Genomic DNA, 259926 nt, shown 5'->3' with positions numbered 1-259926 from the left:
GACATTTCACAGTCTGCTGCACATTACTTCAGGGGGGGCAGTTTGGGTAAAAATGTCTCTGAGTAAGACGAAATGACTAATTCTAGGATCGAACACAATCCAGAGAGATCCTTTTCAATATAAAACTGTTTGTCTGCCACAGTAACATACAGGAAATATACATGTATGAAATTCACGTCTAAAATCTTTCCACTTGTCCAAAGGTTTGTGATCATTGAGCTGTGAAGTGTTACATCTTCATCCGTTGTTCAAAATAATTCAGACAAATTGCCCCGTCATGTTATATGAGACAGACCTTCCAGATGTGGAGCAAACCACACTATTTATCCTTTAATGTTAGGGTGTGTCCGTTCCAGTAAGGCCTGGCTTGTTACTTCTCAAATAACCTAAAGTCTCGACACAAAGAGCTCACTGCTCTCTGTTTTATTGGGTCCTTTCAGGGGAGAACACCTCACGGTGGCCCATTAGTGCTGTTAGTGTTGTTTTCTCTCACTGGGCAGGGAGAGGTTAGAGCTGACTGAGATCAACTCAAGGCTCCAGTGTCATAATCTGTGTGGAACTGTGGGCTATCCAGGGTTATTTTTAGCTGGATCCTACATTTTCCAAAATGACCTATACTCTCTACTAATAAAAAGTTTTTCCCTGCTGGCCTCGTTGACTCACATTTGGGTCATTTTGACCAATCTTTGGAAAACACTGCAGATGATAAGTATGTGGAAGGTCCATAACCACTCATTTCTATTTATAGATGTCTTTCATACTCATGCAGAGGAGAGTCAGATAGATTTCAAAGTTGTGTTGAGTTTTACCCTGAGCTACAGTATGACACCGTTCACAAGGACTTTTAAAATAATGTCTTACAGAGATTTACTCCACAAGCATCATATCTATATATAATATCTCTTGTGGATTTCCATTCAACAGAAGGTGGAAGAATAGAAATCTTTGTATTTGCATGAAGATATTCTTGACATCCATTTCACAAATCCTGCATTATTTTATACATTTTAGCAAATAAAGAAGTCAATATAGAAGTCGGTGTTTAAAGAAATATTTCTACAAAACTACAGAAAGCATGTGTTTGCAGAGGATTTGTCTATTGTTTGACGAGATCTTCTTCAGAAATCTGTATAGATGTTACCAAACACCTGACGGTCCAAAACCCCAAATCACACAATGTAAGAGAAGTTAAAGCAGCAAATTATAGAAAAAAGATTTTTTGGAGAATCTGGAAACTAAGAAAGTTTGATGTTTTTGTCGAGAAATAACTAATTGACTCATGGAAATGTTATGATTTTATGATTATGATTTTTATTTGTATGTTTTGTATTTTTTTAGTGCAGGTATCAAATCTCATTTTGAAGATGGACAATAGGACTATTTGAAAACTGTCGAGTTAAAGTCATTATAGATTTGCTTTTTCATTCTTATTAAGTGACTCCAGGTAGTTTTCCCTTTCTTTGTGAGAGAGGCAGTAAATTATCTCACACTCAGCATCAGATGACAAGTCTCGACACAGCAGCTCATTCAAATCAATGAAGCGTCTGCTCCCCCTCACCCCTGAGGAAGAGGAGCCGCTGGCCCAGAGAACACTCCTCCTCCTCCTCCTCCTCCTCCTCCTCCTCCTCCTCAGCTTTCTCTCCCTCTCCTGTTAAACTACGGTCTTGCTCTCAGTCCTCCTCGGTGCGTGTTTCTCTTCGTGAGTGGACATTTCTGAGCGTGTTCGTGTCATGACACAGCGCAGCGCGGGATCCAAGTGGTCGCCTCTCACGCCACTGGAGCTCCACGGTCCAGGACCCTTTCCCAGCGCTTTGAGTTTGGTCACATGAAATATGCGATGTTCGCAGGAGCGCCCGGTTCCTTTTCTGCTGCTGCACTTTGTTTTCATTTTGGCATCCGGCCACGAAGAGCTCCCCGACCCTGGCACCCTCCTCTCCCTCTTTGCAGAGCAAGGTCAGAGTGGTGCAGCTGGACCAGAGGCTGCGTTTCTGTGTTTGAATCTGCATGTGTCTATGCATGAATCTGTGCATGTGTCTGTGCATGTTTCTGTTCATGTGTCTATACATGTTTCTCTGCGTGTAACTGTGCATGCCTGAATAGAAATGCATGACTGGAAATGTTTGTATGATTTGGTGCATGTCAACCTGACTGTGCTCTGTTGGTAAAAATCAGTTTAATCCATAACCATCATAACTGCAGTGACTCTTATTGCATTGCATTGTTTCCACCTCTATATCCTGCAGGTCATTTGTTCCAGTCAGAGTCAGATGTGTCCATCGTCCACCCAGAGAAAACTGATGCTCATGGAGAGTTCATCACCCACTCTCTGTCTCACCACTTCCAGGGTGGAAGAGTCAGACGTGACCTGCGACCCCTCGCCTCGGAGGAACAGGTTTACTATAAGGTCAACTACAGGGGTCGAGCTTTATTGTTCAATTTGACTGCGAACACTAACCTGCTTTCAAATGACTACGTCCTGGAGAGGAGGAACGGCAGCTCCAACAGGACTGAGCATCGTCCCTCTGGGGGGAATTCCTGCCACCTCCTTGGCACCGTGAAAACATCTGATGTGAGAGGAACTGCTGCCATCAGCACCTGTAATGGACTGGTAAGGAATCACATTGTGTTACGTGGTTACAAGAGGAAAGAGCCCTTTACTGCTCATTTCTGCCTAAAGGTCACATCTTTGAAAAGCATAGTAGCTTCAGGCAGGAAGGAGAGAGGGGGCATCACTGTGGGGAAGCTGGTATGTGCTGTCGGCAGTCACAGGCTGTTGAGCAAAGCCTTACATCTGACAGTGCCCTGTCTGTTAGTTTGCCCTTCCAGGACTTCCTGACACTATTTGCTGAACGCCTGTGCCGCAGACCCACTGACGGCTGCTGCTTTTCAGCCGACCATCAGAACCCTTCTCTTTTCTTTTCTCTGTCCTTCAGATTCATTCACTGCTCTCTCTGTTCTGCAGAAAGTCGTTGCAAACCATCCCATACCCTTGGACTTGTTGCTTTGATCTCTACTATATAGAGCTTCAGTGAGCGATTTGGGCACATAATGATTTTTGGCAGATGGAGACAGGAAATTATCACAGCCATTTTTTAAAAACATTGGCTTTAATGTTTCTTATCAAATATGTACTAAAACTACAAAAGAAAAGAAGACAGCTGGACAGCAGAGTCGAGTGAGCAGCTCAATGCAATTTTAATTATGAAAACACACATGAACCATATGGAAGTTTCTAGAGAAGAAGAAGCAAAAGAGAGTCTCTGACTTTTCTTTACTCACCAAATAATAATCACTTAAAAAACTACCTGATGATGAGTTAGATTTTCAGCAGTATGATCCCTAACCCTAACAACCAAATAGCAAGAGGATGTGGCAAAGGAGGAGCTTTGGGCCTCTGAGATGATGGGATGTGTCAGTTTTAGTCATGAAGAATGTTTCGGTGTTGGTGTTTGATTTTGTCGCAGCAGGAAAACCCGTCCTGCAGGGTCTTGCCTCCTGCTTCTCTGTGATGTTAGTTTGGGCTGCACTGCCTCCTCCCACTGAATCTTTTAAATGCAGCTCATTTGACAAATCTGACTAAGAACAACTGGTCGATGAAGACACTGATATCTGCACCATAATCATTTATATCTGACCTACTATACATCCTCTTAAGTAATCCTCAGTAGAAGAATGTGATTCAGAAGTTCACTCATCTGCAACCTGCAGCATTTAGGGGATTGTTTTTCCTGCGTATGCCTGACTGCCCCAGTTTGTCCCTTCTCTCCAGCTCACCAGGGAAACCACTAGGACCCATTACACTGATTTGCAGCTCTGAGGTTTACAGCAGCTAAAGCCACAGAGGAACCACCGAACGGCAAGAGTCAGCCCGACAGCTGTAGAGAGGAAAACCCTGCGAGCTGTTACTGAGGTCATTCAACCTCAAAATATGAGAAAACATGATCATCCTTTGTTTATTTAGAATAAAACAGATGTTGATAAGGGCTAAATAAGCAGGAAGGTATGTGGCAAATGTTTATCAAGGCTTTATACAAATTTGTTGTTTTTTTTAAATATAAACCAGCAGTGATTTCTCATTTTCAGATGTCAATTATTGTAGTAGATGAGTTCCAATAGTGCTTTAGCCCATTTTTCAAATAATTATAAATCCACACTGCGAAGATATGCTAGAGCCCGGTCTGTCATCTCCGGAGTTAAGAGCAATTTAAGTTGATGGGTTTAACAAAATAAGGAAGAACTAACGCAGGAGCTGGAGCCTTTTGAAAATCTGGTCTGATAAATGACTTTAATTGGTATTCAAAATAAATTGTAATTCATTTTCTGTTGATCGCCTGAGGGATTGTTTAATTGTTGCAGCTCTACTTTGCACAGAACAGGCAATGGAGCCGAATCATGGTTTTCAAAATGCTGTAAAAACCAAATGGTGGTCCCTCCTACGACATCAACACCTTTAGAACCAGTCATGATAACGTCACACCTCTGCAGCTATACTATATTTACCTTTCAATATGTCTCCACTGCCCTTCACTTTGTCTACTGAACACACATGAATCTTTGTCCTTTCATCTTTCTGTGGGAAAACTTCCAAATCAAGCAAAGCGAAATCTTCTCACTGGAGTCTTTGGTAATCCCCAAGGTAAAACACAAAGCAAGAACATGCAAGTTCAAACCCATTATTTTGGTATTTTCCTCACTTAGACGCAGGTTTCTTCTCACTCTGCAGATGAAAAACGATGATGTTTTTTACCTCTGTGGAAGAATTGAGCCCCTGGGGGAAAAAACTGAAGTTAGTGCAGTGAAACCAGTAATTATTAAGGAACTGTTATCAAAGAATACATGTTTGTTTGAATCATATTAAGCACCAACCACCCCCACCTCTCCTCCTCTCCCACTAATCACTGCTGAGGCCACTGGCTGTATTATGGCAGAGACTTTATTCAAAGCCCAGTGTGCCAGCACTACAAAATCCACAGAAGCAGGAAACAGAGGTAAAGCAGTTCCACATGGACAACGTATTTAAAACACAGACCTGTGTTATGGAAACCTCCCCTGGCTCTGGCACCTCACACCCAAACACGCTTCCTCTAGGTCAGAGGAGGGGGATTAATGCAGAGGAGGAGGTGGGCAGGAGGTGTGAGAGGGAGGAGAGGTGGCGAAAGTGCAACGTGAACTCCAGTCTGAGGCTGTTTCAGGATTTAGAGTAAAACCCTTCGCCAGAATAATCTCTTATTTTTGTTCAAGTGGGAAACAAATTCCTGGTTGGTATTCTTTCAAGTCTTCTTTGTTTATTGAGCACAGACGTTACACAGGATCTACAGGATACGTGGTAATTTAAGGATCACGAGTAAAACCATAACCACACCATTCAAGCAGAGCCTCACCGGCTGCATTTGGTACGCAGATCATAAAGATCATGGAGTGCAGTGGTCTGCATGTTTGGATGGGCCTCTCTGCAGCATTCCTTCCTGGTTGATCTGCACTCCACCACCTGCTTTTCTCTGCTGGGACTCACTTGGAAGTTTAACACTCGTACTTATACGGGACAACAGGGAGGAATGAGAACGGAGAATAAATCAGAGCAAAATCTTCGCCCATATACATTTCATATCTTGCAGAGAGTTGATGCAAATGAAAAAAGACAAATCTTTATCTGATACGATATTAATCCTTTCCAATTGTGTGTGTGTGTGTGTGTGTATCTGTGTGTGTGTGTGGATGACATATGGAGCGACAGTGAAATCAGCTGTGTGTTTTCTGAGAAGGGTTTGTGGGAGACTTTCCCAGCTGAACGTAGACGTATCAGTTTGCATGCTTTGTGTGTGTGAGTCCACCACAACTCTGGGACCTCTGGCTGAAGGCCACGTTCTGACTCAGTACCCTTTCTCAATATTTAATCTAATCCTGAGTTTGGACAAAGACAACAAAACTTGAGATATATACAGAGGATCTCAGTGTAGCTATTGCACTGTTAATGTTGGTGTTATGGTGGTTTTACATGGACAAACAGCAGCAGCTCAGTTGTGTCTGCAAAGGTTCTGTTGCAATTTGTAGACACTCTAATCTTTTTTTTTTACAAGATTCTTTGCAACAGGTGGAGTAACATAGTCTTTAAAAAGGAACTGCAAACAGCTTTGTGCTTTGTGAACTCCCTGAATGGAGGAACGGGACACCCCATCAGAGCTCTGCAGACAGCTGAATGAATGCGGTTGCAGAATATCTTCCCTTCCAAGAAACACATGTAAACCTTGTCAGGATGACCCAGAAATCTGAGCAGTGTGTAGCTACAGTGAATATTTGGGTAGACCCCTGGAACCGCAACTGGCCCAAACAGTGAGCACTGCATGACCTAATTTTTCACATCTGCCTCTGGCTCCTCAGACACAGAGAAAAAAATCCAAAGAATAAGATGCAACACATATCATAATAATTCTTCTTGCTGGCTTTAGACATGTGCATGTTAAGTGATTTATTTTTTTCCGTTGTGTGTTATCACCAGGACATATTTCTTCTTGTGCATGAATATTATAACATCCAACATTCCTGCTAAATATTTTTTTTGTCTGTCCTCAGTTGTACTTATGCAGACTTTCCTCTTTCCATCTGTTTGGCTCTGGAACCATTTATGCATCCTCATTCTCTAGATAGTTATAGGAAGGGTGGGAGGGAGGGAGGAAGGGAGGGGTTCATCCCCGAACAGTCTGGGACATGTTTGGACTCAGTTTGACACAAAACCTGAGCATGCGCACACACATGCACACGCACACACACTATCACCTTGATGAAGAGAAATTGCAAACAGTGAGCTGGAGCTGGAACATTCATATTGTGTGTTTACAAGAGAGAAAAAAGTCCTGGAATTGACAGAGCCCTGTCTTGCATGTTTTATGTATGTATAAATTTACAGTGCATGTATGTGAGGACATGTGTCTATGTGTGTGTTCACCAGAGGACCTCAGTCAGGAAAGTCAGTAGCCTGCACCTGTAAGAACATGCATGGCATACTTAGGAGTATTTGTATTGCTGCTCCTGCTGCCGCTGCTGCTGCAGACGGAGAATGTGCCTGAAGGAAAAGAGAAAGGTTCATATTCAGATCTGTTGACTAATGATGGATTCCACCCCGATGGAAATTACTGAGGAATGACCTTTTCAGCCCTTTTTTTACGAGGGAACGCCGTCTATACTTTCCTCTTTCAAGTGGGGGGGATTATGGAAACACTGCAATTATCGTTGATTTGTTGTTACACTCATAAATAATATAACTTAACATCAGTGGTTTGGTCACAGTCTGAGAATGTGTGATATATCGCTAGAGAGACTTGAAGCTGCATTAGGTATGATTTTGGCACAAGAAGTAATTGTTTTAATCTTAATTACAAATTGGTGACTGTGATTAAGTATAATTTTATTTCACTAATCACTGAAACACTGTAGATTTGAAATGTTTTTTAGATTTCATCATTTGTTGTTTCACCAGTCTCAACCATTTCTGCTCCATGCACATTGATCCCTGTCATTTCTGTCTTCCTCAGAGAGGCTTGTTCTCGCTGCCAGAGGGACAATATTTTATCGAACCTGCCCAGAAATCGGTTGAAGATCCTGCAGGGACTCCAGAGCCCCACCTTGTCTATCCCAGAGTTCCTACAGAAAATCACAGAAAAAAACGCAGCTCAGAGTCTAGGGACACACCCAGCGCGTGTGGAGTTCAAGGTGTGTATCTCAATGCACTGGTGTTTGTGTAGTTTTACACAAGTGAGCGTATCTTTTCCTCTGTCTGCGCCTGTGTCAAGTGAGGATAAGCCACCAGTGTACGCCAAGTGATGTCTCCCATTCTCCATGCTTTAGATGCTCCAAGTGACTCTGTCCAGGTGGAGAGGGAGCGGGAGGAGTGGGAGAGGGAGCAGCAGAGGGGGGAGGGTCAAGCTCAGTCTCGCTCCCAGCGCTCGGTCAGCAGAGAGCGTTGGGTGGAGACCATGGTGGTGGCCGACTCCAAACTCATCGAATATCATGGCAGCGATAATGTCGAGTCCTACATCTTCACCATCATGAACATGGTCAGGGGTTAGAACTGACACTTATTATTTTTATTTTCGTACATTTGCTCTCATTCATTCTTGGTTTCTCACTGACTTTTATATGTTTACAGGTGGCAGGAATCTTTCATGATGCCAGTATTGGGAATGCCATCCATGTCATCCTGGTGCGCCTCATTTTGTTACAGGGAGAAGAGGTAACGCTTACCTGGAACACGTCTTTGCATACATTTCAATGGGGTTTTTATCAGTTTTTGCTTTGACAGTGCAAACTTTAAGTATAAAATAAAAGACACACATGTACATCTATGAAGCATTCTTAATAAAGGGCAGCAAGGATATAAAGAAAACAGTGACACTCTCCTGTAGCTGGCTGTAGCTCTTCACATTGACGATTCCATCCTCTTCGATGATGTTGTTTCAATCTGTTGTTTAAAGTTTGTAGGCTTTTCGTGTGGCAAATAAGAAACCATTGGACAGTCCACAAGAACCACAAGATCAAAATCTTGTTTGCATTTTAAAATCCCCCGATCACATTACAGAACAAATTTGCAATATGTAAACTTAAGAAATTGCATGTAACTGAAAACATTTAAAACAACAGCATTCCAGTCAGGTGAGGTAGGATTGGGCTCACATTGATTCCACTGATCCATCATTAACAACAAGTCTGAATATCTGCTGAATGTCTGGTCTGTCACTGTGGCTGTAATTTACACCTGTACTGATCTGAATGTTGCCAGAAATGTGCAGAATGAGTTTTCTGTTTCTGTTGTGTGTTGCAGAAAGGGTTGAAGATTGTGCACCATGCAGACACCACTCTGGCCAGTTTCTGTGCTTGGCAGAAAAACCTCAACCCTCAGAGTGACACACACCCAGCTCACCATGACGTGGCTGTGCTGGTCACCAGGCAAGTCACACGCACACAATCAGGTGGAGGCCGTCTATGTCAGTAGAAAATATATGGCATGTGCACACTAATTTGCATTTGTGTTCCCCCCTCAGGAAAGACATCTGTGCTGGGATGAACCAGCCCTGTGAGACCCTGGGTCTGTCTCATCTGTCTGGGATGTGTCAGCCTCACCGCAGCTGCAATATCAATGAGGACTCAGGACTACCTGTCGCTTTCACCGTCGCTCATGAAATGGGCCACAGGTCTGTGTGTGTGTGTGTGTGTGTGTGTGAGATGTGAGGTGTGAGGTGTAATACCCTGCATCATATGATCTTATAACAATGGGTCACGTAACAAAGAAAGCATCCTGTTCCCATGATCAGTTACTATAGAGGAAGATACAGTTGCATCATTAACCTCCTGGCATTAGCGTGTGAGTCCATCGGTGAAACGGCTGAATGCAAATAATTGCCACTATCTAGTGACCGGACATAAAAAAAAAGATTGATACCCGAGATTGTTGTGTAGAAGATTTTGTAACAGTGAAGTGAATGGGAAGATATTATTATTTTTCAGCTTTGAATTACTGTAAATTAAAATCAGATTTTTGTTTTTCTACCACAGTGATTTTTGTAGCTTCTGTGTCACTTTACAAATATGAAGTCTTGTTGATAAGATGAGAGTTAGTATAGATGCTGTTTTTTATTTTACACATGATTATAAGGACTATAATTTTACTAATATTCCTTATAAAGTATTCCTTGTGCACATAGTTTCCGCTTTGTACGAACAGGAAATCCTGTAAATACATGCTCAACTGTACTCTGGGCCTGTTTTATTGGTGGAAACAAATGTATTGCTTGCGTGTGTTGCACACTTCTTTGTGTAATGATGGTACAATAATGGTTTTGTTTGAACACAGCTTTGGAATCCATCATGACGGCCAGGGAAATGACTGCGAGTTGGCAGGGAGGCACCCCTTCATCATGTCCAGACAGCTGATGTACGACAGCTCGCCACTCACTTGGTCTTCCTGCTCCAAAGAATACATCACCCGCTTCCTCGAGTAAGGTTGAATTGGTATTTAATTATTCTGCAGCCGTTAATTTTTATATTCATATAAAACAGACAACTTGAGTCACCCCAGCTTTAGCACTGTTGGAGAAAATAGGAAAATGTAATATGTTTTTGCAGATGTGATTGGATGCAGTGAAAATGGTCCAGAAACAAAAAGGGCGGTGTGTGTGTGTTGGAACAAATTAAAGTTGTATTAACATGTGCAGCAAACCGTGACATGCTAAGCTTTTAAAGGAGCAGCAAAGAACGAACATGCAATAAAAGCTGAAGCGGCAGAAAAGCAGCATTAGAATGTGTTTACAGCTTCATAAGTCCCGATTGCTTTTCTCATTATTTTCTGTTGCAAACTGTGTCGGTGATGAATTGATGAATTCCTTTGTGTGAACTGCATCACCTCGAGCTCCTGCGAGGTCAGAGGTCAGAGCTCATGTTTGTTGAACTCTGACCTGAGAATCAGCAAGCTATTAGAATAGAGGCTTCTGAACACGTAATCTTTCCTGGTGTTTTTCTATCACACCCTTTTTAAAACTGGGCTGGTATGCAGCAAAGTGCAGCCTAAAAACAAACTGTGTGTGTTTTACATGAAGTTTGTACAATTTTTTAAATATTTCTTACCATAATCAATGATTTCTCTCAAACAAGCTCCTTTAGTTTTTTCGTTCCTCTTTCTGTCTGCACCACCTTGCGCCCCTTCCTCTTTTTCATCTTCTCCAAAACTTCACACGTGTATGTTTGTCTGTCTCAGTCGTGGATGGGGTTTCTGTCTGGACGATCGTCCTTCCAAGAGGGATCTAACCACGCCGCTGGCTCGCCTCGGCGTCCGCTACACTACGCACCACCAGTGCCAGCTCCAATATGGCCCCAATGCTACGTTCTGCCCTGAGGTGGATGTGAGTATCACCCATAAGCACCAAATAAATGTCATTTAGAAAACTCTTTTTAACTGCTTCAGGGTTGTGTGTCTACTTCAGAACGTTTGCCAGATTCTCTGGTGTTCAGTGAACGGCTCCTGTCGCTCCAAACTGGACTCGCCCATAGACGGCACCCGCTGCGGACCAGAGAAGGTGAATGATTCCCTTTGATTAGTCTTGTTAGGGTTTGTGGTTCATTTGCTTGGGGAAGGAAAATCTTGACTATCGAATGTGTCCCATTGCTTTTGTTATTTTCTTCTTCAGTGGTGTATCTCCGGAGAGTGTGTGATCGTGGGAAAACTCCCAGAGACTGTGAACGGAGGCTGGGGACAGTGGAGTACCTGGTCTCACTGCTCCAGGACCTGCGGGACAGGGGTTCAGTCAGCGGAGAGGGAATGTAACAGCCCCAAGTAAGAACTTCTTACCTCTGCAGAGGAGGTTGCGTTTTCACCCCAGTCCGTCTGTTAGTTGGTTGGTTTGGATGTTTATCAGCAAGATTACATAAATTACAGGATAACATACATAAAGATTTTTCCTGAATTTGAGTAGATGGATGCGGTATGGGTCAGAGAACCATTAAATTTAGGTGCAGATCCAAATCATTAACATTAAGATACAGGGTGTTTTTCAACATTTTCACTGGTTACCTAGGGATTAAATCTCTTGATAAAAGAAAAATCTGACAAACTTTTAGGGCCCTGATGTCTATGACTGGGTTAAATTTGATGCATCTTAATTGAATTTAATGATACTGTTGGGCTATGGTGGCATTATGTGCAGTAACATTCTAGTTCTAGATGTGTTTCACATCATGAGGCACAGCCGACCTCTTTTTGTCTTTTGCTGTCTCTTTTAAAAAAGACTACCTGAAACAAAAGTGTTCACCCTGAGTGATTCAAAGTGTCCCACTGTTTTCCGCAGGCCAGAGTTTGGAGGAAAGTACTGTACCGGAGAAAGGAAGCGTTATCGGACGTGTAACACAAAACCCTGCCAGAAGGACAAACCGACCTTTCGGGAGATGCAGTGCAGTGAGTTTGACACCGTGGCCTACAACAACGAGCTCTACCAGTGGATTCCTGTGGCCAACCCCTGTAAGTGCTCAAAGCCTCGGACTGTCATCAGATCCTGCGGATAGACAAACACACAGAGATGCTGGGAGGCGTCTTTTTGCTCTTCTCTTTCCATAAGCTCAGTAGGTGCAGTTGTATCTGTCAGCCAACAGGGGGTAGCATTTCCACTGAAAAGGTTGTGGTGGGGCCTAAAACATTTCAGTGCTGCAGCTGCTGTTTTAACTCTTTTCCAATCACTTTTATATAGTCTGTAACAAAATAAATAATTTCTTCAGGGTTGTGTGTGAAAAAGAATCAAACAATAATAGGCATCAGAAAGACAGTTTGACTTGACTTGAAATTAACTTGCACTATTAATCTGAGTTCAACATCGATATTCTTCTTTTCTTCTATTCATCTCACGACTGTCTCCAGTGAACCCCTGCGAGCTGCACTGCCGACCAGTCAATGATTATTTCTCGGAGAAGATGCTCGACGCTGTGACGGACGGAACGACGTGCTTCATGAACAACAAGTCCAGAAACATCTGTGTCAACGGAGTGTGCAAGGTAGTGTGGCTGGGTAAGAGACTAAAGGAGGCTGGAGGGGTTGTAGCGGAGCAGGGTGCGAGGCGAGATGCAGTGTGAGAGAGGGAGGAGGAGATGTTCTGTGCAAACCCTCCATCTTACGATTCGCTGTAATGTGTCTGTGGTTGCGTTTTTATGTGTTTGTGGGCGTGTGTTTTGTCTGCAGGACGTCGGCTGTGACTGTGGCATCGACTCGAACGCAGTGGAGGACCGCTGTGGGGTTTGCCTGGGCGACGGCACAAGCTGCGAGACGGTCTATAAGTCGTTCGACGAGGCAGAGGGCTTCGGTGAGTTCAGGATATCTGAGCAGCTGGAGACAAATGAAATGATCTGGACACCAGAAAAACAATTACAAACATTTTTGTAACAGAAAACAGAAACCTATTAATGAGAAAATGCTTTGATGTGTCAACAACAGCAGAGTAAGAAAACCAGCACCAAATTCAAATTTATGTCCTCGGACTTAAAGTCATTTCAGGACGGTTCATTAGCATTACAGCATTGTGTTGTTCTGGTTGTCGTGGCAACCCCCTCGTCCACACGGTACAGCTGTTTGTCCTGCTGCACTTGGCTGGTACAGTGTGTGTGTGTGTGTGTGTGTGTGTACCCGCAGCCCAGTGTTTGTGTTTATCTCAAGAAACACACACGTATCATTTTCTTTGCTGGGAGAAGCATAACTCACCCTCAGTATCAACATACCTTAAAGACAGATTAATAGAGAGGTAAGCTCTAAAACAATAAAACGTCCCCTCTCTCTCCCTCTCTCTCTCTCTCTCCCTCTCTCTCCCTCTCTTTCCCCCTCTCTCTCTCTCTCCCTCTCTCTCTCTCTCTCCCTCCCCCTCCCTCTCTCTCCCTCTCTCTCTCTCTGTGTCTGTGTGTATTTGCCCGACACAGCATCCTCTCCAGATAACCAGCCCAGATGTGTAGGACTTCAAAAGACTTAGACCAAGGGCAAACCTCCCCCTCCTTTGCACAAACACTGCAACACACACACACACACTCCTTCCCACAAACATCATTAAACGCCAGAGACCCACTCACAGCGGCTTTCGTCCTCCCCCATCCTGCACCCCCCCATCCACACACACACACACAGTAAAAGCCAGAGACAGGACAGTGCCCCCCACGCCGAATATGCACACGTACACTCACACACACATACACATGCCAACCACCCCCACAGAGCGAGCCCACCCTCTATTAAAGATCAGAGAGAAAACTGTCTGGTAGCCTGGATGTGAGTGTGGCAGCAGCCATGGTGGCCCATTCATTACCCCGCCGTGACTCTGACTTCCCCCCCGACTCTCCCAGGGTACGTGGATGTGGGTGTGATACCTGAGGGGGCGCGGGACATCCTGGTAACGGAAGTCAAGGAGGCAGGTAACTTCCTGGCCCTGAGGAGTGAGGCGTCGGAGGAGTACTTCCTCAACGGCAACTTCATCATCCAGTGGAACGGGGAGTACGAGGCCGGTGAGACAACGTTCTACTACGAACGCAGCGGGAACATGGAGAACCTCACTGCTCCTGGACCCACCAAACAGCCAGTCATGCTCCAGGTAAAGGCCCACATACCTCAGTTTTAAATGTTTCAGTAATGTGAGATGTATATAAAACAATCAGCAAGTTGTATTTTCGGTCTTTGTAATATGATTTTAGCCAATTAGGAATGGGGACGAGGGGCAGACTTTAAGAATGGTCAACCGATCAGAGCATGCAAACTTAATATTCTTGAGGAGGGAAACTCTGTGTGATGTTTCATGTGGTCGTCCAGCTGCTGTTTCAGGAGAAGAACCTGGGTATAAAGTACGAGTACACGATAAAGAAGACCAAAGAGGCAGGAAATGAGATCATTGAACCCACTTACAGTTGGAGACACGGGGCATGGACAGACTGCAGCACCACCTGTGGCTTAGGTCGGTGCCTCAAGTGACAAGAACATTTCTCATTCTGTGAATGTTTGTAGGATTTCAGTTGACGATTTAGTTTTGGACTTGATGTGTGATTTCTGACCAGGTGTGCAGTACCAGCCTGTCCGATGCTTCGAGGTGGACGTGGGCGTAGTGGACGAGTCTCTGTGTGACCCGGAGAGTCGTCCTGAAGACAGACACCGAAAATGCAAGACGATGGATTGTCCCGCAAGGTTCTTACTCTCAAATGCCCTCTGACTCCTGGTGTGAGCTCACTGTACTGTGGTTTTTGTCAGATAAGCCTTTCATGATGATCAACGCAGTTTTAATATTCGAGGTTATCTACCTGACTACTGTAGATCTACCCATAGAAGATTATGGCAAAAGTAATGTTACTGCCTCATCTATAGTTTTTACTGCAGGGGTGACGCTGGAAGGATACTGGTGGGAACAGAGACTCAGACGCTCACAGGAAGCAGGGTTGAGTTCAAAAAGGCAAATTCTTTACTGATAATCCAAAAGGTCTTACACACGTAGGCCGTGAGAACAAGGCAAACAAAGCAGGAGAGGAGCAGACAGGAATTCATAAACTGGGGAACAGAGCTGAGTCAAAAACCACAAGAAGCAAAGGTTAGAGAGCGTCGGACGCACACAGGAAAAATGGAAACAGAACAGTGCTATAACTGTATACACAGGGTTTACTACGAGGAAGACCAGGGGCAAATAGGGTAATTAGATGCAGGTGTGGGGGGGGGGGGGGGGGGGGGGGGGTGGGTCGGGGGGAACACATGAGCGCAGGAACTAATAGGACGAGACAGGTGAATATCAAAATAAAACAGAAAATGATACATGGAAAGTCAGACTGACTGAGGTTTTGACAACATTTGTTATTTTAAAAATGGGATTTATTTTGGTAAATGAAAAGTTGGGTTGGATTCCTCGGGCAAGGTATTGACAAAACTATTAAACATGAACAAAAGGACACTATCTACTCACCAAGTTATTTTTCCTCTCTGTTCCTCTCCACCCTGCTCCCCTCAGGTGGTGGGTTGGAGGTTGGCAGCAGTGCACAGCCACCTGTGGATCAGATGGTGTGAGAAAGCGAACGGTGCTGTGTGTTCGCACAGTCTCTGCAGAGGAGAGGGTCCTCCACCCTGTGGAATGCAAACATCTCCTTAAACCCAAACCTGCGGTGCCGTGCAACAGAGACGTACCGTGTGGGCAGGACTGGGCGGTCGGGAACTGGGAAGAGGTAAGTCTGGTTTTTGTTTTCTCGTGTGTTTATTTGTTGTGTATCTGTTTGTTAGCATGATTATGCAAAAACCTGCAGGTGGATTAGCATGAATCTTGGTGGAAGGATGCAGTTCTTGTCAGGAAAGAACCAATTACATTTTGGTGTGGATCTGGGAATTTTTTCCACTTTCTTTAATATTGAGAGATTTTCATTGAGAATAATTCATGATGAAAAAAGTCTAACATGTTTGGGAGACTGATATATTAGTGAGTGTAAATTGGTGCAGATCTAATAAAAAATCCACATCTAGTGAATCTGAGGGGACTGTTGGGCCTTGGTGGAGACGTGACTACTGAGCTTGCTTCCAGTTTTTATTTTGTTTTGACCATACCTGATTACCTCCCTTTATCTGTAAGTCAATGTTTTATTCATGTTCTTTGTTCTTTGCAGTGCCCAGTCACATGCGGAGGAGGAGTTCGCTCGCGCATGGTCACATGCACAGTCGCACCCAAAAAGACCTGTGACCTCTCAACCAAACCTCGGTCCAGATCACTGTGTGCCCTGCAGAGCTGCCCTAACTCAAGTCTTCGTAGACGACCCGGGCCTGCCCCCAAATACCGTCGCATCTACCCACCGAAGAGCCCCCCTGCCAGGCCTCCAGCTCCCCCTACCTGGGCTCCCACCAGCCCCACAGCCACATCCGCTGTCCCTGCGACGAAGAAAACAGCCAAAGAAACGACAACAGCTGTTGTCCAAACCACCAAATCTCCTTCTGAAACCACAACCCCTGAAATCATCGACAAAGATGATGATTATGAGTTCAGTGTTGTAATGAGGAAAAATGGGGATAAGAGGGGGAAGGTTTTTCCTTCTAAACCCAGCTCTGTGGAAAAGGAGAAGAAAGCAAGTGGGGTGGAAAAAGAAAACATGGAGGGAGAGGAGGGAAGTACGCCAAACGTGGTGATGTACACTCCAGGATATGATTATGTTGTCGAGGATAGGACGGCAGAAGAGGAAGGGATCATCAACCTGGATGTTTCTACCACGGCTACATCCTTGAAAAATCCTCCCACGTCAACCACTTCACAAACAAGTCCACCCACCGTGAACACAACCAGAACACCCACCACAACCAGCTACTCCACCCCACGCACCAGCACTGAAACATGGGTAAAGACAACTCACCACTTATCCAACCCCCACACCAGTCCACACAGACACTGGACACACCGGGCTCCCCTCACCACTCCCATGTACAAGAACCACTCAGTCCCGTTGAAAACCGGCTTCCACACAACACGCGCTCCCTCCACAACTGCAAGAAAAGTGTTCACCACTGCAGCATCGGCCCAGCCCACAGTAAAGATAATTAAAGTGAAGAAACCTGCTGTGACGCCAAAGAAAAACATTTCTGTCTCACGTGCTAAAAAGCCCTCGTCACGGTCCAAAGGCTCCAAGAACCAAAACCGGCGACCAGGGAGTCCCGTGAGCAGCTCCACCAGTGACCACAGCATCGTGATGACCAGGGAGCCAGTCAGCATGGATATATCCTGGGTTGTAGGAAACTGGAGCGAGGTGGGTACACGCAGTTTATCACCAAATTATATTATTATGCCAACCATTTTACAAGGCATACCATTTTGTAATATTATTTTCTTCCTTTAAAGTATATAACTGATAACATTGGAAAACAAATTTGAAATTTACAGTGAAGTTAATTATAATTTTTTAATGGAAAAGATGAAAAATTATTTTTGCTTTATTGCAGCTTGAATCTCCAAATTTTCAGCGTCAATTTAAAGTTCTCAAAAACAATTGGTTAAAACCATGATACCAGAAAATGCATAAAACAAAAAACAAGCAGACATTGATATTGGGAATTTCATCATAATAATTGGACCTCCCTAAATTCACTAAAGAGGAGAGTTTTCCTAACTATCCCTGCATGCACCTGCACACTGGTATATAAGTTAAGTTACTTCTAATGGCTCTGTGGTGGGAGGTAAATCCATTTTATGATTTCTTATTTAAACAATTATTACAACATTTGCTTTTATTAGGCGAAAACATGCAAAAGTACAGGTGCAGTCTGTGGCTGGTTGTTGTTAAGGAGATTCCTCTTGTCTTACGTATCACTTCATTTTGTCACTCACATAGCTGCACACATTTAAATCATAAAACACCACTTCCTCCCCAGTGTTCAACAACATGTGGCATTGGTGCAATATGGCGAACAGTCATGTGCAGCTCTCAGAAGGTTGAGGACTGTGCCAACGTGAAGAGACCTGAACCTGCACGTACGTGTGAGCTGCAGCCCTGTGCCACCTGGCAAAGTGGCAGCTGGAGCAAAGTGAGTAATGTTCGACTCCCTCCAGTCACTGAATCAAATAATTACACTTATTAATGTGACTTTATTCTAAATACCTCTAATGAATTCCCAGAAGATGAAATGTGTTTGTTTCTGTTGTTTTTTTCTTGTCATCCTGTGATAATACATCTGCAGTGCCCAGATAACTGTGCAGTGGTGGGAAGGAGGTACCGCGACGTCCAGTGTGTCGATTCTCAGAGCAAACGTCCCCTGAGACCGTTCCACTGTCAAGCAGAGTCCAGCAGACCCATAAGCTCTTTGACATGTCCCCACAAGCCCTGTATGACCTGGAGCATATCACCCTGGGGACAGGTAAGAGCATTACGCACATTTTTTCACCTTCAAATGTGGAAATTCACTTTTGCTCCATCTCTTAAATCCTGTGTTTTCCTCAGTGCTCCGGCAGCTGTGGCGAAGGCATCAGGGAGCGTCTGGTGTACTGTCCCGAGCCTCATCGCTGCAGCACCACGCTGAGACCAAACGACACAGACACGTGCAGCCTAAAGCCGTGCACGCAGTGGAAGACTGAGGAGTGGGAGGAGGTCAGTCACACGTGATCGAGCTTGAAAATGATAAACTATAGCACTGAAAAAAGTCGTAGAAGTGGGCTGAAAGATTTAGTTTTATGACTTTTCAGTGTCCTGTGAGTTGTGGCGGGGGTCAGCAGCACCGGCATGTCAACTGTGTGAGTGACCAAGATTCAGCTGTGATGCCAAACAGCCTCTGTGAGAAGATTTCCAAACCAGAAACACTCAGGAAGTGCAATACGCAGGAATGCAAGACAAACACAGGTCTGTACGCAACATTCAAGGCAACGTTCAATCAGTGTCTTCCGTAGTGAGAGATATGAAAAGCAGAGTCGCTATAAATGCACACACACACACACACACACACACACACAATTTCTATGACGTTACAGTATATTTGTTTCTCTGTAACAGAAAACAAACCTCTTGGTTAAACTCACTGTAAATAAACTTGGACATACTTTCTGTATTTCAGTGTTTCATGACATTTGACCTCTGACCTTCTCACGCAGGTCCAGTTTGCAGGAAGAACACCATGTCCTCACGCTTCTGTGACAAGCTGAAGCTACTGGGTCGCTGCTCTCTCAGATCGGTCCAAAGACAGTGTTGTGTCACCTGCGGGCCATAACCAGGGTTACACACACACACACACACACACACATTTATATATGACACAGTAACACTTACTGTATCTTCATGCAATACATGAAATAAGGTCAAAGCATCTAAAGACTGACACATTCAAACCAAAGTCCCAGTGACTTTTAATCAGCACAATCAAACCTCCATCGGTTATGATATTATTATTTTTTACCTATTTAGGTCACTTTTTTCAATGAACATTTTTGCGAAGAGGTTTTAAAGAAGCGAGCAAAAGATAAACCAGATAAAATAAATGCAGAATTAAAATATAACTTTTATTTAAAAAATAGCAAATTTATTTGAAGGCAAATTCAATATTTCAGTCAAAGCTTACATCAAAAACATTAAAACAGTAAAATTACAAATTAAAGCTCAAGAGCTAGTTCTACACAGTTGTGACAGATTAGATTGTACTACATCGTACAGGATGCACTTTCTTTATTCAGTAAAAACAGAAATGACATACACAGTGCCAATCTCTCTTATAATCGAGGTGCTCCACAGTCAAGTTACCAGTTCTATTTTTATTTCTAAGTGACGAGTAAAATAATGCAGAATGTAAATAAAGATTTTTTTTGTTACTACTTTATTAAATTGTTAATAGTATTGGTAATCTATGTGTTTTTACTCATATATAGCTGTTTGTTTTTTTTTGCCGGCACTGTGTGTTAACATTTTTCCGGGTACAAGTTTTCCTGATTTAGTTATTTTTGTTTGAATCGTCAGCGGATAAAAAAAAAAAAAGCAGAACCCGCTCAGTTCTCCAGCTCGAACCTTGGTGCTTCTCCTCTGGTGTGAGATTGATGTATGAGAAAGAGGTGTTGCAGGTCATCCCTCTCAGGTCCCTCTAAAAATGGCCTCTGTGTTTGTATGATATTGTACAGGCATCACCACCAGTGTCGTGTATCTGGTACGTCACCATCACATGTCTCCATCGTTAATAAAAAGATATTTGTGACGAAGCTGCTTTATAGCTGAGACATTGAATAACATGTTCTTTTAGTTTGTGTACTCCTCACTCTGTTTGATGTATATAAGGTCATCTAGATTAACACCTCATGTCAACTATTTAAATCAGCGCCGTCTTCATCTGCATCATGGTTTCCTGCTTTATGACCTCTCCCGCTTTGTGGCCTGTTATTTCAAGGTCATTCTCGCCTGAGAGTGCCAGATGCCGCTGGATGTGTGTAACACCAGAATCAGTAGCGCCAGGCTCTGTTTCAGGAATCAGGTTCAGCTGGCCCAGATTTCCCAGGCTCCTCTGTGCCATTAGAGGAATTGTGGCCCCGCGCCACACACCCTGCCGCTGTCATTCAAGCCCGAGACCAAGGGTTGCTCAGCAGTAATGGAAGGAGTAACACAACACTGGGTCAATGTGGAGCACTGTGTCCTAAAAACCAGCTCTGTGTGTGTGTGTGTGTGTGTGTGTGTGTGTGTGTGTGTGTTTAATCATGACAAAGCAAACTCCATCCAGTTGTATTACCTAACCACATCTCATTCTGTTATGTCATTCTCTGTTGCTTTATTTGTAGAGTTGCACAATGGAAAGAAGGGATTGAGCTCAAAATAAGGAAATGCCTGAAAATATCAGAGAACAGGTTCTGGCTTTAACAGTGACAGTGGGTGTATGAAAAAAAAAGTTTTATAACTCATATCTGATTTGAAATTTCGAGTCCTGTGAATCTTTATACATTTCTGCTTAATCCTTGATGATGCACAGAGGGAGAAGCATTATTTCATGACAGTCAGTGTATAATGAATGATTGACCTGGCACGGAACAATTTCAGATGCTCAAGACGACATAAGTGGCTGCTGATTGGTTCTTCATTAAAAAGGCCAAACATTAATTAAGTAAAATGACTCTTAACAGCTTGTTCATGACAAAGTGTTCCACAGCCAAACGACTGGGTTTGGATTCAGCAGTCGAACGTTTACTTCATGATTTGCAGAAACAGTAGCAAACAGATTCCACAGCTTTAATGACGTAATAACATTGGTCTGAGGATAAATAACTGATTAATTCTCATTTTGGGCAAATAAGCTATTTATGATACATTATATAATATATTTTTTCTTTTGGTTTAATCTAATCACTGTGTGACTTGTTTTCACAAATATTGTATTTTATTTTTTTACAATATAACAAAAAACATACCATTCTACATACAATAAGTAATAACTGTTTTAATCAATGTCAAAGAACATTATTCTGTTATCAGGAGTCATGTAGTAATTATATTATAATTATATTGTAATAATACTTATTATCAGGGAGATATCGATACGATCCTTGATACATAGGCTCAACAGTCCCGACTATACCACATCGTAAAAAACTGGAATAAAGCAGATGTACACATTGATTTACAACTTCTGCAATACCACACCCATAAATATTACAGATACAGCTGCCCTGGTATAAACAGGAAGTCAAAAGCCTTGACGTTGACAAAATGTTCAACATATTCTCTCATCATATATTTTTTTGTTTACTCAACATCACAGTGAAAAGCTTGTTTAGTTATTTATCTTTTTATTTATTTGACGGCACTGTCACCTCATATCGCCCAGAGAAACAGCGAGGTCAGTTCATTGTGGAAGAGTTGATCCAGTGTCTGACCTGTAAGTAAATTCCACTGTCCTGCTGAAACCGACACTCAGCAGAGGAGGATGATGTAAGTGCCTGTCAGGACGAGGGGGAAGATAACATGACTAACATCTATTGATCACCGTAAAGCAGGAAACAGCAACCTCATCTTGTTGGTTACCAGACACCAACACAACACAACGGCCAGGAACACATTAAATATTTATGTTTGATGACCAGCAGAAAAAGAAGGCCTCCCAGTATACGAGCCGAGCCTACTCTTTGTCTGCGAGTTATCTCCCCGGAGCATGAGGTAACACGTTTCCTTGTGATCTCTCTGCTTACCCCTCAAACCCCAACGTAAACCCAGGGAGAAGCTCAAGGAAGAAGGCGGTGGAACGTAATCCCTGCGCCAACATGCTGCTGGTTTGGATGAAGAGGTCCAGTCTGGTGGCTTCTCATCTGGACCCCATCAGGTTGCTTGTCCCCAGGCAGTCAGACTGGCATCCCTGTACCAGGCCTGTTCCTTTATTAAAGCCTCGGCCTCCTCTGACCCAGCACACACAAAGCAGGCCCCAGGGAATGCAGACAGACACACACATGGTTCCTATAGTTCCGTTTGGTTGTTTGTGTGTTGTGTGTTTGATTCCCTCATAGACCACATATGGATTTGAGCTTAACTAACGCGGGGTGAGGCGCTTTGCTTTGTTAAACATCTGCTTAATGATAGTGCACCGACAGGAAGGGACGACAGACTCACAATGAGCCCAACGAAATCAGAGACACATGACATGAATAAGGTGAATTTCCACTGTTGGTCGCACGGTGCTCGCTGCTGGATCCACCTGTTACCACGAGGCAAACTCAGGTGCTCAGGCCAAAACTTCACGTTAGAATCAAACCAAAATTAATATCTCATTTGGTGTGTTAGTCTGCAGGTTTTATTTTGATTATTATATTGAATTATTCAACCTGATCTGGAGTTTATTTATTTTATGTCAAGTTTGCATGAAAACACCATCATGGTTGTGCAGGAAGAGAAATGATGCAGATGTAATTCTAACTTTTAACAGACACTAAAACATAATTTATCCTTTCAAAATAAAAACAGAGGGAAATCTCAACAATTTTCATGTTTCCTTTTTAAATTAAGAATTTCGTTATAAATTGCGTCAAGAATTTCAGAGAATAGTCAAACATAGAGAAATATTAATGAAAATACCCCACATCAAGTTACCTCCAATAAGTTAAAGTGTTTCACCCCAAACTTTGCCTCCACCAGATTTTGCCGCAGTCTATAAAAGCAGCTATTTGCCTGTTTATTGTTTAACTTTGCTGTTTAACTCGTTCCTGTGTTTGAATGTGACAGAAATGAAAACGTCATCACATGAATATTGCGTTAAGGTCGGCAACTGTAAGAGACTTGAAGACAACAAAAACACACCTGATGGTTTTAACTTCCTAAAAACAAAGAGTTATTTTGTTAAATTCATGCATTACACGCTAAAAAGAATAAAAGGAACATTTTCATGTGTTTCATCTTGATTCATTTCTTTTCTTTTTGGCAGTTGGAACTGTTTGAAATCAGATCTCCGCTGACGCATATAAATTTCCGGTATTTGAGTTTTTGTTGCCTTTATTGTGATCGCATTTTTGTTTTTGAGAAGAACCCGGCTAGAGCACAGCCTGTAGGGAGGGATCAGACACACATTTGTCTGTTTTATTGCCTATTGTTTTGAACTTTGAAATGCAATTCAGAGAGATAGATCTATAAAGATAGACTAAATACTAAAACTGTAGAGCAGGGAGGGATGAGAGATCATCTCCAGACCTTGCAAAGCTCACTTATATTGCATTTAGGAGAAAAAACACAGGCACGGTTATGTTTATAAAGAATTTGCTCCTTGGCCTCTTATGAAATCCTAAAAATCTTGCAAGTCTGTCAGCATCAGTGTAGCCCTACATCTCTCTGAGGCACCTACGCTGAGATTACTGGAAAGAACAGTAAGTCTACGGGTATATCTGCACATCTGATCTGGGAATTTGGCCGAATCCTTCGATGTCAAATACAAACTTGATGCATGAAACTCGTCTTAGCTGTCATTAAAAGAATGTTTTGATCTATGAGTGCTTAAATTATCGAGCTTTGGCATGGAATTGTCCGGGAAGCGAAAGAAAACATGCAAAAATGTAGGTATGTGCTGACGTATTATGTTTAGTCTTCATTTGGACAGTTATGGATAAATAATTGACTGTAAAATTTTAAATGAGGATGTGAAAAATCATATTGATCATAGTTGAACACAATGACTACTTTTAAAAAAGCATCTACATTAAAATGTAGACAGTGCTTAAGTCCAGGGCCTCTTAAGTTGCAAACAGTCTAGAAAAACTATTTTATAGATGTATCAATAATCAGCTCCTCAGCAGTTTCCTCTGCACAGATTCAGGTTATCACAGTGGGAAGGGACGCCACAAAGGAAGCGCTGATAAGATTTGCTTTGTTTGTATCCCCAGATAAAGCCATGCCAAGACCAGAGTTAAGACATGACTGCTGCTCTGGCCGTAGATCGTTGACAGACGTTAAAGCAGGGCACTAAAAACTAGGATTTGAAGGAAAGAAAACAGGGAACAGGACAGACCCCTACATCACAGACACGAGGATCAGGGAGAACAGATAAGAGTGCCAGCAGCACACTTTGTTTATCACCCTGGACTGTTGAAACTGTCACTGGTCCTTGATCACTTTTATCCTCTTAATAAGCCCAAACGGTTCTCACTGCTGGAGCCCACAAATTCTCCAACCGTGTCTGAATTGTCTGAAAACATAGAAATGTGTCTTGCAATATCGATTTGATACGGAAATTAAATGAATAAGACAATGGTGTTTTTATTTGAAATAACTTTAACCCAGGAGAACACTGACCATTCCTAATATTCTGCACATTCACTGCACATATTGTACATTGTTGTCTGGTCTGCCATGACATTGTCCATCCTGTGCTGTGGCTCATGCCCTGAGGAGAGAATGATGCATGGTCCATCCGTAAGAGAGAGTCTCAGTGGCTGAGTTCCAGTCAGACACCTGAGTCACAGAGGAAGGTGGAGGTCTGGTGAGTGAAATTGGAGAGCTGCATTGCATTACAGCGCGGCTGGAGAGATAACACTGCGATAAAGTGCCTTGAGGGAAAGAGAGAGGCCTCAGCAAGATGCGCCATGATAAGGCAGCATGCACACGGCAACCGGCAATAGTAACTCAATATGATTTTTATCTGAAGAGGCAGAGGAGCCACTTGTCAGGATTATCACATCTTAATGAGGAACAAGTAGCTCCATTTGAATTTGGGATATTCATCTTCCTTAAAACTCGAAGATATGGGCAGATGTGTGTAGCAGATAACAAAAATTAAGACGACATGCGACAAATAGATATTTAAAACCACACAGAGTAAAAACACAAACAAACCGATAAATGAATCATTAGTGCAGGACTGATGCAATACTCCCAGACAGCCTCCTCCTAGCCTGCAGCATCTATTCAGATAAACCCTGCTATCACCTCTCACTCCAGAAGTTAGATCTGCTTGTATGTAGGCACACACACACACACACACACACACACACACACACACACACACACACACACACACACACACACACACACACACACACACACACACTACTTGCTCCCATATGTGAGAGGGGAAGTTGAGGAAAGGAGGGAGGGATCATGTAACCAAGAGACTCCTAGAATATTCACATCAGGCAAAGGAGGCGAACAACTCTGACTTAATCCTGAGACACAGAATGAGAGAGAGAGAGAGGGAGAGAGAGAGAGAGAGGGAGAGAGAGAGAGAGAGACCACCCCATGCCCGTTATCACCATGCTGTATGAAGGTGGAGTCATTTGGGGGTAGAGAGAGAGAGAGAGAGGAGCAGAGCAGCAGAAGACATGGATTATCTGACATGCGTCTGGACTGACCAACATTCCTCTTAAAGTCTTGAATCCTGTTTTCCTCCTCAGAGTGAAGTCTGAAGATGCGTTCCCGCACATGCAGAGTGTAGATGGTGAGGTGTATCTTTTTTTGATTTCACTGGATCTAAGGAGTTTGGGATATCTGGGATATCAGTGAACTATTTTTTTTTTTCTTAAATTGAGCACCTGCTTGGAAATGCAAGGAAACAGCCGGAGCAGCCAAAACTTACAAACACAGTAATATTGTATTTTTTATGTAATATTTGATCATTCAGACTGACTTATTCTAATAAAAAAGAAGAAGCTGATCATCGGCCTTAAATACAGAGGGAAATCCAAGAAAATTAAGACTCTGCAGCAGAACCATCCCCAACCAGCCGGGACTGTGGAGGGTTTTCCTCCCTGCCCTCCCAGCCTCTCCTCATCCCCAGCAGCATGTCCCAGGCTCTGAGGCTGCCACTAGTCCTCCACACAGCACACTACCATGATCAGATGGGCTGCTGGAGGGAGTAAGGCTGCCTCTGCCTCGTCCTGCTCCAGGGCTGGGTTAGGGGCTCTTTCTGGCTCTGGGACCAACTCTAGACTAAGGTCATCAGCACTGCATTCCTCCCTGTCTTTGCCTCTCCTGCTGGCCCTGGTGCTTTTCTCCTTTTCCTTGTCTGGGGCGGCCTGCCATCAGCTCCGCAGAGAAAGACTGAGGCTCGCCAACCCACGAGCTCTCAGAGTTCCACTGAACATTTCGGAGACTGAGCTCGCCTTCAGGCCCAGGACCAGTGGGGGCACTCTGGGTCGGACTGGAGGACCGCAGGGTAGACATGTGCGCAGCTACAATCACCTCCAAGGGGATATACGCAGGAGGAAGCTGTTCTCTTTCCAGAAGTTCTTCCTGAGGATCGATAAGAATGGAACAGTCAGTGGAACCAAGAGCAAGGATGACCCTCTCAGTGAGTAACTCAATGAGTATCTGAATGTAAAAAAATGAAATAATAAACCATGCAAAAACTAGAAACCAAATTAAACCAGAAACCGAAGTCAATGTAAACCTTTCCTACATCTTAAACGAGGCCACTCTCTTTTGCAAAATAAAAGTCTCTAGTCTCTGCAATGAAAACTTGTTTGGATTTTGCAGCATTCGGATATAAATGTTAACATAAAATCACCTGTCGGTTGTTTTGAGTCATGGATCAAGTCTGAATCAAGCCTCTGAAATTTTGCTCATGTCTAATTTGAGAAATCAGACGTTCAATTCTTTGATGAAGACGCTCATAATGCATTCATTTGATTTATTGATGGCTTGAACATTGGATTTGAATAAAAAATGTCCAGAGACCGCCAGTCTGTCCATTGGTTTGGAAGTTTGGACGAAGCATTCCGGTCTTTTTGTTTTAAACCAGACATCCCACTGATATCTCTCCTGTCCAAACACTCAGTACAATGGTGGTAGCCCTCAGATGGCTTAAAAAGGAGCAGGGGCAGATAACCCGTCCATTATCAGGCAGTCTTCACAGCCCAGGGTAAACAGCGCTGATAACAAGCACAGAAGAACCCGGCTGGAGCAGGGGGAGGACATGGATGTCAGGCTCATTGATGCTTTTAGACCCTCTCTGCCTCTCCTCGTCTGTCTCTCTCTCTCTCACTCTCCCACTCAGATTGCCCGCCTGCCAGCCGGCATCAAGCAAATTACATACCCTCAGTCAAAGATCAGACGTTTGTTTAAAGTAGTTTGACGTGCTCACTCTGAGAAACGCGTCTTTAAAGTGATTACATGTTGTATGTTTCGGCATATCAGTCAGTAAAATGGCATTCTCATTTGTGTCCCGGCATTCCCACTGAGCTACGTGTGTGTGCCTGTATCAGCCGGTGGGTACCCGGACTCCAGAGGGTGTGTGATCACACAGCAGCCAACGACAACACATGTGCTCACTTATTACTGAAACACACAAATACACGTATTTATATATATATATATATATATATATATATTTATACTATATATATATATATATGTCTCCCCTTCTCAAATGCACTTTTTCTCCCGTTCCCCTGCTGTCCCCCAACCCCATAGCGAGTGTATATGGAACCTTTTAATGTTCCTCTTGGGAGACCTAAACCACACATTCAATCAAAGTGACTGAGGGGAAATGGCACGGCGAGGCAGAATGTCAGAGGAGATGTTTGTTTTGACAAGGTCACGACAGAAGCAACTTTATTTACCGACAGTATTACATCGTGATGTTTTTACTGCCTCCTTCATCAGCAGTTTCTTTTGAGTAGTAAACGTGAAGAGGTGCGAGGAAGTGTGTCTCCGTGTGTCTGAATCTGCGTGTGTGAATCCCCCCCCACTGTTTACGCTCTGTATGTTTGGAAGATAATTCACCTCCCCTGTCTAATTGTTTTTATTCTGAACAATTCATAAAGTCACATTTTTCATGGTTGCCTTTTATCAGAAGTGGGTTAGAGTTAGGGCGAACCGAGCGTCAGAGAGGGAGGTGAAAGAGAAACTCTCAGGAGGCACAAGTTCATGAATGACATGGCTGATCATCATTGTGGCCACATCAAAGCCATGCGTCTTCAGTATCAATGGTGGTGCCATCAAAAAGCTGTATCCTGAGGGGGTCTGGGGACACTGTGTGTGGATTATGCACTCTCATATCAGGTTCACATGGTAAAGGATACTACACAACAGTAGCTTCAGTCTTTGCTCTGGCCCCTGGGGCTAGACATGATCCCAGGGCTGACATCCTTTGTAGACTCTTGATGATCCCTTGAAGTGACAAAATGTACTTTTTTTTTAGTGATGAGTAGGGGATGACGGCTAGTCTTTTCTTCAGCTATATACATAAGTGTACATACATAAGCATGTTTGTATGTATAAGCAGTTTGTCTCAGAGAGGTGTATGGGATGTGGAGGCCTTGGTTTTGGTGCTGCCTGTGGCCCTGCAAGGACCCGGCTCACTGTCTGTTAAGGAACTGGTATCCAGCCTCCCACAGATTTATGGGGATGCCAGCGCAAAACTGTCCCACATGGTTTTCCAACCCGCTGGGAGCCTGTGCTGAGGTTACAGAGAGGCAGAGAGGAAGGGCTTGAGATCATGTTAAAGACAGCTAAGTAGCTATCTGCATGGCCCTGAGTGTGTAGTTAAAATATTCATGATTCACAACTGAGTTTTCTTGAATTTACCAACAACTAGGAGCTCTGGGTGAATAATGAAATGTTGCTAAGATTCAGTCAAAAGGTTTGGGCGGTAACAGAGTTGTGTGTGTGCGTGTGTTTGTGCAGTTGTGTTGTTAGGCCACCAGTTGAATTTCTGTGCAGTGGGGGCCAGGCCATGTGTGCAAGATGCCTGCAGACATGGCTCAAGGAGTGTATACATAGTATATGTGGATGCATGTGTAAGTGCACATTTGTGTGCATTCATCTCCTTTAATCAAAGCTGTGGCCTTTTACATGGCAAAGAACAGATGGGGCTGTTGTGGAGGTTTGAGGACAGAGATGTATAGCTTTTCTCTGAGGTGGGGAAGAGGGTGGATATCTGCTCTGTGTAAATACAGTCAGTGTGGTCCTTATCAAGTGTTATTACTATATATCCTGATTTATGCCTCACTCCGCTCCATTTTTTCTGCACGGGAATGGTACCAATCAAAATGTACATTTTAAACTTATCTGCCAAAATATAATTTTGTGCAGACCCGAACATCCAAGAGGCTAAGAAAGGCTGAGAAAGAACAACAATACAAGCTGGATAGCACATGCTTTTTGGCATCCCACTGTGGAAAAACCACCTTTAATTCTCACTGGCATTGTGTGCCTCCATTCCCCAACCAACGCACCATTTACTGTTGTAACTCCAAACAGAGCGTATCAAATAAGCCACACATTAGGAAAAAGCAACCAGCATGCAAAAGAAAATCTGCTTTCCCTCCAAGTAAACAGCTGAGCCTGGCTGGCTCACTTTAGGCTACATTTTACATGTGTGGTTTGTAAAACTTACCCCTTACAAAGCATTGCTGTCACATTTAAGGCTTCATTTTGTAATCTACAAGAAGCTAAATGAAGAACAGATTTTTTCTTATGCCCTTTACCAAAATTGGCAGCCCTGCGCTCATTACTCTCCTTTTCTGGGCCAAGCTGAGCATTCATCAGAAAACAGTGAATGGAGATTTTGTAGTTTCACAGCCAGGTGTGCAAGTGCACATTCACCTGCTACAACATTGACTATGTGTGTGTGCTTGTGTTTCCGTGAGTGCAGCAGTGTGCGTGCATGTGTGTGTGTGTGTGTGCATGCGTGTGTATACAACCTGTCTCGCCCCTGCCTCCGGTGGCTGACTTTGATCAGTGATCATTACAGCCTTTCTAATCCTCCCTCCACCCCCAGTCTCACTGTCATGGCTCCTCTGTCCTCCTCTGTTCTCCTTCCTTTCATCCCTCCCATGTTTACAGAGCAGCCAGAGACTGCCATAGATTGTCTTACATCCTCACTCCATACCCGACACCCGATCCCATACAGAAACCAGCTCCTCTCAGATCTTCAATGGCCGTTGTGTCACAGTCCCCACCACCGCCTTGCCGACTCAGGCCTCACTGCCCCAAGGTGCCACTGTTTGAACTAGAAACTGATACAGTCAAGACCTCACGGACGAGGAAAGAAGCTGCTGTAGTTTTATGAGAGGGATTGTTCTTTGGGGGTCACACCTGCCTCCTCCACTGTCCACTCACATGTACGAGGTTGGCAGCTTCAGAGGCCCCCCAGCCACTGGAGAGTGGGCCTGACAGCAGAGCGGGCTGCCGCACAAACACTCATCAGACAGAGGAGGGGCTGCTGACCTGATCAAAGCATGTCGTCGACTCTGTGGAGTTCACACCCCCACGCCACGGATTGTGTGGTGTGTGTGTGTGTGTATGTGTGTGTGTGCACACATATGTGCTTATCGGGATAAAATAACGACAGCTCACAGGAAGTGTGGAAAGGAAGTAAGGGAGGGAGGCCTGAAATCAAACATGCCATGTGAACTGGGACAGTTCACACACACACACACGCACAGCAGCACAAGACCAGATGAGTGGGTTCTGTGGTCAAAGGACACGTTAGGACGTTATATCTCTCTGACCTCTGATACTGAGACCACACAAATAATCCCAGCTGTCTGCAGAAAAAGCAGCCCCTTGTTAACTAGGCTATAAATTAGCTGCTCTAATAGCCTGTGAGAAACCTGAATTATTTGTGTAGGGACCTGGAAACCTAAATACCAAACAGCATATAAACAGCCTGAGAATCTCTGGGGTATCCACCTATCAATTTTCAGACTAAATGGCCTTTGCAGCTGGAATCTGTTACACAGGTGTAGGTTGTAAAGAAACTTTATAATATCATAGAAATGATAAATGTGCTCAAACGATAATTGTGACCAGACAGAGTTCCCACGTGGAAATGTCCTGAAATGAGAAAATGCAACATGTTATCCATTATACTTGATATAAACATTCGAGGATATATTCCAGTCTGTGTCTAGACTCTCCAGGGGTTGACCTCTGACTGTTGCCCCAATGTTAATTGTTGTGTTGTCTTATCTACAGCAAAGATGAGTCAGGAAAACACTGTATTATCTTTACTTCCTCTGTCACAAGAGATTTGTCCCTCTGAACTCATTTTATTTGCGTGAATGAAACAAGAGCTCTGATGCTCATGATGAACGTTGATACATGATGATATAACCGTCTTTTTTCTGAACCCTAGGTGTCCTGGAAATCACCTCGGTGGACGTGGGAGTGGTGGCCATCAAAGGGCTGAGCAGCAACTACTACCTGGCTATCGGCAGGAAGGGAGACCTGTACGGAGCGGTCAGTATCTGAGTCAAAAGTCAATGTGGATGCTCCAGAGAGAGAGATAGTGTCAAATACGCTATGTCCTAATCAAAGAAGGCCTTCTCTTGCTGCTGCATCAACTCTGAATCACAACCAGGCCAGTGCAGGCACATGAACCCCCAGCAGAACTGTGCAATTTTTAAACTGTAAACTAGTTTCCACACAAGAACACAAAGTAACATTTAGTGTAGATTAAGGAGGAGTAAATAAACACTGTTCCATGTGCAACCGCAGTGGATTTGCACAAGATAATGATCCGTGTTTTGCCTAAACCTCACACGTCGGGGTTGTAACACTGAAACATGATATCTACTGCTTTTTTTCCCAGAGAGAGTTTGGCGTGGACTGCACCCTGAAGGAGCGGATCGAGGAGAACGGCTACAACACATACGCATCAGCTGCGTGGAGGAACAAGAAGCGGCAGATGTTCATGGGTCTGAACGTCCACGGGAGGCCGCTCAAAGGGAAGAAAACACGCAGGAAGAACACGGCCACCCACTTCCTTCCAATTATGGTGTGAGCTGAGGAGCTCCACTGGAGGGGGAGACTACGCAGCACTGGACAGAGAGGTTTTCAATAAAGCTGTAAAATAAAAGACATTCACTGGAAAATCTCTCATTGGGAAACAAGGCACTAACACTGTTACACAAAAATGTGGTCTCTGCAAAGGACTTTGAGTGAGATCATGTTCTGTATTTGGTGGGAGAAGGTGATAACTGTGTTTTCTGTGGCACAGGACGCAATATTTATCCTTTTTTTCTCTGTGCCAAACAGTTTGCAACTGGAGCATGTGTGTAATGTGGACAACACAGGAGACAGTGTCCCAGTTAATGAACTGTAGTAGATACAGAAGTATCTCCAGATGTTATTTATAATCCATATTTTTCTGCGAGAAGTAAAGGGGAGGGATAGAAAATGACTACAGTATGATGAGAGAAATGATCAGTCAGTTTATTGTGACAGCATTAAATAATAGAGGATACCACACATTTAAAGCAAATGTTTAATACTTAACCACTGTGTTTTGACTGTATTGTTATGATTTATTTATTTCGTGAAATATTTAACTGGAGGGGAACACTTACAAGGCAAGCATTTCTTTGCATGCTCTACTTTTTATAGGAACTCTACTATGTGAAAATAAAATTTCCATTTTCTCCTCTGCAACACTCAGTGGTCGTTCTTCCTTGTACCCTAAACACTGACTGCACGGCTGATTTTTAGCCCTGAGAAACCCTGGTGAACATCCAGGTCACGGTAGGTCGACTCTTATCTGGGTCTCTGAGGTAGGAAGGGACAAAAGGCAAACCATTAAGGTCTCGCCAGATATCCCATGTGGCAACCATTGCACTAATGATCAGTCCCCAAACAAACTGGAGACCAACCACAACAGAATGTGAGGGAGCTAACGTCCTTGGTACGGCTGCTGACATCTCTCACTGATATCGCACCATCTCTGTGGAGCTGCAACATTCCCCGCTGGTCGCAGGCCGTGCACAGTGAAGATAGCTGCTAAAGCACCTGCTGATAACAAACAATATAAAAACAACTCTGTCGTGTTAGTCTGCGTTGATTGTGCACTGTGGGTTTGTGGAGGGGCCGTGCGAGAGGATGTGAACGAGGGAAGAAATGGAAGTGACGGAGAGAGATGTGACTCGAGTCTGACCACCCACTTCCCTCAGTAATCATCTGCAAACACACTAATCAATGACAGCTGCCGTGATGCCAGATCAAAAGACCACGGGGAGAACATTAACGCCACAGGCTTCCGGGCCTCATGCTCGTGTCCCGCCTCTCTGAACATCCATCTGAGGACAGGCATGAAAAACTGGGAGAGCAGAGGAAGACAGGAAGGTGAGGGTGGGATTACGAGAGGCTGCGGCCTCTTGTCTTCGGCCCCAAATTCATCCCTGTTGGCCTGTAAATGTGACTGCAGGAGGGAAAACAACAAGTGATCTAAACCATAGGAATCCACAGTACAGGAAATTTGCTTTAGGCTATGGTATATTGTCCTTTTAATAGATGTTTAAGGAATCACTGTGACAATTGAGTAATACTGAGGAATGCTGCAGGGAATTCCACCATGACAGTGGCAACATATGGAATACAGTTTCATGTCTGCACCGTCTATGACTTTTTTTCTGCTCTGCAATAGCTGTGCAATGCAACACGGCTGTTTCACCTCTGGGGCCACATGCACAACAGTGTTTTTGAGATAAATCTTGACAGAGAGGAACCCCCACCACCACCCAAACACCAACCCCCTGGTAATTTGTGGTCCTATGCATTCGCCAAATCTGTGAATGTTTGAACTCTCCCCAAGACACTGGCACGAGGAGAGAAAAAAGCAGCAATAACAGAAAATAGGGGCAGTAATCTTTAATCAAAGTGGGTCTCCGCATTTCTGGCATGGGAATTCTCTGTGGCATAATGTGATCCAGCTTTGGGAAATAAGTGGAAAATGACTGGAGGCTAAAACAACTAATGAATACTTAGACTAAGAGGTCTGGTGCAACACATGTTTGTAGTGGGCAGCTACTGAGTGAGCTCGGGGAGAGAGGTATGTGTGAGCGGGTTGCACCGGTCCAGAATCTTAAATATGTGTCTGATACCTGGATGGAAGGTTATTTAACCGCACATTTGGACAGGTCAGTCATCAGACACTCGTGTTGTGCAGACAATCAGTGGCTAAACCTACAAACATGGGCTCTAGCCATCACTGACAACATTAAGGTCACATCTTTATAGTTTGGGGGAATTAACACAACTCAAGCGGGAGTTTACATAAAACAAAAAAAAAAAATCACATCTGGTATCTAATGTAAAAACAGACAGTAAATAGAGTTTAGAGGCAAAACTGACAAACAGGAACAAAAACGATAAATGTAACAGAACAAAATATATAATTGTCAGATTTTTCACAGGGGGTGACATTTGATGTTTGGGCACATGACCTCAGTATTTTCAGAAGCCCACCCACAGCATGAATGATATTCGGGGGGGCATGTGGTCACACAAATCCTTGACACTTTAGGTAGCCTTAATGGTCGGGATAGAAGGGAGGTTATTAGTGGCAATTGTTAGGTAAATTTTTTTTTTCCTTCTCACAAGTCTGGTGTGTTTTTCTTGAATGTGTTATTTATTAAGCAAAATGTATGTTGGACATTTGGAAAACTTCAAGTAATGCTTCACAATAACAAATATTTGAGAAGAGAGTGATGCTGTGCTTTTAGGGATTGTGTGAAAGTGATTAGGTGGACAAAGGGGTTACATTTATTTATTTCTTCAGTGAGAATTAGATCTCACTTTATTTTTTATTTGCACCATGTCCTTTTTCTTTCTTTCTTTCTTAGTTTCTTTACCTCTCTTTTTTTCTTTGTAAAATAAATAGTATGAATACATTTTTAAAAAAAACAAAGAACCCACTGAATTCGCTGCCTGCGTGATTTATGGCTTTACCAGTTCCACTCCGCGCCACTAGAGGGCGACAGCTGTAATTCAACATCAAACCCTGCCATGAATATTCAGCGACAGACTGTTGTTAACGGAAGTGAACAGGAACAGGCTGTGTCGCTCTGTTAGCGTCCGAGCGAGGAAAAGCCACCATGAAAGACAGATAGAGCGATTTTTACAATAAGTGCGACGCTGAAAGACGAGTAAAGACGCAGTGCTTCCGCTGAGCAACATTCCTCCATCTTGTTGTCCGATGCTGCTTTGAGAGTCGAGGCGGACACACGAGCGGTCATGAATCACAATTTCGACCGAGCTCCCGGAGCGGGGAGAAGCTACAACCTTCCAGCGGACCCCGGGTTCGGGGCTGCGGGGGACGACGACACCAAGCCGCAGCTGTTCAACCAGAGGGGGCCGCTGAGACAACCGCGGTCCGTGCCGCTGTTCTCCGAGAACAACACGAGCCCGGCCGGCGATGCGGTCGGTGGAGGTACGGTGACTGTCAACACGCTAACTAGCTAACGTAGCTCTCATCGTTGTGTGTGGCTGACATGTTGCTGTGTTTGTCCACCATGTGAAACCAGCTTCTGCATTTTCCGTCTGAGAAACGAAGGGAGAGAAATATGTGAAGCTGCCATTTGCAAGCTAGCCAGCTAAATAGCCTCGCTGCTAGCTAACCTCTGTGTTTTTGGCGGAGCGCCGTGCAGCTGCTGGGTTTCATGTGAGGTAACGCAACATCTAAATTAAGATCCAGCTCCGGTGTCACGTCGTCGACGAGTCGAGTGACTCGGTTGATGCTGTTTTAACGCAACGAGTTCCACCACAACCCCTTTAACCTGTGATAGCAACCCGCAGCAAAGACGAAGAATCGGTTTCGTTTGCAAGTCTGCTGCGGTCATGTGGTCCGTCGTTTGGGGAAACGCGCTCACAACAGTCGCACTTTGGAAATGGATGCTTGTCTATTCGCGGTTTTACGGTTAAAGGTCCTTGGAGTAGAATAAAGACAGAGGACAAAGTTGAAATGACAAAGTTTAATGAGACCGATCACAGATGGTTGCTTTGATTTCCACACAGGACAATAACAAGTAAAATGAAAAGGAATGTTAGTTATTTAAACCCTATGAGACACAGACCAAGAGTGAACAAGAGTGTGTGTGTGTGGGGGGGGAATCTGTCTCTGGAGGATTTGTTTAAGATTATATTAAATATATGATTCACAGAATGAATAAGTTGCCAACTTTGCCTAAAGTTCTCCAGTGAGATCTTCTGAAACTTGACTTGCAGACAATGAGAGTATCTGTCACCTCTCCAGGAATTTTAAAAGTAATATTTCATGTGAGCAGATTATGAGTGATTTAATGAGAAAGTAACTTTGACTTAAATTTTCATAAAATAATAATCGTCATTTTAACTTTAAACCTTTGTCTTCCGCTGGCATTTACCGTAAGGGCGCGAATAGACATGCATCAATATTCAAAGTGCGGCTGTTGTTGTGAGCGGGTTTTCAGCCCCTCAGTCCTAATGTGATCAGTCTGCTGCAGGAGGAAAGAGGTGGGTGAGTCCAGTGCACAAGTATACGAGGCCTGGGCTCAAGCTGTTGGATTTCTCTGTAATGTTGTAAAGTTTCTGCCCAACCTTGTAAAGTTTCTTAAGAAAATTTATAATTTGGTGCTATACAAATACACTTGATTTGAATTGTTACTTTCTAAACTCTAAACCAGGATGCGTCCATGTTTCGATGATTTTTATTATGTTCTGTGTGACTTCACATCACTGTCATTTCTGTAACATAATAAAACAGTATTCATGGTTAATCCTGCACGATTACATGAATAGGTCTGAAAATCTCAACCTCTGTTTAACAACATTAAAATTCCTAAAAGCACATCCGTATCAGCCAATAACGTATATACAGATATAATAAAACTTAAATCTCTATCTCCACAGTTAGAAGGTCAGCATGACCTTGAATGACGGACAGGTGCTATTGTCGACATTAAACTTTGCTGAGACTCAACAAAGTTGTAATCCTGCTGAAACAATTTGTGTTTTTGATCGGAATCTTCGTCAATAACAAAAACAACTCATCTTCTCTTTTAGATTGTAGAAAACAAAGCAGACCTCAACAAAGTGCAAATGCCAACAGTATGTCTTCCCAAGGATGTTATGATGTCGACTCCTTGGTCAAGTCATCGAAGCTTTCAGCCAGTGCTGCAGAGTTTGTCCCCTCTGGAATTAACTCGTATGAAGTGAGTTTTTACACCATCTCTTTAATTATTGTACTTTTATAAAAGTGGTTTTAAACAACCTTACATGGCAATGGTCCTGGCAATAGTTCTGCTCTTAGTTTCCAAGTAGGGTTCTGTAGCTAGCTGTTTGTAAGGGCAGCCATCATTACTGCTGTAAAGTTCCTAATAGCCTGTAAATTTAGATTTGTAAATTGAAAATGTTTTTTTTGCAATATCTTTTGTTGTTTTCATGTTTGTATTTTGTTTTCTATTCAGGACCCCACTCATTATGATGACAGTGAAGGGTATTACGGTGAATTAAACTTGGATGAAATGGTCAAAGACTTTCTTGATCACCTGAGCTCCTCACCAGGGACCTTTGAGTCGGACATTGAATACATAACTGGCATGCTCAATTCCTGCGTTACTACTGAAGCGTTGCTGAAGGATCTGGTGGAACTGATATACAAAGAGGTTTGGATGTTCAGTGCTTAGTTGGTTCTTTGTATGAAACTAATAATATGCATACATGTTCCTGCAAATACACATGTTTGTACAAGATAGGTATTGAGTTTTCTTTTCATCGCAGTCCACTGCCATTCCAAACTTTTCCTACACGGGTGCCAGACTCTGTAATCACCTGTCTAAACATCTCAATGTCAGTCCACCAAGTGGCAACTTTCGTCAGCTGCTCCTGAAAAGGTGATTTTTATTTGATAGTTTTCATTTCATGCATGTTCATTAATTCTTTCAATCCGCCTTTTACAAAGCACCATTGTTGTCTGTTTTTAGGTGTCAAACAGAGTATCAACATAGAGATGTAGCTGTTCGAGGGGAACCAGAGATTCAAAAGAAGTTTCACTCCTATGTGCTCTTTCTGGGGGAGCTCTATCTGCACCTGGAGGTAAGAGGTCACACTCATTTGCCCTGTGTGACGATGATGATTTTATTTTTAACTGCATTATCATTCCAACAGTAGGAGCACCATGGACTAATGTGGCCGCTGCTCAAAAATATTTATAACGCATACTTTTGATCACATTATCACATACTAGATGGCTTCATGTATCACCCTGTCATGTCCTGCTGGTTTGGTACACCCTGCTTGAACTGCTGCAGGATTTCTGGTGATGTTGCTATTGTGGTGATTAGTTCAGTAGCTGTCCATCTTTCATACTATATGTTGTTACTTGTTACACTGTCGAACATGCTGTCAACCTTAAAATGATCTAAATCCATCATTTGTTGACATTTATGTTGATTTGCTTTGCTCAGATAAAGAGTGCTAAAGGACCTCCAAAAAGAGCAGATATCCTCCTCATTGCTCTGAAAGACCTGATGAACAGTCTGTTCTCCAACCCTGTGGATTCAAACCTCATCTGCGCTGTCAAACTTCTCAAGGTTTCACATCTCACTTTGATGTATTCACAAGCTTCCAAGATTTTCTTTTCTTTATTTTTGGGAGGTAATAAGATTGTGTTTGAATTTGAAGCTTACAGGCTCCGTCCTGGATGATACGTGGAAAGAGAATGGACAGTCGCACATGGAGGAACTGATGCAAAGAATAGAAACTGTAGTTCTAGATGCCACATGCAGCAGGTGCGTATATCACTATGGTCTTTTGTGTGCAGCTGTTAGTCTAGTAGTATATGCTCAAAGTAACTTTAGGTTTAAAAAGCCTGAACATGCTTCAGAGGTGAAAAAACTGAATCAAACTTTAATAGACAACCTACAGTTATTAGCTATAGTTATTCTGATTTGAGCATTTTCTCCCTTAGGGATGTTAGACAGATGCTTTTAAAACTCGTGGAGCTGAGATCAAGTGACTGGGGCAGAGTTCGTGCTGTTTCAGCAGCGAGTAACGCAACTCCAGACAACGACCCCAACTATTTCATGGTGAGTGTCTCTGAAGATGGGTCTGTGCCCATCTCACACACATGAGAGTAAAACGTTCGTGTGAGAGTCAGCTGTTGTGCAGACATTGTCAAAATCTCCCCATATACACTGTATAGCTACGCCCTGTATTTATTCTACATTTATGTTATGGTTTTATTTTGTGTCCTCTCAGAATGAACCTACATTCTACACAGAAGATGGCACACCTTTTACAGCAGCAGACCCAGGTAAGGTTATATAATCATGTATATAAACATGCCCACCCTCAAGAGAGATGAATAAAAACAACATAAGATTCATGTAAAGTGTTTTTTTACACTAATCAAACTCTCATTTGTTGTTGGTTTATTGTTACTGAATAAAAAATATATTTTTAAAATGACACTTGAAGTAGCATGCAGACAGAAACGTATACTTATATAAAATATGTCAATATCAATTTATTCCATACATGCTGGTTATAAAACTGAAGAATATTGTCGTTGTGGATATTTCCACATAATAGTTGTAAATCGCCCAGGTTACTTTCTTCAGCCAAGTCAAAACGTTTTTTGTGCCTGAATCTCTTCTTCCGCAGAATATGCTGAGAAGTACCAAGAGATCCTTGACAGACAAGACTACTTTGATTTTTATGGAGAAAATGGAAATGATCTGTAAGTACAAATTGCAGATATAAAATAATATATGAATCTGTTTTCCTTCTTGGATCTAGAACCCCTGAGTGTATCTGTGAATGCAGTTGTTCATTTTATTAATATACTGTATTTCTGCTGTCGTACATGGATCAGAGTGTAATTCAGTCCATGCATCTGTCCGTCTTCATTTCATTTCTGAAGCAGAACTCAAAACTATTACAGAGTTTCATTAATTTATTTTTCTATATTTCATTGAAATGAGTTTGACCAGTCTGACTTGATAAGACTGAGAGTTGGCAATCAACTCAGTACTTTGTGCCAATAAGCAACAGAACGATGCCACACGTCGTTGTGTTTACAGGGTGTGGATATGTAGGTATTTACTTTTACTAACAGCAGATCTGACTTTTAATTCAACTTGACCTTAAATTTCATCCCTACCACTGTGCTGGCACACCTTCAGTCATTTGTCTGCATAGCGGCTTCTCACAGGTCATGTGACTGCCCCTGACCTGTTGGCCCCAGAGTTTGGCCAAATGTGTTTGTCTGGCCCACAACAGGGTCGACTGTGGCCTCAGATTTAGTCTAGTCAGCAGTTAGGTGTGAAAGAGGGCTTAACCTTCCCTCAGAACTGTGTGTGTGTGTGTGAGCTTGTGTTTTTATGTCTATATAAATGTTAGTTGTTTCCACATATTATAGGATCTGTTAATATTAATTTCACAATCCATCTATTACACTGGAGAACACGTTTGTCTTTAGGATCTAAAAGGAAACGTCGGAGCCTCTAAATCGCTGTGTTGTGTTTTCAGATCTGACATTGAAGACGAGATGGAGCCTGAGATGGAAGAAGCTTTTGAGAGATTTTGTTTAGAAGCGGAGAAGAAACGGAAAAAATGACACCCGAGTGAAAAGCAGTAAGACTCAACAGGCACATACTGTATTTTTCCATCTTAACGTGCTGGAATATTAAAAAGCAAAAAAAAAAACTAGCAGACTATAGGCTCAAACGTTTATTTTACTGCAAACAAGCATTTTAACAAAAGGAGCTGTTCATAGTTGCACTTCTGACACTTTTGTTCGGTCAGTGTTGATTAGAAAACAGGGACAATCGATAGAATAATTGTTCAGAATGTTTATGAATGGAGGCTTTTTTTTAGAAATGGAAGTTTTCTCTTTGTTGTTTTGAAATCTTTCAACAATTTATCCAATTTATGCCTGAACTTGTTTCAAAGAGGGAAATCGTGTGCTGTGAATTTTTTAAAGGCTCTTTACTGAAAGGCAGACATGTTTTAGATTTAATACCCAGTGCAAAACATACAGGCCCCAAAAATGCACTGTAGATGGGGCAGGTGGTTGTTTTTACCGCCGCATAAGTGCATATACAGCCTCTCTTTCCGCTGTGGTGACATTGTGTGTCATTTCAAATTGCCAATATTAACCACTTCATTCAAAGCTTTTCACCTGTTTATATCTGGCTGGAACTCACTGAAGTTGTCAGGAACTCTGTGAAAGTTTGTGCAGTTAGGATGATTCATTATAGCGCTAAGAAAGAAAAATCTGTCACAAACGTGGACTTGAATATAGACAAATATTGTTTTTTAATTTCTTTTGGGGGTAAAAATCAAGATCCTTGGACATTTTAAGCACATGCTTTACAATCTCCAGAATAGGGAGCATCTACATTCTGTTCATTTCTCAAACCTAGCTTTTAATATGTACATGTGTGAAATCTGCAGCGGTCAGTGTGACATACAATAACTCAACTGCTTAAAGGTTCTCCTTGTTATCTCTGAAAGACTACAATACTGTTTAGCAGCAATCCATGGAACCCATACAAAGGAATGTTGCTCTGTAGTTTGTAAATATTATTTATAGTTTTCTTTGCCTGCAATAAATACTTTATAATGTGAGATTTTATTCGCTTGATTTGTGTTTGAGTCTTTTTCGACTTACTTGTAGTGTCAATAGTTCAAATATGTACAAATAAACATCAGGCGACAAGGACCATCATGTTCATATGTACAAATATTCTAGCATTTGCTGCTATCTAGTGGCCAACTTGAGTATGGTTATAAAAGTCAGTAATACAAGACTATATATACCTAATACTCAATAAAGGACTTAAAATACAGTATTTTGATATTACGATATCAATAGTTGAGTTAAAGATTAGGTTGTTGCTACAGTTCTGGTTTCAGATTTGTGTGAATTAAACGAACATCGGAGTACTGCAATACTTTACACACTATGTTTCGACAGAGAAGCACATGAAGTATGTGTGTTGCAGCAACTCTGTTTTGATTGAAAACAGGATGGTGAACGGGTCCGTGCAAACATTTAAACAGAAAACCTCACAGTTCAAGTACGACTCTCCTACCACCACATCCTCGTATCAACCATCACGACTGTTCTTTATTTGTTTTTGAAAATGTGCAGCACAATGCCAGCTTCTATTCCATAATTGGTCAATACAGACAACTTTTCCATATAAAGAAAAGATAAGGACGTATGTTTGTATGTTTGAAATGTATTCAGGTTGGAAACTCTGAAAATACTTTGGTTTCCATGATTCAGAGGAAAATGACCATGACTTCCTTTTAACCTCATTGTCCACACCACAGATATTTTTCACTCTATTCTAATGAAACTGTTTTGTTGTGCTGTTCAGCACAACAAGGCCGTGTTGAAACTGAGATGCCTGAGTTACATTTAAGAATATTGCAGCGATAGAGTCTGTAGTTATTACATGTCTGTGAGGGGCGTAGTTTACTGAGACATCCTGGTGATCCAGAGATGTAAGATTCATTTAACCACAATAATCCTGGTTTGACAGTTTGGGATCATTGTTGGGTCAAACATAATAATCACTTCTACTTGAAGCCAGTTCTCATACTTGATACATATTTTAAATATAAAATATCATGTATTTAGTGATTGCACTAGATTTATGCCTTGCAATGAGCCTTAAGTAAATTGTTAACATGTGCCACCATTTTTCTATCGAAGTGGAAACCTCTCCCACACGTCTGAATCCAATTTATCTCCAACAAGAGGTTGTGGCAGTTATCAAGCCCCAGAAATTCTCATTGCACACTCGTCTGACATAACGTTGTATAATCTTCTGACAGTATCAGAATGTTGTTCACAGAAATACTATGAATTTGCGTGTGAGTGTATATGTGTCATCAACAAGGATATCTTCATCTGCAATCCACTGCATGTCAGCCCATAGCTTGGAAATATTATTGCCTCAACTTGTCGACATTTACAAGAAACTGCACATTTTGTGCTTCTGTCTGTTAGATTGACCTGATGCCAGGAAATGCACCTGTGCAAATCCAACAGAGCCTCTCCACAGGTTGTGTTGTGTCATGTGACCCACAAGGGGAATTACCAGTGCGTCTGTGTGCAGTCATTGACTCGTGAGCCCCTCTGAGCCTGCTGGATGTGACTGTTTGCCTCACAATGCAACAGGTCAGCCCAGGGCCTTAGATTCTCATTGGTCAGCAGATGGGTGTGAAAGAGGGATTAGTGCTACAATCCACCCAGCCAGAAGTTTGTGTCTCTGTGTCTCTCCGTTACACTGTATAACCTGGGTTTGAAAACGTACTCAATAGTAACAAAAGTACTAAAAAACGATGTATTCCTTCATTTGTTTGAAAGCGACAAAATCTGTGACTCTGAATCACTGGATATTTTTATAAAGGCCACACACTACTATTGGTGGGGTGGAACTCATGACTGAAGATGTGTTTGAGTAACATAAGTCAGAAAGGCAATGACAATGACTTCAGTCTGGAGAAATCAAAGAAACTTTGATTTATGAGTTTTGATATATGGAAAAGGTGATTTCTGTTTTTAAAATGGCCGTTAAATTTGTTGGGTCCTCTGTGAATTATGTTTCTGAAATGACTCGTACTGGAACAAACGGAATAAAACATTCATGAGGCTTGTTTTGTGCCAGAGAGGTGTTGATTTAACATTGTGATTCTTGAGGTTGCAGTTTGTGGTGGTGTTCCATTGCACTGATAATAAACTCAAACATTTAAATTCAACTTCTCTGGTAGTTCAGTGAATACAGCATGTTTCATCCTTTAGATGTCATTTTTTAATTAGAAATATGTTATAGCATTGAATCAATGGCAGAAATCCCAGACATTCTAATTACGTCTGTAGATACCGTCTGAGGTAAGTGAGGAAATACCTTCTTTACACTGTGAGTCAACTTATTGTTAAAACCTGTAAAAATACTTTGTCCTGTGATTCACGTTCCTCCTCGGTGGGTGTTTTAATGCTGTGCCCACACTGCTCCATTATGTAGGAGCCTGACAGGAAAACAGACCACAGACTCTGTTTCTTCAAGACCCTTCCTTGGATTGTTTCACATAATTCGAGGGGCCTGAAATTCCCCCGCACTGTTGTCAGTGAAATAATGTTTAAAAATAAAGGAGTGCTGGAACTTGTTCATAAGAAAGGGATTGAAAAGATGTAGTTTGTCCATACAACACCCATACTGAATGATATAGGTATGATACTGTGCAGCTCTTTGCCATAGTGAGCATCTCAACCACTTGCTCCCAGCAAGAAATCACATTTGGCATCAGAGGTATCGCACCTTTAGAAAGAATCTTCATCAGATCCTGGGAAATGCTGACTCCTAATTTCCCATAATGCAACTAAACATCATCCCTTTCATTTGACCCTCGATGGCTGCCAAGTGACCAAATCTTTCAAATTCCACAACCCCAATTCACAAAGCCGGCTTTGTGTTTAAAATCTGTCGGTGAGATGACGGCATCAGGGTTCTTTTCTGAGACGTCCTCCAGAGCCACAGACACCAGCTCCTTTCAGAGGCTGAGTCATACGTCCAATTACAACTGACCTGGTCTTTTTCTGCCCGTCTCCCTTTAATCATAATATTCAAATGGGTTTTTTCCTTCTTTTTGCAGTAACAAAACAACATGGGCGTACAACAGGATGGAATTACCCAGCTACTTAGCAACAATCCTCTTTCCAAAACACAACTTTTGGAAGGAAACAAGTCATTGAGGAAAAATAAATCCTTGAAATCCTTCCCTATTTTTTTTTTTTTACTGTATCTTAAACATGCTCCATCGAAACATTCCCTCCAACGTCCCATAACAGACTTTCCATTGTTTGTGGGTTGTTCTTGATATTTTACACGTCTCATTCTGATCGCTGACATCACTTCCTGCTCCGCTGTGAGTTTTAATTACAGAAATTATAGGGTGCAGGGGGATGGAGCCTCAGATTGTCAAATGTTAATTGATGATGTGATATGTAAGGATTTCTTTGTATTATTGTTTGACATGTGTTGATTTAAGTGTAGTTTGTCCACTCATACTGTGTCTCTGGAACGACAATTAAAAGCAGATTGAATATGATTGAACGGAATTCATAATTTAAAGGGATAGTTCACCCAAAAAATGAAAAATCACTCTTTATATAATCACCACTAGGCCGATGGAGGGGTGGGTGAAGTGTTTGAGTCTTTTTGAGTTTCAGGGGTAAACAGCGCTGCAACCAAATCCATATCCAGAGGCATTTATGTTTTTTTTTAATGTTGTTTTCTAATGTTTAAAAACGTGGTCACCAATTACTTCAGGTGTATTGGTTTTGGCATAGTGGTTAGTATATAATGAGTGGATTTTCATTTTGGGGTGAACTATCCCTTTAAATTTCAAGATTTTAACTTTTTATCTTTAAAGCACCAAAACTTTGAATTTGAGATAATCTGGCTGGATCTCCTCCTCCTCCTCCTCCTCCTCCTCCCCGGCACCTGTGTGTCCGCTGCTGCCTCGTCCTGACTTCATCAGAGACATAATTCAGTTCACACCCTGAGTCAACACTTGGGTCGGACTCTGAATGAGCAGGTCGCAGGAAGGGGAAGAGCACAAGTCCTTATTTAGAGAGTCTGCGCGCTGCGTCACCGCCGAGTCTCGACGCTGCAGCCACAACTTTGACAAGTGTCTTCATTCACTCACCTCACACACATGGAATAAAGACGATGGAGCTCATCTGGAGGAACATCTGCATCGTCCTCACACTCGTCTGTAAGTACTGAACTTCGCGCTGCTCTTTGAACTTGTTTTCATCCATTCGGCTGTTTCGACGCAAAGATTAGAAGTCACATTATCTGATCGTTGTTCTTTCACAGATTACACAGAAGTGTGTTGGGTAAAGAGAATGGGTTGAAATGTGATGGTTCTATGTTCTCATTGACTCGTGAAGAGCACAGGATCAGGGTGGGTGAACACGCACAATGAAATCACTGGATAACTTTGGTTTGGCAGAGGTTTTGTTTTTGAACTGGATTTCACACCATCCTGCAAAAAGTTCCTCATCTGCTGTGAAATGCAGGATCCACAGTCAAGTCAGGAGCAGGAAGTACAACTGTGTCTGCCATCCTGTTTACAGTATTATCAGAAGTGGAACATGTCCTTTGTGAACATGTCCCACTCCTTTAGAGACCAGATCATTTAGCTGCTCATCATGTGTCTGACTGTGCAGAATAGTCCAACAACACTTGGAAGCTTTCAAGCTGCAGCCAGACGGACACTTTTAATTAATCTCCTACATGCACAGCTCCCATTTTGGCATTGAAAGGAGCTATTAATGTGTTGTGGGGTTTACAGAGTCTCCCAGAGAGGAGGCAGAGTGCCACTTTGTGCTGCAGGTAGAAACAGGCGTGGCAGGAGTGTGTGCTGGAGATGGTCTCCTGAGTCCAGAACCCATCCACATTCCTGTGCCTGTTGATTAAGGGGAAGGCAGGCTGATAGCTGAGCTCTGCCTGTATGGGCTTGTGGGTCTGCCGCTCACAGTCGAGCAAATTCCATGTCCCGAGGGGATGAGAGAGCTGCTGCTTTTCAAGATGCATCGTGTCAGTGGAGTAAAACACTGGTGTTTATTAACGTAAACCTTGGCAGAGTGTGACCTTCGTGTGTTGCAGAGCTTTTTCAGTGGGCTGCCGTGCCTCAGTGAGTCAAGCTGATGTGGGTTTTAAAACATGACTCACAAAAAACTGCCCATTGGTACAAAGGAGGAACTCATGATTGATGCTCCAGCGTAAGATAAAACATCCGACATCACCTCTCCCTCTAAGAACAGAGATGATGATGACTATTTAAACTTTTAGATACACAAGCACAACAATGTCACATGATCATTACGTACATCAATCTGCATTGTTTTCAGTAGCTTTAGTCGTTGCAGTTGATTTGAGTCATTATTTCCAGTAAAAAGTGTTACATGTTGTTGTGAAGGTGCTGTCACATCAGTGTCACTGTCACCTGATCAAAGCTTTCTCCTCCACCAGCTGACAGAGTCTGGCACTCACAGTCCTTCAACGTTGGCACCGCAGGAGCCAAGATTTTCAGTGGTCCAGCGTCGGAGGAGTTCGGCTACACAGTCCTGCAAACGACCAACCATGAAGGCAAATGGTGGGAATTTAAATCATCACTTTTCTGTTCTGTTCAATGAAAGCATGGTGTTTTTTACCAGGTTGTCTGATACTGTCAAGAATGCACTGGATGTTTTGCTTCTATTGCACATGATCATTTATTTGAACTTGATCTGCAGAATTGTTAAAATGCTTCGCACTGTAACACTTTTCATTTTACGTCCTCATGCGGTTAACATTTGTGGCTTTTATGGGGATGTGAGCTTATCTGTTAGCAGCAGCATTCTCAGCTCGGGCTGTGTGCTCCAATACCCATTATTTACCAGACAGTCAGGAAATGCATTTTATTTTGCACGAGTGACACATACTGTATATTTAAAGCTCTACTGACAACTGTCCAACACATCCTCAGTGAATTATCTCTCTCTATTTTCAAATCCCGTCTCAAAACTCATCTTTTTAAATTGGTAATGTTTTAATCACTGTTAATTCTATTGATCTTTTTGATGCGTTATTTTTTTTTGGGTTCTGTTTTTTATCTTTATTGTAAGGTGACCTTGAGTGCTGTCTGGGGCGCCTGTAAATAAAATGTATTATTGTCATTATTATTACTTCCTGACACACTAAGCGTGGTTTGTCTGAGCTGCTGCAATCAAATGTGTCACAAACATGTTGTGTGTAATGCCTCACTCACATTTAGTTAAACATTGGCCAAAGTTCTTATCCGTTCACGTCTGGATGTTGCACAGTCACAGTCTCACAGAGCAAGTCACCGTCTGGAGGACTGTCACCGTTCGTTTGCGTAATGGGGAGTTCTACAGAATCTGAGGGCGATTTCCCACTGTCATTGTGTAATGTTATTTTGTCACACTCTCAAAGTTGTAAAGTGTCGTATTTTTGCTGTAACAGTGCATTAACATATGTGGAGAATTGTGTAACCATTTTCAAATGTTTAAACACTGCATTTACGTGTGGTGCACAAAAACATCCAGGACCTCTCGTGGTCACGGTGGCTGTTTATCAGAGATGTATATGACTGTTTACTGCAGGCTCCTGGTTGGCGCTCCGTGGAGTGGTTTCAGTAGAAACACGAAGGGGGATGTTTACAAGTGTCCAGTCACAGGGGCCAGAAACAGCTGTGACAAGCTCAATCTTCAAGGTAGAGTTCATTAAAAAACACCTAAGAATAACTGAAACTATGAGTCAGCAGAAAAACATCCAGGCTTTCGTCTGTTTTGAAAGTAGGTCGAAGTAGTAGATACAAACAGAAGCAGCGTACTACAGCAACACATGTTTCCTGTCCATACTTTGAGTTCATGATGATTGTACAGATTGTATGAGTTTCAGATTCAACATCTTTAAGATGAACTTTCATGTGATGTTGTCTTTGCCACAGATTCTGTCAGTATTCCAGATGTTAGAAACGTCAACAACAACACACACCTGGGTTTGACTCTCACCCGGATGCCTGCTGTCAATGGTTTGATGGTGCGTGTGTGTGTGTGTGTGTGTGCATGTGTGTGTGTGTGTTCACAAAAAGAAGAAAATCTTTTTATTTCAGAGACTTGTTGACTTTGATGGAAATTTGATCCATTTTAGAAACACAGGCTTCACTTGTGATGTGCACCATTGGATGATACAGCTCATCAATTCATTACTTCCTATTAAATTTACATAATGAAGTTATTGTTAGGTAACAGGAAGTAAGAATTTAGGCAAATTAATCGCTGCAGCATGAAGTAGTGACTTGAAGTTTACTGAATAAAACAGCATCCAAGTTTGTTATTTCCCACTTTAAAGTTAGATGGAATTGAAATCTTTAAATTGCAGACATGAGGACTTTTAAAGGCAGTGATGAACTTGAATGTTTATTAAGTCTCTTCTCTCTACTTCTGTGGTCGTTTAAATACAGATGTGCGGTCCTCTGTGGGGACAGCTGTGTGGCAATCAGAACTTCTACCCTGGAATATGTGCAAAAATGAGTCCCCTCTTCAAGCCTCAGCCGGCCTTCTCTCCTGCCGTCCAGAGTAAATCCACTTTTATATATTGTTTGTATATTGTTCGACTTTAACACATAAGTAAAACTCACTAATGGTATATCACCAGGATCAGTCAAACTTAAAGTCTGACATTTTTCTTTTTCCAGTGGTTTGTATAAAAGGTAGAAAACAATAACTCGAATTGTAAAGTGAATGGCTTCAGTTATTTTTTTAACAGCAGCTTCAACATATTCTGTCCCTTCTCAAAACATTTCCAGCATGTGGAGGACCTATGGACATTGTGATTGTTTTAGACGGCTCCAACAGCATTTATCCTTGGGAGCCAATGAACGATTTCCTCAAGAAGCTGATCCCCGCACTGGATATCGGGCCCAAAAATACACAGGTAACGTCCCCTGTCATCAGACGGAACAGGAAACTGAAGCTGGAGATAATATTGGATTTATTCAGCTGGATGCTTTAAGGATTTTATGTTCATCACTTTCTGTTTTTTATTTTGCCAGGTCAGTGTGATTCAGTACGGCGTTAATCCCAAGTTTGAATTCAAACTGAACGATTATAAAACCAAAGAAGATGTGCTGAATGCAGTGTCCGGAATCACACAGATGTACGGTCACTCCACCAATACCTTCCAAGCCATTGAGTACGCCAGGTTAGTGTCGAACTCTTTTACTTAATTCACTGCTTCTTTACGTTCATAGTTGATCGTCTGTTTCTCTGTTTTATTATTACCTGACTCGGGCAGGAGGATTTGTTTCATTTCACTTGTAAATTAGAAAGTTGCCGTTTAACATTTATTTTTTCATCCGTACAAATAGCTGTAATTTATGGGATATTACAGAAATGTTTGTGTGCTCTCTTCAGTCAGTGGGGTTTCAATCCACAAAACGGAGCTCGAGCGGGCGCTGCTAAGGTGATGGTGGTTGTCACTGACGGAGAGTCTCATGACAGAGCTTTCAGGGACAGGGTCATTGGAGAATGTGACAAAGAGGGCATCACCCGCTTTGGTATCGCTGTAAGGAACAACTCATAAAATCCCATTAAATCTCACAGCAGTCCTAGTGCTGTTTTAAAAATGTGTTTTGTTTTATCATAAAATCTGTAACTAATAATTAAACAATATGAGGAAACTAAGCAGCATGAGTACGTACATTTGTGTTTGTCTAGCTGTTTGTCACTCGCCTCCCGATCCTGACTTTTATATTTTTCTCTCTAGGTCTTGGGTTATTATATTAGAAATAACATCGACACAGATAACCTGATCAAAGAAATCAAATCCATTGCCAGTTTACCTACAGAGAAGTTCTTCTTCAATGTGTCCGAGGAGGCGGCTCTCTCCACCATCGCTGGAGCACTGGGGAACCGCATCTTCAACATAGAAGGTGCATATAATTTATTTTCCTTTCCTTTTGCTTAATGTGCTAACCGTGTCATTTACCCCACACAATACATGCTTAGGCATAACTCATCCAGGCATGTCACAACATGTCGATCACAGTTGGCAATCCCATCATTAAAAAAAATGTGTTATACAAACACTTCCCTTTGTCTGATGCTTCACCTGTTTCTGTTTCTTTAAATGATTGTGTGTTCCCACAAAGGCACCGGAAAAGGGGGAGACAACTTTAAAATGGAGATGTCCCAGGTTGGATTCAGTGCCCACTTCTCCAGCCAAGAGGTACAGAGCTTGTTAACTCTAAAAACCACATTCATACATGATGACCCAAAATATAAATGCTGATTTTTGACCTTTATGCCGTTAAAGGACGTGATGATGCTGGGAGCAGTGGGAGCTTACGCCTGGAGCGGGACTGTCGTGCATCAGAAAGGATCTAAAGTCGACATTCTCCCTTCCTCAGCCTTCGAGGGGATCCTTCAAGACAGAAACCACAGCTCACTTCTGGGTCTGTGTTTTATGATTTCCTCTTTTATTGTTTTTTTTATTCTGATACTCTTAATCTCTGCATGACACCACACAGGCATAGGAAGGCATCAGATCTTCACATGGAGCTGATGGATGGTGTTTCACATAAACTCTGAACAGAGACAGAGGCAGATGTGGTGAACATCTGTGGTGATTTTGAGAGGAACTAGTTTGCGAAATCGTTGCATCTCAGTCAACCACCTCTTTCATCATGATTCTGTGAACTGGAAGAAAAATGATTTTCCCAGACTAGAACGGCCATTTTAATAACCACTTTCATTTTAGTTTGCAGTAGAGGCCACAGGATTAAAGACTAAACACATTTCCTTTTTCCTGTACTTTTTTTACATTTTCACTAATTTCACTATTATTATTAGCTGCATGCATACTCATACCATAGCTTCCCTTTCCTGTCCTGTCATGTACTTCATTGACGGTTCAACATCCGAGAAGTAAACCGAAGGGATTTTTAGAATAACTGTGTTGAGGCTGCATTAAAAATCAGCTTGAAATATGTTTTAAGAGAATCCAAAGATTATAAATATTTTTGCTATGTAGATTCCTATGCAATGACTTGGTTTCTTGACACTGTTGTGAAACACCGGATATAAGTAAAGTGTTTGACGAAATAAAGAGATTATTTACTTCAGTAAAAATAGCCATTCTGCAGTGCATATACTATGTTATGATTGATAAATATAAATTAAAAAAAGTAAAGGAACACAAGAATTTAAAAAAAAGTCTAAAAAGATATTTTAACACAATATAAATGATTCAGAGCTTGTCAGTGTTATGTTTGTATATGTATTATTGATTTGTTTTTTCATCTTATTCTCTAAAAGGGTTACATAAGTATATTTTGCATGTGAAATCTTGAATCCCTTCACACCCATAATCCATCGATCAGGGTTTTGTCAAGATTTTTTGCAAATTGCCAATGTTTCCACTCAGGTCTTTATTTTGGCAAATGAAAAATGTGCCTAAAACACGTGGATTAAAAGTACATAGAGTTTAAAGAAACCAATGAATTCACAATCTGTCCCTCTGTGGAGTCAAGTAAAGTACAAATACCAAAAAACTGTTTTTGATTACAGTACTTTGGTACAATCCATCGAGTTGGGATGTTTGAGTAGTGAATGTATTGTGTATATTTCCAGGTTACTCTGTCACCACACTGACTGATGGGTCCACTCTGTACTTTGTGGCCGGTGCGCCTCGCTCCAACCACTCTGGACAAGTTATCGTCTACACCGTCAACGCTCAGAAGCAAACCGCTATTATCGATTCAGAAAGAGGGAAACAGGTACTGACATTAGAGGATGTGAGGTTTACATTTCCCCCAGGTACCAACTGTATACAGGTGGTTTAACCTGACACATTGAACTCATCGTCAGTGAACTTATCTTAGATCGGGTCCTACTTTGGAAGCGTCTTGTGCTCCCTGGACGTGGACAAAGACGGGGTGACGGACATCCTACTGGTGGGGGCGCCCATGTTTATGAGCGAGCTGAAGAGAGAAGAGGGCAGGGTCTATCTGTTCTCCGTCACCAAGGTAAAAAAATCTACAAAACAACATTATGTCTTCTGGATTTCCTGAGCTACAGTGAACAGAAGAGTGATCGTCACTCTTCAGACAAAAAGAAACGGAAAGACGGTCTGCGTTAATAGGTTTTATTTCATGATTTAGAAAAACGAAATAGTGATTGTTAGAAAAGTCTATTTATATCTATATCCATTTATACCAGTCTCATACTTTTCTCTGTGTTCTCATTTGGAGGGTACTCTGAACAAGCAGGGATTCCTCAATGGTCCTCCCTCGACTGAAAATGCACGTTTCGGGATGGCTATCTCCGTCGTTCCCGACCTGGACCTCGATGGTTTCAATGACGTCGTAGTCGGCTCGCCACTAGAGGACAGACAAAAAGGTGTCATTTACATCTACAATGGAGACAAGAAGACATTAAACAAAGACTTCTCACAGGTAAAAACACACATACTTTACACCACAGTTAGTTAATTCAACTCTGTGATTAAATGAGTGATATATTTTTCGTCTTTTTAAGAAAATCTTTGGCTCCAAACTGGATCCTCAGCTCCAGTATTTTGGAAGGTCCCTCGATAGCTTCCAAGATCTGAATAATGATTCGCTCCCAGACATCTCAGTTGGTGCCTATGGAAAAGTGGTGCAGCTCTGGTGAGTTAACCCAGCACCATATGTGGGAACTAAAGACTTTATAACAATGGACGACATGACAGCTCCCATGCAGAATAGGTCATAGATCCCGTCTCCTCCATGTTAGCAGATGGAGAAGTGCACACCATTCTATAGTTCTTCCCTCAAGTTATGTTTGAATTAATTATTTGATGCTATAAAAGCCAACAACACTCCTAACATTGTGAATTGTTCTTCAGGTCTCGAGGTGTGGCGCAGGTCTCAACTAAAGCTTCCTTCAACCCGGATAAAATCAACATTTTTAACAAACCCTGTAAAGTACTCGGGCGCATGCATACGTGTTTCAACGCCAAACTCTGCTTCAGTGCTTCCTTCAGGCCGAAGAATCCTGTTGGACCCATTGGTAAATCACATCACCTGATCAGCTTCTCAGGAATATGCCAACTATGTTCACCTAAAAAAAAAAAAAGATAGGAAACATTTTGTGGGTTTTTTAGCTCAGACAGGATTTTCTGGTATTTGTGCTAAGCTAAGCAGCTGCTGGATGTACGTAGTTTTAAGACAAACATGTGATATTACACTTGTCATCTAAAGCCAAGCAAGAAATCAAATATGCTTATTTCTCAAAACCACAAATTGTTGTTTGAGAGATCTACATCCTGTCCAAATCCTTCTCTAGAGAATATGATCGAACTCACATGTCACTGAGTGTGTCATACACAGTTTTTCTTTATTCCTTTCAGACATATCCTACACCTTGACTCTGGACGCTGACCTACAAGCTTCACGAGTGACTTCAAGAGGAATGTTTACAAAAAACAATGAGCGCTTCCTCACAGAAAAGGCAAAGATATCGGCCACACCCTTGTGCCAAGACTACCAGGTTTACGTTCAGGTAATGATTTGTTTCTTTTATGATCGGAGAGCATTGTTGACGTTTTTATGAGAGCGCGTTGATAAGACTATTTTATTGCTGTTTCACCACATATGATTTTGTCCATAGGAGACACCAGACTTTGTCAACTCCCTCAGTTTAAAGGTGGAAATCGAGCAGAAGAATGCAAATGGGAATCCTGTCCTGGATAAGTTTTCTCCCAGTGCCTCACAGTTCTTTGTAAGTGACTAACACAGTGTTTACGTCTTTTAGTCTCCAGTGATCATCCGGAAACGTGACACAACACTTCAGACGTACCGTACTTGTTATTTTGCGGAGGTGTTTGTACAATCATTTTAAATTACATGGCGTGTGTGTCTGTGTGCGTCTGTGTGATAATTGCTCGGTAAGTATTTCAGTCACTCCAGCTAGTTTTTTTTAGAACTGTGTTTTCCCAAAAACAAAAATTAAAGTTCATCCAATGCTATTTAACTAAAATTGTCTGTTTTGTCCAACTCTGAAAAGACTATAGGAGAATAAACATCTGAAGAATAAACCAGCGTCATCCTCTGAACGCTTTGTTATATTTTCAGATCCCCTTTACTAAAGACTGTGGCACGGATGATGTGTGCATCAGTGATCTGGTGCTGAGTGTGACCACTGACTCTAAGGCGTCCAGGTGAGAATCTGTCATCTCTTACATATGTGTTATACAATACACTGTAGCACATGTGCAGGATGTAGATCGTTTGTGCTCTGTTTCCTGTTTTTACCTGATGTGTGGTGCTTCCTCATGATTTAGTTGTTCCTGTAGAGTTGAGGTAAAGTCAATATGAGAGAGCAAGCTCAGACAAGACTGTTTCTCTGAGTCATTTGTTTAACGAGGCGAAACTTCTCATCCAGCCTCTTACTGTAAGTTTTGGTTGTTTCCCAGTAGTTCCTGACATTAACAACAATTCTGCTTTTCCTTTTCCTACTTCTTCTGTTTTACGAGTCAGTCTCTATAGTGAATAGCTGCAGGATTTCTTTTGCACAAAAAAATGGTGCAGGCCGACGCGTGATGCTGGATACGTTCAGTTCGATGGTACAGTTTATTTTGTGTAGAACATAGTAAAACATTTGTAAAACAAAGGGAAAGAAAGTGGGGAAAACCTAAATCTATCACTTAAATCCCCTCAAAATGTAAAGAGTTCTTCCCAGGCCAAATCCTTTTACAAAGTTTGATGGAAATCGGTTTAATAGTTTTTGCATAATCCTGCTTACAAACAAACAAATGCTGTTTAAGAGGTAATACATTCACCAAGACAGATGGACATAAACAATTTTGACGTTTCAATATTAGGATTAATAAATAATATCATCAAATGGAAGAGTTATAACTTTCATTCCTCTACATGCAAAGATCTGTCTCCATCAGTACCTCTTTGCTTCTGCTTAAGTTAGCATGCGGGCGTCTTACTTATGACATTGGGCATGTTGTAAACTGTTGGGTTGTTAACGCAACAGTTGATACATCTCTTGGCAAGCGACCATCACCACCGGCCACTCCCAGCAATAAACCAAGTTATACAGCAGAGACAACATATATAATACTGTCCCACACTTATTCACATGAGGATCACATGTGGGTTTGCAGCTGCTCTTCAGTTTTACTCCTGTCTGTCTGCATGTTTTCCTAACTAAGGAATGTCCCATGATTCAGTTATAAATACTGTGTTGAGCATTTTGAAGTGGAGGTTGATGGAGCAGAATTATCAACTTGTTAACTTCAGGTTTACTGTTTGTCTCCACTGTGTTTATGGATGAAAAACAATATGAATAAATCATCTTCAGCTCTCGTCTGTGAGTTAAACGACTTTAACATCTGTCTGGTCAAGTAGATGATATTATCAGCATTCTGCTTTAAACCAATCCTGTGAACGCAGAGGACAGTGATCTGAGTTTTTGTGTTGCAGCTCAGCTCCCATCCTGGTCAGCGCCAACAACCGAGAACTGTCGTTTGAAGTTGTTGTGAAGAACAAAAAGGAGAACGCTTACAACGCTCGGGTCTTGGCCACGTTCTCCAGCAACCTCTACTACTCCTCCGTCTTTCCTCCCGTGAGTACAAATACAGTTACACTGGGATTCACTCAGCAAATGCATCATCATCAAATCATTTAACATGTTTTTGAATGAAATCAACCCATTTTCTGAAACACAAAAAGAGTGTATATGTAATATGTTGTGTGTTTTTTTTGTCTGTGCAGGTGAATAATTGTTCGAATAAGATTCAAAAACTTTTCAGCTTTATTCTAATGCTTTATCAGAGTAATAAAGCCCCACATAGGTTATGTAATGTTCTGATCTGTGGATTTACAGACGGACAGAGTTAAATGCACCTCGACACAACCTCAAACTGTCTCTTGTCTAGTGGGATATCCAGCATTAAAGAGAAATGAAGAGGTAAGTGCCAAAAACTGTCAGTCTCTCTACAGGTGCACAATTAAGATTTAAATTTGGCAGTGTTTGATTTTTTGTTATATATGACATTTTTTATTTCAGGTGAAATTTCAGCTCAATTTTGAATACAGTCTCGATCAAATGCTAAACCGAGCTGAGGTGAATTTCGAGGCGAAGAGGTACTTTCTCACCCAGTCACTGAACAAATGTGTCTTTTAATTAAAAGTATTGACACGTTGTAATAGCTTTTACCGTTTTATCTCTACAGTGCCGGTAAAGAGGAAAGACCTGCAGACAACAAGGTGGACATATCCATCCCTGTCCAATACGATGCAGGGATTGTTTTATCCAGGTGATTTAGCTTTTTGTGACCTGCACAGAATTGTCTTTATTTTTTGTCATGAAGTGTAAAAATGTGACGGTTAATGATGGCAAAAGCATTAACGTGTTTATGTTTTACGGTTTCTTCATCTTAGGCAGTCAAATATTAATTTTTACGTGGCGAATACGACCAACACGGCCTTAACAATGGTGAAAACTCTGGATGACATCGGCCCAGAGTTTAACTTTACAGTGAAGGTGAAAAACATTTATCTGACTCCTAACATATAATCATTTAATTTCTCATATATATCTGAGACATTCATAAAAAATAATTTTTACTTAAAGGTTTCAACAGGAAACTTCGCGGTGAACCTCCTGTATCTGACCATTAATCTGCCAATGACGACTAAAGGTGGAAATAATCTCCTCTATGTCACCAAAGTGGAAACACAAACAGTGAGTACTCCGTTTTTAAAGGTTTTTAAGCTCTGTTTTATCCTAAATGTGTATATCTCTACATCAGGCTGCGTAAAATATATTTAACTGAATAATCTGCATCAACAAATGACACAAGTCCTCTGTGCCTGCAGGGAGGTTCTGTCAGTTGTGATTCCAGCAGCCTGGTTGATCGTCTGAAGATCGGTGTGAAAACACACAAAGTGTCTTTCTCCAAGGAGAGCCTCAGAGGCATGGACGAACTGGTCGGTCACCTTCTCCTCTTCCTGTGTGTCAACTTTCAAATACGTTTCTCAGGAGACATACTTTCATGCAGCATTTTCACTTGCGTGTGTAAACAATCACACAACAACACCAAACAAATAAAATGATATCGAATAGAACAAGTTACTTTAATATCTATAGAATATATACATAGAATCTGAAATTCACTGGTGATGTGCACTGATTAATTTTCTGATGTTTTGAATTGGCAGGATTGCAAAACTGCTAAATGCGAGAATATCAAATGCATCCTCAAAGACACTCAAGTTAAGAGCGACTACTTTGTCATGGTGAAAACGAGGATCTGGAGGGGCACGTTTAATATGGTAAATAAATTCTTTCATGACTGTTATAATACTGGTTATTGTTTTTCACCATCGTACCAATGAATCAGTGCTGTTAGTGCACTGATCTGTCTTCGTTCTGTGTTGACAGGCCACCTATCAGACCATCAAGCTGATCTCCGGTGTTGCTCTTGAAACCTCCAACCCTGATCTTGTCATCATCGGAGTCAAAGACCTGAAAGTAAGATCCTGTTTTAGTATTTGGACATAAAGAAATGAAGTGACCTCATGATATTGAAGATGTTATATCTTATATGACTCTAACCACATGACAGAACTTTAGAACCATCATAAATAGAATCATAAAATTTTCTACACAGACAAAAAAGGTGATTTCAATCTCTCAGTTGCAAAAGTACGACATTACTCCCTTCCAACCCTGTGGACGTGGTTTGATGTGTGATTATGTGACGTCTCTGCCGTCCAGGTGGAGCTGACAGTCAGTAAACCAGGGGAGACGGCTGATGTTCCGGTGGGAGTGATCGTCGGCAGCGTTATAGGCGGACTGGCGCTCTTGGCTCTGGCTGTAGGATTACTGTGGAAGGTTCGTTTATGGTGACAATAATTTGAACATAAGCAAATGATTCGTATAGTCTGGGCAAGTCCAGTGAGCATTTGTATGAGTATCAAATATTATAACTGGAACCTAATGTGTTTCCTTTCTAGTTTGGGTTTTTCAAAAGAAAGTACAAGCAGCTGCAGATGGAGGCCGATGACGAACAGAGTCGTGTACATGTTGATGAGGTGCTGTGAGCTGGAGAGGAAACCTGCAGCCTGCTCCCTGCACTGGTTTGTTTCCAGTGTGGATACTGGTACTTCTCACTGGTTCTTGTACGGTGCAAACACACTAAAGCTCATTCACTGGAAATTGGACATTTGAATGAAATGGAGGCTTGTTCAGTTTGTGAATAACTGAGATTTTTGCTTTAAGGACTGCACATTGACTATTTGCTGGTATGCACTGACTTGGAACAAATATAAAAGCTGTATTTTTTTCCCCCAACATGACAAAACCTAGGCTCTGAAATGAGTCATCGACATTCACGGATGTAAATGTTGCCATCTAGAGTTTTACACTGTAACTGCATCTGATTTATACATCATTAGTTGATGATAAACTCTGGGCAGCAAGATTGAGAGTAAAATCATTCAACACACACACATACACACACACACACACACACACACACACACACACACACACACACACACACACTCTCTCGGTCAAACTGTAGCACAAACTGTCACTTCTGGCACTCAGGACTTTTCTTAAAACTGTTGATACGATACTTATCCTGAAAAAGTGAAATATGTCATTACTGTATGTTCGTGTTAGTACTGTATATACTGTAATATAAAATGATGGTCTTTCTTGTAGAGTTTTACATATGAAAATATTAGAGGCAATGTGGGTACATGGAATACTTTCTTCTTTTGTTGTTGTTATTGTGACAAATTCTCATGTATTGTTAACGACTAGAGCTGCAGTCCACCAGTATTTTTGTAATTTAAAAATTTGCTGATTGTTTTCCAAGTTAATTGTTTTTCCTATTAAATCTCAGAGAACTCTTTTTAAAGATGCTGATGCTCTAAAGTAATGTTTTCAAATCGGTGGTTTTGTTCGATATATTTACGTTATTGACGTACGATACAATGACAAGTTTTCAACCAAATTTTTGGCAAAGCTGATATATCATCAAACATAGACAAGAAAAAATACACACACTCAAAATACATCAGACTATGAAATGCATGAATAAAATCAGAGCAATTAAAAAGAATAGAATCATAAATCATCCAGCACCTGCAGGATGATAATCAGCAGGAGGGAACCACTGGATACAATGAATGAATGCATAATAATATTTAGTTTCCTCCTTTAATTCTCCCAGACTGTTTTTGTTTTTCTTACATTAGAGGAACTTTATGAGGCATGCATTGTCACAGCTTTGCCACAAGATGGCAGCATGATATAGATGACATGTTAGCACTGTTCATTGTTTCCTCTGCTCTGCTGATGACTTGATGACTTTGTATCACCATCAATTAATACACTTTATTTAGTGTGTCTCTGTTTTCTCCTCCTCTCTTTAGCTCCTGTCCTCTCCTCTTTATCTCCTTTCTCCTCCCTCCTCTCATCTTCCCCTCTCTCTCCCCTCTTTATCTCCTCTCTCCACTCCTCTCCTCTCCTCTCCTCTCTTCCATCTTCCTCTCTCCTCTCCTCTCCACTTCTCTCTCCTCTTCCTCTCCTCTCTCCCTTCTCTCTCCTCTCCTCTCCTCTCTCTTCACCTCTCCTTATCTCCTGTCCTCTCATTCCTCCTCCTCCTCTCTCCTCTCCTCTCCTGTCTTCTCTCCCCTCGTCCTCTCTCCTCTCTCTGACCTTACTGGAAACCTTAACGGACCACTTCCTTCCAAACATCAGAATAATTAAATTTTTCCTTCCACCACGATTAATTTCTTCTCACATGTTGGACCGTGATCTTAGGTTAATCTGTCCCTCGGCTGTTTTGAAATGCGTTTCTGAATACTTTCCCTTTTTTCTCGCCAACTCCATCACCCAGCAGAATCTTTAGCATTCGTTTCTTTGGATCCGGGGAAGTGGAATGTGCTATCTGTCTCTAATAAGCCGCATGTTTATTATGAGCCTGGGCCTGGAGCCTCCTTGTTGGAGGGGATATATAGAATTTGATAAATGATTGGACTGGTCTGTTCCACTATTACTCATGCACTACAGCGTTGTGAAACAGCCTCTTGGATTCTATGTATATGTGTACAGGGAGCAATGTGGAAATAGTTGATGAAATCAGATACAGTGGAAATGGTTGAACACCTTTGTAATTTCATCCCTCTGGGGTCTCCTGCAGATGATTGGCAGCTACAGCAGAACAGCTGACCCCTGCCACAGCGGGATGATTGCAATGCCGCTGTGACTCAAAAATGATGTCATATATTATTTAATAACAGCTTGGCCTTTTTTTTTTTTTTTTTTTTTACTCTTTACCTAAATCTGGACTGTAATTCTCATTGGTGTGAGTGTAACTATTAACTAAGTTTAAAAGACGGATAAGAGGATTTTAACTTGACAAATCTTTAATGAGCTGGCATGAGGGAGGCCTGGCTGTTCCTTTAAATGATAATTATAATAATGAACATTTTGTCAGGTATGTTCAAACTATATTGGAGATTAAAGCCTAAACTTTACTGGTTTTAATGTAAAAGCTCTGGATCAAAGTTAAACAGAATAAATGCCATATGTCTTATCGTAATCTATAAAAGTGATTTTACTTATAGTTGCAAAAAAAGCTTCACTCTGAACAATTCATTCGCTGCATGAGTCTGTTTGTTCCAGTGTCCGCTCCGAGCCTGGGACAGTCGATGGCAGTAAGTGGCTTCAGGACAACAGCCAGCACTTTCAAGTTTATACAGTCTGGCGAAGATGTACTCGCCAGGCAGGAAGTGTTTTGGAAACTGTAATACCTCACAGACACAGGGCTCACAAATCACACACTCCAGACACAGAATGATTGATTGAACACAACTCGACAGCAAGTGAACCTTCACAGATTTGTTGAAAGAAGTAACGGCGTGTCACAAATACTGACTTTATATGAGAGTTTTACTGTTGTGAAGATTCTTAAACAACAAGTGACATAAGAACTATCTATGTAACATAGTTAGTTTGCAGCTTATGTATAAAGAGTAAACCCCCTTAAGTGTGACAGTGAAGTATGAATCCACCACCTTTGGCTTTCATTGACTTATTTGAGTTCCTCCACAGAAGAATGGCTGTGATGTTCAGTCCAAACCCAAACATGTGAAAAGTGAATCATGTGAAAGTTTCATGATCTTTGGTCGTTTAAATGTTTCTGATAAAAGTTGTCATGAGCTCTGAATCAGTTTGATGAACCGAATTCTGCAGAAGAGAAATTGAATTTGATTAAATTCTTGGTTTATTTCTTCCAGTTGATTGCTGTTTCCAATCATAATTTCAAGCAGGTAACGTGATATGGTTGCTAGATGGATTTTGGAAGCAGGTCTTGTGAAAACTCTTTCTCCTTTTCTGTTTCTTCTGCAGTACAGATGTTGGTTCTGTGTAGTGTAGCATGAAATCCTCGACCTAATGAATTATATGCAACGGGGAAATGTGATTTTAGCTTTAGGCTGTTGAATGATCTTTGTACGTTTCAGCTTTCATTCATTAACATTTGACATGACAGGAAAAAACAAAAGCATTGAATATTTTTAAGCTGCGAATCCTGAACTGTGTCAAACAAACAGAGCTCCTCAAGATTAACACTAAAGGAAACATTGAATCCAAAACAAAAACCCTACACAACTACTACTACTACTACTACTACTACTTGTACTACTATTATTATTACTACTACTACTACTACTATTATTACTACTACTACTACTACTATTATTACTACTACTACTACTACTACTACTACTAATAATAATAATAATAATAGTATTAATACAGAATGTAGAGTAAATGGAATGCATATCTTTATTAATCATAAGCCAGAGCAGAGAACATTATACCAAAAATAATCAATTCATCTCCAAAACGTCAATTCATTTATAAAACAGTGTGTGTGTCCGCGCGCGTGTATGCATGTGTTTGTGTGCATGCTGTTAGAGCCTTTATTCTGTGGACGTTTGTGTTAATGCTCATTTTTAACAACATTAATTATATAGTTAATTACACAAACATCTATATCAACACAACACAAACTGGTAGTTGTTGATCATATGTGTTGTCCTGGTTCATGGACTGATAGAAACATTCTGTGTTTCAGCTCACAGATCTGGATGTAAAGTGAACAAGGTGAATGTTTATATAAATCTCATGTGGAATTAAAGAAGACTTTACATTGTGTTCCGTCTGGTCGACAGATTATCAACTCCCCGGAGTGTGATTCACGCAGCAGACACTTTGCTCTTTGCTCTGCAGAGCTGCAGCTGTACCCAGGGTTCCGCTGAAGAGGTCGCGCAAGGACTTCTGAAGGAGTACAGCCTGTGCGTCAGTGAGTGGAGAGCTGTGTGTGTGTCTGTGTGTGTGTGCGTGTGCGTGTTTCATTCAATGAAACGCAACACCCCGCTCCTCTGTCTGAAGCCTCTTCGGAAACAGGTTTGATTATATTTAAAAGCTTGACCCGGGAGAGAAACCCAAACAACTGTCTGTTCTAATATTAGCTGTGCGGCTGCGGACTACTATGAATTCTATTATTGTCTGGACTGGGATATATTCCCAAAAGGCAACTCTCATCAAAAGATTTACACTTTTGTCTGCAGTTGGTGGAAAAAATATCAGTTACCATCAAGCAGTATACTCTTAATTTGAAGGTATTATGATGGCATGCATGGACAGGATGTTGGCCACAGCCTGTTTGATTATACAGTAATAAAGTTTTTAATGCATAAAAAGCTATTATCATTACTATCATTAATATAATTAATGTTATTATTAATATTTTCATTAATAGTATCATTATTATTGCTTTAAAAGCACATGTAGAGGTCGTGCGTAAAAACGAACCGTGCGCCTGTTGAGAAAACTAAAAGGATTAAAGTTAATAACAGCATTGTGCATTAAAAACTAAATTCACATCCACCGGCAGCTTTTATCTGCTCTGCACAGTTCCACTAGTTTCACAGCAGAGCCACAGACACTCGTGGCGTTTTTATTACAACACCAGAGCTGTTTCCATGTTCTTTAATTGTTGTGGCAGGAGAAAGTTGCCTGTAACCATGTCACCTGATTGGGATTGAAAGAACTTTGGTAAGAAAAAAAAAAAAAATCTCCCCACCCCCACAGAAGAGGAGACCGCCCACCAGAGACAGTCAACCCGAGACCCCTTATAGATTTAAAAAGAGAGGCTGCATTCTCAGACTGACACTTATTCAACACTGCCACCTTAAGCAGATTACTTTTGCGCTGCCCGTGTCAAATACGTGCTTCACTTTGCCTCTCCATCATGTTTAGGATGCTGAAACACCACCTCCACCCGGGCATTTTTCTCTTCTTCATATGGCTTTGTCACCTCATGGAACATCAAAAAGTTCAAGGTAAGGATCTTCCTCATCCGTTTTTTTTTCATTTTTATTCTCTCCGTTTTTTGGAAAAAGAAAAAAAAAACTTCCACTGCTGTCAGCCGCAGGAAAACGTGCACCAGTGCCGGATAATTGCTGCAGCCGACAAACTTTTCAGAGTGGGTTCGCTCTTCACCCGCTGATAAAAGTCTCCACATCAGACAGTGCGTGCGTAAAGTGTCCGCAAAACAGGTGCCATATGGGACACTTCAAAGTGAGACTGTACGGCAAGTTTTTGCAGCCCTCTCCAGGGGCACGCACGGCGCTGGACGCAGCCTCAGCTTCTCTCAATATCTCAACATGTTCTCATACTTTTTCTCTCAGAATTCAATGTCTGTGCGTGTTGTCGCCAAACCTGTAACAAACTTGAAAAATGTGACTTCATGGGCGTGTTATTTGTATATTTCCCGCATCCAGCATTCATGCGTAAAATTGCTTTTATTGGCAATAGTTTTATTTTACTATGACAAAAATTATAAAACTGGAAACTTTTACACGCATCACTCTTTCTTGAGAGGTTCTAGTTGAGATAGATACAAATGGAAATGTGTCTTCAGTTTAGGAAACACACCATGAACACTTACTGTCATGTGTGTCTGTGTCGGTTTACACACCCTGCTGCTGTCTGGGTCGAATTATATTCCTGTGTCATTGATTTAAGATTCGTTTTAGTTTGAATGTGTTTAAAATGAACTTGGTATTGCTTTGTTAATAAACTAAAGAGGCGTGTTGGGTAAATGTCTGGGATATCGCCCTGAGGCGGCGGAGTCAGTGGAGTCTTGCTACCTTAAGACGGTGGTTTCCTCTCTGAGGGAGACTTAACACTGTCTGTACGCTGCTCTCTGTCCAGTGATAACAAGGAGTCTGGGAATAAAGCACAACCTCCCTCCTAAGATTCTTTTCACTTTTTGGGGTTTGTGGCTGCATGGCATGGGCTGTCAGTCACAGACTGGATAGTGTTAACAGTCTCGCAAAAAAAAAAATCAGACAAAATAGTGCCGGGTGGGAGAAAGGGGAGGGAGCGTCTCGGATAATACGGGCTGCTTGTGTGTCTGGTGCGTCTGGTCCAGCGCTTTGAGGCGTTCAACATGCAACAATCGAGGTTTTCTTATGTTTTTTCTGTTTTCAGCCGGGAACTGCTGGTTGCAGCAGGGGAAGAACGGGAGGTGCCAGGTGCTGTACATGCCCGGTATGAGCAGGGAGGAGTGCTGCCGGAGCGGAAGACTGGGGACGTCCTGGACCGAGGAGGACGTCCCTAACAGCACGCTCTTTAGGTGGATGATCTTCAATGGCGGAGCCCCCAATTGCATACCTTGCAAAGGTGGAGGTGCACTCATTTTCCTTCGTTTTTTTCATAACATACATGCTCGATCATTTTCTCTCATGAACCATATGGTGATGCTCTGATTTGCGCATGCCAAAGTGCATAAAATGCCCATTTTGCAATGCGTAATTTCACGCACAAGGTCAAAATCCTCGCCAGCGTCACTTACCAGAGACCTCTTTATTTTTCAGAAACCTGCGATAATGTTGACTGTGGGCCGGGAAAGAGGTGCAAGATGAACAGAAGAAGCAAGCCGCGCTGCGTGTGCGCGCCAGACTGCTCCAACATCACCTGGAAAGGACCGGTCTGCGGCTCAGATGGAAAGACCTACAAAGACGAATGCGCACTGCTGAAGGCTAAATGCAAAGGCCACCCTGACCTGGACGTGCAGTACCAGGGAAAGTGCAAGAGTGAGTAAACATTACATTTAAACCTGCCAATTTATGAGATTACGCGTCGGCATTCGTGCATTTCGTGTCAGTTTTTAACAAAATCTTTAAAATTCCTTTGTCTGGACAGAAACGTGCCGTGACGTCTTGTGCCCCGGCAGCTCCACGTGCGTCGTGGACCAGACAAATAATGCATATTGTGTGACGTGTAATCGGATTTGCCCCGAGGTGACGTCGCCTGATCAGTACCTGTGTGGAAACGACGGGATCATCTATGCCAGCGCGTGTCACCTGAGAAGAGCTACCTGTCTCCTGGGCAGATCTATCGGAGTGGCGTATGAGGGCAAATGCATCAGTAAGTCTGCAGACATAAGAGACGAGATACTGAGCGAGACTTTGCTCCCTGAAAGCGCCTCCAGTCACTGACTTTGAATATTGTTTGAGTGCATGTTCTTCCTGGCCAGCTCTGCACTTTCTCACTGCTCATTTTTGCCAACATTCCACTGAGGAGGGGGTCTTAGAGAGAGAGAGAGAGAGAGAGAAAGAGGGAGGGAGTTAGTTTTGTATTGCTTGTGTTTGCTCAAGAAATGATAGACATCTTATTATTTCCTGATGTTGGCAGCACTATCCCATATGGGAGAGAGGAAAGAAGAGGAGGGGGGAGAAAGAGAGCAAAACAGGGGAGTGCTGGGGGCCATGAAGACATGCTTCAAGTTAATATTTGAGTCAGATGGACTCTTATCCAGAAAGCAGTCAATATAAGTCATGTAGACTTAAAAATGCTAATTAAAACATGACTTTTTGTTGCCTGCCACAAGACATAAGCCTATAAAATAGGATTTGTTTTTTATTCCTTGCTTAGCTCTCCAATACTCAACAGTCATCTGATCCTGCTTGAAAAGCGTTCGTGATAATCCATCTAATCAAAGATTTCCCCTGTGCTGATCTCTTCCTCCCTCTCTGCAGAGGCTAAGTCGTGTGAGGACATCCAGTGCAGCGCAGGGAAAAAGTGTCTGTGGGATGCTCGAATGAGCCGAGGCCGCTGCTCACTGTGCGATGAGACCTGTCCGGAGAGCAGGACGGATGAGGCGGTGTGTGCCAGCGACAACACCACATATCCCAGTGAATGTGCCATGAAGCAAGCTGCTTGCTCTATGGGTGTGCTGCTTGAGGTCAAGCACTCTGGATCTTGCAACTGTAAGTAAATAACAAAAGCAAAATATGAAAAAGAATCAATCAAAACACCCCCCCCCCCTCCAAGCAAAAGACAATATTCCATGTTGCTTTCCCTACAAAAAACCTCCCCTGAAAGTGCCCCCCCCCCCACCCTGACTCTCCCCCAACTCCCACACCAGCCACACCACCACCAAGCACAGCTTAAGCAAGCAGAACGGACTTGGGAATGGAAGAACTTGCATGACATTGTCTCTGTCGCTGGCTTTTGTTCTTGTGTTCTTGTTAGTTTTTTTGATTTCACTTTTTATTTTTTAAATTGTTCTGCAAATCAAAATCAGAGAAAGGTTAATGAAACCAACACATTTCTATATCAGCAGCAGACTCTGAACAAGAGTCTGGGAAAAAGCTAACATCATTTAAACTAACTTGAAAAAATAAAGGAGACTAGCTTGGTTTGCAGTGGAACAATCTTGATATTTAAAACTAGTCGTGTTTACGGCCATGCTAGTGAACTGCAGGAGCAGGTTGCCTTAAATCCCATGCAGTTTTATTTTTTAATCAGAATTATTTTTTATGATAGTGGTCATATCTTTACAGCTTGTAAATTCCATGGTCACGTTGCTTATTTCATAGTAATGGTGCATTTTTTTGTTTTTGTAATGTTTTTTTTCTTTCTTTTTGTTGCTTTTGGCTGTAATCAATCAATTCAAAATGCACTGCCTCGTGATATACACCACACTGCCAACATGTCCATGAGAACAGAATACTTTATAATATACTAATATGATGTGCATAAGGTGATTGTAACATTGGTGCCATGTTAGCGATAATGTTATCCACGTAGGCTACCTATCTACAGACCAGCCCGAGCCAGTCATGCGCTCACAGCTCTGGCAGTAAACCATCAAATTGAACAATAGCCTCAAGGAAGTATCAAATTTACATTCCAAGTTGCTATGTAGAAGAATGTCTCCGTGTTAGTTTCTCTCTCCTGACTGAGTACCTTACTGTGATGTGCCTAAGGTATGCGATGGAATCCAAGGGACCAACTTTATGATCACCTCATGAGCTAAATATATAAATGTGATACTTTACAGTGTGCAGGATAAGCATAAGAAGCTCGTAGAACCATGCTCTCTTATTTCTCGTCTCTTCATCGTAGGAGGAGTGTTTATCGACTAACTTTTATTGTCTGTGCTGTTTCCAGTGAATGTGTTGTCTACCAGAATATGTATCAGAAATTACAAATCCGTTTGGATTGACGAGGGACTGCCTGTTTTATTTTTTCCTTTATTTTTTTGTATTGTCACTCTCGCTCTTGCTTGTGTGCTTTTTCCTTTTTTTTGCATTTCCGATGTAAATCTCCTCTGTGAAAAGAAAAGAAAATACCTCAGAACTGTGTTGATGATCTCTGACCTGCTTGCTAAGTCCAGGCTGTGACACAGAGTCCTCCCTCCCTGGACGTTTGAGCCAGAAGCTAAAATAATAACCGGAGCAAAGAAACTAGCAAATCCAAGAACACAAGAGCACTTTTCTGTGTTACGTGTGTCTGCTTTCAGGAGTCTGCCCATAAGAGACCAGAGCCCCCCCCCCCAATACCCGCCAGGCACCCCCATCCCTCACCCACCAAACCCCCAACCTCCCATCCACCCCTCTTTTCCATCATCCCACTTTTTTCTCTTGTTACAGCCCTGACTTGCTAGATTATGTAAATGGAAGCTGCATAATTGGGGATGCCACAGTAATTGTCAATGCCAAGTCACACAGACCCTTCCTCATACACACACACACATACACAAACATGCACACAAAAAACAAAATGGAGGCTGTGTGCCAGTGGCTTTGCTGTGAGATTTTATTTTAGTACATTCAGTGATATTCTGCGCTGTTGTGGTCCATATTCATACAACAGCTACCATATATTCTCCCATATAGCCATCACAGAAGACCAGGAGGAGGATGAGGAAGATGAGGACTCAGACTACATGGCCTATGTCCATTTATCTTCTATACTGGATGGATAGGCTCCCATCATTAGGGGAACAGTCCTGGGGCAAGGAATCATGTCCATACTGTACATTATGTGTATGCTTATTTATTTTTTAAAGAAAAAGGAAGTATACATATAGTTCAGTCTGCTAGATGTTTATTTATACTTTTTTTGTGTTTTATAATTTATACATTTACAATGTCAGGCTTACTATCTACCATGATATATTGTGTTACCACTCATTTCCCCCCTTTTTTGTTGTTGTCCCTTTTACTTTCTTTTTTTATCATGAAGAAATATATTTGTCCAAAGAAAAGCAGTGTTATTTATTTGTCATGTTACCGTGTAAGTATAAGTCCTCTTCAAGCTGTAAATTGCATTCCCTGAGCTGTACAAATCTGCTTGTTTCTGTCAAATCTCTATCACAGATGTTTATGTCACACATACGTAAATGCATGTTTAGGCTGTGTGTTTATTTATTGGGAATATATCAATCATTTTATGTACATAATGTGTTTCTGGTTTGTTTACAACTCATAATAACTGACCAAAGGGATTCTCTCAATGGTTTAGCAAAAGAGCATTGTAAAAGGCGCAACACAGCAGTGATGGAATGGAAGAGAAAAAAGAGCCATTTGTTTTTCTTTTCTTCTTTTTTTTTGTTGGTTATTCCTCAGTTTCAGCCCTTTAGATTTGTTTCCACGCGGAGACGACACCTCTAGAAATTATTCAATAGCATTTATTTTATCTCACCAGCTTAGAGCAGAGGTAAGTGTTGGATGATACTTGATTATTTTGGAAAATAATGTGCCATTAACATTTGTGTGCTGTCTTTTTGCCAATGTGCTCCATATTGCTCTCGCAGAGCTCAGATAGGACTAATGTACTGCAGTACTCAACACTATATCAGACTTCATCGCTTTGTTTCTTTTTCTTTCATTGTTTTTTTTTTCTCAGAATGCATTTTATTTCAAACATCACAAGAGAAATACAAAATTCTGTTATGAATATATAGTTTTGTATTTTTTATGTAAATGTCATATGTACATACAAAGTTTGATGGTATTTGTACAGATATGAAGAGTGAAACAATAAAAGTTTTTTTCCTTATACGTTTTTCTGACTCTGTAGTATTATTTAATTTTTAAGAATAAGTTGGACCAAAATAAAACAAATCAGTTCATACTTTGGAGTCTAGTACGTCACTGGGTTTATACGGTTGCAGATTTTTACATGGTTCTTTGGATCAGCCATAAACATCTTCTGAAATTATACCAACTTTATGGTATGTATAGGTATGGCTGCAGAAAATGACATATACCACAATAAAGAATTTGAGCTTCAATTAAACACTGATTGAATACTGACGACAATGTCCCATTACTGTCATGTTTAGTACAGCATTTAAAAGCATTTTAGCCCTACAATAATTTGATAAACTGCTGGGAATTTATATTCATACTATATATGATGTTTAAATACATGCAATATATATTCAACATTTTACCGTAGAATCAGATGGTAGAATTTCTAATGTCAATTATATTCATTAAAACCAATTTAGACAGCAAAATAGGGGAGTTTGTAGAGTGGCTGAGAGAGCTCAACACACTGCGAATTAAGAAAAGACATACAAATACAGAAGCTGCAAAGTTTTGTAACGTTCCATCACCACTGACGAGTAACAGACTTCAGTAACTTTACAAAGAAAGAACATCTACCGTTGTCATTTTCGCAATTTGCAGCATGTTTCTGTATTTGCATGTGTTGTGACTTTTTTGCAGCCAGTGTGTTGTCAAATTGATGAAGTAGTTTCTTAATTCATACAAATTTCTACTATTAACACTTGTTTTCTTAATGTGCAGCAGGTTGAGCTCTCCGGGCCGTAAATTTGTCTAGTTTAAGTTTCATAAACTTTCAGGCCCGGCTTATTAAGTCAAGTGATCCAAACTGAAGTTTAATGTCCATGCAGCACTTTGATGATTGTGTCAAGAGAAGAAAAAAATCCATTTCTGGATTACATAAGTGAACTCCTGCTGGACTTCTCTCTGTCAACACCCTGATCATCGTTACCTGTGATATATGAAATCAACTTGAGAGGTGTGAACAGACGCTGGCTGTGTCCGGACATGTCTGCCTGCATGTGGCATGTCCACTGTAAAGTAATATCTGGCATCTGTCCTCCATGTCTCCTCCATGTCTCCTCCAGCTGCCGCCGCCGCCGCCGCCGCCGCTCGCACGCTTTGTCCCTCCGCGCTCGCCGTACGTCGAGTGTTGACAACAGTCATGGCGTCCTCAATGTCACTGCTCGGCTTGGGACGTTTAACTGTGACCAACACCGCTTCTAGAGTGTTGCTGAACCCCATCAGGTAATTCAGTGTTGATTGTCTACTAGTTTTATGGACACGTGTGTTACTCTCACTCATTCATTGCGGGATATTTACCTGTAAGTCGGCTAAAGGCGATGCTAGCAGGCCTAGCATGTCAAAGGCTAACCTGTGGCTGTAAGCTAACCAGCGTTGGAGCATAAAGCGCTGGAATAAAACATGTTTATAAAGTGTCTGCTCTTTATTTGGCGCAATGTGGATGTTTAAACACCTACACACATTCTTCCTCGCTCATTGAAAGTGACTTGGGTGTTAGCTAACCTCAGTGTTACTCTGTGTCCTTATAGCTAGCCGGCTAATTAGCTAACACCAGGTCTAACTTGTCTGCATTATATTTGATTGTTATATGTTGCATGACAGTCTTGACCTGTTTCCTGTGCTTCTCCAAAACCTTTACCCACAACAATTAACCACCAAGGCTAATTTGATACTAGCCTATGTTAGACACATTGCTGCCAGACAAATATTGATGTTATCTAATAAATAGTTAGTCCATCCATCTAGAAAACAGCACAAGTGATTCAGCTGGGGATGAGAAGTGTTTTGCTTTGTGTTGGTCGTGTTGAGTTATACTGTGAAATATCTGATCCCTGAATACAGAGCAGAAACAGTCTGTTGATTACTCAACTTCATTATATTTAGATATATTTGATTTGCTGGCTCCATCTTATCAAAAACAGTGGTTAGTTGCAGTCTTACCATAATATGAAAGTACATACTGTCTGGGATTTAGGGAAATAAATATTATGACACTGTCATGTTATATTTTCATATCAACAGTGGTAGTGATTTTATTTGCTGTCCACATGAGTTTTATTACAGATTGACTTTATGGGGGGACAGCATGTAATCCACATTGCAGCGTTACGTTTAGATACGGACACAAAATATGCTCTGGATATGTATGTGATCAAGCTGACAGCAGTTAATGTGAGATTACACTATACACTGTGATGATTTGTGATCTGTTCAAACATTTATTGTATTTAATTACTTACATTGTTTCTTGCTTAGCGATCTTTGTCTACTCTGTTCAACACTGTTCTTCAATCTTTTCAGTCAGAACTGTCTGCTTAAAGACATTCTTTATTTGCTGTTAAACATAAGCAGCCAAGAGTTTTTCACACTCTTAGATTTTGATTTGCCTGAAGGACTGAAGCCATCTGAGAGCATAGTCACATTGCAAATGATGTCTTTGTTTTCAGCTTTTCATAATTTGACATTGGCCTCATCATGCATCAGATGGGAACATTAAATAATAGTTGACAGGTTTGATTGCTCAGTTTCACCAAGAGATACATGTTGTCCAAGTGAAAATTCAGCAGTTATTTCATGGCGTGAATGTGTCGATAAAGATATCGAAGATAAGAAATAGACTTAGACAGTTAGCTGGCTTAAAGTCCAGTAAGGAAAGGACAAATGAAACTATTGCACATGGTCCTCCTCTTAAGAGTCAAAAATATTACCTGAGGCATAAACAAAATCCCTGTTTTTGAATGATGTCATATTTTTTTACCTCTGAGTAAACTTGTTTTATCTGTGATAAATGTTGATCACATACAGTTATCTGCTGTGTGTAGTACGTCAAGCTTTTAGAGTGGTTGATAAGAGAAGTAAAGCATTATATACTGTCTATACATGTGAGTGCAATCTGCAAGGATTCATTCAAGCGACGGCTTAATAAATTCAACTGGTCACAATGTTGTTCTTGATTTGTTTTCTTTTACATTTTAATTGAAATTCAAATATGAGACAGTAGGGGGATTTGTAGTGTGAAAATAATTACATTTTAAAATAAATAAAACACGAACTATGTGGACATTATCTGGAATGTGATTATCTGTAATAGCCCTTCACTTTCTGAGGATGGCACATTACTGTTTTGTGACGGGACACGGCTGCACATTCACAAAGAGCTACACAGTCATTGCCTGACAGTTGACCACAGCCAACATTAAGCACGTCCTGTCATTAGGATGAGCGCGACAGTCTGCCAGAGATCCACCAGACAGAACTAATATGTGGCGGGGAAATTCACTTCTGATCTCTTCTTTTTCACTATATCCTTGCTCCATCATTTCCTCTGAGATCGTCAGTGTTTGCAGAGTGAAACTTATTTATCATTTACTTCTTTGTTGCTCGTCTGGTGTTGTGCGCTCTGTGTGTAATGTCTATCTTATGATTTTTTCAGGTCTACAAGCACATCAACATGGCGGCTGGCAGAGAAACCAGGACAAGCCACGCAACTTATTACAGTTGATGAGAAATTGGTAAGGATCCCTCTCTGTTCAACGTGACACACCAATTGGTGTTTGTCTGATCTTCTGTCCTCCAATTACGTTCCTGAAAAATTTGTTAAAAAGGTCTTCTAACTCGCTGCCAAAGTGGGTTTCTAGTAGACAGTAGGCTTTTGTAACAATATGATGGCAAATGTCATCATTGTGCTCCCAGTCACAAGTTGTTATTAAGAGTTACTGCAGCAAACAAATACATTTTTTTAATGGAGTTTAAATGAAAAATATGTTTAATTTGACAATATCATTGTTAGTGTTTGACTAAAATATCAGCTTTAATGTGAATTTAGATAATAATTAAGATTATTTGAAGTGTTTCCCCTGCCATTGCAGTGGACCAGAATGCCCCCCCAACTTCCCAAAAAATTGAAGAAAAAAAAAGGTAGCAAACAGCATTAGTAATTAACCTAATTTATGTGCACTTGTTAAGCTCAGTGTGAGAGTGTGTGTTGCTGTCATGTTTCTCCACTTTCTGTTTCACCATGTGTGCGCCTTACCCCCTCCCCACACATGTGGAGCAGAGGAGATACAGGTTGGCAGCTTGTCATGTTAAGTGCATTAAAAGATTACAAACAAGTGTTATGAATCCCACTAAAACAAAGATGTAGACAGACGCCCGAGTCAAATGCCTTTAAGTCGGGTCAAAATATCAGCGTTTTTTAAATACACACAATCTGGTGACAGCAGCGAGGATGACTGCTGCTCTGCTGCTGATGGCAGGAAAACTAGTCCTGGCCAGAGCACCGGCATCTCTTCTGCTGTTACAGCTGCACCCCCCCAAATAAAGAGGGCAGGGTTTGGATCTACAAGACGAATATTGGTGGTTGGGTGCAAGTTGTTTTTTTTTTCTTTTGGTACGTCAAATTCATTGTCACAAATTCACCATTAACATTCTTTTGCACCCTTTTTCCAAAATCATGAAAAGAGAACGGTACCCCACTGATTTGGCAGTGCATTCACGCAGTGGGGAAAAAAAGTACAAAAAGTCTCTTTAATTTTTCTTCCTTATCAAAACCTGTTGTCTGAGGGGCATTTTGTTCAAATTTTCATTACATGTAAATGAAATGATTAATTAATAATACTTGTTGTTAATCTACTGGTAAGAAATCTTTCTTCACACTAACTTTGCCGGAAATATCATGGTTTCTCTAGTTCATAGAAAATGTTTTTCTTCAGTTTGTGATATTATATGATGTTGCAATTTAAAGTTACTGCACTAAAACCAACTGTAACTGGATTCAGCACACTGAATGTCAGAATCCTGATTCGCTTCGTTTCATGATTTTCTAACTACACTCGTCAAGTGGTGTAGCTTGTATCTTGCGCAGCTAGTCCTTGGTGCTTGTTTCATGCTAAAGCACAGTCTAAACAGTGATAAGTGGTGAAGGTTAGCAATGTACTGACTGTACAAAACAAAGAGGGATCTTTGAAGTGAATGCTTTGTCATTAAAAGACGAAAGAGATAGACGATAACGAAGAAAGAGGGAGTTTGGGGAGAATGTGGGAGTCTGTTGTAGACTTGTTTTGTGGGGGTTTGCTGTGTGTGGGCAGCGTCAGTGTGCTTTTGTCCCAGCCCAAAGCTGACCATACTGGCAGACAAACCTTTGGCTGGGCGGAGTGTCTGTCTCTGTCCTCTCAGTAGGGGCCACTGAGAGGAACAGCAGAGGACAGGAAAAAAAAAAAAAGGGCCTCCAAAAGTGGGGAGGGGTGAAAGAAAAGCAACTTGTATGGAAAAAAGTTTGTGAGACACCCTGAGACTCACGAAAAAGACAGTGGCCACTTCAGTGTTGTTTGCCACAGAGGTTCCTTTGTGGCGTGCTGTTGCTGGCGACGGCGGGAAGTACTCTAATGCCTACCCAGACAGTTAGAGGCCTCAGCTGTTTACAGTACAGTGGTCTCTGTCTCACATGGAAGAGGGCAATGAGAGCACTCTCCCTTTTGGGCATTCAGCGCATGTCAGCACGCTAGTCATTCATCAGGCTGTCAATAATTGTGAATTGCTTTCTGGTTGGACCAATCAAACAAGGTTCTCGATCCACTGCTAGGTTATCCCAGGCTCGCACGCTGTCTCTCTGGAGCAGCCCGAGGAAAAAGTGGTGTGCCACTTGTTGTGTAGTGAGTCTTTCTGAATAACCTCGTTTAGATGAGGTTGCATTTTGGCCTGGGCAAATGATATTTTGAATTCACTCCAAAAACTCTGTCTGACAATATTTGTGTGGCACTCATTATCTTGTCCTTAGTTCTCGTCTGTCCAAAAAATGCAAACCTTACAGGAACTTCTGTCTCTACAGCATGTTTGGCCATATCCATTACAGACAAATTTAGGCTATGAAGGACAATAATATTCTGCAGGTCAAAAATCTGAACAAATCTGTTGAAAAAGACTTTTAACGGCATTTGTGCAGGCTGTTAACGGAGACATAACAGGGACATGGTTTGATCGTTTAGTCAAAGTGTTTAAACCCACATATGATTAGGGCTTGACTCTGCAATTCTGAGTTGAAGATACATGTTCAGCTCATTGTTTCGGTTATCTGACCTGGTCTCAGTTAGCTGTTTTAATAAACCCACCGTCGGCAACCTGTCGGAAATATAAACATGAGCTAAGGATGTTTCCACTGCCCTAAGCTGGGCATCATATTCAGTAATTTCAGGTTCAAGTTGATTTTCAATCAAATATGTCAAACAATCCCCCATGTGAAAGAATTTGCTGGTTATAGGATAATGTGACTGTAAATCAAGTATCTTTGGGTTTTCTACTCACGGACAAAAGGTTTTTACCATTTTCTGAAATGTTATTGACCAACTGATTATCAAGACTATAATCGGCATATTCACTAATGAAAACAATTGTTTGTTTGTTTCCTCTTATTCAAAGGGTCACAAAAATTTAAAATCTTTTCATTAGCAAATCATTGAAGGCATTGTCTACATTTCAGAAAAAAAGCCAAGTAAAAAGACCTGCGTGATGGAGCTCCAGTGCCCAGAGCTGTTCCCTCGAGTGCCCGTGCCGACCTGCTTTTGTTTGTAATTACTGTTTGATTAAGCATGCTGGGCAGCTCCCAGGGTCCAGCTGGCTGGCCACTGATACAGCGCTTTACACGTAATGTCTGTGACCTCCCTCAATTAGAGCCAGGCCTTTTGCTTTACTCTTTGGCCTCTTGCAGAAACAACTGCAGTTATAGCTGTAGCAGCTGCTTCAATATGTGAAATTACAATATCCCCCACTTATGCTCGAGTGTCTCAGTGTCTCCTCCTGCTTCAGCCATGGCCAAGTGCGCTCCCTCTCTCCACATAAAGGCAACACCATAATCTTAAAGCGCTTGTGAAGCCTTGTTATAGAGTTCTCTAAAGGCACTAGGGTTTTATGAGACAGAGGAGGACAGTTATTAGAGGGTGGGGAATTGAAGGGGGAGGAGGGAGGAAGACGCAGAGAGGAAGAGTGTATTAAATTGGTAGACCCATTTAATTCTTGACATCTTGAGTTTGCTGATCTGAAATCTTTTGTTTCTTACAAATTTGAAGTCCAGCGCGTGCTAGATTAATAACATCACATCTGGACTAAAGATGTGGGCTTTGATAGTGGTAAGGTAGTTGAGTCTAAAGGCTGGATGTTGTTTTTAAAGATTTAGATTGAAATCAGATTGAAAAGATCCTGAGTATGTCAGTCAAGATTTATCATACAGAGATCAGAAAAGACCCTCATGCAGAAAATATTTAAAGTAAGCTGGTTGACATAAGGTCCTTCAAGTGCACCATCAGGCCTATTCAGTTGGACACACCAGTTTGCATGGTGTCACTTGAGAACTCAATTTCCGCAGAATTAGATGTGTTAGCCCAAGTGTCCTTGGACAAAGTCCTCTCAGCCAATGCAACTTTTAACAGGTATTTGCTTTCGTGTCTGGCAATTGCAAGAAAATCAGTGTGGAGGACAATGAAGACACAATAACAATAAAAATCCTGCCATCTCAACTATGAGGATAAATTGAGCACAAGCAGTTTAAGTCTGCACTACGGCGGTGTATATTCTCTAAGCCTGTCTAGCCTCAGACAGAATGACCTACAGTGCAGCAGACCACATTCACCATCCCGCCCCCCCTCCTCTCCCTGTCATCCTCCTCTCCCACCCTTCCTCCCTCCCTCACACATAGACAACTTAAGTGTCTGTTTTGTCTGGTTGCCCTTTCATACGGCATGCTTATGCAAAAAATCTCTCAGCTCAAGTTTGGAGTAGTGGGTCGGAGGATGTTGGTCTTTGAAGAGTGCTAGACAAGAGGCTTTATTATGTATCATCCACTAAATAGTATTTCATTCATTAACACTCTCTTCCATAGAGTCTAAGCCTCTTAAGAGGACTTCTCAGCCCTGCCAGTGCTGAGGAGTTTTCGGAAGTGTCTAGATGCAAAGTGTTGTGTTTGTGCAGCGGGTAAAAAAAGGTTTGCTGCTCCGGTTTGCCTAGACTTCTGTTTATTCATTGTTAACTCACAGCTATTTTCCTAATTCAAGTACTTTTTTCAGTCTGTATACAGCAAGTTGCCTGTGATGGTAAACTGAATGCCATTTTGGCTGTTGACTACTGGTTAGACAAAGTGAGACAGTTTATGATGTCACCATGGGCCCTAAGATCTCTTAATGGTTTTGTTATTTGATGACTTTCTGTAGAACCAAAAATGTATTGACTAATTAAGAAAATATTCAAATTAGGTGATGAAAAATGGTTAGTTTCTGTGTGAACTGTTAAATAATGTGTATTATCATAGAATTGTTTTGAGGCTGCAGTTGATTATTTTCATCAAGAACATAAAGAACATCCTTAAATTTGACAAACTGAAAACCTTTTAGTGTATGTTTGCTTATTAAAATGATTTTAGATGGTTCATTTGTAAAACATTTGCATCGGCATTTGAAGTGGTGTTTTTGAGATGCTGTACAACACACAGACAAATGAGTGCGTCTGCATCCAACATATTCATAAATGACCTTCTCCTTCCCCTCTCTTTCCAATCCTCACGGGTATGTGTAATGTGAGATTCGAGATGACCCTCACGCCAGCTGCTCCTTGTTCTCCAGAGTTGAACCACTCCCACACATGAGCAAGCAACATAATATTTGTTTCTATTAGAGACGCCCCCTATGTCCAATCAGTAATTGGCACGCTTTCCACTTCAAAGACGTCTGAAGGTGGGAACTGGCGGAGGCTGTTGAGTGAGGCTCTTGGTCTGGGTGTGGGCAGGACAGTGGGGGGTTAAGGGTGATGTGTTTGGGCTTTCACCACATGCTGACTCAACATGATTCAGCTTGGCTGACCTTATGACCCCCCTGGCTGCCGGGCTGCAGTTTCGGCATACGGGCGTTCGTGCAATGATAGGCTGCACCATACTTGTGACATGGTTGTCACGCTGTCCACTACTGCCCGTAACAAGGTTGTAGTGATGCTAGAAGTATTTTGTCTGAGTCAGTTGTGTACAGACAAACTTTGTTTGTTTACTTTGTCTATTTTGTTGTTGTACTAACAGGAAAATACACTCTGTACTTGTTTACTTTTAAACCCTAAAAAAAGGACCGCCAGTATTTGTGTTTAGACAATCTAACTGGACTATTTATCTAGAAATTGAAATTTAATTTATTGCTAATTTACTCTTGATTGTACTTGTAGCAGAAGTCTGTTTATGAATGGGTATTCATTAAAAATCCTAGATTCTAAGTAAAAGTTTTGGTTCCACAGTTTGTGTCAAACCAATACCTTCTAGTTTTGTCAATCTAACAAGGTTGGACGTTTTCATTGGAAGTTACGTTGATTGTTTTTACAAATTTATTTTCCCCACCGAAGTCCATCACATTCCCCAAAAACCCCTCTTTCATTTGGACCAAATCTGCAAATCATATCAGAATGAATGGTGAGACCATATTTAGTCCCTGAGCTGGCAAAATGTGTTTAATTTTCCGCTGTATGAACTGTGGGAAATGAACTGCAGGAAACATGGACGTTCACCTGCAAATCATAAGAAACTGACAAGATGTGCTAAATGATATGGGGACAGTTGTGGCTGGAAGACAGTTTAAAAGTTAGTCCAGTGTCCAACACGTGAAACGGAGGAGACAATTTCTCTTAGCCCAGTTTCAAACTGCTGCTCTCATCTCCACTCTTAAAGACGTTCGTATTAGAGTCTGACCAATGCAAATTTTAGGGAGTAACAAAATGCAAATGTAGTGTACTTCTCAAATGAGTTAGTGTCTTACTGCAAAGACACTGTTTTACTCTACTTTTGTTTTGTTTGTCCAAAAGTGTGTTTCAAACAATGGAATCACAGCAGGCTCTACTGGACAGATTTCAAAATGACCCCAGAATATTTCTCTGCATTAATGAAGGTTTTCATACTGGTGCATTTTGGGCTCCAATAATGATGATAATGCTGTTGATTCACCAATACTGGCAGATTAACTTTCTAGTACCAATAGTTTGGCTTTGGTGTTCGTTGATGTTAGAATAACAGTTAAGATAATCCGAGCTTTGTCTGTGGAATTAAGAATAGTAGAATAGTAAACCCATTCTTTCTGTGCCAGAGCCAGAAATGTATTATAGAAACAACAACTCTTTGATTGATGTATGTCCCTCCTGTGCAGGAAGCATAAGGGCTGTGTTTACGAGGCAATTGCAGCCTTCAATCTTCTTGTGTATGATGCAACAAGCTTTAAACAAGCTTTGAGGATTTTCTGCCATTCTTTTCTTTAGATCCTCTCAAGCCCTGTCGGGTTGGATGGTGACCATCAGTGAACAGTCTTTTTTAGATCTCTCCAGAGATGTTCGTTCGGGCTCAAGTCAAGGCTCTCACAGACTTTTCCCTAACTCCCTCCTAGCTACATTCTTATAGCTTCATTGTTATGTTGGTACGTGAACTTTCACCGTAGGCCTGAATGTTCTGGATCAAGTTTTCATTAAGGACATTTCTATACTTTGCTTCAGCCCTGGCCAGTCCACCTGTAACTGCTGCTGGAAAACATCCAAAAGCAGGATACTGCCACTACCATGCTTCACCGTTAAGAAGGTATTGGACAGGCGAGTTGAGTCATCTGTCATGTTTGAAACGTGGTCTCTCCTTTAATAAACACGACAATTATAATTCCAGATATTCCCAGTAGAGATGTCAGACGTGGCTCCTTCATCGCCATTTGGTCACTGCATTCAACAGAGCCAAATGCGGCAGATGACCTTCACATTGACAGAATAGACACGTTTATTGATGAAGAAAATGAATTAGTTCAGGGAGATTTAATTGAGAATTGAATCCAGTCAATTGCCCCAATGACATGTCGCACAGTAGTGCAATCTTTTCTGATGTGGATGAAATACTGCCACAAAGCACTGAAAGCAATATTCAGCTGAGTTTGTCTACAGATGTTAGACCAGTCTGCAATCTCAAATAGTTTTGTTCCAGTGAACAAAAATCCCCCGTTGCACAGGGCTTGGATCTGCACTGTGTTCCGTCTTTCTAAAATTGGAGAAAGTCGGTTGCAGAGATCCAAGTCATAATGCCTTGGAAAGCAAAATCCACTAATCAGCCAAACACGCTCCCTGTGTGTACAGATTGTATCCGAACCTCCAGCTATTTGCCACATCATAATGCCTTGTATCACCCATTGTAATATTTAACTGGGTTAACTCAATTTCTTTCCAACTTCCATTCCACTTTCTTTCATTTGACAAAGTAATTCAGTTAAGCTTAACTGTTTTCATGTTTACATACTTAAGAGTTTCTAGCTTAGATAAACTATAAATAGAATGTTTTTTTTCTTCATAGTTTATGATGGATGGTATAAAATCAGCACTTTGACAGGATGGAGGTGTGTGTAAATTCATAGTTGTACGCACTGATGACTCCAACACTGTTGTTTTGGTGTCTGATGAACCTTCAAATGCTTGGATCGTTGACTCGAACTTTGTTGTCTTGGTACCTGAATCAACACACAATCACAAACGCAGCATTGTTTAGTTTTTTTTTTTACACGGGGCTGTTTTTGTTCTGAATCCTCACGAACATGACCTAGACTGTCAGACTGAAGGAAGAAATGAAACTTAATGGTAATCAGGCTTCTCTTCCTGGTTTCCATATTTTTAAGTGCATCCTGAAGTTAAATTAGTACCAGGATGGAAGAGACCAGCTTCATTTACATTCATCTGAACAATTTCACAAATATTTTATTTTGAGGTATTTTGCACCTCCCGTAACTCCTCCAGTTTTACACTTGAGCACATTTAGATTTTTTTCTTGTTTACACAGAAATCTACCAGCTCTCAGCATTCTGGTGGGCCCAGCGGCCCCACAGCGACAAGCCCCTAGTGCTCTTTATTTGGCACATAGCCTGGAGGTGTCAGAAATATCGACACGCTTTCACGTGACGGAGACTTTGCCAGCCTTTTTACCCCCCTCTCTTAAGCCCTGCATTCTGTCTGCCCAGCCAGGTATTGTAGGGCCCCGTGAAGGCCCTGTGAATAGTGTCAAACTTGATAGTTCTCATTTTGCTTCCTGTACATGGCAGAAGAAAAAGTGCCCACCGTGTGGGTTTTCCTTTTGTGATATCCCTCTCTAGTCTTCCTGGGAACACACCACATTCCAGCCACAATCATTCCCTTTGTGAATCTGGGTATTGTGGGTGAGTCTGTCATGCCAATAACCCTCCTAGCTTTCAGTGTAATGCGTGCAAGTATCATAGAAGTCTAGACTCATATTTTTGCAAACAATGCCAGATAATGAGCAGTGTGTTTTCAGTGATTTGGCATAGCTTTTGTTTTGACACATCCTCCCTCATTCATGAAGGACCTTTTGTGCTCATCCATGCCTAAGATGTGATTTAAGGTCTGCTACATCTGGACAAATTATTGCACCAGTTTACCATACATGGGCCTCATGTGTCAGTTATGGTTTATGTAATGTACACATGCGTAACCATGGTCTGGCCTGCTAATCCCAAGGGTATAATTTCTAATGTGTCTCAGAGAGGGATTTTCATGCGTCTATCTCCCAAAACAAACCAGATCACAGAAGTGCTAAATGTTTGTAACTGCAAGTTTGCTTTACCTCAACTGAGAAGGTATTTTCCCTCAATTCACAAATCCAAAAGTGTTTTGGTTGTGAGGGAATTTTTCTTTTCTGAGCCGACAAGAGTACAGGTATTTTTGAATGTTTTTCATTAAAAAATAAAAACCTCTGTCCAACTGAAGCATCTAAAAACAGCTTTAGATTATCTGCAGCAGACTTGTGTCATGAACTGTCCACCATTACCCCCTTTGGGTGAAGAGAACATGTTTTCCTCCTCTCTCTGACAAGAGGGAATTGTCAAGGTTAAGTAGATAGGGCAGCCGGAAATAATTACCGAGCACTTGTGAATTTTTTTCCCCCCTTTTGTTCGTCTTTTCCCTTTCATTTTAACAATCTTTTCAATGTGCAGATCTTGTTTATGATTAAATTCAGTCTGGTCGAGCCTTAGCATGGCAAAAGATATTCCCCTGAAACGAGCCGTAGTTAAGCAATTGGACCTGTAATTTCCGAGGCTTAAATACCACTGGAAGCTCTTTTGCCCAGGGAGGGCGAGCTTTTGTGTTGGGTTCATGCAAAACAACCCCCTTTCTACAAATCAACTGGCAGATGACAGACAATGATGAAAAATTGATTCTTTGAAGTTGTAATGGCCATTGAAATGTGTAAAATTCTTGTACTGAAAGGAGAGCACCCTGGAAGGCCCTCAGTCTTGGGTGGCTGCTCGGTGCATGCTGGGAGGTTTGTCTGTGTTTTGTCGGCGACTTCCCATTGCTTGTTTGCTAATTCCCTGAAGAATTGGACCAGATCCTTGATCGGAGCTTGAAGGGTCTCCAGTTGCTCAGAAATATGCATTTAGTACGCCCAAAGACCCCTCCTCCCCCTCCATTCTCACTGGCCTACTTTCTGATACCGTCTGGAATAAATACAAGTTTTAGGCATTAATTTCATCTCGCTCAATGCATCAGCGTATGAAAAACAGCAAAACAAAATCTTGTTATATTCTTCTTATCCCGTTTTCTTTCTTTTTGGTGTTTAAATCTGACATTGACTTTGTTCCCGTATGTACGCTGCGATTCCTTCCTGTCTGTTTTTATAATGTTGTTATTCACTTAAAATAAAATCAAGCAGAACTTTTTAGTCTTAAGAAAGAAAAACTGATACCTGAAAAAACCGTCCGACCATTAAATGCTGACGGACGTTTAGAAGCAACATATCAAAAAGTAAAGAAAAATCACCGTAAAATTCTGACAGGTTAAAACATGGGAGAAATATATGTGTAGTTGTAGCAGCTGTGCTGGCAGAGACGATCCTGCCCACAGAGTGAGCTTCAGATCACAGAAATAATAAAAATACAATCCAAACTTTTAGTTTATTTTACTGTGCCTATAAAAAGTGTTCACTCCTTGGATTTTTCATATTTTATTGCTTTTTCTCTGACACTGAAGACGTATTTGAGCTTTTTTTCACTCTGGTATTTTAAAGTCAAAATAAATCTCTACATATCGAGTACAAACATATAAAACATCATGTAGTTGATTACCTAACTACTTTTTATAGCCACTGAATATTTTCCTAACCCCATTTTTCTGACATAAGAACACGCTGTCAGAGCCTAAAGTTGTATTTTTTAACACCTGCCAGCTCACTTTCAGATGACCTCCCTCAACTAATGTAAACACATTTGTCTTTTCACGGACCTCTTTGATTTGCAGGCAAACAAAAAGACATCAGTCAGAATTGTCCTGGAAGAACCCTGGCTGGTCTGCAACCAGAAACATGTCAGTCGGTTAATTTCATGCACATGGTTTCATAAAAAGGAAGTTTGACTGCTTTTAGTATTTGTTTTGACGGCTCACTCTAACGAACCCTCCTCTGAGTTCAAAGTTTTGCCGCTGACGAAGATTTTTAAATAAATCATTTTCTAACACAAGTCATTATGGGATTAAAGACCGTTAAAAAGGCTTTACCACTAAAAGTCCTTTCTCACAATGTTAATGAAAGTGGTAAAAATAATAATAAAGGATCAGACCCATAATTTGATGGTTTCTTTCTTGCGTCATGTTCCCTCACTCCACCGAGTTTTCGTGAAAATCCGTTCTGTAGTTTTTTGTGTGATCTTGAAAATCAAACCTTTTATAAATTTTGTCGACAAATACAAAAGCCTCAGTTCACAGGAGGAGTAAGTTCTATTGTTATATGTATAATGTTGAAATTATTAACAATGCCATTTCCTGAGGAGGGACTTCTTTATAAACTGGTTTATGATATGTATTATAAATAGTTTGAACTCCTCCTGTTCTCCCATCTGACATTCACTGTGCTCTCTTTATGTGTGTCCCTACAGGACATCAGTCCTGTGACAGGCGTTCCAGAGGAGCACATCAAAACACGCAAGGTTCACATTTTTGTGCCGACTAAAACAGCCATGCAGTCAGGAATCAACAGCACCAAGAAGTGGAAGATTGACTTTGACACCAGGGAGCGCTGGGAAAACCCGCTGATGGGCTGGGCCTCGACGTAAGAATCTCCTGCTGCAATACAATTTATTAAAAACAATTTATTGTCTTAATTCATGCCATTGCCGATATTAATATTTGGGAGACATTTTTTTTAATATAATAGCCAATATAAATACTTAGAATACTGTCATCTAATTCCTTAGATGATATAATCAAACTCTCATGATAACATTGATATATTATCTATTGATATACATAAAAAGAAAACACAAATACCAGCAAACATATAGAACTTTTATATAGAAATAAACATAAATTTTTACATGAAATATAAAATTGCATCTTTTTTAAATTGCATATCCTGTAAAATAAAAGTTTTCATATTGTCTCATATAAACAGATATTATCATCCAGCAGATTAATCAATCAACTCTAGTTGGTTTTAAGTCGAGTTTATTTATTTTGCCCAAACTCACAAATTAGCCTATTAAATAGCTTTTTATATTTCGGATCATGAAACATTTCTGATATTTCCTGGTGAAGTGAACGTTGTGTCACTAACAGCTCTGTCTCTCTTTCAGGGCGGATCCTTTGTCCAACATGGTGCTGTCTTTCTCCTCCAAGGAAGACGCCGTTGCTTTTGCTGAGAAAAACGGTATGAAATGTGAAATGTAAAGATTTTATGTAGAAAATCAACATTTACACTTTGGATAAAACATCTTTGATTTCAGAGGCTGTTGAGCTTTAAAAACGATAACAGAGTGATGACACACATCGTTCTTCTGAGCTTCAGCAACACTGAATGAAAAGACCGATATTAGAATATTCAATGAACACAATATTACTTTAAAGTAACTTTGGTGCAGGAGTAATCCGATTTAATCGGCTTCAATCTGCACTTTGACTTAAAATAGTCAGTTACAGCCTTTGTTGTATTTTTTAACAATTATAAATTAAATATGTTGAAGGTTCAGTTTTGGAAAACTGAGTTTTCTGCACTTTGACCCTCTGAACATGATCCGCTCTGATTTTTTTTCTCAGAAGTAAATTAAGTGATGATCAGATTGTTGAAGAAAAACTCATCTTTTTTTTGCCAAAGTTTATCAGAGACCATGGAAACCTTTGATATTGACATGTTAGTCTTTGTAAATGTGACAGCTTGTTAATCTCTTCAGAGCAGTACTGTCGTCAGGTGATATTAGTGATAGTAGTAAAACAGCACCTGTTAAAATGGCTTTATAGCAACACGAACAGCTGATCACAATATGTGGGCCTCATAACGAATCCAGTAATAAAAGATTAAGAGAATAGTTTGGATGGGCCGACACCATCATTCCAAACAGTCCTGTTGCTTTAAATGAAACATGGTGGACGTAGTTTTGTGTTGAGCTCCACAGAAAGTTCACTTTGACTCTGAGAACTGAACCATCTGGGAAAGTTTGTTGAAACGAAGCAAAGGAAACGGCCGTACTCTGTTTATTGCACCATGAAAGCGATTAGTGCAGTTCTGACTACACACAGCCTGTTGATGTCGACCGAACACCTCACGGTGGCTGGAACTCGTCCAGAGTGAATACATGTGACGTTCTCGCCCCCATCGCTTACTCTGACGATGTTTTCACTTCAGGTTGGAGCTACGACATCACAGACAAGAGGGCCGCAAAGCCGCGGGTGAAATCGTACGGAGCTAACTTCTCCTGGGACAAGAGGACCAGGAGGTCTGCTAAGTAAACTGAAGACACACATCTGTTGGTTGGCTTGACCTCCGTTTGTCCCACAACTGACTTGTATCATTATTGTCAATAAATGCATAATTATATACATGGAAACCAAACATTTGGGTCATTATCGCTTTTATTTTTCAAACATTCACCTCATTACTGACTACCTAGTGTCGTCCAGTCGATTTATGAAGTGTTCGTTCTCTGGGTGCAGTTGTGCAACATCAAAACAAAGGGGAACATTTTATTGCAGTTAGAACCTGCAGGATAAATATGTGTTGAGTCCAAACCCAGTGACAGTCATCCCGTGTTTGTTTCCATCCTGTTCCCTGTTTTCACAACTGGAGTTTGAATAACAACAGTTTCTCTTGTGATGAAAGTTAAAAGTTTTTATAACAACATCTGTGCAGTGAGGTGACCTTTTCTTTTAAAGAGAATTATTCTGAAACGTTTAACGACATAACCTCTTCAGGAAGGAAGTTTGAAAATGATGCAACAATGATTCACATAATACTGGAGCCAAAGCTGATGATTACTCAAACTACTGATTCATCTTTTCATCTGAAAAAATGCAACAATTTAATAAAGGCCATCGTGTTTTTGTAAAACCCCAAAATGTTCTTGTTATTATAATTTACAACAAAAGCAGCAGATCCTCACAAATGAAAATGATGGATGGGCCCTGGGTCTCTGACTTTAGTGACTTGACATTAATTGTTTAAATCTGTTCCACAACAACCACGTCCTTCATTTCACACATTCACCAAACACACTTGTTCAGGTTTTAACTTTGTCTTGCTGCTTGAAAATCATTTTAAATGTTTAAATCAAATTTAAAATAGTTTTGCCAGGTAGTTTTCTGCAAAATCCATTTTTCTGGAACTCCACATACTTTTCTATCAAAGACTAAAAAAAGAATTAAATAAATTGGAGCTTTATTGGTCGAGTCGGGTTCAAAAGTCTAACAAATGTTTTCACGTATTCCCACATTTACAGCTCGATTCCAAATGGTGAAGAAAATGATAAGACACAGGAGAATTAGTCTGCTTTTAAAGTTTCACTGAAGAACAAACTGTTTTCCATCACATGGTTTTTAAAAAAAAAAGCACCCTTTAGTTATTTGCCCAAAAATAAGATTAAATAAATAAAACACATGGTTTATCGTACAATAAGATAGTAAACGTTGTAAATGTGTCGGTCTCCACACTGAGGTAAAGTTTCGACTTTTGGAAAAGCTGTAAATTCTTTTAAATGCCCAGCTATTCACACTTGGCAGCGGACTCGTTGCCAGCGCTTGTTTATGGTCTTTGTGTTCAGTAAACACTGGTGTTACTCTGCGCCGAGTCCCGAACTGCGTGACTGCACTGATATTCACACACCAATCATGGGCGCCTAATTGGTATAGCCCTTCGTTAATTAACGCACTGCATTGCAAATCTTTCACAGCCTTGCGCTCGCTATTTATTTTGTTCTGTCACTCGGCACATCAAAAGGGCCGATCTGATATGAGCGTAATGGTCCATCTGAACGGCGGGACATGAATGACAGCATGTGTTGCTTTTCCCCTTTGAAATCCCCTCGGAGAGAAGCAGCAGCGAAAATGCTCTTGGCACAACTTTGTATCATAAAAGTTGAAAGCATTCCGCCCGTCTCGGCCCGTAAGCGCAATAATGTATGTGAAATGAGAGGCTGCGTGGTGGCGAATCATCAGTGCAACGCAAACACCAGCGAGACGGCAGCTCGGATCAGTCGGGACAAAATCATGGACTCACAAGTCTTTAATAGTACTAACAGATCTTTCTGCACGGCCGTAAAAACATGTTATCTAATGTTGGCAGAGGAAAAATATCATATTAACAAGGACACGTTTAAAGAACACTGGGCTTTTAGACTTTTTCTCCGCCCTGTTTGTAATGAATTCCGTATCAACGCAGGGTCAGTCCAAAAACCCAGTTTGTCACTCATCCAGAGGTGAAGGTGTTTTTTCTGTTTGCGAGCTCACAGCACGGGAAGATTTCATTTAACAAAAACATAACAGCGACATCTCTTTAAAGAATCAGGGTCAGTGTTACTTTGGAAAATCCACGGACGTCACTTGGAGTTTTTGAGACGTCGAAGGTAAACAACGTCTGTTCGGAGGATCAGAGGAAATCAGACGAAGATGAGAGTAACATGAAAAGCAGCACGTGTTGCTACACAGCAGCTCAGCAGGATGTGACACTGACTGCATCGAAATGTAAAACAGAAACACACTTTTTAAATGTCTGACCTGATCCCTCAGATGTTCCGTGATCAGATCACAGATTTACATAACTCCTGATCTCCCTCCCTCTGCACAGTTGCGTTGTCACCTCCTGCTGGAGGCCGGGATCCCACTACAAGCGTGCGGTGGAGGGAGGTCAGTGTTCCCAGGGTCATAGTTCAACTTCCTTGACGTTTTGACACAACCTGGTGAGAGCTGGAAGTAGAGCTCCTCTTCTGCCGCTCAGACATCTGCTCTTTTCATGTGAAATCATGGCCTCGGTGCTCACACTGTGGAACTTTGGGTGTGAGGAAAGAGAACGTGATTCTTAAAATAGATAAAAACTCATATTTTATGATTTTTATCTGCCAAGGAGGTTACGATTCTGTCCAGTTTGTTTATCAGCAGGATTACACAAAAACTACTGAACAGATTCTATGAAACGTGGTGGAATGGTGGGACGCGGGCCAAGAAAGAACCCATTACCTTTTGGCGTGAGACCAGGAATCTTTTTCACTTTCTTTTGAGACATTTTCACTACTTTCCCTGAGAGTAATTCATGGATCCTGATAAAAAAATATTTAGTGGACTGATATCTATGACTGTGAAGTTTGTTTCAGATCCAACTAAGTACCTGAGTTGAGCAGATTTAAATGTGGCTTTGTAGGAGGGTCATCTTCTCATGCTTCTGTACAGTAAACAACAGTGACTATCACCGACATGTAGCTGAGATCATGCAGATTTAGAAGACAATCAATAGTTAATAAGTTTCTTCAACGGTTTTAGTTTTGTCCAAATAAACATGACGGATTAGCTGCAGAGTTTCAGGGGACTGTTGGCAGAGGTGCACGCTCTACTGATGCTGCTCTAGTTTTCAGATACAAATAAAAGTAGTTATCTAACTAATAAACAAACAGGACGTGTGTAACTGTGTACAATGTGTACATATTTTACTGTACTACCACACAGAGTATAGATTACACATGTGCCGATAAGATTTGGAGAATGCACAGGATTTCCCACGACTGATATGTGCTGCACCTGCTCATTACTACAGTGTTTTACAGTGTTTTCAGTCACTGAGAGTGTCATAATGTTTTATTATTTTATGGGTTAAACAATAATTGGCCTCACCAGCTGGAAGATGGAACACAATCTGTTACACTTCATTCAATCATGTGTTCAAATTTTATCGTGTTGGAAGAGAAACGCGGCTCCCAGACGCACAATGTCTCTGCAGAAAAAAAGAAAAAAAATACCGAAATTATGCAACGCAGAGTGGAGATAGAAAGAATTCCTGCAGGAGCTCTGTGTGTACAAATGGAAAAAAAAAATCTCAATCCATCGTGAATTGTTTTTATTTTCAGCCTCCTGTCGTTAAAAAAGAGAAATCCTCCTACACCGAGCTGGAAAGCACACGGGCCATTATCGAGCGCTGCATCCTGCTTCGATTCAGCAGCTGGACAGAGACCTGATGTGAAAGTTGTAGTTTGAACACGTGCCAAGACGTTATTTGTTAATGGTGCTTCTCTAAATAACACAGACACCTTCACTCACGCAAACGGCTTTTTGGCCCACGATGATCTAATGATCAAACTGCTGTCTGTGGTCGCTCACTACTGTGAACTCCCCAACCCAGGCGATGAGGCACGCAACCCTGCTCGTGTGCAGCCAAAGACCTGTTTCCCTGCGTGTGTGTGTGTGTGTGTGTGTGTGTGTGTGTGTTGTCGGCCCACTGTGTGGACCGCAGCTTGTTTTGAAGGGCACAGATTGATGGTGACTTGTGGTTATCCAAACGAAACCTCACAGCAACCCTGACCTCACGTGTACTGCTCTTTGCGCTTACATCATTTATTATCTTTCATAAAAATAAAAAAACTGCCATGACACAACAAAATCCTCCGATTTTGACACACGGGTTTTACTAGTTTTACAAAGGGGTTTTCAAAAATGAGTCAGAAGATCTGTCAGACTGTGTTGAGGGTGATAAGATTTATACTATGGAATATTTTTTAACCTTTTTTTTTTTTTTTTTTTTTTAAATACTGAGCCGGATGACTAGACAGCTGCTTTTTCTTTTTCTGTGGGGGTGTGAGGTCTTTGTGGGCAACAACACAAATCAATGAGAAGAACGGTTTTATGGCATTTTATGATTTTTTTTATGATTTTCATAAAACTATTAAGGAGAAAAGGTGCCAAGATATGAATCCATACAGATGGAGACGAGGGCGGAGGGTTGAAGAGCTTGGTGCATGGTGGGAAGTCCCCTGGCAGTCTCATAGCAGAATAACCAGGGGGTGTTCCAGCCTGAGCCTTTTATTCAAAAAGGAAAAAGCTTTAAATCTGCTCTTAAATGTAAAGAGAGGGTTTCTGACTGGAACATGGTTCCACACGAGAGGAGCCGGGTTTCTGAGGCCTCTCGTTCTTCTGGTGGAGACAACGTGTGGAGCAACAGGAAACCATGAGCTCTGTGAGCTACGACCACTGGAAACTTATCTGGGAATTTTTAATCCTCTTCTGGACCAAAATGATCTCTTCCTGTCAATACTTCTGCTGCTGCATTATGGGTAAACAGACATTAAAGGACGAGGCTGTCGGTGTTCTATGTTTCTTGACTCCTCCCCAAGCTGAAGGCATTTTAAAAAGGGGCCACTGATATAAACTCGAATTCAATAAAAATAATAATCAATCATTAAACAATTCTCTGATTATTTTCAGCAGCGGATTAATACACATTCAGTGTTTTATGGATCTTGTGGGATTTTCATTTGGCGTTTGGACGGAGGAGTTCCTCAGCACAGAGGAATCATCTCATCAGGGAACCTCCGGGTTCTCAGCCATGTGCAAAGAATCTCAGTGAAAAGCAGCAGAAAGTATTCCAGGCATGCTGCTGGATTTCGCCCTCTTCAAAGCAACGCTGTTAGGTGGCGCGACGTCCCCCTTTGCCTCCCGGGTCTCGGGCAGGAGAAAGGTTGGGGTTAGGAAGGCCCTCTCCTGGGACTGAAGGCATCCACCGCACAACACATTCACGTTCCGCTATTTATCAATCGCTGTATTCATCTTCCCTGTTTTCCCATTCACAAGCTATCAGGTTGGATGTGACACCAGCCCCTGAGAAGGTCAGGGAAACCCCACACACACACACATCATAGAGTTGTCCTCCTGAAAGACATCAAAGATGCCATTGGTCAGCTAAGAAGACAAAGGGTGAGCTGAGGTGGTTGGCAGCTCAGTTAGCATCCTGAGTGTCTACTTTCACAGCCCTTTGACATTTCAGACAGATTCCACCGCTGAACGTTAACATCTTATTAACGGGCGGAACAGGCCGGAGAGGCGTCTCGATGGAGTTAAACGTGGTTTTCTTCGGCATAAATCACTTTAAAGCAGCGTTCTTAGTGTAATTTCTGCCTCACATGTCTCAGCGATGGCATTTAGGTCAATTACACATCGAACAAATGTCCACACTAATCTCCTTGTTGCCAAATTAAAAGGCGAGTTTTAAAAATGTCTGGAAAAGTCATTCATTCTGCCAGTGTTTGAAGTCGTCTGGCACATGGCGGGTGACGATTAATTGTCCCCCAAAGATTTAATTGATGGAGAGGAGAAAACCTTCGGGGAGGGAAAGGCTCCGTTTTTTTTACCTCCCTGTCCTGTTTGAAGGAGATGTGAGTTGGCAGTGCAGGAGAGGCTTGAAGATTAATGTTGCAAAATGGGGCTCTGACAGCCTTTCCGCTGGTTGCAGTTCTCTTGGGTGGCCCGATTGGTCTTGGATGTCACTTTTGCTACTTAATCTTGTGTATGTGAACCAGGCTGATTCAGGGGAGCTGGGGGGGGATGTCCGCTGGGCAGCAACAGGAGAGACACGCTAAGGACAGAGCAACAGTGTCACTCCCTCAACCTCCAGCAGCTCACTTCTTCATTCTGTCCAGGTAAATAAATAAACAGCGTAAATTTAGTTCCTTCATTTGAATTCGTTGTTTTTAACATTTTAAATGATTTAACTCTCACAGTTAAGAAATAATATTTATCAGTTTCATTGTTGATGATTATTTAGAGCAGGAATCAGTTCAATAAATTATAAATAACCTGCAAAATGTAAGAAATAATGGCGCCAAATATACTTCGCTGGTTACTTACATGTTTAATAATCAGTAGCGGATAAAACTTAAATAAAATGAACATGAAATAAAAATAATAAAGTAAAACTGTCTAAAAAAAGTAAAGTATAGTATAGTACTTGAGTTACTGTACTTACATTTCATAACCATGTCCCATCTTCAGTCTTGTTGTTAGTCTCAGTCCTGAGCAGATTATCTTTGGATGGAATGAAGCATCAGCACAAACACGGCGTCAGACAAGGTTTTCAAACTTAAAGGTGAAACTACAGGTTCTGAAAACGTGACTTTTTTCACTCAGCTACTTACGAAATATGAAGCTCAGAGAGAAAAGTAAAAAAAACTATTTAAAAAAACTAGAATATAGCAATAAAATAAATGAAGAAAAATCAAACTAATCTTGACTCTCGGGGCCTCTTCTACATCGAAGGGTTTTTAGTTATTTCTCAAAAGAAGATTCAAAGTGGGAGGAACTAAGATGGAAAAAGATGATGTCACAAATGCCAGTGCACTAATATAAATACTTAAATCTGGAGTGAATCAAAATACCTTCATATATATGTTCAATATTTAAATCAAAATCTGATTTGTCGATTATTTCGTCACTTTCTTATAAAATCTGATCAACTCTCAGATCAAGTTTGTCACTTTCAATAAAACACAACCATGATGTTTATCATTGCTCATAAATGTTCTGGAAAGATAATGAAGATTTGAAGTTTTAAGAAGATTTCAATCTTCTGGAGTCGTGTGTAGATCTGATACGACTGAGGTCAGGTCATTAAGTTTGAATCCTTTCAACACTTACAGCTTCTGTACGGCATAAACAATGGTCGTACTCTTAATCTAATTCAAGTGAGTGTTTGATTAAAGTGTTAAAACCTGTTTGAATCATTCAGACTTAACGTTGAGAAGTCAAAAAGGAAAAGTCACTTCATTGTGAGAATATTTTCCTGTTTGGACAGAACAATGTTTGGAGGCTCCTCCGGGTGAACTTGTTGTGAGCGTCCAGTTGTCGGTCAGTGAGTCAGCCTCTGGCAGGTGAGGTGAGTGGACATATTTTCTCGCTCCGCGTTTCTCCTGTTGGATAATCTTGTTAGAGGATGTTTAGGCTCAGGCCTCAGAACGACAGTAAACAGAGAGGAAGCGCCTCCATGTGATTCCAAAACACCGGAGACGTACAGTCGTTCTGAGAATCACAGAAGAACTGACTTCATGTGGACACGGTTTCTGTGAAGACGTCCTTTTATTTAAACTGGAACTTTCATCACTGTTCAAACCACAACATAAAAATGTTTCCAACCCTGAATCCATGTTGTTAATGTGGAAATAACGTCACCCTATAGAAAGATTTAGGTTTGTACACACACTGTAAAACACTGGTTACTGTACATGTGTTGAAAGACTGTGAACTAGCAGACTCAGAACTCGACCAGCCGCTGGCGGAGCTGCTAACGTCTCTAAGCCAATCTAAACTGGTCTCTGTCTTGACCTTTCTGACATTTAACCCTAATCCCTCACACCTTAAACACTATTTCTGGCTGCAGCTTATTGCCGCTATCCAGCCCATGTTTGCGTCTGCGGCCAAAGACTCCGGCCGAGCTGAATCATCTCAGCGCCGTCTTCACCTTTCTCCTGTTTTCATTCTCCTCTCATGTCTCATTTGCAGTTTCCTGCGTGAGTCAGGCTGCGTTTCATCATCAGCGCCAGGGCAACATTAAATCTGCACTCGACCCAGATACGGCCCCCCGGTAGTGATGAAACTGCTCCGTGCCAAAACTTTGGTAAAACACAGGTGTTCTCTCTCTGCGCGGCGGCCGTGTTTACGAGATCGTCCCCGTGAACGACTCACTTTTTCTGCCTTTTTTTTTTCGCTTTCACACGGAACGTTTGTATTTTGAGAGCTGCAAGCTGCCCACATAGTGTCGTCACTGGAGCTGCTTTCCCCGTAAACTGTTTGGATTCTATGAGCTAATCCACCTACAGTGTTTGGCCCGGGGCCACGCAGCTCAGCAAACAGACCATAGAGCATCAAACGTGGAACATTTAGAGGTGAAATTTAAATATTTACTACATATTAGAGACTCATTAATCAGCTTCTTACGAAACGTTCGCTGCGTCGGCTCAGTTTCAGAGACTCTAACAAACCAAACGTGTTGTGTGTTTCAAAACAGAGTCACCTGGTTGCAAAGCTTTAAGTTTAAGTTTGTCTCTAGAAAATATGGATCTGTTCCTCCTGATGCTTCTACTTCCTGTTGCTATGGATTCTGAGCACCTCCTCATAGAGCAGCCAAACCACAGCTGGACCCTGCACATGTGCATCGTGTTGACCCTCCCGAGGAAAGAGGCAGTGCACGTCAGAGCGCTCGTCATGGTCAGTCGTTGTTTTCCCCGAGACGTGACAGTAAATTCTCCAAAGTCCACAAACAGGACAGTCAAAGAGTCGTGTCTGTCCGTCTTCAAAGACTTATGACAAGAGAGAGTCACCAGTAAAAAGTGAAAAGTCTGATAGCCATCAGTGGGACGAGGACTCTAGTAAACGGAGCGTCGAGTCTAGACCGCTCGAGACGGGCATGTTAAGGTCACACTCATAAAAGTCCCATAGACACGGTTTCGGCTTATAGGCCTGGAGGGGACGAGCCGGGCCGGGAATCACCTGCACAGATGAGCGAGGAGCTGCCGCCGGCGGAGAGAGAGAGAGATAGGTTTCATATGCGGCGCATCGTGAATCCGACTCAGGGTCACATAACTCACAGTCGACTGAACCGGGCTGTGTGTGGTAGGTGGGTACAGAGGGCCGGCCGCTCGTCTTCAAAACATCCACTGCAATGTGACAGAGGTGTCATCACACAGAATTCTAATAGAGGAGAAGAAGAAGAAGAAGAGGAAGAAGAAGAAGAAGAAGAATCGCCCGCTGTGCTTTTGTTTTGGGCCGCGGGAATAAATCTGCCACTGGATTGGGCGACGTTGAAAAGAAGGATTTTTAAATAGTCCCCCATATTTTGACTCAAACATGCAACAGATCCTTCAGTGGCCACCACTAATTGACCTTTTGAAGGAATGCAACGCCTTCTCCGTGACTGACATTTGCTTTTAGCGGCTCCTGTGGGATGGGGCGGTGGGCCTGTGGAAGGCGATAGCGGGGGAGATCCTCTGGAGATAAACCGCCGTGCCCCCTGTCCCTCAGACAACAAAGAAAGTGAGTGATGTTTGTCTGAAAACCAAGAGCTGCGATCCCTCTTGTTTTGATGTGTGGGCCACCTGGGATGCGGGTCTCCATCAGCACTCGGACCGAGGGAAGAGGGAGAGAAACAGGACTCACACAGATCTCGTCCCCAGGACAAACAATCTGAGTGACAAGCCTGCTGGAATCCCACGGAAGTCACCCAACAGGACCAGGCAGAAAAAACAAGAGGCGTTTAGGTGGCCACAAAGGGCCCGAGTAGAATTGCACGGCATGGTTTCCTCAATTTATTGAGGACAAAGGTTTGAGCGATTTCATATCTGGACAAATGCAAGATCCAAACAAGGATCATATGAAATGTGTCTTGTTTCAAACTCACAAAGACAAAACTTTCCACAGTTAAAAAACTCACAAGCTGGAAAGTTTTTAAAGTTTGTCCCTTTTTTTAATGAATTTAAACGACTACAGTTCATTAACTTGCAAGTTCCTGTGAAGATACTTACTTACATACAAAACATATGTCAAGGATTTGACCTCATAAAATGAGATTGTATCGTTAAAGACAGAACTACACAGCAGTATATTGAGTAGTCATTCTAACTTTACTCAAGTAAAGTAGCTGAAAACTTGTATTTGTTTGTAATGAAATGAAACTCTTCCTCACAGAGTGAACCAGGTCGTCTTGGTTCAAATAGGACTGATTGGAAAGAACTGACAAACAGGTCAGTGTCCAATATTCTCAATTAGCTTTTAGACATCCAGACTAATTTAATAAACTCAAATGTGCTGGTGTGTCATGGTCTTTAAATCAGACATAATGACACAGCAGGGACAGACAAAGAAACCTCAGGTGAACTGGATTATTATCAAGAATTAAACTCTAGAGTTAAACTTTAAAGAGTAAAAACAACTAAGAAACAAACAGAAAGTCGAGCATTAGTCAGTGGTGATAATGAGAGCTGCATGTTGCTCTCACTCGCTGGAACTCTTTAAGATTCAATCAGGTTTGAGTCGTTCATTAGTTTTACAGCTTGACCACAAACCTGCAGGTTCACGTGTGAGACCGGAGGGATTCCTCTGCCGGGAGGGACGTCAGCTCTGAGGAATCTGAAAACACACACACACAAAAACACACCTGTAAGTTTCTGGTAAGAGACCAGACTGTCGACGGTGAGGGGGATAAAGGAGAGACGATTTTATTTGTTGTGGTGAGAAGAAACGAGGCCCCGTCAGGGAGGGCTTTAATAAAAGTCACAGATATTTTACTGGATTGTTACTGGACCTTGTTACACCGGCTCTCTCATGCCTTCGGTTTGCTGGTTAGTTTAAATAAAACTAAATATGGAGTGGCAGCAGTTAGACAGTGGAGTCGCTGCACACTCTGTGACGCCTTCTAATAATCGCCTCACTTATCTGGAGCTGATTATTTGGTCCAGGGAAGATTTCCTCTCTAACCTACGTCACATTTGTTTTTTAAAGGCGTGTGGGAGTCGTGAAGGCAGGAGATTGTTAAAACAGAGAGGAAACACCTCCAATGAACCCACAGGTCCAGTCTAATACCTGAGTCTTATCTGTCACACACACGTAACCGGAGTGAAAGCAGCATCACGGCAGGTTTCTGTGCTGTGTCACTGTCTGAGGATCCTGAGGAGGAGAGCAGCCCCTCGCTGTGAGGGGAATGTGGGGTGTCCCGCGTGGAGCACCGGCTGTGGGAGGCAGAGCAGGGGTACGAGGCCCAGATGGATATCTGGGCAACATCTGTTCCACCTCCTAGCAGGGTCTTATCAGCAGAAATGCTGCCACACACACTGGACAGAGAGAAATGGGCATTCTTTGCAGAGTTTAAGAAAACATGCCGGCTTTTTGTTTGTCTTGTAAACAGAAGTTAGGTTCCCTGTCAGGTCGCGCATTTGCATTTCACAAAGCTCATTTTGTTCTGTTTTTACTTCCGGTGGTTCATTATGCTGTGAGTGACACACGTTTTCCTTCTAATCATAACCAACATGCAAAAAAATATAATAATAATATATGATGTATAATATGAATTGCCTTTTCATTAATGATTCTCAACAGAGAGGGCCAATGCAATTTTTAAGTCTGTCAATAAAATTCCAAGAATTGTTTCTCCCTGTTCTTTGTTTAACTTGCGACTGCTCGTTTATGAGCATTGTTCTTGGCAAACAGATTGTATATTAAATCAAACAGCTACTAGTTAACTGTATCTCAGGAGTTAAGGAGTCAAGTGTCAGGATAATATTTTCATTCTTTTTAAAATCCTGATGCAAAAGTATGCGTGTTGATTTACAGCCTCGAAAGTCTGAAATTAAAGTTGGAATTCAATCCACAACTGTCGGCAGATTTCCTGTGTTCATAAACTGTGAAGTGCAACCGAGCCGTAAATGCAAAGACTGATCATGACTTTAATGCAAAAAAAAAAAAAAAAAAAAGTCAAACAGCAGCATGATGGAGATGGTATCTTCCCCCGTCAGGTTATTGTTGGCAGGTCTGCTCTCTGCTGAGGGCTCCGGGTTCAGCGTCTTCCTCAGTTCTTCTCTACATTGCATTTTTTCCATGTTTCATCCTTTTGTTACAAATCCCACCTTCACTTTATTTCACTGCCAACAATTAGGCTTGTCATAGTTTTTCAGATTTGAGATCAGAACTGTCTTTCCTGCCTTCCAGGCAGCCATTAATTACCGTTCACTTCAGTCAATTATGAAAATCAACCTGCTCAGACTTGAGGTTTCTAGAGACACCGTATCCATCACAGTAAACATCACGTCTGCTCTACTGTTTCTCGGTAAAGCAACCGTGAGCAGACTGATTAGAGAAGTCTGGACTGAATTACGACACAATATCAACAAGATAACTTTGCAGCTTCTTGTCTGTGAAACACCCGCCAACGAGAACGAGAGGAAAAAACACTCTGCTGCCAGACACCAGCAATTATACAGGTAGAGCAGGTAAAGGTTGAGTGTGGTGGGAGGAAAGGAAGGACTGCATCTCCCTCACAGGAATAAAATAAACGGTACAGACAGAAAGATAGAGTGAGGAGGACAGAGAGAGAGGACCCCCGTCTCTCCCTCTTTTCTCCTGGGAGGGCTGCTTCACTGAGGTTCTGGCCTCTTCCCTTCCCCTGGGCACTCTGGATGCCCATGCTGAGGGAGGGCTGCTTTGGCGTGACCAAAGGGAAGCAGAGCGAGCAAGAGAGAGACAGAGAAATGGAGAGAACCAGAGAGAGAGAGAGAGAGAAACAGTAAGGAAAGAAAGATAGAAAACAGAGAGAAAGTGAGAGCGACAGGAAGAAAAAAAGAAAAGAAAAGGGGAGTGAGACAAGCGCAGCAGTCCATGGTTTGTCTCAGGGCTGCAGCAGCTTCCAGAGCTGGTGTGCAGCAGACTGAAGAGAAGCACGTCTGCCCCAGAGGCAGAGACTGGAAAACAGGATCAAAGAGTCGCCTGGGCAACCTGCATGACACACATTGTATTAAAGCCACACGGTTAATCTGAAAGAGAGGGAAGAAGGGCATGAGGAGAAGAAAAGAGGAGGCAGAGGTAGCGTGGAGTCGGGTATATTTATCAGGAACTCCTGTCTCACTCAGTTAACTTTCCACTCCAAACTTTCTTCAGCTGCTCCACTTTGACTTTGAGTGAAAAAACTAAACATAAAAAACCCCAAACAACCTTTGACTCGACCTCCACTGGATCATCTGCGTTTCCTCTATTATCTCCCAGCGTCTCAGATTTCCACAGGTCACCTTAAATCACAAATCACAGACATTGTGGAGAAAATGTTTCCAGAGACGACAGCAAACATTCAACTCATCACACATTTCACACAGATACAGGAAGGGGCGAATATTTACTGAAAACAAACCTAGAAGCACGTTCATACCTGGTCTGAATCAATGTCTGCACTCACAATCAGGTGAAACACAACAAACAAGGGTTACACTGTTCAGTCGTTATTCAGAATACAGACAATATTCTGTGTTATACTATCCACTATAAGTTTACATATAAAAGGAAAGAAACATTCAAGATATCACTACAAGATTTGAACAAGCAACATGTGAATAACAACTGAGACAATACTTTAGTTTTTAAAACTTTAATTGTCATTTTAGACAAAACTGATGATTGAAAAAACAAAATCAAACACAAATACAGCTCCCCCCCCCATAAAAGACTGCAGTGAATGTTTAAAACCTGTGTGTTTGTCAGAGGATGATATGCAACGTCTAACATTAGCATTCGATCAAAAGAATGCACCAATTTCATTTGTTATGTAAAAAAAAAAATGTAATCCTGGCAGATCTCTGGTCAGGTACAAAAAAATATTAAATCTCAAAACCTGACGAAACACTGAAGAAAACAAGAAAAACTGAAATGAATGCAGGGAGGAGGAGGAGGAGGAGGAGGGGGAGGAGGGAACATCCTGGGAACAGCCACACACCTGTGGCTCCATGAATAAAACCCATTTTAGATGTTTGGAGACCACACGAGGGCGACCGGCCTGAAAGACGGCATCTGGGATAAATACCCCACCGAGCAGTAACGGAGCGCGGGAGGGAGAGTGTTGGTTGGAGCAGGCTGGGGATGAGGTGGGGTGGGGGTCCACGATAAACAGCAGACAGGGAGGGGTCTTCACAGACAGTTGGAAGGCATTAGGGTGTTCGGACAGGGACTTGTCAGATGCAGCTGTTGCTGTGGCTGATTGATAGAGTTTGTATTCCACCCTGACGGGGGACTGGAGTCAGTGTTGAGAGGGATCATGTAGAATTCAGAAGGAAAAAAAATAAAAATAAAGTGAAAATGTAGAAAAACTAACATGAAATTTGCTAAACACTGAATCAAAATCCATCACGTTTCTCAGCCCGGTGAATCATTGCTGCTGCTGCTTCTATTTCATTTTGGTCTTTGATTGTAAAGAATTCATAAGTGTGTGATATATAAAACATCTGAATGCAGCTCTACCAGGTTAACATACAGAGCTATAAAACATATCCTACGCTGCACATTTATAAAAAGCATTCAGACTTGTTTCACTTCCTCTAAATAGACTCACCGAGCACTTAGTCACATGATAAGTAGTAGTTGTGTTTGGCGGCACAGGAGGGTACACAGCAGTTACTCGTTGCATGTATATAATACTCCATCAGATACTCAGACTACACTATTCAGATTAGATACGCAGATATGGTGTGACACATTGATATGTAACTACTGTACATAACACAAGGCTCTGAACTACGCACCCCGATCACACCACGACATTCGTTTTACTGAGTCCGAGGGAGAAGCACACCTGAGCTCACACAGCACTTCTCACAGGAAAGAAAACCAACTGTGTCCACACACATTCTGGAAAGTAATTAGTGGAGATTTTAATTAAAATATCTACAGACAACCTGGCCTCCGCTACGTGTGTGACAGTGTGTGTGTGTTTGTGTGTGTGCGTGTGTGTGTTAGTGTTCAATGATACTGACTACAAGGAATGACAAAGGTCCCAGATGCCAATTAATCACAATGGCACAGACAGTAGTAAACAATATTTCCATTCCTGGAAAGTTCGATGATTTGGATTTAATGGCAGCTCTCCTCTCAGGTTGTGTCGCACACTCTTCCCATTTGAAATCGTGAGACCGCAGTGAAGGGAGGGTAACATACAATATACATCTCCGATAGAGTGGCCCACATCCACTGTATTTTCCTGTGTACATGTTTGTGTCTGTGCGTGAGTGTGTGACCGTGGGCACCAGCAGGATGTGGCGTTTGTTAGCCGTTAGCCACTAATGTCTCTGCATTAGCAGCGTTAGCATCATATCCTTGCAGGCTCAGTGTCTTTGTCCTCCAGCAGGCTAATGAACTGACCGAAGCTCTCTTTCACCGCCTCCATGTTGTCGGTGGAGCTGCCGTCCAGGATCCAGCGCTTCCCTCGGGCCAGCGGCTCCAGCTCAAAGTATTTCTTGACCTGTCGGCACACACGACGAAGGTGTTCAGTTCAAATATTCAGGGTAACTCAAGACAAACCACATGAAACTCTGACACAGATGTTTATTCGGACCAAATTTCAGTCTCCTTAAGATGCCGGATTAATTTCATCAAGAATTACTTCCTGGGAAATTGGTGAAAATGTTCACGAATGCACAATAAAGTGAAAAAAAGAAGAAATTCCTGAATCTGCATCATTGTCCAGAGCCTCAATTCAATGACTTCTTTTCCATGTGCCATCCTTCCACCAAGTTTCATCCAAATAATAATATTTTGAAAATATCTCAAATCATTTGCTGTAACACTACCATGATCTCGAACAAACCTTCCACCAGGTGTTTTAAGTTCTCACCTATTATCTTGGGCTTTCTGAGCAGTGTTGAAAACACGGTAAAGCCTTTGTACGTTTTTAGATCGACAGCCTCTAACGATTCAGAGAGACAACCAGAAAACCCCTGGTTTACATGTTGCATTTAAGTTTTCAGAGAACACACTTTGTGCTGAGGAGCCAAGAACATTAAAAAGGAAAAAAAAGGAAGATCCTTATGTATCATCCCCGTCCCTGTTCAAGTAGTTTTCCATGCACAAAATGTTTTCTTCACAAAGTAACAAATACACAATCATTTATACACAAAGGCACAGACAGGAAAATAGTCAATCACATGTTTGACTCAGAATGCAACCAAACACAGTGAAATAAATGAAACTACATGAAATTAAACAGTCTCCCTCTGAGGAATACGTTGGGCGCTGGTCTTTGTAAGAGCTGATTATAAAGTTCATGTGTTCATCAGTGGGAGTGTGGGAGTGAAGAACCAGAACCAGCTGTTCGGTAAAAACAAAAACCTCTGAAGGTGCTGCAGGTTGTGAGGCTCTCTGACGTTTTCAAGCAGAGAGCAACGGAAGCAATTTGGTTTGCCCGACGTGGTCGAAGTACAGCTATCGCCACCTGTTTCTCTGATGCAACAGAAATAAAATTTTCCTCCATGTTTACTTTATTCATGAATTTACTCAGTTACACAATCACACGTTTTGTGCTTCTAAAGGAATGTGTCTATCAAATGGGTCAAGTAACAAGATTAGTGAATTTTAACCAGATTATCAGGATTTAGATTAAAAAACATTAAGAATTATTTTTAAGAATAACTTCCCAATCTAATATTTTTCTCTCTTTTTCTCTCTTATCTATTATTTCAATGTTATTTTCAGATTGAGTGTTTGTTAAAGGAAAGAAACCGGACAGGGGGAAGAAAAGACATTTAAAACACATGACTATGATTTTACTCACAATCTGTTTAACATTCAGATAGTATTTCTACATATTTCTGCAAATACACAACAAAACTGAGTGAACAAATCAACGCAGAGTATTCTGAAGAAAAACACAACCAGACAAATAGAGGCACACTCCCTGTAAACAGCACCAAACCCACACAGGTGCCTGTCACACAGTCAAATGACTTTTCAACTTCAAGTGAAATTGCTTTTGTCTAGACCGTGCTGCGCTGTCTAGCTGTGCCATGGTGTGTGGCATGAAGAGGATGGGGAGGAGGAGGAGGGGGTACTCTTTGTGTCTGCTCGAATCCAGCCAGCCATGCCAGCGAGTGGGAGAGTGAGCGCCGTCTCTGCCCCCCTGAGCCGAGTCTCTGTCCGGGTGTAATGTGAGTTTAATGACAGATTAAGTCACCTCAGCCGCGTTTGGCTCAGAGGCCTGGCTAGAAAGCCGAGCGGACCCAAACAGTGTTAACAAATCTGTCTGGGTAACTTGAGCTGCCCTAGTCCAGGCTCTAGCCCCAGACCTAGACTGCAGACGATGCGGCTGGCTGCCTGTCTGGCTGGCTGGCTCACTTGTCCGCCTGTAGCCAAGGCCCTCTTCTGGAAGACTCTGGCCCCTGCACTGGCAGACAATCAAAAGGCCAGCAGTGACCTCTGTGCAAGTGCAGACAGGCTCAGGCTTCTCTCACTTCCCCTCTTTGCCTCACAGGCCAGCAGAACACACCCAGGGGCATCTCACACTGAGGCTAATGCCTACATCTCACCAACCAGACCAGATGACTTATCAAGTTTTTAGTGCAGCTTTACAGTTGTGCACTCATGATAACACAGGACATAGCAAAGAATTCCACATATACTTTACTTAACACTGGTTGGTATAAATTCCTTTATACGTGCCACATTTCACTGACAGAGAAGAACCAATCCAAAGATTTTAATAACACATCAGGCTGCATCCCTGAAAAACACTGTGCCAGTGTAACAGGACTGAAGGAACCCCATGACCCGACAGTCGGGGGCATCCACACGGGCAGTCGACAGTGTGGCCCAAACCAGTTTCTCTGAGATTAAGTCCTCCTAAGCACACTTATGCTTGCTTAAGGAATTGCGTGAGGCAGTGGGAAGGGTAAGCCACACAAGACGTGGGTTGCCAGATGGCTCCAAGGATGACCACTGGGTCATCCAGTCTAGCTTCTTCTAGGTCATACAGACCAGGGGCCTCACCTTGTGCATAGGAGAAAGCAGCTTATAGATGCAGAAGGGTGTCAAAAAATCTTGAATCACCTGTGTCTGTGTCAACTGTATTCCCACTATTGGAATCCAGCCATGTCAGCCACTGGGGTTTACTGTTGAGGGGAGAGTCATAAAACTCCGGAAAGCAGACCCCTTTGGCAACAGGCCTACATAGTTACAATGACTATTTACAGAATGACTGAGAGCTATAGCTTGGCCTAAATATTATAAGTTTTCTTATTAAAAATAAGTATATCTCCTACTGTTTTAAGAGTGAGTGATTTATTACTAATTTGTGTAAGGTGGAGGAGTGATCAATGCCTCCCAGAGACTTCAAACAGCCGTTGTTACCTGTTTGTATATTTTGGCAGATTAGCAAACCCCAAAAAGTAAAGTAAGAGTGCATCAGTTTAAGTTTAATTCAAGATTTGATATACTACACATAGGTGCAAGATTATGCAGGAGGCTTGGTAGTGAGTGTAAGCCTGCTGCCAAGCCAAGTGCTACAGGGAGAGCCGACATTGTAGCAACATAGTTTTACCGTGTGAATTCCTGTAGGTCAGTGGTGAGAAATATTAATCATGAGACAAATGCCTTCTCCTTTGGAGGCCAACCAATATGGATTTTTTTGGCAGATGCCAGTAATATGACGATATTAGGGAGTATAAAAAATATCCTATACTGATGTGTGTGTATATATATATATTTTGAGTCCTCAAATGTCGTTATCAGACATTTATGACAAAGAAATGTAATTGAGAGTTTAAATTTTACAATTTAACTCTAAATGTTATTATAAATAACTTATATCAAATATATAGAACTCGAATTAAGAAAATAAACAATGCCTTTACATAAAATATAAATGTACATATTTTCAGCATTCTAGAAAATTATATAAAATCATATATAAATATGAACACAGATACTAAAATGTCTGTAAAATGATCATATTCGCAGATGTTATCAGCCAACCGATAAATCCACCAGCAGCTATTATGGAAAGTTTGTCAGGGTGGGACTGAATTTTTCTTAAATTTCACATGCTGATTAAAAGAGACAATTCAACAAATATATTTCGGACAATAAGTCAGAAATACAGTATTTTTCATTTAAGATGCATCATTAGGGTTTGACAATTTGTGACCCAGTGTCTGCAGAGAGTGGCTGGACATTTAGTCAGCTAAGCTTAAGCTCCAACCCTGGCACTACTTCAGGTTCCTTAAAGCAGCAGATGGGCACGCATAGCTTGTACTCCCTAACCCTACGCCAGATTACAAAATGTGATGGTCACTGTAGCCGTGCTCTGGCCTCCTAACGGAGTAAACAAACCAGGGAGGCAAAAAAAACAACAAAAAAGACTGACTGGAAGAGAGAGGGAGAGAAAAGAAGACGAAGTCGAAGCCAAATTCAAGTCACGGAGGTGCGTGATGTTGGCTGCTGAGAATATATGCGAGAACACCGCCCTGACAAATTTATATCCCTGTTACGCAGAGGTGCTCAGTCTAAAAATACATTTGAGGATTCAAACTAGAAAGCATGTGTTCTTGTGCTCGTAAGTCTTTTTTTAGGCTATTAAAAAAACTAAAAGTGAAAAGAAAACCAATCTTAAAAATCATTTCATTTCTAATTAAGCTCATAGTTTGAGCTGCCTCCAATCCCAGCATGCACTGCATAACATGTTTCTAATCTCACACAGGCAAATCAAACAAACCATCTTTTTAACATTTAAGTTGAGTAGAAACAGATCAACTTAGCATTTTCAAATGATATTACTGTTGGCATCGCTGCTGCAAATACCATATCGCAACATCAATACAGCTACAGGCCTACTGCCCAAAGTAAGAAACAGCCATAAAATTCCCAATTTGAACTAGAATCCCGATTCTCAATGCTAAGATAAATAAACTAGCATGCAAATTCTGTTACTGATCAACTAACAGTAACATTACCAACTGAACAACAGTTTTGAACCCAGAAGTTCCAGAGATCTCTGTTGTCTGTCTAGCAATCGAAATCCACGTGCCACGAAGTGGTTCATTATTTTTCTGTGAGATTTCATACAGAAAGTGGTAGAAAGAATAGAATAGTGAAGGTGAGGTTTACAGGGAATTTGAATTGTTATAATAGAAACTGATTTCATGACAACTTTACAACGACTTTGTTTACTAATTTGTTACTGTTCATAGACGCTATTGTAAAACAGCATGCATGCTCAACCAACCTGCAAAAAGAAAAACAAACTAAAGACCCACCTTTAGCACAATTTTTTGTGGTAATGGTCATGGAACATTGTCGTTATTCTGTCAACATCCTGTCTGTTTCTTTTTGCCGTTGAGTCCATGCTGAGTAACTCAGATTACGTTCCTTCCCTAAGAGAGTGATGGCACAGGTCCAAGGCAACACAGTGCACTCAGTTAACATGTTCAGGATCTTTCTGATAAGAGACTTGCTGTGGTTCGATGGTCTTGCGCTATGCACACGTATTTGGGAAATCTTAAGTTAGTTTTAGCATTCTTGCAGAGGTTAACAGCAAAGCCAGACGGAACAGACGCAGGTTTGCTGGATGCACTCCTGCCACAGATCAGTATCGTAAAAGAAAGTTAAATGACCTGTGCTGTCAGCTCTCAATTTCTCATCTAGGGCGCGTTTTTTCTGTCAAGTCTGGCTCTTGCAGTTGCCTCAGGTTCCAAAAGTCTGAGAAAAATATCAAACTAAATTTAATGATATCAAATAATACTGATAATCTCTTCCTGTATAAGTAATGTGATCATAAAGAGAAGAACAGGAAATGTTCACTTGAGAAGATTCTGCCTTTTAGCCATGTTTTCAAAAGCCAAAACATTAAGAGACACTGATAACAATAAGTGATTGAACAGATAAGTGATCCCTCAACATTGCTTGTCTGCAGGCAACTATCATAACTTCTTCATGGGCCAAGAATAAATAATAGAATAAAATAATAAACTCATTGGAAAACTAATGATTTCAGCCTCAAGGTTTTCATTTGGATTGAAAGCACATGTACACAGAGTGACCTATGATCAAGCAGGTCGGTAATACGGTCAAAACATATATTCAGGTATTATGTATTCTAGAGGGGAATTCTTAATATTATATTATATTATATTATATAATAATATTTTAATCTTTAAAAACACTGACACTGTGGTGGATATGGCCTCTGATGCCCTTTTCCCAACATGACCCTCATGTTTATCATGCATCACTGTCAGGTGTCAGAATCTCACCATATGGGTAAGCTATAGAACTGGAGAGGGAAGCATTATGGGATCTCTGAACTAGGGAAAGTGGCATACTCAAATATCCAAGACAATCAATTACACCATTTCTTGACATGTTGGCCCCTGTGAAGATATCAGTCACTTGAAAAGTGGCCCACACTGGCGACTGCATTGAAATGGGAGGGTAATGTGAGATCCACTTACCATATAATAGATATGGCTCTGTTTGCTTTTCCGGCTTACCTAAAGAGCCTTAAAGACATGAGAAAGCCCGGAGGTCCCATAGAGGGGAAGACTTGGGAAGCCTGTGAAAAAACAAACATTGCACCACAAACCGTGGAAGGTGTCAAATGAAACAGCCCACTGGGCAGTAAGTAAAAACTAGAAGCCTATTTAGAAAAGGTTGTAACACCTTGGGCAATGGACCACAGCGGAGATAACTATCTGCAAGCCTTAAACAAGCTAGACGACAACCTGATCACCTTGTGGGGGAAGTATTGGATGTAGGGAGCATCCTGATGTAATACCCCTCTCTTGCGCCATGTTTTCTCTCCGTCTCTTGATCCGTTGATAATCAAGTAAAGTAAAAATGTCAACAAATATAACTTGCATGAAGTGAGGACCTTAGAACCCATGGAGCTCATGCTAAATGCTGCCCCATCTCGTGTCCACATCAACTCACATCTGTACTTGAAGGAAGTCGTCATTGTTACCCAAAACTACAGTGGGTGCTTGAAATAAAACAAAAACAGCTGGAAAAGCTGAATTTGTGGACTATATGTTACCACTGTACAGTGCTGTTGTTGTTTTGTCACTCTTAACGTCTTAAAAACTGATTGGCTCTTTTGAGGGTGGTGCATTTTTGAGGGAGGCAGAAAAGGAAGTGGGGTACCAAAGACCAACAGGCCAATCATCAGTCAGGACTGCTGCACACTTGGCACAGCTGAAGACGTCAATGGTTTAAATTTTGTAATTGCGTCTCCTTCCACAATTAGATAATTTTGGTGGTTTGCAGATGCACATGACTGCAAAGGGATTTGATGAAAATCCATGAAAAATGCATTTCTTAATTCAAAAGAAGCCATGACAAAAAAACATACAACAAGGACTATAAACCTAAAGTCCAAGCAAGGACAGAAGGAGCGAGAGAAACAAATGGACTTTCAGTTCATTTGCTGTGGATACTTCCAAGAACAAGCAAGCCCATAAAATCTTTGAAGCCACCCTGGAACTGAGCCATTGCTGTAGAACTGTTGGACCAGAGGATTCGGGAGGCAACAAGTTAAGACTTAAGTCCCCATGTCACAGTGCAAAAAGTGAGCTGCTTTTAGATTTACTGTCCTGTTCCACTCATGTGGGACCATGGGTCTCCCCAAGGCTCAGCGCAGTGCAGGTTCAAAGTGATTCACTTGTGGAACAATTCTCTTCAAAGCCAACTGACCACTGCCAGATCAGAGCCATCCTCAGAGGCGCTGTAAATCTAAGCAAGACTGCACAGGGGACATTCTTGCCAACCCTTTTAGTGTGTTCCTCCGAACAATGCTATTGCACTTAAGAGCCTACACAGTGATAATGTCCTTTCCATATAGGCAGACATTCTGAAAAAACATCTAAAAAATGTGCTTTAGAATATTCTCAATTGGACAATGAGCATTCATCTCTTTTTCTTTTTTTAAGTTTCCCAAATGATTGAGCAAACTATTATCAAACCAGAGCAGCATTACTACTTCAAACATGTAGAGTTTAAGTGAAATTTGCTAGTTTGATTAGTTGATATTAGCAAATAGCTTCCTCAGTGTTGTGATAAGTATTTTAAACATTCCACCCTTCTCCACTGGGGACCAGATCAATTATCAGAGAAGTCAAGAAACAGATGAGCAACTGGACCCTGGGAATTGGGCTCATATAACAAGCGAACATTTGCCTTAAGATGATTATCAAACCCGTGAGTTTCTGTTATGTCATAACTTCCCAAAATATATTTCTCTTCGGGGGAGGTCCCTCAAAGAGATCAAGGAGTGAGTGTCAGAAGCCTGGTGAAGTTACAGTCAAGAAGTGTTCATGAATGACATTTTCAATAGTTGATGCGGGTTGAGGGTAAAGGGGAAGAAAAACATCCGTCCTCTCATGTAGTTTGGAAAATGACTGGCAGGTTCAGTAGCCGGGACATGGCCCCTTCCCCAGGGGTTGACCTGCAGGACACTAAGAAACGTCTGAGGGTAGAATATCTGGGATATGAGTGTAGGGGGAGGAGGGGTGCCCATGTTTGCCTTGCCTTATAACAGATTTACAGTAACTCAATTTATTAAAGGCCAAGAGCTCACTGACAAGGAACATCTGGTTTGTGGGGCTTGAACGGGGGAACTGGCGTCCTGCCCGTGCTCTGTGCTGCAGGGGCCAATATGCCAGCACCTTCCCTTGAGCCCGCCCTCCTTCTCGTCTTCTTGTGAAGAGGGCCGCCTTGCTGAAGCAGCCCACACAGAGGGCCCTCAAAGCCCAGGAGGTCTGTCACAAGCCACCCCTCCTCCTCCAAGACCCCCCTAGTGGGACCCTCCACCCCTTTCACTCAGAGGCCCCCCTTTCACGCTCCAGTCCTGACAGTTGACCAGCTTGAAAGCTGCAGCAGGCCCCCGCTTTAGCACACAGCACGCGGCATTACAATCAAAGTGCTCCCCCTCTGCAAAAGATTTAAACCATGCGTCAAGTTGGAGTCTGTGCACACACTGACGCACGCGCACACACACCTCTTACATGGACAAACAGACCCACAAAAACATACACACACACCATGGGACAATCATATTTGAAATTCAAGGTTCCTGGGTTTTATTGTCTTTCTCCCTTGCATATTACAAAGAGGCGTTGGGCCTCTTTGTAATCATGACCACATCTTCACATGGCTTCTTCATGTGTCTGCGCAATAACACATTTGTTTGTATTTCGTCAACTAATCACACAAAGGTTTCTCACACTAGATGGAACGAGAGCAGACACATGAGATAAAAGCCTGCTCAGAAAACAAACCCACTAATAAGAACATAAAGGAAATAACGAAACCACAGCTCGTTTGGTCAGAACATAAAACACACATCACACACACACCTTTTCCAGCTGTTTCAAGTCTGTCTCTAATTTATTTTAAATCACTATGCGAAAGGGAATTCTGTTAAATCCACAAATCAGCGGTTTCTTTGTAAATGTGTGCATAGTTACAGTGCTCCATGCCCTCAGCATCAAAAATGAGATGATATACTTAAGGATATGTGTTTATTTTTATGCAGTATCAATTCCTTCTGTTAGAAAACTGCTTCTGACTGGTTTAAATCATTACCAGGAAATCAGAGGTGTACAGCCAAAGCTGTAGCTCAGCCCAAGCAACAGCTGCCGCAGCATTAACAAACATGTTCATACTGCTGCCCCATGAGCTCTTTCTTTTTCAGTTAATTATGCATAAACCCAATAACGACCATCAAAAATGAGGTATTTCAGAGGGGAAGAACAAAAGAGAAACAGAAGTCTTCCATAGTCTCCTCTGAGGAGCCAGGATGAAATGATGAAACTGAAAAAAACATTAGTCATTTTGAGTTTTGTCAAAAGGATAAGTTTCAATGGATGAAAATCTCCATGGACGAGAACCCCCAGAGATTCCCAGCGATTGATCCCTGTGAGTCAGCAATGGAACCTGGGGGTCAAATCACATGCTGAATAGGCTTTTCGGAAGTCTTGTCCTGGCTAGTGGCGGCCAGTCGTCCGACCCCGCTTGACCAGCAGACAAAGAGAGGGCACTGACTACAATTGGGATGGGGGGATTCTTTTCTCCTCCAATGGAAAGTCCGGCCCTGAATAGGGTCTGCATAGCTGAATTGAGTTCCACACCGATTTTGAGAGTGAGGACCCGCTGGGGTCAGGGTTCAGCATAATTTGACGCTGGCTGTGGGAAAAGGCGAGCGCGGTGCCCACACAACCTGCCGACTGCCCTCTCACCCACGGTGCCCCTTAACCTCCCAAAGGGACAGACCACCAGCCCAGGGATGACAGGATGAGAAAGGCTGTATGGGTGGGAAAAGGAAAGAAAACTGAGATGAAGGTGGGCGGGAGGGCTGCACTAGCAGGATTGACAAAGATGTGAGAGAGATGGACCATCAAAGAAACAAGAAGTTTCTAAGTAGCTTCACATATTGCGCTTAGCACACATTCTCCAGAGGGTAATCAATATGTGCAGCTCGACTGGTTTGTCAACCCTCATCTTCCAAGGTGGGACGGATAGAGCACTGGGTACACATCTGTGAGATTTCCTCTGGCAGGGAGGGTCTGCAGTCTTTTTTGTGTGTGTAATCACTCACTCCCTCACACAGCACACATGCAAACAGAGGTTAATAGGTGCTTGGAAACCTATGCAACAGTACACAACTAAAAGTGGCCCAGCATTTATGAAAGAGTCCGATATATTTACAAGCTAAAACATCTGGATTTAAAACATCCTGCGGAGTGTAGTTTGACATCAGGGCCACCTAAAAAGATGCATGGAAATATAATTATATGGTAAATTGACTGCGTTTACACAGCGCTTTTCTAGTCTATACTACTTAAAGCACTTTTGCAATGTACGTCACTTTCACTCACTCGCACACATGCACATTCACCAATTGGCACAGAATCAGGAGCCGTTAAGTTTCTTGCTCAAGGACACGTCAACATGCTCTTTGGAGGAGGGTGATTGAACCAGGAACTTTACAATTACAAGATGATCGTTCTTCCACCTGAACTACAATATATCCTGAGTCCAATATGTTGCCCCACATGCTGTCTGTGTACCTGCGTCTAAGCAGGAAAAAAAGTGGGACACTAGTGGGTTTGTTTTCATTCTTCTTCCTAAGTGTTTGTGCAGCAAAAACCATAAAATCCACCACAATCAGCAGGTGGGCTGCAAATTACACTCATTACACGGACAGAAAATGGCTGGAATTGTCCTCAAGGTGGCGCCTTAATAATCAAGTTAACGTTTCGCAACTAAAAATATTCTTTCACAAGTTTAATCCCTTAATTGTACTGCATCTTTTCTGTACAGTCTTCTCCAGCATTTAACCTCTAAAATCACTGAGCTTTCACTATGAAGTATGGGAAATATTCTCCCAGTAGACGCCTAAAAAATGAAAAATTCTGGATAGTGTTTGGTCGATCACATCTGGTGTAGATTGATTCAAGTGGCAGTGGATTATTACAAAAAATCTAAATAACTACACATTTCACAATCCAATTTAAAAAAATCTAAATACATCCTACAAAACTAAAGTTTTCTTGCCACAACCAGTCAGCACTGACAAAGGTTCACTGCAAATTGGCAATCTTACTTGCCAATGATTTAGCAATTCATGCATGTGGTATCCAAATGTTTGCAAGCTGCTTAGACACTGATCATTGCTGCTTGCGGCTAAATAAAACTTAATAATTGGCGACTGACAGTCACAAGCACTACTGGCCAGCATCAGCAGGAATAGAAACCATTCTTCTATTTTCTTTGCTTCCATGAATTTCCTCCAACCAGGAGTCAAGCATTTTGTTCCACATTCAACCAGGAACTGCAAACCTTACTGAATTTGTTGGGAGGAAATTCAGTCAAATATCTCCTTATTAAGAGACATGGTTAAATGAAGAGCAATGGCATGTAATGTAAAACAAGATTAAAAGGCAGACTGGCATTTAAAAATTGTAAGAGCTAAAGTTGGCATATAAAGCTGTCAATGCCGTCATCTAAATGACTCTCTGGTAATGGCCACTGGCTGGAGACACCTCTTAACAAACCGTCACGTGCTGCTTTACATGGAATGTCACACTTCAGGGTGTAATACAGTGCACCTCATCAACTGACAGCAGGGAACAGAAATCTGAGACCTGTGCGATGCCACTAACTGTTCTTCTGCAGCTCCTGTCTGCTGATGTATGTCCCCAAACCTAATTATTTATTTGTTGTAAAATAACACAAGCATAACAAGCATGTGTAAAGTTAATTAGTTACTTGCTAGTGGCTTCTGAAACAGGAAGTTAAAAATTACTCATAAACATCAAATGAGAGGGAGGAAGCAGAGTAGGAAGCTTGATTTGGCACAGGCACGTGCACGTTATTTATCTGGGGAGAATGTGCCCGTTATTTTAAAGGACGACACTTTGTAAAGAAAAAGAGGCACTGGACTCATCTTAATTATATTTAAACAGTAAAGCACGATCGGGACAATTGTGTGAAAAAAGAACAATATCTGTGTATTTTAGGAAAGTTTCAAGAGAAAAAGGTATTAGATGCAACGGATATTATTATTGCAATTAACATTTATGATGTATTTTACAGATTATACCAGTGAGATAACGTCTCTCCCTACTGTCGAAGTACCCAGGGCCAACTTCTGCTTGGTTTCAGCCTTGTGCTCGGTATGTTTAAATAATGTTGCCGTAGAGCCGTTTGGCACTTTAGAAAGGAGGGACAGAGCTCAGCAAGGTCACCTGCTCCTCATCCGTTTTTCCACTGTAGCCAGCAACTCACAAGTCGGGGGGTTGGGCAGGGGCACTGGGGGTGGGGAGGGCTGGTTGCTGACCGGCTTCAGTCTAGACGGCTCAATACGCAGTTGACTTTTTAAACCCGCTTGTCTGGAAAAAGAGCAGACGTGAGGTAAGAGGGGGGTGAGCTGCAGCAGAGAGGTGGTGGTGGTGCATTTTGGCAGCTACAGCAAGTGGGCTACACTCGCAGCAAGAGAGGGGACGGTAGAAAAAGGGAAAGAGCAAAAGAGAGACAGTGAGAAAGAGAAGCAGACAGCGACGCAGAGAGAGAGAGATCCAGAGACGCTATCGGAGAGAGCCATCCGAGTTATGGCTGTGGCTCCATTGTCAAGGTCAGCGAGCCGCGGAGTAAAAAGTCACGCCACCTGACCCCCTCCCACTCCGCCTGTCTGCTTTCCTGCTGTTCATCCCCTGTCCTCCCCCTCAGTACCTCCATCAGTCTCGTCTGCTCACTCAGCACACATGGAGAGAGAGTCTGAACTCAGCTATTGCACAGATATTTTCACATAAATCAGATATAAGGATGTTTTAAAATGCATTTCCTAATAGGTGGATAACTAAATGAACAAAGACAGTTACCAGCCAGGTGCATGTGTCGTTGTTTGACATCTGAATGCTTCCCTCCCTCTCATAAAATAGATGTTAAAATAAATCTACTGAAGAACTGAGCTGGTCTCCCTTTTTGATGCTATATTTAAATCCTGCATCAGAAATATTTCTGCAAAAAACATTCATCTTCATTTGGCATCTGAACTGTTCTGATGGCAAATTAGCAAAAGTCAAACGGAAATGTCTGTTTGAAACGCTGACTGTACTCGATTTGCAGTTTTCATTAGTCCCAATCTTAAAATTATTTGACATTGCACAATGATCTCATCTTTACAAGACTGGCAATGAGCCCTTTTGGAAGTTCTCTTAATGATTATTCTGCAGAGAGAAGGAGGAAGATGAAATTGGCTCACTTCTAATTTTGCAACATTACTTAACTCTCTTAAGGCAAAAGCCACCCCCCGAAGAATACAGACATCTGCTGAATCATTTGACAGGGCTGCAGCAATCCGTTATTGATTGTCTTCTGGGTCTGAATGCTTACTACTAATGATTAAATCTAGACGTAAAGACTAAGAGAGGTTATAGCTCGCAGACTGCCCTCACCATGATTAATCACTGACCGGAGCTTATTCCAATGATGAGGTATGTTGAAAACAAAAGGGCAAGCCAACGCAACAGGGAAGCATCGCATCACATTTGTCGTGAGCTTCCGTGTTTATAGACCAGCTGAGTTGAGCAAACATGCGCCCCCCTGCAAGCTTCTTAATATCACCAGCTCTTACTTTTTCTTTCCTGTGACATTAATAACAAGCTGAGAGCTGAGAGAGGACAGAGCGTGCATCAGGACGCATCACGACTTGTGTAGTAAAGACAGTTAACGAAACAGACATCTGGCATTATATCATACACAATAGCACCACGCACTTATGACTAGATCAGAATTTCCATGTCAGAGTTGTGAGAAAACTCAAATTCAAGTGAGAAACTGACATTAGTCTTTTTCATGAGAAATGCTTTTGCACCCTGTTCACAGCCATTCTTTGTTTCATTATATTATTGTGTTCGACCTTGTCCATTCTGAGAAAAGAGCTGCAAGTTAAATATGATCCTTCCCTTTAAATAGTGCAGATTTTAACTGAACATGACAGCATTCTGCAGCCAAACCCACAGAAAGATAAACCTTTAATCCTGGACCTCTTTTAAACATTTGCTGTTTGTGTGCGGCTGGATGTGCTTGTTGTGTGTCTTATGTCAGTTTCTATTTATTCTGTTGTATTCTCCAGCCAGAGAGATCATGATGTCAGTTAGATTTACTAATTAAATGAAGCGTATAATACAAATTGTCTCCTTTTGGATTTTTTCTGACACCGTAATGATCCAAAAGAATGAAAACATGGACATGGCTACCAGCAAAATTTAACTCCTGTTTAAGAAATTTACACAAAAATGAAAATAAAATAAATTAAAGAAATAGATAAAAACTAAATATCACGTTCCTATTGGTGACTAACTTTCATCCTTCTGATTATTCTAAATGAGCTGGCAATAATAAGACATTTACACTCAGTAATGACGCAAGTGCAAGGTATTGTAAGGGTGATCTTAACAAGTCAGTTGGAGCCATTTGGTAACAGAGTTGCTCACACTGTTGTTTCCTTCTTAAGGTCCATTGATTGGCCCTTACCTGGGCCTCATCCTCCACACAACCAATCAGCAGCCACCGGGGAATTTTGAGCCACCAGCGTCACAGGCCACAGTGACACACACACCATGTGCCAGACGTTTGACGAAAGTTTCAGACACTGGGCACCACATGAGTCATTGAGCACAGCCACCACCCAATGTGTGCCAAGACCTGCAAGTTCACCATGTGCAAAATGTGACAGAGGACAGTGGTTGACGAGCCACTTCCGTCTTGGACTGTTCCCAACACAGTTTGATCAAAAGTTATCATTGCACTTTGTGCAATGTCAAGTGACTGCACTGGACACTGAAAAAAGAATTACTGTCCCAGTTAGGTGAAGTGTATTACTATGTACGAGCAGGGATCTGAAAATGTTTAAACTCAGCCACGCCTACCCCACATTTATTTCTTGGAAACCAATTCATTTAAATTCATTTCAAACTAATTAAAACATTGACAAAGGTTTTTTTGATTAATGACATTCTAGATTTCAGTGAATAAAAACTAAACCCCTTTGCAAATTAAAAAAGATGAAGGTGAATGCCTAAAACAAAGTTTTCTTATGGTTCTTAAAGATGTCCTGCTAATCCACAGTTATTAAAACATATATATGCAGCCTGTTATTGTGCAAGACTCAATAATGACTCAGTGATAAGGCTTCAATTCTAATAAATTATCTTATTTTATTATAACTGCCAGCACATGTGCAAACATTTCTTAGGAAACCGCACACATTTGTATCTGATTAATGTAGAATAATGAGCAGAAATGGGTCAGGCAAGATTCAGCCTGTGCTGAGCTCCATAAGTTGTGCAGGGTGGGACATGCTGCACCACATCACTTAGCTGGCAGTGTAACTACCTACATGATACATGCCGACAACTTCTGAACTAATTCCTGGCTAAAAGAGCAAGTGGTCTATCGGATGTAACATTCGAAAAGCCATCTGGATGTCTGCCACCTGTCGAGGGTGAGTAAGAACGATCTTTGGCCAGGAAGGAGAAAATGCGTCAGATTTCAAAACAAAAGTCACACTTAAATTTTAACAACTTTGTAGTCAATAGTTAAAGAACACTTCTGATCAATCATCCACCATCAATTCACTTATTTACCGATTTATATATATCATCTATGAACCCATTCACCCTGCAGCATTCATCTACCTTCTACGTCTGTCTAGCCTTTTAGTCACGATCTCCTTTAAAGCACAGAATTAAAAATATTATCCTTCGCAGGATGTAACATGATGCATTTTGTAAAAGTAAGAGGAAAAACTTAAGAACACTTCTAGTAAAAGTGTAATTAGTAAATGCTTGCAAGGTGATTTTTGTATTAAGTATGTATCCACCCCCACAAAAGGTGGGAGTCATAAGATAGAAAATATTCTCTGGAAAACAGCATTGTTTTGGAAATTCAATGCATATGCATGATTTGTCAATTTCACATATCAGAAATTGGGACATTTTAGTGTCTATGGACTTCTTTTACAGTGATTGCAACTATTCCAGTATCTTGTCAAATATCAACAATGTTTGAGACAGAGCACGGTGCACTGCGTTAAGAATATTTTAGCTGGTACACAAACTAAGTCTGTGTTGTCTTTGAGTGAGCGTAAACTGGGACATGACACGTTTGTGTGAGCTGTCACACACAGAGAGACAGACAGAGTCCACTCAGGGAGATCATTTTGAATAAATCAACAACGAATCCCTATGAAAATAGGAACAGCAGTGATTGTTACAATATTTCTAATGCAGTGTATTTTAATATGTAGCTGTTGCATTATCATAAAAAGGTGAAACACCAGGATAACGATTGTTTTCAAGGCAAGAAAAGGCTTGGCTTCATGAAAAGCACATGAGAGCCAGAAATCTCTCCAGTGTTGTAATTCTTCTTTTAATGAATAGGTGAGTCAAACTAATGTCTAAACTATACAATATCATGATACTCTCAATTCATTTAGATCTCCAACTGTCAGAGTTATGCTGGGAAGCTCAAAATCATTATCAACAATCCCAATGACCTCGGAAACTTGTTTAAACAAAACGCCATGAATGTGTATTAAACAAAAGAAAACAGGGAAGCTGTCTCTGACATTTTAAAATACAGTCAGTACTGTTTGTTTCCTTGAATTCAACCAGTTTACAAGAAACTAACCTTTCATGACACAGTGGGGTAGTCTCTGTGACATTCATGAAAGTAAAACACATTTTCTTTGTGCAGACTGTTCACACCTGCAGTGGAATCATTAAAAGAACATCACTTCTATCGAATGACTCTAATCAGATTAAGACGACATTTATGAAGGTAATGAAATGCCTCTGGGAGCAGAGGTTATCACTCGAAGGTAATTGTATATATTAATGCGTAACATTTACACTACCAAATACCCTATCAGTAACAGAGGCTTGAGAAAGAGCTCCTCTCTAGTGCGATCAACATATTACCTTCAAGTGATTTAGTGAATCCCTCAGCGTGGAGAGAAAATGAGAACATTCTGTATGAGTGTCAGACGAACATAAATTACCGAATCAAAGTCAAATTAAATCAAAGGAGATGAAGCATAGTTTGCTGAGACAGCATTGTTATGGTAATTGAACTGGTTCCAAAAACCTGGCAGTGGCTTGTTTGGTTGCGCAAAGAGTAGTTCATTTTCATTGTGTGGCTGTCGTTCCAAAGCTTTCATCAGTCTTTATTGAGTCTGTCTGTTCAGAGCAGTTGGACTGCACAGACGTACTACAGGGGTATCACCTGTGTCTTCTTAACACTTACCAACGCTGCTGGGAATAAATACGGCTCAGTAAGACGCTTTGTGGTGAGGTGCCTCCACTGGAGGTGTTAGAGTAACTGTTTGGTGTGCATGTCAAGTAAACAATAACGGGCCTCAGCACCCAGCATTACTTCAAAAGGCCTCAATTACACAAGATTATTGCACATAAACGTTTCCGTTACACATGCCATTGTGCGGATGTATACCGTTTTCAGTCGCAACTGTGAGAATTGAAATGCCACTCTCTCCATTGTCAATGATTGGCAGTTCATTCCCACAGGTGAAAAATAAATTCTATCCATCCACAGGCTAGGATTACCAAAGAAAAGAGGGAACAATATCATTAATTTTGTAAAGTGGAAAGCCCCTTCTGCACGACACCGAAGGACTAATTTGAAAAGAGACAGAGGTAGGACAAAGACTTTAACATTTGGCTACACGCAATAGAAAATAAAAGATTTCTGTTTTTGTTTGTTTTTTTAGGAATCACAGCAAAGGACACGTATCCTGTTCGTGCATTTATTTCCACATACTTAGAAAGCGAAGCTACCGCTGCGTTCTTCTGGAGGCTGCTTCTCAAACACCTAAAATCATTTGATTCACTTTCTGACAGGAAGTGCCCGAAATGAATCAGCAGATACACAGTGTTCCGAGACGACTTGTCGTGCCACGGAGTGCAGACACCAGGCAGACTCCCCGCAAGCTAACCCATGTTGGGTCATTCCGGTCATATCACATCAGGGACCTCTAACATTTCACCATTAGCTCTATTAGGTCTTAGCAAGCTTAGTCATATCCTCAGACATTTTGTTCATTCCCTCGCAATCACTGCTTAAACCCGAGAGACGGTGACTAGACCTCAAGAGTGACATAACATGCCACGTGCAAGGTGAATACATGAGGACTACAGATTACCTCAAACTACTTTTGGAATTTGGCATTACGTAAAAAGTTAAAGGGAATTAACATGTTGTTGTTTTTTAATTAAATAAAGTTAACACTTCTTTCAGAATTGCCTCCAGTCTGCCAACCAACACCAAAAAACAAACCATACTACCAGCCCACAGTTCCTTCATGGTATAATACAACATGGCACACCGGGGGAAATGCTTTAAATCAGTGCTCACGAATCCACAACGATAAAAAAGGATGAAAAGGTGGTTTTGCAAATCTGGTACATGCTGGTGGTACAGAGACAATTATGTGATGTGCCCACAATTTAAGAGGCAAAATTGACAACAATTACCACCACCCACTTGGGGTCTGAAAAGAAAAATGATCTGTGTGGGAAACGAGACAGGTTTCCTTTTATCTGTGTACTTAAGAGCAGGACAAATGCAATATTGGGCATGACAAAACATGCGCTACAAGAAACCAACACATCATTAGGATTCTCACACGGATGTGCTTTATAGTAGTTCCGCAATACTTTGATCACAATTAGGGTTAAATAAAAAAGTTTAGATAACAGACCTCACCTCAAAGTGACACTTTAATATGTACGAAGCCCAAGCAGACGCAACACTGGAGAGATTTTCACATCCTCAGCACCTTAACTTTGAAGTGTGGTTCCATTTCAGTCCTCTCCACAACAACTGAAGTATGAGGTGAGCCAGAAATCACCACAGAATGACTCTATATTGGTTAAAAAAAAGTCAAATGGTCAAACGAAGAGGAGATTTTATGCATCTTTGGGGAAATGTGATTTAAGGTAAATTGGATTAAATTGGACAAGAGCACTTATAGTTCTTTCACTAAAGAAAGAATCATGTCTACCTTCAAAACAGAGAAAATATAAAACAACACAGATAAACTTGCTGCATGTTATGGGAGCACTAACTACAATGTTTCCAGCACATACAGACAAGATTTTGGTTTCTGGATGAATTTGTCTTTTAACTCATTATTTAGTTCCTTTAATTTAACAACAGCCAGATAAACAGGATGGATCACAGTGTTTGGTGTGTATGGGTAAACAGACGGATGACACACACACACACACACACACACACACACACACACACACACACACACACACACACACACACACACACACACACACACACAGTCAGAGCTGAGTTACAATAGCCTTGAGTTAGAAGATAAGAGAGGGACAGAGGTTCAGGTGTCGGCCCCCAGGCTCGACTAATCCTACTCTAAGTGCCCGTCCCATTAGACTGTGTAATCAGGAATGTGCTGCAAAGCAGGTGTGTTAATAATGCTTATTAAACAAGCGCCCGTTTACTGCTGTCTGCTTTAGATACCGACGATGTTGGTGATGTCATGACAAGACATGAGATGGAAGGGAGAGAGGAGGATGTAAGGTTAGAGAAGAGTATTTTCACAGACTGGCGAGTCCAGACAGAGAGGCAGAGCGAAAATAGCTCAAGGGGCAAACAAGGTAACCTTTTTCAAAAGACGCTTCAGGGGGTGTCTGCCAAGTCCCACACAATACTGTCTGCAGTGAATGTCTCTGTTGCAGTCGTATTGCACTGCAGAACAAAATGTTTTAAACTGTCTGTGTGCATCTTCTTAACACAGATCAAATCTACTGAAACAGTCCAAAGCTGCTTATCTGAAGGTCTCAAAAACGCATCACCACCTCATGTGTATCTCACTCTCGTTCTTACAAAAGTATTCGTTTTGCCCGGAGATAGTGACATTGTTGAGAATCTTACATCTGGAATTACCTGTGAATCCAGACTGGCCTGAAAATGAACTTTACCTGGGTTTCCTCTTCTGCACCACCCTAAGGTAACTCAGCTGTGCATGCAAACACATCAAGGTTTAACTAGAGTAAAAAGCATTGCTTTGTAATCTTAATATCACATTATTACAGTAACTACACTCAGTTAATATACCAATGTGCAGAACTACCACATCATTATCAATCATTTAGTTAAATTGTGGCATTACATGCACTTTTAAGTCTGCAAAATGATGATATCATGGATTCATTATAACTGATCATTCATCGCTACCATTATTCCATTTCTGTCTGTTCTTTGTAAACTACAGTAGTTTGGACCATTGTATCACTAATGAAACACTACAGGGAAACGAGACTAAATATCAATTTAGTTCAACATGTGATGAGATCATAATACTCATATGGAGGAATGCAGACCCTCCCTATTAGCACGCTGGATTAAGCCTGGCTAATAAATATGTTGCCCTGAGGACATGGACATATCATGTTCATGACATCATAACCACAGAATAAGCCATTGCACGGGGCTATAATCAGATCTCCTACATGGTAACTGTTGTCAGGAATAAGGCCCAGAGAATAACACTGCCCAATTTACTTGAAAGATGAGCATATTCCTTCTGAGACATCTCCATGATTCACAGTGACGGCTCCTGTTCTTTGGGGGCGGGGGGCTGTAGAACAAGTCTGGACACATCCATACCAGCCAGGACATCCCCAATAAGGGGCCACTTGGTTCTAAAAGTGGAGAGAGATGGGGCATGTGGATCAAATGGCCAGTTGTTTACAAGCTGTTTGCCTACTAACATAGATAAGAACGTCACAGACGGGAAAAGCCGGTGCTTGGTCTTACTCTGACACAAGATCAGGGGAAGGAAAATAAGGTGACCAAAAGGTGAAAAGAAAAATACTCCACATTCCCGATATATCAATTTATTTTATTTCTGATTTGATTAAAAAAGTATGTGCTTGGACAGGAGCACTGTTGATCTGGTTTTGTTGGATCTTCTAAATTGCCGGAGATGTCACACACTTGTTAAGGAAGTCCAAAAAAACAAAAAAAAGCGAGAGAATGACTGAGGTGAATGATGTGTGGAAGCAGGAGTGGTGGATTTAAGTGCTACAAAGTGACCGGCCATGCCCTCTCTTTGTGTTCTAAGGCCAGAGTGCATCCTCTATGAGTCCCCTGACGTGCTCAGACCTCATTCATGGGTAATGTACCAGACAGAGCAGATCACTCCCCTTTCTTCATTCTCTGCGCTCAGCCGTGGAAGCCCTCCCTGCCCACGCCTTTTTACCCACTTTCTCTGGTGTCCTGTTTGTCTAGTTGACAGAGATGCCGCTAGAGTGCATGAATTTGGGAAGTTTAAATCTGACATAGAGGAAATCTAGGAGATCATTTTAGTCACGATGATCAGAACATCAGTCTCTAAACTTTTTCAAACGTCCTGAGGACCTGGTCAATTAAATATATTACAAGAGCCTCGAGGTTAACAAAGAACAAATTGGCCAATGAAAATCAATTGAACCCATTGTTTGAAACTGGTCGTGATAAACCTTGCTCAAATGAACCAGGACAGAGAACAATCAGTGAGGACAAACTGTTTTCTCATAATTTCTGTCCACTGTTCCTCTGAGTGACCGACTCTGTATCCGTCATTCTCTAGCGTAATGGATACAACCCGATCTGTGAGACTGAAAGGCTGCCATCAACGACTTGTGTTTTCTCAAGTCCTTCAAGAGCAATCTAAAGAGTTCCACATTGGTTCCGCGCTGAGATCAGTGCTGGGAGACTATGCACTGTTTACATACACTCACTCATCCATCTCGCACACAACAGTGATGGAGGAGTGTTGAGCAATGAGGCGTTCACGTTAGGTCCATGGCCTATTTGTCTCCAATGAGCAGTGGATACACAAATTCAAAGAGCTGAAAAAATATATTCATTCATTCTGACAATGACAACTTGTATTATGATGTTAAATGAAAATGTTAGGATTGTTATAATGTGAACGCAACAACACAAAACATCACTCTTTGTTTATATCTGGCATATTAGGAATATAAGAATGTTTGCATTTTGAATATATAAAGTATGAAGACCTGGTTAAAAATGAAATTTGCTGAAATGTATTTTCTTGCTCTCTGAGTGCATGTAATCTGAGTGTAAGTGCTACAAAAATAAAAGGAGCTGAAAAGCATTTCCTTGATTTGAAAAATGATAATCTAATATTCATGAGTAATGTTTGTGTAATATTTCTAACCTTCTTACCAGAGAAAATATGGAATATTTTGTGAAAATTCAATTTAACAACTTAAAAATATGAATATGTTCTTCAATATCTCTCAGGCCAAGACAAAACATTTAACCAAAATGTAGAGGGTTTGATACAATGCTCTTTAATGAAAATGGTTGTCTGAATTAATGCTATAGCCTACGTCAAACAGTCCATCAGTCGGTGACGCCTTTGAAATTAAACCTGAATTCATATTGAAAATGATGGGTCACAAAATTTCAGGGTAGGGTGAATTTATTTCCCTGAAATGCACTCGTACACAATCTATATATTTCTGTATCAACTTTGGTTGTGGTGTAGACTGTACAATAGCCTCTCAATCACACACACAGATGGTGTCTTCTCAGGACCCTTCACCACTGACTTAGACACTGGCACCGTCACAAACTCAGGCAGACAGAATGAAAGAAAGCAAAAGAAAGAGAAGAGCTGGCATATGAGTAAGGTCCACAGGTTTGGCATCCAGTGGGGCTGGCAGAAACACAGCTAAAGATGGCTGAGTGCATTCCCAGCCCTGGCAGAACAAATGGAACTGTTGTTTGGGTTCAGAGGAGCTGGCCCTCCGAAAGGACACCACGGGAGGGAGGTGGAGGGGTGGGCAGGCCAGACAGGGACAGACGAGGACACTGGAGCAGAGTGGCAGGGTTGCACGGCTCACACCACCCACATCAGCTCCAGCAGACAGCATCCAACTGTTCCCAGAGGGCAAAGTTTGTGAAAGGAAAAAACTGGGAACACTTGGTGGAAGTTACAACTTAAATGCAAAAGATTTAGAACTGCATATGGAGCGTTTTACTATGTACAAATCACAAGTACATGTCAGGACATATTGCTTTCTCTAGGCGTTTAAACTGTCCTGTACTGTATAGTTGTAACATCAAAGTTGCTTTGTTGATATTTCTGACAATATCACTTGAGTTAACGATGTGGTAAAGTTAACATCATTTAATCTTAAATTATCTGTTAGGTAATACTACCACAGAATTTTTCTGTCTTCCTTGGACGCTCGTCTCAAGCACTCTGGGAGGGTAATACAGATCACAAGAGCCGATGCAGGAGCTTCTCATGTGGCCCAGACAGCCCAGGGGACTCATCTGTCATCTGGTACGATTAAGATGCAAATCGCACAGGAAGAGACTGCCCGCTGCAGCCTGAACTACAAACAGCGATGGTTGGGCCATGAGACATGTGAGGGAGGGACTTAAGAGGAAAAGATTGATGATGGCTTTCAGTAGCAGTATAAGAGGGGAGACGACTCCTGAGGTTGGATGTCACCTTTCCTCGTCAGCAGCTCAGATCCTGTCTATTATCAACCTTTGGTCAGTATAGTTACATGGACTTCAATCAGTAATAAAGTCTGGGATTACAAGTTTCTTTAGCATTCACATATTAACAGCAATAAATAGGAGACAAAGATAAATAATCATGAAGCTATGTGACTGTAGTATTTAAATCAATCGCAGACTGAAACTAGAAAGGCATTCATAGATCCTGTCTTCCATCAAGATCCCTGCATTGCTTAAGAAAAATAAATAAATTCCTGGATCAGCCACACTGTTTGAATCTGCTCCAAAATTATATAGTTTCTTCCTTGGCCCATATAACACCCTTCCACCAAGTTTTAAGAAAATTGGTTTGGTAGTTTTTGCATAATCCTGCTAAAAGAAACTCCTGTGGCGGAGGTGGATCCAAAAGTGTTGATGTGCTGAGGATTTTCTTTTCTTTTTTCCTGGTCCTTTTTCTGCTGTAGTCACCATAATTTTGAACCAATCCTCAAATGTGCAATCTTCTTTTCTGCTCTCACTCCAACAAGCATCGCTAACATACTCTGTCTGCCGCCAGTCAACACTACTTTTCTCACTATAGTTCGGGCACCACAACAAGTGAAAGCATTGTTGTGGGGGAAATTAATTCTGTTTCCTTCTGTGTGGGTCAAATAACGTATTTAATGGCCTGCGTGAAAACTGAGACCCGATCACAATGTGGACAGAATGCAGACAACACAACATAATTAGAGTGTGTAAACACATGTGGTGTGGTTGGATTAATGATTAAACAAATACCATCTCCAGACAAAGATCACATTTTGGTCCCATGGGTGTGTATGGGCTCTGTGTGTACTGTTGAGATGAAAACAAAAAACACATGCGAGTGGACCACACCGAAATCCTTTATAAATATAGGGATGTTTCTATTTGTAATCGGAACCTACATCGCACAATGCTATCCAGCCAATTCACCAACTGGAAAACATGTGAGAGGTGGTTGCCGGGACAGACACTCAGTCAGAAAAAAGCAGTAGTTGGAAATGTTTACTAACCCTTTTAGCATGATGCTATCTTACTTGAAGAATGTTAGAGATAATACTGCGGCTTTAATCGTACCCAGGCAGGCTTGTGGCGCTCGAGACACCTGGTTTCCAAATCCTGTTGGTCACATCTCTATTTTTGGTCGACATTTTTCAGAGCCATTAAATGTGCCTCGCTGTTTGTCTGCAGGCAGGGTGGCCATGGATATTTACTGGCTCTGGCTGGAGCAAAACATTGGAATTTGTGATATTTGGTGAGAAGGCACAAACATTAGTTTCTGCATCAAGTTTTTTGTCACTGTATTGTGGCAATTCAATGTTGCTTCTGCATCTGTGAAGTCAAAAAGTGCAAGAACATGGATTGGTGCTTTTTGTTTTTCAAATTTCAGGGAGAAAAAATATTAATGGGTTCCAATGTTATGCTTTTTAAAACATTCAGGCTGGTTAAATCCACAGGTATTTTATGAGGTGTCAGTAATACTCATCTTATATATCCTTTAGATCCTGTCTTCTGTAAATATTATTTATTACCTCTTCATTAAAATGTTCCTTTGACAGGGAAAAGCAGAAAAGCCTTCTGAGGACAAATAAGAACTCTGAATCACTTTGACTGAACAAGCTCTGAATTATAGCAGACATAGTTAGCATCAAGGTAACAAACCATATTTAAAGATAAAAAATATATTTTGTTTACATCATTAGAAAATCTCCGGACAACATTGAACTTAAATGGAAGCTTCAAATTTCAGCTTACTTCATGTAACACTGCAGAGTTAAAACTACTTTGAGTTTAAATAGTTGCAGAGGTAATTATTCAAAATACAGAAAAATATATATGCGGTAGACAAGTAAGCATGAAATCATTCAGCAACTAAGACAAACAAACAAAACCACCAAGTTTCTGAATGAGGTGTGTAAGTGGTTGGGTAGCTTTAATCAATACAAAAACACAAAACCCCACAATCAGTGAGTCTGAGTCTTTTAAAAAATATCTTTAGAGTACTTTAATTTGATACATACAAATTACATACATGATTCAGAGAAAAGCGTATTTCGCAAAAGGTTATGTTTTTCCACTGACAAGCACAGCGAAACAAATTGAAACACACTAACAAGCGTCCCTGCTGTGTGGTATGATTGCAGTACTGACAGATGTTCACAAGTTCATGAATCCCAAAAATGTACAGATGTGCAAAAGCTAACACACCTGCACGCAAGTGTTAACATCTGCCTGCCTCCACACCAAGCATCACAAAGCACCTCTTGTTTCTTTGACAGCTGCAACAGGTAAAGCCATATTCTGTTTACATGAAAGACAATGCTCGCCGATGCAGATGAGCACCTCCCACGCAACTACCTCACTCACAACCTCCCTCTTGGCAGAGCATACCAATTTCCACCTGGATGGTCGTCAACTATGTGCCAAGAGGATATCACGGCAGCTCCATATCCTCTGTGTGACAGTGTAATTCCCTCTGCCCTGCAGCAATGTCTGCAAAACTCAGACAGTTTACATGTTCATGTAGCTACATTGCACTGGGGAAGAGTGACTTGCCAAGTATTCTGTGCATTGATTTAATTTCTGGCACACACGGTTTAACCCATCCAACATGAGCTGTCACAGATGGAACCACGTCAATTGGAGGAGCGTTTGATCTTAATCTTTCCATTCAACATATATCAACTGAAACCCAGCGCTGTCGACTGACTGTCGAATGTTCTGCTTTGCTACATTTTAATATGCATTCATGCATTCATTCAAGTTGAGAGAAAATACTCCACTTTAATGCTCGGCAGCCATGGCTGTACTGAATGGATATGGGCTAGAGATCTGTATCAAGTTCCAGACACTATTTAACCAAGGTATGCAGAACAACATCAACTGTAATTAGGTAATATTATATTTCACATTTGATTACAGTAGAAAGGAAACTAAGCAAAATACATTTCAATCACTTACTCTGCATTTAATTAAATCTCCTAAAATTGTAAACAGAGAACATCAGATCACTGACAATTGAAGGTTTTTTAATCTGTGATGAAATGTAACATGTTTTCCATGAAATACAGTAAATACCAGGAAGCCACATCATTATTATGAAAGACTGCAAACCCCTGTGGCTCCGTGCCAGTATATTACAGTAACTTAGACTGCAATACCACCTACGTCGCAAAAGCTGTTCAATTAACGCACGAGATAAACTAAACACAAACTCAAGAGTAGGCTGATAAATTGTTCATTGACTGGGATGGTCACATATTAAAGAGTTCATTAATAACTCTTATTAGCTTGACGTGAATTATAATTTGGGTACTGGGCTGCCCTCTGTTGGAAAAGTCGAGGCTGATCTCTCTGAAGGGCTGAACAGAACTGACAGAAAGGTAAGTGGTGTGTACATGTATGTGTGTGTTTGCACACTGGCTTTTTTAGATAGTGTATTTGTGTGCCAATCAAACACTATACCAATAAAAAAGTTGTAGCTCACCTATGTGAAACTTCATATTTCTAATTTTGTCATAGATGGCTGCTGCTTGAGTTTGATGTAGTTTGGAAAAACAAAAACATCAGGTTGACTTGATATCCCAGTATTGATAAACGTATCAGATTGCTTTTATTGTGTAAAGTTTTAGATCTCATCCGTTTATGGTTTTTGCAATATTTACCAAAATAAAGGTGAATGTCAAAAAGTGCTTATATCTTTCTTGTGCGAGTCTTGACTGAAGCTCCATACTCTAATAAATTTGACAGACTGGTATGTAAGAATGCAGTGTATTGCAGTTATTACCTGTGAGACAGCTACATGACTGTCAGATTTGTCACGTTGTCAGACAGCGTTTCCCCATCATGTCTACATTGTTTACAGCTAACAGATTATCTTAGCTTGTTTCACGCTTAAAGACGGACAATCCTGCACACGGCTTTCTGAGTGCTGTGCAAAAAACCTTTCATAAGTTCCCAGACAGTATGAAAACTGAATGAAGGATTAGTGGGAATAGGATGTTACACCCAGTAGAATGAGCTTGACACAACTAACAAACAGAGGCATATGTTCATCTTTTTTTTTTTTCTAAACCGATTCATGATCGTAGACAGCCAACACTAAACACCCCCCACCTTCCAACCCAAGCTAAGGCTATCAGACAACTAAAGCTGCAAAAGTAAAATGACCTGGTGACTGGTAAAGCTCTTGGGAGAGTTTGTCTGGTTTCTGGTCTCATCTATCAATCCTGACACTGGATTATATATAGTCCACTGTGTTCCACCGACTGATAGGACTAACTTCAGATGTACACGAGTGGCGGTCTATGTCCAGGCCAGGTTTTATAAATGTTTGTGCTAATATATTGTTGAAATATAGTTAATATTTCCACAAGAAAAGCAACCGACTAAAGGGGAAATTATGGCCGTAAAAACAAAATAATGTTGTAATTCGTCTGTAGTTTCATGGACAGGCATTCAAGGATCAATTATTAGTGTCAGTCACAAGTAGCAATAACTTAATCCCCAATCTTCAGTTTCTGATGTCTGAGAAGACCCAGTGGGTGGATGTTCCAGTTCTTGTCCCCCTTCATCTACCCTCTCAACACACAGACTGGATACAGCTCTGTGGTCTTGCCCTCCTGGCCTGCAGGTCAGTGGACGCGCTGATTACCCACAAGTCCTTGACACAAGACAAATCTGAGCGCTTTCATCTGTGTCGGTGGGTCGCCCCTCAAAGCCTTGTTACAGGATTGGCGCTCGCCAATTAGCACAATTAGCTTTTGGCAAGCTGCCGGAGGCGTCACATGGCACCAGCTTTGCACTGATGGTACCTGACAAGCCCGCAGATCAGTCATGTCTGCCATCACAGGGGGTAAGTTGGTCGCAGGATGAACAGGAAAACTCAGATACAGCTTTACAATAAAACACAGACATATATATGTGTATGTAACTATGAAACTCCAGACTGAAACACAAGCAGATGGTCTCATAAGATCAGTAAAAGACATAGCATTCATTGCACCACAGGTAAGAAAGTCTTGAGTGTCAGTCCTGCAATGGACCCGTTGTGTTTTTCTCTACAGTCGTAGATCTTAAGCTGTCATTTGTCGTTTTATGTCTCAGAGAGAGTTTGTTAGTTAAGCATGAATTAATGTTTTATCCAGAATGCTCTGTTGTGAGGCTACCACGTCAAAATCATTAGAAAGCGATGAATAAGGATTTTCAAATAGATAAGCTTTATCAGAGGAAATTCAAGTCAAGCAATCCAACCCAGAAAGAAAATTGTACATGGGTATAATTTAGGAGGATTACATCTGGAGGTAGTTATGCCATGAAGGAATGCAGTTGCTAAAACACAGCGGCATTGAAAAAGAGCAGAGCATCATTATATCAATGCAGAGGTGTGTACTGTAAGTGTGTACAAAATATATGAGAAATCAGCTTAGGAAGAAAAAGAAAACCCCAGCAGAGTTCTGCTGGAGGCAGGCACTTCTGACAAACTGGTTCGTGATATTGAGATGTTTGATTTATGATCAGGGCTCATACGAGCTGAAGACAACAAGACAGAGAAACGTTCACTCCAATGGAGGACACTGATAGTAATGATGAACATTCCCACAATAGATAAAGATAAACAGCGATGGATTCCTGATCACCGCTTCCAAAGTATAACAGCAAAGAAGTCACCTCACTGCTTCTGTTGAGTTTATAAACTTTCTTCGCAGGGGTCTCTCAATCAACATATTAACAAAACACGTAATCTGATGACCTTATGAAGCACCATTGTATCATGGGAGAAAATATACCTGACGTGACTCAGGTATATTTGTGGCACAAGTCAAGTTCACGGATGATGGGGTGTACATAGGTAGACATTTTTATGAAGAATTAAATCGTTAAACATTAAATTAAGTTAAACATTCAATATTAAACAGTAAAGTTGAATGTTATAAGTCTAAAATTAACTGATGTTTTAAAATGATATGAAAAGGGGCTGGTGCTGTCCACCAGTTCAGCAGCTTGGCATACCTAGAGCTACATACACTGTATAACAACATAAAAACATAGTCAATGCCCGTGGCCTGGATACAATTGGGGTGCTGATAAAAGAGCCCCAGACGATGGACAGAGAGATAAGCAGAGGGGGAGGTCTGGGGCACTGACGTTCTGCCACAATACTGTTCTTATTTGCAGCTTTGTGTTTTCTTTTGCTTTTCCTCGGCCTCAGCACTGTAATCTTTGTGCCTGGCCATACTGAGTATCTTAGGTAACACTACTTGAGATCAGTATCTCCCCTCAAAACAAGAAGCCAGGAAGTGTTCCGTCTGTCATTATCACAATTCACCCAGCACTGTGGTTTTCCTCCTCACATCAAATCAATTCTTTATGGTTTCCTTCCCAAGAATTGGGGGTAAGTTTATTTTTAAACCTTTCCAGCTGAGGACAGTAAAGGAGAGACCACAGCATGCGTGCGTGTGTGTCTGAGTGTAGTGACTATAGCTGCATTGTTGAGGGCGAGCAGTGAATCGACCACATAACACCATGGTGTGTGTTTGGGGGGGAGTGTGTCAGAACGACAAGGGAAGATCTTGGTGAAAAGGTTTGTTGATGTAAAACACAACTGTCTGATTTCCATGGTTGTGCGCATGCATGCATAAATGAGCACATCCGCACAGCTGCTCACCGATGGGCGTGTTGGAGCGACACACCTTGTCTGACAACACTCAGACGCATCTGGAGGCTTGAAGAAGAGACAAGTTAAAAGAACAACTTAATTATCTGGCCTGAATACAAAAGATACTCAAATGAAAACATTTCCATCTCCTCTACTCTTAGTTCTTCCCGTCAGTGTTTCTGCTCCTCACACAATAGATAAATGTTTGCGATCCACGTGAAAACATAAAAAAAGAACTATTATTTTAATAATTATTCACACAGCACGAGCAGTTACAAATAAATGACAACACTGTGACCAGTTTTGCAAAACTGATTTGTAAGAAAGAAAGGCTGCAAATTCCATCGTTTCTGAGACATCATTATGCACAAATCAACTTATATCCCTGTACTCAAATCAAATGGACAACCTGTATAGGTGAGCTGCTCCAGCTGTTGAGTGTTTTAGATGTTAGTCAGATGAAATGATTTTAAACTGAGGAGACCGTCTGTTAAAAATCCACAAACTGATCTGGAAGAGGACTGCATGCTCAAAATACACTTTACTACTTGCTCTTGATCTCTTCGACCTGATTTGTATCTACTCTGGGAGAACAAAAGACCGATCACAATCATATTTAGATCTGGCCAGTGGAGACACACACATGTGGCCAAGTGTGATGAAACAGTCTTAAATCTTCTCTGGATTTCCTCCAGATACAAGACACTTCAAATGACAAGTGTAAGTCTCATCAAATGATAAATGGTCTTGGTGAAAAGTTTACACATTGTTTTCAACCACTCATTGACAAATGAAGTGAAACTGTCAAAGAAGAATTTGGAGTAAATTTTCAGAGTCAGTCCACATGGATCTTGAGGCTTTATCGTTGACAAGAAGAGAAGAAATGAAGCATCATTGTTAACCTTTATAAAAGAATAAATTTCATGGATAAGTAAATACACAACTCTAACAGACAAAAAATATATTGCTGCAATATTCCACATGGTCCATTGTCAACTGGCAACCATCATGAGGATGTGGACAATACTAATGGTTTATTGTATGGAGTGGTTCAATTGCGGAGCAGATGTATGTGAAAGGGTGCAGTCTGGTTGTCTTGTCACAACATTCAGTTTGAGCCCTGAAGACAGAGACAGCATTATCCTCTTATTGTCATGGAGAGTAGTGCCTGGGGGACTTGAGACACAAAGGCTAAAGGAAAGTTAGCCTTAAAGCTTCTTTGGAGATAGAGTTCAACATTTGCATGAACATCCTCAGAGAGAGGCTGACTGCTCAGCCACGAAGGATATCGCCAGGATATCAATGACATTTCGGTGCCATTTGGTTTTATCAGGAATGATCATTTTATAACCACAACAATCACAACTAGTTACAGAGGTAAACCAAAGTATAAACAATATGATGCAGGTCAAGATACACCAGGAATTGCTCAACAAAAACCTGCTTGTGCTTGAAAACAAAGCTCAACCCTTAAGCATGAGTGAGCTGCTACTATGTAAACTTTGATGGTGTAATTTACTGGGGTGTGACTATCATTGGTTTAGCAGATCAAAGCAGTGTGTGCGCCAAGTTCCTTTATCAGATTTGCATATACACTTGTGCAAACGTGTGTATCCATGCACCTTCCAGGTTCATTTCGATATAACCACTCGAGTGGAAACATGCTCCCATCACTTTCCCCACAGCATCCACACTCTCTTAATAGCTCCCGGTCAACATCCACCCCTGTCAACCTTCCTCAAAAAAATCCCTCGTGGAGGTCAACTGAGAGATTAAGACCCTTCACATGGGGTCATGGAGATCAATGATCAAACAGAGACCCAGGCCCAATGCCCCCACTCCACCCACTTTATTTCAGGAAGCTTGATAATAGAGACAAAAAGGCCGGGTAACAATTACTTCCCCTACACCATGACCCAAGCAGCTTTTTAATCGCCAGTGGTGGCCTCACCTACAGCTGTCACTGACAGTTCCACCAATCAGTGATTAGAACGTCTCCATTATCTGAATGTGAATCTCAGAAATTGGACAGTTAACTCTGGTTGGCCTGTGCAACAACAAAATTGTATAATGAAACCCTTTATGCAAAATGCAATACTTATATTTTATATATAGACAAGTATATTAAAGTAAAATGAAAACAATTTATAATAAAACTACTTTTCTATCTTCAGAGTGGGTCTTTGGCAACATGGAATCACACCTGTAATATAGTGATCAGTTCATCTTTCTCGCTATTACAGTGCTCTCTGATTGTTATTGTGTGAATCAGGGAGTGCGTGGGGGGTTTGGGTGATGAGACATTTTACATGGGAAGAACAATTTTTGGGTTGTGGGTTTTCCATCACTGTCGGAGGCACATTCCTGTGGACCACAGGAGAACAGAAACTGGCTGCAGCGTTGAGGGGTTGGTGAGGTTGTTCCCAGCAGAAAACACGCCTTCCAGTGAGTTATAGGTTTTCATATGCTGGAGTAGGTTCAACATTTTTAGAGGTTTATTGGGAGTTTAAAAGTGAAGAAAGAGAAAGGAGGACATGGAAAGACAACAAACAATAAATGACACAAGGTCTGCCAAACCATAAATGAATCACTCAGTGGATGGATGGATTGCATAAGGCTATAGATATAGCACTCTCCAAAAACAAGGTACCATTTGTCCTTTGGCCTTCACGTTACAGTTTATACCAGTTTACTAGTTTTTCACCACAATGTTCTGACAGGAGTTGTGGGTAAGCACAAGCAGGCAGATGAATGAACGCAGATGAATGAAAGAATAGGAAGAGAGGGGAGTGGTGAAAGTGAGAGAGGCCAGGGATTGGAAACTTCCTCTCTCTAATGCTTTATCAATGGAACTGATACTATTCCGACACTGTGGTTGTGGGAAAAGAGAGAGAAAGTGAACATTCATCAAGCAATTGGCATGTAACTCCACTTTTAAGGAGCTAGAGCCGGAATCTTCTTCTCCCTCTTCAACCTTTTTCAATTTAGATATGGGACACAAATTATAAAAAGAATCTAAATGCAAAGAACAGACACAGAAAGGAAAGGAGAGGATCTGCAGCATAGTGCAGGATGGGCACAAATTCCCAAACACATTCAATATAAAATGGATGCAGACGTGTAAATGAAGGGTTAAATTTAAGGCGACTGGCCAAGAGTGACTTCATCTATGCAGTGCAGATGCAAAGTCTCACTTCACCACTCATCAGATGGCATTTCAGGATATGTGTAATGCTTTCGTTCACTGTCTATCACCCCCTCGCAGTGTTTTCAAGTGTGTCACTGACACTTTCATACATACACAGTATGTAAGTGTTACAACGCAGAATATAGATGCAGACAGGTTTGACTGAATGTAAAAGGCCACAGCACCCGGTGGCAGCTGTACTCAGAGTGGGATTTCCACACTGTGCTCCATGACTGTAATCCAAATCTCAGCATGTCATTTACCAACTGTAGTGTTAAGGTTTGATTGTATCAACTTATAACTGAGATAAACTCATCCAAGCAAGAAGTGCGGGTGTTAAAACTTGCAGTGAGTTAATATTTTTTGCACAAGCACAGTGATATACAGTAGAAGTCAACCTCTGAGAGGCTTTTCCTCAGTTTATTCAGGCCTTGACAACAATGTTCTCAGCTTGTCCTGTGATTCTGTCAACAGTGGTCAACAGCAGCCAAGAGAAAACATTGTTCCTGTGAGGAGAATTATTCCATCTAGGATTAGTTATACGCAGAAAACGTGGTGGATGTGAAACCATCGACGTCTGCGTCAATGTGCCTGCGTGTGTCTGAGTGTACGTGTGCGTCTGCCTGTCTGTCTCTGTCAAAACATGGCAAATTGATGAATAATGAAAGTTTGCATGCTGGCTGGTGAGGAGGTAAACATTTATCTCTTGGTACATTGTCTTGTTTTTTCCTGGAAATTGAGACAAAAGGTTTAACACTTAACACCAACCTTCTGTAATTCACTTTATTGTTGGTACTAATGACACTGATAAATACAATGCAGTGTGAGTGTATGACGCATTTGAGCGGATGCTCGTCTGTGTGGTGTAACTTTGTCACAATGCATAAGCCACATCAGATTTAGTTTTGGTGCAGTGAAAACAGATGTGCTCCAATTCGTACCAGGAATTGTTTTTTCTCTCACATTGGACTAAATCATAAAGGGTCTGTTGGAGCTGGATTAACTTGTGTTTGTGCAAATGAGTTAGGGACTGAGAGTGTGAAGGAGAAAGAGAAGGAGAGTGTATGGAGGGGCACCTTTCCCGTTTAGTCATCTGGGGACTTTGACCACAACGTTTTAAGGCTTCTGTCTTCAATTTTGGAGCAGAGCCGCCTCATGGCTCACGGTTAGATACTGCAGCCTCCCTTTTTTCCTCTTCACAGTATTTTTTTCGCTATTCGTTATCTTCTCTGTACTGTGTATTCCGTATAGTAGTTCTACCCCCTTTTCTCTCTTCCTCTCTGTGACTCTCTCATGGGTTCCATTATTTTTCCACTCTTCACATGGTGTATCATCAGTTTCTTTCCGTCTTCCGTCTCTTTCTCTGATAACAGAAGCAGCAGAACCAAAAAGACCACTACCTCTGTCCACAACAGAATTCTCAATAACAAGACCTCTTCGTGGACGCAGTCCATTAGGCCCAGCCATCCAAACAGACCTGCTTTGTTGAGGTGTTATATCAACAGGGTGACCTCCCCTCCACTCCTTCCCAGCTTCCTTGGGCCCCCCAACGGCAGGAGATTGATGTCAACAAGGAATTTTGTCCCACGTTTCCTTCTACCTCCTCCAGACCTACCCTGATCCTGAAAAACACTTGCACCAGCACACAGGGCCCCAGTGAGGCCTTAACAAGCCCACTGAGCAGTATTACCCCACCGCCACCCTCTCTCACCCCTTGCTCTAGCAGTGCCAGAAACACCTTTAGTCCCTAACGTTACACCGTAAACAAGGACTTCCCCAGAAAACAGCACTAGCAACTGCACGTGTGTGTTTGTGTGTGTTTGTGTGTGTGTGTGTGTGTGTGTGTGTGTGTGTGTGTGTGTGTGTTAAGGAAATGAGCCACCTTGCTCTGTCAACAGAGTGGTTGCTGTGAGAAGAAAGCCAAGATGAAGACGTCATTTGTGTATAGTGTCATCGCCAGAGAAGCAGCCAATAGAATTTAGACCAACTAAATTTGGGCTTGTTTCATGGGTGGTGCTTGTCAAACATTCACAAGAGGCAAGAACCTGCTATGCAGCTGTGGTCTTTGGAGGTTTGCAGAGTTAAAATGGGAAAGTCAGGGGTCTGCAGCGGGATGTCTGCAAAAATCCAATACATGTTCCAGTAAAACTCAATACATAATTTCATTCATCTGTGGGCGTAATCTAATTCTGCAATCTAGATCACATACAGACCTCCAGAGGCAAAAACACAAAATGGTTTCCTCTACAGGTTTCCATCCATGGTTGTAACATTATACACCATTTAATGACTGTCCAAGGGAATCTGCAATTTCCTATTTACATACAGAATCCGTTAAGTTTTCGTGTGGAATGTTCGACATAATTTTCAGAGGAGAACTTCAAAGTATGTCATTTTAAGGCTAGAGACTTCTGTGATGACAAAGATATCAAAACAAATTATACTACTATACTATTATAATTTTTTTCTTTCTTCAAGCAATTAAATATTTGTTTGTAGATATTTTGGGATGGAACAGTAAAGCAGCTGTTAAACATACTGTTTTTGTTACATGCATTGAAACAGTCACATTGTCGAGATAGTCACAAGCTTCAGAGACAGTGAATGGAGGGAGCGAAGACAGTCCACATGTAAGATAGTCCCCATGAAACCCCATTTATTCCAATGAAGGGGAAAACTGTGGCAAGACCCATAGCATTGTATCCATGCATCACATATGGTATATACAAAACCTAATCTATGACTTCTTGTTTTAATTTAGAGTGACCTGTCGAATAAACATTTAGACATGCTTAAACCGTTTAAACATTTCAAAGGGATTACAAAGGATGGAACCAGACAGATTTCTCCAGAGAAAATTGCTATGGTCGATCAAAGGTTATGACTCCTGTTGAAAGGGTCATTTTTTAACATGTTATGGATTACAGTTACTGTGAAAATTATTACAGCGTTAACTCAGAAAAACAAATGTAACAGCAGATATAAATATTAAGAGAGGACTGGTTCCACTTCGTAGTGTTAATATTGCTAGAATTATTATCTACCACTTAAACTTACAATTTATCATAGTTAAAACGCAGATGGTTACGAAACATAAAAGACATTCACCTTCACTAGGATGTACAGTGTCTGTATACTGTTATCCTCCTAACCCGCTGATGACCTAATGAACTAAGCGAAGCTTCTATGAAGCTAAAGTTTCAGTGGAGTAGCTCCACTGGCCCAAAACATCTCAAAGCAATGTGCACTGACCCTTAGAGAGACGTGTTTACTTACGAAAAAGCTAATGGAAATTCTAATAAATAATGAAAACACACATAACATAGCGGGTATATATGGTGTCTTATACGAGAGCTTTAAAGGATATGTGCACATGTAAGATTCTTTGGGTCTCGTGAAAATAGTTGCGGCTGTATGTAGGCATTCTTTCTGTATGGATGTGGGAGCTGGGGAAGACTCCTGCATGCAGAACAGATGTTTTGACAAACTGAAAATACTGTTTAGTGCAATAGACAACACTAACTATGTTAACCTATTCCAATGGATGAACATTTTTATTTGATAGAGAAGCGATATTCATGCTTTGCTTCAGGTAAAAAAAATAATTGAATCTGTGTCCTATACACGACAACACTATGAACAACTTTGGCATAAAATATCTTGGGCACTTTATTCAATGTACCCCAACCCTTACAGCAGTTATGCAACTAATTCAATCAAAGAGGTCATTCATTAATACACATACTCCAGATAACCTATATAAATGAGTGATACTGTGAGATTCATGTGTTCAGAAGTGCAGCTGCACATACAGTACCAAGCCTGACACTTTCTAGGGTTCACTCGGAGGCCTCGTTGTGATGCTTCCAGCGTCCCTGCTGCTGCTGACGATGATAAGTTTTTAGAAATCGGAAGTGGCATATCTTTAATTCTGCTTTTATCCTCAGTCGAGGAGACACACTGCACTTATACAGGACCGGCCAGGCCAGTGCTAAGAGTGGTTCACCACCTGTTTCTGACATGTACCTTGGTACTTTTAGTGTAACTTTCATTTAATATTAAGCAACTCGGCTCTACAGTAGAGCATTTTGACAACCTTTATCAATAAGTAATACGAAGACATAAATATTCCCAAACTTCCTGGAGACAAACCACACTGAAGTTGAGGGTCTAATGTGTAGTAGAGTAACAGAAAGCTCAGAAATGTAAATTATTTTCCTAATTGAATTTTTTTTTTTTTGTGAAATATTCACAGTGGCACAGAAATGTAGATATACTCTCTTCACAGTTATCTGTGGAAACACATTGAGTCTTTACTAGAATGTGTAAATAAGTTGTTCATTCCTTGACGGTCTAAACCTGTTTCATCACAGCACAAATAGCTTGTATTAGTTTTAATATAAATATGTTTCCAAGATTCAAACTCCCATATCTGAGACTAAGATGAAGTAAAAGAAAAAGCATGGGAACATGAAGAAATGAAAAATAAACTCCAGGAAGAGACCCCTACGGTTCTTGAGCAAATGTTTGGTTAGGGTTTGCCCTCTTGAACTCTCCAGTTGTTGAGTGGGCTCACTATGAACATGTCGTTTCCCACTTTATTTTCAACAGTACAAGATGTGATACTATTACCTTATGTTAGATTAATGAGAACAAGCAATATTACTTTGTTCAGGAGCTTGAGCAGCATAGAGGCAAAGAAACAAAGAGGTGGAGTCTGTCATTCCTTTCATGGTTTGTCATGAAATTTAGTTTCATCTTAGCAAAGATTGCTCATGAGTCACTGAACACGAAGCTTCTTCAGTGACACAGCCATGAGTCAGATGATAATATGCACACACGGGCATGGTAACACTCATAATGACCATGTAATTTCAAACACACTGATGTATTACAAACAATATACACACTTAGAAAACCAGGTCAGGTAAAATGTTCTTTGAACCCACAACTGAGTTCAGTGCTCTGACTATGACTCCCTAGAGACTGAAAATTTTCAGTGCCGGTGGAATTTAATTCATTGATTGAATTAAGATGTTTTCACCCAGACAGACGATTTCAAAGCCTTGTTAAGACTAAAGAATTCCCCAGCTTGTCATAAATAGACTAAATAGTAGAGCCTGACCGATGTGTTTTTTTAAGGCTGGTGCCAACACTGATAATGGGGAATAAAACATTTCATACTGATATAAAATTAAGAAAAATGGCAATGATTCCTCAAAAGTCATTATCACATATTTATGAAAAAGAAATGTAACTGAGGCTTGATATCTTAAAGTTTAACCATGAACTTTATGAACTAAAATACAAATAAATTACAATTAAACTACATTTAAATTTGACATATTCTGATGTAAAATGTTACAGCAAACATCGATATGTCTTTGAAAGGCACATATCAGCTGATATATCAGCCAGGCTTTAATAAATAGCATGTGTAAATGTGTGTTTAACCTTTTTTTTTTGCAATGGAGACTAAATTCTTTTTTAGCTCTATTACAAATGCAAATAAGAAACGCCATCTTTGTGTAAGGGTTTGTCTTAATGTGTCTTGTGTAGGTGCATGCATGACAAAGGCAGAGGGAATGCAACAACACAAAACAGACAGTGAATTTCCATATGCTCAAATGCCGATAGAAGTAGACACAGTATGACATCAACTGTAATAACATCAGCTTCGTCCGTCACCCCAACCAACTCACTTCATGAAAGTCATTCATTGTGAACTGAAATAGCCCACCCAACGTGGTGCAGAAAAGGCCTTTGGGCGACATGTATCTCATCCCTCGGTCCCTATAAGCCGGTCTCACGTGTCACCAGTGTTTGCAAACAGTTCAGAAAAGTCAATACTTCCAGAGACTGATGCAATGACGGGTCAAATATGGCAGAGGACACATCACGCTAAGACCGGTAGGAAAGTGTGGGCAGTTCACAGACTGGATTAAATTGGCTACGTTATGAAAGCCAACAAAGAGATCAGTGTTGTCGGGCTTAAAACAAGCAGCTACCATTTAAAATATCAATAAGATTAGTGCGTTTCCGTGACTATTGCGACTTGTGCTCAAGTGTAACCAATCCATACTAATTAGCTAAACTAAGTTAGACTGATTCAGGTGGAGTCATAGGTTTGGTTTTGGGTCTGAGTCTGGTACTAGGACTTTATCTTTTTTCCCACTGTTGAATTCACATCAGCGAAGAGCAGCAGCACTGGTGGTCTAAGCTCGGAAAAGCAGATGACCCTCTCACAATATTAGTTCTCCTTCAGAAACATTAACTAGACCTGAGCAGATGAATCATGAGTGTGTATGCATGAGGGGAGTAAGATTCCAGGTTTTTGAAACGTGAGTGATGCACGGGGGAATGCTAGCCATAACGGCCCATTCTGTGAGGGACTGTGTAGTGGTGTAGCACGGCTAGCAACAAGGATGACAGAAAGAGAGAGAGGTGGAGACGACCCTAGTTGTGCTGTATTTTATTCCTGCCTCCACGAGCAGTGATTAATTCTGTCCTGAGGGGAGGTGGTGACACGACCTACAACATGACATTTCTACTACCGTACTACTGCAGCCTGTCTGACGGTAGAGTGGCAAACTGTTAGGCTGGGACCACACCTCAGCTGTGTGTGAGACGGTGAACGACTTGGTTTTCATTTCACTGCTCATGTTAACAGGTTAGAGTAGACACAGCCTTAAATTAATATTAATAAACGCTACACCACTTTTTCTGATTGAGACACTCATGTCAAGTTTTATGAATCTGTGGAAGTTCATGTGCTTCTTTGTTGAAAACAAAGTGAACTTGATCGCAGTTAGTGATGCTTGAGGTGTAATAAAAAAAAAAACACAACAGCCACGTAACAGGCGTGGTTACCTGGTTTGGCGTCCTTGCGGCAGGCTTGTCCTGGTGGTTGGAGAGAATGAGGAAAGGCAGTGTGCAGAGCTGTGGGTGCTGCAGGGCCGAGTGCAGCTCGTTCCGCGCCGCCTCCAGGTCTTCATCTGATGACGCGCTGTCCAATACAAAGACTACTCCCTGTGACCCCTGGTAGTAACGACTCCAGTATTTCTTGATGTTGTCAGCTCCTGTAGACAGACGTTAAAGTGGTCAGCTTCTATGAAGAGTCATTGGCATAACATGGGGTACTATTGTCATACGAGGTGCTAACAAGAGGAATACCTACAGAGTCTGTGCTTTATAATTATAAAGGCTTGTAAATGCTTTTGCTCCCCTTTTTTCATTTTAACAAAAAAAATATTTGTACAATTATTTTATTAGAATTAACATTGTTGGCAAAATATTTGACTTCAGAACATATAAATTACAAACTGCAGAAATACAATTCCATTCTGGACCATTAGAAACAAAGTGCGGCAAATAATTAAATTAAGAAGCATGACAATCACCAATAATTAATCATTTCTTTCATTAAGAAGCATTTTACCTTACATCTATTGTTGCTTGTTAAAACTAACATATTAAAATGTATGTGTCATGTTGAGGCAACATAATCATGTCACGTACAATTTTAAAACAGTATTTCCCCATCTTGCTTTATGCAAAACCAAAACCACCAAGTTTTGCAGGATCAAGTACTTTTTATGCCAACTTTTTTTTTTTGTTCATCGGGTCATTGTTAAGACACAGGCGTGATCTCCACAGTCACAGACCGTAAAGTAAAAACACATCGTCACTGAACCATTCAAACTGAGTCTGGGCTTATTTTCAAGGCTGTGTACCCAGACATGGAGTTCATTCATTGTCAACAACATATGGTTCCTTCTTTTTTAATGCGAGAACTTGAATCAATCACATCCGCTAACAATGGTTTACATCACTGCAACTTCATGTGAGACTTGAGGAAGGGACCTGCTTGCTCACAAAATGAGTCAGTCGTGTCCTTTTTATCACCACCTCCCTCTGTCACCACTACCGGCCATGCAACCTTTCACTCTATGACAGTGTAGGCGATGCTATTGAAGACGGTAAAAATTATAGAAAAACGCCCTTTCCTCTTATTCTCACGAAAAACTTGTTTGCATTGTCTTCAATCTTACTTCAATCTTTGGCCCTTTTCCTACTGAAGCCAAATATTTCTTCAGCCACTGTGTCCCTCTCAGTTTACACCTGTTCACAATCCTGAACTCAAAAAGAATCTGAGGCTGCAACAAAAATCTTGATGTCTCATCTGCAAATTAACCACAATATACTTGTCATATCCTCCAGCATGCTCCTTTAGCATCGGGACATTCTCCTGAAATTTTCTGGAGGGGCTGTTTGTGAGAATTAGCTGCTGCAATTATGTCCCATAAATTCACAGTGACTGTTTTGGGCGTGTTGATGACATTTCTAACACATGATGTAAAAGACGACGTCGAAGATAAGGGCTGACAAACACTGACACTAAGTGTACACGTCATATCCTGCATCCTGCTGCTTTACCCAGGCTCCTCACATGGATGTCCTGGACAATCTCCAACGAAAAGTGTCCTCAGAATTGTGTCCTGACATTTTCTGGAGTTTGTGTTTGGAAACAACTTTAATTTAGAAAGTGCAGACTTTCAAGTTAACAGGAGGCAAGTTTTGAAAATCCAGAGACAGATTTAAGTTGGAGTGTCTTGTCACTTTCAGTACGGAGGCAGCAGCAACAACACAAAATGTAAAGAATATTCTGAAAAAGTTCCAGCCATATAATGCAAGGTGTTTGTTACAATACTTGGAGTATATAACAAAATTCCCACTCCCGTCACCTAAACATCAAAGTGTAGATTTTTGTAATTATATTTGCTGACATAAAATAAACGTCTCATCTTCTGCTGTTACTCTATGATTACATTTCATTAACTCAGCTGCACACTCTTCTTTCCCCCAACATGTTTTCCATTAAATAGTTCTAAATGTTTGTTCTACACACTCAACAAACTTGTTGACACCATGAACGCACAACTACAAAGGGGATTTTTATGTACTTCATGTGCAGAAACAAGTATGTGCTTTGAGAGGACGTACAAGCTCTGGTTAAAATTATGCTCCTCCGTCTGGTGAGGTTACTTCCTTTGCAATCGTGTGAACTGTTGTTTTGTTATTGTTGCTCATAGTAAGGTAATTGCCAAGTAGTGACGAACTGTGAGGCTGGCAAATGTTTAAACATCACGAAGTGCTCTCAGTGACATTTACCTCCCTTCCCTCGTGCTGTCCCCTCCCTTCCTTCTTTCCTCCCCCACTCTTTCTACTCACACCTCTCACTGGAGTGGAAAGCTATCAGACAAAGTGGCACTTGAGAGATTGACTAGGAAGTTTCTCTCATCTTTGCCTGGAAATGGTGGAATGTCCGTCATGTCTTGGATCTCATTGGCAACTTCTGCCATCTATTGGTCTAACAGGAGGATTTTCAAACACGACGTCATGATTCTTGGGGGATGCTGGCAGCCCTACTACATATCATTAATCAAATAAGTGCAGGATGAGTAAGACATCATGTCTTTGCTTGTTTTTCTGTCTTCCTTTCTGCTTTGCTGCCCTTTGACTCCTGCGAATAAATCCACGATAAATGGCTTCTAATTTTAGAACATTTTTTACTACACTCAAACCATTATGTGTTCCAGTGTCACTTAAACACAGTAGTAACCGTGTTAGTATGATTCTATTGAAGAAAAATTTCATGATCTCAACATTTGACTCAGTGATGTCACGTTTATATAAATCTGATTTGAGGAAAACACCTTTCCCTGCCCACCCGTCACACCTTCTCTCATTACACAAACTATTTCAATCTTCTGTTGCAGATGAGGATGAAACAATGAATGCAATTAACCAATCAATGCCCTGCAGAGAATACATCAATATATAAAAATGGTTTCAGATCTGGGAGACATGAATCTTAATGGCTGTACTCAAGGCAGATGTACATTATGTTGTAAAGCTACAGGGTACTGTAATGTGTTAAGCACAGCAGCATGTACTTCACACTCACTACTGCAGCCAACCCCCCCTGTACATAAAATACTTCTGAGTAAGATTAATTAGTGATGATGGACTTTCAAACACTTTGTGCTTGTCAGTTATTTTTCAATCAAAAATAACAAATATCACTTCCAGAATTTGAGTTGTGAGGATTTTGTGCTTTTCTTTGTAATTTTGGGGTTTTGAACTGTTGCTTATAAAAAAAAAAAGCAAATCTATTTTAATAAACTTCTGATATCAACATATCAGCGGAGACATTTTTTTTTAATTGACAATGATTCCTAGGATGACATCATCAAACATATATGACAAAGAAATGTAATTGAGGCTTGATATTTTGCAGTTGAACCATGAACTATATTATAAACTTTAAATGTTATGATAAATACTGGGTTTGTTTCCTATCTTAGGATTTAATGATTGTGCTTAAATGATGTTGCTTTAATCCAGTAATATTTACATTACTTAGTTTACTTTATGATAGGAAAACCTCCAGTACAATGTTTCAGCTCACACAGGCTACAATTTGATTTTGTTTAGGTACTCATTTGGTTTCAAGGACACTGTTTGAGACAAACAAAAATCAAGCTGAGGACATGAAGTAGAAATATGGAGAACAGTACATGCTGTCAGAGTCAGCAGGTAAGTGAAGAGAATGGAAAAACCAGCAGACATCTGCTGCTCACACAAGCAGTGACAACATTCCAGTGATCGGGTTTCTTCTCCTTTCAACAAAGTGTGACTATGAGTTAATCAATTAAGCTTAGAAGAAAAAGTCAGTAAAACATAAGTAAACCATTACACAGCGAGAATTAAGAGCAGATGAGTCCTGGGCTTGAATTCAGATTCACTTTCGGATGTGTTTGATGGCTGGTGTTTCTGAAATCATCTCCAAATTCAAACAGTTTGTGATCAACCACTATTTTTCATTTGAAGCTTCTTCATAGTTTGTTGTTGGGCAATAATGAAGATCGGTTTCACTTTCACAATCAGCTCAAACACAACTCTAATATTTTTCTGTGTCTGCCAAAATTGTTCACTTTTGCCAGCTTTTACCTTACAATATAAAACATCAACATGTTGCTAATCAGGTCTTTTTTCATTCTTGAAAGTTGAAACACTGAACGCAACTCTCTTTGAAGTCTCCCTAACGCAAAGCAGACAGTGTTTTTTCCCTGAACAAAACAGCTACAATGGAGTGATGGGAGGGAGGGCTGGGAGCAGTGAGGGAGGCCTTGAGTAATAAAGTTTGCTTACTTCATTGAGGAATGAGCTGGGGCTGGAGCGAGGTGAAAAACACTTCAGCTGTTGATACACCCATCAACTTGTAGTCTCAGCACTGTCTTTTTAAGCAAACAGTTCCTGTGAGAGGCCGAGCTCAAAGCATTCACCCTTCCCTCTCGTTTATGCACACCATTATACACATTACTGACAAAGATGCTTTGCAGAAATGCAGCACCTCTGAATATTTGAGATAAATAAGATGAGTTACTATGTGAAAATAATGTGGCTGTATTTCTGATTTGACAACAGACCACTCCTCTCCATTGGGAGAGTAATTTTCATAATGTGCCACTTTGGCTGGTACAGCGGCTTTCACTTATAGACAAGTTATATGTCTGGTTGAAGTAATAATTAATCACAACACTCTTGCTATTTATATAACACTTTAATCAAGCCTCTAGATCATATACCCCACTGCTTAACCCTATATGAACAAAAAAAGCTTAGTGTACAGTTATAGGCCGCTTGTTATTGTACATTTGACCGACCACAATGCAAATGCAACTTCAAACCACACTGTTGGTTGAGGTTGGATTGATACTTTTATGATATTAATGGGCTGCCCCTTACAGTGTCTGTGATGCACCATTCAAGCCGCATCAATGAGAAAACCAACATCAAATAGGGTCATATCCTTGAATGAGGCCTGAAATAGAGATCAGTTACACTGCTGTCCTCAGAACTCCATGCAACCATCTGCTTTAAACCCAAATGACAATTTACAATTTCACTTTTGGTCAGATCCTTTTCCTGTGCAAAGGAAAAGCTGCCCTGCTGGGCAGAGTAGCACACACTGTGGTCCTGTTTGATAGAAATAAGAACCACATTGGGTCTGAGATGACTAAAACGTAGTGGTTTTCTTCTTGGATGTTCAAATGCTTCCTTTGCCTGCTGGTGGCCAAAGACGACTGGTAAAAATTCAGTGTTGTTCTTGCATCTTCCTCGTCTTGCCTTGTTTTCTCTGTGTACGAACCATAGACTGTATATAAAGAACGAACATAATAGACTTGTAGACTGGAATGATTTGATGAACTCAAAAACTGAAGTGGCACATTCAAATTTGCATCATTCTCATTTTCAGATTAAGAATATTATTTTGTTCATTTAAAAATTAAACCATGCAAACATTTGAATTGGCAATAAGGCATCTTTTACTATTAATCATCTAATTTTCACTATGTTGTAAAATTGCAAAGCATTAGAAAACCAGATAATGTTAAAACAGGAGCACTACATGTGCACACATGTATCACTGTACTCCAAATCAAGTCTCTATTTTGAGCAGCAACACTAAAGAACAACAGCAACGAGTGGTGACTATTAGGACCACTTCTTCATCAGCTGTCATTGTGTGACATAAATGCACACTGTGAAATGGCCCGTCTAGACTTGACGTCATGTCACTGTCCAGACTTATACGCACACATACACGCACTTAATAGATCCTGCATCCCCGGAGGTGCCCTTCCCGCTTAGACCTCATACCTGGCACCAGCAGGGTAGCAAATGCTTGTTTGAATAAAGACCACCAAATGCAAAATTCTCAATGTCAATCACTTTATTCAATTAGAACGAAAAGTGCGTTGCTCGTTGATAAATGAAACGATGAAGCTCTTTGTGCTGGGTGTGATGCACAATTCACTGTGTATTTGTATTTTCTTCGTGATATAATTTTCTCACCGCTGAGAAACTTGCACAAGAGGTCACAACAAGTGCACTGATAAAGAACAAAAAATTATTTTCTTTCTTCCACAACACTCAACAAAAGAACAGATGATCTGATACTAATTTAAAATGCTGGATCAGGTATTGTTTTTGTTTGTTTTTTTATCAAGTTGCTGGTACACAATTATTTATTTTTTAAATAATAAATGACTATAAATAACTAATACACAAAGTTATGCTAAAGTCAAGTCTGACGTTGCCTCACTCATGAATGAATGATCCCTGTCTCTTCCACACAGTGATGGACACACTGACATAGATAGACACTGGTATCAGATATTCTCTCAGGCAAAGGTATCAGTATCGGTATTGACACTGAACAAAGCTGGATCTGTGCATCCCTACTTTTAAAAAATACCCTAAAACAAATCTCTAAACTACGACTGACACATTTTCAGTGCATTAGTCTTGTGACAGTGCAGCATGATGAGGGTTTTGCCCTCTGAGTGAAGACAGACTGAAGTCAGACCACACAGTTTGTCTTTTAGCATGCACATGTTTAAACAGACTGCTGTTCAGCTGTGGAAACCAACTTATTTATTTAAGTTTACATTTTAGTCAGACTGGTTTTAATTAACACACTGTGATACTTTTTCTGTTTATAACTTGCGTGCACATAAAATCTGGGTTAGAAACCCTGTTATCCATATGCAACACCAAGAAATTACATTTCTGCAGAAAACAATAGACTGGGTTTTATGCATGTAAATATGTTATTTAAGACACTCAAGGAGACAGAGCTTGACTGAAGCAGTGAAGCCTGAACAAGAGGCAAATGAAAGACAAAGATAATTTAACCAAAAGCAAAATCTAGAAGCAATGGTAAGAAGGGACATAGGACGAAAGGAGAGGCAGAGAGCAGAGACAGAAAGCAGAGCTGAAGATGAGTAAGGGAACAAATGAAAACAAGATGGCAGGGACCTCAATGACAAATGCATGAGTGAGACAAACGTATAGCTCAGTCTGAATCTCACTGGCATCGTACATCAGGGCTTCCTGCACAGGCTGGTTTGTGCCTCTGGTTTAAAGGACAGCTTGCACTTACAACAATCTGGCCTAGTGCACTCAGAGCAGGGAGAGTTAAAAATGCATTACCCTGCTTAGCAACAATACAAGTTACAGTTGTGAGTCAGCCACACTTACATGGGCTCATAGCCTGAAACCTTTAAACGACTGAGACAGACATGGCTCCTCGGCCAGTTCCGACTACCATGTTTCCAGCTGTTTGCTGTACGCTAAATTTCTCTGCCTGCCAGAGGTGTTGACCTTTGAACTTGCTCTCCCATGTGCCTCCATCCTGTTCAACTTAAGCCACTTTTGTCTCTCAGATGAAATCGGTTGAGCAATAATCAATGTTACCCAGCCAAACAGATAAGAACTCCATAGAAAAATGTGAGAAAGTAAATGATTGTGAGGAAGGGATTAACGTGTTTTACCTTAGCCTATGCTTTAACAGCATTTGGTGCTTTAAACTTTCTTCTCAACCTCCGGTACTTAAGATTACCTGTATATGCAAGACTTGCTTTACATTTCATACTATAAAGGGAGAATACCTCATTGACATTCAATGGGCTTTGCGGTGGGAGAGGAAGGAAATACATGGTAAGTGCTTCACTTCTTCACGCTCCTCAACAAGCTTCTTCCCTTGCCTTAGTCAAGGCTGAGTGAAAAGAACAAGCCACAAAGGTATTGTGTAAAACAAGCTTTTTTTGAGGTCAAGAATACTGACGTCTGTGCGTCACATCTTGTATCATTTTTCTGCATCATTGATGCAGTGCAAAATAACACTAAACCAGGCATGTTTTACAGACATAGGCGAAGCAGAGAGAAAAGAGTAAGGTACTAACAGTGGAGAAGGAGAATGCTTTAATCAGAAAACGAATGTTACGAAAGCAGTGAAATATTACGCAAGTGCACCAACTCTCCTGACTCCACATTTACATCATTTACATTTGGAAGAAGTATATGCCTTCACTCAGCCAAACAAGGGGGCTGCATGTCAACAACCCACCTCAGACAGGAACCTTAATACAACACTGCGCTCCTCGTGAAAACTAGTCACCAGAGGCGTCAAAACATCATGTGCTTGTTTTCACCCTCTCCAAAATATCTGTAATGGATGGCACCGTAAATCGCTAAGATTCTTGTGCTCTGTGTATTTACGAGAAAAGGAGCTGGCTAGTGAGGGTCCAGGCGGGGGGGGCAAAAAGAAAAAGAGAACAGATTTCATCACCCTTTGCTGTGGTGGCAGTCTACACTAACTTCTCTAAATCAAACGTGTCATCCGTGGGACCAGTGTTTTTCCAACCACAATAATGTCCCATCAGACTGGCTTTGACCCAATCCAGAAAAACCTCTTTTCAAAACCCCCTAATACGCTCTGTCCAAATTTGGTAGCACCCTCGTTGGTGGTCCCCTGGTGCCTCTTTGTGTGTGTCTGTCTGTGTGTGGGTGAGTGTGTGTGTGTGTGTGAGAGAGAGAGTGTTTTCATCTTTTCAGGAGGCTAGGTTGGGTGAACTTTCAAAATAAGCACTGCACCTGCCATGTGCCCATAGCAGAAAAATACATAAATTATTTTAACTGTCAAAATAACAATACATTTTCCCGTGTCAGTAAGTAGCTAGTAGGACAGAGAGAAAGCACTCATCTCTCTCTTCTAAGCCCCCCCGCCTGCATTGGCTCTGTTTACGTATCTCCACCTCAAGATCCCTCATCTGTGCTTATTAAACAGCTCCCTCGAGTGCTGCACATTTCCAGGAATAACAGGGTGCAGGTTGTACAGCCACTTTAAAATCCACTAACAAATTTGACGTCTGTACACAAATGTCCACATCTGAACGAAAGGTGTGATGCTACTGGAGGTAAAAAAAAAAAAAACGTGTTTTTGCATCTATAGCGTACACAGTTATTTGTATAAACAGTTACTGTTGATAAATGACAGAGATCATATCAGAACAAGTTTCCTTGAATCTTTACCAAGGCAAATCTGTACAACTTTTTTTTTGGCTGACCCATAAGAAAATCATTAGCTGGCAACTTTTACTTCACAGAAGACAGATTAACCAATAAATTCCCACTGGGGATTTAATGTGGGGAAAAGGGAATTGTCAGATTAAATGAAATCTTAATTGACAATGTGCTGCATCTCTTACCTCCAAGTTCTTTTACATTCAAGATGGCATTTGGGAATGGCACTGCTTTGATGCTGAAACCTGAGAGAAGAAAAATTGAAATCCATCATTGCAATGACATCAAGAAATTAAGTTTGTGCGAGTGTGTGTGTGTGTGGACGGCACATGTTAGGAGAGAGAGAGAGAGTCAACCTTTAGGAATGTTGGCTGAATGGCTTTTTAATAATGAGAAAAAGGGACTGGAAAAAAAAAATCTGACGTAAAAAATATCCACTTTATCATTTAGTCTCTGTAGGAGATGATGTACCTTTTCCAAACTACCAGCTGGAGAACACAAAGAGGACTGTCAACATCATTGTGTTGTAGAAAGGAGGAAAATAACACTTTGTGGGGTCCGGGGTAAAAACAGAAAAACAAGTAAAGCTGAAGTGTTTTGTTCTACGTCGGAGGTAGGAGAAGACTGTGCTGACGTCTAAAGTGCTACCATGTATCATGTGGTGTGTTTTATGCGGTGACACACAAATGAAAATAGTTAAGACAACAGTGAGGATTAACATTCAACTCAAATCATGCAAAATTGGCTTGAGGGGAATTCCTTTTGTGGTAATATTCAAAAACAGGAGGAGGGATGGGGGCAGATTATGATCTTAACATCTGAATTAACAGTTAAATGTGGGATTTAAGCACATTACAACATACAAAATCATGAAGTAAGAAGAGGGTGGAGCCACAAGAGACTTCCCCCTCGTTGTTCTTCATGATCTTTTCTCTGTTGATGTTGGCAGATGCAAACAGTGTTGACAGCTAAGTCTTATTTCAGTGAAGTTCACTAAAATAATTCCCTGCTAAGGTAAATAATCGGCATGTTTTATCAATTAAGGTAGGCGTTGACAGGTGTTCGCTCCGTTGAACCACCGCATGCCACAGGGACGTACACGCTAACAGTTGCAGGCAGCACATTTGGGAATTATTTTATTATGTTGAACGTGCACATGACTAAACCTAAAATGAGATTTTCTGCAACGGCTCAAAGCTGACTGCTGACAAAGCCAGGGGAGGAAAGAGGAATGTCAATGTCCTTGAGGGATCTCTTTGTATATGGAATGCACAGCGTTGACTACCAGGAGGATGATGTACTAACCCAAAAGCCTCCTCTTCTGGACATACTTAACATCAGCCTCCCACTTGACTAGAGGAAAGAAGCTGAATATTGGCTAGTGAGATACAGCGTGAGTGTTTCTGGCATAAGAGCTGGGGCTTTGAAAGACATATTGGAGACTTGCTTCCCCCTATTGGCGTGCAGTAATACCCAGACAAAATTATCTATCTGTGAATCTAATCCAGAGGACAACTTGTTCTAGAAACATGCTTTTCAGAAGCTTGGAAAACGTGCAAGTACAAGCATGAGGAAAGTGACATGTATATCTATGGAGGGTGAGTGTTTCACACTGAAAACCTTTTTTCCACTGATCCACACGTTATGCTCACCTACCTGTTGTAGGAACGATGCCGTCACTGCCCTCACTACAGAGGCGTGAGAGCAGGCTGGTCTTTCCAGCACCTGTCAGGCCAATGCACACCACATCATACTCGGGTCTTGGCGGCGGGGGTCCTTTACAGCACAGTGCCCGGAAACACTAAAACAAAACAAACAAAAGAATGATTGCATTGTAAAACAAATAAAATGCCCCCCAGGGAAGATGGGCTAGATTAAATTAGGATTTGGGATGACAACACATTGTGCAACTCTTAAAATGAATTATCTTGGAATAAACACTGGTTTCTTTCCAGCTCTGCAGGAAGAGTCTCGTGGGCATTACAGCTGTCTTTATATGATGAAGCATTTAACCCAACTCCATGTCAAAGGTCTGAAAAATTCCAGACTCTCAGCTGATTTAAGAAGAAAAAAATGTTTATTCATGTTCCAGTTAATAAGAAGGAATGAGAGCAATGACAAGAATAAAACCGCAAGAGGTCTGACTTGCATGATTTCATGCAATTATGTCATAAAGTGTTAAAGTCTACATGAAAAGAGATGTGGAGGGAAATGGGGGCGTTACATGCATGCACCTTAGCACTGGTGCAACATGTTTTTGTCTGCAATGTCTGTGTGTGTGAGTGGACCCTGTCTGATTGGGCCCTTATGGCTGTCAGAGGCAGACCTGTCACTCCATGAATCACAGCCTGGGACTGAGGGCCTGCTGTGAGACATTAAGGGGCAAATGCAGTGTGAACCGTGAATGAGATCTTTAAACCTGTGTGGGGAGATCGGTATCCAAAACTAAAAAGAGATCTCTTTTATTAGCAAGACAGGAACCAGTCTGGACAAGGCAGGGCAGACACACACACACACGCACGCACGCACGCACGCACGCACGCACGCACGCACGCACGCACGCACGCACACACTCTCCCATATACTATATCACATTTCAGGTGGAAGAACACCAACACAGGATTACTTAGTGCTCATGTCAGAGACCGACCCTGCACAACCCACTGCTCCTCTGTTCAATCAAAGACTCTGACAGGAAGGAAAACACATGGACAAGTGTACATGAACTGCTGCACATCTGTGCACACATTCCCCAGGTGTGCTTTGGCATGCCACTAAGTATTAAGTATACCTCAGTGCGGAGAAGCAGATATAAACAAACGAGAGGATAAACAAATAATCTTCGTCAATGGTGGAGAACATTTGGCAAATGTTCAAGTTTTAGGTTTGGTTCACAACTACAAAGATTCCTACTGAAATCTCAAATTTAAACTGGAGCTCACATCTTGACAACAAGCATTTACCCCAGTAAAGCAGAGAATGTTACAAGATGCAACCATCATTTCTTTCAGATTCTAGAAGAACAAGACGGCAGCAAAGTTTTTTCCGGTCTCCATTCTCCCGCAGACCCCCAGACGAACGTGACCACCAGGGTCAGTTTTCAGAGCCGTGCCAAAACAGAGCTGCTGTTTGATGGAGATGTGGGGAATCTTCTTCAACAGAACCAGACGTTGGCTGAGCAACCCGACCCCCCGACTCCTCGGTGAACCCAGCAGTCTACTCAAACAGGAAACATTCCCCTCTCCAGAAAAACGGTAAGATCAGAAACACATTTGTGTCAAATAGGGGAACACATGTAAAAACTTGGTCTGATGAGGTCATTCTATTCTCTTCCTTGCTCTTTTCGCCCCCCCATCTACCTTCCCTCAAGCTACATGTAAAGATTTGAGAAAGTGAAATCTGCTGTCAGTGCTCTAAGCGTTCAGGAAGCAAATGGTTAGGGCGAGGAGATGTGAAGGAAGTGGAGTAGATATTAAACTGCTATGAGTCGTACAACTCTTATTTATTTTCCCTGGAATGAAATTAAAAATATTATTGTTCGACCAGATGTACATGACTAGGAGGGCAACAAAAAAGGTTGCTGCTGCAGTTGGAAATGTGGAAACAGTCAGACAAGACAGCTCCCACCTCTCTCCCTCCACGTAGAATTCAGATTTCACAACCCTTACTGAAGGAGCATCCAGGGCCTGACCCTGCGGTCCCCACGTACACAGTGGCCCCTGTGAGAGAGAGAAAGATGGGCGCTCCCACCCCTGGACCTCTTTGACAGCACAAGATTGACGAGGAGAGTTTGGTCAAAAGGCAGAGGAGAAAATAAATATGTCCAAAGGCCTTTGCTTACTTCAAGCCAGGCCTGTTAACTACATACTCAATGATCAGTTGTGCTGTGTCACTGAGGCCGAGCGCTCAAATCAGACTCTGTTCTATGATGACTGCTTCCATTACTTTTTAAGGCAACCAGACAAACAGCTGTGATTAAAACTGGAAATTTAATTGAACATCATCAATTCAACAGTTCTCCGAATGTTGTTTGAGTGACATTCACACAACATGGAAATGACTGAGATATAAAAGTAACCTCACGATGTGCCAGCTTTGCTTCCTTGTTTTTTAAGCTACCGATAAACCACTACCATGAGGCCACCTGTGCATTAAAAAGGCAATTAAAAAAAAAAAAACTTGCCTCTCCTTGCCAGAGCACTCTCCATAAAAAGTCTGCCATTCCTAGACTTTATCGATTGGTCGCCTCTTATAGGATTGGACATGTTTTAATTGTGCTTCACTGAGAGACCTGCCAAGACATTACCTCACTGTTGTTGCGAAAGCTGATTAGCTTGGCTTTATGTAAATGAGAAACACTGCCGACGACATATATCACTAAAGACATAGCCAGGCTGCATTTTTTCAGATTAAATGTCTCCTTATAAGATGCACGACAGAAAGAATGAGAAAAAAAAACAGCCCCCCCTCAGGCGTCCAATTTGAAAAAGATGTCAAGACGTTTAATGGCTGACATAACTGGGCCTCCTGGCAGCAGACCAGAACTCAAGTACACAAGAACAGGAGCTGAAACCACTGCAGGTCGACCAGTGAGTTGTACAAGGGTGGGTCAGCTTCAAAGATACAGACGTTTAAACTTACCAGCATTGAGCCAGGTGTTAATGATGGTGGAGCCCATATTGCCTATATCCAGGGTATGAAATTAAAATAATTACCACAGTTTTGTCCAGTGTTTCCTTCAAACAATCCTCATGCTGCAGCATGGTAAGATTAGCAGATACTGTCTGATTTATATCTATTAGCAGAGGCCCTATAGCTTTATTATTTAGACATGCGTTCAACAATTTGTGAACAATCATTTCATATTTACATCGATTCCTCTCTCAAAACTGTGTCTCCAGCTCGCTCCTCTAGTCTCCACTGCCGTCTGTGGCCAATTCTCATCAAGTCTCTTGGCCAAGTCTCGTGTGAGTTAGAGGCGTGTCCGGTCAAGTCAGATTGACATGAAGTAGTTAAGACCTTCACGTTCCACGAGAAAACTTCACATCAAATGTTTGGCAACACTTTTTTGGCACTTTGTCAAGATAAACAGACAATTTGACAATAGACATGAACTTCCCAAGATATTTCGTGCTGCTGTGAATATAAGCGCTCAGCTCACTGATGAGATATTCTAACAGCTGAAAGTGAAACAGCTCTGGCACATTACACTATGCTTTGTTTTTTTAATCAGGAGCATCCTTAATTAGAGACTTGTAAAACTTGTATTAGTATTTTTACTGTATTAAATCAATGGTAATACACCAAGATGTGGATTGCATCAGCCTCTTCCCATCTCCAGCATGCAGCGTGACCAGCACCACCATGCAGCCGGCTGACCTCGAGTGACTGAGGTTGATTTGCATTCTGTTGACACATCACATATTCATGGATATTTAAAATGAATGCATATGGAAAAAGATCAATGCACAGCTTTGAGCCACTTCAAACGCATGTTGAACCGTTCAGATAAAACTGTTTTGTCAGTGAGTCATAACCCAATGGTGTTCCAAATTCACCTGACGTAGTTGGACAGAACAGGAGCCAGGCTCTTTTTAGAAAACCACTTTGTATTTTTAGAGGTAATAAATGTGGGTTAGAGGGAGTCGCTACCACTGCAGCAGACTAGTTCATGTTTCACTCTCGTACTCTCTGGCTGCTGTTAGGAGACCACAGGATAGGAAAACGGGTAGTGGCATGACCGCATTTTCCAAATTGAGGTATCCCAACAAGCTTCCAGTTCCTTTGGACTGGTTTTCTCCTCACTTCAGTAGTGAAGTAATGACTAAACATTAGGTCTGTAAAAGAAAACACACAGAGTAAGGCCAACAAATGATCCTGCTAAATGTTTTAATATTCTCTGCTGCGTCTAAGTGCATTTTGATTTAATTGTCATACAACACCACTACTGCTTCTCCACTGTGCTTGCAGGTGTCCATCATGGACTAATGCCGTTGCTGGAATACTCAGGACAATCACATCATTAATCCACTGCCTTGCCCAGAAGGATTAGCAGTTTTTCGGATCATTAGGTATAACTGTGTTTATCCAGATGTTTGGCTAACATTATCCAAACATAACAAGTTCCACACTTATCATCACAACTTATTTAGTAGATGAGTTTATGAACATTTAACATCATGGATTCTAAAGCAAGTAAGTTATGACAAATCTGTTTCCAAAAATACTAAATATATCAGTCTGAATGACACATCTATTAACATTACATATGAATTTTCCATTTGAACAAATGGTGCATCCATGCAAAAATAACTTGAAGAAATGTTGTTGCTGTTCAAAAAAAAAGGTATTAGTGTTTTAATTTAGTGTTGTATTTCCTGTGCAGCATTTTGCTTCCAGTCACTGCAGGCATAGTGTGTATGCCAACAGTATTTTATCTTTCATGATGAAAATCCAGAGGCATAGCTGCAACATAAGTGCTGTTGCTGACCGTCCAGGGCATGTTAACAAATCATACACACAAAGTAAAATATTATTACATTCATTCAATAGTCTGGAAACTATGACTATAGATAACCAGGATGTTGATCTCTCGCAAAATAATTCATAAGTGCATTTTGTTCAGATACACAAATCATGTGCACTCAGAAAAAAAATCAGTGGGTCGTGTCCTTGTTAAACACCTGTGTGTTTTGAAAGGTGGGTTACAGACCAACGGATATGAACTGTTTGCACTCGGTCCAGCAATGGTGCTAACGAGCGTAATAATGTCTATTAAAATCTGTGGTATCACATTTATTTCCTGTTCCAATAGATAGGCACACCAAATAGCAATCCATGACTTCCTCCTTGGCTGCCAAATGACACAATGGGTATCTTCATTTCCTGACAACAGTGGCACTAGCAAGGGAAAGAAGAGGAGGGAGGAGGGAGGAGAAAAGGGAAAGGACATCCGAGACACTGGTCTATGCAAGTCATAGCCACTGTAGACAGACACAGGACACGGATGGTCAAGCAAGCCGTTTTTATTTTTCCAGACCAAGTGTCGGGACAACACTTGTGTGCAGGGCTCACGCCTGACCTTTGAAAATGACAGTCCTTTATATGGGCGTCCCGACGGAGGAGTGGCGCTAACAGATATGTGTGTAATACACACCGGCCACAGTCATAACACAGGCCTGCAAAATTAGGGGTAAGCAGAGGGCGGTAGCAGAGAAGGGCATGTAGGAAGACAGTCCGTCAGGGACAGAGGGAAGGATAGAGGGGAGCCAGGGAGGTAGAGGGGGTGTGTGCGCAAGGGGGGGTGGAAGGGGCACATTCATTCATCCTCATTCATCTTCTCCCCCTTCAGTTGTTGTTGTTATTTGCCGCTTTGAAGCTGGATGGGGGGTGCACGGTGGGACACAGTGTGGCTCAGTACAGTGAGGGAAGGGGGTGAGTGGGGCACATTGAATGCCATTCTCGTTAAGGGGCGAGAGAGACATGCTAGACACACAAGGCTGCTCACTGGACCCTTCCCATGGTTAGCTGTTACCGCGCCAACCACAGACAGCTTCAGGCCAGCGTCTGCCGCCACACCTCAACAAGCCACCCACCACCCTTTATTCTGTTTCATAACATAACAAATATTTCGGACCAAGTCATCGGGTTACTAACGTCTTCCTGATGTTTTGAACACTTCCTCCACCAGCCCTGTAACTACCACTGCTTCCCTCTCGTGACAGCACATTTTCTTCCCTGAGGGTGCACGTGAAATGATACTGGAGGCATGATGCTTGTCACTACAGGCATGATTGACTGGTTTCTTAAAACCTCCATTGCGAGATAAAACAAACAAAATACGTATTTGGCAGTGAGCACTGGGATGTGCTTTCAACTGTAGCTGCAGGTGATGAAATACAAGATTTACTGCACTTCAAAAATGATGGCCAACTAAGGAGACTAAACAGGTGCCGTTCATTACCCCCGCATCAGAAATAGATCCCTGTGCAAACACAGACACTTACACACACAAACACAGACACACATACTACAAAATACACCAAAACATTTGGGGGGTACGCATCACTCCAATTCCATGTTTCAACAATGCATATCTAGTTGTGTGGAATGTTTTTGATGCAGTGAATGATAAATATATGTTTACCGCTGAATTCAAGCACAGCTTAAAAGACAATATCACAGAGACCACTGGACTGTAATGACAGACATACAGCAATAACAAGATGACCCTGTCTGCACCAGCTCAATATCCCGTCTGGTGAAGTAGACCGTGTCTTACTTAAGTCGACAAAACAACCCACAACCCATTATGCCTTCATGTCTGTGTGTGTAGGGGAGGCCCTGTTTTAAAGCTGATTTGCTTGTCACTGTTTTGCAGGCACATCATCCCCTTATTCTGAAGCAACATCCCTCTCTTTCTTTCTCTCTCTCTCTCTCGCTCTCTCTCTCTCTCTCTCTCCTATCACCCCCGTTACCCAATTCATTCATCCCACTTCTGTCTGTCTGGCCCTCGTTTCAGAGCTCGAACACTATTGCCCTGATGCTAAGGTGTCTGGACAAGGAGACAAGCTGGAACACACACGTGCGCGCACACACAGAAATCCACAGTGTGAAGTTGGAGCGCCCCCCAGCTTTCTGTTGGAACACACTGCAGTTAATGCACTGCAGAGGTAAGAAGAATTGCATTACTGTAACTGGAGACAGTGACTGTATACATCCTCTAATCTCACCACAAAAAAATGAAAACAACTATAATATAATAAGTCAAACAGAACATTTCCAGGGCATTATTTCTGTTTTTGTCTCGAGCAAGAGTTAATATCTATATATATAACACAGGACTGAGGAAGGATGGCATCTTGCCTAAAATACCAAAACATTCCCACAAGAATGGGTTTCATCATAGTGAACACAGTCCCAGGAACAAACAGAAAAACAGATGAGTATCGCCTGATATTTACTCACAGAAGTTGGAGTTTAATGTGACTGAATGAGGTGACATGACAGTGACCATCTGGAGTGTAAGGTCATCTCTTCAAGACGACCAAGACAAGTCAGGAATATGGGGCAAGATTTGTGAAGGGCAGATGAGAGTGACCCCCTCTCAGTGATCAGCTCCAGTGCCGGCCCGCTCCTCTCTGGCCTGACATGGCAGCTTGTGACCCTGCGTGGTTGAGGAGGAGGCAGGATCAAAGACAGAGGAGGAGCCTTGGAAAAACATTTGGGCTGAGAATGGACGGGATATCTGTCAGGAAGCCTTTCCCACTGGGCTCACTGGTGCTAGGGCCCGGGGATCAGGTTACCACCCAAAAACACCGACATGAAAGAGGGGGGGCGACGCTAATCCGCATACATGGGGCTCTCTGTCTGTCCTCCACTCACACTCCACCACCACGACCAATAATGTATCCCTTCTTCCCCTCTGCTCCTCACGAGCTAAACTCCCAAACACTCAGTATCAACCCCAAACTACACCCCCTCAAGCTTCTCTGCACTACCACCTCACCCTCCTCCCCAACCCTTCACCCCAAAAAACACTCCAGCTTCATCACAGAGGATTAACAGGAAACCCTGACACAACCCATTGTTGAGGAGGCAGAGGGGGCTTGGGTGGTTTTGCCATTGGGGTTGTGATGCTTTCAGAGAGGGAGACCGGGGGACTTGATGGCCTCAGCATTCGTACAAACCTCCCTGACATACACACACAGCCATTTCCACAACCTCTCCTCCCAGTTGCATAGACAAGGCCTGGTGGCGGGCAAGAGTTGTTCAGCAGCAACGAGCAGGGTCTAAGAAAAGAAAGATGGAGAGAGAGAAAGCGGCTGGTGCAGGGGAGGGTGCATTTGTAGGATAAAGGGAACAGTCAGGATGAGGATGGCATATATGTAGTGTGTAGCAGGGGGGTCATGGGTGGGTGTCAGTGCTGTAAATCTTGATGTCACTGACAGGAAGACTGTTGCGGACCATTACCATAAATCTGACAAACGCTAATTTGATGGGAGGCTGTATCTGTCTGGTCAGGGACCAGTCTAGACGGTCCTATTGAGGGGTCCTACAGCGTAGCCCTGTTTGTTTCCAGCACCATCTGGAAGTGGCAGTAAGTGCCCGCTGCTGTGGTTCACATACACACACATACAGGCACACAAACACTGAGTACAAGTGCGCCATTGCCTAAGCCATTGCAATGGCTCTGAAATGTGTTTTTTAATTGAATGACAGTATCACTGCAGGCAAATTGTTGAACAACAGGTAATATTTGAAGGTGTCCTGGTCAACATTCCTGTGCAATGAAAACCCTTATTAAAGATTGGCATGTCAATAATGAAATACAATTGACAGATGTATTAACAATTTGGACAAGCCAACAAATGTGCACTATACAAATAAGCACTGTGTTTAATTTAACTCCCATTTGTGTTACTGCCCCCACTAACAAAACCGGCACCTGAGTCACCAATGCAAAATACTAAACTGGAAACCACAAGCACACCAATAGGCTTTAAAAAACCCACTAAAAGCTCTTGGCTATAACACGTGAATAAAGGAGTCCACTGCCACAATTTGCTGCTTTTAATGTTGATTTAATGAGATTGACTTTATCCATTTCGTAAAAACAATGCCATCTGTCAGGTCAAAGCAAACCAACAGCACCTACACTCTCAAGACTGTCCAGGAGGGCATGCACTGATTCACACTGATTACCTCAGGGACAGACTAATGTGTAGGTGGCCAACTTCTCACAAGAAAAAACAATTTGTTCATAAACAAACGTGCAACACCTGAACTTGCCCTTTTGGATGTTTTCAATTACCCATAACTCTCTCTCTCTTTGAAGCTAATAAGAAATATGTTTGCTGTTTCCAAGATTTAAGAATATAGAGGCTTTTTCAAATCTAATACCTGAGATGGTGTTTCCCTTCATCCTTCATGTTCACTGTCTACGAGTGAAGTTTGAAAAAACTGTTATGGAGAACATCTCGTGTTTAGTTCAAGAAAAATAGATTGTCTTTTAAATTACTGTCCTTTTATTTGGGAAGAACATGTTCCCCCTCTCAACAAGCAGGACAAGAGTTCACCTGAGGAGAAGCTGGGAAAGATCCAAGAGATCTGGCAGGTTCAGCCAGCACTTCACAGGCTCCATGTATGTCCCATTCAGAGGGGCCAGGAGTGGGCTATGGTGCAGTCTGGGGTCACACTTTCACTATTGCTTAGCACAAACACTCTGTTCCTTACAAATGTCCCCTCATCAACAAAGTTCATAACCTTTGTGCCCCCCCCACACACACACCATTAGAAATTAAATGTTACCAGGGCGGGGGCAGAGTAAGAAGCAAAAGAAGGAATGGTAAATGATGATGAGGGGTTTGATGGGTAAGATATTGGGAGGATAAATATAATCCAAGCAGCAGGTCCCAGAGACATGCTGAGAAGACTGAGGGGCCGAAGCTTCCCCCCCCAACACATTTATCTGTCTGGAGTCCACCTTAGAGCTACTGTGTGTTTCACGACATTTACTGGAAAAGTACATTAGGTAGAGAATGAGAGGCACAGCATTAAGGGGCCCACCCACGGGATTGTTTTCATGTTACCCTCTTTTTGTAAAAGAAAGCTCTCGGCTGAGGTGGTGGCAAGGCAGCTGCATTCACAGACAGAAGACACCTTTGCTCCACAGGACATCAGGAGGGTAGATAAGGGGCCACAGAATTGAGAGGCTGAAGGGGTACCACTGGGTGCCATTACGGTATATAAATCTTGTAATTGGGAAGGGTGATTAGCTTGGCTGCATTAGCATACGGCGGCGGCAAAAACTTTGGTTTCCTGGGCACAGTGTAGGGCAAAAAGATGTTTTTCCGCACCCATATAGAGGATCAAAGCTTGAGGGGCCCCCTTTTGAAGGCCCTCAAACCAGTGTGCAAGAACCAAGGGGGGTGGGGGGCGCCCCATCTCATAGACATAAAAAGGGTGGGTGGATTGTGAGGGTACTTACCCCACTTACATCAGTTATAATATATATGTATATATATATATATATATATATTCATGGAGCATCTATCTATTGATGACAAACTCAATTTCTGATAAAAACACATCTTAGGGTCTATTCTTTCTGAAACAAGTGTGGGAAAGTTTCAAACTTAAGGACATTGTCCTTAAATGTGAAAGACCCCTTCCCATCAACTATTTCTAGGCCCCTTTGGAAAAAAAAACCTGATGGGGACCAACTGAACAATAAATCTGTTTTTATACATTGTGCGGCAGCCGAGAATTAGGTTGATGAGCGGGGGTGGGGGGGGTCGGGGAGACTGGAAAAGCCTTTTCAACACAAACAGATTCACAATGATCATTCATAACATCCCCAGTGACCTCGTTGAACACGTCAAAGTGTGTGGATTAAGAGGGAAGAAGAGAGAAAAGCTTTCTTTGGCGGTCTATGACAAACCAAAGACACAGAGAGAGAATCCCTCTGTTCGACAGAACTTAGACAGGAATGGTAGATAGGCCTCTGGAGGCTTTTAAGACCAACAAAATGGAAAAGCCATTAATAGGAGTCAACTACTAACAGTGACGCCAAAAGGAGAACAGAGGGGCATTTTCAGGAAGAGAAGTGTCATGACCCTAGAGTATTGAAAGACATTAAGGGAGCACCAAGTGGGTTCAGAAGCGTAAGAAGAATTAGTCATAACACGTAAAAGATGGCTGTGATGTTTGATTCTCCTAACAGACGGTTTTTGTCTGACGGTCTGCTGGTGTCTTAAAATCTTTGACAACTGTGAAAACATATTGAGTACTTCATCTTTAATGTGCATATCCTTTACATAATACTTTACAGGTGATCCAGAGTCCCACAGTTACATTTACTTTAAACGCTACATGTGTGTGTAAGTACGGTGTATCTTTTTAAGGTGAAGATTACTTTTTCAGTGTCTTGTATCCAGATGAACAGTGTCTACCTCCAGTGGGAAACATCAGAGCAACAACTGAGCACATTTGTATAAAAGTAGTTTTAGTATGTATTTAACTACCTTTGTAATAGAAAACAACTAAATAAATTATTTACAAGCATTATGACGGGATCACAGCCCCATGCCAAGCGGTTTGTCCGTGTGCGAGTGTGTTTCCCACAATATAAGCCCTGGTCACAGCCTACTCTTGCGATGCATCTCCAGTTAGCACACTGTAGGCTTTCACTTCATTTCTGCTGTTTTATTGGCCAGAACTCGGTCGGTGACACCCTCTTCTAATAATGGACTTACACATGCAACCTAAATACAATTTGCTTCCCCAGACAACGCTATCTATAGGTTAGTGTTAGATATGGCTCAAGAGTAAACCTAGTGGGAATGTTTTTGTAAAGTTGCTCTAAGATATAATAAATGAAATACTTAGAAAACACACACAAAGTAAACTGGGTGTGTGTTTGTTTTGAGGGATGTCAAAAACCTACTCTCCGAGTAACAATGTTTAGAAAACAGATTACACCCTGAGAAATCGTAAGATTCATTGCTAAGAATCATATTAGCAACATGATCAATACAATAACAACTAGACTGGGAGGTATATATCTCCACCAATACATCCACAAAGGCCCAATAGTCCCCTTAAATTCAATCAAGCTGCACTAAATTACACCCAGGAGATATCAGTCCCTTAAAGATACCTGTTATTTCATCAAGAGCCATGAATTATTCCCTGGGAAATGTCAAAAAACAACCTTGCAATATTAGATTTTGTGAAAAACAACAAAACGAATTGTATTTGACCATTCCACCAACTTTCGTGGAACTGCATTAAGTAATTTCAGAGTAATCCTGTTGATAATCATACAAACAAACAATATTTAGTGCTATCAAAGTTGCTTACATATCACAGAGGAAATTGTACTGGACAATCTCTGTAAACTAATAATGAGCGATGAGACACCAGCGGCAAACATCTGGTGGTGTTTCAGCTCCGGGAAATCGCAGGTCGTTCTGCGCCATTACCTCGACCATTGAGCATGAATCTCTGAGACTTTGGGGCGTTTCGGCGCGTTTGTCAGAAGTTAACCAGACACATTGTTTTAACCTTTGCCGGAGGAGCCTCTGTCTCATTCCCAGGGGCTGGCTGTGTAAAAGGGTCAATGACTTCAATAGGCCTTCATTAAGCACAGTTAGTGTCAACAGTTAATTATGCAAATTAGGAGACCCCTCATGTGGTTTGTGGGTCCCTGGCCTCCCCTTTTCATTGCAGTCTCACACACACAAAAAAGTACCACTCGTCAGCTCGTGCATATACGCACACACACGCATACGCCATATAGCACATACGTTCACATACGCATACGAGTGTATGCCTTCCATACATTACTTTTTCTCCTCGCTCATTTCTTGTCAGGAATCAAAAATGGAGTGTTACGGTGCCGATACATAAATGGAGGCCAATGAGGCCCCTGAGATCTCCAGGGGCTTTTCTTGCCATCAAAGAACCTCCGGAAGGTTCTTGCTGGGTGACGCTGAAAGCCCACCAAGTTCTCCTCATCAAGACCGGAGAGTGGGGGGGGGGCATTAGTGCCCCCTCAAAAACAAAATGGAGAAAAAAAACCTGCATCAAAACAGTCAATTAGGCAAAAATGCATGACAGCCAAATTCGAGCATTGTTTCTGTGATGATAATGACAGGCCTTTTGCTCCTCTGCCTCTTCCACACATCTGATGCCTGCGGCCCCCTGATTTTCAAAGGCTGGGAAGCCATCAGTAATTAATAATCACACGCTTTGGGCCCCTCCGTTGTGGCTGGCGGATTCTTTGTAGGGCCAGCCTCAAAACCTCAAATCCACTTTCACCTACCCTTTCTCACCCCATCGGCGCCATTTTTTGACAAATGCCTCTGTCAATGCGTCCTGTTTGGGTCAGGTACACAGATTCACTACCTTTTAAGGGGTCCTCTCCATTGTGAAGAGTCTGTTATGGATGCCAACTTCAACTGGTTCCCCCTCAACTCTCCATATAAACCCATTCACCTCCCACTAACTGTGTAGATGTTGCTGGGGGTTCCAGAAGTGGCTCGATGAAATGGCCACAGTTGTGAAAACCAATGAAACGCCGCCGGAGAACTGTTTACACACCACATTTGCTTTTGAGCCGCTTGCTCATTTGTTATTTTATTTTCCTGAGCTATTTCCCCTGCAAAGCAAACTGCTCAAGAACAACAGTCTCAAAGCGATTAAGTAAATCAAAACCAGATTGCGGTCTCCATGGATCCAAACCCACCTAAGCAAAGCTGCTCTGATGCCAAACTGAGGAATGATGCCTGCAATCACATTTGGATCATTCAGTGACATGCTTACACACAGCCAGGTCCAAATGAAATGATACATATGTGAACATTCAGGTGTTTATATGGCACATACATATGCAACAAGCCTTTGCTAGGGATTGATCCAGGAGATAGACGGGGTCAGTGTAGTTCCGCTGCACCTAGCTGTATGTGCAGTGCAGTAAGAAAGTATTACAATGATGTTGGTCTGAGTACTCCTGCACATTTTTTTTTGAAATAATACAGAAACTAATCATTTGCAGAGCAGAGTGGTGTGGTGTCAAACTATAGTAGCGTCCAGACACTGATCCTGAATATCAAACTGTGTCCAAGTGTCCAAAGCCATCACAGAGGGGCTTTGTTTGTTTGTTTGTTTTTTAACAACAAAAGGAGCACTCATGATTGGCCTGGTCTTTGTGTGTCCTCAATTATACTGATGCCTTTCACTTGCTGAAGAAAGTGATCATATGGTAAAAAGCTCTTACATCAAGACTTAAGTGAAGCCGGCTGCAGAACAGGCCTGGGATGTAATCACCTGGGAAGATAACCAACGACAAATGAACCAAATATTGAATATGATGAATTCATATTTCTGTAAGTTATATTTATGTACCCTGGCATCGGGGGGTGAAGATGGGGACTACGATTCATACACTGAGGTGCCTGTAAACACCCTCAAATCGTTGCTGAAAGTCATCACTTTAATCTTAAAGTCTGTTTTATTTCATACCCAATGTGTCTGAGTACAAAGCCAACACCACAGAACATGTGCCACTGTCCTAATACTTTCTGACTGCAGCGAACATGTGGGTGAAAGATGGGGAAGATAGAAAAATCTGTGGACAAAATCAGGAAAATGTGTGTGCAAGCTACCACTGTACAAACTGCACAACTAAATCCCACACAGAGTGTTCGACTAAAGCCAATGGACACTACATGTCTCTTCTACTTCAAAGAGGAGAAAAATTGTATCACATTATACAAATCCATCATCCGTCTTTACAGGGACGGACATATAACTCAATATATGTTATTAATATAACTAAGCTGATCATTTAACTGCCTAACACAACAGCTAAATACAAATATTTCATAGGGACATTAAAAAGTAAAGAATCAGAAAGGATGGGAAAAAGCTAAATATCATTCAGGGTGTACTTGTAGGAAATAACTTCTTACAGCTTCAGTGAATGTTTGCTCTGCATTAGCCTGACACCTACTGGAGGGTCAATCCTCCTCTGCGTAATTACTGAAGAGGAATTGTGAAATCACAAAGCAGAGTAACAACCACAGATACTCTGCTTATCAAGTGAGTCCTGCTCATTAGATCATACTTGTGCAAAGAATCATTGTGAAATCGCCTCTTGTAAATGACAAAATATATAATTATATAAAAGACAGAGTGAGTGTAATGTGAGGCTGCGCAATCACTGTGCTGTGATCCAGAAAGAACACAAAACAAGACTTCACATTACTGACAAAATCATAATTTACCAGAAAAAGAGATGGACACCAGACAAATAGAACATCCCTGTACACACACACACACACACACACACACACACACACACACACACACACACACACACACACACACACACTCACACTCACACACAGACACAGACACAGACACAGACACACACATGGAGTAAGAGCCAAGGCTGATGGACAGATGTGCGTATGCCATTATTGCGCAAAGGAGCTTTCATAAACAACTGAGCACAGAGGGAAACGTTTACTTAGTCAAAGACAGGAAAGAACAGACAGAGGCCAACTGTGCCATGATCCATCACAGGCCTACCTGTGAAGCTGTGCAGCACAACCTGATTCAGAGGTAGCCTAAGTCCTTCCTGGGGCCTGGCTCCCCACAGGGTTAGTATCTCGCCTCACCTATTGTAGATGAATGTGTATAATAGGGGACTGGAAAAATGTCTGCATGTCAGAAAGTACAACAGAGATCCAGAAAAACTAACGTGAAAAGAAACACCTGGTGTTAACCTGACATGAATAGATGGGGGGATTTCATGGTGGTTTGTATTTTGAAAAAAAAAAGAAATTAGATATTATTTTACTGTAGTTCAATTATGCAGATGTAATAAGGAGTAAAATAAATATCACGAGAGTCTGGTTATGTCAATCTTCCAATGCAGCTGCTACTGAAATCTCTTTGTAAAGTAACTCCAGCTATAGGAAATGGATTTTAGTGCAACAATAGAAGTCATAGTGTGTGTTTATCGATTATGCTGAGGAATTCTTAAACATTTCATTTGTATGAATCCTTTCACTTTAGTTTTTAAAGTTTTAAAAATAAAGGCAAACAATAAATACGACAAAAACCCTTTAAATTGTAAATCCATGTGATTATGTATTACCTCAACTACAAGATAAACACTTTCACTTTGCCTCTGGTTTCCCACAACATCTTATCACCATGACTGTTATGCCTCCTCAAATAAGTTAAGCAGTTACGCATGTGATGTAAAATATTTAATAAAACACCAAATGGATTTCCTTTACAGGGTTAATAAGTAAGTGACTCCTTAATTACAGTAGAATATGACTGGTACACATTGAGCTTTTTTGTTCCTCTAATTCCAGTAAGTAAGTTAAGGTTTATTCTCACAGTCTAATTCAAGGCTGTGTGTGCTGTTAAATGCAAAGTTAGAATTCAGTCTTTTACTGTCAGGAAAAATATTATAGGAGGCATTTTTGAAACAAACTTCAAAATTAGCAGCTGAGCCGATCAGTGACTACATGGCTCCACCTGGAGGACGCACACGTGAATTTTAGTGACTGGTACTTGTACCAGAGAACTTACACACTTAGTGTAGGTTTTTAAATATTTGTATTAGTTTGGAATCTAAATGAACATATTACATTATAAAGCCCAGTTGTTTTGGTGTAATTGGTAAAAATACAAAAAATAACCAAGGCCATGGTTTCAGACAAACGTTGGATCCAGCTTCTCAAATGTGAACATTTTCTGTTTTTCTCAGCAGTCTGAAGACATTACTTTTGCTCTGATTATTTGTGCGTGTTGGAATCAGATAAAACAACAATCCAAAACCTTGAACGTCACTCAGTAGAGCACATTCCTCCACCAAGGCCCAACAGCTTCCTTAAGTTCAGTCAAGCTGCATCAAAGTGAACACGCTCGTAGATATCAGCGACAGATTTTATTCGAGATCTCTGCAGTAGTTTTTGAGAAAAAAATATTGAAATACACTACAGATGTAATGGGTTGTCTTCTTTGGTCAATATCCCACCCTTCCATAAAATTTCAATAAAATCAGCTCCGTAGTTTTTGCGTAATCCTGCCAACAGACCTCCAGCTTTGAAAACATAGCCTCCTAGGCAGATGTAATTAATCAGTGTTTACAAGAACATCCTGTAATGGGACCAGTTAGCCTATTGGTTACAGTAAAACAAAAGTCAAGAGTAAAAGATCTACGAGATGAACAGTGAACTGCAGTGAAAAAACAATGAATTGATCTAAGCAGTGTCTGTTGGAAGACATCACTACATTTCAAGAAGAAAGATCTCAAGATGTTTGACAGATGAAGGGGATTTAGAAACCAAATATACAACCTGTGTGAAATCAAAGCCCGCAGACAATGAATAATTATTCTGTCTCATAAACACAGTCACGAGTCTCTATAAAGCGGAAATTATTTCTCCGTAAAATGCAGGATTATCATGAGAATAACAAGTAATCAAACAGATGCAGCGTTTCCAATGAATTACCTGGGATGTGGCAGCTCGGCACAATCTAATTTAGTTTCATCACCGAAGAGAAAATTGTAATAACGTATAATTCAGTTTGCTGTAATCTTCCTTTTCAACGTGCATCGGAACAAGTCTTGAATTCCAGTGCAGTGAGTTACAACCACTCTTAGTGTTTCTAACAGAAAACAGCACAACATCCCTTCTCTCTTGAAACTGCCGTAATTCAGGTTTCTCACATTCTTCCTCTTTCAACTCTTGATACTTTGTGGTCGCCTGAGAACTCAGAGATAAAAACAAATGGTTGTCAGACCTCTTAAAGTTAAAAAGCAATGCTATAAATGCAGTCGTCTGTGTCACTACCTTGTTACACAAACTACACTAAAGTCAGTGTTGAGTTTAAAAGGTACAGGGGGCCGGAGCTTGAGTTGTATTATGCAATGACCATTAAACAAGAGTGACCTGATGTAAAAGATTTATGACACAGATGAGTAAAACATCAGTGCGTTCAGTCGTTCTCTGGATTAGAGTTTGTGTCAGTGTGTGTTCTATAACAACAGAGGGCGCCATCAACCTTTCTCCAGATCAGCAGCTCACTCACACATACCAAGCATGCCCGGACACAGCCTGACTTCACTTCCATTCCCCTGCAGGGGAGCACATCTAAGGTATGTAAATCATTACTGATGGTAGATAGAACCCGTCTGGAATGTTTACATATTTGAGCTGAGTGGAAAGTTTTATCTCACCGACACAAAAACAAGCGGTTTTGGAAACAGAGCGATAATTTGAGCTGGTGTGACATGAGCATGGCTTGACCAGTAATACAGGAGAAGAACCTCTGCAGGGGTCAGACGCCAACCACCATGCCTCAGTGTCTTACTGCTTCCTCATACTTCTAACAACATCTTCATCTTTAGGATTCCAGCAGAGTTGCTTTAATGTTTGCACAAATTAAGCAAAACAAAAGCTCGAAGGAATTCTCTGCTAGCTCACTATCATCTGTATCACACTGAGATAGATTGTGCTTCTTATTAATCCAGCACAGTCTATTTTTTTCCTTTCTTGAAAAGCGGATTCTCTTTTTCTGCACGTCAATATGTTTCTAGAGGGAGACAGTGGGTCAGGGCTGTATATCCTTAATTTTATTACATTTTACATTTGTAAGACAAAAACAGCATTTGATTGTAGAAAATGTATATTCAATTGTGGATTTAAAAAAAATAACAGAGCGGCTTCACAGAGATCACAGCATGAAACACAGGAGTCACAGTCACTCGCATTGATTGAGAGTGAATGTAGGTCAAGCTGAAACAAGAGAATAATTCAACAACATCCGTGTGGTAATGAGAGGCAGAGAGTCATCTGCACTTGGAGAAATCTAAAAACTACTGTTGGAAATACTTCAGATTTTGATTAGTAAATAATATCATGTTGGAAACTCAGGATCAGGTTGTATGTAAGCTATGCAAAGTACAGTTAGCCTAGCATTCCAGCACAACAGCCACATGAAAGCAGCCAAATGAGCAACAGCCACGTCTTTACTCATTTTACACCATAACTTGTGGATCTAAAAGTACATTTACAGGTAGTCTATCAGTATATGTGCCTTTTCCCTCTTATGGATATATAATGCACAAAAACAGATATTATAATGGTTTCAACCTGTGTGTTTTAGGAGGAACAATCAAAAACCCTTTGACGTTGGAAATAGTGGGAGAAACATTGTAGAAAGCTGTAACAAGAATATTTGAAATGTATATCTTTATGATAATACCGTCCTGTACCGGTGTGAATACAAGAAATTAAATTGAGTTTCATGTGTAGTGGGATCATGTGATACTAGCTCTGCTGTAATTTGTGAGTTTCAGTGCCAACAGTTCAGTGCTTCTGTCATTACCTTACTTTTTTTTACAAAATCCAGCTTTTTTAATTGGGCAAGAGCCTCGTTTCTGAATTGTAAAATGTAAAACAAGCAGACAGCCCTACAGACAAAATAGTGTTGACAAACTCATGATTTTCAATAAATATCTGATTAAAAAATATCACACGACACTCATCAACATGCATCAGCCCTCGTCACCGGGACAATAAACATCTGTGTGAGATTGAGTTGAATGATAGAAGGAGTGAAAATATCAGAGCAGGGCTTTTTTTTTTTACAACTCTGAATGACATGTATATTAAGAAGGGAGCTTACAGTTAGCCAATGATTATATGTGGTTGTATGCATGTCTATACAATTGTCTATAATACAGCTGCCCACATCACTTTTAGTCACACTTCCTCCACATGAGGACAAAAATATCTGCACTCATTGAACAAAACTGGAACAGGAAACCCCTTTATAAGGAATTGGGTCTCACTCTGATCAAAAAGGATTTTATCTGTGGGTGGAACAGGTCACAGTGTGAACAGCATTTGTGTGATAAATTTCATCTCACAGGACAGTCCGTTAAAATAGTGTTAACTGCTGCTTAAAAAGTTCCTATGACCTGATTCTGTTCTTGTGGCAGAGACTTGTCTAATTACTTGTGTTGAACAAGGAGGGACGTCTTTTTTATGCAGCTGGAAAATTGAGCTGTCAGAAATAGTAATTGGAGCATGATTTGCACCAGCTCCCCTGTCACAATTAGGATTCCCTCAGAGATTCTACTGACTGTGCTGCTGATTGGCACTGAGAGACATTAGGTGGAGAATTGTGCCAAGAAGTATTCATTGAAAGTCTTTTTTTTAAATGACTTCACAAACAATTTGCATTAGCAAATATAATTTTCCAAATAAATCTATGTATGCAGCTTCATCTTGCTGCAACTCCTCCTGTTGTCAGTCTCAAAGTTTCCTGAACCTCCTAAAACAATTTATTTCATTTTGCAGTCCTCAAATGTGTATTTACATTTGTTCTCCAAGTTGCACAAAACACAAGAGGAGATTTTTGGTTCAATTCCCATACCATAGATTCTTGTTCCCCAATTTCGCCTGCCAATGGACTGATCTTAATCCCTGACATGAAGGAGACGTGCAGTGTCTTCCATATGGATCTGTGATATAACTATAACATGTGAGCTAGAGGTTACAGATATTCCAAAAATGGAAAGTAACCAGCGAGAACATTTACTGTACAATGATGAATGTTTCTATCCTTTGACTGGTTTGAAATGAGTAATGTGATTTCTTTCTGAATGGTACAATTTAATCAAGCTCCATTCAGGATTTTATCCTGAATGGAACAAATCAGAGTGACTTTCTCTAACAGCTGTGAGCTGTCATTTCCCTCTTATTTCACACACTCTCTGGCATCACAGGCAGGATTTCAACTGCAGAACTGGAAGAATAAAAACAGTAAATGCAAAACCTTTGATTGACTGTAGTGAGGATGGTCTCACATGTCAGGTTTTATCTGAATGGAGAAAAGATTCTGCTTCTGACACAACCTTTTAAACCAATCTCACACAATTGTACAAATTACATAGATTTTCCTTAAACTGCTTTTTCCTGAAAACTGACCCCGAGCACTAAAAACTAAACCTTAGCTCTAAAAAGCTTTAAAAACAGTCAGCTGTTAACTAAAATGACAATCAACCACAAACAGATAGAAGAATTGATCATATTCTAATGAAACCTGCTGCTACATTTAGAGCTGTTGAATGCTAACTGGGCCAAGAGGAGGAAAGAGAAATGTCAGACATAAAGCCTTCAATCGGATTCTTCTTTAAACCACATCTATTTCACATCAAGTCAAAAGCAAGGATTTTAATCATATTACAGATAAGGAAATGACTGTATCTCCACAAGATATAATGAAATCAAAAATGTCTAGCAATGTGGAAATGATTTACAAATTGCAGTGGCAGAGATCGGTGTCTTTGATCATAAATGCAGCCTGTAAGACCATCAAACACATTTATGCTCAGTAGCATAACAATGAGGGCTGCAACTATTATTATCATTTTAAATTTATCAGATTTTGGTAGATTATGTCAATTTTATCCAGTGCTATTCAATATCTGATGTTTTCAAATTGTTTGTATTTTCTAAATAAAAATAAAAAACTAAAATAAATTCAAAATCAAAATTGTTCTCAATTAATTATCTGTTGGTTGACGTATCAATTTACACTTAAACACTCACAACTTTGAATAGAGGAAGGAATCAGAAACAAGACCAGTTCCTGTTTGTATAGTTGTAGTCACAGTCTGCATTTAGACTAATCTGAATTCACTTGGTTTGACTGGTAGCCATTAAGACAGATAGTATAAAGAAAGAGGCCCTCTGGCTTGGACTGCTAGAGTAATTTGCTGCCCACTCAGGTATTACAATGGCTTGTGGACAAGCATATTAGAATATGTGCTTCAGGCGGACCCCAGCTTAGTGTGAAGATGGGTCCCTGTCATGTCAAGGCGACACAGACTATTGTGTAACAGAAACACCCTTTAAGACGTCTCCCAACAACAAAAGCCTGCAGGATAGGGGTTACACAAGTGAGCCCTCTGAATACAGGGCAACAGAACAGATTTGTTCATGTATAAACAGATAGACAGTCCAAGGCTGTTTTAATATTCTCCTGTTGAAAGGGAAAAGTTACTTTGTGCTGCTCAACTTAAATCTGAGTTTAGCACATGTCCAAGACTTTTTTGGTGACATCATCAGTTTGACTTTGTGGTCCAAAATGCAACTTACACTCACAAGTGAGACAACCTAAAATATGCACAAACATCAAATCCATCTCGTCATCAGTTCTGTCTTCATAGACGAAAAAAAAATTATTTCACTAAGATAAAAATCATCAGCTATTTCTAGATAGTAAATATATTATTTTGATCCCAAAGGGTAGAGAGCTGTCTTGTCAAGTCAAAACTAAAGGACTTCAAACAAAAGTATGAATAATGAACATGCATTGTTGATGTTTTGTTTATTTTCACTTGTGTGAACTGGACACAGTTTTAAAATGTTGGATTTTTACAGTCTGTTTGTATCAACAAAGAATAATTCTAATCTTACCTTTGCCATTACTTTGCCACCCTTTATACGATCCTATTGCCACAAGCTGTCTAATGTTGTGCATCATTTTGCGTGTATGATAATATTAAGTTCTCACCTCTGAGTGGCATCTCCTTAGCTTCCTTCACTGAAGCATTTATTTATATGGTTTATATGTCGTCCTTTACACATGCCCAAACAATAAACATGCTTGTTTTGGTCACACTATTTTTCTATCCTCCATGACTAGGTGGCACTATTAAACTTGCTACCCCACAACCCCACCTCTGGTTTTCTCCGGTTTCAACCCTTTTTGCAGTTTCAAAATGTTTTTACTTTTTTAATGTGCAACTTCTTGATGGGCATGGCATGCCCAGAAAGAATGTGGTCCTGTAAAAAGTCTGCCCAAAGTTCCTGGTGCAGATGTTGCACAGAAGCCAAATGTGGCGTCGCCCTGCTCTGTCAGCCAATAGATCTAAAGCAGGAAGTTATTCTTTATTGTTTCCCACAAACAACCAGAGCCAAATTCCTTCCCAAACATCCTTGACGCAACAAAAAAACCCTCTATGGACTGGCGGCTGTGTTAAAAAAACGGTACTCCAGAGTGTGGGGGACCCTTGGTGATCGTGCAATCATCATCCCACCAGGTCCTGTGCTTATTTTGAAGTGTGGGATATTCATGGCCCAGGATGAGGCAATGGCTGCTCCCATCCTGCCTTTCAAAAGGACGGAAGTGAGTTAGAAATGAATGCTGCTTACACAGTGTGAGAAAAAGGTATATTTAGGGTGCAAAAACCTGTTGATGACATACCAGCCATGACAAAAACAATACCTCTGAGGTTTATGAGTCCTATCTGAGCTAAAACATTAGTTAGGACACAATTTAAAAGAAATAAAAACATCTATTATTCGTTGTAACAAAACAGTTCTGACAGAAATCATATGGAACATTTACAGTTGTAGGTTTCCTAAGTTTATGTTATGATCAGTGTGATAAAGAGTTAATAAGAAGAGTGGATTACACCCAACTCCTGAAGAATCTCAAGATAAGACAGCTAAAAATACCTCCTCCTGAAAACAGGATGCCTTTGCAGACAACAAACGTCATTTCAGAGGTAGGTGATGGGATTTCCTCCAAACACTGCAACTCAGATTTCTTCTAAAATGTTATCAAAGGATTCTTATTCAAACCAACTGCCATGACAAGTTGTGAATTCAGAGCCTGAACAGTTTCAGGGCAAATTTGTGTCGACTGCAGCTTGTCTCTCCTGTAAAGATCTTGTGAAACAGATGTCAGGGTGCTGTTTGATTCTGCATATTTACATGTGTGAAAAAAACATAAGGCTATGAGGGGAAATGCTTTGGATATTAATTTCTGTTTACAGTAGCCAATAGTGGTTAATGTGCAGCACACCCTCAGCGCCAGATTTGACTAGCAGCTCAACATGCGAAATCACGACAACAGCCTGCTCTCTGTTGTCTAGGACTTGCCACCACCTTCGCCTACGCCTGCGGATTTAACTGTTGTATTGGACAGATTAGGTCCCTGTGGGGAGCTACAAACTTTATAATTGGATGGAAAATTAGTAATCGATATTTTACGCAAATACAGTATTTAAAATAATGTAGTACAATGGGAGCACAAAACAGTCAACTGTAATTAAAGTACTCCTTTACCATAGAAAGTGACACCTGCTCTTATTTTTGACAATCTACATGCAAATTATACAGCAAATGAAACTATTCAACAGAAATTTAACCTCACAGCTCAAGAAGCAACGTGGTCAATCATTTGTGTTCCTATGCTCACCAAGGTGTCTTTCTGAACTTTGAACGCTTCAGCTGGAAACATCTAGAAGTTATCTATTTGAAACCAGGCAGGCATAAAAACTAAAATGTCCTGTTATTAAGTAGCGAGGCTGAACTTGCAAAATTCTGATCCAACAGTGAACAAATATGAAACAACTCCCAGTTGTTATGCTGCAGATCCATTGGAAAAACACTGATCAGAGGCACAAAGGAATTACTGACAGTTTTAGAACAGTAAAGGCTTGGTTGACACCAGTAGCTCATCTTGACCCCAAAGACCGACTTAAAAGAGAAAGAAGAGGGATGAGACTAGTATCAATCACAACTCTAAACGGTTATCGCATTGGTGAGAAGGTAACAGAAGGAGGTGGTTGGTCACAGCTGATGAGTGAAGACAAACCTATCAGACCCGTGGTACCAGGAAAAAGAAAGTTCTGTGCACTGACACAGCAGAGAAACTCAGGGGACAAAAGACACCATCACAACACTCTCACTACTCGGGTATCAAACACAGCCTTCAGCAAGAGACTGATAAATGATTCAAGTAAAATGATACAGAGAATGGTATTCTGCTCTATTTCTGAAAGAAACACTGTGTGCAGCAGACTCTTCTATTTGAGACGATAATGTTCAAGTGCATAGCAAAATGTTCATGAGGGTTCACTTCAGTTATTTTTCTTGAGGTGATGTTTAAACTCAAAATTTGAGTCAGACTGATACTGATTTTTGGGGGGTCAATAAAATTACTGATAGTAGGATGTGAGCAATGTCCAATACTGATATATCAGCCATATAAAATGTGATTGAGGTTTGATATTTTACAGTTTGACGATGAACTTATAATAAATACGTCTATATAAAAGAAAATACAAACACAGCCAAATATATAGGACTTAAATTTAAAAAATAAACTAAATGAAACTTAAACTAAACTTAAAGTTAATTCATCTCAATCACACAAACTCTCACACTGACACAAGAAAACTTTGCAATATTGGTAAAACACTAAATTTGATCTTCACACGGTAAACAGGATGCAGGTGTTACCACTGTGGTGGCAGCTGCACAAAACACATTTTTTAGACTTTATAATCTTCAGCCCTGAAGAAGAACCAATATCTAAAACATTACAAACTTTATGGCGACAGGATTTGCTGCAGAACTGTTGGATTGATTTCTGAGTTCGACAACTATGAAGAGAGTTCGTTGAGGTGAGAGGAACTAAGGTCCTGAATGATTTTTTTTCCAGGTCTGTAAGTGAGATAAAAGATTTAACCTTGGCTATGTTTCTTAGCATCCTTGGATAATCTCCTCACATACATATCTGGAACAGAATGCTATGTTAAACATGACCCAGTCTTTCCACTCTACGTTCTGAATGATGTGGCCTTGGGCCTGGGGCTTGGTGCCTGCAAACCAGTGCAACAGTCATGTTCCACTCCATTAATAGCATAATGAGGGGACCACAAGATGCCGAATACGATCACTTAGACCCTTAATGGTTAAGGCATCCTGCAAAGACAAGGTCTAAAGAGCAGTAGCTATGGTTGCAGTGCACACAGTCAATTATACTAATGCCCCATATCACCTGCTGCTACCAAGAACTTAAACAAAATCTAGGTGCAGCCTTGAAGTTAAAAACTATATGATGTGATTAATGGAGCATTCTGTTCAGATATGTAAACAAGGAGATTCTCAAAGGGAGATAGAGAACTATGGTTTTGATTTCTAGTTCTGTTTCAGTCGTCCAGTGAAAAGGTCTGGTCAGTCACTGTGTTGTTTCGTTCATAGTGATGGACAGTGTAGTTTGTGGTCAGCACTAAGTCATCTCAACAATCTCTACAGTATCAGAAACTTGAAGATAACACAAGAACCACAGGCAACAAGTTGTCATAGTTCTCATGATCTTCGCAGAGTATTTTTTAGACTCTGTAGCGCAGCCCCAATGTGCAATTACCTTTTTAAGGAGGCACATGTCAGCTACTGCATTGCCTACAGAAATTATGACGCGCTGCTCTGACAGGTTTATGTGAAGCCAATGTATTATCTGATCAATCAATCACCTGCTGAATCAGACACATTAAGATGCCCACTAACATGGTTAGGAAATTCCGATTTAAACATATTACAACACTCATTGCTTTTTTTTTCTTCTGACTTTCGAGGACAAGTTCTGAATGTCAGGTGAGGTTGTGTGCCTCACTGTAAAAACCTGTTGAAAATCCTGCTAGACCAACAATGATATACGTACTGCGATTTTTGAAGTGCACAGTGGGAGTGGGTGACTTCACAGAGAACTATCAGCAGGACCATGGGAGAGTCCAAAGCGTCAAAAACATTTATCGATTATATCGAGTGATAACAAGAAGGGTCTGTTGTTCACAAAGAGACATCACAGAGCAAGAGGCTATAATCCTCAACAGAAAAGCATAACATAAAAGTGCTTCAAAATGACTGATAAAGTTCGGTATTAGGTCAGTGGGAAGTTTTTCTCTCACAACAAAGTTCTACTTTGTATTGCATACATGTAACAGCAGCGGGAAAGAATCACAGCATTGGTCTTCCAGAGCATCACATGCTGAGGTTTGATTTTGCACACTGCTGTATGTGATATTGTGGTGACTCAGCAGGGGCTTCAATCTCACTGCCCACAAGACAATAAAAATAATCACTTCTTTGAACTGCACAATCTTAACCTTAGACTTGTATTGATCCCCACTTCACGCACTCAATAATCCCACAGTCCATCATAGCAAGGGGCTGAAAACTGTTATGTAGTCGTGGTAATGGTACGAATGGTCCAAAATCATTTGTCAAACTTCCTCTGGAAATATTTATTATGAGCCTTAAAATTCTCCAAAATCTTGAAACCATCTTTCCATAATTCAACATATTGACTACACGTAATGAGCTGTACTGCTCTGGGCTGTGAACATACACTCATGGAATGTGTCTGATACATCTGCCTTCACGATCCAAAAAACACCACAGGCTTCAACAGAGGAACCATGTTCTGTTACCTACAGTCCCAATAAACCTAATATCCATCTGCTGTATTTCCACTTATTTTATACTTTACATGTGTGTCTGAAAAAATTAGCCATTGCTGAAATACAGTATTAAATGTGCATCGTGCATATCGAACAAAACCTTAATGTTAAACGCTCCTATTTGAAAACAACCCTTGTCTGTTATTCCCTGACTAACCCAGCTAGTCAGGGAATAACAGGGAACCTGACAATATGCAACATGAGTCATCAGCCGTGGTTAAATTACAACTGCTGCAAACTAGAGGTAGGAGATCTCTAAAGTATAGTCGATGCATTGTGGCTTGTTCTGCGTAGGATGTAGTAATTGATTTTATCAGGATTATCGAGTACAAGGCCACAGGCAGGAGACTCCCTTTGACATTTGGCTGTCTCGCTCTCTCCTATGGATTTCTCTGTCTCATAGGCACAAGAAGAAACAGAGACAGCATGAAGAGAGTCAAAGACGTGTAATGTCATATATACGTGTGTGTGTGTGTGTGTGTGTGTTTACACATGTTGACTTTGGAAAGCGAATAGAAAATGGAGTCAAGTTTTTCAGAAAATGTTGAAAAAGCAGGTTATTAGTTTCACCTGACCAGCTCTACCTGAACATTTCACTAAAACTCAAGACGTTAGACGTTATAAACAGGTAAATACCACAATTTCAATCAACAATAATGTTTAACCACTTTCACCAATAACACCAAGAAGACAAATACAACTTTAACACCATTTCCTCCAAAAAATGAATGTATCCATTCATAAGTGCACTGTGCTTAAGACTCAACAACCACCACTGACCAAGCCAGCTGAATGGAGATGCAGGGATAAAGCACCATTCTCTGTCTTTGTGTCTATTGTCAGAGAAGCAGCCTCAAAGGCGGCTTGTTCTCTGTAGGTTTAATTTACATCACAGTACTGATCTCCACCTGTTCCACCTTCATATAACGTTGACACCCACTCGAATGAAGCGAAGCGCTCTCTGTTCAGTGACCAAGCAACAGTGAAGCAGCAGCAGCCACTGGCGCTTGGTCAGTATCTGTTTCAAAACATAACAGTGAAAGATTAAACCATGGTGAAACTAACAGCGTTCAATCCAGCGCACATACACACACACAAACACACACACACATCCCTGCCGCTCTCTAACAAACAGAAATCAACATGTATACATGTTCTTACCGTGTAAAGCCCAATCCTGCACAAGGCAAGGGAGAGCTGCAAGTGCTCCGACATTGTGCTCACCAACAAGCGTAACCCCCGGCAACAAACAAGCCAAGCCTCTGGAGTAAGTGAATGGGCGGAGGATGAGCAGGAGAAGCTGCACACAGCAGTGTCAGGTCAACAACACGAGTCCAGCCCTTCACCATCTCACCGTCAGTTGCCCATATCCACAAGCCATTTTGATTCAAGTGTGAGCAGCAGAGTGAGATGCTCAGCACTGAGGCTATGGTCGTGTTTACGCCCCGTTTTCATTCACCGAAAGACACAACTGTTCTCTGGGATCAGTGGACAGACACAAGCTTGAGATTAGTTTGTGAGAATCTCTCTCTCTCCACAGAGATTAAGGGCTCAGTGACAACTAGGGATACAGAATAAGACTGCAAATTGGATTAGTCACCATTACACACCCACACACTATTCCCCATACTGTACGCGAAGCATGAAGAATGAAAACCAGCGCTTTCTATGCATGGAGGAGGAGGATGAAGCGATCGACCGCTTGAGCTTACAGCGGTCGTGGGGATTTCAGTAACTGTTGTGGGACGCTTTGTCGGGAGTCGGTGTGTTCATGGGAACCTGTGAGTCATGTTCAAATAGCTTGTTTTGGTCAGCTCAGCTGTCTTGTGATAGTTGCTGCCAAAACCTGCTGATGAACTGCAGTTATAACATACAATACTAACTGTACTGCACTGTAAAACTAATTTCACTATTATTTGAATGATTATAGAGACAAACCCGTCTGACCAACAGACAGCTTCCCATCCTCTCCCTCGCTTGCACTTTCAAAGCCACTCAGAATTATCAGACTGGACATCGGACGCATGCACCGGGAAAAATCCCATCACAGCAGTAGGCTGGTAGATCATAAAAAACATTTTACTGTCCCTGTCTTGCATTACCATTATTTATATGCTGATTCAGGATGAGGATGTACTCTCACTAGGCCTGGTTGCCTTGTACTGTTCTGACTGCAGGAGAAATTTGCAGCTTTACTCCAAATCAATTTTTCAGGTTCATCAGTAAGCTGAAAAACTCACCTGTTAATATCTCAATTATTCTCCGATGAATTAAATGTCCAAATGGGGATGTTTCCGTATGACAGGGCCTTGAATTTATTTTTTTACAGAAAAATTTGAATGCTTTCAACAAGGTTGCAGGATTTGTTACTAAGGCAAATATATTCCTGTTTTGCAGTGAAGTGTCCGCTTAGTTCAAAGTTTTTCAAATGTGATATTCAGTCCAAATGCCAAGGTTATACCCCCTGCTGAACAAATTGTAGAGGAAACACTACTGGGTGCACACGGTGCCTGTGTGTGCCAGGACTGTGACCACTGACCAATGTCATTAGTTTGACATTATTTGTTTTAAACAACATGAAGCTGTGTTTGAACACACATAAAGACATAATATTGTAATATATATGAATTGTGCGAGCTCAGTGAGGAGATATAACACATTTGTCAAATGTTTTGCTGTTTAACAAGTGTTTGTCATTCTCTGTGGAAGAGTTTAAAACCACAACCTTCGCCATGAAGGAAATATCAATCTTAACACTAAAGACATAATAATATGGAATATATTGTGATAAACATCAATACTGACTGAGGTGAACATGTTCATCTTGATTTCATTTTGTAATATCACTTATAGTAGATAATTGAATTTGACTTAAGGTCAACACTGATAAGGTCACTGATAAAGCTCTACTTATGAATCTGCATTTGTTTATGGCTTTTAAGAACCCACAGCTCTTTAACAGAAATGAGAGTACAATAATACACCAACAGATCAATGTCCACTACATTTGTTTTTCTAGTGAAGAAAAGAGTTGTAGGGATCAACACAATGGGAGTAGTTATGATCTGAGAGAATGTAAAGGAAATAAAATGCAATAAAAATATGAATAACCTTCACTAATGCCTCTTTAGACGGTCAGTCCATCAACTTATGTGAACATCAATATGATCACCATAATTATCGCATCATGAACGCCCATAAATATTCCCTCATCTTCCTGAGCAACACTGATGCTGCTCCAGCCTGAGATGCTGACTCATGAGCACTCTCCACAGACACAAGGGAATCACTGCAATGAGCTAACCAGCACAGACACTAAAACCTGACGTGCAGCTGGAAGGTCAGAAGCAGGGACAGAAAGTCAAGAATGCGGTTGTGCTCAGAAAGGTATTTCACCTTACAGCTGGGGGCAATCTAAACAACGGGTTTGTTTAAGGAACTGTGGCCGATTTGGCTGAACGCTCCATTCAAAGTTAAAACATGAGAATGATTAACCTCATATTTGTAGAAATATTTTTTGTGAGATTGTGATTGTGTAGGTGCTCTTATCGTCATGCAGTTGGTCATTGCTGTTTGCTTCTGAAGAGAGTTTGGCAGTGATGTCTGTCAGCACCAGTGAATTGTGTAACATGGTCAAACGTGACAAGATTGAAAGGAACAGTAACACCAGCCTTGTATCTCATAGGCTGGATTCATATGCTGCCGAGAAAATCCCCATCAGCTCCATTTCCTGTGTTACAGCAGGAAGATTTCTATCTGTTATAGCTAATGTGCAGGAGATGTGCCCTGAAATACAGCTGGTCTGCCAAAAACTCACACAGGCTTCTACCAAGACAATTTATTCTCATAAATGTGTGACGTTCTACTAAAAGTTTCACCGGTGTGAGAGTTGCAGAATTTTCAAGGACACCTTCCCATATTCATTCATTGAAAAACAAAGTTATACTTAAATAAGAGCCTGCAAACAGAGACTAATAACTATTTTGATTAGAATACTACTGCCATGATTTCTGGGTAATGATTATTAATAGACTATGCTTTTTGATTTTCATGTTATAAAGAGTGGTAAATAATAACTGCGGAGTTTATTCAAAACTATTGCTTTACAGTAAATACATCTGACACTTTCAACAACCAGCCAGACCACTCAACGTTACAGATCTACATGTTCTGTTCATGCAACTACAGAGACAGGAAACAAGGGACAACGTAAACAGGTGGTAAACAGCAGGGGTACTCACTACAACTAAGCTAAACAGGTGTTTGGTCCTTCTTACTTGACAAAACTATAAATAGTCCTGACAGTTGTATTACTGCTTTCTTTACTATTCTTACAAAGTTCACGTGAGGTTCAACAGCCCTACAAAAAATATAATTATTAGCTCTGTAGTTATGTCCAAAGCAAGTTGGCTTTTTCTAGAGTGCAATTAAAAACTGTAGCCTAAGTGTTATATCTCAATTAAATACAATCTAACAAAGATGAATAGTAAAGTAAATGTATGTATAAGTATGATGTAGATACACAAATCCACCACTTAATGAAGAAAAAAGCAAAAATGCTTTTAATTCAATCAAAATTAAACATTCAACTGAACTGTTGAACTGAAATTAATAAACAATGATATCATTTATATAATATGATGGATTACTGTTTAAACCTGTAACCCACCATGTTACCAATCCACCAAACCCATACTGGCTGTTTAACACCAGGCAAAGCTAATGCTTTTTACATCCTCATAGATCTGTCTTCCTCAAGGGCAGAGCTGCACAAACAACCTGAAAGTCAGTCCACCTGAGGTCAGCCTCAGTCATTTGTGTGAAGCAGCAATAAATAACTCGATATCAATGGCAAAGGTTGAGTGAGATTGATGAAATAACCTTCAGGCTGTGGATTTGCATAAAGAAATAAATATTATGCAGTGAAGTGAGTAGAGCCCGAATTATATGGATTTTTGGGAGCTGGTTCTGGTCATGATACTGGGGTGAATGAAATCTCTGATCAAAGGTAAATTGGTGGATACACCTTTATATATATTTCTTGAAAGAAAAAGAAAACAAATAAAATCAAAGATCTAGAACCAGAAAGTTCTATGAGAAAATAAACATTTGAATTGGTCCGGCTCAGATCGAGGATTTGTGACAGGCAAAGAAAAAGTTTCTATCCACAACAACTGCAATGCTGAATGCTCTGGTAGGAGTTAGAGAAAGTGGAAGGAAGAATACAGCCGTAGTTTGGTTTTATCTATTTGATGTCGGTGACAACACCTTCATTGTGTCCAGTCTGGTGAAGTCTGCAAAAAGTTAGGGTCCAAGAGTTGGCCACACTTGCACTTGTAATTCGGTAAGACTGTATCATGGCAACAGCTAGCACCAAATTCCTGTGTCAGAGCTGCTGTATTGTGTGGTCTTTTCTAACATCGCACTGACGGGGCAGGAGTACAGTTCTACAGAGGGCTCAAAGCTCCCGGCTGAACCAGAATCCAACACAGGCCAGACTTCTTATGCAGTACATTCATAACACAACCCACAGTTATTACCCAGCAAATGTGCAATACTGACGTGCTTCTATTCCTGCTCATCCCAGCCACCGTTATGTGACAAATTTTTTCAAGTTCCTGTTGATTTAAAGGAAAGAGACCGGGCCGGGGGTTTCGTTGCCAGGTCTCCAGCGTGGCACAGCAGGAGAGGAGGCCCTGCGCCTATTGAGTGGCTGACCTCTCAGGACGGCCAAGCTCCAACAGTCCACAAAGTTACAGCTGTGCCTTCCACAGAAAAATGTTTGTCACAGAAAAACTGCAATCAAGTAAGCAAGGTTTTTTTTTTTTTTTTGCTCTCATTATGTGTGCAGAGCTTAAAAATGTTCATATTCCAAATCTGACTAAAACCTATGGGACGTTGTGGCTTATTTCACTTGACCACAACTGATCTCTAATGATGTAATGTGAACGCAAGTGAATAAAGGCTGTCCTGTTCTCGCAGCACATCAAGCAGAGAAAGAAGAGAGCTTAGGGTGAAACTGATTTCATTCAGTTCATGTCACGAGTGCTCTTATTGACGACAATACCCTTTGTGTATGTGTGCACCTTTCTGTTGACATGTAACCAAGTTTACAAAATAAATCACCACGAGAAGTGCCGCACTGAGAGGCCAGTAGCCACATCAGTCCGTACGGGCACAATTGCTCTTTGTTGCAGAACGGGACGTTGTAATCGTGATACTTAAGAAATGTCCCCTCAGGTCCCACATCTTGGGAGGACCATTATAAACATCTGATAACACTGGGTGGGCAAGTTCCTGTGCATTTCACACTGTCACTCTGATATGACAGCACATTGTCTTTGTCCTCTCCCTCTGTGGCTGTATGCATTCCCAGGGAAAGCCCTCAGTTACAGCTTCCTCTCTATTGTTGCACTGTTTCAGCAGCACCCACCCCGTCCCTACAATGTGGGCAAGGGCCCAAAACCCATTATCTCCCAGGGCCAAAGATGGTGCAGTGCTCTGACCTCTCATGGCACGTTTGGTGGCGTGTAGTAAAACTCTACAGGAGGTTAAAGCACCTCCAACCAGGGACTGTGACACCTTGACTCTCACGGGAAACATAAACAGCTCCAACGTGTCACTGGGAAGCTAAGTGATCCACAGGTTTCAAATGTAAACAGATCGTGGTTTGGATCAACCGGTTAGACCTCTCACACACACACACACACACACACACACACACACAATCTCTCTCTCTCTCTCTCTCTCTCTCAAACTCAAACTCAAACTCACTCACATGCTCACACCCTTTCTCTCTCTCTCACACACACATTCACATACATACACACACACACACACTCGCTCTCACACAATCACACCTCTCTCTCTCTCACACACTCTCTCACACACACACGCTCAGACACAGACACACACACACACAGACACACACACACACACACTCATATATATATATATACACACACACACACTCTCTCTCTGTCACACTCACTCACACACACACACACACACACACACACACAGCTGACACATTAGCATGAGAGCAGCTACACCTCAGTGTTGCTGGTTAGCACACACCTGGTCAAACTAACTGCTGGGACGAGTGTTTGCTTTGATTAGCAGCCATGTTTCACTCACCAGATAATCCATGTACTATCGCTGAGCGGTCACAGCAGCAGCAGCTGGTTTAGTAGTGAACCCTCCGTGTTTTAGTCCCAGAAATGTGACGGGTTCGAGCCGCACGTCGCTTTGTATTCCCCGCCTTCCCACAGCAAAATAAAAGAAGCAGCCCTTCGGTGGGTTTTTACGAGCAGGGATCTTTCCTCCGTCTCCTTCCTCGTCACAGAGACAAGTTTGCCGGCAGCGGAGGTCGAGTCGGTGTCGGACGACGAGGCCCCTCTCGGTCCCTGCTCTTTGTTAGTGGACAAAAAGCCGTGTTCCGCCGGCGGAGCCGCTTTTTCACCTCAGTGTGTCACTGAGTGTTGGGTTGAGGAAACCAGCGAAGCCCCGCACCGCTACGTCACGCAGCGCTACGTTACGCACGTCCGCTCGCCCACGTAGCGTGGTCACATGACCAAACACATGGAGGCTATTTCTGCTCTGAGGGGAAACCGTCTGATGTTCAAATCCGATTTATTATGTTTCACATCAGTGTTACACAACAGACAGGTTGTAGTGTATTAAATAGAGAGTGTGTGTGTATTATTATTTATATAATACAAATACATAATCTCTCACATTGGCTTGAGGAGAGGACTTTGTCACTTCCTCTTATCAATGATTCAACACCATGTAGATATATAGGCTTAGGGTTAGTATGTATATACACACACACATACATACATGCATACATACATACTGTATACTACATACATGTATACAGAAATAAGTATACAGTATATATGTATGCATACACACAAATCAATTCATTTTCAGCACCTTTCATACATACAATGGCTGCTTTTAATAAAATTGTTTTTTTTTAAAATGGACAAACGCATTAATAGGTTGCAACCACAAAAACATAATCAATTATCATAATAATTAGTATTACATTTTAATTTTAATTGATAAGTTAAAATCAGTAACATTTAATAAATGCAACAGGTCACTCTGTAGTGATATCTAAAAAAGGATGTTCACAGACTTTGCAAGAGGTAACTTGTTAAGATACTGGAAAAAGTATTACCAAAATTGTGGAGTTGTCCCCAAAATATATCACAATTGGTCTTATTTTCCATTTTGAACTACCAAACTATGCATGCAATGAGATTTCCACAGTGTTATCAGGCTCAAAGCAGCACGAAATGCAACAGCCTCTGACGTAATACATTTCACAATACATAATGAATGAAAGGAGAGGACACAGTTAGTAAAAGCACAGTTCAAAGTCAAAGACTAGTTCCTCTGCAGCATGTACAGGCCTGAGCTCAGATGATACACAGGGTGGATAATGGAAGGGATGTGCAAGTGTCAGATATATACACAACCATGTGATGTGTTAATCTGTGTCACTAGTCAGAACAGCAATTGTGTCATCCTGGATTTATTTACTCTATACTTCCAGTACATGTTGTGCAATCTGTTATCCTTTTAAGGAATTGACAGGAAATTCATGAGCGCTCACCACAAAGAAGCAATCAAAAGAGATCTAACTAAAATCAAAGAGGTAGCTTTGCTGACCATATGGCAAATCTGACTGTCATTCTTCCTGTGAGCTTCCACAACAGTTTTGCGAAGAAACTGGTTCAGGCATGATAATTCACTGAGCTAGATAGGACCAAATTAACAGAACAAAAGAGAACCCAGATAAAGCAATTATGTACTATCATACTGATTAGAGGAACAGCATAAATTACAAGAATGTGATGCAAGCTGCATACTGAAGTCATCCCCTGGAGTGCACACTCCTCCTCAATATTTCATGTGCATGTGCTGTAAAGAAACTCTCCCTGAACACAGTTAAGATGGAGGTGAACTGAGTGTCCTCTGCACAGATCTGACAGGGACAGAGACTGGCTTGAATTTTATTTAATATTCTTAATATTTTACACATGTTTACATCAAATATAGGACTGTTGTGTTTTTGACACTATCCAACAGTAGCAAACATGAGAGACAGAGACCTCTGGTGGCCTGTAGGGATGTGGTGGGTAGTAGCCACATGTGCATGCAACATATTACACACACTGGTAGAAGCCTTATTACAAAGCACCGTGGATTTCCCCCCAAACATGCATCTGAAGCAAATAAGGGTTCAGGGTCTCACTTAAATACACTGCAACGTATGGACAAGGGGAACCTCACTGCTCTACCACCTGAGTTTCACCCACCTCCATGATTTACAAAATTAATCATAAGGCCATAGACAATAACATACAATAATATTTCATAGTAAAGCATAACTCAATTTGTCTTTTTAAAATATTAGGCATAATGACACAATTATTTATCTAGTTACTTAAAACCAGGTTCTTTCTTCATTTAATTAAAAAAGATATTTTACCTTATGCAAAAAAAAAAGAAAAGCTTCCCCTTTAAAAAAGATCTGAAAAGAGCCACAGGGAGGCAGTGTCCACCAGAGTAAAGGGAACATTATGGCTGCATGCCTTGTGTTGTCCAGTATCATCTTTGAATGGTTTGTTTATGTAATAAAATGCCAGCATGACATAGATTAGGTTGTTTTTCTCTCTGTAGATAAAATGAATGATGACTTGGAATTATTAAAGTCTGCCAATGCTAATTTGGGGTTTCATTTGACATGTGGTTGTTGTTTTTCTTGTTGATGTACTTCTTCTTCTTTGTGCTTCTTCTGGGAGTTTTTGTGAAGCACAGGGTGTAAAAGCCCATGAACCAGCACAAAGACTGTGAGACACAAACATTCAAAGCAGTGGTTAGGAATCAGTTGGTAGCTCCTTAACGATGGTTTCATTACATGGTTTATAGGCTGCAAGCAATGGAGCTGTTAAAGTAAGCTGTATTCTTACTGCAGCGTCCGATTGATCAAATGATTCTCTAAACAATTCCATAAACATTTTAAAGTAATGGTTTATAAACAGATCCCTTCATTCTATGATCACTGGTTCAAGCGCTTTGAAGCTGCACATTTGAATAACATCTGTCTTGTGTTAGGGTTTCAGAGTCACTACAACCTGAACTGCACGGTTTTGAGATTCTGGACTTAATGTTAATTCCAACGACTAAAGATTTGATTAACAAATAGCACATGGGCGACTTCAGTTCATCCTATTATAATTACACCCAAATAAACAATTGTATGAATATTTGACCAGGACACTTTTCTGACAGCGCTTATATGTGTGTATATGATGCTGAAATAAACTGAATTGTTATGAAAAGTACTTATTTCTTGGATATTACAGACTCACACCAACCACACATATACAAACCAGGATTTGTTTAAACTGCCAATGAATCCATGGTCAACATAAAATGAATTGGAAACTATTATGATAATCAATTAATCATTTTAATCATTTTTAGGTGAGTTTTTAAAATTCTAAAATATTCTGATTTTCTTTGTCATATTTGCCTGTAAACTGAACTTCTGGAGGTTTGAGGTTGTAAAATGAATAAAATAAAATTGCATCAGATTTGAAAATATTTATACAGAAAGGGATCTGACTTGTTGAGTCATGGTTTTAGGAAGTCAGAGTTTTTTTTTGGATGACATTCCTTTCAGAGGATGGAAGAGGACAAGCACTCACCAGGTCAACCTGACATCCAGTCATGCAATCTACATCAGTCACATTCTTATTTTAGATTACTGGACCATGCAGGTGAAGCTTCTGGCTCCACGACTGAGGCTCAACTTTATCATCATGTAAAATACTAAGTGCTTTATTTAAATCTTAAATATTTTTCTGGTTCAAGCTGTAAAATACACCAAAGCCTGAAACTGATTTGCCACACACTTCACAGTTCACATTTGAGCCATAAGGTTTGGGTGAATGTTTCTGACAAGGCTGCAGCAACTTCTGGACACACTGTTATACTCTTTAAAAGGGTGTTCACATTCACATTTTATAAACTGATTCTGTCAAAAATGAATCAAGATAAGGAGTTCACTATTTTGACATTAGACGATAAGTACAATAACAATTATCAATTACAATTTACTTTCATATAACTGTAAATGGATATCTGGATTTGGGGTTTGAAGATGTCACCTTGAAATCTAGGATTTTGGGATGATCATTTTCCACTAATGTTTAAAGGTTCAGTGCGTAAGATTTAGGTGAAAGGGATCTATTGGCAGAAATGTAATATAAAATAATCCTAGTGATGTTTTCATTAGTGTGTTTCATCTAAATTGTATAAATAGTTGCTTTCTTACCCTAGAATGGACCCTTTATATTTAAATATGTTCTATTTACATCTGAAGCAGGTCCTCTCTACGGAGGCCACCATGTTTCTTACAGTTCAAACTGGACAAGCTAAATATCTTTTGAGTTTTTATGACAACTGAAGGCTATCACAGGTTCTCTGTCATGTTTGGAAGGGGAGGGTGAGCTGAGGGGTATTCAGCTGCAACATGCAACCTCACCACTAGATGTCACCAAATCCTACACACTGAACCTTTAAATTTCAAATGGTCTTATCTTCTTGTTTATCTTAAAATTAAATTTTTGATTCTTGAATTTCAGTTTTTACTGTAAAGTACTTTGCAACTTTGTTTTTGAAAAGAGCTACGTAAATTAAGTTTTTATTATTATTATTATAATTATTGAAGTGATCAGCGATTTAATTACTGTTCCACAACACTTGTTTTTTAAATGGGACAGTGTGAAACAGTCAACAAGTGAGGACCCATATTCAGTCTATGGTGAGGAGGACCAGGCTTCATCGTGGCTCTTCCCAGGCCGTTGATTGGTGTTGTCTGGGCGGATCGTAGCATCTTGTGGCTCCGCCCTCGATTATCCAGCCTGCCCGCTGGATGCTGCGCAGCGCGGTGAGGACACAGCGAAGCACCGAGAGCAGAGGCGTCCAGCCCGGATCTGGAGCCCGGATTACTGTCGTTGTATAGCGGCAAATACCTTCGCTCCAGCTGCACACGCTGCAAACCTCTGCACCGGGTCGATCAACGGGAAGAGCCGCGCAGAGAGGGGACCCGAGAAGAGGAGGTTCCCGAGACGGTGAGAAGTTTGTACGCGGAGTTTCTGGAGTAGTTGGCGGACTGAAGCTAGCCTCTGTGCCCGCTGCGCCTCCCTCCTGCCCCGGCCAGCCTGCCGCGAGTTAGCCCGCTGTCCCCGCTCCTTCCTCCATCCAGCTGCGCGGGGGGATCATGGCGCTCAGAGCCCGGGCGCTGTACGACTTCAACTCGGAAAACCCCGGGGAGGTGTCGGTGAAGGAGAACGAGATCGTCACCCTGTACAGCGAGCAGGACATCGAGGGCTGGCTCGAGGGGGTGAACAGCAAAGGGGAGAGGGGACTGATCCCCGCGTCCTACGTGGAGATCGTGAGGAGCGACGCCGCCTCCACGTCCAACAACAACAGCTGCAGCACATCTGGGGACACTTACCCGGACTCCAGATACGCCAACATCCCACCCGGAGGCTTCGACGGCTCTCTGAGTCCTCCGAATAAAATCGAGAACTTTTCCAAACCGTCTCCTCCAGGTCTCGCCACATACACCAAATCTCCTCCGCTGCCACAACAGCCTCCACAGCAGCAGCAGCAGCAGAAGCAGCAGCAGCAGCAGCACACCTATCAGTCCCCCAGCCAAGTGAGCGACGATGACTGGGATGATGACTGGGATGACAGCTCCACCGTGGCGGATGAACCAGGGACTGTGGGAGGACGGTACCATGACTTTGAAGGCAACGGGCCATCCACCTACAGAGTGTCAACATCCTCCATGTCCAGAGGCAATGCACAGCAGGCCAAGAGCTCAGCCACCGTCAGCAGAAATCTGAACAGGTTCTCAACCTTCGTCAAGTCTGGAGGAGAGGCCTTTGTGCTGGGAGAGGCGTCAGGCTTCGTGAAGGACGGGGATAAGATCTGTGTGGTGATGGGTCAGTATGGTCCCGAGTGGCAGGAGAACCCGTATCCCTTCTCGTGCACAATCGACGACCCCACCAAACAGACCAAGTTCAAGGGCATGAAAAGCTACATCTCCTACAAGCTGACCCCCACCCACACCCAGACCCAGGTGAACAGGAGGTACAAGCACTTTGACTGGCTGTACGCCCGCCTGGTGGAGAAGTTCCCCGTCATCTCAGTGCCACACATCCCCGAGAAGCAGGCCACGGGCCGCTTTGAGGAGGACTTTATCTCCAAGAGGAGGAAAGGCCTCATGTGGTGGATGAACCACATGACCAGCCACCCAGTCCTGGCCAAGTGTGATGTCTTCCAGCACTTCCTCACCTGCAACAGCACGGATGAGAAGGCCTGGAAGCAGGGGAAGAGGAAGGCAGAGAAGGATGAGATGGTGGGGGCCAACTTCTTCCTCACCATCAGCACCCCAGCGGCTCCGCTTGACTTTCAGGAGGTCGAGAGCAAAATAGATGGATTCAAGACGTTCACCAAGAGGATGGACGACAGCACCTTGCAGCTCAATGCCACAATCAACGAGTTCGCCCGCAAGCAGATCAGTGGCTTTAAGAAGGAGTATCAGAAAGTGGGGATGTCGCTCAAGGTCCTCAGCCAGGCTTTTGAAATGGACCAGCAGGCGTACTCAGCAGGACTCAACCAGGCCATCTCCTTCACTGGAGACACGTATGACGCCATCGGAGAGTATTTTGCTGAGCAGCCCAGCAAAGATCTTGACCCTATCATGGATTTGTTTGCTCTTTACCAAGGACACTTGGCAAACTACCCCGACATCATCCATGTCCAGAAAGGTAAAGTAAAGACACTGTCAAATACACAGAACACACGTGTCCCTGACATGTTTATATTTTTGTAAAAGTTTTTTTTTCACAGAAACTTGTCAGGAGCCAAAATATCACTTTTAAATTATGACATCGGGACACATAGTTTGAATGTGTGATTACATTCATTAATGAATACAATATTATCATTGAAAAATGTAACAAAGAAAATACATATATTAATTAAAGATACAAAGTTTAAGCTTTTGCCAAATTACATATCATTTTCATTGGGAGACAATTTTCAATAAAATCAAAATGATAAAAGCATGTCTACTTAAATATTTTATATTCCATGGGAGCCAATTCAAAATCATTATAAGAAACTTTCTCAAAATACAGTAACAACTTAGTATCTGAAAATAATGATGAAGTATTTCAGAATAACTACTTACAAAATCAAAATAAGGATTTAATATCACAAAACAATGACTTAATACTTTCAACTTTTTCATCTCATAATTTTGATTTATTGTTCATCTTTTTCTCTTTCACTGGCAGAAATTGGCTCCATTATAACTCATTTAAAATTCACCACACATATACATATAAAAAAAAACAATATTGTACCACTTGGATTTAAATCCAGTTCCACCTAACTTTACAGCATTGCTGTTCCGCAAGAGGAACAGCATTGTTGCAGTTGGGCATGACCATACTGTTTCTGAGAATGTGGTTCACTGATGAGGAAGAAAAAACAATCATCGCAACAAAACGTGCGAGTCAAACTAAACAGCTCCTCCCTTGTGTAAATCATACCTGCTGACGGCTTTCTCAACATGTGGATGTGCCAACGAGTGTGTCTTTGTGCTCTAAGTCACAGCACATGACGTGTTCATCTTTACAATCACTGACAAATGAAAACCGAGAGACACACCTGAGATAGTGGCATGCAGCACACCACATAGGCCTCTACACACTTGTGAGATTAGAGGATGATGTGATCTAATCCTTCTCAATCCATGTTTTGGGTTCAGTAGCAGTGTTTTACTTGAGTCAAATCACATGGCTGTCAGATCAGGGGGAGAAATGATTCTTGTAATTCACCAGTCAGAGTCACTGCTGGTGTCCAGTGTTACATTAAACATGTGTACAGATCCTGAAACTGGACTTTGCAATCAGAAAGTGCCAAAGTGACATATAGAGCCACAAGTTAAAGGTTCAGTGTGTAAGATTTAGGTGAAAGGGATCTATTGGCAAAAATCTAATATAAAATAATCCTAGTGATGTTTTCACGAGTGTGTTTCAGCTGGAACATGCAACTTCACCACTAGATGTCACTAAATTCTACACACTGAACCTTTAAGTTTAGAAGTTCACTGGTGACTTGTGTTAACTCCCCAGCTCACTTGTAGACATATTGGTTTATCAGTCAGGTCCCCCTCCAGACACTGGGCCCATTGAATCCACAATGGGTGACGCTGGGGAAACAGGACAGACAGTGTTTAGGCTGCAGTAAGACACAAATATCTCACTCAGCTCAAATCAAGTTTGCCACGTAGGCCGCATGCAGCCCAAATAAGGTGACACAGCCATTCACACAGTCTGGTGTGATAAGCCCAGTCTAAATGCACAGATAAGAAACTCTGATTTGATACCACACACGGAAAACCTTGCTCCAGGCACATTTTTTTATTTAGAAAAGGTGACGGAGTGCAGTGAAACAGGACTTCAGGACACTGGGGGACTGAAAACAAAGCTGATGGGAAATCCAGGGCGTTCAGCAGAAAAAAGAAAAGCCACGTGTCCCTTATTGAATTCAGAATGTCATCTTGTTTTTGATTAAAGGGAAACTGTTTGGTTCTGCTTCGATTACCTCCATTCTTGTTGAGCCAGTTTTTTATATTTTTCTTTGATCTTGAAGCAAGCAAATAATCCATTTCTAATGTTATTACTTTGAAGGAAAAGTTCAAATGCAAACTCGCCCAGTTTATTCTCTGTTAAATACAAGTATTCATGCAGATTTTCTTGTATATTCAATCATGCTACTGGGCCTGTTGAATCTCTCTCGTGCCAGCATCTGCAAGAGGCTATAAACGTTTATCATGTTGCATGGTAGTGACGGAACAGTTAATGTGTATTACATTATAGATCCTAAGTGTTCCCTTGTTTATGACACAGCTGACTGGCTGCTTGTTACTTAAATTGGCTACATGTTGCCAGGGAGCGTTAAATGTAAAAAACCACTGCAGAGGTATAAAACACATTGTCTGCTCACTGTGAGGTAATTGGGCAGAAATGTACATGAAAGAACATGAGGTTTCTAATGAAGCCACAGATTCTAACAGCTTCAATTTTGTGAGTTTGTGTACCTTTGCTTTATGTGAAACTCTCACATGCTTTCATATATGTAACTGGATTGAGACTGAGGAGTCCCCTTATGAAACCACATTGAAGTTCACTGCATCCAAAATTTGAGTGAATTGTTCTCTGAGAAATCATGGAAAATGTTGAAAAATCTCACAATGTTAAAAAAGAAAATCCTGGATCTGCCCCCTCATCTGGAGCCACACCAAAGTTATTTCCTGACCCAAACCGTGTCCCTCCACCAAGCTTCCATGGTCATCAAAGTAGTTTTTGCTTAATCCTACTAACTAAACAACCAACTAATGGACAGGGGGGCAACATAACCTCCTCCTGGGTGAAATACATTGTTTACATGTATCCTCTCTGTTGTTTGGTTTTAATACAACTGATAATGGAGGAAATGTCCACAGGTTCTCCCGTTCTATTACAAACTGAGGTTTCTGACTGTCTTGTCCTTGTTTGATATTTGAAGTGAGACTGAGCCACATCCTTTTATTGTGATAAACCAAAGTACACATTTAGATGAGGTCACACAGAAGTTCAGTCAGCCAAGACTATCAGCTGAGACAGCAGCAATAATCTAGATTTTGCATCAAACAAAAAGGGAAATGGTAACGTTGGCAGCTTCGAACGTACAGGCTGAGGTTACTAGCTTTATCATTTCCCTGTTGAAAAGGTTATCTGGTCTCTCAGCCATATCACGGTTACTCTCTTGCTTATCGGTCTTTTCCGCAGCTGAATTCCATTTTTAACTCTTTGTATCTGTCTCATTAGGACGTCAGACTCCAGACAGATTTTTATTTGTCCCTGTGGACATGACCAGGGAAATGTGAGCTTTCCCACCTACTGTGGAGCCCTGAACTCTATTGATCTCCACATCCACAGGGAAAACATGAGCCATTAGTGTGCAGCCTGGCAGGGATTCAGCTCATGATACTGATATCATATATCTGGCTTTGCTTTTAAAACTTATCGAACTTCATTTTTGTAACTTTTATTTTTGTCCTAATTGGATATTGCAGGATTTGTTGCTTCTTCTTTTTTCTAGCCCTTGAGAAAGAGGAGGAGAGTTTCACAATCGGCTGCTGTTTCCAAGTTGAAGATAACTGTGGTTTACCTAATCACATAAGAAGCAGTGGGGCCACTTGAGTATTCAAACATTTGACCACATACATAAAAGTCTATAACCCCTTTACACAGAGATGTTTCCATTAAAAAGACATTTTATTATACCTCCTTTGCTTGTTTTCTCTGAACCAAACAAAACTGGCATAATGCCGCCCTGGCAAGTGATTCAAATTAAATTAAAACATCAGCATTGCTGGCTCCCTCTTTTACACAGACATCGAGCTGGTTTGTAAATATATCACAGTGCCACCCCAATTCTGTTTGTGAGAAGGTGAGGCGGAGTAAAGGGGGAACTTCCCTGCTTGGGGTTGTGAAGGGTGTGTCAGTTACTTCTGCAGAACTGAAAACATGCATTGTACCTCTTTTTTTTTTTTAACCCCACCCACAGTCTTTATTTGTCCAGTGAACATAGAAAGGTTATCTTTGTATTCTTATACACTTTGATAATGTCCTTGTCTGCAGTTCTGCTCAGTGAAAGACATTTTGTTGATTTTAGAAAAGAGTGAAAGAGAAATGTCACTTTATGGCTCAGACAACAAGTTGTTGTCAGGCTGTTTTCAGTCGTCAGCTCACATCTGAGGAGATTTATGTTCTGACATTTACATAATTAACTTCCTTATGTCTCTCTCTGTTATATAGTCAACTGAGTGCATATGAATCCATCAAGGCTTAGACAATAAATAATTAAGCTTTTTTGCTTGACTGACATTTTCCCCGGTTTGACTTTGCGTATGCATTCTGTCCATTCAGCACATTACTGAGAGCTGTATTTTTCACAGTTTTATCACCACACAAAGTGATAAAACAATGGCAGACACCTTGAGGGAAAGCACTTCTTTGGAAGGATGTCAGGTCTTCCTGCTGAGTCAGCCTTTCAGCTGACACTGCTTTGGCAAGGCTGCGGGTCTGTCTGATAAACTGTCACAGGCTTTTTAAATGTCCTCTCATGCACAAATAGATGATTGAGGTGGTGGAGGGATGAGATGGGTATTGCCGCTGCTGTTCAGGTCACAGGCTCGCAGTAGCTCGGTGTTGTGTAACCAGAGATTACGTAAGCAGTAAAGTGTCGGCCTCCAGTGAGCCCAGGAGGGCACGCTGCCACCTCCATACACCCAGGGAGGATTTCTTCAGAGACACTCATCAGTGCTTTTCCTTATTTATGGTGTGACTCTGCAGTATGAAGCGCACCTCAATAATCTCTCTGTAGCTTTATATATGGAATGTTTTAAGGTTCATATTAACACAAAGTAACCAGGGAAAAAATGGTAGAAGCAAGACATCAGATGCACTGCAACTGTACGTTATAATTTAAATGAGGATCTCACAGATTATTTCTTCATATTTTTGATCTTTAAAAAAAAGCTTCCTCATACAAGTTATTACCTCTGCCAAGGAGGAGTTCTTTAACATTTTCAGGTTGGCCATTTTTCAAGCTCGACTGAATTTAAAGAGACTGTTGCATCTTGGCGGTGGTATCTGCCATTCTGGTTTACAGTGCTTCAGATCTATATGGTACAAGCATCTGGACCATGGTGCAGAAGCTGTTTGCCTATATTCATTTTATGTCATGAAAGTCTGAATACTATGAAATAAAAAAACGGCAGTCACCACAATTTTTTTTTTATCGATTAATTTTCTAATGGGCAAAAATGTCACATTTGCTGCCAAATAAGCGTTTGAATTGTGTTCAAACAAATGGCTTCTCAGCAACTATAAAAGTAATCTGTTGATTGTTTCAGTTATTTCTGGCTCTAGCTTCTCACATTGTTATCTTTCTTTGTCATGTATTACAATACATAAAATAAGATCAAGGGTTGGACTGTTGGTCAGACTACACAGGCAACTTGAAGATCACACAATGGCATATTATTTTTAGCTCTTCTTGATCAACTGGTTCCCTTTTTGCAGCAGTACTGCGAAGATCACTTCCAGTAACTGTGGCTTTATATATTCGAGTTTACAGACACAGTGTCTTATCGTTGAATGCTTGTTTTCCTCATAAAGTTTCCATGGTAACAATTATTCCTCTTTAGTCCATTAAGTGGGCTTTTAAAATGCAGGATGCCAAGTTAACACCTTTGGGATCAGGATTTAAGTCTTCTGACAGCTGTGTTTGTTACTGTTGCTCTGTTTTGTGCGGCCCCTCAGCTCCACTGTTGTCTTCACCTCTCTTTCTGTCATATCCAGTCTGTTGTGTGTTAGAGGAATTTCTAAGATCTGGGTCAAACTGCAGCTGAGAGGAGCTAAAGCCAGAGGGCAAACTGGGGAGATTGGGAGGAAGGGATGAAGAGATTTTTGTCAGCATATTATATATACATATATATATATATATATATATATATATATTTTGTATTTTGGGTGATGAATTATAAAGAAAGCAGCCACAAAGTCAATGTGTTATCTCACATTTCGGGAAACAAGCAGGCTGGTGACTCACCTAATGACTTGAAAACCCCATGACGGGCCAACACAGGAATTTCTGTCACCTGCCTCTACCACCTTATGCCTCAGTCAACACTCAGGTGATTAAATTAACCTTCAGCTGGTTATACCGTGTACCGAGTTACATTCATTTTTGAACAGTGTCACCATGACACAGTCGTTGACCAACGTTTCCACCACATGACCAGGATCACAACAAACAGATCTACAGCGAGTATTATTTAAAACATCTCATGGCTACAACTGGGATTATTTTCATGATGGGTGCTGACTGTTCCCTCGATTAATGTCTGGATCTATCAAAAGTCATGAAATGTAAAAAAGACCTGTCGCAGGGGAAGTCTTCATGTATTTTTTTCTGTTGCCATTAGTCCAGATTTCAGAGGGTAAGCCTCCACCAGAAACACAAAGGCCACAGAAGAGAAGCAAAGACATGCTGCACTACGGCCTCTTACCACGTGCATGTGTTTAGAGTATCTCGAAGGCTGCAGAGTTAATTGAAAGGGGAGTTTCTCTCTTTGACAAAAACGTAAGGAAACAGAGAAATGACCGAAGCATGTTTGTGTTGCTGCACTAACCAGCATGTCCGTCTGTGATCGTCCTCTTTGCTTGCAGCTACGACATGGAGACATTTTTAAGTGGTGTGTTCAAACAGAAGGTCACATCCTGTCTGTTTCTTTTGCATTTCAACATCATGCTTATTGCTGTTGACATTTCTTGCTTTGCTCGGTCAGAAAATGTCAGCAGCTTGATAAGTCATCTGTCATGAGCTCTTGGTGTTCTGACCCTGCCTTCTGCTCCCATAGAACCATCTGTCTGCAAAGTTGCATACGGGCTAATTTCTTCTTTTGGTTTCACAATGATTTTGATGACAGCTCTTAGCAGCAGCGTGGAAAACGAGAGGTGACAGTGATTTACTCTCAGTATGAGTGTGATATGCATAATGTGTACTTGCAAGTTGCAAGGCTTCAGTTGGCTTTTTTTTTATTAACTTGAAGAATCTACCCTGTGTGAATGATCTAGCAAGCAATGGAGGTGAAAAAATAGAATTACACATGACTAAAAATTGTAGAACCGGTTCACTTTTTGATGTTGCAAGTTTAGCTAAGGAGTAATATGTTGGCAAATTTAATCGGAAAATTAGTTAGGCTCCTGTTGCTAACATGTAAACGTGACTAATTCTAACTCTAAAGAGCTGGCCAGCAGCTAAGGTTAGCTTAGCATCCAGGATTGGGTTTCCACACAGAACTAATAACCTCATAAAGTGTGCACCCACGAACATGCTAACATTTACACCTGGGAAAGCTAACATTTAAAGCTGTTCATGCTAACATTTACAGTTCCCTTGTAAAGAGACCAGCATGGTGCCTGTACATAATGTCCCTGTCAATAGAGGTCAATGACTTATTGCTGTTTGTGAATGGTGCATTTCTTCACTAACTGATGAACTACATGGAAAAACACCCTAAATGGTTGTTTCATAAAAAGATTTTAAGTGACACAATGTAATATGTATTTTTAGTCGGGCCCCGTCACATTTTCTAACTATAGGCACAGATCTAGCTCTGATTCTAAGGGGAACAAACTGTTCATGCCAAACGTTTCACACTATTTTTGGTTGTTTCCCGGAAGTTATAAATTCACTGTTGAGTGTTTCTCATGACTCTTTTGAGACATGAATATTCAGTTTATTAGATAACTTTCCATTTAAAGTCTGTTTGAAAAGGTTAAGTTTAAGGAAATAAAATCTCTAGTATGAGGGAAGGAACATTGTCCAAAATGGGACATGCTTGTGGGCTGTTTTCCCACTCTGGTTAATATAGCATGTGGAGGATTTTCTCTTTGATTGAACATTGATATTAATAGATGGGGTTGTAAAACACTCACTGTCATGGAGCAGTTAAAAAAGATCATTATTTTAGATTTAATTATGGAACAAAAAACATATTGTCTAAATTCCTGCCTGTATTTTATCTCTGAACAGGAGCGCTGACGAAGGTGAAAGAAAGCCAGAAGCATGTGGAGGAGGGCAAGATGGACCTGGCACAGGCTGAAGGCATCAACGAGCGCTGCAACATCATCTCCTGTGCCACGCTGGCTGAGATCCAGCACTTCCACCAGATCCGCGTGCGCGACTTCAAGGCCCAGATGCAGCACTACTTACAGCAACAGATTTCGTTCTTTCAAAAAATCACAGGCAAGCTGGAGGAGGCTCTGCAGAAATATGACAACGTGTAACGGATTACTGGTCCCAGCCTGTTGGTTAAGACCTTGGTGACCAATGGCCACGCACATCTCTCTAAGTCAGCCAGTGGAGCCTGCACCACTCTGCTGAACGCTGTTCACCAAGCGGGGGCGGACGTTCAAAGAGATTATGCACCAGTTAAAAAGAAATTTAAAAAACCAAATCAGGTTTCTGTATGTGTTGGCCACATCGTTTGGGGACTGGGTGTCCTTATTTAAGAGAGGACATGTAATTTGATGAAGTTAGGCCAACTTGCAGGGCAAACAAATGTCTTATGCCTTCAGATTTCATGGGTCAATGATAACGATGGGTCACCAGTTGGTTCAGTGTGTCGGTGGATGAAATTTTAGTTAATGTCATGACTTACAGAGTGAGTCACAAGAGAGAGAAGGAGCCTTGCATCCACTGCTGCATACCAGATGAAGGATTTTATATATCAAGCATTTTTAGCCTTACAACGCTTAAAGGACAGCTTTTAAGCGACTGCCACTCCGGGAGCGGCGATGCTCTAGTGGGTAACACTCTGCCATCTGGAAACCCTCAGCACCATCCTGGTATCGCTCTCCTCGGACAAACAGGACTAAATGTTTACAGTCTCCTCACTGAGCAGCCACTCTCATCACTGTCTCGCTGTGCCTTCTGACTAAATCTCTCTGATCTTTATTGTTACTAGCTACTAAAAAAAGCTTTATATAATGTATATGTTGAGATATATTCTATCTGTGCTTTGAATGAGGGCGGGGTCTTTCATGGGCGATAATATTGTTCAGCTTCTTTTTTTTTTTGCCTCATTGGCTCCAGAATTGATTTTTCAACTCTCACAGTGTGACAGAATCTGGATCAAGAGAGGATTAACTGCTTTGACAATAGGAACCCATGCCTTACAATCGGCACTGCCAGCACTGGTGCTGATTTACGTGAGCTTGACGATTTTAAAGAACAAGTACGATGGACCATTAAAAATGCCGGATATGTGAATTTGTGTTGTGGGTTTTATCAGGTTTAGTTTTTGGGATAGTGTTCAGAGGCAGGCTGTTAGAGGGTGGCGAGTTCCTGGACTGTTTTAATAACGAACCACACTTGTTCTAGACAGTTCAACTGCTCTGCAGTTTTTAACCTTTATGATGCTGGCTGCATCATGAAGAGATTAATGTTGAAGCAGAGATGCAAAATAAACTTCTCCTTCTCAGAAAGCTGTATGTTGATCCTGTGTATTTTGTCAAATACTTGGTCTTTAGTTATCGTACAATCGATTGGACTGAATATGTCAGAACAACTGGGACAAAACTGTACAAATTGTGCATGTCGGTTAATAACTGCAGAAGAACAGAGTGTAAACTGTGTGGCTCTGCAGGTCTCCTTGGCGGCCTCCCTGGAGGACTGGCGTGCCGTTTCAGTGCTTCATGCTAAGCTCATGCTCACAGATCTGCTGACGATGCAGAGCTCGAAAAACCATCTGGGACATCTGGCCACTGTTAAAAGTGGCAGAGCGGACGAGAGTGAACACCTACTGAACAGGAGAAGGTCAAAAGAAAAGAAAAAAAACAAGAGACTGAGATAACCAAGATGCAGAGCAGGTGTTTTAGGAACAGTGTAGTTTGCCTGATGGGAATCCAGTTTGACAGATCATGAGTAACAGGTAACAGCAGCTTTCAACCACCCAGCTCTATTTATGTTAATATGTTCCCATCAGTTAATCTATTCAGACCTCCTGCGTGATCCTTTCCTCTTCTGCCACTGCGTGAAACCAGAATACAGATATTTACAGAAATACTGGCAGAAGGCTTTTATTCTCCTGCCAAGATCCCTAATTGAAGGCAATTTTCAAACCAATTAATTAAATGTACTGTGATACATCTCAGCTCAGTGATAAAATGCAACCAGACACTCCCTCAAACAGAGCTGCTGAATGTGTGGTTAATGAATCCACTTTCTTAGCGATGAGCAGATGCCTTTTCATTCCAACAACATTTTCGAATGCACATCCATACTAGCAGCTCTGTATTCTTTGAGTGATATTGCACAATTTAGAGGGAGATGCTGGTATTTTGTAAATGACTGGTTCTTACAAAAACTCTCAGAATAACTATTGGTGGACGGTCACAGTTGTCCCATAAAAAAAAAAGGTTTTTCATATTTATAAACATTTAGAGCCCAGATTAAAAAATACTGGGCATTTTCTTTAAGATTGTGGTGTGAAATGAAACATTCATCAGGTAGGTGATGAGATGTTTCCATGGAGATCTAAAAGCAGTGCTGCCAGGAGACCACAGGAGTTATTCTATAACGAATTGACTGAGGTGCAATCTCATTCATCTGTGCAATAAATCTGTCCCTGTCATTTAATATGTCAGAGTTATTTATGTGTAATCCCACTCACAGTCTATTCATCATGTTTACACTGTATATATTATTGTTATTTTTATATTTGCTTAAATTGCATGCTAATCTTTTTTTAAACCTCTTTGCTCCTCCTGCAATACTGGAAATGTCACCATAAGGGGACTTATGAAAGAACATCTATTCTATCTTATCTTAAAGCTTTGGCAGGATGAAAAATCAGGGGATAACCAATATCTGTAGTATACTTCATGTCAAACCATCCAATAGTTTATGAGATATTTCAGTCTGGATACAAGTTGTTGGTTGACCAACAGAGCGACAATGTCATCTGTAGAGCTACACTGCTAGCATGGCTAATAATATCCTGGCATGCCAAAGCTAAGTCCATTTTTGCAAATCACAAATTATCATCCATCTCTTTTCCTGTTCCTGCCCTCTCTTTTTCTAAAGTGGTCTGGGTTTCATTTTCACCATAAAACCCAACAAGATGCACGCAGCCTTTAGCCACCCCCCTCCCCCCCAGGCCTTCTGTCAATACCGCCAGAAGAAATGGGTGCTCCTGTTTTTTATGCTAGCTCTACCCAGCCTTAAGCTTTGGTTCTTCTGAATTAGTCAAAGTGATCAGAAAAAACATTTATTCGAGGGATTTTACAACTGCACTATTATTCTAAGGCAAAAGGGGGCTTCTGACTGACTGCAGTCTAGCATACAGGAAACAACAGCTCTTGACTCAGATTTGAATTTCAGTTTAGACAAAACATTGTCAGCGGCTGACCACATTCAACACACACAGACATGAAGAGCTACTGAGGCCACAGGCGCAGACATGGAAATACCCTTCATGCTGCTCGGCCACACGATAACGGTGAGCGAAAACACTGACGTCACCAGATGGTGAAAACGTGGGAGACACAATTGAGAGATTTTTCTACTGGAACTGAGTCGTTACATTTCAGCTCTCTGGAAAAAATGAGAAAGTCCAGCTGACCCTCCTCCCAGCTGTTCATTTACTGCTCTCAGTGAAAGCAACACTTTGACACTATTTTCATTTTCATCATAGCAGTTTGCACTTTTTCCTTCTTGAGAAGCCTATTTTTCTGTTTTCATGTTACTTGTTTACAGAATCTAAAATCTAGAAATAGTATTTTTTTCCATCAGTTTCGATAAACAACTGAATCAATGTCTTGAGATCCTTGTGTAGAACACATTCAGTTCCTGTTGCACCCTCACTGTGCAACACTCAGTTCTGATGCTCGGACGTATGACACAAAAACCTCTACCACAGGGCTGCGTTCAGACTCATTACTTCATTACCACCAAGTTTATGTAGGGAGTATACATTTTTGAGGGTAAGGCAAAAAGCCAACTAATTTCGAGAAATGTTGAGGAGGGGTGGGGCATGACCCAAGGAAGGATCTTTTGAGGGGATGCAGATCAAGGGGGATTTTCTGTGAGTTTGACCTCGACGTCCTCTCCTAGCTGCGGCGTGTAGAGGCCTTCCAAATGTTATATTATAATACCAGGAAATCCCCAGAGGCAAACCTCAAACATTTCAATCCTTGTATTTCATCTTGTAATTTCACTATAATGAAAAGGGAAGTACAAAACCACAAACAGGATTTCTGTTGGAAGGAAATGGTTTGTTTTAAATGCCAGTGCCCTGTTTTAATGGGAAGGTGTGATAAAAAATGTGTCATTATTGCATATGCTTGTTGCTCCTATTACACCAGCTGCATTGTTCTTAATGCAGATCAAACTCAGATTTGGAGTTTGATTTAAATTAAGCTGGTTCATACTGTACACTGAGAATGTGAAGGTGTCGTTAAAGTAAGTAAAACTTCCTCAGTTTGTCCAGCTGGTTATAGTCTAACGGCCAAATTAAGAGTTGTACAAATCGTGACTGGCTAGATGTATGTTTTTCTTTAGTCATACAACATTTGCCCTGGAAGTTAAAGCAGAGACGGACAAAGCCACAGGTAAAACTCTCGAATCGATCAAAATGAAATGTCATGTTGCCTTGAATAAAATTAGGGATTTGCCTGGAATTGAACATTTTGGAAAATATAAGTACACAAGTCAACAAGTTGTTTTTAGACGTTTTAATGAAGAATTGTTACATATTATGTATTCAAATGTGGGATAACTGTAACTTAAATTGTCGTCCATTTCTTTTTATTTCTTTATGTATTGGCAGGTATTGTGTGTGCAGCTGCTGAGACAGATGCATTACCCTGCATTACATTACATTGCAGCTCTTTAGCAGTGTCATACAAAGTTACTCCCTCTCTGGTCTGCACATATAAGTCGGGACCAAACTTCCTTGTTTTCTGTAGAGTTCAAGCTTATGGAATGTGAGGCATTTGCCTGTACTCAGCATATTCCTGCTGGAGGGGTGGGATGGGGGGGTTTCTGGCCGAGTCTGGGTCTGTTTCCAGTTACAGTTGTGTCTGTGCTGGCTTTTGATGAGAGTCTGGGCTGACGGAGGCAGAGGGGAGGCCCTGTCCCAACACAGCAGTCCTGACTCTGGAGCAGAGCGGATACTGAGGCCAGAACAGATACTCATTCTCGAGGGTAAAACCGCATCACAGACTCAGTGCACCACCAGCGTCATATGTCAGTTTCAGAAATCCCTTATGAAAAACAGTGTGTGTTTGTGTGTGGGTGAGGAAGCATGTGTTACATCCTCCTGAGACCCTTCTTTAATTTGTCCCCTGTGGGTTTTTCATCATAGATTCATTTTTCAGATTCACTTAACATCACTGCTTCAAATCAGTGCTGCTAATCTACACTTCAGCATGTGTGAGACTTAACAGTGTAAAACTATGAATCCACATTATGGATTGACAGACTGTGTCTCTGCAGGTGTGGATTAAAATAGCTTCATTCTGTTCTCGTCATGAGACCTTTGTTCCAGTAACTGTGACTGGAAAGTTTGGGTCACTGTGGTTATCTGCTGATGGCAGATGTGAGAGATCAAACACGTACATCTTTGAAAAAAAAATAGATCACATCAGTGGTCTGTCTTCATGCCTGAAAGATTTGCACATTTCAATAGACAATGGAAGCCCTGGACCGTGATAAAAACAGGTTTGGGAGGTGCAGAATGTGCTGAAATTTAATTAATCTCATAAGCACTTGTTTCACTCCCAGGAGATAGGATCGCTCCAAATATCAGAAAATGTACAGAAAAGTGAGTCAACCCCACAGGGAGAAAATGTTTGTCATTCTTTTATAATTATGCACCAAAGATTTGGAACAAACCCCCACTTCATATTAACTCTGTTTATATGTTTAAAATTAAATGAATTAATTTCAATTTTTAATGTCTTTTCACTTATATTTTTAACATTGCTTTAACCCTTTTTATAGATTTTATTGTTTTACATGTAAACTTATTGACTTCCTTTTTCATGTAAACCACTTTGAGCTGACATTATTGCTATGAAGTTACATATGAAGAAAGTTTATATTATTTATTATTGACATTATTTTCCTATTTATTTCCCTAAAATGAAGATAAACCTCCTCCTGTAAAGCAATGAGCAGAACTGAGTGTGTACTTCTCAAAGAGCTCATCGTTCACCAGAGAGCTGGGTTGCTCTGCTACAGCAGCATTACAAACACGTTTTGGTTGCAGGAAGCATGATTAGACAAACAGCAACTCCCATGAGGTCATCCACTGACCTCAGAACAGCAGCACCCTGCCCACTCCCCGGGGGCGTGGCCCAGAGTCCTGGAAATGGCTCAGACCTGCAACACCCTGCTAATAAAACATTATTTTAGGGCACAATCCCATTTGCTGTCTAAAAGTCTGAACTGTGCTTAATCTTATTGAGAATTAACAGTTTAGGAAAGTACGAGAAGGTGTTACTTTCACTGTCAAAGCCACACCCAATACCAGTGTGACTGGAAAGAACAAAATAAAAGTACAGACAACTCCTAATATCTTTCTCTCACTCTCACACACACACACACACACACGCTAAAAATAGTGCTCATCAGAGACTACATTAAAGGCTACACCGGCTTGTCTCAATTATTTACTCCTTTGCTGAAGTACTTGTTCCTCTTAAAGTAGTAGCTACTGATAAAATAGACATTTGGGCTGGTTCTCAAAATCTTCAGAGGATGCATCTTTCATGACTCTTCCTCTATGACATGGTGGTTAGCACTTATCTAATGTCCAGCCCCCCAGCATCCCTCAAATGACAAGCGCTATAGTTTGAAAGGTTTTAAAGACTCATTTGATGTAACAAAAACAGGGTGAGACTGACTCCGGATTGGTTGAGTGCGTGTGTCGATCACCTTGTTGTTGTGATCATTTTAGCTTCGGTTTTGTTCGACAGGAGAAGATGGAGAAATGTCGTCCATCTTGATATACAATCTATGATAAGAAAAAGTTTACGTTAACAAAAATCCATGTGTTGTCTGTGTAGAGTAAGATGCAATGACCCGACCTCGACCCCCTGCAGGACATAACATCTTTACTAGTGCAGCTTTGACCTTTACAAACACACATTCGCCTGTTTTGTGTGTTATCAGTTCATGCCGAGGCATCAGGGGAATTGTTGTGTTTTTCTATTTATTCAAGGATAGAGCCGAGGACGTCCCGCGTCCTGTACCTGGCAGAATGTTCAGGAATGTGGGAGCTCTCTGCTTTAGACCCGGTTTTGTTTTTATAGTCCTCACACAGGAAGCTCACTCTGGTGGGGCCTCATTCATGTTGTCTGAAAAAACGCTGACTGCCCTCCCACCCCCACCTCTCTGGCTGCTCTCCAAGACACACACACACACGCGCACGCACACACGCACACACAAACACACATGCATGCAAGCATGCACGCACACACACACACACACACACACACACACACACACAGAACATGCATTTTTTTGTCTTTGTGCGCCAATGTGCATTCTCTCCTCCCCCAGCCCAATCACAGTTTCATTTATAGCTCTAATTACAATAAACAAGTGAGAACAACCAGAAAAGAGGTCACTTCCTCTGCTACATTTCTCACTGACAAACAGAACTGGATTAAATTAAGTTAAGTTAATCAAAATCTAATTTATGTGTGAACTGCTGTGAAGAGCAGTTTCCATTTAAAGATGACATGTCATGAAAATCATTACCTCAGCCAAAGGGGTTATGTTTGTGTGCTGGTTGGTTTGTTTTTCAGCAGGATTATGTAAAAGCTACAGGGCGGAAACTTGGCCTGAGGACAAAACACAGGAAGAAAGAACCTTTCAAACTTTGACATGAATCTGGACTATTTTGAACATTTCACCCATTTTCCCAGGAAATAATGCCTGGTCTTCAGGGGACTGATATCTATGAGTGTGTGTAATTTGGTGCAGATACAAATAAATTTGGATGGAGCAGATTTAAATGTTGATTCATAAGGGGACTGTTGGGCCTTGGCAGAGGTATGTGCTCTCTGAGTGCCATTCAAGTTTGTAATATGAGAATTCCTGCAGGATTTGCTCATGGGAAATTAGAATTTTAGGCAAAATTAAAGTCACAGCGACAAGTTGAATCACCACAGAGACTTTCATAAGATCATGAAAAACTAAAACAAACAGATGAACAAAACATTCATTTCCATGTTTCTCCCTCCAGGACCAACATAGCAACGATGAACCTGAACCTCCGCCAACTTCAAATTATGGTTTTGTTTCTTTGGAGCTGAAATTTCAATAATAACTCAAAGGTACAGAGCTGTGTTTTTGTCATGACACCATGAGAGCAGGGATGGGTTTTCTGTATTCACATGGAGTTCGCAGATTTTCAACCAAACCAATAATGAAGGAAAATCATTTTAATAGATCCTCATCATTTCCTCTCATCTTAGTCACACACACATGCACACGCACACACATACACACACACACACACACACACACACACACACACACACACACACACACACACACACAACAGCTCCCTGACCTCTTTGTCCACTGCCATCCATAAACCACAGTCTACCACAGTCATCAAACAACCAGCTGACATGGACTGCTGGTGGTTTGACCTCATTCAAACACACACACACACACACACACACACACACACACACACACACACACACACACACACACACACACACACACACACACAAACACACACACGCATGCACCTCTACATTAGTGTGTAAATGGAATGTGAGTGTAAACTGTGGATCAGCAAAGTGCACACATCCTTTTCAAATGTCAACAGAGCTGTGTCATCATATCTCCCTCCCACTCTATCCTGTATAATAATGATGTAATGCCGACTTTGAGAGTTACGTCAACGTGTGACTCCGTTCAGGGTTTCATGGAGAGCACAACATCAGGCTGAACATCTGGTGCATGAATATCAACAGATCCACAGTGTCACCGGGACACATGGCTGAATGTGTGTCTATATGTTGGGGCTGTGTGTGAATGTGTGTGTCAGATATGTATAATTGAGAGGTTGTCTATCTGAAATTATACAGGAACACCAAAAACATTACAACCTAATGTACTCTTTATTTAAAATACAGTTAAAGTTCTCCAAATCAAGATACTTAACAAATCAAATGACCCAACTGTTGTTTTCAGAGAAAAAGAGTGAAGTTTTACAAGCAGAATATTAACATAACAGCTTTGCCAAGATCTCCTCCAGTATTAGGTTAAATGTTTATTAAAATAAAAGTGAAAATCAAGGTTCGTATTCAAAATAGCAAAAAAGTCCAACAAAGTACAGATCTACAATTAAGATTATAAATTGCCATCGCATTACATGGAAAATTAGGGTTAGGGTTAATGTTATGATCTGTGTCTGTTTTGGTCCCACTTCAGGTCACATCAGTCACGAGTAGAGCAGAGAGGAAGCTCTGCTCGCTGCCAAAATCCAGAAAAAGGCCTGTCAGTGAATCAAGCTGCTAATCCCTCCCCCAGCAGATGAGAAACTGCATAAGACCCAGTTTAGCATCAGATAAACCGGAGCCTGATGCCACTCGGGTAAAGAACTCGGAAAGACAGAAAAACAAGCTGGATTTGCAGAGCAGCTCTTTGTTTTACGTCATTTGCACAATGTGCTTTCTCCTAAAGGGCAACCACCACCGCAGCTTTCAACACCAACATGTTAGATTCTGATACCCTTTGCAGTATTTGACACGCCTTGATTAGCTTTTATGAATCAACTGAACGACACTTTGTGGATGATGTGTTAATAGTTTTCTAGCAGCGCATGGATATTGCTGTTATTGCAACTGTGAAGGCGAGAAAAGGGAGAGTTAATGGAACTGAAGCATAGTCTTTAAAATACAACTGGTTCAATTAACCATCTGGGTTTGTCTGTGCCGAACATTATCAAACCAAATGAGCCAGGACTGCTTTGTCTCTCTTAGTCTTGCAGGGTGCGATTGTTCTTTAACCCTCTGCACCACAATTACACAACCTTCAAATTACAATGATCACTCTGAGATCTAATATCTGAGAGCAAGAACTCAGTTGGACTAATTATCTCTCGCTGTCTCCCTCGGTTTTGTCTCACACACAGAGGTGAAATACGTTAGCTGCGTGAAGACCAACATTAGCTCACTTTTAAATCTCAAATGTGATTTAAAGGTTGGAGTGTGTAACATTGCAGAGAGTCAGGTCAGAGGTAGATAAAACCCCTGACGGCTGATGACAAGTATCCACCATGTGACCATATCCTGCCAGACGTCCACATTTTGTAACTTCTGACTGTGACTTCAGCACTTTCTCTACAGTTTCCTCTTTCCAAGACTATAACTTGACTTCTGCTCATGCTTCTGTGGGTTGATTGACAACTCTGGGCCAGTTTAAATTAGCATAATTTACACCTTGAAGGTCCAGTGAGTGAGAGTTAGGGCTATTGGCAAATTGAATATGAAATAATCTTAGTGGTGTTTTCATTAGTGTAGAAATCTGTTGAACTATCATGTCGAAATGCTATTTCAATAACTGCAGATCATTGCTATTATTCATATTTAAAGGTAAAACTCAAAAGGTGTTTAGTTTGTCCAGTCTGGACTATTGTAAAAAACATGGCGGCCTCCGTAGAGAGGGTCCCCTCAATGTAAATATAAAGTATTTAAATATAAAGGGCCTTTTCTGGGGTCAAAAAAACTACAATTCATACAATTTAGATTAAATGAACTAGTGAAAACATCATGAGGATTATTCTACATTAAATTTCTGCCGATAGTTCCCTTTCACCTGAATCTTACACACTGGACCTTTAATCAATAGGACCAAAATATAACATGAAACCATATGGGATCATCTCAATACCAGCATTAAAAAACAGATGTCACCAAATTACAGTATAAACGTTGAATTTGTACCTAATGTCCCTTTTTTTGTTTTTTTTAATCTTAGCTTGCCAAGTTCCACCAGACAAAATCTGGAAAATCTGACATGACATCAAAAACAAACCGTGCATCTCTGCAAAGGATTTCAGGCAATAAATAGAACCAGCTGGTTCGTTGTCGTGTCTGAATTATCTTAGTTTAGTTTTATCAGATCATCAACATTCCTAAACACAAACAGGCTATTTCAGCATCTATAAGAATTGTGGGTGGTCTCACCAAGTGTGTGTGTGTGTGTATATAAAGACATGTTTGCATGATTTCATCTCTGCTCTTGTCAAAAATCTAAGTTTAGATTCAAACTGGGGAAGTACAGAACCGGACGATGACAAGACCGTCTGCATGATTGTTTGCTTGTGTACTGGTGTGAGTGTGTAAGTCGTCAGTGTGTATACATGGGTCACACAGGGTTCTCCTCTTCTTCCTCTTCCTGTCTGTTACCTTTGAAAAATCACCTTCCTTCAGTCTCTTTTATTATGTTCAATGTGCTCTCACACATGTGAGCAGTTGTTGTTGGGGCTGTTGGAACGAACAAGCAGAATCAAAGTGTGTGTGAGATTCTGTAACAGCGAAGTGGGACTATTTTTTTCCTGGAGGTGTCTGGTGGACATGGGAGCAGTGTTAGGTTTGGACATTGTGTCAGTGGACTACGTGAATGCTCCTGTTAAGAAGTACATTTTTCAATGATGTAATAATGTTCGTCCCGTGTTTGAATTTCCTGACAACAAATGATAATACTGTGGTTCACAACTGGATCCCGATAAGTTCCTGTCGGTGGGCTCTGCTGCATGACATCATTGTGCTGAGCTCGCAGCTCACATGTGATGCCATCGTTCACCACCGTCAACAAGTTCACTCAGTTCACAGGAACTGACATATTCTTTAATCACCACCTGTGTCTGTGTGACTGACATCTTGTGTCAGCTGTGTTTGATATCAGGAAAACAGCTGCTTACTTTGCATGATGCCATCACTCACGTGTGCTGACTCAGAGCGGTGAAGCTTCAGCTGCAGAAAAAGTCCTCATTGTGCTTTAGTAAATCACATTACATGTTTACCTTCTGGGCGCTGACTGGGAGTTTTATTAGGACATTTGCTTCGGAAACGAAACGTTTTCCACTGAGATGGAAAATACAGATGATGCGACAGTCGTGCAGATTTTATTGTTTTCGAATGCGAGATAACCAAAATTAAAGTAAATGTAGGAAACAGAGAGAAGAGATGATGATGAGTAAAATATTGTAAGTGGCCGTCTGGTGAAACGTATGTTTTATCGTGATGGGTTCTATTAAGACGAGGGCAACCGGCTGCAAGTGCCGAGACAGAGAAAACTGCCAAAAAACGAATTTACATGGAAGAAATAAGGGAACATTTGGATGCTAATGAACCTGGTTTGTGGAGAAATTTGCAGACAAAAAGAAAGCATAAGTTATACAGAGCCTTTTCTGTATGGTTCTCTTACATTTTAAAGTGGTTTATTAAAAACATGGTATAAATAAATATGACAGTTACATGGAGGGTTACATCATTCATATGAGACTAGGATACACTGGATAGACAATTCTCTTCAGTACAAAATAATTCAATAACATACGTTTACAGTGGTTTTCTGTTACAGCGACACCTCATCTCCCATGTTGGAACAGTAACTTTTCATTTACAGCAGATAAATCACCAGTGTCAAACAACCAATGCTTACAGTAGATCTAACGACACAAGTTAAACAGGATTGTCGGCGTTAAATAGTTATTATAAATACCACCACTTGTTTTAAATCAAAGAAATTCTCTGTTTTTGTTATTTGTAAAAGGAAAAAGTATTTTAGAGATGGAGTTCTTGTTTTAAAAAAATCTTGCTCGATTGAGCGAGAGAGAATAAATTGTTCTGTTGATAAATATTTAGTACCTCTCCTCAGAAAGTAATCTCCAGTCCCAGTGTAATGACCTTGTTTTAGAGTTAGCAGCTCAACCGTTCTAAAATCTGGTGAATCACTATTTGTTCATCTGTTAATATTTTAGAGAACGAACGTACTGTTTGAATATTAATCACTGAGCTGAGAGGGATATGGAGAAGTATTAGTGCGTTGCTTTTTCATTTAAGCTTATTGGGAATATAAAAATACTGCATAGTAAAATAAAAAACCGTTTCAACCACTGTGATTTGACCTATTAAAAAATAAAAGTTTTAATAGTGGTACTGTCAATTTTATAATTTTCAATCTGGTTAAACCAAGATCTGTTAATGACAATACATGCGACCCCCAATAAGAGTAACATGAAGTAAATGTTAACAAAAATACCTGAGTTTACAAAAAAATTGCTATACTATAATATATAATACATAACAACAATATAAAATCTGCACAATCAGTTGAAATGCTCAGACAATTCATCTTTGTACCAGTGTCAGTCTAGAAATTCACAGTTTCAAGTTGTTAGGCTCCAGCTCTGATGACTACGATCCACGATGGGAGAGACGTCAACATGTATGAGGACCAGACAACAACATGAGTGATTCAATCAGGCACCAAACAAACAGGTTATAGATTACCACAGTGATGACTGATTTGTAAATGCTCAAGAGACCAATGTTTGTCCCACCAGCTGAACATACAGCAGTGGTTTGTACTATTGCTTCACAGGATCATGCAACTCAGAGACAACTCAACACTGTCCCGTCTCTGACTAACATATTGCAAAGGACTTTGGCCATAGTGGTTTTCCCCCATCATCCATCCTTAAAGCTGCATAAATCAATTATCTAAAAACATGCAGCAGAGACAGAACAACACAATTATCTCATTAGAGCTTTGTTTCTTACCTGGTGACCGTGACTGAAAACACACTGGACCTTTGATTCAGGATTAAAACAAAAATATTGATCGATGCAGCTTTAAGCTAAGAACCTGAAAAGGGTAGTGATTCATATCAGTAAGCTCCAACCCACATTTCAATCTGTTGTGAAAACAGTATCCTCCAAAACATGCAGCGACATGCTGGTTTGCGGAGGATCATACCCAGTACTGATTCTTCTGAAGAGTCGGAGTGGCGGCTCTGATAATTTGGGAAGATGCTGCAGGGGAACCATTACTCCAAGAACTTACGAACATGTTTGAATCCAGGGTGTTATATCCCGAGCCGTGATTTGATTGCAATAATCGATCGAGAACTGGGCTGTCTGGGCAGTTGGGGTTTAACTGAGTGACAGTCACTGTCGGAACTGTTGTGCTCCTCTGGGTTTGGCCTTGGTAGGACTCACTGCTTGGAAGACCTGCAGACTCTTTTGGTGCAGCACTGTTCTGCTTCCTTTGCCTGTGATGTCGCAGGAAGACAACAAGGACCACGAAGATGATGACGAGCAGCAGCAGGGCCAGCAGTGGTAAGATCACCAGGAGTGGATTGGAGGTTTTTTGTGGGTAGGATTCTACACGAACTGGAGTGTTCCTGAAGGGGAAATCCTCCGATCCTCGTGTGGGTTTGCCAAGAGTCGTACTGTAAATACTAGTTCTGTTGGAGTTCCCCCAGCGGTTACGTCCCTTGAACTTTTGCTGGTTTTTGCTTGGTTGCTGGGTGGAGAGGAAAGCTGTAGACAGGACGGGTGAAGCAGTTCCATTTCCTGAAGTCTGCATTGGTGTCTGAGGAACAGATGATGTGGTTGGGAGAGGAGTTTTTGTGGTGGGAAAAAGTGCTGGATCATATGGCACAACTGCAAAGTGGAACTCCCCTTTAGCAGGTTGGATGTTATCAGCTTTCAGTAAAAACACCAGTGAGTCATTCAGCTCTTGAACTCCAGTCATGTTGGCATTCAGCTCTAAGGCTATCTTCTCCTGCATCACCTCCTGGAAGGTGAAGGACTCAGCTTGTTCAGCTTTCCCAGACATTTTAGGTTTTGTCCGAACCACTTTCCCATTCCTAGGATGGGATATCATTTCGAAGACAGGGTCACTATTGCTGATATTAGCCAGTTCTGAGGCATCAAGGAAATTAGCACCAAGTTTGACCACGATTCCAGTGGGAATCCTCAAACCTTTGCCAACCCGGACCAAAGGCCTGACGGTTATGTTAAACACTCCAGTCAGATTTGCCTCAGAAGTAAAGGCGGTGAATTCGAAGCTGTCTTCTGCGGAGGAGACGGAGATCATATGGTAGGACAACCTTCTAGCCACAAGATCATCCTGTTCAAACTGTGTAACCTCTTGATCTTCCCTCAGAAGTTTGCCAAAGCTCGGGGGCCTGGTAATCTGATAGTGAATGGTGACATTTTTCCCGTTGGTAACAGCAGCAAGGTTTTCCTGGGTCAGTGACACTGAGGTCTTGCCTTGCTCCAGTGTCAGTTCAGTGTAGTTGACCAAAGAAATGGAGATTTCTCTTACTTCTAGGTTAAAGAGTTTATATATTGGTTTATGATGCCCATCTGTGACACTGAAGTAGAACACCCCCGAGACGGAGCTTCCATCATGGACGAAATAGATGCTTCTGTTATTGATTTGAGTTTGGGAGAAGGCCATAATCGACTCATTCAAACTTCCTTCAAGAGCTAGGTAACCGTTGTTTGGCTTGCTAATCACAGAAAACTTAATATCATCGGGAGGATTGTCCAAGTCTTCAACCTTGAGATTCTCAGGCCCGAGGGCTACAGTATCTCCTTGTACCACCACCAGACTTGGAGCTTTGGTTTTTAGCAGAGGGGGTTGATCATTCACAGGTGTGATAGTGATGTTAAAACTCTCCTCAACAACCTCGTCGTCATCTTGAGGGCGTTGCGCCGTTTTGCCCTTCAGATTTAGCCATGCACTGAAGACGAAAGAATCACGAGTCGTCTCTGAGTTGTCGTGCTTGTAGGTGATACCATATTTGTTAATAATGAACTGGGAGAAGTTGGGTTTCTCCTTGGTGAGGTTTCTCTCGCCCACCACGATGAAACCGTGTCGGGGCAGAGATGTTACCTGGAACCAAACCTCGTAGGAGCTCCGCTGAGGCGTCGACAACTTGGACATCAGGTTAGTAGCATCAAGATAAGACTCGTCAATGATGACACTGTCTCCTTCTGTGACCTCAGCACCTATCCCCAAAAAGATGTATGGTAAATTTGATATAATTACACTTATACATTAACACTTACATTTATTCATGCTTGTACCAGCACGTACAAGTACAAACTATAAAGAGCTGCAAACGTATTCATACCTGTGTTTGCAAGTAGGACTGTGTTGTGTTCAGGTCCAGTATTCTCATAGGAAATGTCTATTTTGAAGGTGTGGCTGTTGAGAGAAGCAGGCGGTGATGCCACAGAGAAGGTCATGGTGTCCAGAGCTTCCCAGCCCACCGACTCGATGGGGCTTTGAATGTACACAACCTCTTTCCTGTCAACCTGAGGCACAGAAACTGTCGTCAATCCATTATCTAAAATGAATTCACATCGACAAACTTGTGCGACCCGATCAGCAGTTCAGCCATTCCTAAATTGAACTTGCATTTAATCAAGTGTGTGAGTTGCTCATTGGCGTCAGTGACTCTTCACCAGTCTGAAACACATGCTGTGCTGAGCAGTAAATACAGCACACGGAGCATCACACATTCAACAACGTCAGATGACCATCAGGAATAACTGCTTACATAAAAGCCTCACATGTACCACTCAGCTCTAGAAGCACGACGTCGACTTGACTCGATGAGGAGGAAGAATATTTATTATTCAATTTATTATTCATACTGTGGAAATCTGGCAACTTTCCACAGGAACGGAGGAAGCCTGATGTTTAAACTTCACATCCCTGATACTTTGAAAGAGTCTTGATACCTCTCGCTCGTCACTTACAATACCTTTAAGATATTTTTTGGGGACTATGGTCTTTATTGACAGAATATAAGTGTGAAAGGGGAGAGAGGGCTGGGTTGGAATCGAACCTGCGGACTCAGGATTCAAGCCTCAGTAAATGGGATGCACTGTAGCACTGTCACTCACCATATCTTGTGTGAAAGTGGAGATGTCGACTGTTGAATTATCCGGCTGCCTCCTCACCAGTCGCCCCAGTTTCGGATGCCGAACCACACTGAATGTAATGATGCGAGTGGAGGTGTTGCTGATGTCATTGGTCACTGCTTGTAAATCCTCATTTGTGATTAGTGCTGAGGAGCCTGGGGGGGAGACACATTCAATTTGATTAAGAAAATTACTGATGAGGCGCCTTAGATTATCAACGAAACTGTATCTGAGGCGAAAACAGTTTTTCTTCTCTGGCGTTCAGTTTATCTATGACCACACTCACACACAGCATCAAACGTAAGACGTTTTTTTCCCCCTCTGCAGACATTTCTCATCTTTTTGCAAAATATGCAAAGTATCGTCTGGAATAGAAAGATGAGGGTCTTTTGATGTGTCACATTAAGATGCACTGCGGATGTAACACACTGTCCAACTGCAGTCTGAGGCTGTTACATAAATCCCACACAAAATATTAAAAAGTGGATCAGCTCCTCGCAGGCTCAGAAAACTTCCACTTGGGAAAAACAGGGAGAAACATCTTGGGTGCATGATGACAGGACCTCACCACTGAGAGCTACTTCTCTTTGTAAGATAAATTACATAGATTTCCACTAACTCACTGCTTTGTGAAGATCGTGAGAAAACGAATGGAAGGGAGAGATAGATGGAAACAATCACTATTCACAAGCACTTGTCCGTCTCTCATGGGAAATTTCCCTCAAAGAGGAAGTGGGAGAGACGAGCTTTCCTGTCTTTTTTACAATGAAAACCCATCAAGGACTAAATCTGCAGGGGTTTTTCTATGTTGTCAGAGATTTGTGCAGTTTTTGTTGTTGGCAGAATATCACTCACGGCTGCGCACTACTTTTTCATGACTATAATTTTTACCTGCATTAACTACCTTTGCTGTGATTGGCCAGTGAATCAGTAATGAAAGCCCAAAATCACAGTTACACAGAGAGGGCAGGTAAAAACACAAAGCTGCTAAAAACTTTATGGGTTCCATTTTACAGTCCACCTCCCCATCTAAAAACATCCAGATATTCAGGTCCTGACATCTCTCGTGCCTGAGGTGTTATTCTGCTATGACCCCTCCTACCTGACCTGTGAGAGTTGTACTTCATTTGCCTTTGCTACAGAGTCACTCCCACTACAACCCTCCCTTCTTTAAATCAGTGATCCATCTGTTTTCCTTTCAGATGTCCTTTAATATGTTCTACATCCCGTGGTTTCATGCAGTCATCATGCTCATCACGCCCCGCTGCACTTTCTCCTCTCCCCTCTGATGTACATTGATCTCCTCTCTGGACCCCAGTTGACAGGAATCTGTCTAGTGATGGAAAACTTCAACCCCACTATGCTCCATCAGATGATTCTATTGATGAGAAAGGTGACTGGGTTTCTTCTCTCTCTCATTTTCCATGATGGCTGAGGTTTCACTGTAAGTGTGGCCGTTTGGAACAAGTAGAAACAGTTTAGCTTTTCCACATGAGTGGACATTTTCCTTTTACTCCCATTGTGGCCATTTAACAGTTACCAAACATTGTGTTAAATAATTAGCTTAGCACGTTCATGAAGAACTTGAAAGAAGCCAAACGCTGGTTTTCTTAATGTGGCACATGTGACTGTTTAGTGAGGAGTCTTTGCAGAGTTTTACAGAAAGCAGCAGACATTTGAGGATTTTACCAGGAAGAGGTAAAACATTGGCCTCCTCTCCGCAGTGTGAAAGTGTTTGATGTCACCCCGCGCCTCATCAAAACCCTTCATTGTCAGTTAAAGCTCCCACGCCGCCCCCCCCTCTCGCTGCTCCGCCCGGCACAAAGCACAAACAGGGCTGCCTCAGACAGACAGGGGCACAGCTTTTCAAGTGCACGCTCACCCTGTGGCTGGGAAGCTCAGTGGAGCATGCCAGTTGGCAATTTGCTGCCCTCACAATATCCTCTCCTCCTAACTCACAAACCAGACCACTGGAAATCTCTGTACAAATCTCCGAGGTGTTTGAAGATACAGACGATGTTTGGCCTATTTTTAGCTGCTGAGTATTCAAGGTAGTTTTCTATCAACACATCAGCAGTCTGGTATTTGGATAATGTCAGAAGTTGGATATTGGAAAAGTGCTGATTTATTTGACCAAAGGAATTTTGGGCAGAGAATGTTGTCAGGAAGAACATAAATCCACAGACACAGACACACACACAGTCACAACAGATCCATCTGTCATAGTCACTGGTAGAAATCCCCCCACCACCACCAAAACCCCACAACACAAAAGAATACTGAAAAATTAAGATTCGACCCATCGTCTTGCTGACATAAATAAAACACTAAGAGAACCAAATGTTCCTGATAGGACAGATTCCTCCCACAGTCCAAAGACCTGCAGTCTGGGTTAATTGGTGACTCTAAATTGCCTTTATATGTGAATGGTTGTATATTTCTGTGTGTCGGCCCTGTGACAGATTAGTGACCTCTCCTGTAGCCCGCCTCTCGGATGGATGGATTTATTTCTGACCCATTTGTAAAGTTGTGTGTCTTGGAGCTGAGCGTCACGTGAGTAGAAAAGACTCAATACATTGAGAGGTGGACCAGCATGTTGTTGGTTTGGTTTTCATAACATGACTCTTATCACGAGGAAGGATTTACCTGGAAACACCTTCAGTGGACGGTTTTTCTCTAAACTGAGAACTAAGGCTCTGGCTGTGATGCTGAAGATCTGCCTGGGGCTGAAATTCACACCATCATTTACTTGGAAGTTGAATCCTCCAGACATGGCACCTGGAAATGACATGACACAAAAAACATGAAGTTAAAAAACAGTCAAGACGTTTCTGGGGGAAAGTTGGATTCTTTTGCTGAATCTCAGTTTTGGTTATGTTTTCACTTTGTTCTCGGCAGCGTCTTGTTTCTGCAGAATACACAGAAAAATAAGAGAGTGATCAGCAGTCCTGATGCTGGTCTCAAGAAAAACTGCAACGTAAGCTTGAAATTCTTCATCAGTGAGTGACCACTCAATCAAAGCCATTGTCTATATCTGTGTAGATGTGTGTTAGAAACAGAAAGAGACATTCTTCAACATATAGGGTGAAGCGTGCACCTTTCACACAATTCTGTTCCTGATGGTACGAGTGCAGGCAAAGAAAACAGTAGATATGAATCAGAGGAGTCAGTGGAAACCTGATCTGAGGCAGCTGACAGATCTTATCCACCATTTTACATCAGAGGTTCAAGTATTATCACTTCAGTCCTGTCTGTCTTAACTCAAAAATCTATTTGGATCATCTGAAATTAATTTTTAAAATCACAAGGTCAATCTTTTCATATTAACAAGTGTCTCAAGGACATGATGCAACTTACAGTCATGGAAGCGATGGGAATCGAACCACCGCCTCTCTCTACACACAGCCATTGTTTTGCAGTGTTTTAATTTTACCTTTTTGCACAAACAGCAGCTGTCCCTGGTCTATGTGAGCCTGTGTGAAGTTGAGCACCACCTTCATGGGGGCGCTCTTCAGGGCCAGGTGCCCGTTGCTGGGTGGCGTCACCATGAAGTGTAGCTCTTCCGGTGGCGTGTCCTGGTCCTGCGCCATCAGATCCTCTGGCCTGATCTCGGTCACCGACGACACCCAGACCTGGACACAAGGTCAATCAGATTCAATTCAAAAACTTTATTTGTCCCCAGTCAGTTCCAAGTCAAAGTACACATTAAATATTTTTCTCTCACAGATGGTTCCTGTCATTTTAGGTGGTTCTTACCACGCCTGTGCTAGTTCAGTTTTAATTGTTATAAAATCGGATGAAACCTCATGATTGACAGCTGAGACTGACTCATGATTGGTCGATGCTGCGGCTCCATTGCCCCAACGGCTACCACACAAACTCTGTCTTTGGTGCAAGACGGCAGTCTTCGTATATATTTTGGCATTGTCCATTTATAAAATACAGTCTATGGTGCTAAATTATAGCTAAACCAACCTTATATCCCATAATAATAATTCAAGGTATCCAGATGATACAACAGGACTAAGTCTCAGGTCATTTTAAGAGTTTTGAAGGGCAGACAGAACAGAGACATAAAACCAACGATATAAAACAGTGTAAAATGAAGCAGGACCAATAAAAGACCAACAGAAAGAGCTGATGAGGCTTTGTCATTAATCTCCATCACATATTTCTCTCTTATTCTTCTCTATGGGTCATTTTCCCCTGCTCCTCATCCACTGAAGCATGACTGCTGTGAATAAAAATCTCAGCGGTGCCAGAAGATGGTTGGACAATAACGACCTGTGTCGCTCTGAGCATCAGCGACATAATGAACTAACGAAGGGCATATCTGGGCTAAAAATAGCCACAGAGACCGTAAACACAGTGCAGAGTGTGGGTGAGACGCAGCTCCGGGTTAATGTAAATGAGCCCAAACGAAGGAACAGGAGAGACTACAAACCACAAAGACACAAAAGTTTTTATTTTCTTGAGAACCAACCCGATGATGGAATAAAAGACTCAGGCAGTACTACTTAAAGGCAATTTTTTCTCTGTCATTTTAGGTCTTACTGATATTTGCAAATTTATTAAGTAAGTTAGAAAAACAGGGAAGAAACGTCATGATTGACTGACTCACGATTGATAGAGCAGACTCTGGAGGACGTAGAGACGTGTCGTCCATCTTTATTTACTGTCAAAGCTTGAGATAATGTATGTTGTAAATCGGCGCTGTCCAAATAAGATGGCACTAATTGAATTTGAACATCCCAAGAAAAGATTTGTAGGTTTGGTATTAAAATCCACTTTGATTAAAGCTCACGGCCTGGAGCAATTTTTTTTATAAACCCAACAAATAACACATACAGTCGTTTTTTATTCGAACAAGAGTCAATTTCCTGCGAGAACCGTTTTTTAATGTGTCACCTTGTGTTCACACACTGGTTCAATAGCACGTTCTATTACTGGCAACTTCTGACTGCTGTTAATGTGAGAAATGTTTCACACCACAAATGCAGAGGTGCACTTAAACTGAAGGGTGACGGGAAGTGGTTACAACAACAAAGACATAATCTGCAAGAATGTAAAGCCAAACAAACTATACCTTACCATGGTATTTATATACCATAGTATTTATATCATGGTCACTTTACATTGCAATATTTTTATTTCATTTTATTTCATTTATGCCTTGCAATATTATTTATGTCATGGTCACTTACTTTTGAAATATTACTCATATAATGGTCACTTTACATTACAATACTTTTTATATCATGCCACTTTTTTATCCTCAGTACTTGTTTTTGCACATTGTCTGTTTGCAGGTTGATTGTTTTATTTTTTATTTTGTAGGTCATAGATATTTCTGTCTGTTTTTTATGTTTTTGCCCTTTCTACTTTAATTCTGTAGTGTATACTACACTTTCTTTCTGCTGCTGTAATAAGTTAATTTCCCCGTTGTGGGATGAATAAAGTATATCTAATCTAATCTAATCTAACAATATCTGAGATCTGTAGTTTCACCATTTTAAACTACACAATAATGGAGTGTAAATGAGAGTGTAAATCACTAACTGGCAGTGAGCTGGTCTTTCATTTGGTTCTAAGTGTTATTTACTGGAACAGACACGTGGGGTCATCTTTCAATTAACACCTGTAAACCACATCACATTGGTCCCACAGTGTCTCTCCCCTTGAGAACAAAGCGTCACACGTGTGAGTCCATGTTCCACTGTCGGGAAACGACAACACTTCCCATAATCCTCTGATCTGACAGGAAGTCACAGCAGGATCAGTCTGACCAACAGCATCATGGTGACCTCCCCCCAAAAAGACACATGAGATCAATTTGCACAAACAACTCCACACACACGACAGAGTTTAAACAACAGTCACAGAACTGCACTTACATCTCTGATCTACTTTAATTTAAATCCTCTGTTTTTGTAAAATCTTTATTTACTGAGGTGTTTTTATTTTATTAACCGGACAAAAGAAAACCTGAAGAATTGGACAGAAAGAAGTCAAATGTAGAGTGGCCACAACAGATATCTGCAATGGATAATACTCTGTTTAAGACTCTACTGAATTTTAGATGAATATCTCAAGTTGATTCTTGGCATAAACTTGTTTTTTCTCTTAAACTTAACAAACTAAACAAATAATTGATGATGTTTCTTTGTCTGTATTTTTTTATTTTGACATAAATGAATCATTTGTATTTTTAACACAAACACCCTCCTGCTCTGTGATTCACTGGAGGGTCGACTTAACAATAATCCCCGTGGCACATTGATAAATAAAATATGAAGATTTGTTTTAAAAATATTGATTCAGCTGATCAAAGCTGCTTCAAAACCAACTTTCTGAGACATTTTATGAGGAAACAGTCAATGCAAGAAAAGCTGGGAGTCTTCCACAGTCTGAGCCCTGACATGATGTGCAGGGGCACAGAGCCACCTTGTGGACAGAGAGTTTTAAATCATGACCTTCCACCTAATGTCCACTGAAACATGACATGACTACTAATGAGCACACTTGAAATAAAAAGATTATTTAAGAAATAAACTCTCTGTTTCTGATTTAATTAACTTTAATTCAACTGGCGTCCTGACGCTCTTCAGTCCCAGGTCGTTCTTCTCTGAATCTGCAGGATTCCAGAGGAATTTGAGGCATTTGGGACAAAGCTACAAACAATAAGAGTCCGACACTTCAGCCCCTCTGTCCAGCTCGACCTCTCTCATCTCCAGCCACTGAAGCCGATAGAGTCGACGCGGCTGAGTGCACAGAAACAAACCAGCTTCTGTCTAATTTACACGTAACATATCTAAAATGTATGTAAAAGTGCTTTTCACAGACAGGAAGTGAATGCATTTTTTAGACGAGAGAATAGCGAGGAGAGTTTGTGAAGCCGTGCAAATAAGCTGGAATTGAGGCTATAAAGTCACAGTGCTTGTTATTTCCAGGTCATGACATCTTGCCACTCGACACTATGACGTTTCGGAGAGGATTAAATTCAAGCAACGTTCCTGGCAACAAAACCTCATGTCTGTGTAAAGCCTGGAGGTTATTTTACTTTTAATTTAAACTTTCTGTTCATAAGAGACCTTGAAAAAAGATTTCCGGTCAAGACTAAAATGCAAAATAACTTTTCTCTCCCTACTGACTCCACCATGCACTTGAACACAACAAGAATTAGTTTGAAATCTGACACCTTAACACATGACACCTCCGAAAATCTATGTCAGAGCACGGCCTGCGCTGCCAGCCCCCCTGGACCCTCCTCCACATAGCACACATAGTTTCCCCCCATACAGCCAACCATGGCAACACTGCCCACATGAAAATCATCTGACAGTAAGCCATGGTGCCAGAGCTGCTAGTAAAAAAAAAAAGTTTAAATATAGAGCAGTGTAGACTCACCCTGAGGACCCTGTTGGCAGTAATAACAGGAGGCTCATCGTTGACAGCTGTAACCTGGATGTACACCGTCTGGGCCGCACTCTGCTTCCTCAGCCCTGAGTCATTGGCCACCACAGTGAAGTTGTCGGCTAAGCTTTCGCTGCTGTCATGCACGTAGTAAATGAATTCATGTTCCACCTGGTTAGAGATCATGGAAATTATCATGAGGCAGGAAACTAAAGCTGCAAAGATTTATTCAAAATTCACATCAGCGCCAAGATACTGATGTTTTGTGACACAGAGGTCAGGTCACTTTACTCAAACTCATCCATGTCATGGACACGATGACATGACGTGACGTGACTTGACGTGCACATTAGGACATTCACACTTTTTACGTTTTCATGAGATCACAGCTGGTTTGGGTCGAGAGGCTGAGGGGAGTCACACATACATTTTAAGTTAAATAAGATTTTTATGCTTCAAACGTCACAAACATTCTTGTAGATTAGGATTTAAAAAATCCACCAAATATTACATCACAAAAAATACAGAGATTAGGAGCTCTGTGGTTTTAGTGGTAGTTACAGGGTTTAAATTAATCCCTCAAACTATTCATCCATCCAAGAATGTTTTGTAGGTTACAAGCATTATAAAAATCTCTGTACGTTTAGAAAACACACTCGTTTAAATCATTAAAAAAACTATGACCTCTGCAGATTTAAAGTTAGTTATTGGCATTAAAAACATTGCAGCCAAACTCAATCTGATTATTTATGCATCGACTGTAAGAGATTGTCTCACCTGCCTCCTGGTGAAAGAGGTAATGGACACACCCGGATGTCGAGAGTGCTCAACGTGACCGTGCTGCGGGGGCTCGGACAAACTGTACAGGAAGTTAATCCCAGAAAAGTGTTGGTTGGTGACTTTGAGCACATCCTGGGTCAGTGCCTTGGAGGCGCCCTCGTTCAGCGTGAAATTTGAGACGCGAAGCGGGATGAGGCGTGGGATGATGTCAACAGACATCCTAATGTCGCTGACGTCAGTGACCCCATTGGTGGCATCAAGCAGGAAGGTGTCATTGACTTCGTTGGGCTCTACCTGCGTGTACTGGATGTTCCCACTGTTAATGTCCTCCTGGTTAAATGTCTTGACAGGGGAATGTTTGGTTCCGATGTAGCGATTCTCCGCTTCAACAAAACGCCTGAGAAAGCCGTGAGAGGGGGCTACCTTGACTGTGAATACAATCTCGGATGGCATGTTGTCCTCGTGAGTGACCTGCAACAATCAGAAAACACAGTGACTGGTTACATCTGAAATGTTCCATGTGTCACCAGAGTTTAGATTTCATTTGACTCTAAATGTAACATGGCATCATTGTACAGTGAAAACACACAAACATGGGTGAACGTTCAGATTTGACCTTTTCAGCAGCCTTTAAAACCAGGACAATAAAAAAAACATTTCATTGTAATATTGTTCTTTTATAAATTAGACTGTCTGGCAACATTTATTGCCTTGTTTTATAAAAGGATACTTCCATAATAAATATTTATCTCAGGATATGAAGTCCTTAACCTGACGTGTTTCTAATTGATAAACAAATGCATGTGTTATTTCAATATAGTGAAAATATATATGATTATAATATGTATATGAATATTATAATTGTATATATACCTTATGTATAATATCATTATTCTTATTGACATCATTCTGTGCATTTTAAATGAGAGGATAATAGCCCACTGATCACTGGATTGGAATTTAGTGTAAGAAAAACAGTCAAGGTGAAGTGATAATGTAATATCAAAAAAGATTATTTAAACCAAATAAAGAAATTGCATGAGCATTGTTGGGAATTCTCTCTGAAACTCACCTCCAGTTTAGTTTCGTCGATCTTCACTGGTTTCCCCTCCTCTACCAGTAAAGTGTTGTGATGCTGCACTATGGGTGGCCTCTGGTGACTTTCCAGATAAACCTTCACATTGATCTTCACTGCAAGTTGAAAACCTTTAGCTGTCACTGTTAGGTTGAAGTAGTCGGCCAGATGTTTGCTGTCTTTGTGCCGGTAGGAAATCAGCCCCTCCTTTAAGTCCGACTGTGTGAACGACTTCACGTTTGTTTCATTGAGATAAAGTCGTCCATACTTGGGAGCCTCATCCAACTTGAAAATGACCTCATGGTCATCTCTGATGTCGAGATTTGATATGACACTAAAATTACTGGTGGAAAACGTTACGGCTCGGCCCTTCTGAACCAGTAAGCCGGTGTTGTTGCCGACCTTCAGGAAGGGGTCATGTGCACTGATGTCTAAAAGGCTTGATACAAAATGTTTTCCGTCGGAGACAAAGAGCACAAACCTGCCCGTGCTCACACCTTTGTGAATGAACAACACTCGCTTCTCATCCAAATCCTTCTGTCGAAACTGGAACAGTCGATGAGTCGTGTCATTAACCAGAACTAAGTCTCCCAAGGGGATTCCACGACGAGTGTAAATCAACTGACCGTCATCATAATCAGAGTCTGCGTCATGATAACACAAATCCTCTGAAGTGAGTAACCTTTGTCCGTCTCTTACCACATGAAAAACTTTATCGATAACACGTAGTGGCTTTTGGTCGTTGACTAGATTAATGGAGATGTTGAACGTTCCTTCTTTGGAGCCAAAGTCATCCTCTGCGATGGAGGATTTGAAGCCTTGGCTGATGGAGGCAATGAAACTGAACTCATCTTGAGTCGTTTCACTGTCATCGTGAATATACATGATCCGTTCCTCTAATATATCCTGATTACTAAAGGTTAAGATGTTGTTGTAGCTAGCGTTGGAATTTGACTGACTAATACGGGCTAGTTTTCCATGTCTAGGGCTGCTTACCACAGTGTAGTACAAATCTTTTGTACTCAAAGTCTCTGCAAACAGATCATCTTTTGTGATGAGTTTACTTTCTCCCTCCAGAAGCGAGAGTCCATCATTTCTCATAAACACACTGTTGACATCAGCTTTAATGGAAAACTGGAAATCATAGTTTTGAGACTGAGCATGCTTGGAAACCAGATGAAATTTGAACCTGTCATGTGTGTCTTCATAAGGTCTGTCAGATAGCTCATAATGTACTTTTAGATCCGTCACATTTCTTTGGCTGAAAGTTGAGTTCTTCATCAAGACTGTGGTGTCTAGCAGAAGTTTCCCTTTCTTGGGTGTCGTGAGAACTCGGAAATAAAGGTCATCCTCCGAGAGGGCCACACCTTCAGCTGTGGCAAACATATGCTCAGAGTCCAGCGTCACTTTTCTAATTTTATCCAAGTCAATCATAGTATTCCTCGTCAGGTGATACTTCACCCACTTCACAGTTATTGGGAAGAGTACTTCAGTGGCTGCCTTGGCGGCCACATTGACTTTGCACTTGAAGTAATCAGTGGCATTGGATGTCTGGATGTCTTGAAAAGTACTAACGTACCTCAGTCGCTCTTTTTCAAGGAGCCTTTGGGAGAAAGTGTCAGTGGGCCTCCATTCACCACTGGAGTGAAGCCTCTGGAGCTCTCCATACTGAGGAGGTTCAATGATATCATAACGAACGTCAACAATTTGTTTCACAGCATTGGTTTGCACAGCCAGCTGCTTTGAACCAATTATAGCCGTCTCTCCTTGAACGATCACAAGACCTGTGTTGTTGGCAATTTTGTACTCCAGTGCTACAGCCATGACCCTAAGAACCACAGTGTTGCTCACCTTTTCCCCATCGCCAACTCGAAGAACTATCCTCGAGTTTCTAACCCCCGTGTGAACGTAGTACACCCTCAGTTCCTCCAAATCTAAATACGAGAATGAGGTCACTGCTTTGCCAGGGTTGTTTTCAACTTCCAAATATCCAGCATCAGCGTTCAGGTTCCCAAGTACAGAGAAGACAAGGTTGTCATTGCTGCTGTCAATGTCTGTGGCCTTCAGAACATCTGTGGTGAGGCGTTTCTTAGAGTTCTCCAACAGGACAAAGAGATTTCCTTCAGGGAGGCTCAATTCAGGTGCATCGTTGGTGGGTGTCACAGTAATATTGTACCGGTACAATTTATTTCCCTTCAGATAATCAGGAACTTGCTTTCTACTGCTAGAATAAATAGAAAACATGAAGAAGTCATCTGGTTCCTCTGAGCCTCCATGGATATACATCACTCGTCCATGCCAAAGGTCCAACATGCTGAAGGTGTTCTCCTCTTGGTCTTGATCAACATCAAGCCTTATCTGACCCCGAATAGGTTGCTCCTGAATACGGAACATGATCTGGGATTGTCGAATGCCTAGCTTCTTGAAGTCCAAGAGAACCTTGATGTGTTTTGCCTCAAGAGATGCCCTGCTGCCTTCTTGCACCACAAGGTTTTTCAGCTGCACAAAATTTGAGCCATACCTTCTGTCCAAGCCCCTTGCAAGAGTGGACATGTGAAATGACGGTGTTGGTGTCACCAGGTGAAAAAGGGATCCTGGGGTGCTTGTCGGACTCACTGTGGTTGATGGTTCTGGTTCCTTCTCAGGCTCACAACCAACTGAGATATCCTTGGTGACTACAGCAGCAGAGAGACCCATCTTCACTCCGTTGACTTCAATGTTCTTCAAACATCCTTTGAAGGAACCTCCTCTTACTCGCTTTCCAGACACAGAGACGAGCCCCACCTTTCTGACTTCAGATCTGGTGCTGTCATCTATGCCTCCAACAAAAAGAAAACCTTTGAGCTGAGGTCCCTTTGTACGAGAGCTGATGCTGCTTTTCACCATCTCTCCATCAACAGTTAGCTCAAGGCTTTTGGAACCGAGATGCAACTTGATAGAATGCCATTTCTTGTCATTGATGAACGTGAGGGAACGAAGCTCCGCTTTAGCTCCAGCTTTCCCAACAATGGCCACTGGCAAACCTTCCTGAATCTCCACAGCAACAAAAGACCCCTCTCTGGCTGAACTGTACAACATAATTCCCTCTGAGGCTGAAGTATGGACAACACACTCGAACACTGCTTCCTGTTGGGCGTTCCAGGTTGGAAGAGAAATGTAAGCTCTGGAGCTGAAGAAACTGATAGGGTCCTCCTCTGTGGCAAAGAATTGGGGACTGCAGCCTAAAGACACCTCATGGACAGTCTTGAATCCAGTATATGGCCTCAGTGATGACAGCAGGTCATGTTCGTTGAAGACTACGTCCTCCATGCAGCCTCGGAAGCCTATCGGATCTCTGAGGAGATAAAGCCTGTCCAGGCTTCCCGAGCCTCCAACATAGAGACCATGGAAGATGTTGAGATTATTTTGGGAGCCCGGCATCTTTGCTCTGGTGTGAGAGTTCTTGTCTACTGTCAGAGTGATGTTGTGCTGCACATGGCGGACCTCCACAGAGTGCCATGCCAGGTCGTTGAGCTGGGTGCCTCGGTCGGACTGTAACACTTTCTCCCCCGATCCAAGGTCCAGTTTCAGCTGAAATGAGAAAACAACTCGATCACAAAATGTGCTATTTTGTAGGAATAAAAGTTTTATGTAAATACTGATTTAATCTGAGTTTTTCTATGAACAATATTCTGACTAATATACTAAAATACTTGTATTTGAAGAGTTGTTCTGCAATATATGTGATCCTTGTTATTGCCCTGATCCACTGGATGGATGTGATAACTTTCTTCCTAGAACCACAATGAATTTGTTACATAGTCAAATGTTTCAATAGCAATTAAATAAATTGCCAATACATTTGGAAGATATAGCCCAATATATCCTGTCCTTGTTAGAGCCCAACAGACATGCAACTCTTTTGTGTGATGATAAAATGCAGATTCTTCTTATATTGTGACTGTATCAGATGAAATAATAAAATAACCTTTACTATAATATTAATCAAATAATTTACTGTAGACATCTGGAAGGGAAACGCAGGACTGAGACGGCTTATGCTCCATGATGTCACCTGTTTTTAAAACAGTGCGCTTTGTCTGTGATTTCACGCAGGAAGCGAACTATTATCTCTTTGCCTTCAGCTATATCCTCAGAGCATCATGTCACCATCTCAGACTAATGCTGTGTTTAGATGACATGCTTGTCAAGGCTTGCTTCCGAGTCGCTGCTATTCATGCAAGGGTTTCCAGGGAGCGACGCTCATGTCTGACTCACATGGAATGAGACCCCAAGTTCGAGGAAAGCTTGTGTGGGTGAACAAAAAAAAAAATCATTCGGCGACCTGAGGCAGTTTAAGGAGCAGGGGCGAGTGTTTCACTACTTGTGCTCACTGAAGTACGACAATATAACACAGCCGTCAGTATGATTAAACCCCGGCCGTCTAACAGTCTAACACGAATAGAAACATAGTCACAAGGATTTCTTTAGTTTGATGCACCAATACTCTGATGCATATCCAAGTGTTTCTAAAAAAGGCTTCCTACAACACTTCTGTCCATTCTTTATGTTGACTGAGTCGCTTAAAGGATGCTTTGGAAGGGGCGAAGGTATTTCACCTTTAAATCCTCCCATCTTGAGTTGTGGGCTAAAAATAGAGTCTCTTGCTTAGGACAAAAAATTTGCCCTAAATTTCTCAAGTGTTCCGAAGGTAAACACATTTTGCCATTGAAGTAAATCTCCAGGGGTGTGTGTCGCATGTGTCTTTTTTCTATCTACATCTATCAATCCACAGCTTCACTGGAGTTGAACTAAAAGTTAAAATCAGTTTCTAACTTTTGCAGAACTAGTAACATATTTCATGGCTGTTCAAAATGTGCCTATTGGTGCAAGACATTAATAGTTTTCATTACAAACTCAAAAAACCACATTGTGTGGTGTCACTGGACAAGGATTAAAATGTGTTTTTATCCAGGTTGTATCTGTAGGATTTTAATCTGATGTCATTTATATCTGTATATTGGATTCTGTGTCTCCAGTGATTCCTGAAGCTGCATTTCTGTGATTGATTGCTTTTCAGTTTCTCTCGTCTTCAATCCAAAGGTGTCTTGAACAACGTGAGGACTTCTTGTGTGTTTACAATCAGTTGATCATTTATTCTTCCCACTGCTGAACGTGATTTAGTCAGTTGGATAATAAGCCGTCCTCACTGTGTCTGTGTACACACCTGTGTGAATGTAGATTGTCCTTTTTAATCCTTTACTTTCATGTGTGTCTATCTGATTACATCCCAAACCCAAACACATTTTTGTGGACAGCTTGTGGAGTTTAAAATAAGGGAGGGTTGGGATAAGGGTCTCAATAACAAGAGCTTTTTTCAAATTAGTAGGATTCTACTATGGAATTCAATGCTGTGAGCTTAAATGATAAAATACTTCTCGTCACCAGAAGCAATCAGAAGAGATTTTACTTTAATTCTGAAATTAATTGCATTTTATTTCTCATCAGACTAAGTTTTTGTTTTTTCCACATTTGGTTCATTGGTACTTGAGCACCTGTAGTTGGCGACACCACTCTCCCATTAGACATCACCTTGGGCACTGACAATGACACAACATTCTTTCTAACAGATTATCTTAATAATAAAGATTAAGCAATAACAAAGAAAATCCTTTATCTGTGCAGTAATTGAGTACCATCAGATGTGCACACCAGCCGTACTCATTAGTTTAACTGTTAATAGAAGAAATGTAGCACAACTGTTTCACTATGATCAGGTAAAAGAGAAGTGACTCATTTAGACACAATAGAAAACACACATCTGACCACTTTCATTATTTCCTGGTTTCTACTGTGACAAGATGAGACTGGTATGGGAGTTAACACTGAGCTCACACCATGCAGGCTTGTCTGCTTGTGTTACTGTGTTGAGAGACTGACACTGTCAGCTGAGATGGACCCATAGCTTACGGTGGTCAGTGTTTGAGTGTCTGTAGAGTGAGCGTGTCTGTGGTCAAGCGCGTTCCTCTGCATGCATTGTATGCACGTTCATATACAGCATGTGCATGTGTGAGTGCATGCGTGCGCTAATGTATGCTCGAACACATATGCTCACATGCTGAGGGCCATGGATGTACCCACCTGCAGGCGACCAGCGTGGAGCTCTAGTTGGAAGTAGTCGGTCTGGCCGGCAGCGAGAAACAGCAGGCCATTGGTGCTGGAGGTTCGGAAGCGGACACGTAGCATGTTATGGTCGGACGACTCTGTTGCCTTGAGCTGTACAAAGCCGTCGCCATAGAAGGAAGCTGTGGGAAGAGATAAAAGAGAGAGATGTCTTTTTAGAAAATAAAAAGCGAGAACTACAGGGAGTTGATATATGGTCCAGTTTGGTGTTCACAGTCTTTTACAGGCTGTTAAAACCAGTGCATGACAACTGAGCTGAGTACGAGGGAGAAGTGGAAGAGAAGAGCAGCGACGACAGCAAACACAGAGCAAGTCAAGTCAAGCATTGTGGTCTTAATATAGCCAACATGTGACATTTAGATATAAAAGCCAAGCTAATTATCATCCTGCCTGTTCTTTACAAATGGAGCACACACACACACACACACACACACACACACACACACACACACACACACAGTACAGCTATCTTAGTGAGGACACTCACTGGCATAATGCAAGCCCCTTACCCTAACCATCCAAACTAAATGCCTTACCCTAAACCTAACCTAAACCTAATTTTAACCTTAAACCCAAAAGTCCTGACCCCCCAAACAATCCATTAAAGGGAGGTCACAAAGTGAGGACTGGCCAAAATGTCCTCATTTTGACAAAAATGTCCTCTCTCCGTAGGTTAAAGGCTAAAACTGGTCCTCACAAGGATAGCTGTACAAGCACACACGAACACACACAAATTATACCCCGCCTGATGTAAAGAATGCTTGTGACTGTCTTTGGATCTGCTCAGCCTTCCTGGTGGGCCCGTTCTGTTTGTACTCCATACGCTCCACCATAATGATTTACATGCAACAGGAGTATAATTACGAGCCCTGAAGCTTTACCTGTCCGATAATCACCAGTCTAAACCAAACAGAATTGCAGGTTTGCGTTTCAGCTCGTTTGTAGCTGCAGGAGAAAGTTGCTCTTGGACTGTCCAAACCCACAGCAGCGGCACATCTGAATTTTAAAAGCTCTTTTGACTCATGTGCCACAGCAGCAGTATCCACACCGAGGCAGTGGATGTGGAGGTGTCTCAGAGGGAGTGGGGCATGTTTGGGCCTGCCCTGCCCTGACAGGAACCTTCAACCTGAACATGAAAGGCTCTGACGTCCCCACATTGTCTGTGGCCCCATGTTCCCGAAACTGCTTTGGCGGACGGACCCAGCTGTTGCTTCTACCTCACCTCCCTGCCATTTCGCATCACCCTGTAATCTGCGCTAACGTGCTCTGAAGCTTTCTCATCGGAGCCTCTGTGCCTGGGCACCACCAGTTTGGTTTTTAATGAGCTCCACGAGTCCCACGCATATTCAAAGGTTAACAAACAAACATCTCTGCCATTCCATTTTTGATTTATTTGGAGTTGATGACCCAGAGGCCAGAGCGGCCTGCTGCTAATGGGCCTCAGTGACTCACTGGTGAATCTGGAGAAAGTTAATGATAGTAAATGGGCTTTTTTTACTATGTGAATAGGGTTAATGCACTAATGACTCGTTTGCCTGCAATTAAACCAGTAAAGCATGTGAATTAGCCCTTCAACCATCAATACACACACATCAAGTAACAGGAGCTGATTGGAGACAGACAAAAAAACCCAGATATAAATCAACCTACATGCAACAACAATCACATGTATCTCCTGCTAACACATATACAAAGGTCAAAATATATATTAGTCAGAGCATTTATTTAAGAAACAATTTTTTTCACTTAACAGCAGAAGAACGAAAAGAAACCTATCAAGTCTGGAGAGTTTTTTCCTCACTGACTGTCTGCTTTAAATTCAAAAAGGGTTTTGTAAATGTTTCGTACGAAGCCAATTTCTCTTTTGAAAAAAGGGGAACAACAGAAAATGAAATTTGTAGCGTTGATATTCTGCTCAGTTCTGTTTTTCCTTTTCCAGTTTCAATGCTGAATGCTAAAATATGAGATCTCACCTGCATGGGCTCAAAAAATTCTTTGTTTCTTTGATTAATCATATTCAACACAATCCAGAGTTAAGAAAAATAAGTCTGATTTTATTCTTGAAGTTTACACAGTTTATGTTGATGTTCTAAACTCTCAGCAAACTTGAAATACTCTTAACTGACATTTATTATTAGGAAAAAATAAAATAACCATTTCTTACAATCACAATGTTGTGGATGTTTTGGCATTTTTCCACGAAGCTGGACTCAAAACAATTAACTAATTATCAAAATAGTTGTTTAGTTTGCAGCTCTCTTAGTGAATTAATTAATTTACCCCCAAATAAACATATTTCTAGTGGGTCAGCGTTCTTCCACATCAAACATGTTTTGCAGTAAACCTCACATCTCCTCATCCTGTTTTTTTAAAGGTTGCAGGTTCCCAAACCTCTCCCTGTTGATCAAGTGGACATTTGCATTTACAGTTTCTACCCATTATATTTTTTCTGTGTTATTTTTATTTTTGTGCGGACAGTTTGCCTTATTGTCCTTGTTTGTTGGAATGACATTAAATCATCATTAACTATCCAGTCTTTCCTACGTTATGATCGGCCAGGAGTTATGTGCATGTGGCCTGCTTGATTCTGATATGCAACTGGAAATAAAATTAATTAATTGGCCCACAGGCACAAAGCATGCAGCGTTACTTATCCTTATTTGGACCCTGACTCAGACAAACCAAATTTATTGTCCTTTCTCATTTATACATCATGCTCATTCATCTGAATGGCTCTGTGTACATAACAGCGTGGGCAGGGGAGCACTTCCGAAAACCAGCCAAGAGGAAAGCAATGACATTTTTCCCTTTAGTTCAGCACGATGGACATGCACGCTCCACTGTAGTTTGGCGTCATCGCAGTGCTGTTCAAGTCATACGACTGAGCGTCATGTTTGATTCAAACAAAAGGGTCTTCCCCATAAAAACTCCCCAATAAGTGACTGAATTCTTGGAAAGTGTGGCAGCAGTGTGAGTCTGTGGTGGGAAGAATTTTTGGGTTGTAGCAGAAACACAGAGATTATGTGACTATGTAAATGAGAGACCTCAGCACATAAACACACCCGTGTGCACCTGAGTGTTCCTGCCGAGGCAGAATCCGGGGCTGTTTGACGGTCGTTCTGTAATCTACGTGTCTGCAGGGCCGCTCTTTGTCACACATTTTTTTTGTGAGACCTCACAAATCGCTCCCTCAACAACAAAGCCAGTGACCTTTCAGTGAACACCTTACAGTTAATTTGAGGGACAAGACCAGGCCTTGTCACTGCCTATGTGCTGAGGTTATACAACAAATCAGAGATGCAACCTGACGGAAGTGTCTCTTTGTTTTTTGCTCTTTGCTGACTGTCATGCCATTTTTTTTGCTGATGCATTATCACAGCCTGGGACATAAATATTTTAGAAAGAGATGTTCCGATAACAGCGACGGAAATGCCTCTGGTAGTGCAGACACTGCCTGGTCAGGCATCAGTGAGTAAACAAAACTATGGAACTATCTATAAGACATCTTTAAAGTATAATTTGGCTTCATCTCAAGTGGCACCCCACCGTGACATCACCCGTGGTTTGGAAACTACCATTTTTAAAGCAGAGACTTTGGGTTTGACCACAAAATGTACCATGTTTGGACTTGAAGGCGGAGCTGGAGAGGAGCGAGGGGCGGGTCTGAGCACTGAACCCGAGGAGCTGTATGTGCTAACGAAGGTAGCTTCCATAATTGAGGGTAAACTTCATTTCTGAACGTTGAAGAATCTCCAGTAGGGTACTTAGTGGTAGCTAGAGTAAAAATCGTATTCATTTTCAGATTAGAGATTATAATTATCAGCCATAATATTTTAGCCATCCAAGGAAGACTCACCACAAGCTATGAGGATGTAGAAGTCACAAGTCTGTATGATATCAGCTGCGCTTCAAGAAAATAGTTTTTTATACACAACGTCAAGGAGAAGTACAACACTTCCCACAATCCTCAGCTGTAATAGCAACATCTCTGATTGGTGGAGCTGTAACCATGGAGATGTTTACCACAACCAAGGAAAATCGTGCCAGCTATGACCGGATTGTTCAGAGTTACTAGGTTACTATACTACACACCATATAAAAAATACTATGTACACACAAACTACAGTATAATGCAACAGTACAACAACAACAAGGTTCAATTCAAGAAGAAACATACTTCGATCGTTGGAATTCAGATTATTTGAAATAGTTTATGGGATACATATTTCCTTCACCTTTAAATTAATTATGTACGTTCTTGTACCTTTACCTTTTATTTCCCTTTTCCAAATCGTATAAATGTTTGCTCCAATAACAAATGTTTTATGGTCACGATTTATTTTCAGCCGGGTTCCAAAACTTTAACTTTAAACCTTGATGATACTGAAAAGTCAGTGAAGAAAAAGGAATGGGACCGAAAGCCACTGTACAAGTAGCTGGTGACTGAATTTCTACGTTTATTTATTTGTGTTATTTTTCAGTTGACTGTAAAACTACATGATAAATAAATAAATAAATCCCATCACATTTGTTCTCTATATGTTTTTGCTTTCAATGGATTCAACCTAAGCTCGTATAACAATGATAGCAATCATCACTTCCTTATGGTCGGTAGTATACAGCATAAAATAGGTTATATACGTTTTTTTAAATGCACTGGGACCAGTACTCGGTATTTGCTGATTCCAGGTATCGGAGAAAGGAAACAATGGTTTCAGAACATCTCTGGTGTTATCAAAGCCACATGGTTCATACATGAAGGGAGGATGTACATATTCAGAATGTGATGCATCAAAGTCGAGCCACTGTCTGTACTGTAGTTGCACTCAGCCAATGATATGCTGAGTGTGAGTCACAGGGAAATAATTCCTGATTATCCCCAGGGGGACAGCATGGAGCAAATCTGAGTGTAGATGACACATACCCAAGAATCAACCAGACGGGCTGATGAATGAACACACAGATGTAAATAATAATGTACATCTGGAGAAAAATAAGGAACATATTTTTCCCTTAGGTCCCGCAGTACAGCAGCGACCGTCCATTTCTTTGAATTCATTTGAGTGTGCTATTGTCACAGTCAGATAGTTCTTCCAGTGCAGTGGGCATCACAAGTCCCATTTGTGCTGCTGCTGCTGCCTCTGATAAGGTGAGAGTGCTGTGGGTGCTTCCAGCAAACCGTAGATCCTGTGAGTGTGTGTGTGCACCTAGCACGCACACAGAATCAAAGCTCTCATGCACATCATTCCTATAACTTGGATGATTCATTGGAAAGATAACACAAGATAATCATGCAGCTTAAGTGGGAGTGTCTTACTGTTGCTGGAATGAATTGGCTAATAATCCTAGTGTTTATTTCCCATGATATAAAATAAAACCTGGGATTATTGACCTCATTTATTTGATAATCCGTGTAAAATACTGACGCTGTTTAAATATAGAGTTTTGTTCTTTTGCTGGAACGAATCGTGACACCGCAGCCTGATAATCTAAAATTGATAATAATAGTCTTCACTTCACATTATGAAATAAACAGTAGGATTTTTAGCCATTTATTTTATATTAAATAAACACTGGGAGTATTAGTCTCACAAAGAAATCTTGCAAAAATAATCATGCATTTCCAAAAGTGAGAATGAATCCTGCCCACAGTCACATTTTATTTCACCCAGCTGGGTGTCACACTGCAGGTTAACATTTTAAGACCTGTGAGCCACCACAGTGATTCAGCCTCACATTAAACAATCCAGCGCAGAGCGACACTAAGCCTGGTTCTACAGATCCAGAGCTGCAGATCCAGAGCTGCAGCTGGGACACAACACACACACAAACAGGTCCATGGTCGTGTTTAGGTTGAATTCTCTGTTTTTATAACCTGGAGATTATTACCCGAGTAAACTCCCAACACATGAAGCCAGAGTGAACCGGTGAGAGCTTGTGTTTACAGCATTAACACAACTGGTCTTTGAAACCAGGTGGAATCTGGTTGGTTTTCATTGTGGTGAGAAAAGAAAGAAAAGTTGCTTTGTTACCTCCTGACGCCAGCTCGACCAGGAGCGACCACCAGATCAGCCCACAGACACACAACTTCCTCCCGGTGGGCTTCACAGCAGAGTCCATTGTTTCGGCTGGTTCCCCCGGACTGTGTGTGTGAGTGTTTGTGTGTGTGTGTGTGTGAACAGTTACATGTTCACAGGTCTTCACACCTCAGATGATCCTGCAGCAGGAAACAAGCAGAGTCTGAGTCTGCTGCAAAAAACAACTCAACTGAGCCTCAGACTGGAGCTCGAAACTCCGCCTCGTGTGTGTGTGTGTGTGAGAGAGTGTGTGTGTGAGTGTGTATGTGTGTGTGAGCGTGAGTGTGTGTTATAGCTTTTCAAAATAAAAGCCTGAAGAAGAAGAAATGGAAAACGCTGCAGGTTTATTTAAACAAACAAGGCCATGTGGAAATGTGTGAGAGATCTTTCTGAATTTCATTAAAATGTCACAACAAAAAAATCTCGACTTTATCTTTTGAGTTGTTTACTGAAATGTGTTTGATATCTCTCTATTTTTTATGTAAAAACATTATTTTGACTCGCTCGTGTTATCATCCTGTGCCACTGCACTTTACTTATATTCTATACAAACCACTAGGTATATATTATGATGATACGTTTTTATTTACTTTTTTATTGTGTGTGTTTGTGTCTAAAGATAAGATAAGTCACTAGTATTGTTGCAAAGCATGTGTATGACATGAACTCTGTATCTCTCTCTCTCTCTCTCTATATATATATATATATATATATATGTATATATATATATATATATATATATATATATATATATATATATAAAAGTAATCTGTACATTTTACAGCCTTATGTTTTTCGTTGATTGTTTGTTTTCATCAGTTTCATTTCATTGCAGCTTATTGGCACATTTGAAACTGTGTGTGACGTGTCTGAGAGGAATGAAGTCATTTATCAGAGATCGACGGCAAAACAAAGGGTTCATGAGTTCCTTCAAGTAGATTTACTGTGTAGGTTACTGCATATATAGGTAAATGTTGGTATAGGTTACTATGTTTTTACATGGGATCGATAAATAGTATTTCAAAACGAGAGTGACCGTCTGCAGAACACAAACCTCCAGCGAGGCCCAACAACATAAAATCTGAAGTGGTCTGATAACCTCAATTATTTATTTGTCATAAAACACGGTCAAAAATCCTGGATCTGACCTAAATCCATGATCCAAACCAAACAAAATTCTTCCCAGGACTAGGCTCCATCCCTCCACCAACTCTGTAAAAACCCATTTAGTTGTTTTTGTATAATCCTGCAAATGAATGCATACTAATACATATAAAAAAAACATAATATACAATTACAAATACATTTGAAAAGAGCACTGGTTGTACAGCAGCTGTGAGACAGTGTAAAGTGACACACACTGACATGACACTTTGAACCAGAATGGCAGAAGAGCTCAAACCTCCAGGCCCAGCTGTCCCTTTAAAATAAATCAAGCCGAACCAGATTACACGCACCAGTCCCCTAAATATGTCTGATTTTGTTCATCAAGTTCCCTGAACTATTCTCTGGGAAATCAGGGAAAATGTGAAAAAAAAATAGTATTTCACAATGTTTAAGAAAGAGAAATAAATTGAATCTGCTTTTAAAGTTAACAGGTTCTTCCTTGGATCATATCCCACGTTTCCACCAAGTTTAAATTAAATCAGTTCAGCAGTTTTTTTGCATAATCCTGCTAACAGACAGACAGACAGCAGTGAAAACACGACCTCCTTACAAGACGTAACACTGTGTGTGGCACAACCAGTAAACATTGAGCAGTAACAGTTTTCTGATGTCAGCAGATGCCAGAAGTTTCTGTCCTCCTGTTAAATGCAGCGACGCCTTCACAGACAGTGAGGTGAGAAGTGAGGACTGACAGTTTCATAAAAATAACAGATGCAACAGATTTAAACATCATCATCAATCGACCTTTTGTCTCTTTGTCTCACTGGTTCACTTTGTCCTGCTGAGTTTCTTCAATAGATTTGTTGAAGAGTAGAGCAGGAAGTTTTCCAGCCCATTCATGGCTTTGTGCACGGTGGACACGTACTCCACAGTCCATGATGTTGTCCACACTGTTCACACCTGTACAGGACATATTGGAGATAAATGAAGCAACTCATTTGTACAAACTTCTGGAAATCAACTGAAAATATGAAGACCACAGGTCAAAGGCATTAAAAACACAACTTAGAAGACAAAAAATGATCTTTGTGACACAAATACATTTATTTTAACAAAGTTTTCTTCATTAAAAAACTGTGACTGAACAGTAATCCTCACCAATGACGCCTGTAAACTGTCCCACTGCTAACTGGCTCCTCCCTTTTGTCAATGAGAAACAGTTTTGCCAAGATGTCCTCCTGAATGTCCAATTAACACAATGTTGTCCTGTAAAAATGTAGAAAATATCGTGTCGTTTTAATTTGTTAATTCATTAGAAACAGATTACATGGTTGAGATCAGAGACACTCAAACAAAAATTAAAAATATTTATTATAAGATATGAGGGTGAACTTTAAGGTTAAGTACAAAAATCATTTTACTCCATGGAAATCATAAACTACGTGGAGGTTTTACATGATTTAACCTTTAGACGTTTTTAATTAATAGTCATTTCTGTTGTAAACTGATAACACTCTGAATTATTTCATACTAATTGAACATCTGTCCATTCTCTCAGGCTCAAATCAAGCTGTCGTTCCCCTGGGAATCAGATCAGAGTCAGTTCAGATACCACAGTGACATTTGGAATTACATTTCTTATCTGATGTTTGACTGCAGAAGAATTCTGATCAGTACTGTTCACTTTCCAGTCATCCACTTTACATATGTGCTACAGATCTTTAGAAAGCTGTGAGGACCACTGTGGTGTTCTGGCCTTTGGACTGAAGGAGGAATCAGGACAAATCTTCAGACATTCACCGAACCAGCAGACAGAAAATAGATCTTCTTCTTCAAGAGCCCCGTGTTCCTCCGTGGATAAAAACCACAGGAACGTCTGCAGCCACGTTCGGCGGGTGGTAGAAATCCAGCTTGTTACGATGGTCAAGTCCAGACAGACAAAACATTGACAGTTTTCGGTTTTGCAAAGGGATCAAATGGAGTCAGGAGTCAAAGCTGAGACAAGTGTATCTGTGATATTATTTAGACATTAGCTGAGATGTTTGGTTCCTTCCCTGCAAAGACTCACTAGCACATTTTTCTTTCTATCATTTTCTTAACTTAACTTTTCACAACCGTCTCAGATTTAATTATTCCAGTAGAAACGTCTCCTGTTCCAGATTTATGAGATGTTCCAGCACAGCTCTGAACAAACAGTATATTCTCCAACAGTGAGAAGGAGGATTAATAATTCACTTCTCTTAGTGAGCAAAAACACTGAGCTGTGTTTTGTGAGACATAGAACAGATTTACAGCATTTTACAGGAAACCTTGGTTTTAGAGCCTCTAAGTTTTTCTTCTATTCAAACTTATTGGTCCATTCATGAGTCCACTGGGCAGCTAGAGCGATGGAGTACAGGAGGACCACCCACATGATGCCACTGGCACGTGATGTTTCAACCCTGACCTTCAAAATGGAAAAAAAACATATATTATATATAAATGTATATATATATATATATATATATATATATATATATATATATATATATATACATATATCCTTTTTTCAAAAGTAAAGTCTCACTATGCTATAAAACATTGTGTTTGAGAGGCTCTTACATGTCGTGGCTCAGTCCGTCTGTCTCACCTGCAAACATCCAAAGATTAAGAACCAAAAATGTAAGAAACAGGAAAACATGCTGAGTTTGATCCTGTTATAAGAAACCCAGGTTGTAACCAAGGGGTGAGCTGTGGTTACTGGTTTTGTTACCTCTGTCTAACACAGCACCAAGAGTTTCAGTATCAACTATAGGTTCAACTAGTAAATCATTCAACGGTGCTTTATAGATGAACTGTTAATAAATACAACATTGGGGTTGAAGGTTTACGTTCATTCAGTTCAGTGATTCTGAACCGTGGGGTCCAGGTCATGCACCGGTGTAAAATTCATAACGGAAAATAATGAAAACAAACAAACAAACAAACAAGCAAATAAGTAAAAAGAATTGATCAGGTGATTTATGTGTTGGTTTAAAAACTTTCTCATCAATATCTACACCTGAGATACTTCTTTTTTTTTCACAGCCTGGATATTGAAAACCTTTTGTCTGAATAACGGGTTATGGTTTAACTATAGGAAGATTAATATATGATTATAGATGATGAATAAACTCACTGGTTAGAACTAAACACCAGCTTCTTGTCTTGTCTACCAGGGCGCCCTCTAGTGGGACTCGATAAAATAACACACAACAGCAATGCAAACTTCTGCCAGATATATATAATAATCTGAAATGTATTGTTTTACCTTTACCTTTATGTGTGGATTACAGGTCTATTAGAGTTATCCAGGTAAGTGCTGTGTCGATTAACCGATATAAAAAGAAATGATTGCAGATTGTAGCTTGATTGTGTTTGTGACAACAACAACTATTGTTTATGACAGCTGAGAAGAAATAACTGAAACCTGCGTCAGTGACATTTTCAAGAGGGAATAGATATAGAACTACTAATGCTTAAACCACCTTCGACCGTATTAAACTAAATATTAACTAAACCAGTGTTTTGCTGAATATACACAAACAAAGATGAACGACCCGACGAGAGAGACACCCTCCTCAACTTCCGGTGTAGCAACGAAAACTGCAGAGCTTCCGGGGTGAAAATGTGATCAACTGCCAGAAAGTGACTGTGTCTTGAAAACTGATTTTTTTTTTTTTTACGAGTTGTCTTGTTTGTCTTTAAAAAAAAAAGTCAAATAGTAAAGATTATAATCCAGGGGATGAGGACAAATAAAAACACATCAGAAAAACAAATGAGTATCATCAGGAAAGATAATTCAATTATAAAAGTCAAAGTTGACCCCAGTGTAGAAAAGATAATTATACAATTAACCAATTATATATATTATAATCAGATTGTATATTTATAGAATATCTGTAAGCAGCATTTTACTTTAGTTTTGAGGCAGGGCTGTATGGGACTCACTACTACTACTACTACTACTACTACTACTACTACTACGACTACTACTGGTAATAATAATAATTATACACTTTTTGATCAGGAAACATCAGCACAGACAATGACAAAAAAATAAAATGTATGAGAGGAAATCAATATGATAAATAAGCAGATGCAATAGTTTCTAAACGATTTTATGAAAAGAGAAGTTTAGTGTGCATAAGAATAATAAACTTGTTCAAATAAACTGTTCAAAACACAGTTACAAGTGCTTTACAAGATAACAAATTAATGCAATCAATAGGAAACACTTGAAGGTCCTAAATAATTGACAACATCTCGTGGTTTACTTCTTTAATTACAGTAGAAAGAGGAAATCATAACCAGCAGCAGAATTAGTGAGAAGTTTGGAATCTGCTGGTATAACCTGCACTGCCGGCACTTGTCCAGCAGAGGGAGGAAGAACTGCGTCATGTATTCCTGGATGTGACTGAGGTGTGAACATCTTGCCTGCAAATCCACCAAAACAAGAATTAAAGATTTTAAATGAATCAAAAATGATGTGTTGGTTTTACACTGAGTCACAGACGGAACTGCACCTCGACGTGTGTGTTCTCAAAGTTAGAAATGGTTCTGCAGCTTTAACCACTTTACGATCATATATCATGTAAAATGTTTAATCGTACACTTTGAAAAATGGTCACATTAGTTCTTCAGCATTGAATAAACAACGTAATTCAATGGATATATTGTTTTGTTTCTTTGCTCCACATATATATTTCATGATTGGTGCACCTCACACTAAATCCCTCTTTGTGAGTTCACAGAGGCCGGTGCTGTTCTGGACGGAGGTTTCATTGGATCCTGACCACAGAAAACCTTGGATTCGACATTGTCAATTCATGGAAAGCGGAGCAGCATGTGAGCCCTGACTAGGCCGAGGGTTATTGTTATGTTTGGCCCCACGGAGCCGAGCCTGCGTGTGTGGTTGTTGCTCCATGGACCCTGATGTGGGGAGTCCCAGGTGCTTTTTCTGAAGCCACAGTGGAAACGCAGCCGTTCAGCGAGTGCAAACTCAGGCGTTGGGCCCGCAGCGTGAGCAGAGTCAGCCTGTTTTAAATGCTGCGGTAGAAACTCACAGCGTGTTCCTGTGCTTGTTTAAGAATGATATTGTCCTTAAGGGAATTATTGTATGCACAGTGGGATTAAGATAATAACACTTGACGTACACAAAGCCTGAGTCTTGTGTAGGCGTTCAGGAGTCTGAGAGACGGTCTGATCCACAGAAGCAGTGGAAATGTTTAAAAGATCATTTTAGTGACAGATAGAGAATACAAAGATTGTCAAACGTTATGTTAAGTGTGCACTCTGAGGTATCGACTGAAGACGAGCGCAGATACTGAAGAGAAATGATGTAACGATCCTGCTATTTGTTGTTGTCTGAGATCATTTCGGAGCTCAGTGACTGGTTGATGCTGCAGTGAAGCATCAACCATCACATACTCGTCCTTCAGCAGGGAAGCTTCAGGCCACAGCAGCAAACAGCTGAACCTCCTGACAGCATCACTGCAGCTGCAGCAGAGACGTTCTGTTTCCTGGACACGTCGGAGCAGCTCATCAGCTCCTTCAGCTCCAACTGTCTGATCCTCTGAGATCCGTTCAGCCAAAGATGACTTCAGAGTTTTCTTCACAAATTTCATTCACAAACAATTCAATTCAATTTGTTATTATGCTAAAATTATAGAATGAAACATCATGATTGACAGCTGCAAAGGACACAGTGAAACAGGAGCACAAAGTCGTTCTGGAATAATGACAAGAGGAATATGTTTCTGTGTGTCCTTCTGTAACCTGCACAACACAGAAGTTATTGTCAAAATATTTGACGTTGTCCACATCTGAGCTAATATTTGAACAACGGCCTCAAAGTGGTGAAGTCTTAGAAAAAAAAGTTGAAAGTCGAGAAGATCAAGAAAATAATTGTCCCTCTAAACTTACAAGGTGTGAGCAGCTCAGTATTGTGACAGGTGGCGAACCAGCACCGTCAACTGGTTTTTGCACATTGAGCCCTGAGACAATCGTGTCTTTGTGCTCTGCTGATATCCAAAACGTGGAATTAAAAATAAAACGAAGAAACGTCCACATGTTCCTGTTTTTGTAAGAGCGGCTACGGAGAAATGTTATATTTCCTGTTATAATTATTTAAAAACTGAGAGAAAATACTTTTCTGGATGAAACATTAAGTGAAAATCTTTCCACTAAAGTTATCTGCTTTGTTGTCTCTGATCAGCGTCAGCTCATTTCATAGTTCACTTGTTCTTTAACTGTTCTCACGTTACTGGGAGATCCAGTCTGGATGTTATGTGTGTCATAGTTCTCAGAACGGATTATCCTACTTCCGGTGAGTCACAGGTACAGGTAAGGGCACATAGTCCCTACCTGTGTTTGTTTTGTGTGTGTGTGTGGGGGGGGAGGGTGTTCTCCAAGAGATGAGTCATGTGTAAACTTTGCTGCCAAAAATAGACGATCCCTGATTCTTAAAAATATGAAAATCTTTGGAGTTTTGTTTGATATAAACAAACTGACACCAGCACAGACATCTACTTGTGTCTGTTTGTATCTCTTGCAGTTGGACGTGTGTTTGCTGGCGTTAATGTGTACACACTGGTCTCTTTACTTCCCTCCTGTGAACCCCCACTGTGACCCACTCCCCAGAGCTCCTAAGTGATGCATGGCTCTGAGCCAGGACCCAAACATGCTGCTTCTGTGTGTCCCCCTCCTCCTTTTTCCTTCCATCCGCTGTGCTGCACAACCCCGACTCAGCCAGAGTCACAGAGGAATTCTGCTCTCTGTGGGCTCGGGACCTCAGGACACAGAGCCATCTTTTCACGGGGCCTTCTCAAACACGCCAGGCCCAGAAAGGACCTCTTTTGACAGCGGGGAACCATGGAAACTGGCACTGACCACAGGACCCAGTTTCTAGGTATCCCAGTGCCCGGAATCACACCCGCAGTCCCCCAGTCGCCAGAAGAGCAGCGAAGATGCGGGTGATGTGGTTTTTCAGAGGGGCCCTCTGATTGATCGGAGAGAAACAGTGCGGTCTTTCTTGTCAGATGCAGAAGATGAATGCTAACAAGGCTGTGAGGATGCTCCAGAGTGCATTCTTTAGGGAAAAGGGATGAGAGGCTTGACAAGAAAGGGTAGTTGATGGGGAAACTGAGTAAGCAAATAAATAAGCATGTGTACACGTATGTTATGCGCATGCTCAAGTTAAAGGGGTTCAGTGGTACCAACAGTTTGGTCTTTATATAGCCTCTTTGCAGAGAGCCAGGACTCGTGTTTCAGTGCGTCATGTCTCTTTCCAGCACTGACTGAGTCAACAGAAGGTAAGCGCTTCCCTCCGCTGTGGAGCTCTCAAGGAGTCATGCGCAACCCGACATGATGGATGGCCTTACAGAGCAGTGAGTAAAAAAAACACAGGCATGCATGCAGGGATGTGTTACTTAACATCCATGCACCGCACCACGGCTCCGTGCAATGCTGCAACTTATAATCACATGAAAACGTCCCTGTTCAGCAAAGACACAGCGTATGAGACAGTCCACATACCGAGCATGACAAAACCTTTTTTTTTTTTTAATTGTTCAAGGTTTTGTTCTGGGATATGTCAAAATATCATCTTTAGGTAGATTTGTCTTGTGGTCCTGAAGCAAAGACGCTCTCAGAATTCTGTTGCACATTAATGAAGTAGCACGTAAATTTATTTAGCACAAAGCAAATAGGGCTATGCAAAGTAAATGTACACAATGTGCAGAGAGTAAAGCAGCAGAATTATCCAGTCGCAGTAAGAAGGCCGCAGGTCTGACACAGGTCTCACAGCAGCTTTTTTTTTTTTTCCAGCTGTTTCAGTTGCCTTCCACGATCCAAGTTAGTTAAGACTCTTTAAATTTGACTCCACTTTAGGTTCACGTCCAGATTTGTTTTGGGATATTTGGGCCGCATGTGCTATTTTACAAGTGGGCAACTTTAAGCTCACATCCATTTCGTCCAGGACACAAGAAGACCAGAAGTGCTGCGTCAGTGCCTGAGGCCCACATCCACATGCTACCTGAGACAGTTTAATTTCCCCAGTGTGATCTGTCTTCATGTTTCAGCCCAATGAGGGTAAGCTGTTAACAGTGACCCTCTTTTATTTCATACATGCTGGGAACCTTTTGTTAGTGCTCCAAGAAATATCACCAGTGTTTCAGAAGGGTACACACACACCGGCTTGATCAGTAATATGAGATAATCCCTGGTATGTTTCAATTCAGCACCTTTTGTTTGTCTTCCAGTTCTTTGCGTGCAGTGTGAGATATTCTTTCCACAGCCTGTACTAGTATCACATACTTGGGAACAGGCATAGATAAACATCCTTTTTCAAACTGAACTGAACTGTATTTTATAGATTTTAACAGAAAAATGTCCAGGGTTAAATACCAGGATAAATTGGATAAATACTGGTTACTGTTACTCTCACCAAACTATTCTGGCTTGGCCTTCAACCTGCAGAATTATTTCAAACTGGACGTTGCTCTTTGTTTGCCCAGCGACTAGATTCCTTAAAAAACTCCATGGGAAAGAAAGCAAAGTGATGAGTACAATGGGGAACAAGCTAATGACTTACACTGTGCTCTTTGATCTACATCGTCACGGAGGGCTCGTTGTGAAGGCGAGATGGCTCCAGCGCTTCAGAGACCGAGCTCTACCTCCGGCATGCTGACATTTAGGTGCATGAAATTCCTCTGGTGCAGAGAGGGGAGCCTCACTCTGTCTCGACACACAAGATACGAAGCAAACGAGGCACAACGAGGAAAAAATAAAAGTGGTGGACCATCCACTTAACCGACACTGCCGGCCCTACAGTACCACTAGAGTATAGATATCATCACATATTTTGGTACACGTCAAATAGAATTTTCTCAAAGATACTGTCTGTCATTAAAGGTAGTTATTATCAGACTCATGTTTGATGCATATTTCTGGTAAATTGGGCTTCAATTTCTTATTGCAAGAGGATCGGCGGGACCTCGACACCGCAGCTCCACATCACGATCACTACCGCACAGACTCTGGCTCCAAATGAGGTCAGTAACACAAGATGGCGGTTGGAAATTCATTAGTCTACGAGTCACTATTGAACAATTCTGAACTTATTTAATCATCTATTGGTACAAGATCTCCTGCTGGAACAAACTGTATTATTTTGATGATAGTTGAATGACTTAGTTGATTACGTGGCCAAATCCCTTAATTAAACTTCAAACCGTCCCTGATTGTTTAAACAGCGACCGGGCCAGGTTCTGACTCAATCCCCTTCAATCATCCAATAATGATATTGGACAGAGATGGTGTCCAGAATTGACTTCACAGGGTCATGCACTAACAGGATAGTCAACGGTTCGAACCCTGGTCAAATAGAAGAAAAAAAGATACTGAGCCCCAAGGACACTTGGACATATGGACCAGGGGATCAAACCACCAACATCCTACGCAATGGACAACCCGCTCTACCTCCTGAGCTGCAGCTGCCCATACACATGGATGAAGTGGTTAGTGCAAAGCTCTTTGAGTGGTCATTAAGACTAGAAAATCACTTTATAAATACCATACATGTTTTTAAACTGACCTGCTGGATTTTCAGTTGAGGATTGAGATTAACACCAAACCTCCCGGCTCACATAAGAACATTACAAACCCTTAAAACTCAGATAACATTGACATTCATTGTGCGTTTTCATAATCTTTGTTCACGTCACACCTGACACTGAATACAGTGTTCTTCCTCAGCTCCTGTGAATATCTGAGTCTTTTACAATGGGATTCTTTCAAACTGTTCAGAGAGTTAGACTTGTATAACATCACATGATAAAGACGTAGTTTCCCTGCAGATTGTGCAGATATGAGATTATTTATTAGTCAGTCACATATGCAGAAATTTGCCCACTAACTGATTTCAGGTTTCTCAATGATCTCGTTTTATTGGGAAAGTGAAGTTTTTTGCCACATGAGCAGATTCTTCTGAAAATGAGCAATGCTGGCATGTCCAGAAATCAGATTGTGTCATTCTGTGCACAGATACAAGCAGAGTTCAGAAAGGACACTGTGCTAAAGTGTCACCTAGAATTCTACTTTCCCTCCGTTAATATCAACACTGTGCCGAAACGATTCCAAAGGTCCAGGAGATTTTTCCCATTAAGCAAACGTGCCAAGGTCACTCATAGACATAGATAGAGAGACATCTGCTCGCTGCGCTGCTCCACGTCATCTCACAGTGAAAATAACACACCGTGTCTGTGGTTTATTTTATCTACAGGAGATACAGAGCTCCGCAGGGTGTCTCAGCACATGTTCGGTATGGTGACCAAAAGGCCAAGGGGAGGGTTTGACTGGAACCATTATGAAATGTTTACTCCGGTCCTGTTCTCTTGAGACCTGTCACATTTATGTCCACATTAAAAATGTGTCTGTTTTCTAATGTTTTGTGAAGTAGTTGGTTTGTGTCTGGACTGTGCACTTTACTGTAACACACACTGAGTTCACCTATGATGAAATGTGCTGAAGAAATTGAAACCCTCCTCCTTGTCCGTCCAAAAGTTTCCAGTGGATCTAAACTTATAAAAAAACTTACTGTACATCATAGTATTACTATAATTCAACTAAAATCCCCTGAAAAATACATTTAAAACATTTTGGGGTTTAAAAACCCCCTACTGCCTTGGAAGATTCGGACATGATGACTATTTGTGGTAGGTTGAATAAGTTCCAGTCTGGGTCAGTTAGTGTCGATTTACTCAGTTATCAGGCTTGATGCTGGTTTCTGACTCTGAAAGACGAAGGATCTGTGCAAGTTAGTGGAAACAATATTTATATGTGATTTGTTCCATTTTTAGAATTTGTGATTTATTTGAAAACTCTGGAGAAGGGAAATTATCCAGCCAATTACAAGGAAAAAAGGTAAAAGTTGAAAAAGAATATATTGCTTCAGGTAAAATGTTTTTTTGTGATTTCTTGTCCTTTTAATCATTTGAAAAGCTCCAATAAAAAATGGCCTCGATTAAAAAGGATAAACCATTTTTGCCCATACTCTAAAGGACCAATACGCCCTTACACTGGCTGTCTGCCAACAAACCACATATAATATAGTTTTGAATGCTTGTGATTAAAAAGTGTCACATTTCAGACATTAGCCATAGCTCCCATTGCTTTGGGTGTGTGTCAGCCGAAGGCCTTAAAGGTAATTGTAAGCTGAGATGTACTTTAACACTCCATTAATAGCATCTTGATGTCCCCAAGCAGGGCTGTAATGTATAAAGGGATCACAGGGGACATGGCTCTAGGCACTTTTTACAGCTCAAAAACGAATGTATTAATAAAACATGAGGAAATACAGGCACTAGGGTTACGAGGAAACAACTGCTTAAGTTCCTGGTTGTACTCCCAACCATCTCTATGCTCTCTCGTTCTCATTCTAACTAAATAAAATGGCAGCTTTAAACATCCATATGCTCAGAATGTCCAAAAATGGAGGACATAAGACGTTTTTTCAGACACAATGTTGGATTGATTGGCTAAATTGCGTATTGCAACCAACTGAATATCTCTTGATACAGCTTCCTCAAAATAAAATTAAGCGTTTCCATTGTCATACAACTAGAACTGAGCCATTGGAATCACAGTATATTCCAAGACCAAAAGCTGTGTCAGATATGATATGGAAACTGAGAGCAGACACGTTGCCGGGTGTCAGGGCATTGAATGTCAGTACTGTCACTAAAAAGACGTATCACTAGCAAGAAGGAACTCTGGAACTTTCTGGGTGTAGGCCTGGTGGCTTACTTTGACACCTCAATACAGTAAATAGCAAAATCCCCAAAAAGCTTCCAACACTCTTCAAAAGGTAAAAGGAGGAAGAAATGATCCAGTGAGATTTGGCTTCCCTTTTTTAATTGCTACAGTTTTGTTTATGATAGGAAGTGCTATTTGAGGTGGTACTAAAAAAGTCTATGAGCTCATTTCACAGCAACCGACATGCAGCTAAAGATATACACATGCAGCCTTTTGTATAAAAAAAGCTGGTTTCTTTCATGAAGACACCTGCTCTGTTTGCACCCCCCCCCCAAAGACCTGGACACACCAGGACTCCACCTGAATCCAAGATCAACTAAAACAAGCAAAAATGTACAAAATGTGCTGTGAACGAGAGCAAGCTGCCATAAGAGCGGTGGCCTTTAAGGGACCGCAGAGACGAAATGGAGAACTGAAGCTTGTAACTGTTACCATGTCACCGTCCAATTTTGTCATGGTGTGTTCAGACATGTGACAGTGACCTTTCACGTACTGAGAACGCAACAGAAGATTATTCGAATAGACGCGTTCATAAAAACAGGAAAATGTCCACATTCAGACAACAGGTGGCATCTGGGTAAAGGATGCAGGAGGCAGGCACATGTTTTTGTTTAAAGCACATCGACTCTGGCGTTGACCAGAAGCTTCCGACTTGGTAAGATGATCTTTGTCCCTATCTTCTGCGTATGGCGCTGATTTTTCCTCTTAATTTACAGCCGTATTCAGTTCAGAACAGCTAATTTGTAATATCTGAGAGCAGCTTGAGTGTATAAGCTTCTCAATAAATGCACAATAGTTCACACACACTGTTCCAAAATGTAAGTCGATTGTTCAAATTCACTTCACAACTGTGTGTGACGGCTGCATCAATTAGTTAAGCCAACAACTTGGTAAGTTTGCTAACAAGCTTTAAGAGCTGTACTTTCTTGTCAGAAACTTTTAAAAGTTCTTTGGGATAGTGAAGGTAATCTCAGGGAACAGTAAAAAAAACAGGAGAGAGAAAATAAAGCAAACCTATGGTTTAACTTTAGAGCTTAAGCCTCGTATTCACAATCTACTTTCCAGACCACAGCTATGTCTTATATCTGACTGTTGGGTTAGGGTTGTAAAGGTGATTTTATTTATTCTGTCTGATAACTATACAAATATCAGGACAGTGTCAGTTCAAAGTCACCTTCTCTCTGACTATTGGCCACTTGGACGCATGCATGTATTGCAACATTTGTGGTTAGTACAGACAGTGAAGTACACCTCAACGGTCTGGAAGTGTCCTCGTTGTGTCCCCGCCTCAGCCCATCACCTGATCCTGCCCCTCCCTGCGCACTCTCCTTTCCTAAAGACACCACACCTGTCGCTTCTCCCTCCCATTAGTTCTAGTGTATCAGGATATGAGACACTTTAAAGCTGCCATTTACTAAATTGCCTGGTTGTGTCTGTTTGAGTTTGACCCATTTCTGCCCTAAAGTTACGCCCTGAATCCTGTAACCTGAGCTGCTGCCTTATACAAATGGGTCGCTGTGACTGCATAATCCATTTTAATTTGATTCTTCTTTTCAGTGTGTGATATATTCACAATTGAAAAAAATAACAGCAAAATAAAATGCAAGCATGAACATACAACAAAACTAGTTGATGCTTGTTATTGTACAATAACGCAATGGTATTTAATTTCAAAGTACACAGAGCCTTTACACAGACTGCAAATAAAGATGCATGCCATAACAGCTCCCCCAAATCCTCTCAATCACCTCCTGGTGGCTGGCAGCAGGTCAGGTTAGTGGATAGGACAGAGCCAAACTAAAAAGTCACGGTACAAACACATACATTTTATGTAGTTCACTGATGTACATAGTTATTTTTCTTGTATGTTTACATCGTTATTTGATGCTTGAAAATGGGAGGAAACATCATGATTGACAGCTGAGACTGACTTGTGTCTATGTCCAGATTTAAGTGAAAACAGTAAAACTGAAACTGCGTGCAATTACTTATAGCCTCCATGGGAGTCACATGGTTCAACACAAGATAAGTAAGTCAGTCTGAAATATGTATTGCTCCCCAGCAGTTGTTTTATGATGTAGACCCACGTGTTACTGTTGGTGTATCAAATTTCATTCATTCTTCCTCCACAGCAGTTACTTCCTGTAAGATTAACGGTCATAACCACAATGGTTGATAGTTTTTTATCAGATGAAGTAGGTGCAACAGCTTAAAGAGTTCCACTAGTATTGTGATTATAAACGCTTCACTTAAAACAACATAACAGCTTTGGCAGCATTTGGGTGCAATTTAGTTTCTGTGCGTGGAGAAATTATATTGGGCAAAAAAATAGTGGGCACTGAGTGTGACTGGAGGATTTGCTTTCCTGGTTTAAGTTCTCAAAGTCTAAAGCCAAAACCAAGAAAACTGCAGAAATCAGAAAGATCTTCACCAGTTGAAAAATGTGAGAGAAAGATATTCATCGACTTGTGTAATGGTCCATGTAGACTCTCTGCATTGTCTGCAGGCGCCACATGACCATTATTATGGCCTTGTTGTCTGTGAACGTGGTGACAGGCAGAGTCTCTGTGTTGAAAAATGAAGAAGATAACAACAAAACAATCTGGTTCAACAACGAGGTCCCTTTAATCCAACGGAAACATTTTTAAATTGACAAAAGGTACGAAAAAAAAAGAAAAAAGTGGAGAAGAATAATCCCCCTCAAACCCACAGAACTGAAAGATGCAAATGATTAAAGCGTCTGAACCTGTAATTTCCCCAACATGCAACACATTCAGTGAAAAAAGGGGTTGTTGTTATGTCGCACTTCAAACGCTATGATGAGCAAAGCTGAAACCGAGAACACGAGTTCAACCAGATTTGATTGAATGATTTTTAATTATTTGTTCCAAACATGTTTCACTTCTTTTCACATGACACAATTTACGATAAACTACAAGTGAATACATAGTGTTCACGCGCACACACACACACACACAAGCACACACAAACACACACACAAATTACACCTGTTACTCCTGACTCGTGTATATAAGGGGACTGTACTGTGAATGTAAGTGCGTGTTTGGCTGTGAGTCAGCGGGTGGTGTCAGGGGGGCTTCGCGTGGCAAATGACACGCCAGACAGACACGGTGGTGTGATATCAAGTCTATCTTTCAGATGGCTGAACACACACACACAGACGCTCGCTGTGATAACCACGGTCTCCTGGGAACCCTCGCCTGCAGCCAAAGTTTTTGTCACGAAGAACAAAGGTGCTAAGCATTCCAAATTTTCTCCGGACAGTCCGATATGATGAGCACATTCCTTTCCGCTCAAGTATCCCATTCATTATGCAATCAAGGACAACATGTCATATGTGTTTTTAGCTGTTTCATAACCGAGGTCAGCATGCCTCGTAGTTGTTGGTGTTGCAGCACAGTTTACACCATGGTTGTTTATTCTGATACCGCGTCGTGTTTGGTAAGAGACCTTGCTGTTGAGTCCACTGCAGAAAGATGACTGAGCATGAGGAGAGAGAAAGATCAGTAACAGCAAAGGTCCAAGTGGACAGAAACCAGGGACTTTGTGGTCAGAGCGTTGAACCCCTGGGCCACAAGGTCACACAAGCAAAGGCTTTCAACAATCACCAGAGTGGGGATGTACGTGGATGAGAACATATCTGTGTTTTCAATCAGTAACCTTGAAGGAGACACGTTATTCAGGTTCATAATTGTTATTTAGATTATTACTCGAAAAGGTTTACATGCTCTATTGTTCAGAAAAAAATCACTTTCCTCATTCTGTCCATTGCTGCTGCTCCTCTGTTCAGCCTCTGCCTGGGAATGTCTTTACCTGGCTTTGTGAGGGCGGAGTGCCAGACTAGCCGCTGGGTAAGCATTATGCAAATGTTTAGCAGCTTGATGTCACATGACGGAAAAACTTCCCTTTCAGAGCCATAAAATATTATAAGCTCCTCTAAGAACTCTCCCCAGGACCTTGAGCCGGTTTTCTTACACTGTACTTCCCATCACGTGTGTCTCCTCTCTATATCTCGTCGGAGGATATCTATATCTCGTTAGAGATATAGAGATGAGGAAGTTGTGAGAGAAAAGGGCGACTGAGTCACTTGGCTGTGCGTTGAATGGATTTACTGAAACCAAAGGAACTTTCCTGTGTCTTTACTGGCCAAACCACTGGTGTTTAAACTGTCAAGTCATTCCTTAAGGCTGACACAGGCAGGTTGTGTAATTATTGTGAAAAGCCTCTCCTGCTCATTACAGCACTAAACCCCAGTCGCTCAAAGTGCAAGTATTAGCGTGAATTAGGTCATTGTATGTTTACATCGTACCGTTGCACATGTGCATGAGGCAACAGGCAGGAGGACTTCAGATATAAAATGTTCTGTTTATTAATTTCCGCAGTAATCACACGTAAGAAAAAGAAAAGTCACCAGACACGTAAATCCAGGAACACTCACTCTGCCACCGCCTGCAGAATGTGTTTTGTTGAAGTTAAGTCTCAGGTCATTCTCCTCATCTTCACTTTCCTGTCATTAAATAGGCAGCGTTTACCAAACGTGATGGTGTGTTCATGCTCTCTATCCACATAATCAGTGTCGCTCTGTCATCTTGGACCCAAAGGTTGCAAGAGTTTATTCTCTGCGGTTGTCGTTTTTCTCACCAGTAAGAACTGACATGGAGGAGAAATTGTAAAGTCCAAAATCATCTGTTGCTTGTTTTTTCTAATCTCCAACAACCTCCAGGAAAACTTTCAGGTTCTGAGGGGCCATAAAGTTTGAGGTCCACCTCAGAGACTGGTGTCTGGCTAAAAAGCATTGTGACAGTTTAGATAGTTGCCATTTTGTCCATTTAGACTTTCTGGTTCATTGTCATGGTCCATAAGACTCATGGGATGAGCGATTAAAGACACAAACGTTTAACACTTTGTTATATTTAGTTTCAGATCATCCATTGAGATGTGTCCACAATGGAATAAGGTGTGTGTGTATGTGTGTGTGTCGTTTTATGAGTGTGAGAAGCACACACACATCATTCATATTATACAGAGGTGGACAGCTGCAGGCTCATGTGTTCTCCAGCTGTCTAGTCGAAACCCCGCAGCTCAGTCCGTCCTTCCGTTAACGGACATCAAATATGCTCCTGACCCTCCTCTCATCTCCACATCTCCACACATGGGTGTGTGAAATGAGTCACCAGGCGCCTGTTTCTCTACAGGGACACATTAACCAGCCTGACCTCAAAAACAAAAGATGTGTTGTTCTGTTAGCTCAACCTGGCGTCCATGATACTACTGAATTCTTTTTCGAGGATATAAGTCATTATTTCCTGATGCATAGAACAAGTCACCGATTACAAACACAAGGAGGCCACACCAATGGTAAGTTATGGTTCTAGGGCAACAGAATAAATACTGTTCTCAGGTAAACTTTATGACAGCCATCCATAGTAGATGCTCACTTTCAGTTTTGATATTAAAAACGTGATAGTTGAGATTAATCCTCTCCCTGTTGGAAACATCCAACCAGTTCTGAAAGCTTCAAGGACAACATGTAATGATGAACTCAGTTTACAAGCATCCTGCCGTCCTGCAGTGAAGACTGGTCTCTCCTGTTTTAAAGACAGTTCACTTCAAAGTTATTATTTCAGGTTTTAAAGTCCTGGCTGGTTTTTTCTAGGAGCGGTTTGTTGCAGCGCTATTTCTTGGGGGCAGAGTGAACCTTAAAGGGACTCAGTATCTTAACTAACTTAGCAGTTCCTCGTAAGTTTCATTTCCTTAGTTTTCATTTCTTGGGTATAGACTAAGAATGTGCTATTGCACTTTGTTTAGCATATGTTTTATGAAACATCTTGGAACTGCACTTCTTGCATTTTTCTATTTTTGTATGCCACTGTTTTGTTGTCTTTATCTTGTCAAGTTTCAAGGATAATGAGCGACTGAACTGAACAATGCCAACAACTCACTGGTCTGTTTTCAAAGTAAACGATTGGGTTAAACAGGCGACATTAGTCGTACACCCACCATCCTTGGCGTT

General features: G+C 41.2%; 9 protein-coding genes across 15 annotated transcripts; 7 read left to right on the top strand and 2 right to left on the bottom strand.

The window, feature by feature from the left end:
* The first annotated feature begins 1697 nt into the window (after positions 1-1697).
* On the top strand, positions 1698-19830 carry LOC109637146 (ADAM metallopeptidase with thrombospondin type 1 motif, 12). Its single transcript, XM_020099329.2, has 24 exons — positions 1698-1953; positions 2244-2608; positions 7530-7707; positions 7843-8051; positions 8144-8227; positions 8816-8940; positions 9036-9185; positions 9845-9988; positions 10745-10889; positions 10971-11063; positions 11175-11320; positions 11832-12001; positions 12395-12528; positions 12713-12833; positions 13858-14102; positions 14318-14459; positions 14560-14686; positions 15495-15705; positions 16138-17262; positions 17885-18037; positions 18191-18367; positions 18451-18597; positions 18693-18846; positions 19095-19830. Exons 1-24 carry the CDS (start codon positions 1833-1835, stop codon positions 19208-19210), a joined length of 4782 nt encoding a protein of 1593 aa, XP_019954888.2. The 5' UTR covers positions 1698-1832; the 3' UTR covers positions 19211-19830.
* Positions 19831-25596: 5766 nt separating this feature from the next.
* LOC109637026 (fibroblast growth factor 10-like) lies at positions 25597-32817 on the top strand. The gene is made up of 3 exons (XM_020099125.2): positions 25597-26731; positions 31523-31626; positions 31979-32817. Exons 1-3 carry the CDS (start codon positions 26272-26274, stop codon positions 32168-32170), a joined length of 756 nt encoding a protein of 251 aa, XP_019954684.2. The 5' UTR covers positions 25597-26271; the 3' UTR covers positions 32171-32817.
* Positions 32818-35176: 2359 nt separating this feature from the next.
* paip1 (poly(A) binding protein interacting protein 1) lies at positions 35177-41769 on the top strand. Of its 2 annotated transcripts, none has more exons than XM_020099352.2 (11): positions 35177-35590; positions 37201-37349; positions 37605-37802; positions 37918-38030; positions 38121-38232; positions 38604-38729; positions 38821-38927; positions 39107-39224; positions 39397-39451; positions 39802-39877; positions 40669-41769. In XM_020099352.2, exons 1-11 carry the CDS (start codon positions 35395-35397, stop codon positions 40754-40756), a joined length of 1338 nt encoding a protein of 445 aa, XP_019954911.1. In that variant the 5' UTR covers positions 35177-35394; the 3' UTR covers positions 40757-41769. The 2 variants fall into 2 exon arrangements, with proteins under 2 accessions (XP_019954911.1, XP_069379572.1); XM_069523471.1 differs by having other exon boundaries at positions 35191-36393; positions 36444-37349.
* Positions 41770-45775: 4006 nt separating this feature from the next.
* Positions 45776-59654, top strand: itga2.2 (integrin, alpha 2 (CD49B, alpha 2 subunit of VLA-2 receptor), tandem duplicate 2). Its single transcript, XM_020099010.2, has 30 exons — positions 45776-45933; positions 47196-47319; positions 48329-48438; positions 48676-48767; positions 49192-49306; positions 49537-49664; positions 49783-49931; positions 50144-50294; positions 50496-50661; positions 50881-50957; positions 51045-51183; positions 52361-52506; positions 52612-52755; positions 52981-53184; positions 53267-53397; positions 53616-53779; positions 54120-54271; positions 54380-54490; positions 54844-54929; positions 56206-56347; positions 56609-56692; positions 56792-56868; positions 56958-57041; positions 57166-57268; positions 57359-57469; positions 57604-57714; positions 57946-58059; positions 58169-58258; positions 58505-58621; positions 58744-59654. Exons 1-30 carry the CDS (start codon positions 45888-45890, stop codon positions 58828-58830), a joined length of 3555 nt encoding a protein of 1184 aa, XP_019954569.2. The 5' UTR covers positions 45776-45887; the 3' UTR covers positions 58831-59654.
* Positions 59655-63954: 4300 nt separating this feature from the next.
* fsta (follistatin a) lies at positions 63955-70167 on the top strand. 2 transcript variants are annotated; one of them, XM_020099353.2, is made up of 6 exons: positions 63955-64152; positions 65306-65503; positions 65692-65910; positions 66020-66244; positions 66856-67086; positions 69001-69685. In XM_020099353.2, the coding sequence occupies exons 1-6, from the start codon at positions 64062-64064 to the stop codon at positions 69087-69089; spliced, it is 1053 nt and encodes a 350-aa protein (XP_019954912.1). In that variant the 5' UTR covers positions 63955-64061; the 3' UTR covers positions 69090-69685. The 2 variants fall into 2 exon arrangements, with proteins under 2 accessions (XP_019954912.1, XP_019954913.1); XM_020099354.2 differs by having other exon boundaries at positions 63960-64152; positions 65306-65497; positions 69001-70167.
* Positions 70168-71264: 1097 nt separating this feature from the next.
* ndufs4 (NADH:ubiquinone oxidoreductase subunit S4) lies at positions 71265-87067 on the top strand. The gene is made up of 5 exons (XM_020099121.2): positions 71265-71424; positions 73634-73712; positions 85119-85291; positions 85815-85888; positions 86861-87067. Exons 1-5 carry the CDS (start codon positions 71342-71344, stop codon positions 86962-86964), a joined length of 513 nt encoding a protein of 170 aa, XP_019954680.2. The 5' UTR covers positions 71265-71341; the 3' UTR covers positions 86965-87067.
* A 13520-nt stretch (positions 87068-100587) lies between these two features.
* arl15a (ADP-ribosylation factor-like 15a) lies at positions 100588-188269 on the bottom strand. Of its 5 annotated transcripts, none has more exons than XM_069523468.1 (6): positions 187882-188269; positions 153543-153687; positions 152072-152131; positions 142824-143032; positions 102367-102466; positions 100588-101242 (listed from the first exon to the last, which is right to left on the bottom strand). In XM_069523468.1, the coding sequence occupies exons 1-6, from the start codon at positions 187891-187893 to the stop codon at positions 101184-101186; spliced, it is 585 nt and encodes a 194-aa protein (XP_069379569.1). In that variant the 5' UTR covers positions 187894-188269; the 3' UTR covers positions 100588-101183. The 5 variants fall into 5 exon arrangements, with proteins under 5 accessions (XP_069379569.1, XP_019954938.1, XP_019954939.1 ...); XM_020099379.2 differs by lacking the exon at positions 187882-188269 and adding an exon at positions 181906-182084; XM_020099380.2 differs by lacking the exon at positions 187882-188269 and adding an exon at positions 181906-182080 and having other exon boundaries at positions 100588-102466.
* Positions 188270-192441: 4172 nt separating this feature from the next.
* snx18a (sorting nexin 18a) lies at positions 192442-203951 on the top strand. Its single transcript, XM_069523466.1, has 2 exons — positions 192442-194606; positions 202498-203951. Exons 1-2 carry the CDS (start codon positions 193049-193051, stop codon positions 202749-202751), a joined length of 1812 nt encoding a protein of 603 aa, XP_069379567.1. The 5' UTR covers positions 192442-193048; the 3' UTR covers positions 202752-203951.
* A 10971-nt stretch (positions 203952-214922) lies between these two features.
* Positions 214923-241185, bottom strand: cspg4ba (chondroitin sulfate proteoglycan 4ba). The gene is made up of 10 exons (XM_020099263.2): positions 240909-241185; positions 234835-234998; positions 228712-232284; positions 227637-228110; positions 226854-227030; positions 222880-223078; positions 222093-222224; positions 219429-219601; positions 218651-218834; positions 214923-218525 (listed from the first exon to the last, which is right to left on the bottom strand). The coding sequence occupies exons 1-10, from the start codon at positions 240994-240996 to the stop codon at positions 216475-216477; spliced, it is 7215 nt and encodes a 2404-aa protein (XP_019954822.1). The 5' UTR covers positions 240997-241185; the 3' UTR covers positions 214923-216474.
* Positions 241186-259926: the final 18741 nt, after the last annotated feature.

Source organism: Paralichthys olivaceus, chromosome 4, assembly GCF_024713975.1.
Source record: "Paralichthys olivaceus isolate ysfri-2021 chromosome 4, ASM2471397v2, whole genome shotgun sequence".
NCBI lineage: Eukaryota > Metazoa > Chordata > Actinopteri > Pleuronectiformes > Paralichthyidae > Paralichthys > Paralichthys olivaceus.
The sequence above is the reverse complement of the archived record's forward strand: the minus strand, read 5'-3'. Positions and strand labels throughout refer to the sequence as shown.

Coding starts and splice junctions, on each gene's coding strand:
- LOC109637146 (XM_020099329.2), top strand. CDS start 1,833: ATGCGATGTTCGCAGGAGCGCCCGGTTCCTTTTCTGCTGCTGCACTTT. Junction 11,321..11,831: donor AGGGAATGTAACAGCCCCAA/GTAAGAACTTCT, acceptor TGTTTTCCGCAG/GCCAGAGTTTGGAGGAAAGT. Junction 17,263..17,884: donor TTGTAGGAAACTGGAGCGAG/GTGGGTACACGC, acceptor CTTCCTCCCCAG/TGTTCAACAACATGTGGCAT.
- LOC109637026 (XM_020099125.2), top strand. CDS start 26,272: ATGATCAGATGGGCTGCTGGAGGGAGTAAGGCTGCCTCTGCCTCGTCC. Junction 26,732..31,522: donor GAGCAAGGATGACCCTCTCA/GTGAGTAACTCA, acceptor TCTGAACCCTAG/GTGTCCTGGAAATCACCTCG. Junction 31,627..31,978: donor AGGGAGACCTGTACGGAGCG/GTCAGTATCTGA, acceptor TTTTTTTCCCAG/AGAGAGTTTGGCGTGGACTG.
- paip1 (XM_020099352.2), top strand. CDS start 35,395: ATGAATCACAATTTCGACCGAGCTCCCGGAGCGGGGAGAAGCTACAAC. Junction 37,350..37,604: donor CTGGAATTAACTCGTATGAA/GTGAGTTTTTAC, acceptor TTTTCTATTCAG/GACCCCACTCATTATGATGA. Junction 38,928..39,106: donor CTAGATGCCACATGCAGCAG/GTGCGTATATCA, acceptor TTTCTCCCTTAG/GGATGTTAGACAGATGCTTT.
- itga2.2 (XM_020099010.2), top strand. CDS start 45,888: ATGGAGCTCATCTGGAGGAACATCTGCATCGTCCTCACACTCGTCT. Junction 54,491..54,843: donor CCAGTGCCTCACAGTTCTTT/GTAAGTGACTAA, acceptor TTATATTTTCAG/ATCCCCTTTACTAAAGACTG. Junction 58,622..58,743: donor CTGTAGGATTACTGTGGAAG/GTTCGTTTATGG, acceptor TTTCCTTTCTAG/TTTGGGTTTTTCAAAAGAAA.
- fsta (XM_020099353.2), top strand. CDS start 64,062: ATGTTTAGGATGCTGAAACACCACCTCCACCCGGGCATTTTTCTCTTC. Junction 65,911..66,019: donor GTACCAGGGAAAGTGCAAGA/GTGAGTAAACAT, acceptor TTGTCTGGACAG/AAACGTGCCGTGACGTCTTG. Junction 67,087..69,000: donor GCACTCTGGATCTTGCAACT/GTAAGTAAATAA, acceptor TCTCCCATATAG/CCATCACAGAAGACCAGGAG.
- ndufs4 (XM_020099121.2), top strand. CDS start 71,342: ATGGCGTCCTCAATGTCACTGCTCGGCTTGGGACGTTTAACTGTGACC. Junction 71,425..73,633: donor GTGTTGCTGAACCCCATCAG/GTAATTCAGTGT, acceptor TGATTTTTTCAG/GTCTACAAGCACATCAACAT. Junction 85,889..86,860: donor TGCTTTTGCTGAGAAAAACG/GTATGAAATGTG, acceptor TTTTCACTTCAG/GTTGGAGCTACGACATCACA.
- arl15a (XM_020099379.2), bottom strand. CDS start 181,959: ATGTCGGAGCACTTGCAGCTCTCCCTTGCCTTGTGCAGGATTGGGCTT. Junction 153,688..181,905: donor GCAGGATTGGGCTTTACACG/GTAAGAACATGT, acceptor GTTTTGTTTTAG/TGTTTCCGGGCACTGTGCTG. Junction 143,033..152,071: donor GAATGTAAAAGAACTTGGAG/GTAAGAGATGCA, acceptor GTCTGTCTACAG/GAGCTGACAACATCAAGAAA.
- snx18a (XM_069523466.1), top strand. CDS start 193,049: ATGGCGCTCAGAGCCCGGGCGCTGTACGACTTCAACTCGGAAAACCCC. Junction 194,607..202,497: donor CATCATCCATGTCCAGAAAG/GTAAAGTAAAGA, acceptor ATCTCTGAACAG/GAGCGCTGACGAAGGTGAAA.
- cspg4ba (XM_020099263.2), bottom strand. CDS start 240,996: ATGGACTCTGCTGTGAAGCCCACCGGGAGGAAGTTGTGTGTCTGTGGG. Junction 234,999..240,908: donor GGTCGAGCTGGCGTCAGGAG/GTAACAAAGCAA, acceptor CTCTTCCCACAG/CTTCCTTCTATGGCGACGGC. Junction 228,111..228,711: donor TCGACGAAACTAAACTGGAG/GTGAGTTTCAGA, acceptor TGATTGTTGCAG/GTCACTCACGAGGACAACAT.